This window comes from Poromitra crassiceps, assembly GCF_964638095.1.
Source record: "Poromitra crassiceps genome assembly, chromosome: 11".
Lineage (NCBI taxonomy): Eukaryota > Metazoa > Chordata > Actinopteri > Beryciformes > Melamphaidae > Poromitra > Poromitra crassiceps.
In genome coordinates, this window is record NC_139643.1 from 47,440,229 (window position 1) to 47,697,186 (window position 256,958).

A 256,958-nucleotide genomic window follows, 5' to 3' on the forward strand; every position below is an offset into this window, starting at 1 on the left:
TGTCATTTTGGTGTGAGACAAATCCAGCCAACAGGCCCGCCACCAAATGGAATCACTTTCGTTTGCAAGTGTGAACATCAAACTTCCTCTGTTGCCTTGTCCCAGAGGTGGAGGAGAGGCGGGGTGGAGGTTAATTTGCATTAACAGTTGTTGCCCGGGGGGCCCAGATGGGTTTGCAGCCACTCTACCTACATTGTAGATTGCCGCCCTAGAACACGCACCCACACACACACCCACACACACCGTGGGATCCTATTGGCATTCAAATCAATCTGACGCTTCATTCTGCAACCCCCAACACTGGAGAGGGTTGCAGAATAAAGCTGGCAAACACACACCTGAATAGAATGTATTAAAGGTGACTGGCAGATGATTGTGATTTTTATGCACCAGGGAGAAGTCTGCACACTTTGATTCATCAAATGTCATTCAAACAAAACAGGGAGTGTCTTATTTGACTTGCACAACAGTCAAATAGCTTGAAGATCGATCGATCGATCTATCAATTGATCTATCTATCTATCTATCTATCTATCTATCTATCTATCTATCTATCTATCTATCTATCTATCTATCTATCTATCTATCTATGTATCTATGTATATATCTATCTATCTATCTATCTATCTATCTATCTATCTATCTATCTATCTATCTATCTATCTATCTATCTATCTACTAGATAGATAGATAGATAGATAGATAGATAGATAGATAGATAGATAGATAGATAGATAGATAGATAGATAGATAGATAGATAGATAGATAGTATCTATCTATAGATAGTATCTATCTATCTATCCATCCACACCATACACAAACAAACACATACTTCAGTAGTTAAAAGGCATTGAACAGCTCTGGTCTCTCCGGTTGCTATAACCACCACTCAGTCATAACCGATGACTCATCATCACTGACATCACCCAGCCTGTCCAATCTCTCTCTCTCTCTCTCTCTCTCTCTCTCTCTCTCTCTCTCTCTCTCTCTCTCTCACACACACACACACACACACAGACACACACACGTCCTGCTCTCCTGTCCTGTTCTAGAAATATGATCACAGCTGTTGTACTTCGCTCGATTCAGTCAGCAGATCATAATAGGTTATTTATTAATGAGCACTACCGTGTGTGTGTGTGTGTGTGTGTCCACTTGATTGTGTGAAATGATTAGCACGTCCTCAGTTTATTTTTACAGTCTATGGTTTGAACAAAGGTTGTGAGGTCTTGATATGCTGGTGTGACTCGGCGGGGAACGTGCTGAGTAACTGGTGAGCATGAAAGTATGCTGCTTGCTGTGTGTGTGTGTGGGCATGTGGGTGTGTGTGCGCGTGTGTCTCCTCCTCCCACTCCCTACCCTCGCACTCCCGTCATACTCTGCTAAAAACAGGTCAACTTCTTCCACGCCTGCCTGTGTGTCTGGGTGTCACCCTGAACGCCTGCTGGGTCTCCGCCAGCGTTTGCCTTCGCTCCGCCCTCCTCTGTAGGCTGGCTTTGCTCTGCCCTCCTCCGTAGGCTGGCTTTGCTCCGCCCTCCTCCGTAGGCTGGGCATACTCCTCAAATCCAACACCTCTCCCCTCCTACTCCTCGCCTGGGTAAACCCAGCCTCCACGTGACCTCCATGTACTGTCAGTCACAAAGAAGAAACGTACGCTACCGGCACGGTCTGTGACGTCAGGTTGAAGGCATGGGTTCGTCCAGGCTATCCTGCTCCCTCCATCTTTCCCTCTGTCTTCCTCTCATCCGGTCTGTCTCTTTTCCGCTACTTCTCCTTTAGCTCCACTTGACATCTCTGTCAGCTCCACTTGACTTAACAACCTGCTGTCACAAATAGGTATTTACAAAGGTCAAAGGGCCTTGTCTAACCGCCTGCAGGTAGGCTTCGCAGGCGGCAGTTTGCTTTAAAACTATGCGTTTAGCCCTACAGCTGCTGATTTAAAGATACATTTTTCCCTGTCGCCCTCAGGTGGTCAGTCAACATTATGCTAAATGAGTAGCTTCAGGGTGGGCAGGCCTCGCCCACGCGGTCCACATTTCAGAGGCACAGGCCCTGTATAGGCGCTGTCACCGTAAAACACCTCAATTATCACGAGCTTACAACTTGAACGTCTTGTCTTTTTCCACCTCACGTACTCACCTGAACTCGTCTTCGTCCAGGCCCTCCCTCGCTCTGGTACGTCGAGAGGCCATCTTTCAAGTGTTGCATTCCAGCTGTCTGTCATCATGGCTCGCAGCAGCACAGACCGCCCCTGGCTGTTCCACACTGACGATGACAAATACACCACAGGTACAAATCTGTATCCAGCAGTGGGACGAGCGCTGCATGTGATTTTCAAGTTACTAGCACCTGTTCTTTCCACCTTTAGAGACACTGCTGGTGGAACACCTGAACTTACGGTGCTGTGTTACCGCTGTCAAACGGTTCTACCTATGCGTTTGTTATGAGAGGACTGAGAAGATGGGATTGAAGTGTGGATGGCTGTGGCTCAACCTCGTGGCTTACAGCAGATCTTTTCAAACACTACACTCCTTTTGTGACTAACCACCCGGCTCTTCTGGTTCCAGGATACGCCTGCCCCGGCTGTCTCTTCAGTATGTCTTGCAGGATGCATTGTGGGATATGATAGCCTGCAGCAGAACCTGTTCTGTTCAGAAAACAAACTGAACTCATTCGTTTATATATCTCACTTATATGCCTTTTTTTATTGCTTTTTTCTGATTTCCCCCACATTTTCTCCACAATTATACTTGGCCAATTTCCCCCTGCTGCCCCCGGACGCTGCTCCACCCTCTCTGCCGATCTGGGGAGAGCCGTAGACTAGCACCATGCTTCCTCCGACACATGCGCAGTAGCCAGCGGCTTCTTTTCACCTGACACAGGGGACTGGCACCTGACTGGCAGGACGTAGCACGTGGGAGGAGATCAGACCAGAGATCAGACGTGGGAGGAGATCAGACCAGAGGAGGTCGCTAGTGCAGCGACCAGGACACATACCCATAATCTGGCTTCCCACCCGCAGACACAGCCAATCGTGCCTGTATGGATGCCCGACCAAGCCAGAGGTAACACCTCGCGAACCTGCGAACCCTCGTGTTGGTAGGCAGGGAATCTACCACTACACTACCCGGACGTCCATGACTTTTAAATACCTGCATGTTTACTCATTCTGTGCTGTTTACCTTTTCTTCTTCATCTCATCTCACAGTAAATACTTATTTACAATGCCTAGATTCACCCATTCATACACACCGATGGCGGCAAGCTACCACACAGGGTGCTGGCGCAACCATCGGGAGCAATTTGGGGTTCAGTATCTTGCCCAAGGACACTTCCACACGCAGACTGGGGGAACTGGGGATCGAACCACCGACCTCTTTTAGCCAAAGCAATTAGTGGCCGACCCGCTCTACTTCCTTAGCAACCGCCGCCACCCCTAATAAAGACTGCTCTTTCTCCATAGATCTTTAAGAATTAGATATAACGATATGAGATTTATTCATGCTTTTATATCATCTTTTTATATGCTCTCACCTGGATTAATGCAACTCCATTTCATACATGCCTTGCCCAGAAGCAAATCTCATGCCTCCACCTAGTAGTCCAATCCATCATCCTCAGCATCATCCTTGCACTGGCTGCCTATAAATAGAATTGATATTGACAATTTTGCTCTGCACTTTTAAAGCACGACTTGGACAGGTCCCAGATAACATTTTAGATCTTTTAATTCCTCGTGAGCCTGTTTGTAACCTCTGAGGTCTGCAGGAAAGTCTCTCCTTAGTCATTCCCAGATCCTTTCTGTAAACGTTTTGCTCTGAGCATTTTCATGTAATCATTTCTCATTGTATCCTTGTTTTCTCTGTGTTGAATTGTCACTGTTTTACATTGTATTGTTTCATTATTCTTTTATCGTGTAAAGCACTTTGTAACTTCTCTTTTGAAAAGTGTTACAAATAACGGCCCATATTGCTTCTTATTATAATCTCTCCTCTCCTCATAGCTCCTGGACCTCTCTCTCTCCTACTCCCTCCTCATCTCTCCTCCTCTTCCCCCCCCCCCCCCTCTCTCTCTCCTCTCATCGCTCTGCTGAGTGAAACCAGCAGCTGCCAAGTTGGAGTGGCTGTTACCTGAACTGGCATGTGAGCGTGTGTGTGCGTGCGTGCATGTGTGTGTGTGTGTGTGTGTGTGTGTGCACGTGTGTGTGTGTGTGTGCGCGCATGCGTGTGTGTGTGTGTGTGCAGGAAGAGGCAGACAGGGATTAGCAGAGCCGCTCTGAGTGGGATGCCAGCTGCCTCTATATCAGGCATGGTGGCACAGTGATGGAGGGGCACACCAGACTCCCTGATTCTGACCTCTTGACTCTCTGAGCAGCATCCCAGCGACTAAACACACCTATGTCCTGACTCCTCCCACCTAGTTCAACCAGAGTTTTTCATTTTCTTTTAATCCATCAAAATTATTCACTTCCATTACTTCATCAGGAAAACCATTCCCTGGATGAATAAAAAGAAAGATGAGAATTGCGTTTCAGTCATTTTATCCTCCAACCACAGAGGCTAGAAATGTTCAAAATCAAACAGATTTGTTCCAAAAAAGGATTTTGTTCAAGTATACAACCCTGAAGTCACAGCAAGCAAACTCATCAGTTAGGATTTACCGACATGTTGCCGCTCGTCAATGACAGGTAGATAAGGTGGATGCCTTGAGCAGACTTGTCTTTAGTTTTGTCTCTGTCAGCACTGTTTGAATGCAAATCTCCAGGATTGAGATAATCTTGTTAGACTGATGAGTGGATGTGTGTGGGGGGAGAGGGGTCTTCATGCTCCAACTACCTTGCCAGACCCAATATCTTTGAATAATGTACAAAATATAAAGTAGTGTGTGTGTGTGTATGTGGGGGGGGGGATTATGTTGTAGACCTACATTTGTAATAGTGTTGTTATCTGTCTTAATCTAACTAAACTATGTAAGCAGCCAATTAAGATGAAGACAATTAACAATTAATTGGACAAGTAGGCCTATCAGTGGGTAAAGCTATCTAATGGGAGAAAATCTCTATAATGTCTTATTTATAGTGACTGTGTCTGTGGTGCTGAAAAATCATCATCATGTATGGTATAATTATATCTCCAATATGGTATCACTATATATGAGATCTCTTATGTTATCTTATAGTGTTGCTGTGATGTATATAATATTCCTTTAAAGTTCACAATATAGGACTATAGCCGAGTTGTTTTTCGCAAGGCAAAGCAAAAACAGTTTCCAGAGCACCGTGGTGCAGCCCAGAGCGTTGGGATCAGCTGATCATCAATGAAAGACAGGAAGTTGGAAAACAAAAACAAAAATCAAATGTATCGAAGTTTTTTTTTTTTACGACATAAAGTTAACAGACCAACTGTGTACTGCTATACTCTGTTGTCGGGGTGGGGGGGTTGGTAGGTTAGGGGTAGCGTGTTTTTGGGGGAATCAAAACGGGGAAATCAAGGACATTCCAGATTGAACATGTTTCGCTTCATGCGTGACGTGGTGACGTTTTTCACAGGAATGTGTGTTGATTTGCGGGTTTGCACCGGGGAGGGCGCGTGAAGTCTGGTCGCCTCCCCTTTCGGTATAAAACCTCCCAGTCAGCCGGCTCTCTTCCTCTTTCTGTTACCTGGCTAGGGGCAGCAGCTTTTAGGCCGAAAAATCCAGTAACACCGGTAAGTGCGATTTCACTTCAACTCGCAGTGGGACGGACAGCAGGGCCTTCGTGGCTGGACATTTAGTGATATTAGTTCGGGTTTTGATGGCGTTTGAAACGGTTTCCCCTCAACTTTAGAGCTTCCGTTATGTAATACTTGTAATAACCTGTGGATTTTAACGTGGATTATCTTTGGAAATCTCGGGTTGTCTCTTGGTTAGAATCGATGTCAGCATCACCGTGTGTCTTTTAGAGAGTTTTTAAGACCATAGTTTTATGGTTTATTTCGTGAAGCAGCACTTTATAAAAGAGAATCCGCTAAATGGGGGAGGGGAAAACTGTGGGTAAAGGAACAAAGGGGGCTTGAGAAAGCGACTATGTGAGGATGCTGGAAGGGAATTTCTTTCCTCCAGACTCCAGAAACAACTGGGCATATTCTCCGGCGACAGGTGTGGGGAGTCTGGGACAGATGACTTGTGAATATTTGGGAATCTTTTTCTGTAACTTAACACGACGTGGCCCATGAAGTAACACGTGTCCTGCTTGGCCTATGGCCCGACTGTGGCCTGCTAGCGTTAGCCACCAGCTTAAGCCTCCAGTCCCCCAACACCAAAACCCCACGAGTTAGCTAATGTTTTATGGTCATTTTATATTGCTGTTAGACTTATTTAAGCGAGTTTGGATTTCTCCGGTGTTCATTTGTGAAGCGACACTACTGGAGAATGAATATAAAAGTCAAACCGGCCCGAGGTGTCACAGGTTTAGCTAGTGAGTTACACCATTATTAGCTGGTAACGTGTAACGGTTTAGCATCTGAAAATGATGCAACCTGGCGTGGGCTAACGAGCTAACATGCTAACGTAACAACTTGGGACTCTTTTTCAACAGAAACTACACAATGGGAAAGGAAAAGGTCCACATCAACATCGTGGTCATTGGCCATGTCGACTCCGGCAAGTCCACCACCACCGGCCACTTGATCTACAAGTGCGGAGGAATCGACAAGAGAACCATTGAGAAGTTTGAGAAGGAAGCCGCTGAGGTGAGCAAGCCATTTTAACATCATCCGCTCCCGTTAGCTTGTAGCCGCCGAGCTAAAGATGGCGTCGTCAGCGTGTCTCTCTCCGCTGCCCGGCACTCGGGTGTGGGGTAGCGAGTGCGCGCAAGCGGGGTGGGGCTTACGCAAGCAGCGTTGATAATGACGGTGCACTTTGTTCAATGGAGGCCTCAGGCCTGCCTCACTGCTTACAGATAGAGCCTGTTTGAATCAAATGCTCTTAACTTGTAAATGTAAGTCAGTGGTTCTCAATGTGAGGTCCGGGGACCACCTTGAGAGGGGTTCAGCAAATTGAATTAAAACTGGAGTATTACTTGATTTAATTGACTAGAAGTTGACACAATTCGAGAAGGTAAACAAGTGACTTGTTTTGATAATTTCTGTTAGCGCTGTGTCTAAAGTACAGATGCTTATGGGACAAAATAATATAAAAATACTGGTAGTTAATTTTAGGTAGAGAAGAAATCTTATCAAATGTGGGTCCATTGCCCCAATAGTGTACTATATTAAACATCCTTGATATGAAGAGACTGAGTATCACTGATATAAATAGACACAAGTAAGGACTCAAATGTTTCGTCCCTCTTCAGATGGGCAAGGGCTCCTTCAAGTACGCCTGGGTGCTGGACAAGCTGAAGGCCGAGCGTGAGCGTGGTATCACCATCGACATCGCTCTGTGGAAGTTTGAGACCGGCAAGTACTACGTGACCATCATTGATGCCCCCGGACACAGGGACTTCATCAAGAACATGATCACTGGAACCTCTCAGGTAAATGTTGGTGGTATTTACTGAAACTGACGTCCTCTGGTAACCTTTACCCATCTCGGTGGTGCTGTAAAATGTAGGCATAGCTGTAGGCCTGTACCCGCAAAACATGGATGATGATTATTAGTGTCTAAATTCTCTCCGTTCAGGCTGACTGCGCCGTGCTCATTGTTGCCGGTGGTGTGGGTGAGTTCGAGGCTGGCATCTCCAAGAACGGCCAGACCCGCGAGCACGCCCTGCTGGCCTTCACCCTCGGTGTGAAGCAGCTCATCGTTGGCGTGAACAAGATGGACTCCACCGAGCCCCCTTACAGCCAGAAGCGCTTCGAGGAGATCACCAAGGAAGTGAGCGCCTACATCAAGAAGATCGGTTACAACCCCCTCACCGTGGCTTTCGTCCCCATCTCCGGATGGCACGGAGACAACATGCTGGAGCCCAGCGAGAAGGTGAGCAGCTGTTTCGCCTGTTGTGCTGTGGCAGTGAAATTGACCACAACAGCTCTTGAAGGTGGGACTCATTCCTAATTTGTCACTATAGATGGCCTGGTTCAAGGGATGGAAGATTGAGCGCAAGGACGGTAATGCCAATGGAACTACCCTGCTGGAAGCCCTGGACGCCATCCTGCAGCCTGCCCGTCCCACTGACAAGCCCCTCCGTCTGCCCCTGCAGGACGTCTACAAAATCGGCGGTAAGAACACACCATGGGTTGTGTGTATTGTCGCACATTGTAACAATTTGGTGCTCGGTTGTGTAGTAAAAAAAAAAAAAATCCTCATAGATGTCCCACCTCTTGTCAGGTATTGGAACCGTCCCCGTGGGCCGTGTGGAGACCGGTATCCTGAAGCCCGGCACAGTCGTCACTTTCGCCCCCGCCAATGTGACCACTGAGGTCAAATCTGTGGAGATGCACCACGAGTCCCTGACCGAGGCTCTCCCCGGAGACAACGTCGGCTTCAACGTCAAGAACGTGTCCGTCAAGGACATCCGCCGTGGAAACGTGGCTGGCGACAGCAAGAACGATCCTCCCATGGAGGCCGCCCACTTCGCCGCCCAGGTTGGCATAGTTAACTAATCCAGTGGTCTGTTAACAGTGGCGTTGTGCTGCATTTGGTGTACACATCTAAATGGCAAATGTTTCCCCACAGGTCATCATCCTGAACCACCCTGGCCAGATCTCTCAGGGCTACGCCCCCGTGCTGGATTGCCACACCGCCCACATCGCCTGCAAGTTCAACGAGCTCAAGGAGAAGATCGACCGTCGTTCCGGCAAGAAGCTTGAGGACAACCCCAAGTTCCTGAAGTCTGGAGACGCCGCCATCGTCGACATGATCCCCGGCAAGCCCATGTGCGTGGAGAGCTTCTCAGAGTACCCTCCCCTCGGTAAGTGATGACACAACACCTGACAGGTGGCCCTTTTTTGATAAGCGCACTCTTCATTGAGTGATGCTATTGACTTATCTGCACATTGTAATGTAATTTGACACTTAATTGATAAGGATGACTTTTGAGTAATGCTCACGTCTCCCATGTCGTCTCTCCTCCAGGTCGCTTCGCTGTGCGTGACATGAGGCAGACCGTGGCCGTCGGCGTCATCAAGTCCGTCGAGAAGAAGATCGGCGGCGCCGGCAAGGTCACCAAGTCTGCACAGAAGGCCGGCAAGAAATGAATTCTCGCCCAGGACACCCAGCAGAAAGATGCCCCTCGGCCGCCCCTGCTCCCCCCTCCCCCCCATCACCCTGCACCGTCTTCTCTGAGGCAGAGCTCTCTACTTAAGGACTGGCTTATGCTGATAAAAACCCATCGTAAAAGTTTTCGCAGGAAAGGAACTCAACGTGGCACCGTCTCTTACCTGAATCACAAGACGACAGTGCCTCTTTCAGTTATTAAAGTTTTAAGTTGGAAATGGTTTAGAACTGTTCTTGTTGTTGATGCCACACATTGATTGGAAAGAAAAAAAAGCTGCTGGTAACAAATAAAGGTCTTTAAAAATATTGAAGACCAACCTGTCTTGCTCCTTCGCCTCCTTCAGCGGGATTAGTTCGTATTTCAGCCGTAGCCGAAGCCTCACTGTCCTGTCTTGCAGCTGTTTTTAACCATGTTATCTGAGTCCAGTGATGCTTTCCGCACATCCAATCGCCTTGGTGGGGTTACACTCGCCCAGCCAATGGCTCCCCTATTTCAGTCTGACAGCAGAGATCGAGCATGCACAGCCCTCCCTCCTCTGCCTCGGTATAAAAACTCATGACAGATCATATTCTGTCCTTTTTCTCCGTCTAAATCAGGGGACACCCGTTAGCTGTCTGGGCACAGGTTGGTGAAATGTTAAATTTGCTCATTCTAATCTTTACCTAGATGCATGGGAAGGGGACTGGGTAGGGCATTTGGCAGAAAAATGCGGCGTAGGTGGGTTTTTGTAATATATGGGTTTGCCTCTAGATCTATTGCATCATCTGTTCATATTGTGACTACTGCTTGTCAAACTGGTATTAAGCTATATCTTATTCCCATTTCGGATAGCGTTTGCCAGCAAAGCATGCAAGCTCACCTCTTGTATCAATGTTTTGTCCAAATTCAAGGGCATGGCATGTGTTGTACACTCCACTCTGTAACGAATTGCGATACAATGATCAAAGGTATAAACGTGTATTTTTCTATATCCTGGAATAATTGTGCGCCTGTAATGAGTTGGCCTTTTTTGTTGCTACATGATAGTCGCTTGTAGTGGCGGGGGCGCGCATACTGCCGCACGGTCTCGGTGCGCGCGACTGCGGCAGACAACATGGCGGCGCTGCGCTACCGACTCAACATGGAGGCCGGTAACCGAGCACATGGCGTGAATCATCCACTGCCTCAACACCGAAATATGAGATTAATACATTAATTAGCGCCGGTTTGTGCCATAACGCGTACATAATATGGGACGTATTGCAGTAGGCCTGGATGAATAGTGACGCCATGACTTATAATTAGGCCTTTGATATTGATATCTTAACAATTACGTAACTGTTCACTGCGTAGGGAGAGTGGAAAACAAATTTGTAGGGATGAAATGAAAGTGTTTTTCTTGTTTGAGGAACATTATTGACTGTCTGCCGCTGCCAAAGCCCTTCGTTACCAAGCACAGATGAAAACTAAACTGTCCAGTTTTCATCTTAAACTGTAGCCTACTGGCCCTCCTGTGTTTGTTTTCCCCAGTCAATCAAAATGGGAAAGGAAAAGATCCACATCAACATCGTGGTCATTGGCCATGTCGACTCCGGCAAGTCCACCACCACCGGCCATTTGATCTACAAGTGCGGAGGAATTGACAAGAGAACCATCGAGAAGTTTGAGAAGGAAGCCGCTGAGGTTGGTTTGGGGTTTGGGAAACCTGTTCATGAGGAATGACACACACACACACACACACACACACACACACACACACACACACACACACACACACACACACACACACACACACACACAGGCGCAGTTAACGGGTGTGGTGAGACACAAGCTGCAGCATTTCTTGGATAGGAGTGCCACCTACTGTACAAATATGTGTACTGTTTAAGCAATTCATGGCTTTGACCATTCATTTGAGTACATATCAAGGATGCACAAACTGGGGGGGGGGGGGGGGGGGGGGCAGCTTGCAATATAACTGAACTAGCCTACTTAGGCACATTAAAACAATTGTTATAATTTCAGCTTTAGTTGACAAATACAGCCTATAAACATTGACTAATGGAAGATAAGACACATAGACAACTTAATAGGGGGATGATGAACTAGGAAGACACAAGAAATGGGCATCTGCATGAAAGATTGGACTAGGACTAATTGCTGATATAGCCTAATGGCAGATTAAAAAAAAAAGGGCCAGGATAACATATGCCTAATTAAAAAGTGAAAATAATGCACATATAACAAGGGGAAATCTACATGAAATAAATTGGACTAATATTACTTGGGCACACACACACACACACACACACACACACACACACACACACACACACACACACACACACACACACACACACACACACACAAACTAGAAAAGGTTATTGAAGATTTCACCATTTGGGAAGTCTAATGAACACAGGCATTTACCATTACAGGATGTGATGTAACTATATTCTCATTCCTTAAATTCAACAGGTCCTGTAGGTTCAGTGGGAATAAACCATAGATTGAATAAACTGAATGTGATGCCATAAATCCCACTGTGACATCATCCATGATGTCTTAAATCCCACTGTGACATCATCAGTGATATCATAAATCTGACATCATCAGTGATGCTCGTCTCATTGGCCACACAGCAGCTGAGTTGCGGGCAAGGCCGCGCAGCGGCCTAGCTGCGAATGCGAGCTGCAGGGGCAGCTCAGCGAGGGAATTGAGCGCTAGTCATACAAAATTACACTAGCCTGGTATCCAGCCTCAATGCAATTCATATGGGGCTGGATACCAAGCTAGAAATTAACAGTTTTTTAAATCAGTTTTCTCTTTTCTGATGGGATAAATTTTTCTGAAATGAGCAAATTTGAGACAATGTAAAAGGAAGCTGGCTTTCCTCCTAGAATGACTTATTCTATTTAAAGCTTTCTCATTCATTTGTAACAGACATTCACATCTTCCTGCCCTTTCTCTCTCTCTGTTACTGTCTACTCTCCATCACATCACGGGTCGATAGATGGGCAAGGGCTCCTTCAAGTACGCCTGGGTGCTGGACAAGCTGAAGGCCGAGCGTGAGCGTGGTATCACCATCGACATCGCTCTGTGGAAGTTTGAGACCGGCAAGTACTACGTGACCATCATTGATGCCCCCGGACACAGGGACTTCATCAAGAACATGATCACTGGAACCTCTCAGGTAAACACACGGCCGTCGTTGAACCCGTCCTGCACCGTCTTTCATCTCAGGCTGGTGTGCAAGATCTCATGAGGGTTTTGTAATGTGGCAAGTGGACAGAGGTAACTCGTTAACTCGGGTAACGTTAATTGCTTGAGACGTGACTCGATGCATGAAGAGAAGACTTGACGCTTCCTAGACTTGACTCGGGTTCTGGTGACTTGGGACTTGACTTTGACTTGTACTTTGACGACTTGAAAGGGTTTCTAAAGTCTCGACAAGATAGTGTTTGTGTAAATGACTTAGATTGAAAGCGATGAGATGTGTTCCAGCAGACGACTGGATTTAAATTCTGTTTTCTGAATTTGTGTGGAATGATTGAATTTATTGAAGCTTAAAGTGATTATAAAAATAAAAATCATGATGCTCTTACCAAGTTTTTATCCTATTAAAACCATATTGCATTGAAAAATCTGTGCTATTTAGTTTTCTTTAAGATATTAAATGGATACTGGACTCTTGATTTGTTCTGACTTGACTTAATGTTCTACATTTAGACTTGAGACTTGAGACATTAATGACATGGACTTCACTTGGGAGGGCGGGACTATAAAAAAAAAATCTGTGATGATTTTATTGGTTGTCATTTTTATGCACGCCCCCCCTGGTAGGCGATGATCGCATCCGTCTCCTCTCATTCAGGCTGACTGCGCTGTGCTGATTGTAGCCGGTGGTGTGGGTGAGTTCGAGGCTGGTATCTCCAAGAACGGCCAGACCCGCGAGCACGCCCTGCTGGCCTACACTCTGGGCGTCAAGCAGCTGATCGTTGGCGTGAACAAGATGGACTCCACCGAGCCCCCTTACAGCCAGAAGCGCTTCGAGGAGATCACCAAGGAAGTGAGCGCCTACATCAAGAAGATCGGTTACAACCCCCTCACCGTGGCTTTCGTCCCCATCTCCGGATGGCACGGAGACAACATGCTGGAGCCCAGCGAGAAGGTGAGCCGTTTGTGACGCGGTGAACGCAGATCATACGCCAGGGATGCAAACTAGCCACCTTTAGGTGACAGCCACCTTTTTGATCTCAACATAGGGCACTTAAGTGAATGATCTTTGAGTGGCTTTGTGTCTGCCCTGGTATCTGTCACCTTTTTCACTCTCCAGGAGTTTTGCCTCCCCATATATACTGTGACGCTGTAAGGTTAAGCTGCAGGACCTAGACCAGATCTCCAGTTAAGCAGCACCGCAAAGGTTTCAAAGAGTCGTACATCTGTGGCAAAGACTCAAATCCATGCAACTTTTCTACTCCTCGGTAAAGAGTAATATTTACTGGATAAGGATGACGTGTATAAAATGATAAGAAATGACCGAGCTTGAACTTATAAATAGAACATGCACACTACGCTCGAATGGTACCTTTATTTAATAGAATACTATAGGTGTCAAGCATGGACTTATGAAATCAAACGCTAGGCCTAAGCACTGAACTTTCTTTCACTCACTCTCTCTCTCTCTTTCCCTCCCTCCGTCTCTCTCTGTCTCTGTATTTCCCCCACTTCCTTCCATTGCAGATGGCCTGGTTCAAGGGCTGGAAGGTGGAGCGTAAGGAGGGTGGTGCTACTGGCGTCACCCTTCTGGAGGCCCTGGACTCCATCCTGGCCCCCTCCCGCCCCACGGACAAGGCCCTGCGTCTGCCCCTGCAGGACGTCTACAAGATTGGCGGTAAGGACCGTCAACGCAACACAACCTAATGTAGCGTAACATCCCATCCCGCCACGTTCCCATCACAACACATGACATTAGGTGAGGGGACATTTCATTTGAGCGACCCGCGAAGCGAACACTCAACATCATCATAGAATGCATTAATACTCCTATAGGAGCGGGACCTGGAACAGTACGATCGATACGTTTAGGTCTTCCGAAACATTCGAAAGAAACTCGTCTGCATCCACAAAATCACCAAAACATCGACGCAACAACAAACGACACAAATGTGACTTCATACATGTGGGTGTCTTTTATTTATTTTCAAAGTGTAAATCAAAAACAAGGATAGTGTCGTCATTTAAGATGATTTTCTCTTCACAGAATTATCCTCAGCTCTTTTCCATACAAACTTTCTGCCTCCACTCAGTATTCCTCTCTCCGCGTTATTTTTGTCATCGGAGCAATACCATGTAGTACTTTTGACACACTGATAAGTGATAAGTCACAAAATAATTGAATTTCAAGCCATAGATATCAAGAAACACTAGTAATTTGCAGATGGTACAGCCATTCATCGAAGCAAATGGCCTACACTTTAGCAGCTCACACAGATCTTCATCAGGGCCTATGTATGAAGAAGCTGAAGCTGCCCATCAAGGTCCTTTTGTTTTGGATCAAACTGAAGACAGTATTATGGTCTTGTCTCAGGTATCGGAACCGTCCCCGTGGGCCGCGTGGAGACCGGCATCCTGAAGCCCGGCATGGTCGTCACTTTCGCCCCCGCCAACGTGACCACTGAGGTCAAGTCTGTGGAGATGCACCACGAGTCGCTGCCCGAGGCTCTCCCCGGAGACAACGTCGGCTTCAACGTCAAGAACGTGTCCGTCAAGGAGATCCGCCGTGGAAACGTGGCCGGCGACAGCAAGAACGACCCTCCCATGCAGGCTGACAACTTCACCGCCCAGGTGAGTCCCAGGAGCTGGAAGAACAAAGACAAGGGGAAAAGAGCGAATGAGTGGATTGAAGGAATTGGGCTTGTATTGGAACTGAAGATTTTCACAAGCTTCTCTTCATCACTGAGAAAATAAAAGTGTACTGTGCGTTCCCTTTTTACATTAAGATGCACAGATATAGTGGAAAGAAACTAAAATAATATTACTCCCTCTTCACTGCAGGCTTTTATTTTATTTGATAGCAGCAGTAAACTTACTAGTAATCTATTCTATTAGCAAGGTATCTGTCGACCTCTAATGGTTACTAGTAAGAACTGCAAGAACCTTGATGGGTGTCTGGTCCCTTTTAGCTATGGTAGCCTGCAATTCAGCCAAGCAATGAAGTCACATTTTCACAATAGAGACAGAAAGGCAGCTGATTAGAGCAGTGGTTCTCAAATGGGGGTCCGGGGACCCCCAGGGGTCCGTGGCATTTTGCCAGGGGGTCCGTGAAAAGTTTTCAGGAAAATACAAATAAAAACTTTTTTTTTGCAAAAGCTTCATAGTTCAAAGAAAATATTTCATGCTTTAAATCTAAAATGGTTCATGGATTACATTCTAATCAAAGAAACCTATCAATTTAAAAGTCAAGAACGTTACAACGTTACGAAACAATTAAGCTTAGCCCAAAATCACAAATCAGAATGAGGGGGTCCCCGGTATATTTTCTATCTTGTAAGGGGTCCTTGGCTGAAAAACATTTGAGAACCTCTGGATTAGAGCACGGAGCATGTTGTGAAAAGGCATTATATCAGCATGCAAAATACTGGAATAAATATTATTGCTTTTGTCAATTGCTTTTTTTGAAATGCCAGTCAGTCACTCATACAGTAGCACCGCCCTCCATCACTGAGCAGTTGAAAATGGAAGTAGGGGTGATGGGGAGGCGGGGGTCTCGAAACCCCATTGGATCGGACCCCTCCCCCCGGGCCAAAACAACAACAACAACACAAACACACAGAGTACAGCCTGGAAAGTGATCCAGGAAGCCAGAAATATCAGCACCTGGCCAAATAATCGTCTTTGGTATTGATCAACAGCCCCAGCAACTACCCTGTCGACCCCCCCGCGGATATTTTATGGGGCAGTAGGGCAGTAAAAATCTTTGTTATTGCCCCTTTACCCCGCGCCTGCAGGTCATCATCCTGAACCACCCTGGCCAGATCTCTCAGGGCTACGCCCCCGTGCTGGACTGCCACACCGCCCACATCGCCTGCAAGTTCAGCGAGCTCAAGGAGAAGATCGACCGTCGCTCCGGCAAGAAGCTTGAGGACAACCCCAAGGCCCTGAAGTCCGGAGACGCCGCCATCATCACCATGGTGCCAGGAAAGCCCATGTGTGTGGAGAGCTTCTCCCAGTATCCTCCCCTGGGTGAGCACAGCACACTCCATGCTCCGTCCATACTCACGGTGTACGCAACTGTGGTGCTGTAAGGCGCTTTGGATAGGAGCATCCGCCAATTGGCAGATATAAATGTCAAAGATTTAAGTGACTACCCATAAAATGTTCTTCCAATGCAGTTTTCCCTCTTTGTGCGGAAATTTGGAATAGCAACTTAAATTCAGTTTCAATGGAAAGTGGGCAATTTCATTGCTGTAATCCAAACTGCAGGAGCTATCCTATCTTTCAGTTTCAAACACTAACAACATGCATTAATATAGTTTAAATATCATCATATTCCATATCAGCACAAAAATACTTTACTAGATACTAGATTTTCAGCTGATTCATTCTGTGCCATTCCACACAAATCTCCGTGTCAAAATCCCCTCCATGGGCTTTGCGAGAAAAACCTCACACCTTGATGTTGACATTTTATTGCTATGTTTTGTGCTCAGTCTGTGAAACATGTGAGTCTGTCTTTACACCAACTATTGTATAATCATCATCCACTAGTTCCACCGTAAAGAGCGAGACTGTTTGAAGCCTCTGTTTGACTCCTCCCTCTCCTCGCCCCTCTCTCTTCTCTGTTTGACTCCTCCCCCTCCTCGCCCCTCTCTCCGACTCCTCCCTCTCCTCCAGGTCGCTTCGCTGTGCGTGACATGAGGCAGACCGTGGCCGTCGGTGTCATCAAGGCCGTCGACAAGAAGCTCGCCGGCAGCGGAAAGGTCACCAAGTCTGCACAGAAGGCCCAGAAGGTCAAATGAATTCTCGCGCAGGACATCCAGCAGAAAGACGCGCCTCGGGAGCAGCGGACCGCCCTCTCCCCTCTTCCTCCCGCCCACCCTGCACCGTCTTCTCTGAGGCAGAGCTCTCTACTTAAGGACTGGCTTATGCTGATAAAAACCCATCGTAAAAGTTTCCGCAGGAAAAGAAGGCTCATCCAACATCAGTCTGCTTTAGGGAAAATTGTGATGACGATTATGTTGCAACCAAAATAATAAAATTCTCAAATCATTCATTGCCAAACGAAGAACTTTGTTTCCTTGTGTTTTATTAGATTCAGCCAATTTTCATCTGGGATTTTTTTCCCCCTGAATACATTCTCACCACAAAATAATCGCAGCTCACAAATGACAGGTTCTGTAAAATGTTTATGCTGCTGCTTTAAAGGAACAGCTCACCCTAAAATCCAAAATACATATATTCCCTCTCACCTGTAGTGCTATTTATCATCTATATTGTTTTGTGTTAGTTGCCTGAGTTTTGGAGATATCGGCCACAGAGATGTCTGCCTTCTCTTGAATACAATGGAACTGGATGGCACTCGGCTTGTGGTGCTCAAAGTGCCAAAGAAATACATTTGATTAAATACATTTGATAAACTCAACAGCATTGTCTCTTTCCAGAAAGTATGACCCCGTAACTCAAGATAATCCACAGACCTTGTTATGAGCATTTTCATGGAGGAACTATTTTCTTTTGACCGAACTACATCCGCTAGCTGCTAGCTAGTTCCTACATGAGACTGCAAAAGAAAATAGTTGTGCATTATCTTGAGAAACCGGGTCATGATTTCTGGAAAGAGACAATGCTGTTGAGTTTTTCAAATGGATTTTTTTTGGTGCTTCGAGCACTACAAGCCAAGTGCCATCCAGTTAAATTGTATTCAAGAGAAGGCAGACATCTCTGCGGCCGATATCTCCAAAACTCAGGCAACTATCCCAAAACGATATAGATGGATAAATAGCACTACAGGTGAAAGGAAATATATGTATTTTGGATTTTAGGGTGAGCTGTCGCTTTAATGAAAATATTGGTAAAAACTGCAGTAGCAACCCACCTCAAATGACAACAAGCATAGAACAGAGGTGCCCAAATTCTTTCTTATGAAGGGCCCAAATTAATCTGGATGGATGGCTGTGGGCCAAAAATAAATGTTGATGTTATGTGAAATGACATTAAATTATACTATTTTATAGACCATTTACATTCTAAAATGAGCCCGCCACAGCTGCTGAAAAACAGTAATATTGGCTGTGTTTTTTCTTTCTTTCTTTCAAAACCATGGAGGGCCAAAACAGTGTGGGCCCGCGGGCCCCAAATTGGTCAGCCATGATATAAGAAAACACTGTCATAACATAGTCATAAAACGTCTGCTGAAGACATTACAAACCAGTGCTATGGAAGTGTGACTGGGTCACACACACGACCCACTAATGTGTGTGAAATGTCTTGACAGTATTGCTATATTCACTCCCCTCTTCTCACCCAGATCCCTGAATCACCAGTAGTGTGGCTATAAGTGAGTAAAGGCAAATAATAGAACAGCTAGAACAATCGCAGTTATGAATGCATTATAACGTGATTATAAGTTACTCTTAAGTGGTCATTGTATGCTTTAAGTAAAGTGGGGGAAATCCTGGGGTATAGGCAGATAATAATATATTACAAAGTGGTTATAACAGTATGGTAAGTTCAGGAAATGACACCACTTTACTGTAATGCCGGCCACTGAGCAAATGTCTATAACTAACTATGTGTGGAGATCAAAAACTCTCCAAAACAGGTTCAACACTGTGGGCACAGTTGGGAACCTTTCAAACTGAACAGACGAATAGAATCAAGGCCTCACAGATTTTGGAGTGCCCTGCATCTCTTTTTCCTCATTCGACTCTTTTTGACATAAGAGACCCAGTATCTCTTAACATCAGAAGCCAAGACGCGCTACAGTCTCACTAGTGACATCCCCCTCCTGCGCCTGTGGGTCCTGAACCCCAGGATCATGACATGCCTCTCTTCAGTGGCTCTCGGTGCCTGATGACGGCTGTCGCTGGGCGGTGAACAGGAAGCGGCCCATCGCTCCGGCTGTGACTCTCTCCCTGTTCAGCACCATGGACAGCAGTGAGGAGATGATATGTTGCCGGTGAGAGCTTGGAAGGGATGCAAACTAGTCACCTTTAGGTAACAGTCGCCTTTTTGATCCCCCAAAAATAAACGTTTTGTGTCTGCCCTGGGATCTGTCACCTTTTTCGCTCTGCATGACTTTGCATCCCCATTACCAAAAGCGTATAACAATGAAGGATTTAAGATCAGATAGGATGGCACTTTATTAATACCATCAAAAGAGTTTGTATTGGGCATTCGGGTAGTGCAGCGGTTGATTCCCTGCCTTACCAACACGAGGGTCGCAGGTTCGAGCCCCCGTGTTACCTCTGGCTTGGTCGGGGATCCATACAGGCACAATTGGCCGTGTCTGCGGGTGGAAAGCTGGATTACGGGGTATGTGTCCTGGTTGCTGCACTAGCGCTTCCCCTGGTCGGTTGGGGCGCCTGTGCGGGGGCGGGGGGGGGGGGGGGGGGTGAACGGGCACTGCACTAGTAGAACTAAATCTGGGAAGCTCGGTCCTTGAGCCATTCATCAATCACTTTTGTCCATTACACTGTGACAAGAGGGTGAATTCACAGGGGAAAGAGACCAGCCAATAAGAGAAGGCCCGTTCAGTACCCTACATGTGTCAGGCTTCACCAAACATTTGGGTTTAGTTACACTGGTGGTTTTCTTTTGGTGTTATTTTGTTCTGCTATTTTACATTCAAGTCTATGGTGAGTGTCTTTTGTGTTTCCCCAGAAAAGGTGGTGGGGACATGTTGCCCTTCTGATGGATATAGTCCACTATTTCTGCAATAGGGAACGGTTTCCATTTTGACTAAAACATTTACCACAGATGGAAATTTTTGTGATAAATGTTTTATTGCGGTTTTGTGTGATACATGAACACAGGACCACAAAGGACAAAAACATCAGTTCCACACATAAACACTCAAATCCCCCCTCCACCACAGACAGCAATTAACAGAGCTCCCACACATTTTCATGGATACAATTTCAAAACATTTCAATATGTTTTCAATGATCGATAATAGAATTTCGATGTAATGTGACTGAATCAAGACCAGAAATTATTACTATGGACAAATAGGACACAGCTGCTATTTATATCGGTTTTTAGTGCTTTAGTGTCACTGCATCATGGAAGCTATTGAGCTAAAATTGGCATTTTACATAATACAAATATTAATATAAAATACAAGAAGCACTAAAGTCGACACATATTAGACTAGAGCTACGTTACATCAACAGCTACAGAGAATACATCTGCCGTTATGTTACAGTTACATTACATGGAAGGTTATCCACAGGAAGATTACTGTAACAATTTCATTACACACAACATTTCATTACTTTTCCTAAACTTTCAAGGATTTTACTAATTCCATGACTTTTCCAGGCCTGGAAAACAAGATTTTGAAATCCCATGACTTTTACAGGTTTTCCATGGAACCCTGAATTAAATGTTTACTCTCCTGTGTGGATTTTCATGTGTCTGTTCAAGTTTCCTTTATGACCAAAACCTTTACCACAGACTGAGCAAATAAATTGTCTATCTCCCGTGTGGACTATCATGTGTGACTTCAAGTCTCCTTTATGACCAAAACCTTTACCACAGACTGAGCAGTTAAAATGTTTATCTGCTGTGTGGCCTACCATGTGTCTCTTCAAGTTTCCATTATGACCAAAACCTTTACCACAGACTGAGCAGTTAAAATGTTTATCTCCCGTGTGGCCTACCATGTGTCTCTTCAAGTTTCCTTTATGACCAAAACCTTTACCACAGACTGAGCAATTATATTGTTTATCTCCTGTGTGGACTATCATGTGTGACTTCAAGTCTCCTTTATGACCAAAACCTTTACCACAGACTGAGCAAATAAATTGTTTATCTCCTGTGTGGATTATCATGTGTGTCTTCAAGGATCCTTTATAACCAAAACCTTTGCCACAGACTGAGCAATTAAATTGTGTATCTCCTGTGTGGATTATCATATGTGTCATCAAGTTGTCTTTACGAATAAAACCTTTACCACAAACTGAGCAATTAAATTGTTTATCTTCTGTGTGGAGTATCATGTGTCTTTTCAAGTCTGATTTATGACCAAAACCTTTACCACAGACTGAGCAATTAAATTGTTTATCTCCTGTGTGGACTATCATGTGTGTCTTCAAGTGTCCTTTCTGACCAAAACCTTTACCACAGACTGAGCAGTTAAATTGCTTATCTCCTGTGTGGACTAGCATGTGTGTCTTCAAGGATCCTTTTTGACCAAAACCTTTACGACAGACTGAGCAATTAAATTGTTTATCTCCTGTGTGGACTATCATGTGTGTCTTCAAGTGTGCTTCATTACCAAATCTTTTACCACAAACTGAGCAGCTGAAGTGTTTCTTCCCAAGAACTTCACTGTTTTTCTGTGAGTATAAACCTGACTGAGGTTCAGTAGTTTCCATCCATTCGTCATCATTGTCTTCAGTCTCAGAAGAGTCTGAAGTCTTGTCATCACTAGTTGGTTGTGAATTACTAGCTGGATATAAGTATATAAGACCTAAGTTCCTGGCTGCTTCTGATCCTCCACAGTCCTCTTCATCAGCTTCTGTTTTCATCTGTTCAGTTGAGCAGCTGGCTACAGGCTCTGCCTCTCTGTTATCCTCAGTTTGGCTTTGATGAAGTTGTGAGGGCTGAGGTTTCTCTTCCTCGTCTTCACTCTTCACAGGGACAGCAGTGAATGGGAACTTGGTGATATTGGCCTCCTCCAGCCCTTGAAGCTGCTCTGCCTCCTGACTGGTCCAGAGTTCCTCCTCTTTAATGGGTGGGGTATCTGGGTCCTCCTGAAGCTGCTCTCCCTCCTGACTGATCCAGAGTTCCTCCTGTTCCTCTTTAATGTGTGGGGGCTCTGGATCCTCCTGGTGCAAACTTGGGCTCCATTCCTGCAGCTCAGCGGTAACATCTTCTTTAATGACCGACAGCTGCTGGAGGTCTGGAGGCGAGGCTTCTCTGTGTAACCGCACAGCGTCCAGTTTATCTTCAACAGCCTCAGTTAGGCGCTGCTTCACCACAGCTCTCAGCTTCTGAACTTCAGACATTTTAATATTCACACAGTGATAAGAACCTTTCCTCCTTAACTTTACTGACAAACTTTATCCTTCAAATTAAAGCTCCAATAAATAGCTTCACAGCTAACGCTAACGTTAGCTTCACAGCTAAACCATTCATCTGAGTCCATTGAGTCTTTCTTCTTCCTGTGAGTTAACGGAGCTCCGGTTCCAGTTTATATGATAATACCATCCACACACACGAGTATTCTGTTTATAAATTAAACTTCTCAAAGTAGGCTATAACCGGGAAATAATATGCTGCTGGTGCTAATTACTCCCGTGGATTTGGGCACTCCAACACACGTGACCATCACCACTTCTTCTTCTTTTAGGTTTATGGCGGTTGGCAAACATAGTGAATTACCGCCATCTACTGAATTTTAGTAATTCCACAGTTATTTACAGTGAAGAAAACAAAGTGTCCAACCAAAGTGCTTCAATATTGTCCATACTGTCTGTCACTCAGACGCAATGGTCTGAGTTTGCGCAAATGTGTCCCTCAGGTCACGATAGGTGCTTCACCTGGATAAATTGGAGGACCTGTCTTGTGGGGGAACACTGGAACAGCTAAACACTCGACTCACTATAAATCAGCATTTTGCTTCACTTCATTCTGAAAAGCCATTCCTGTAACAGTTTTGCAAACTGAATGCAACAGCAGCATTATTTTTGCACCTTCCATGTTTGAATCATTGTACCTCCAAAGTATCAGATGGATTGTGCCACGACAGGCTAAGCACTGGCTTTAGTACCTTCCATCCCGAATACATCAAAGAGCCACGTCATTTGCTCTACATTTTAAGATGAGTCAAACATTCAGAGAACTCAAACTGGGAAGTTCGGTCCTTCCTCTGAGTCTGCATAACAGCCATTCCTCAATCACTCTAACTAGTCCATTACACTGTGTCAAGAGGGTGACATCAAAGGGGAAAGAGACCAGCCAATAAGAGAAGGCATGTTCAGTACCCTATAGGTGTCAGGCTTCACCAAACATTTGGGTTTAGGTGTAGATACACTGATGGTTTTCTTTTGGTGTTTTGTTGTTATTTTATTCAAGTAGTCTATGGTGTCTTTTGTGTTTCCCCAAAAAAGGGGACGGGGACATGTTGCCTATTTCTGCAATAGGGAACGGTTTCGAACAGGGCCATTGTTTCCATTTTGGCTAAAACATTTACCACAAATAGCAATTTTTATTGTCAATTTTTTACTGTGTTTTTTGTGTGATACATAAACACAGGACCACAAAGCACAAAAACATCCATTCGATAAACAGTCCACACAAATACTAAAATCCCCCCTGCACCACAGATAGCAATTAACAGAGCTCCCACACATTTTCATGTATAAAATGTCAAAACATTTCCGTGACTTTTCAATGATCGAGAATAGGATTTCTATGTAATGTGACTCTGAATCAATACCAGAAATTATTACTATGGACAAATTAGACACAGCTGTGCTTTACATTCATTTGTAGTGCTTTAGTGACACTGCATGATGGAAGCTATTGAACTGAAACAGGAATTTCAATTTTACATAACAATATTAATATAAAATACAAGAAGCAATAAAATCGACACATTAGACTATAGTATTGAGCATACGTATGTCAACAGCTACAGATAATAAATGTGTTATGTTACATTACATGGAAGGTTATCCCACAGGAAGGTTACTGTCACAATTGCATTACACACAACAGAATTTCATGACTTCTCATAAACTTTCAAGGATTTTATTAATTCCATGACTTGCCCAGGCCTGGAAAACAAGATATCGAAATCCCATGACTTTTCCAGGTTTTCCATGGAACCCTGAATTAAATATTTACTCTCGTGTGGATTTCCACATGTCTCTTCAAGTTTACTTTAAGACCAAAACCTTTACCACAGACTGAGCAAATAAATTGTTTATCTCCTGGGTGGACTATCATGTGTCTTTTCAAGTGTCCTGTCTGACCAAAACATTTACCACAGACTGAGCAATTAAATTGTGTCTCTCCTGTGTGGAGTATCATGTGTCTCTTCAAGTCTGATTTATGACCTAAACCTTTACCACAGACTGAGCAATTAAATTCTTTCTCACCTGTGTGGATTATCATGTGTCTGTTCAAGTCTCCTTTTTGACCAAAACCTTTACCACAGACGGAGCAATTAAAGTTTATCTCCTGTGTGGATTATCATGTGTGTCTTCAAGTTGTCTTTACGAGTAAAACCTTTACCACAGACTGAGCAATTCAATTGTTTATCTCCTGTGTGGACTATCATGTGTCTTTTCAAGTGTCCTATCTGACCAAAACCTTTACCACAGATTGAGCAATTAAATGGTTTCTCAACTGAGTGGATTATCATGTGTCTGTTCAAGCCTCCTTTTTGACCAAAACCTTTACCACAGACTGAGCAATTAAATTGTGTATCTCCTGTGTGGACTATCATGTGTCCTTTCAAGTGTCCTGTCTGACGAAAACCTTGACCACAGACTGAGCAATTAAATTTTTTCTCACCTGTGTGGACTATCATGTGTCTGTTCAAGTCTCCTTTATTACCAAAACCTTTACCACAGACTGAGCAATTAAATTGTTTATCTCCTGTGTGGACTATCATGTGTTTCTTCAAGTCTCCTTTTTGAACAAAACCTTTGCCACAGAGTGAGCAAATAAATTGTTTATCTCCTGTGTGGATCATCATGTGTGTCTTCAAGTTTCCTTTCGCACAAAAACCTTTATCACAGACTGAGCAATTAAATGGTTTCTCAACTGAGTGGATTATCATGTGTCTGTTCAAGTTTCCTTTACGACCAAAACCTTTACCACAGACTGAGCAATTAAATTGTTTATCTCCTGTGTGGACTATCATGTGTGTCTTCAAGTGTGCTTCATTACCAAATCTTTTACCACAAACTGAGCAGCTGAAGTGTTTCTTCCCAAGAACTTCACTGTTTTTCTGTGAGTATATACCTGACTGAGGTTCACTAGTTTCCATCCATTCGTCATCATTGTCTTCAGTCTCAGAAGAGTCTGAAATCTTGTCATCACTAGTTAGTTGAAAATTACTGGCTGGATATAAGTATATAAGATCTAAGTTCCTGGCTGGTTCTGATACTCCACAGTCCTCTTCATCAGCTTCTGTTTTCATCTGTTCAGTTGAGCAGCTGGCTAGAGGCTCTGCCTCTCTGATCTCCTCAGTTTGGCTTTGATGAAGCTGTGAGGACTGAGGTTTCTCTTCCTCATCTTCACTCTTCACAGGGACAGCAGTGAATGGGAACTTGGTGATATTTGCCTCCTCCAGCCCTTGAAGCTGATCTGCCTCCGGACTGGTCCAGAGTTCCTCCTGTTCCTCTTTAATGTGTGGGAGCTCTGGGTCCTCCTGTTCCTCTTTAATGTGTGGGAGCTCTGGGTCCTCCTGTTCCTCTTTAATGTGTGGGAGCTCTGTGTCCTCCTGTTCCTCTTTAATGTGTGGTAGCTCTGTGTCCTCCTGTTCCTCTTTCATGTGTGGGAGCTCTGTGTCCTCCTGTTCCTCTTTAATGTGTGGGAGCTCTGGGTCCTCCTGTTCCTCTTTAATGTGAGGAGGCTCTGGGTCCTCCTGTTCCTCTTTAATGTGAGGGAGCTCTGGGTCCTCCTGTTCCTCTTTCATGTGTGAGAGCTCTGTGTCCTCCTGTTCCTCTTTAATGTGTGGGAGCTCTGGGTCCTCCTGTTCCTCTTTAATGTGTGGGAGCTCTGGGTCCTCTTGGTGCAGACTGGGGCTCGACTCCTGCTGCTCAGCGGTAACATCTTTAATGGCCAACAGCTGCTGGAGGTCTGGAGGCAAGGCTTCTCTGTGTAACTGCACAGCGTCCAGTTTATCTTCAACAGCAGCAGTTAGGCGCTGCTTCACCACAGCTCTCAGCTTCTGGACTTCAGACATTTTAATTTTCACACAGTGATAGGAACTTTTCCTCCCGAACTTTACTGACAAACTTGATCCTTCAATTTCAAACCAAAGCTCCAATAATTAGCTTAACAGCTAACGTTAGCCTCACAACTAAACCATTCATATGAGTCCATTGAGTCTTCTTCTTCCTCTGAGTTAACGGAGCTCCGGTTCCACTTTATATTCGTGATAATACCATCCGCACATACGAGTCTTCTGTTTGTAAATTAAACTTCTGAAAGTATAACAATGCGCTAAGCTACTGCTAACGTTACTCTCGTGAATGGTGAGTTCATCCCATGCTCAACAATGGGCGCTTCAACACACGTGACCACCACAATACCCAGAATGACTTGCGGCACCGAAGAAAAGCCTAGCAACGGGAGGGAGGGAGGGAGGGGGGGGGAGGCGACGTGGGTCCGCAAGCCACACACACACACACACACACACACACACACACACACACACACACACACACACACACACACACACACACACACACACACACACACACACACACACACACACACACACACACACACACACACACACACACACACACACACACACACACACACACACACACACACACACACACACACACACACACACACACACACACACACACACACACACACACACACACAGAGCGCTGAGTTTAAGTTTAAGTTTTATTTGCATCCATTAGCTACAGCAAAACTGCAGCTATTCGTCCACAAAACAGACTTTACATGGTGACAATGCAACTGTAACCTGTAGGTTAGGTCACGCCCTGGCATGCCCATAGGTTATTACCCTTGCGACACAACCAATCCAGTTAGATCCCATATTAGCCCCCGGAAATAAATACCGGTAACGTAGGTGCCTCCACCTACGTTATTAATTATTAATAATTGTAATCTACACAATGTACACAATCTACAAAAACATGCAATAATATAAACGGTGTTGTGTTCACGTTCATAGCTCATATAATATAATGTATCATATCGTTAATTTCAAGCTCAATTCTTACCCAGAGAAAAGGTACAGCACTGAAAATGTAAGCAATAGTTTTTTAAACATCTTTATTTTAAAAGATGAAAAAACCTAAGGCGCTTTAGTCCCAAGCTTCAATGCTCCTGGCCAATCCCGGCGCCACAGGGCGTGGTTATTGCTTATCCTATGTGGAGTTAGAAATCACGCGCCTCCACCCCCGGTTGGAGCGTTGCTGTCTGGGCTGCTGAGCGTGTCCTCACACTCCCTGGTTGAGGTAGGCTGAAGTGATTGTTTGGTGCGCGCACATTGCCCACTTGTTCAAATGGCTCGCTAAAGCCTGTAACTGTCTTTTAGACGTATCGGTGTGCGGCTGCTGCTGGTCTGGAGACCTGTGTCCCGTCCGACGGGTTGGTACAGCAAGCAAGGTATTGACACTGACTGATCTTTTACCTCACTTGTAACCAATTGATATCCAAACTAATACATGCGTGTATCCTTGTGCGCGGCGTGTGAAACCCAGCGTGTGTGTGGCCACAAAACGGCATGTGAAACCCAGCGTGTGTGTGTCCAGCGTGTGGTATCATTCACAGCCAAGGTACAATGTTTGGTAATGGTTACTGTAGTGCATTCGAGATGTAATTATCATTCATGTATTAATGCTTGTTTTTGTATTTCTTTGTACAGCAGAGACTGCCGCTGCTGTTTTGCCTATAGCAAAGCCTTTGTAATACAAGCCACTTGAGGTGTCCTTTTATTTCTTGTTTTTATTCTCCCAGCGTTTTACAAATAGAAAGGTCATTTAATTTAACTTATTACCAAACCTGGTTTGAGGAGTGATACATTCTATCGAGGTGCCCGGCCACCTTTATATAGGAGGACAGCATAGTGGTCCTTTTTGGTTTTCAATGTGCATTTGTTTGACAGTGTGCTTTTGTCATATTTTATTGTAGTGTTTGGTGTGGTTTAAACCACGACTGCGACTCCTCTTATACTGTAGGTGGGTTAAATCCCTCGTAGTAGCTATCATTGATATATCCTCCATTCCTATAACTTGTGTTTGGTTAGTTAGTATTGGTCATTCTACCTAATGAACATTTCTTATGCTGTTCACATCTTTTGATCAGATTTATTTTATTGCATAAAATAAATCTATTTTGTATCTGGTATCTCTCTCACGTCTCTGATTTAACTTGTGGATTTCTGTGCGGGGTGAAACCATAGTTGTGGTTACTCTGGTTTAATACCAGTCTTGATTCATACAAGGTATTCTTTGGGTGAAAGTCCTAAGGTGGCGGTGTCGACATTTTAATACAATTGGCCGAGTTACACTCTGGCTCGGTTACACAACATACACGATGAAATACATGTAACCTTACAAATAAACAAGACAAAAACAACCTAAAAGCATACAAACAAGACAAGCTCCTCACAGGTCAATTGAGCATTTTCATTCATTGTCCAAAGTAGTTAGTGTCCAATCAGTTTCCCAATCTACTTCAGTCCATAATAAGAGACACATACATACTGTAGCTGTATCACATAATATATGTGTGTCACTCACACACACACACACACACACACACACACACACACACACACACACACACACACACACACACACACACTATATCTACTTAATTATATAACTTTCCATATCTAGTGATTGGTTACATTGAATACATGATCATAATCTTAGTAATACATAATTCATAATAGGCTACATAATCAATATTCCACTTCACCACCCTGGCCCAAGGCCTCGTCGTAGTCACACAGAATACACAAAACAAAACAGTGTAACCAGATAGGCTACATAAGATAGTCAAATAGCAAAACAGGAAGTCCAGGGTTTAAATCTGATATGGTGGGGACTGATTGGAGGATCCGGGGTGGTGTGGAGCCCTCTAATTGGTGGAGGCAGGACAATGGTGTAATGATGAAACGATAATGTACAGCAGAAAGGATGAAGGGCGATGGACTCCTGTAGAAAACGATAGATACACAGCGACACGGGGGACGTAACACCACTATGAGTCAATGAATATTGCGGAGGGCGTGGCTTTTCACATAAAGGTGTTCAACTTCTGACGGTTTGACCTAACAACACCACAAAACTTCGTAGGCATATCAGCACACATATAAGTGGAGGCTAACCCTCCATTATTGGCCCAATCAAACAAAATGGGGGCGCTAGAGAGCTCATTTTCGGTTTACGCATAACCACTATGGCGATTTTTTCTAAACTTGGCACATTGGTATAGGGGCACTCCAAACGGACAGGCAGCAAATATGAAACCGATTGGTTATAAGGTGGCACTATCATGAGCTAATAGGTGTGGTTTTTGGACAACTTTGAGCAAGCATATCTCCTGCCCCATTTGAGCTACAGGTTAAGGTTAACAGTTAACCAACATCGTTCTCACAAGTTGATGGCCATACAGTGGATGCTAAGCTATTGTATTCTTTATCAATGAAGAACCGTACATCAACATTGTGGCGTATGATAGAGTAACAGCCTGGGCTGAGATAGACGTCGTACTCTGTCAAATCATATGAGTTGTCTTGAGTAAAATCTATGGCCCACTCATAGAGATTATAACTGTTATTGTCCCAGCGGTCTTGATCATAAAAGCCAATCCATGAATAATAAAACACTTTTTTCCAGTCAGAGAACGTCTTCTTTATGAAAAGACGTGCACACGCTTGGCCACTTATAGCGTTGAGTTGCAATCTGGCATCATAACCACTGATTTTCACAGGGTTTTTCCCACAGGAGTCACTGATTCCCGGACCCCTCCAGACTGAATTACCATACTTCTCTGTGAATAGCCTCACGTTAAGTCCAGCATTTATAGGCACGGAGGTCTCATAGGAGCCGGTCTGCATGCCCTTGACCCACTGATATCCCCCAGAAATGTAGGAACTGTATTCATATGGATCACTGGGATCAATGTCAGTTGGGAACAGCCCCACCCAGGCATTGCTAGTCAGCCCCTCCCCAGAAACACCACTCCAGACAATCATGGTTTTGCCTTTCTCTGTAGTGTAAACTTTGAGCTGGGGTTTAAGTTGGTCGGGGTTGAAGTTTGAGTCAGCTGGACAAACATTGGATCTCTTTGATCTTCTTTTCCTAATATTCTGATTCCGAAGATCTCTCAGGAGACTCGTGGTGATCCGGTAGGTTCTGTTTTGGTCATAATGGTCAGTGATATAAAGACTTTCAACAAAAGTCGTGTGGTCCTGTGTAGAGGGAGAGGCTCCATAACGAGTTTCTAAGATAATTCGTGCCGCATTTTCTTGGTTTCGTTCGCACCAGGTGTTTGCATTAATGTATCTTTCTCTGACATATTCAGGTAAGTCATTTGCATGCGGATGCGAATTGGGATTCAAATTGCCAATTGTGTAATACGCATAGTTGGATTGTGGTAAAATTCTTTCATAGTTATTGAACCTATGACTTCCATACTCTCCCACTCCAGGCGCAATGCCAGTAATCCTGTCATTGTTATCAATGTTGACATGACGTGAAAACCAGTGGAGAAGCGTAAGCGTCTGTTGGCTTGGGTTTGTATTTCTCAAGTCCTCGATAGTGTTCAGATCTTTGACTGCTAAGAGAGTTGGGAGGATCAGCGCCACCAACAGGAAACACATCTGAAGACTCTTCATTGTGGCCCTGTGAAAGGGTGAGACAAAACAATTTAGCATCAAACGTAAATTATTGTTTTTGATTGACGCCAACCAGGGGCGTTTCTACGGGTGGGCCTGGGTAGGCACAGGCCCACCCGCTTCTTGCCCTGGGCCACCCAAAAAAAAAAAAAAAAATTAATTGTTTGTTTTCTAGAGGCAAACTTGCTGCTGCCTTGCTAGCTAATGGTTTTGTAGCTTAAAAACGCAGGGCACATCATCTCCAGAGTCTAATGCATGACGACTTCATGACATCTAGGAATTTTGCATGCTTCGCGCGCAAAATTTCGTCATGCAATTGCCCCACCAATTTTATCCAGGCCCACCCAATTTTATCCAGACCCACCCATAATTGAATTTCTGCCTACGCCCCTGACGCCAACCCTGATAAGTATATTAAACTTCACTGACATCACAAAGTTTTGCCTTATTTATATAATTGCACAGATATCGTGTGCATTGAATTGAATTCTGAGAGGTCTTCTGACCGACTTTATTATATATATATTTTGGATAATTTATAGTGAATTATCTACACTCAGTGATAACTTTATTAGGTAGACCTGTACAACAGCTTGTTAATGTGAATATACAGTGAGCACCATAATTAATTGGACAGTGTGAAAGGTGACAATGACAATGAGGTTGAAGTGCAGACTGTCAGCTTTAATTTGAGGGTGTTTTCATCCATATCGGATGAGCTGTTTAGAAATGACAGCACCTTTTGTACATAGTCCCCCCCATTTTCAGGTATCAAAAAATATTGGACAGTTTACCATAATGTAGAAAAAAGTAATCCTTTTTAATATTTGGTTGCATATCATTTGCATGCCACGACTTCCCGATGTATGTGACCTATCAACGTCATCAGAGTTTGGATATCTTATTTTCAGGTTGTCCTACACGTGATACAAACTAGACCTTTTTTAAATCATTTCACTGTTATAGTTCCAGAAAGTGGCTAAGGTGGAGCATTGACATAAGATTCTACTCATACCTTCAGTGCTTGGCCCCATAATTTATACAAATAATTTTTCAAATAATTTTTGATCAAACGTTACTACTTTTAATCAAACTCGCAGTTAAACTATAAACCATCTGCAACTCTTTTAATAACAACATACGCTGTTCTAAGGAGGCTCTCCCCTCTGGATTCAGCTCCTCCACACTGTGTCCCACAGACGCTGCTCTTCCCTCTGGATTCAGCTCCTCCACACTGTCTCCCACAGACGCTGCTCTTCCCTCTGGATTCAGCTCCTCCACACTGTCTCCCACAGACGCTGCTCTTCCCTCTGGATTCAGCTCCTCCACACTGTCTCCCACAGATGCTGCTCCACCTCTGGATTCAGCTCCTCCACACTGTCTTCCACAGACGCTGCTCTTCCCTCTGGATTCAGCTCCTCCACACTGTCTCCCACAGACGCTGCTCTTCCCTCTGGATTCAGCTCCTCCACACTGTCTTCCACAGACGCTGCTCTTCCCTCTGGATTCAGCTCCTCCACACTGTCTCCCACAGACGCTGCTCTTCCCTCTGGATTCAGCTCCTCCACACTGTCTCCCACAGACGCTGCTCTTCCCTCTGGATTCAGCTCCTCCACACTGTCTCCCACAGACGCTGCTCTTCCCTCTGGATTCAGCTCCTCCACACTGTCTCCCACAGACGCTGCTCTTCCCTCTGGATTCAGCTCCTCCACACTGTCTCCCACAGACGCTGCTCTTCCCTCTGGATTCAGCTCCTCCACACTGTGTCCCACAGACGCTGCTCTCCACCTCTGGATTCAGCTCCTCCACACTGTCTCCCACAGACGCTGCTCTTGTGGAAGATAAATCTTATAAACCAGTCAGACACAGGCTTCAGGTTTCCATCGAAGAGATCTGTTTATTATAGACTGAAGATCCTTCTTATAGTGCCTTTGCTCATGTTCGTGCGTAATACACTCAGTTACATCCTGTTGTTGAAGTCAGAACACTTTAACTTTCCTTATTACACAACCCTTAGTACAATTGGGAGGGTATTTCTCAGAACAGCCAATGACTCTTGGCACAGACCCTCTCCCTTGGGAGCCTGTGTGCGTGACTGTGTGTGTGTGTGTGTGTGGGGGGGATGTGTGTGTGTGTGTGTGTGTGTGTGTGTGTGTGTGTGTGTGTGTGTGTGTGTGTGTGCGTGTGTGTGTGTGTGTGTGTGTGTGTGTGTGTGTGTGGGGGGGGGGGGGGGGGAATGTGTGTGTCCCATGTTTCTGTGTGTGTGTGTGTGTGTGTGTGTGTGTGTGTGTGTGTCTTCAAAACTTCTATATATCCTCCCTTTATATATAATATATATACTATTTGTCTAATAAGGAAGATACACACAAACACATTCCATACAACACCACACCACATCCCATTTTCCCTTGGTGGGAGTTCAAGTCTTTCTGATTCTGATTCTATGTAACACAGCACAATCAGTAGTCAGTACATCCTGTTTTTGCTAATCAAACAATCCAGAACATTTTTGGGGGGGTCGCTGGATGTTCTTATCAGATAAACACCCCTTAATAGTCATTCCGCACGCCTTGGCACTTTCAAGTCAAACACTACTACAACAGGCTTATAAAAACATAAAAATAACGTATTAGTTTATACAAAAATACAACAAAAGCATATAAAACTGAATCAACTACTACTGTGACTCCTTCGTGATGATCTTTGACTGAGGGGCATCCAGACTGTACATGTGTGCATGTTTGAGTGGACTGTGGAGAGAGCGAGTAGACAGAGACAAGGCAGAAAAAATATGGGTTCACTTATAATATATACATAGGCCTATACATATATATATATATATATATATATATATATATATATATATATATATATATATATATATATATATATATAAACACACACACACACACACATACACATATGCATACACACACATATACATACATACTTACACACATGCATATACATACTACATATTAACTCAAAAGATGTTGTTTTACCAAGTTTTTCAATTTTCCCCTGTATGGTGTAAGGGCCTTCTGTGATTTGCTAACCACATACAATCTGTGTGGCAGTGATTGCCAGCCAGCTCACGGTCTCTGATTGGGTGCATCCTGTGAGGTGTGAATATAAATACCTGCCTCTTCTTGCCTGTACTCCATTTTACCTGATGAAGGTCTGATCATTTGCCAATTACTGGATGGTAGGGGTGTCACGATACACAAATTTCACGATACGATACGATACACGATATTGGGTTCACGATAACGATACGATACGATATTGATATATATCCCGTTGAAACCTCTTTTCAAGGGAGCCCTGGGAAAATACTGGAAAAATAGTCTTTCATTTGAAATACACAAAATACAAAACAAATGCTGTTTTTGGAAATTGTTATTATAATGACAAGAAAACAACATGGAAGATAATGCTTCTCTTGCAATAGAATGTATCACACTGTCACAAACTAAATGTTTGTTGCATGGTGAAAGAAAAATAAAGTATACAATCTATTTCTTAAATAACTCATGCTCAATGGTCCCTAAACTTATGTAATCTTATGTACCCCTTGAGCTGTTTTGCCATGTCAATAGTAGTCTACCCCCTCACTCATGCGTGTTGATTCTGCTAAATTTGTTCTATTATTATTCAGGAGCAAAAAAATTATTATTATTTTTTTATTTTTTTTACGATATAATTTTTTTCTGACGATACGCATATCGTGACGTTTCGATATCGCGATATATCGTGCAACGAAATATCGTGACACCCCTACTGGATGGTGTGCGGGAATTCTTTATCTTCTACCAAGTTTTTAAATAGAATTTTGCTATTTTGTTGTGTAATCTGTCTAGGGAGTGAATTCCATTCTTGCATTCCTCTCTAAATAACAGTTCGCTTAATTGCATTTGACCTTGCTTTAGGAAATGTAAAACTTCGGTAATGCTTTAGAATACAGCCCGCAAATAAGCATGTAGTTATAGTATAACAACGGGGTTTAAGGAGTGTAGTTATAGTATAACTACGGGGTATAAGGAGTGAATTAATACTTTAACTAGAGGGTAACAAGATCTGTACTTATAGTATAACTACGGGTACCAGGAGTGTAGTTATAGTATAACTACAGGGTATAAGGAGTGAATTAATACTTTAACTAGAGGGTAACAAGATCTGTACTTATAGTATAACTACGGGGTATAAGGAGTGAATTAATACTTTAACTAGAGGGTAACAAGATCTGTACTTATGGTATAACTACGGGGTCGCAGGCTGTATTCTGAAGCAGGGGACCAATTTTGTACTTATAGGCTAATTACGGGGTACCACACTGTAATTACAGGGTAACTACGGGGTTTAAGGAGTGTAGTTATAGTATAACTACGGGCTTTAAGGAGTGTAGTTATAGTACTATAACTACGGGCTTTAAGGAGTGTAGTTATAGCATAACTACAGGGTTTAAGGAGTGTAGTTATAGTATAACTACGGGGTTTAAGGAGTGTATAGTATAACTACGGGGTTTAAGGAGTGTAGTTATAGTATAACTACGGGGTTTAAGGAGTGTAGTTATAGTATAACTACAGGGTTTAAGGAGTGTAGTTATAGTATAACTACACTCAGTGTAGTTATAGTATTTAGTATTTGGACTAAGCTTAATTGTTCCACTGTAACATAGGCTACTTGACTTTTAAATTGATAGGTTTGTTAGATAAGAATGTAATCCATGAACTATTTTAGATTTAAAGCATAAAATATTTTCATTGAACTATGAAGCTTTTGCAACAACAAAAAGTTTTTATTTTTCTGAAAACTTTTCGCGGGCCCCCTTGTAAAGTGCCACGGACCCCATTTGAGAACCACTGCTCTAAGGAATCTGCTGCCCTTGGTAACATGAGTGACAGCTACTTGCAACTGAGTAGTTTGTGTGCAGGAATGCACAGTTGGAAATTTTACCGTTGTGTAGTGTAGTGTTGTGTACTGTAGTGTAGTGTAGTGTTGTGTAGTGTTGTGTAGTGTAGTGTAGTGTAGTGTAGTGTTGTGTCGTGTCGTGTAGTGCAAATTTGCCCTCATGAGACAACAATTAAGACAACAAAAAAATCCTAGTCACTAATGTAAGTTCCATCACTGCTTGTGTCCTGTTTCTCTCTGTCCCGTCTCTGTTTGCCTTTCGAGGAGGGGAGCAGGCTGGCAGAGGCACCGGAGATCTCTCCACAGCTCGCCCGCTGGATCAGGCTCAGAGCTCAGGAGGTCAAGATCCTGCAGAAAGACCGGCAGTGGACCGCAGAGCAGGTCAACCCTTTCCACAACAGCCTGCTGAAATTCCTGAAGAAGAACGATGACGACCAGCCATACTTCCAGATGGTTGAGGAACTCAACTCTGGCAGCTACTTTGAGATGCTTAAGGTCAAGGTTGTGTGACCCCTAAAGGCAAAGTGATCCCTACCTGAGACACAGACTCAGACTTATGATATCCTCCATTTCAGAGGAGGCAGTACATGTCAGGTTTGTAAAGGGTGACTGTTATGACCCAGTGTGGGTCATTTCTGTGGCAGTCCACATTGGGGAAGAGAGTATCCATGTTGTGAAGTGCTGACATGTGTTTTCCCTCCCTGCCCCCGGTGGAGCTGTCACTCCATTCCCATGTTTTCTTTTCTACAGGTGCGGCTGGTGATTGGTTGGGAGGCTGATGGGACTGGCCTTAAAAGGAGCCTGGCCCAGGCCTCTTGACTCCTCTTTTTCCTCCTCCCAACCCGGCTGTGTCATGGCAGGAGCTGCTTCCGTCTTGTTGTGTTAGCTTAGCTAAACCAATTTGTTCATTGTATCAAGTACTGAACTTTTGATGATAATTGTGAACAGTCCTATAGCAGCATGTAGGGGTGAGAATCTTTGATTTATATTTAGTTAACTTTTCTCCTGTTTTTTTATTAGTTAAGCAGGTAAGCATCATGTTGTTTATTTGGGGGGGTTTTCTTTACAGGTAAGCTTAGGTTTAAATATAGATTTTGTTTATTATTTTGAGTGTGCTCATCCCGATGCTCTCTGCTGCTATATCTAAATAAATCTTACTCTGTGGACTGAAAACCTGTCGTGGCATGGTCATCCTTGGGAGAGGGAAAGGGGGAGTCATCTTCTTTTATGTTGTGCTGGGTATCCCCTAGGCCGGGCATAACAGTGACAACACAGGGAGAAGAGACCAGCCAATAAGAGAAGGCCTGTTCAGTACCCTATAGGTGTCAGGCTTCACCAAACATTTGGGTTTAGGTGTAGTTACACTGGTCGTTTTCTTTTGGTGTTGTTCTGTTCAGCTATTTTACATTCAACTCTATGGTGAGTGTCTTTTGCATTTCCCCAGAATGGACCGCAGGGCCATTGTTTCCATTTTGACTAAAACATTTACCACAGAGAGCAATTTTTGTGATCAATTTTTATTGTGTTTTGTGATACATATAGCACAAAGCTCAAAGACAACCATTCCACATACACACATAAACACTCAAATCCCCCCTCCACCACAGACAGCAATTAACAGAGCTCCCACACATTTTCATGGATACAATTTCAAAACATTTCAATGTTTTCAATTAGGGGTGGGGGAAAAAATCGATTCACCTAAGTATCGCGATTTTTAATGTCACGATTTTTTGGATCGATCTTTTATTCCAGAATCGATAATCGCAAATTAAAAAAAAAAAAAAAAAAAAAAAAAAAAAAAAAAAAAAACTTTTTTTTTTTTGGGTGCTTGCAGTCAGGCCACTCACTGAACAGCAGGCCAGGCGCCGCCTACTGGTTTACTAGTGGTTTTATTACTTTATTAGTTAGTCTGAAGTAATAATTACACTTCAGGGTTAAAGTGGGTGCATCTCATTGTAAAATTGGACTTCAAACGGCCCAAATCTGGCTTCAAACGGCCCAAATTTCACGCGCGTTGGCCCATATCGGCCTGGCCTGCTTGGTATCTAATGCCCGGTCTGAATTATGATCCCAGTCCGCCCCTGTTTTTAACTATATCGCCCAGCCCTATTCATGATATATAATATACAGTCTCTAGTGTATGATTCAACTTTTCCCATGTTCTAATCTAGTGTAAAAAAGCAAACAAACTGAAAAAATAAAAGAAAAAAATAAACAAAAATCGCAATAAATCGTAATATCGAATCGCAATAATCGTAGAATCGCAATACTTAAGAATCGCAATATAAATCGAATCGGCACCCAAGAATCGTGATAGTATCGAATCGGGAGATAAGTGAATCGCCACAGCCCTATTTTCAATGATCGATAATAGAATTTCCATGTAATGTGACTGAATCAAGACCAGAAATTATTACTATGGACAAAGAGAACACAGCTGCTCTTTATATCGGTTTTAGTGCTTTAGTCTCACTGCATCATGGAAGCTATTGAACTAAAATTGGGTTTTAATAAAATATTAATATAAAATACAAGAAGCACTAAAGTCGACACATATTAGACTAGAGCTACGTTACATCAACAGCTACAGAGAATACGTCTGCCGTTATGTTAGTTACATCAGTGGTTCTCAAATGGGGGTCCGGAGACCCCCTGGGGTCCGTGGCACTTTGCCAGGGGGTCCGCAAAACGTTTTCAGGAAAATAAAAATAAAAACGTTTGTTGTTGTTGCAAAAGCTTCATAGTTCCACGAAAATATTTTATGCTTTAAATCTAAAATGGTTCATGGATGACATTCTAATCTAACAAACCTAACAATTTAAAAGTCAGGCACGTTACTGTGGAAAGTAAACAATATAGTCCGGGAGCCAAAGGCTGTTTTTTTGATGAACCTTGTTTCGTCTGATAAAGTTTTTTTCTCTGCTGATTCTTGTACCTTGGGGGTACCTATTCAAAATACAGGAGGGTGCCCGGTGAGCACCCTTGAGCATTTTTAGATATTAACCCCTTAAGTGCCAAAATCCCATAAAAATCGGGATTTATGAGATTTCATGCAACATCAAATGCATCAAATTTGCTTTCTCCAATGTTTATTCATAAAGGAGCAAGGATGTCATGTATAATGTAGCCTATTTGATTCCCGCGCCATGTGCCCCCCCCACCCCCAATAAAAACATGAAATAAGCAGAGGACTTTTAGTCTGATAAATCACTCCCAGGTGTTGAAGCGGTGCATGTTTGCGCAAGTCAGACCCTTCTTCCCCACTCCCCTCTCTCTGGCACTGTGTGTGTGTGTGTGTGTGTGTGTGTGTGTGTGTGTGTGTGTGTGTGTGTGTGTGTGTGTGTGTGTGTGTGCGCGACTGCGCGTGTGCATGTTTCACTGGCTTTGAGCTGCAACACTTTCTGTCTCCACTCTCAATTCCTTGTACAGCCGGGGGGAGGGGTCTAGGTGCACTGCTCAAATCCTGTGCACACATCTCGGCAGGGGAGTTTCTAGGGAGTGGCCAGGGGTGGCACTGGCCACCCCTGAAATCTAATTGGCCACCCCAAAATCCTGAGGATGCTGGCATCTGTGGCCAACAATACTGTCTTTCAGAGGCTGTAGCGGGCTTATTTTTAAGCTAGAGTGAAGTTAAGCAAAATTTTGGTGAGGGAAAACTTTCTACATCCTTCCTAAATGCCACAATCAGTGCTACCCTTGCTTGAGTCTGTGCCCCACTTGGGCCACCCCAGTCAAAATGGCTGGGACACTGCATCTCGCCTCACACACATCTCGCCTCAAACAGACACACGTCACTTATAGATGTGGCTGTGCCGCTTAAACGTCTTGGGGGGAGAGATGTAACGGTATGAAAATTTCACATCATGATTATCATGACCAAAATTATCACGATTATTGTATTATCACTGTATTCGTAAAGAAAATGCTGAAAATGTTCAAAAAGTACTGACTCACTGAAATAATTTTATATTGAAAACTCAGATCCAAAAAGGATTGATACACTCACTGAAATCATTTCTCAAAGGCTGCACGTTTGCATCTGGGAGACTGTTGCTAACTTTGGTTGATGATGGACAGTATTTACCATGTTTTTCAAAGCACTGTAATCACGGTACCACGGTTTTAATGATAATGAAAATTTTAAACTGTACGGTTATTGTAAGGAATTTTATCACGGTTATCATTAAACCGGTTATCGTTACATCCCTACTTGGGGGTATGCACACATTGATGAGTTTTGTTGGGGCTATATGTTCACTGATGGCTGATAGTGGGCTCTCTGGAGTTCCGGTAAGACATTTCCAGAAAGAAGATGACCTGATGAGAGCCTTGGATCAGATTACAAGTCAGACCAGAACAGCCAGATTTTGGGTTTAGGTCTTGGTGAAACCAATGATGCTGATGATGTCATACATCTGGGCTGAACGTGAGGGTGACTGGCTTCTCCATCTGACCACATTCCAGAAGATGCTTACCTATTACTTTGCAGCTGGCCATGTCAACCATGTCAGGTATGGCCATTGAACAGGTCGCACTTGAAAATGAGATCTAGGTCTCAAGGTGATTCACCTGTATAAATAAAGGTTAAATAAAAAAAAAATACTATCTTCATTCCATGGAGAAGCTTCCTCCACTTTCTCCAGGGGCAGCATGTGATGCGACACATTAGTGGAATATGGAATGGCCTGTGGAGCAACCAGTTCATAGAGTCCACTTTCATGAGGTACGGCCACAGTGATGGAGGGATCATTGGATTACCATGAAGCCAGAGGCACTGAAGATCTGGGCCCTGAGCCACCACATATGCTGCAAGATTGTGTCAGACATGAAGGAGATAGAAGAGAATAAGACAGATAGGTTCATCTCCATCACAAGGTGGAGGCTAAAGCCATGGGTTAAGGACATGCCAAAGTCAAGGACTTTGTCAGAAACTGGAAACCTGCCTCCATCCATTGGATCCCAATGAACATCCAGGGGAAAGCATCATGAACATCAGGATCACCCTACCAACTGTCTATTGTAGACAGTGCCATAAAGATTGAGGAGGCAATGTTAGAAGATGTTGAGGAGACCTGGCCAGAGGGATCTTACAACACCATCTCAAACAAAGTCTCACCATCTCAAACAAAGTGAAGACAATGACAACAACCAAATCAATCCAAGTTGGCATCTCCACAATTTATGACCTAAATGCCATCCATTCAAGCGTAATCACACTGTTGTCTAGTGACCATGAAGTTGACATGAAGGATGTCCTCGCCTATGAGCTGGCACCAGTCCCAACTGCCATGTTTACCGAGGACGGAATGTGAATTTGTAAATCCAAGTCTACACTGAAGAAGTCACTCCAAGTCAAAATCTCCAGGAGGCATGCCAGTGTTGCAGATGTCACTGTCATTGATGGATCAGCGCTTCTTTGGACCATCCACTGGCCAGCTGCTGACACCATAGCTGATTTAATCAAAAATGTTATGACACGGCTGACTTTATATCTATCAGACAGTGACGTCTACCTCATCTTAGACAGGTGCTATGATTACAGTATCAAGTCCATCACCTGAGATGTCACAGAGACAGGGCTCAGCTAGAAACACCATCTCTTAGCTCTTATGTGAGAAACTGACCCAAGATCGGCTTTTCCATCTACAAGTTGGTGCTGAGCCATGTGACAGGGGAGGAGCCATGCTCCATTGAGATCAGGTTGGAAGAAAGAAGGAGCCGATATGATCTACAAAATCAGCAGGAAGAAGCTGACACCATCATTGTCCAAAAGGTCCGGTGTGCTGGAGAAGCCCATCAAATCTCAGTGGTTTCTGATGACACAGATGTGTTCACCCTACTCCTTCACCATTACCATCAGGAAGGACTGGATGTCCCACACATCATGGAATCGCCCCAGAAGGAAAGGGCAATAGTGGACATCAAGTCAACACTGGCCAAGCATTCACAAATTGTGAAGAACCTTTTACCAGCCCATGCCATATTGGGATGTGACACTGTAGCATCTTACTATGTGTTGGGAAAAGGCTCTGGCATCAAAGTCCTCAAAACTGTACAAACTATCTGCCATTAGCAATGTGGGTGCACCGTTCCAGCAGGTCCCCGACCAAGCCACTGCCTTTATCTCAGCCTGTTCTGGTATAAATGAGAGCACAGACATGTCACACACAAGGCTACTTGTCTGGGAGGAAAAGAAAGGGAAAGGACACATGTCTGCTCCAAACTTAGCTGCTCTACCGCCAGCGAATGAAGCATTCATTGAGAATGTTAAGAGGGCCCACTTTCAAGCAATATATTGAAATATCAAGGTAAATCTGCCACTAGCATTGAACACAGGAATTTTGATGGAAAAAAGACACATGCAACAGGTCACTGAGCCCAACCACTCTACCGGAAGATTGCAAACTTGTCCCAGACTACATTTTGGAGATGATTTTAACTCCAATAAGTGCAACTGTGGAGTGCCTGGTTTGCCATGCACAATGTTCTGTGCATGTTTCAGAGTAGGATGCTCAAGATCCAAATAGGCTTAACTACCGTGAAGACCATCAGCAAAATGTGCCCTTCACACCTCCCAATGTGTATCATCTACTCTGAATCTCTACATGCCAATGAGCAAAGGCTCAATGGATGTTCTCATCCAGCACAACCCCTATAGTCATAAACAGTTGGTTTTGCTGGCACGGCCTAAAAGGGTTAATATTATTTAATGTGGAATGAGATACATTGTACATGACCTCCTTTATGAATAGACATTGGAGAAAACAAATTGGATGCATTTGATTTGAGTATTTTGCATGAAATCCCATAAATCCCTAATTTTCTGGAATTTTGGCAATTAAGGGGTTAATATCTGAAAATGCTCAAGGGTACTCACCGGGCACCCTCCTGTATTTTGAATAGATACCCCCAAACTACAAGAATCAGCAGAGAAAAAAACTTTATCCGACGAAGCGAGGTTCAACCCCACGGCTCCCGGACTAATAGGGCTTAGTCCAAAATCACAAATCAGAATGAGGGGGTCCCCGGTATATTTTCTATCTTGTAAGGGGTCCTTAGCTGAAAAACATTTGAGAACCTCTGAGTTACATTACATGGAAGGTTATCATCCACAGGAAGATTACTGTATCTGTAACAATTTCATTAAAGACATTTCATTACTTTTCCTAAACTTTCAAGGATTTTACTAATTCCATGACTTGACCAGGCCTGGAAAACAAGATATTGAAATCCCATGACTTTTCCAGGTTTTCCATGGAACCCCGAATTAAATATTTACTCTCTTGTGTGGATTTTCATGTCTCTTCAAGTTTACTTAAAGACCAAAACCTTTACCACAGCCTGAGCAAATAAATTGTTTATCTCCTGTGTGGACTATCATGTGTCTTTTTAAGTGTCCTTTCTGACCAAAACCTTTACCACAGACTGATCAATTAAATTGTTTAACTTCTGTGTGGACTATCATGTGTGACTTCAATCTGTATTTACGAGCATAACCTTTACCACAGACTGAGCAATTAAATTGTTTCTCACCTGTGTGGAGTATCATGTGTCTGTCCAAGGATCCTTTATAACCAAAACCTTTTCCACAGACTGAGCAATTAAATTGTTTATCTCCTGTGTGGACTATCATGTGTATCTTCAAGGCTCGTTTTTTATCAAAACCTTTGCCACAGACTGAGCAAATAAATTGTTTATCTCCTGTGTGGACTATCATGTGTCTCTTCAACGATACATTATAAACAAAGCCTATTCCACAGACTGAGCAATTAAATTGTTTATCTCCTGTGTGGATTGTCATGTGTGTCTTCAAGTTGGATTTATTAGTAAAACCTTTACCACAGACTGAGCAATTAAATTGTTTATCTCCTGTGTGGATTCGCATGTGTCTGTTCAAGTCTCCTGTTTGACCAAAACCTTTACTACAGACTGAGCAAATACATTGTTTATCTCCTGTGTGGACTGTCATGTGTGACTTCAACTGTCCTTTACGACCAAAACCTTTACCACAGACTGAGCAATTAAACTGTTTATCTCCTGTGTGGACTATCATGTGTTCCTTCAAGCTGTCTTTACGAGTAAAACCTTTACCACAGACTGAGCAATTAAATTGTTTCTCACCTGTGTGGATTATCATGTGTGTCTTCAAGCGGTCATTACGAGTAAAACCTTTACCACAGACTGAGCAATTAAATGGTTTCTCACCTGTGTGGATCAACATGTGTGTCTTCAACTGTCCTTTCTGACCAAAACTTTTACCACAGACTGAGCAATTAAATTGTTTATCTCCTGTGTGGACTATCATGTGTGACTTCAACTCTCCTTTACGACGAACACCTTTACCACAGACTGAGCAATTAAATTGTTTATCTCCTGTGTGGACTATCATGTGTTCCTTCAAGTCTCCTTTATGACCAAAACCTTTTCCACAGACTGAGCAATTAAATTGTTTATCTCCTGTGTGGAGTATCATGTGTCTGTCCAAGGATCCTTTATAACCAAAACCTTCACCACAGACTGAGCAATTAAATTGTTTCTCACCTGTGTGGACTATCATGTGTCTGTTCACGTCTCCTTTATGACCAAAACCTTTACCACAGACTGGGCAATTAAATTGTTTATCTCCTGTGTGGACTATCATGTGTGTCTTCAAGTGTGCTTCATTACCAAATCTTTTACCACAAACTGAGCAGCTGAAGTGTTTCTTCCCAAGAACTTCACTGTTTTTCTGTGAGTATATACCTGACTGAGGTTCAGTAGTTTCCATCCATTCGTCATCATTGTCTTCAGTCTCAGAAGAGTCTGAAGTCTTGTCATCACTAGTTGGTTGTGAATTACTAGCTGGATAAAAGTATATAAGATCTAAGTTCCTGGCTGCTTCTGATCCTCCACAGTCCTCTTCATCAGCTTCTGTTTTCATCTGTTCAGTTGAGCAGCTGGCTACAGGCTCTGCCTCTCTGTTCTCCTCAGTTTGGCTTTGATGAAGTTGTGAGGGCTGAGGTTTCTCTTCCTCATCTTCACTCTTCACAGGGACAGCAGTGAATGGGAACTTGGTGATATTTGCCTCCTCCAGCCCTTGAAGCTGCTCTGCCTCCTGACTGGTCCAGAGTTCCTCCTGTTCCCCTTTAATGTGTGGGAGCTCTGGGTCCTCCTGTTCCTCTTTAATGTGAGGGAGCTCTGGGTCCTCCTGTTCCTCTTTAATGTGAGGGAGCTCTGGGTCCTCCTGTTCCTCTTTAATGTGTGGGAACTCTGGGTCCTCCTGTTCCTCTTTAATGTGTGGTGGCTCTGGGTCCTCCTGTTCCTCTTTAATGTATGCGGGCTCTGGGTCCTCCTGCTGCAAACTTGGGCTCCACTCCGGCTGCTCAGCGGTAACATCTTTAATGACCGACAGCTGCTGGAGGTCTGGAGGCAAGGCTTCTCTGTGTAACCGCACAGCGTCCAGTTTATCTTCAACAGCCGCAGTTAGGCGCTGCTTCACCACAGCTCTCAGCTTCTGGTCTTCAGACATTTTAAATTCCACACAGTGATAGGAACCTTTCCTCCTTAATTTACTGACAAACTTTATCATTCAAACCAAAGCTCCAATAATTAGCTTCACAGCTAACGTTAGCTTCACTAGCTTAGCACAGATAATGCTAACGTTAGCTTCACAATCACAGCTAAACCGAATCATCTGAGTCCATTGAGTCTTCTTCTAAATTAACGGAGCTCCGGTTCCACTTTATATAACGCTATTCGTGATAATACCATCCGCACATACGAGTCTTCTGTTTGTAAATTAAACTTCTGAAAGTATAACCTGGAAATAATACGCTAGGCTACTGCTAACGTTACTCTCGTGAATGGTGAGTTCATCCCATGGATGTATTAAGGTTCATCCCATGCTCAATAATGGGCGCTTCAACACACGTGACCACCACAATACCCAGAATGGCTTGCGGCACCGAAGAAATGCTCCATTTGATTCAATCTGATAAAAGTTCGATGTTTCTCACCATATTAACAACATGCGTGGCCATCTTGAAATGACGTCAAATGACGCGGTGGCTAGCTACTGGGGGTTGAGAAATCATACCCAAGTTTGCGGGTAGGAACTCCGAGTTATAGTGGCGTTTTATTTGAGTAGCAACTGGCAACTTGCCACATCCCACTTAAGCTTCTGGCATACTCTTCGCGCCCAGCCAAGCGCATAGGGCGCACGGCGATTATGACGACATCGCACGGGGCGTGTCGGGGGGCGAGGCCTGAGCGCAGCGCGGCGCGTCCATGGAGATTTTTCTATCAGCGCGTCGGTTTTGCTGCCTGTGCCTGAGATCTCCGTGGTAGGCTATCAGCGGATATCTGCTGTGATTGAGTCCTCACCGTCGTAAAGTCGCCTTCAAAGCATGCTGTTCGATTATAACGAACTAGTTGTGTGGCTTAGCCTTCCCAAATGTGGAGGGGTCGTTTTTTATAATTTAATACATAGAATTTGGAACGTTACATTCAATTTCATTCAGACTGCCTGGAGCCTGGAGCTGCGCACTGAGTATGTTCTGTTTTGGCCCGCGCAGAGTGCGCGCGCCCTCCTCTGAGCCCCGCCTCCAGCGCGTGCGCGAAGAGTATGCCAGAAGCTTTATAATCGAACGCGGCAAAAGTCTAGCAGTCCGGCAGAGTGGGGGGCGCAGAGTACCAATAGGTTGAGGCCACGCTCGTCATAGGTTTAGCTGGCTCAGCCTGGCTGGGGGCGTGGTCAGGGTGGGGTAAAAACCCTCGTTCTATCCAAAGTTAGAATTTAGCTGATAGCCCAGCCCAGGCAGACACGATCGGGAATTTAACCACCGCAGTAAACGCACATCTGAGCAGACGTCTTGTGTTCTGCTCTAGAACCCCCAGACCTGTAGTTTAGAGCCGCAGCACTGTCTTTTGGTGAGTCAGCCCATGATATATATGGGCGGTTTTACCCCACTTGTGCGCCAGCCCCAACATTTTGTGGGCGTTCCCAGACATGCGGACTGTCAGACACCTGGGACGTGGTTTTTCCCAGTGGAAAAGTCCCACCTTCAAAACGTGTGTGTGTGCGCGTGCTGAGTTGAGCAGCACAGGTAGGCTGCTACACTACAGAGGTTTGAATGGAGAGGAATAGGGAACACGACGAGATCTCTAAGGAATCTGCTAGCCTGGGTAAACCCATCCCCCACGTGACCTGCTCTCAGGGAACTGAGAGAGCAGGTCACGTGGGGGCTGGGTTTACCTAGGCTAGGAATCTGCTGCCCTTGGTAACATGAGTGACAGCTACTTGCAACTGAGTAGTTTGTGTGCAGGAATGCACAGTTGGAAATTTTACCATTGTGTAGTGTAGGGTTGTGTAGTGTTGTGTAGTGTAGTGTCGTGTAGTGTTGTGTTGTGTAGTGTTGTGTTGTGTAGTGTAGTGTTGTTTAGTGTAGTGCAAATTTACCCTCATGAGAAAGCAATATTAAGACAAAAAAATCCTAGTCACTAATGTAAGTTCCATCACTGCTTGTGTCCTGTTTCTCTCTGTCCTGTCTCTGTTTGCCTTTCGAGGAGGGGAGCAGGCTGGCAGAGGCACCGGAGATCTCTCCACAGCTCGCCCACTGGATCAGGCTCAGAGCTCAGGAGGTCAAGCTCCCGCAGAAACACCGGCAGGGGACCGCAGAGCAGGTCAACCCTTTCCACAACAACCTGCTGAAATTCCTGAAGAAGAACGACGACGAGCCATACTTCCAGACGGCTGAGTTCCTCAACTCTGGCAGCTACTTTGAGATGCTTAAGGTCAAGGTTGTGTGACCCCTAAAGGCAAAGTGATCCCTACCTGGGACACAGACTCAGGCTTATGATATCCTCCATTTCAGAGGAGGCAGTAGATGTCACCAGGTTTGTAAAGGGTGACAACACAGGGAGAAGAGACCAGCCAATAAGAGAAGGCATGTTCAGTACCCTATAGGTGTCAGGCTTCACCAAACATTTGGGTTTAGGTGTAGTTACACTGATGGTTCTCTTTTGGTGTTGTTCTGTTCTGCTATTTTACATTCAAGTCTATGGTGAGTGTCTTTTGTGTTTCCCCACAAAAGGTGGTGGGGACACGCTGCCCATCTGATGTATATAGTCCACTATTTCTGCAATAGGGAACGGTTTCTAACAGGGCCATTTTTTCCATTTTGGCTAAAACATTTACCACAGAGAGCAATTTTTGTCATACATTTTTTATTGTGTTTTTTGTGTGATACTGTACATAAACACAGGACCACAAAGCTCAAAGACAACCATTCCACATACACAGATAAACACTCAAATCCCCCCTCCACCACAGACAGCAATTAACAGAGCTCCCACACATTTTCATGGATACAATTTCAAAACATTTCAATATGTTTTCAATGATCGATAATAGAATTTCCATGTAATGTGACTGAATCAAGACCAGAAATTATTACTATGGACAAAGAGGACACAGCTGCTCTTTATATCGGTTTAGTGCTTTAGTGTCACTGCATCATGGAAGCTATAAAAACTAAAATTGGGTTTTTACATAATAAAATATGAATATAAAATACAAGAAGCACTAAAGTCGACACATATTAGACTAGAGTTACGTTACATCAACAGCTACAGAGGATACATCTGCCGTTATGTTACATTAAATGGAAGGTTATCCACAGGAAGATTACTGTAAGAACTTCATTACAGACAACAAAATGTCATTACTTTTCCTAAACTTTCAAGGATTTTACTAATTCCATTACTTTTCCATGCCTGGAAAACAAGATTTTGAAATCCCATGACTTTTATAGGTTTTCCATGGAACCCTGAATTAAATATTTACTCCCTTGTGTGGATTTTCATGTGTTTCTTCAAGTTTCCTTTTTGAACAAAGCCTTTACCACAGACTGAGCAAATAAATTGTTTATCTCCTGTGTGGACTATCATGTGTGTCTTCAAGTTGGATTTACTACTAAAACCTTTACCACAGACTGAGCAATTAAATTGTTGATCTCCTGTGTGGATTATCATGTGTTTGTTCACGTCTCCAATATTACCAAAACCTTTACCACAGACTGAGCAAATACATTGTTCATCTCCTGTGTGGATTATCATGTGTAACTTCAACTGTCCTTTACGTCCAAAACCTTTACCACAGACTGAGCAATTAAACTGTTTATCTCCTGTGTGGACTATCATGTGTTCCTTCAAGCTGTCTTTACGAGTAAAACCTTTACCACAGACTGAGCAATTAAATTGTTTATCTCCTGTGTGGATTAGCATGTGTCTGTTCAAGTCTCCTGTTTGACCAAAACCTTTACCACAGACTGAGCAAATACATTGTTTATCTCCTGTGTGGAATGTCATGTGTAACTTCAACTGTCCTTTATGACCAAAACCTTTACCACAGACTGAGCAATTAAACTGTTTATCTCCTGTGTGGACTATCATGTGTTCCTTCAAGCTGTCTTTACGAGTAAAACCTTTACCACAGACTGAGCAATTAAATTGTTTATCTCCTGTGTGGACTATCATGTGTTTGTTCAAGTCTGCTTTATGACCAAAACCTTTACCACAGACTGAGCAAATAAATTGTTTATCTCCTGTGTGGACTATCATGTGTTTGTTCAAGTCTCCATTATTACCAAAACCTTTACCACAGACTGAGCAAATACATTGTTTATCTCCTGTGTGGACTGTCATGTGTGTCTTCAAGTGGTCTTTACGAGTAAAACCTTTACCACAGACTGAGCAAATAAATTGTTTATCTCCTGTGTGGACTATCAAATGTTTGTTCACGTCTCCATTATTACCAAAACCTTTACCACAGACTGAGCAAATACATTGTTTATCTCCTCCTGTGTGGATTATCATGTGTCTCTTCAATGATACTTTATAAACAAAGCCTTTTCCACAGACTGAGCAATTAAATTGTTTATCTCCTGTGTGGATTGTCATGTGTGTCTTCAAGTTGGATTTACTAGTAAAACCTTTACCACAGACTGAGCAATTCAATTGTTTATCTCCTTTGTGGATTAGCATGTGTCTGTTCAAGTCTCCTGTTTGACCAAAACCTTTACCACAGACTGAGCAAATACATTGTTTATCTCTTGTGTGGACTGTCATGTGTGACTTCAACTGTCCTTTACGACCAAAACCTTTACCACAGACTGAGCAATTAAACTGTTTATCTCCTGTGTGGACTATCATGTGTTCCTTCAAGCTGTCTTTACGAGTAAAACCTTTACCAGAGACTGAGCAATTGAATTTTTCTGTGTGGACTATCATGTACATGTGTATCTTCAAGTGTGCTTCATTATCAAATATTTTACCACAAACTGAGCAGCTGAAGTGTTTCTTCCCAAGAACTTCATTGTTTTTCTGTGAAAAATCTGACTGAGGTTCAGTAGTTTCCATCCATTTGTCATCATTGTCTTCAGTCTCAGAAGAGTCTGAAGTCTTGTCATCAATAGTTGGTTGAGAATTACTAGCTGGATAAAAGTATATAAGATCTAAGTTCCTGGCTGCTTCTGATCCTCCACAGTCCTCTTCATCAGCTTCTGTTTTCATCTGTTCAGTTGAGCAGCTGGCTACAGGCTCTGCCTCTCTGTTCTCCTCAGTTTGGCTTTGATGAAGTTGTGAGGGCTGAGGTTTCTCTTCCTCATCTTCACTCTTCACAGGGACAGCAGTGAATGGGAACTTGGTGATATTTGCCTCCTCTAGCCCTTGAAGCTGCTCTGCCTCCTGACTGATCCAGAGTTCCTCCTGCTCCTCTTTAATGTGAGGGAGCTCTGGGTCCTCCTGTTCCTCTTTAATGTGAGGGAGCTCTGGGTCCTCTTGGTGCAGACTGGGGTTCCACTCCTGCAGCTCAGCGGTAACATCTTCTTTAATGACCGACAGCTGCTGGAGGTATGGAGGCTTCTGGACTTCAGACATTTTAATTTTCACACAGTGATAGGAACCTTTCCTCCAATTTACTGACAAACTTTACCCTTCAAACCAAAGCTCCAATAGCTTAGCACAGAATGCTAACGTTAGCTTCACAGCTAAACCATTCATCTGAGTCCATTGAGTCTTCTTCTTCCTCTGAGTTAACGGAGCTCCGGTTCCACTTTATATATTCGTGACACCATCCGCATACGAGTCTTCGGTTTGTAAATTAAACTTCGGAAAGTATAACCGGGAAATACGCTACTGCTTGCTAACGCTAACGTGTATCTGGGCGCATCCATGGGCGCTTCACGCATGACGCGTGACCACCACAATACCCAGAATGCCTTGCCCCAAGAGCGCGTGCGCGCACACGCACACGCACACACACACACACACACACACACACACACACACACACACACACACACACACACACACACACACACACACACACACACACACACACACATTACACACATTTGGCAGACGCTTTTATCCAAAGCGACTTACAATAACACATTTTTTGTCAGCAATAGAGCAATCAACTATGGAGCACAGTCTATGACAACTACAACTTCTGAAGGAACAGTGGTACAAGTTTAGGTTCGTTTTTTTTTTTTAGTTTTTTTTTAATAAGGAAAGACAGAGAACGAAGTTAGATCAAGAAGGGCCCAGATGGAGCCTGAAAAGGTGTGTCTTTAGTCTTTTCTGAAAGATCGGCAGTGATGCAGCAGTCCTGACCGAAGGTGGAAGCTCGTTCCACCATTGAGGTGCCAGGGACGAGAAGAGTCGAGATCGGGATGAGCGACTTTTGAGCCCCCGTAGCGAAGGAGGGGCGAGGCGACCTGCACTGGTGGAGGAGCGAAGGGAGCGCTGAGAGGTTTGGAACCTGACCATGGATTGCAGGTACAGGGGAGCTGACTGGTGTACTGCCCTGTAGGCCAGTACCAGTGAATTTGATGCACACACACACACACACACACACACACACACACACACACACACACACACACACACACACACACACACACACAATTAGGGCAGATTAATTGCCCCTTTGCCCTAAGGCTGAGTTCACTCAGTGATGATGTCACTGATGACATCACTGATGGTCATCAGTGATGTCATCAGTCTGAGGCTCACAGAGAGACTGAGGGAGGGAGAGAGACTGAGGGAGAGAGAGGGGGTAGAGAGACTGATTATTTGTTTATAATTGTGTTATTATTATTATATTGTTAAGTTTCATATTATTATTGTGCATTTTTGCTTTGTTTCACACCTGCTTTGGCAATGTAAACATATGTTTCCCATGCCAATAAAGCCTTTTTGAATTAAGAGAGAGACGGAGAGAGACTGAGGGAGAGAGAGGGGGAGACATTGTGCACGCCAGTAGGGCAGGCAATAGGCTATATATATATATATATATATGAGGCCATTTACACCTGGCGCTAACATGCGTTTTCTGTGATCAGATTGCAATCAGATTGTGTTTTATCACTTGAAATGCCAGGTGTAAACACCCCCAAAACGCATTGAAGAAGGATTGCAATCTGATCGGCCAAACCACCTCGGGAGGTGGTCAGGGATGCATTGTGTACACATTGAACACAGGTGTAAATGCAATGTGTCCTCTCAATCTGGATACAGCAACTTTATGCGGATTGAAAGGACAACCATTTCTGCAATCTGATTGCAGAAAATGCATGTTAACGCCAGGTGTAAATGGAATAAGGCTGAAGTGATAAAATACAATCTGATTGCAATCTGATCACAGAAAACGCATGTTAGCGCCAGGTGTAAATGGCCTCTATGTGTCTGCTGAGTTGGTTTGATCAAAGTTATTTAGAATGCAGAACAGGGAATACACAGGTACAGAGGTTTGAATGGAGAGGGGTAGGGAACATGAGATCTCTAAGGAATCTGCTGCCCTTGGTAACATGAGTGGCAGCTACTTGCAACTGAGTAGTTTGTGTGCAGTTGGAAATTTTACCGTTGTGTAGTGTAGTGCAAATTTGCCCTCATGAGAAAACAATATTAAGACAAACAAATCCTAGTCAATGTAAGTTCCATCACTGCTTGTGTCCTGTTTCTCTCTGTCCCGTCTCTGTTTGCCGTTCGAGGAGGGGAGCCGGCTGGCAGAGGCGCCGGAGATCTCTCCACAGCTCGCCCGCTGGATCAGGCTCAGAGCTCAGGAGGTCAAGATCCCGCAGAAAGACCGGCAGTGGACCGCAGAGCAGGTCAACCATTTCCACAACAACCTGCTGAAATTCCTGAAGAACGATGATGACCAGCCATACTTCCAGACGGCTGAGTTCCTCAACTCTGGCAGCTACTATGAGATGCTTAAGGTTGTGTGACCCCTAAAGGCAAAGTGATCCCTACCTGGGACACAGAATCAGGCTTATCCTCCATTTCAGAGGAGGCAGTACATGTCACCAGGTTTGTAAAGGGTGACATCACAGGGAAAAGAGATCAGCCAATGAGAGAAGGCGTGTCCAGTACCCTATAGGTGTCAGGCTTCACCAAACATTTGGGTTTAGGTGTAGTTACACTGGTGGTTCTCTTTTGGTGTTGTTTTGTTCTGCTATTTTACATTCAAGTCTATGATGAGTGTCTTTTGTGTTTCCCCAGAATGGACCACAGGGCCATTGTTTCCATTTTGACAAAAACATTTACCACAGAGAGCCATTTTTGTGATGAATTTTTTATTGTTTTTTTGTGTGATACATATAGCACAAAGCTCAAAGACAACCATTCCACATACAGATAAACACTCAAATCCCCCCTCCACCACAGACAGCAATTAACAGAGCTCCCACACATTTTCAGGGATACAATTTCAAAACATTTCGATATGTTTTCAATGATGGATAATAGAATTTCCATGTAATGTGACTGAATCAAGACCAGAAATTATTACTATGGACATAGAGGACACAGCTGCTCTTTATATCGGTTTAGTGCTTTAGTGTCACTGCATCATGGAAGCCATTGAACTTAAGTTGGCATTTTACATAATAAAATATTAATATAAAATACAAGCACTAAAGTCGACACATATTAGACTAGAGCTACGTTACATCAACAGCTACAGAGAATACATTTGCTGTTATGTTACATTAAATGGAAGGTTATGCACAGGAAGATTACTGTAACAATTTCATTACAGACATTTCATCACTTTTCCTAAACTTTCAAGGATTTTACCAATTCCATGACTTTTCCAGGCCTGGAAAACAAGATTTTGAAATCCCATGACTTTTCCAGGTTTTCCACAGGACCCTGAATTAAATGTTTACTCCCTTGTGTGGATTTTCATGTGTATTTTCAAGGATCCTTTATAACCAAAACCTTTTCCACAGACTGAGCAATTAAATTGTTTATCTCCTGTGTGGATTATCATGTGTTTCGTCAAGGATCCTTTCTGACCAAAACCTTTACCACAGACTGAGCAAAAAAATTGTTTATCTCCTGTGTGGACTATCATGTGTGACTTCAAGGATCCATTACGCCCAAAACCTTTACCACAGACTGAGCAATTAAATTGTTTATCTCCTGTGTGGATTATCATGTGTGTCTTCAAGTTGGCTTCACGAGTAAAACCTTTACCACAGATTGAGCAATTAAATTGTTTATCTCTTGTGTGGACCATCATGTGTTTGTTCACGCTTCCATTATTACCAAAACCTTTACCACAGACTGAGCAAATACATTGTTTATCTCCTGTGTGGATTATCATGTGTGTCTTCAAGGATCCTTTATAAACAAAACCTTTTCCACAGACTGAGCAATTAAATTGTTTATCTCCTGTGTGGATTGTCATGTGTGCGTTCAAGTTGTCTTCACGAGTAAAACCTTTACCACAGACTGAGCAATTAAATTGTTTCTCAACTGTGTGGACTATCATGTGTTTGTTCAAGTCTCCTGTTTGACCAAAACCTTTACCACAGACTGAGCAAATACATTGTTTATCTCCTGTGTGGACTGTCATGTGTGACTTCAACTGTCCTTTACGACCAAAACCTTTACCACAGACTGAGCAATTAAACTGTTTATCTCCTGTGTGGACTATCATGTGTCCCTTCAAGATGTCTTTACGAGTAAAACCTTTACCACAGACTGAGCAATTAAATTGTTTCTCACCTGTGTGGATTATCATGTGTGTCTTCAAGCGGTCTTTACGAGTAAAACCTTTACCACAGACTGAGCAATTAAATTGTTTATCTCCTGTGTGGACTATCATGTGTGTCTTCAAGTTTCCTTTTTGACCAAAACCTTTACCACAGACTGAGCAATTAAATTTTTCTGTGTGGACTATCATGTACATGTGTATCTTCAAGTGTGCTTCATTATCAAATCTTTTACCACAAACTGAGCAGCTGAAGTGTTTCTTCCCAAGAACTTCACTGTTTTTCTGTGAGTATAAACCTGACTGAGGTTCAGTAGTTTCCATCCATTCGTCATCATTGTCTTCAGTCTCAGAAGAGTCTGAAGTCTTGTCATCACTAGTTGGTTGTGAATTACTAGCTGGATATACGTATATAAGATCTAAGTTCCTGGCTGGTTCTGATCCTCCACAGTCCTCTTCATCAGCTTCTCTTTTCATCTGTTCAGTTGAGCAGCTGGCTAGAGGCTCTGCCTCTCTGATCTCCTCAGTTTGGCTTTGATAAAGTTGTGAGGGTTGAGCTTTCACTTCCTCATCTTCACTCTTCACAGGGACAGCAGTGAATGGGAACTTGGTGATATTTGCCTCCTCCAGCCCTTGAAGCTGCTCTGCCTCCTGACTGATCCAGAGTTCCTCCTGTTCCTCTTTAATGTGTGGGAGCTCTGGGTCCTCCTGTTCCTCTTTAATGTGAGGGAGCTCTGGGTCCTCCTGTTCCTCTTTAATGTGAGGGAGCTCTGGGTCCTCCTGTTCCTCTTTAATGTGAGGGAGCTCTGGGTCCTCCTGTTCCTCTTTAATGTGAGGGAGCTCTGGGTCCTCCTGAAGCTGCTCTCCCTCCTCACTGATCCAGAGTTCCCCCTGTTCCTCTTTAATGTGTGGGGGCTCTGGGTCCTCCTGGTGCAAACTTGGGCTCCACTCCAGCTGCTCAGCGGTAACGTCATCTTCTTTAATGACCGACAGCTGCTGGAGGTCTGGAGGCAAGGCTTCTCTGTGTAACCGCACAGCGTCCAGTTTATCTTCAACAGCCGTAGTTAGGCGCTGCTTCACCACAGCTCTCAGCTTCTGGACTTCAGACATTTTAATTTTCACAGTGATAGCCTAGGAACCTTTCCTCCTTAATTTACTGACAAACTTTATCCTTCAAACCAAAGCTCCAGTAGCTTAGCACAGATAATGCTAACGTTAGCGTCACAATCACAGCTAAACCATTCATCTGAGTCCATTGAGTCTTCTTCTTCCTCTGAGTCAACGGAGCTCCGGTTCCACTTTATATATTCGTGATACCATCCGCATACGAGTCTTCGGTTTGTAAATTAAACTTCTGAAAGTATAACCGGGAAATACGCTACTGCTAACGTTTACTCTCGTCTCGTGATGTCGTGAATGGGCGCTTCTTCTTCTTCTATGGATTTGATTGGCGGTTGGCATCCTTAAATGGTGCATTACCGCCACCTACTGGACTTTGATGTCTTCTTCATAGTTAAGTTAAGTTGTCCTTTATTTATCCCATGGGGAAATTCACCATAGTGCAATCTATTTACAGTGTTCATCATGTATCCTCCCATAGCCGCGTCCATCATCATCGCAATCTTTGGTAACGCTTTAGAATACAGCCCGCAAATAAGCATGTAGTTATAGTATAACTACGGGGTACAAGGAGTGTAGTTAGTATAACTACGGGCCGGGGTACAAGGAGTGTAGTTATAGTAGGCTATAACTACGGGGTACAAGGAGTGAATTTAAACTTTAACTAGATTCAAGATTCAAGATTCAAGATTTTTTATTGCCACTCCGTAGTACAAGTATCACGTGTGAAATTCTTGTGCTGTAGGCTCCGTTACAACATAGTGCAAATAACAGTATAACAGTGCAAAAACAGGGCATATAGATGCAGTAAAACAAGAGAACAACAAGCAATAACAGTAAACTTTTCCTTTTCTTTTCTAGCGTAGACACCTTAAAAACATGATTAAACATTCTGTTTGCACAGGTGCGATAACATAGGCATAATTATCATATGTAATGGTAGCAGCTGCTACATGATTGTTTATTTGTGTGTGTTAAGGAGTCTCGTGGCCTGCGGGAAGAAACTGTCCCTCGGGCGATTTGTTCATGCTTTTGGGACCCTGTATCTCCTCCCTGAGGGTAACAGGGAGAACAGGCTGTTGTGGGGGTGGTATGTGTCCTTGATGATCTTCAGGAACCAACTGAGGCACCGCTGATTGTACAGTTCCTGTAGTTCTGGTAGCTCACATCCTGTTACGTGCTGGGCCGCGCACCTCACTGTTCTTAGCGCCCTGCGGTCCATGGTGGTACAGTTCCCGTACAAGGTGGTGAAGCAGCCAGTCAGCAGGCTTTCAATGGTGCCTCTGTAGAAGTCCCTGAGGATTTTTGGCCTTAGCCCAAATTTCTTCAGGCGTCTGAGTCTGTGTAGTCGCTGTTGGCCCTTTTTGACAACAGTGGCGGTGTGGCTGGCCCATGTCAGGTCCTGGTGGATGTTGACTCCCAGGTACTTGAAGCTGTCCACCTTTTCCACCACTGTGCCATTGATGGTGATTGGGGGGGGTGCCCCCCCCTTCCCCCTCCTGTAGTCTACAATGATATCCTTGGTCTTGGAGACGCTTAGAGAGAGGTGGTTGTCCTGGCACCATTGTTCCAGGGCCTCCATCTCCTTTCTGTAGGCCGTCTCGTCGCTCCTGGAGATCAACCCCACGACCGCTGTGTCATCTGCAAACTTCACGATGGTGTTCGAGGTTTGAGTCGCCACGCAGTCGTGGGTGTAGAGGTCGTACCAGAAGGGGCTGGAGACGCATCCCTGGGGTGCTCCTATGCTGATGGTCAGTGGGGAGGAGGTGAGGTTGCCCACTCTCACCACCTGGCGGCGGTCTGTCAGAAAGTCCAGGATCCAGTCACACATTGCTGTGTTTAGTCCCAGATCCTTGAGCTTGCTTACCAGCCTGGAGGGTACTATGGTGTTAAATGCTGAGCTGTAGTCCATGAACAGCATTCTCACATAGGTGTCCTTCCCCTCCAGGTGTGAGAGGGCGGTGTGGAGCACGTGTGCTACTGCATCCGCTGTGCTCCTGTTGGGGCGGTATGCAAATTGGAGCGGGTCGTGGTCCAGGGGGAGTGTGGGGCGGATCTGTGATATAACCAGCTTTTCAAAGCACTTGCTGGCTATGGGCGTGAGGGCTATAGGGCGCCAGTCGTTGAGGCTGGTCACTTTCTGCTGTTTGGGAATGGGGGTGATTGTTGCTGATTTGAAACAGGAGGGAACTTGTCGGAGGGAGAGGGACTGGTTGAAAATGTCTGTGAATACGCCTGCCAGCTGGTGGGCGCAGCAGGCCTTGAGGACACCCCCGTGGATGCCGTCCGGGCCGGCCGCCTTGCGCGGGTTGATACGCAAGAACGACCTCATCCTCAGTGATGTTGAGAGGGCGGTCTGGATCTGTGGGGGGTGGCGGGAAGGGGAAGGAGAGGAGGGGGGGAGGAGGCAGAGAGGGGTAGGAGAGGAGGGGGGGGGGGGGGTCGCGCTCTGGCAGAGGGGTCAAACCTTTCATAGAACGCATTGAGTTCGTCCGGCAGGGTGGGTGATATGTTTGGGTTTTGTTGTTTTTCCCGGAGTCTGTAGCAGCATGGAGAATCGGACCCTCCAATTGTATTTAGGCCTACACTTCCTGTTAGTCTCTCAAGCCAGACGTTCTCTTCGGAATAAGGTGAATAGGGAGACCGTGGCCAAAGGCCTGTTATTTGGGGGCCTTGGAGACAGGTTTGGGAACCCCTGGTCTATGGGATCATGATTAGGCCTATGTTATTTGATCCCATAGACACTCAACAATTCAGCCAACATAGCCTGATTATTGTTGCTGTTTGACATGCTTCAGACTACACCAAATACATAAAAAGGTCTGTCTGAAGGCACTCATTATTTTCGGACTCTGGGAAAGTGGGAAAAACTGTAAAATAACCCCAAACTACTGTATCTCCAACTATTTCTTTAACCAAATCACACACATTTAGGCTATTATGATATCTCCTTTCAATAACGAATGTTCTGTTTTTATCACTTCCATTCACTGAGCCTCCCCAGAAACTGCTTGGAGCCCCCCTGGGGAGGCCCGCCTGAGCCTCCCACTTTGAAAACCTTTGGAATAGAGAATAAATAATTGAAATGTGCGCAAACGGAACCCTTAAGTGTTGCTCTGCGGTCGGTGTACCCGCGAGCCTATTTGGAGTGAACACTCTCTTATAAATACCTCGCGCCGGAAATGTAACGTCCTCTTCTAGTGATCAAACATGGCGGTGAGTATGAAGCCGAATCATATGACGGCGACAGTTGTGATGTTGGCATTGAAATCCATAATCATCGGAGTTATAAAAACGTTCTGACTGGCATTCGATGCACAGGGGCGTTTATGTTCATGTGTCCGATTAAACTCCTGTCGCATTTTGTCCATAACGTGATTGAAAATAGTAAAAAAAAAAATGGACATTGAGCCATGGCTAACATGCTAGCTACAGCATAGACTGCCTCCGTCAAGTTTCACCCAAGCTGTGTTTATATTCTGTTCGAAAATACACACGATTACTTTGGCATAGTGACACTTTAGCTAGCCGTAGACGTATCTCCTGTTTCCGTGGCGTTATAAAGTAAAATTACGGATTCGGGGTCTGTCGGTAATATTTAGCAGTACGTTAGCAGCACAGGGAATATGTACGGACATGCCCGGTGACTGGCGTGCTTTGGTCCGTCAGTGTTGCCAGTTGAGATGCAGAGCAGTAACTGGTACCCTGGAGCTTGTAGTGAAGCATATTTCCTTTTCAGTTCAGGCTTTCATCAACTGCTTGATAGTTTAGGGAACGTCAGTCTGGCTCACTTGTTGGCCTGTTATGCAGCCTAGTAGGAAGCTAGCTTGACAAACATGTCAGTAGCAGTTGACAAGGTATGAGATCTCTTCAACTGGCTGGAGCTGCTTCTGTTTTAGCTACCAAAGTTCCCCTCTTATGTTGAACTGCACGTTTGTTTACTGTAGTTAACATTAACACCTGTGGACAGATTTTAATCCTCTGTGTGTACTGCCATTTTGTCTCCAGGACCAGGGTGAGAAGAAGGAGAACCCCATGAAGGAGCTGCGCATCCGCAAGCTCTGCCTGAACATCTGCGTTGGGGAGAGTGGAGACAGGCTGACCCGGGCTGCCAAGGTGCTGGAGCAGCTCACAGGACAGACCCCTGTGTTCTCCAAGGGTGAGTGTCTCTTATATGACGCGTGTGTTCAGGTGCTGGTGGGAAGGTGTGACATCCGGGTCTAAACGGTATTGTGTTCATGTGCTGTTTTGTTGGAAAATCAAACGTAGAAGAATGTTAGTTATGATGTTTAGTGGGCCATCTACAATCGTGTAAGAAAAGTGCCTCTATATTACTGTTTCCTTACCGATGACTGATGTAAAACTTAGATTTTCCACCAGATTTTCGACCATGTTGTGACGGTGAAAGGACAGCTCACCAGATGGACTGGTCAACGTGGATTGACATGCTGTTTAACATTTTCTGTGTGTTAGGTTGTTGAAAACATGTGTTTCTCCAGTGGTTTCCTCCTGTCTTTGGCACATCTGAAGAGCAGGCAAAATGGGAAAACAAAACCCTGAATATGGATAGTTCTCACTAAAGTCAAGTAGTTATTGGTGCTTTTGGCTATTATTACCTTTATTATCTTGTGGGTCGGCAGATTGGCCTAACAGTCTCCCGCTGCTGAAGTGTCCTTGAAGCAAGACACCTGAATTGAACCTGTGGCACCTTTCTTTCTTCTCCTGTGCAGCCCGCTACACTGTGCGATCCTTTGGCATCCGTAGGAATGAAAAGATTGCTGTCCACTGCACCGTCCGTGGAGCCAAGGCCGAGGAGATCCTGGAGAAGGGACTCAAGGTCGGTGCCGTCTGTTTCCTATTCCTTTTCAGGATTTTTGCTTAGTAATCTGTGAACCACAGTCAAGTTTATTTATGCAGCCCCCTTTTTATTATCACAAGTATGCCTCCAAAGGGCTTTCAATATCCTAAGTCATGTGTTTGGGCCATTGTAGCTCAACGGAGTATCAATTGAACAATATTTAGCGAGACGTGAGTCGTTTGCAGTATTTGAGGTGGGACATGTTGAGGACAGCACCGTGATGGACTGCAAATGGACTAGAACAGGGGTTTTCAAAGTCTGGGACTGTGGGCCGCCCCCCCCAGACGAGGCTTGGAAAACGGCGCCTCCTCGCTCAATTCCTGGAGGCCTATTAGATCATGATTATGTTAATTGATCCCATAGACACTCAACAATTGAGCCAAGATAGCCTAATATTGCTGTTTGACATACTTCAGACTACACCAACTACATAAAAAATGTCTCTCTTGTGACATTTATTAATTTCTACCTCTGGGAAGGTGGGAAAAACGGTACAATTCCCCAAAACTACTGTATGTCTTAACACATTGGGCTATTTTTATGTGATCTCCTTTTCATAACTAATGTAATTGCTAAAGTAATATTTGTTCACTTCCCTTCCTTCACTGAGCCTCCCCTGAAAATGCTTGGAGCCGCCCACTTTGAAAACCTCTGGACTAGAACAGTCTAGAGCTGCTTTGAAGTGACACCGCTCTTTTATCCACCCGTCTCCAGGTGCGTGAGTACGAGTTGAGGAAGAACAACTTCTCTGATACTGGGAACTTCGGCTTCGGCATCCAGGAGCACATCGATCTGGGCATCAAGTACGACCCCAGCATCGGTATCTACGGACTGGACTTCTACGTGGTGAGTGGCCCGGATGGTCTTGGCGGGGTTTCCTCTACGTTCATTCAGGAGTGGTTGGCCACCACCGCAAGAACATTACCACCACAGCCAGATAAAATGAGGAGTTTAACATTATCTATAAAACACACACACAAGCATAGCCCTTTAATCATGATCAAGTAACCAAATATGAACAATATTGGACGTGGAACAAATAGCAAAAGTGATCCCCTGCCACCACTGCTACAGAGCACTGACAGAGGAAACACTGCTTTGGGCTATCTATCATGGCTGACCAATTTGGGGCAAACTTGGCCCACGCCCACATTTGTTTTGGCCCTCCATGGTTTTGAAAGAAGATGATATTAATATGATGATACTGATATTTAAGGTCTTTCAGAGGCTGTGGCAGGCTCATTTTTAAAGCTAGTTTGATGATACGTTGTCGTTTACCATATGAAACTAGAAGGCCTATTTTAGATTTAGAATTTAAATTGTAAAATATAATTTCATCTAACATCAACATCTATTTTTGGCCCATGGCCATCCATCCAGATCTATTTTGGGCCCTTCATAGGAAAGAATTTGGGCACCTCTGTTTCTAGTTAAGACGGAGGTGTGATCTTGTGATTTGGTTGTTGAAATTGATCTTAGTTCAGTTGGGTCTAGCCAGTGCACAGGTTTCATTATACTGTGTGAAATGAACTAATAGAGATAACATTATCTGAGCTGTATGGATGATGGTTTTGATGATGGTTCCTTTGTTTGAATTTGATCTTCATACCCAGTTTCCCCACTGACTTAAGTACTTCCAGGTTTTATAGTTGCAGTGAAATGTGGTTTAGTATTTCTCAAACAAAAGTAACCGGTCTGAGTGTTTGACAGGCAGGGCGTGTATTTTTGTTCCCATGATATTACCTTTTTTTAAGCCTTAAATCAAAGCTTGTCACAGGCACAAATCAAAATTTTCACTGAAGGCTTTGTAATGTACAAGGTTTTATCGTTTTGAGTGTTGCACGACCAAGCCAAGGATCTTATTTCAGAGAAACCACAAGGGGTCCTTGAGTCCAACAAACTCGTGAATTGTTAAACTTCTTTAAGCCGTGCCACTTCTATTCATGACGTGTCAGTTTGTAGCACAATGTCTGTCTGTAGCACCAGAGGATAGACCTATCAGCAACATACAGAGAGCTGGCTTCCTACGCAGGTCTGGAAAAGTATTAAAAATTAATTTGATCATTTCCAAGTCTTGGAATTGTTTGGAAATTTGAAAAAAATGTATGGAAAACTATGGAAAATGTTGTGGTTCAGCCGGGTCCAGTACACACATAATTATAGCTTTTATGTTGTTGTAGACCCAATTTGAGTCCAGTTTTTGTTGATGTCAATAATGATGTCCAGATGGAGGGATGCCTTTTTACCCAGCTGTTGTGAGCATGCATTATATCAAATACCAAGTTAAATCAACTCCAGTCAAGAACATACTGTAGGGTCTGAGGAAAATGTGCATTTGGTGTGTAGATCATTTCACATATTCAGATATTTGTGGCTGTGAAGAATGATCTTCGTCTCAATTTCATATGAATAGTGATATAGTGATATGACCTGTTAGCAGGGGCAAGATGTCTATCTGCTTAAATCATATTGAACACCAGACACAATCTTCAAAACAAATCAAGGGCTGGAAAAAATATGGAATATTTCTAAATTGAAAATGTATAGGAACCCTGGGAGAGGGGAGCAGGGGCCGACCTTCTCAGATGACTGCTCTTAAACCTGCACTGCTTAAGGCCCAATTATGTTCCATGTTATATATGGATATTACGGACAGAGCTTTCGGTCTGTAATCTGCCTTCATTTCATGCATAATTCTGCACGTTTTCTGAAAGCGTATGAATACGGATGAGACGGAGCAGTACCACACATACACATTTGATTCTCTACTGCCCACTAGTGGATGTATTGCTTAACATGATACCAACGTGAAAGACTCATGAAAGTATGTGGGCAGTGAGGGTTACATCATTTGAAACGGACGCATTTATTTTCGGACGAAAATGGAGCATAAATGAGCTTCAACTCACTACTTCTACCTGCAATATACAGATGCTCATGTAGCCTAATTCTGGCCAAAATAATCTCTGATTTTGTCATTTGAATACTAATGTATAGTCTACAATTACGTAAGCCTATGTGCTGCACTAGGGTTCTGGCTATGAAGCAATCAATGGTGTCTTGTAAGCCCATGCGGGCTGGGCATACTGAAGTATGCATGACACAATAATATAATATGACCTTACCTCTCTTAACACTGAAAATGTTCTCAGATTTGGGTCAGCGACAAAATCTCATCAAATTGGGGGTCTGTGGCCCTAATATGGACTAAATGAGGGGTCTTCGATGCAAAAAAGGTTGATAATCACTGCTGTACAAGATGACAAAACACAATTGTTTGCAATATCTTACTATTACGACAGATGAGATGCTGATGGTTTTTGGGTGACTTCATATAATGAAGAAGCATTTTTTCGTCAAAGAATGAGGTGAATGTTTTTCTTTGGTTCTCTCTCTGACCTGCTCTCTCCCTCGGTCTGGTTCTCTCTCTGACCTGCTCTCTCCCCTCGGTCTGGTTCTCTCTCTGACCCGCTCTCTCCCTCGGTCCGGTCAGGTTCTGGGCAGGCCCGGCTTCAGCATCGCTGACAAGAAGCGGAAAAGAGGTCGCATCGGTTACAAGCACCGCATCCGCAAGGAGGAGTCCATGCGCTGGTTCCAGCAGAAAGTGAGTAGTAACGTTGAACAGTGTCACGGCTCTGAATGGGGTCAAAACCTCAGTGCTCAGATGCTTGTAGGCTGTCGCTGATGTGATGTCACGAAAAGTGTCGGGTCGGCAGATTTATCGACTGCTTTGAAGGAATTGGAAACAAATTGCTCTGATAAAACTCATATTAAAATTAGTCTACCGGTATTCCATCTGACTGCTTGTTCTAAGCAAAATAAGTTATGCTCTACTATCTGATTTGAAACATTAGATCATGACGGTAACATATAAAACATATAAAAATAGGATCACAAATGGAACTACCGGTAATCAACTTATCATTTCAACTTATTTGCATTAGGTTGTTTGTGTTGGCTCTGGCCAATACTGCAGCATTCCACTGCGCCATCCACAGCTGAAATATTACTTGCAGAATAAGATTTTGAAAGCAGGACAAAGTCACGTTGCATTTTAATTTGTCTGCCAAAATACTGTTGAGCACAATCTCATATTTGTCTCCCTTTCTGTTCCCTCTTCAGTACGATGGCGTCATCCTCCCCGGCAAATAAAGGACCCCCTTTTTGACCTTGTTTGTAACAAACTAATAAAATGGAAAAAAGGCCAATCTTGTTCTGTGTTGTTACTGGCATAAAGTCCTGTGCTCCAGTTCACATGTCTTCCCCACTGGGGCATTTGAGTGGTTTCCAGCTGTTGGTTAAAGCAGTGGTTCTCAAGCCTTCACGTCAAGGACCCCTAAAGTGACACAAATTAGACCACAGACCCCCATTTGATAAGAGCAAAATAGTCATTGTGTTACTTATGGATGAAATTATAGTCAAAATAAATGATCCCCCTTTTTGCTGCGGACGCCCTGGAAGCCCTTCAAGGACACCTAGGGGACCCCACTTTGAGAACCACTGGGTTAAACCGCTGACAGCAGTCCAGTTATGACTTTTGTGATGCGATACTAGGTCTTTCGCCTGGAGCCACATGGGGGCAGTAGTAACCGGTGATGTGTGTTGTGAGGTTGGTGCCATGTGGGTTTGAAGTGTAGCTGGTGAGATGGGTGCTATTTTGAGGCCTTGGCTGGCATAGAGTAGACCAGTATATTCATGTGAAGAGATGTCTCCATACCGTAACTGTAAGACTTATTACAGCTGTGACAATTCATTCTGGAATCTATCGTAATGAGACATGCCAGTGTTGTATCATTACACTATACATGAGTGTGTAGAACGTATGACTTTTACGTCTCAGTACCAATGTTGAGTTAAAAGTTCAGATGGCCACATATAATACTACACCTGCTCAACCCAGACTAGAGGAAACCTGCTGAACTGACGGGTAACCAAGAGGAGAACACAGTCGATATGGAAAAGTGCTTGAAGTGAGGGAAAAATTCACTGTCAAGTTTCTTTATTCATTTCTTGTGTGCAGCCTAGCTCAGTGACGCACCAAATACAATAAATGAAGAAATCCACAAACTTTAATAGGTTTCTACACTCATTCTTGTAAATTGCAGGGGGCACTGTTGAATGAAAAATAAATGCTTTTGAGTGGTTTTATATGTCTGCCCTGGTATCTGTCTAGTATCTCACCATTTTCACTCTATATGACTTTGCATCCCTGTGTCAGAACGTCCAGCAACAAGTGATTGACGCCCATTTAGAATGCCACCTTTTTGTCCATATTTCTGCCCTGGGGGCATGTAAAAAAAAAAGCTTGTTTTGTTTTTTGGGGGGTATTTTCCTACTAATCATGAGCCCAAAATGTAAATTCATAAACGCCACACGCTCACAAAACAAATTAATTTAGGTTGGTTTATTGTACTAATTGAGGATTGCCTGATAGTTGTGTTTCTATTTTGTAAAGTAGCTCTACTAGCTCTGAATAAATCAACTGTAATCTCAGCTGTCCATGTAGTTCTTCGGGCAGGTAAGACTGAACAGTCATAACTGGACTGGACTTATTCCGATCTTCCCAAATATTGTGTTGTTCTTACTGTATGTACAGCAAGTCAGGGGTCAGTACAGACACCTTTAGTCCTTAGTCTCACATACCTGTGCCGCGTTCAAATTCTGCTGGGAAAGTCCGACATCTGGGATTTCCAAGAAAATCAAACCGGAAGACAAACTGTAGGCAAACGTGGAGGCTGCAGTTTAAGCTAATTTAACAAACTTTCATTAAACAAATGTTATTCTGGCCAACTCCAAACATGTCATAAAGGTATATGTGTATATAAGTGTTTATTACCAGTGACTGACACAGAACTTGATTTTTCAGCCATGACGAGAAAGTCAAAGGTTATTTATCATAACTTAGAAATTCAAGTATGAAAATTCTGCGCGGCATGATTTGGATTTCCAAGTTTTCCGATAGCCCCTGAATGCAGCGCTGGTCTCTTCTTTCTGTGTCAGATGGCCTACAACTCCCAGCAGCACTGCCTGAACATAATACAAAGGAAATGAAGGCAGAACGAGAATGAGCTTGGTTTTGATCAGATTGGCTTTATTCAGTGAAACCCTCGGGCTTTGCTGTCAGACACACAAACACCGGTAGCTTCATTTAGCAGCAGGAAGGAGACAAATACAGAGGGATTCAGCCAATCAAATGAGCCAGATTAACCTCATTGTATCATAATGTAATAATAATTTAAATAATAATATCATAATTTAAATAATCATGACTTGAGACCAAAGTCCACATTGTTAATCGCTTCCTCTCAATGACCCACAACCCTTAGCAGTTTGTCTTTCTGCCTACTGGGGTTTCACCGGTTCTTCAGTTGGTTGGAAATCCGTTTCTTTAATAAATTAGAGGATGAGAAAGGCAAGATGTTGAAACACAAACACACGTGAGTAGGTAAGGCGCTTTCTTGTTGTTTTTTCTCTTTTGCATGAATTTTTTAGATTTTTTTATTTTTTTTTATTTAATTTAATTTTTTAACCAAAAATGCTTGTACGAACTTTTTTATTTATTCTCTGTCATCTTTTGGCCAAACTTGCCTGCGCGGTTGATTTCACACACCGCCATGCTCTCCTCTTCTCCCTTCCCTTCTCTCTGCTTCATTGCACTTAAAAAACATGTTGGTTTAAACACTACACCAAGAACTTTTTTTTTGTAAATATTAATTTTGTCACAGTTGAGCTACACTACTTCTGATATTGTACAGTACATACATAATACAATAAACACGGGTTATGTTCATTGTGGACCTGTTTCTATCCCCATGAGAAATGTTTCAAGTTTGCTGATGAAGTATGGTGTTATTGCAGTATTTTGCCAAAAACACTAAAATGGCTCAATTCCTAAAAGGCCACACACACTCCTGTCGTTCACGACACACCCTATACATACACACTTTCAGACACACACACACACACACAGTCACACACTTGTTACATTCACACACACGCTCTACCTAGATACATCTTTGTACACGTACTGCTCATGGATTCACAGTCGTCTTGTCGCTCTCCAGCCTGCTTCTACCCAAATCACCAGATATACAGCACTTTGACCTATGGCATCCTAACAAAGCTCGTTCCCCCTCTCCCTCGTCCTCCCCTCTCTACACCTCCACCTGCTCAGCTCTCCATTCCATCCCTCCTCCTCCACCTGTTTTCCCTCCACTTCCCCTCCCTCCAGAGCCTCCTGAAACCACGGAGGACCATGCCGGCTCTCTTCTGTTTGCACAACCGAATCCTGACACAAATACACTTGGCTATGGCAAAGTCTGGCACCTGCCATCCAGTTGAGATTTCATCATTATAATGGAGAAGAAAAAAAATCTATTTGGAGGCAATATCAACACATCACAATAGGGGGCATTCAGGACCAAAGCTCTGTCAGAGCTGATCATTTGGTGTCAAACGTACAATAAATTATCACACTGACACGATAATAATATCATCAGTCATTGCTCCACTTTGTCCTCAGAATGGCTGTCTTGTTGATACAGTATATGTATTACGATATGTGTATATGATGGTATGATGTCCCTTTGAGACTTGACTGTGATAAAGGGCTTAAACTAGACTAGACTAGAATAACTGATAACTCAAATCAAGACGTATTTATAGCCATGTTTGGGTGTTTTTGATGATCGTATAAATGATATTAGATGCAGAGGGACTGTGCCATAGTTTTCGGGTTTAGTGAACCGATGCTCCTGCGCAAACAGAAAACAGAGCAGATGGTCCAGACGTTCTCATCAGGTTACATCTCCTCCTCTCTTCTAGTCTCTCTCCGTCTCTCTCTCTCTCTCTCTCTCTAGGCGGTGATGATCTGCTGTGGAGCCATGCTGCTCTCTCTGCTCCTGTTCTTCCCGGGCTGTAGCTGCTCTTCGTGGGCCGGCGTGTTGCGGTGCTGCTGGCGGCGCGGGGCGTGGCGCGGCGGCAGGGTCAGGGTGCAGCAGGACACGCCCACCGTGGGCTCGGGCAGATCCTCGGCCGCCGACCAGCAGTCGGTGGCGGGGTCGTACCTCTGCACGGCCGCCTTGTAGCGCTTCTCCGCCTCGTTCCAGCCGCCCAGCAGGTACAGCTTGTCGGCCAGCGGCGACAGGCCGGCGGTGCTCACGCCCAGCGGCAGCGGCGCGGCGCGGCTCCACGCCCCGCTCTCCGGCGAGAACACCTCCACGGAGAGCACGTCCACGCGCTCGCCGCCCGCGCCCAGCTGGCTCCCGCCCACCACGTACACCTTGCCGCCCAGGGTGGCGGAGCAGTGCCAGCCGCGGGGCGTCTCCAGCGCGGCCCTCTCCGTCCAGGAGTCGGAGTCGATGCTGTAGCACGCCACCGAGCGGGAGTAGGCGCAGTTGATGTAGCCGCCGCTCACCAGGATGTCTCCGGAGGGCAGCGTGGCGCTGGAGTGGCAGCAGCGGGGCACCTCCATGGGCGCGCGCATCTGCCAGGCGTTGGAGGAGGGCAGGTAGCTCTCGGTGGTGGCCAGCAGGCCCTCCACGTTGCGGCCGCCGATGGCGAACAGGCGGCCGCCGGTGGCTGCCAGGGAGAAGTGGGTGCGGCGCTGGCGCATGCTGGCCAGGTGGAGCCAGGTGTTGAAGCGAGGATCATATCTGATGGAGGCGGGGCAACAGGGAGGAGAGGAATCATGACCTTGTGTCTGATTATACGATGTTTCTGTGGATCTTGTTAGCTGGAGTTGTAACTTATCAGGCAGTAGATTCAAGATTCAAGATTCAAGATTATTATTTGTCCCAGAAGGGCAATTTGTGTGCAAGCAGATATAAAAAACATAGCGAATACATGTAAAACAAAACATGGACAAGTGAAACAACATGGAGCATGTGCAGCAGTTTTACAGCAGAAATGGATCAAGTGAACACAGAAATAGTAAAAGTAAAATCACACCTCAAATTAACTTAAAAGTAATAAAAGTCAGTATGATGATATTTACACATTATAATAAACGTTTGGGTCAAAGTGCACATTCACTAAATGGGCAGCTCTCTACAAAACCAGAGAAAAGACTATTATGGCCGTTTTATTGGCTATAGAGCTGAATAGTCACGTGACATCTTTTGCCCCAGAAGTGAGTTATCCCATTCATTTTCTCCATAGACAAAGAGTTTTAAGGCTGGAACCAAGCCAACCCGTGACCTACTGAATCGTCAGTGACCATAAAACATTTCAGTGGAGCAAAATTAAAAAATAACACTTCCGGGGCAAGAAATGTCACGTGACTGTTGAGTCCTATAAAAGCTGTATTATTTGACTGGAGATACAGTACCTGCTGAGGGTGCTGACAGCGTGCTTGGCCTGGTTGCGGGCGTCGTTCTGGTCCTCTCCTCCTGCCACGTACAGGAAGCCGTCCATCACAGCCACACACTGGTTGAAGCTCTTGGCGGGCAGCTGGGACAGGTGGCGCCAGGTGGCCCCTCCCTCACGAGGGTCTCTCCACAGCACCTGGGGTCAGGGGTCAAAGCTCACTGAGCAGGTGCTTTTGCCCTCCCTTCGGTTTCATGTTTGATTACACTCTCTTCTTCTATCTCTCTCTCACTCACACACACACACACCGCTCCGCTCACCTCTCGGCTGAGGGCGCGCTCGGTGATGGAGGGGCGGCCGCCGACGGTGAGCAGGGTCTGCTGCCCGCCGCGGACCTGCGTGCGGCGCGACTGCAGCGTGTTCTGCTGGTAGGGCAGCAGGTGGTAGTTCATGGCGTCCACCAGCAGGCGGTGACACTGAGGGTCCAGCATCATGCGGGCGACCGGCTGGATCTGGCTCACCAGCTCGCTGGCGGGGATGGTCTCGAAGCGCACGTAGGACAGGAGCTCCGCGGCGTGGACCTGGCGCGTCGGGTCGAAGTCCAGCCACTTCATGGTCAACTGTGGCGGGAAATGGCGTTGTGAATGAGAGCAAATGCAAAATGAAACAGAGCCAGTCTCACGGCTATGGATTTAATGAGAGAGTGATAAAAAAATCCACCCTCACGGGCATGTCCAAAGGCCGGCCCGGGGGCCAATTGCAGCACGCAGAGCGATTTTAAGTGGCCCTCGGCTTGTCTCTCAAAATATACTATGTGTGGCCCTCCACACAGTATTGGTTAATCAAGCTAATTCACTTTGCATTTTTTCCATTCACGTAACGATGACAGCAGCATTATCACACAGTTTGTAGACAAGCACCAAGGAGGAACAGCCACTTTATCTAATCTGGCCCCCATTGACACCCCTGTCTTACAGTGTTAGATATCATCAACCTATGAACTGCAGTGCATTCCTCAAGTTATTTAGAGATCAAGTGTTACTTTCTTGCAGTACGCTTTCCCCCTGCAACCTGCCTTGTCTACTTTTTCATTTTGTGATTTCCTATATTTGCCAAAATGACCTAGATGCCCCTTACAACATACAGTATGTCTACTGGCTGCACTGCATTCTGGTCTGTTGAGTTCGTGGAGAAAATCCTATCTTTGTCCCTTCTGTGATGTATTTCTCTTGCTCTTTGATTTTGAGAGAGTGACACCAAAACTAGTGTTTACCGTTGATGTTTTAGATTGAAACTGCACTGGAAATATCTCAACGTGACGTCACATCGTCTATCAAAATGAATAATAAAAACACACCACTAAACAATTTTTTTTACCAAGAAATACATAGCTTTTACTTTTTTGACTATATTAAATTATTTTAAGGTGTTTGTTTGTTTGGTTGGTTGTTTTTGAAGGGACACTTCACCGAAAAACAGTGCTGAGTTCTTTTGCACATGATCTCTCACACATATCCGAAAGCTGCAAACCGTTTTCGCAGGCATTCATTTAGTTTGACAGTTATTGAGAGTTGATTTGAGTGAAGTTGTGGACCAGTGATGTCATTTGTGCATGAATGACATCACTGGTCCACAACTTCACTCAAATCATTTCAGATATGTGTGAGATTATGTGCAAAATAAATCTGCATTGTTTCTCAATGAAGTGTCCCTTTAAGCTTAAAGAGGCATTTCACCAAAATTGACATTTAAGACAATTATTAAACATTTAGAATTGACTGTCCATAAGATTATCTATCTTTCAACTATGTCAGCCAGGTGATTTGACCGTGTTATAGGATTGGTCAAAACTCATATGACAGTAAGAGCAAAGAGAAAATATCTACTTTTAGAGAGTAATAACCTAAAAGTCAATATTGGACGAACACTTTCAGATCTCCATCAAATCTCCTGTTGTTTGTGGAACCATATGTGGCGATAAAAAAAAACTAAATTAAATTGACCGAGTTTATACTTACTGTAGTTTCACATTTGATCCCATTTATAAATACAACGCTGCTTCCCTCAACGCCAGCCACTCGGCTATTTGAGTCTGTGACGGTGCTCCATATTAATACACCAGCTATCTTGCATACAGTGAGTTCTACTTGTGGATTTGTGTTCACAGTAGACCTGCAGGTGACTGGCTTCAAGTGGCTTTGGCTTCACGGATCTGTCTTTAGGCTCTGAACAGCTGGTCTGGGCTCTGTTTTTAGGTCTGGCTGTAAATAGCGGTGGGTGCAGGAACATAGGGCAGCCTCTTAGATTAGAAGACCCTGCTCACTTAGGATATGAGGACTGAGTGAAAGTAGAGTTGGTACTGCTGATCTGAATCAAATCTAAAGTCAGCTGAATTCAGTGTTCACTCATTCTGGATCCTAACTGCTGACATCTTATCATAAAGAATTGGAGTATGTACGGCTAAAGAGCTGGCATCATCTCACAAGTACAACGTTCACTCCAAAGTAGGCTGCTGTGAATTTGATAAGGGACATGCAGAAACCACAACATCCCGTGCATGCTCTGTTGCCATGCCAACGGGATGCAGCTGTACTGCCAGGAGATTAAGAAACCAAAAGCAAATTGAACAACTCAACTCTGCATACCGCAGTAGGCTAATTAATCAACCATCTTAAAAGAGCTTGCCCATTTATTCTATGAAGCAGGTGATGATAATTTTGTTTGTGTATCCTTGCCTCTTCTTTCATAAACTGTGTAGGAAGTAACTATACCAATTAATTTGACTTATCTTACTACGTTTTTTTATTTTATTTGAACCGCTCTCAGAAAAAGTGTCCTTTTTATGTCCATGTTTTTATGATCTTAATATTACTGGTGTAAAAGTCTTGTCGTTTCTTCAGTAGGCAAGGCTAGGTTGAATTCACTTGAAAGTCAATTTGAAATGTGAATTCCAATGTCAATTCATGAGTCTTCCGTCCTATCAATTTCTTTACAGTTTCAATATAAGAACTTTTTTCACGGCAAAACCTTTCAAGTTTGAGGAAAATCGATATCTATATGGATAGAAGAAGTGAAGAAAAAGAAAAATGTCTAAATATCACACTATAACCCAATTTCTACGGTAAACCCTCCGGCCTTTGCCCTCTCACCTGGAAGGCAGGTAAACCCTCCGGCCTTTCTTTGCCCTCTCACCTGGAAGGCAGGTAAACCCTCCGGCCTTTCTTTGCCCTCTCACCTGGAAGGCAGGTAAACCCTCCGGCCTTTGCCCTCTCACCTGGAAGGCGGTGATCTCAGAGGGCAGCATCAGCCCGTCGTCCTGCAGGAAGGCGGTGATCTGCTCCAGGGTCAGCTGGGTGAACAGCGGCGTCTCAGAGAACTGCACGAAGTTGTCCAGGACGAAGCGGCGGGCGGCGTCGCGCACCGGCAGCAGCCCGTAGGCGGCGGCGATGTTCCAGATGTAGACGCAGGTCTGCACGTTGAGCTCGGCCAGCAGGAAGTCCATGCACATCTTCAGCAGCTGCGGGATCTGCAGGGTGGCGGCGGCCGAGACGGTGCAGCCGATGGTGTAGAGGGACATGTGGACGCGGCCCAGGTAGGCGAAGGTGATGACGTTGGCCAGGCCTGAGAGGGTGGGAGAGAGGGAGGGAGGGAAGGAGAGAGGGAGAGAGGGAGGGGGCATTCAACTTGACTGGAGCCAAACATGAGCCTCCCGCACGGGAAACCACACAAGACAAAACAAGGTCTGGCCAAGGGAGATGTTTAGGCTTGTGTTCAGGCACCCTACCAGGAACTCTGCCTACTCTGCGATGGATGGATGGATGGCCCTCCTATGACTAAAATAACCAGCTCAGTGGCCTTGTGGTTTGAGTGTCCGCCCTGAGACTGGGAGGTTGTGAGTTCGATACCTGGCCGAGTCATACCAAAGACTATAAAAATGGGACCCATTTGCCTCCCTGCTTGGCACTCAGCATCAAAAGGGTTGGAATTGGGGGGTTAGATCACCATATGATTCCCGAGCGCGGCACTGCTGCCGCTCCCCGCTCCCCCAGGGGACGGGTCAAATGCGGAGAACAAATTTCGCACACTCAGGTGTGTGACAATCAGTGGGACTTTACCTTTAAAAGACTGGTGGTCTCTAACGTTGTGAATGTTAAGCCTGTGTGTATTGAAACGTCTTTTCTTCTTTGCTGGTCTGCACAAAGCAAATTTCCATTCATGGACAATAAAACAACTTCTATGCTATGAGAAGATTGATGGAGAAGTTGCCTCCAGGATGGATTGGTGGATGATAGATGCAGTGATCGACTGAAGAACAGACAGACGATTTGAGCGGGGAAACAGGTGAGGGCAACATTATGAATCTACAATTTGCTGGACTTAATGTTGATTTAAATGACTGATCAATAAAGGCCTACCCAGCGGGGAGAGGGAGGGCAGCTCCAGGCGCTTCATCCCGGGGTCCTTGGCCAGGATCTCCCTGAAGTACTGGCTGACGGAGGAGATGACCAGCTTGTGGACATCGAAGGCCTTGGTCTTACAGGCCAGCTCCAGATCAGTCAGGAACCTGAAGAGGAGAGGAGAGAGCAGACAAGTGGAGAGACAGGAGGGCAAGAGAGGGAAGTTAAAGAGAAAGCTATTTTTTGAATAATAGTGGACAGGCTATAATACATGATTACATGATACATGATACATGAAATTATTCCTTCCATAATACCATACTTGTCATGATACAATACGATGATATGATATGATGCAGTACCATACAATATATCACACGCTATATATATATATATATATATATATATATATACTATGATAAATTTAATGATATTATACAGTAGTACGGTACGATACGATACAATACAATGTGATATGATATACGATTAGGGCTGGATCTCGGTGACTGAAATAACCCAGTACCAAGTAGTACTATCGAAACCTCATGGGCCATTGCCTAAGTAGGGTTCCCACAGTAAAACCTGGCCATTTCCACCACTAGATGTGATGCGATACGATCTGATGTGATGCGATGTGATGCGATGTGATGCGATGTGATGCGATACGATCTGATGTGATGCGATGTGATGCGATGTGATGCGATGTGATGCGATACGATGTGATGTGATGTGATGCGATGTGATACTATGTGATGCGATACGATGTGATGCGATACGATGTGATGTGACACAACATGATACAATACACTAATTAGGCCATGTTCAGACTAGACGGACAAATCTGATTTGTGAACTTTAGTGACCTATTAATGACTTTATCGATTGGTTTTATGAGTCTGGACGCTCCAAGTCTGATTTGTGTCACTTGTCCCAAACCACATATGGAGGTAGTTTCCAATCTGCTTTCGACTGATGTGACTTCAGTGCGGACGCGCAGATCCACCAAATCTGATTTGAACGTCACTCGCAACTCGTCATCAAGTGTGGACACACTCCCAAATCAGATTTGGGAAACCAATCAAGATAATGATGATTCATTACTTTATCAGCAAATCAGATTTGCCTGTAATGTGAACATGGCCTAAAGCCTCCTACACACCGCCGACGAGTCTAAGCAATAAACTCGCAGGTATTCGCATGTACTCGCAACTCGCCCTGCAGCTTGGTTGGCTGCCTTGCTGTATTCCCGTCTTCAATTGGTCTATTTCGGTTTTGGCCCCTCCTCTCGTCTTGTCGCCTGCGATGTCTTGACGCCAGGTATCCCAGCATGCTTTGCAAGCTGGTGAGTGACAAGATGGCAGCGAGGGAAGGAGGGGCATTTCGAAATCGACCAATTGAAGACGGAAATACAGCAAGGCAGCCAACCACGCTGTAGCAGCGGGGCAGGGCTGACTGGGGGAGTGCGAGTTCATGCGATTTTATCGCGGGCGGTGTGTAGGAACCGTAAGACTCTTGACAGTAAGTTAGGACGCGACGCGGCAGCAGGCCCTACCTCTCCTGACGCATCTTGCTGAGCTCCTCCAGCAGGGCGTTCCCGTGCAGGGGCCGGGTCAGCTCGCTGCCCAGGCCCAGGCCTCGCTCCCCGGGCTTGATGACGGGCGGAGGCAGCGGCAGGTTGAGGCTGTTGAGCTGAACGATGTCCAGCGCCGCCATCTGCTCGATCTTCTTCGCCGCGCACTCCACCACCACCACGCCGTCGCCGCGGCTCTCCACCTTCAGCGCCGGGGGGGCGGCCACGGGCTCCAAGATGGCTTCCACGGTGACCTTCTTCTGACGCGGGGCCTTCTTCTTGGGGGCCATAGCGTTTTTGATTTGTTTTGTTTCTTTCTTAGGACTTTCAGTTAACCTCGGTACGCTGTGTTGTAGGTACAGCGGGTCTCTTCTGAGTTTGATTAGCTGACAGACAAGGACTCTGGCTCACTTGCTAACAATCAACAATCCAACTGATCAACGAAATGACAAAATTGTCTGTTTGCTGACACTGAGATAAGCACTGACTACTCTCTCGCTGAAACACACACACACAGGCAAGGACAGGCAGGTAGGCAGATAGTGATTGGCTGGATGACACAGGTGTGTTTTCTCCTGATCTTGACAGAGAGAATAGGAGAAGGGACAGATTGACAGATGTTCACCGGTGTGTGAGGCTGCTTGGGGATTTGCTTGGTGGTTCGGTTTCAGCGCAACACAGCACCTGAGAAGAGGAGAGGAGAGAAGAGAAGAGAAGAGAAGAGAAGAGAAGAGAAGAGAAGAGGAGAGGAGAGGAGAGGAGAGGAGAGGAGAGGAGAGGAGAGGAGAGGAGAGAAGAGAAGAGGGGACAGCTGTAGTTATCTCCTGCAAAGTGTAAACACAAGCTGTTCAAAACCTTTAGAGGCCATACACCTGGCACTAAGACACCTGGCACTAAACGCATCTCAGTGTGATGATCATTATCATCAGTGATCATCAAGTCTCCAGTGTCCACTGTCCACATTGAGATCCCGATTGCGATCTATTCAGTCAAGCTCCATAGAGTAGAGCGGCAGAAATACAGCAGTGACTGTTGTATGTGGTTTGAGAGGACGCATTGCATTTACACTTGTGTTCAATGTGGTCACAATCCGTCCCTGCCCGCCTCCGGAGGTGGTTTGGCCGATCAGATCGCAATCCGTCCTCAATGTGTCTTGGGGGCGTTTACACCTGTACTTTCAAGTGGTCAAGCACTATCCAATTGCAATCTGATCACAGAAAATGCATGTTGGTGCCAGGTGTAAATGGCCTCTTCTTAGCTGTTTCATTTAGGGCCTAAAGTACATGTTCACTCTACTAGCCGCCCCATCAAAGGCGTGATTTTCCTCTTTAACACACTGTTAAATAGAAATATGGGGTTATTTGGTCAAACAAATAAAGCATGATCAAGATCTCTTAGGTCCACTTGTCAACATATTTTAACTGTCCCACACACTAAGTCAAAATAAAATGTTGATAAAACTTTTGCTGTAGCTGCCACGGATTTAGGAAGCACTTTTCTCAAGATGTTGGAAATGGATGTATTCTTTCATTGTCACTGGAGCCACACCAACCTTATTGACTGACACACATTCCAGGGGTTCCCAACCTTTTCTGGCTTGTGACCCTACTTTGACATCACAAAAATGAGACCACAGACATTCAAATTCTGGTACAACACCGGTAATATCATCAGTGACATCATCAGCACATCATCAGTGATGTCACACGTAACTGTATGCTGACTTTTTTCGAAGAATTCTGACTTTAATCTCAAAATTCTGACTTATATTCTGACGTATGACTCCCCCCCCCAGAATTCTGACATTAAAGTCAGAATTCTAACATTAAATTCTGACATTAAAGTCAGAATTCTAACTTAAAAATGACAAGTGCTGGTAGCACGCGTATGACGGAGGCTTGGTCCTTCGCACGGCCGACGTGGGTTTGAATCTGACCCGAGGTCATTTTCTGCATGTCATCCCCCTCTCTCTCGCCCCACCTTTCCTGTTTGCCTACTGTCCTGTCTAAATGAAGGCAAAAATGCCCCCCCCCCCGCCATTTTTTAAAATACAATTTAAATTTAAATTTAAAATCACAAGTGGCCATAATCCTCTTCGGTAGTTTTAATTGTGTGTGGTGACGTATAAAAAACAAGTAAATAAATACATTTCAGGGGACCCCATTTGAACTCCAGGTCACAACGCCAAGGTTTGGAACCACTGCGTCTAATCCTTCAACACACTGCCAACTTCTACATGCCAAAGTCTGCATCCAACTGATCTAACTCTCTCTCTCTCTCTCTCTCTCTCTCTCTCTCGCTCTCCCTCTCTCTGTCTGTCTATGTCTCTCTCTCTCGCTCTCTCTGTCTCTCTCTCTCGCTCTCTCTCTCTGTGTAATTGGAGGTAGGCAGCAGATATGTTGTGTGAAACAGGTGCGAGTGTCTTTTACGAGGGCTTCCCGGGTCAGGTTTGTGGTCTACAGCAGCGTGTGGGCCGGCAGCCATAGCCTACTCATCATCGCTGCACTGACACAACATGTGTACTTCAGCCACAGAGCAACTGGGGAATCTTACTCACGCCCGCAATGAGCTACGCTTGGCAAACTGCAGCAGGTCACTGCAGTGAGGAGCTGTGACAGAAAGCCTATGGAGGATCACACTGTGACAGAAAGCCTATGGAGGATCACACTGTGACAGAAAGCCTATGGAGGATCACACTGGACTGCTGAAAAGCAGTATCTGAAAGAAGCAAATATGACACTTTCTCCATAGGGGCAATTATACGTCCACGTTTGAATGGTGAGAATGCTTCATCTATGAATTTTGAACTGCATGGTTGCCCAACTCGCCCATCTACTACTCTTGTTTGTGAAAGTGCTTTGGGAAACTACAAAGCGACTACAACTATTGTCAATGCACCTTTAATCAAGGTAATTAACCTTCTTGATGAATGCAAAAAATGTGGTGTTCCCGGGAAGCTCGGCGTTCCCCGGACACACAACAGCATGACAGCCTGTCAGTTGTCAGGTAAATGCACACTTCTCTGCAGGGCTTACACACCCGGCGCAAAACTCACAGACAGACAGACAGACACAGACACACAGACACACACACACACACACACACACACACACACACACACTTCTCTGCAGGGCTTACACACCCGGTGCAAAACTCACTCACAGACACACAAACTCACTCCTGTCCACTTCTAAAAATACAGCAGGCCGGGCCAGCAGCACAGCACAACGCCTACTGCTTACCGCCCTCCTCCCAAAACCCTTTGGATTAAGACGCACACACATTCATCTGAAATTAGATTCTGTTGATTCTCCCTTTGCCTCAATTTTGCAATGAAAATCAATCAAGATCACTTTCATTCAGTCAACTTTCATTGCTGTATTAAACAATAGACTTTGAGAGTAATTTTTAGAGCCAAAAGGAGGAAATGTTTGGTACTAGGCAAAACTAGTGGAGCCAGAGAAAGAAATCCAGAAGCTCCGGATCCCGGATGGCCTGCGGCAGCACGTGTGTTGTGATCGTCTGGTTTGAGAGACGCTGGCAGGAGATCTACTCAGGTCTATTTGTGGCCTGTAGGATGTTTGGGCTAGTTGTTTTCAAACTAATCTGGTGGCCGTACGGATTTTTATCTAACCAAACTGCCCCTTGTTAGAGGCTCTGCTACCCCAAAAATATTATTGTTTATTAAAATAAATCAATAAAAGCATTTGCGTCTTTTTTTTATTCAACCTATAGGATTGCAGGGGTTTGGGATAGGTTTTGGGCCACAAAACATAGTACATAACTTCTCGATATAAATAAAATAAAATAGAATAATTTAATGATTGAAGTCAAATGTCCCCCATAGTCCTTTGTGTTGTAACCTAGGCACTTGAAAATCATAGATTCAGAAACAAGTCATTCTTTGGGGACTGCTGCTTCATCCAGGAGTCTGTTGGGTATTTGGGTCACCAGACAGACATGTCACCTGAGTGTCACCTGTGACCTTTTGGAACTGGGGTACATAGGTTGAAGTTTCCATGTGATACTATTAGTTCGTAATCAGGGGGGTAATTCAGTCATAGTGAGCTGACAAAGCATTGAATGGGGTGCTGAAGGTCTGTTGTAGAGAGGAGTTGCGATGCTGTTGTTATATTTGTTCCCATGTGGAGCAGCTGTGCCTCCGTTAACCTTGGTCACAGATATTTCTGATGGCCAAGCTGTGCGTCATCAAATCGCTGGGTTGCTTTGTTTGTTTGATGCATCACCAAGGCCCTGGATTTACACTTCATACGCATCTGATTTACACTTCATACTGATTTACACTTCATACGCATCTGATTTACACTTCATACGCATTTGTTGGTGTTTATAAGAGAAACTCTACGGAATCTAAGTCTGGAGGACGTTGTAGCTTCTACCTGAGTTGTTTGGTAACACTTGACAATAAGGGTATGTGAATTAATCATTACTTACTAACCATAATTAACAGTTAACAAATATGGCTAGTAATCATTTACTAACGGTGTTCATGGTTAACTAAGCTATTGTGGTTAAGTTGAGGCATGAAGTCACTAATGTTAAAGGTCCTATTTCATGTAAACCAGCATTTTCCCTTGCCTCTTTGATCATGAAGGAAAACAGATCACCTTATCAGAGGCTCCGCCCCCTCAAAACAACGCATAGTTAATGAGGGGAGAGACTAACCTCGCGTCACCAGGCTCTTCTCGGGGAGAAAGAGCCTGGTCTCCATTTACAAGGAATTTTGGCTCTCGGCCTGTTTCCGCCCTAGACAGGAAACAAGCAGCGGAAACAGAATAAGAAAATAAAACAACAAAACAAAAGATGGATGTACCGAACGAAGTTTTTGAAGAAGTTATTTTTAGAAACATCCCGGGTTCAAAATATCACATATTTTAAGCCAATACAGAAGCTTTGCATCAGACAATCGAGGAAAGAGACGTTCTCGCGTGTCTACCAACTGGCTTTGGGAAAAGCTTAGTATTCCAAACCTGGCCGACAGTGTGCCAACCGCTTGGGAAGAACTTTTCAAACAAATGGCCAGTTGATGGAATAGTTATAGTTGTCTGTCCGCTGTTATCGATAATGGAGGATCAAGTACAACAGATGAAATCCAAAGGCATCTCTGCTGCCTGTGCTGGGAAAGACATGGACATTGATCATAAGATGTAGCTACTATACAACTTGTGTTGTTGTTCTTTTTATCAGGCTCTAGCTAACGTAACCTCGCAGCGTCAAGCTAACGGCAACGAAGAAGATTTTTTTGCCGCACTTGTTTCCGGTACTGTTTCCTGTATCCTTGGTTTACGCCCCCAAGGCCAAAAGCGGTGTAAAGCGTGCCCAGACTAGGGAGAGACAGAGTGCATAGAGAAGTCTCACAGAGGCTGGATTTTATTTTTGTTTTTCAAAATAATTCATAACCTTGCTTTAAAGACCCATGAGACATGTTTTAAACAGTTTGGAAATAACATACAATTTGGCCTTTAAAGGAACACTCTGCCCATTTTCAACCAGCTTTGTATCATTAGAACATCAGTAGTATATCAGAAAACTGTAAACTGTTTTGAAGTCTGTCATTTAATTTGACAGTTATTGAGTGTTAAAGTGTGGACCAGTGACATCACTGGTCCACACTAACACAAATTAATAACTTATTAACTCAAATCAACTCTCAATAACTGTCAAACTATTCATCATTCATCTAGTTTGACAGTTATTGAGAGTTGATTTGAGTTAATGAGTTATTCATTTGAGTTAGTGTGGACCACACTTTAACACTCAATAACTGTGAAATTAAATGACAGACTTCAAAACCGTTTACAGTTTTCTGATGGTTGAAAATGGGCGGAGTGTTCCTTTAAGATTAGAGCAAATTTATGGTCAAGGGTCTGTTACTAAATGCTTATTAAGCATTAACTTGTTAATGTTATTGTAAAGTGTTACCAGTTGTTTTGTATCACAGGGTGACTCAAATATGTTTTGGTCATCATCTCTGGCTGCTATCTGGCCTGGAGCTTTCGGCTAAGCGCCATTTGATCCAGATATTGAAATATCACTCTCCCTGCATGTGTTGGTCACTCAGTCACTGCAACAAAGTCTGGACAGCTGACAAATAACACAGTCCTATTGATGTAGCTGCATCCTGTTGAATCATCACTACTCCTCCCCTTCTCAGTGAGTTGGTGTAAAACGGGTGTAGAAACTGCCTCCACCATCAGGACGCTGCTGTTTCAACCGTTTTAGGGGGGATTGCAACATCGCCGCCGGGAGCCTATACTCATGGTCTCAAACAGACTCTCCTCTCTTCATATGACACCCACAGCAGCTGCTGCTCTGGCCATGTGTGGAGCAGGCTCCTTCACAAGCCATAGCACCCATATAGGAGCTATTTAAAAAGAGCCAAGTTCAGAGATAGAGCGAATGAGGAGGGGGCTGTCTGTCAGAAAAGGGAGAGGTAGAGAGAAAGAGAGAGTGAGAGAGGGAGCGATAGAATCCAGTATGCCTGCGGATGTTTGTGATCATGACACACACTGTAGTTGTGGTTTTGCCATTAGTTTACTTTTCACAACTCATTGCTGGCATTTCAATTGCCTTATCATTTTGGTTTTCAACTATTATTGGTTGATTATCTGTCAAGTGGTACGCTATGCAAATAATGTGTCGTAGTTGTTGTAATAGTAGCAGAAGTAGTTAGTATAGATGAGATGACCAAAGCGGAAGAGCAAAATTGCAAAATTTAAGTTGGGATTTAAATAGCAGAATATGGGGAAGTAAACAGACCTGACAAGACTCTGGCGGGATAATGAGTCATGGTGGGAGAAAGTAAAAAGTTAAAGTTAAATAAATAAATTAATGAATGAATGCAATAAATAAATTAATAAATTAATAAACAAATAAATAAATAAAGTAAGATAGTTCAGTGGTTAAATGACAAAGGAATGATAAATAAATAAATAAATAAATAAATAAATAAATAAATGCAATAAATTAATAAATTAATAAACAAATAAATAAAGTAAGATAGTTCAGTGGTTAAATGACAAAGGAATGATAGATAGATAGATAGATAGATAGATAGATAGATAGATAAATAAATAAATAAATAAATAAATAAATAAATAAATAAATAAATAAATAAATAAATAAAAATGCAGCCGCAAGTAATATCAAACCCGTCAACTGAAAGTTCAGAATATGTAAAGCTGTGACTTGATTTAATCTAACTGAATGGAGCCGTGCAGTGTGCGCAGAGACTGTTCTTCACATGTGACTTGATGTCTGTCCCTGCCGTAAGGACAGTGAACTTGCCACCACAAATCTGGATTTAATAAAGTAAACTTCAATAATTCGCCACATGCTCAGAAATTGTCTGCTTGCTCGGGACAAAAAGAACAGGAAAATACAATATGGAGATATATTCCTATGCCACTCATATAATATCCATGATTGCATGCAGTAACCTACTGGACAGAGGAAAGTGAGGGGGAAAAAGGGCAGAATTGAGGCGAATAGATGAGAAAATGTGTAATATGGATCTCAATCAAATGTAATAAAATGGAAACTGGCAGATAGCTCAGGCCTGAAAATCGAATCCCAAAAGCGTTTTAACAGCACTGAGGGAGTCTTCCAGCGTCCCGACGCACCACAGAACTAAGGTGAACTTTGACCTTTGATGCTTTACGGAGCGCTGGCCCAGGTTAGGGATCAAAACAAACTGCGAGCCAGGAAGAAACAATAATCACCTCCAGCTGCTGTGTTTACCACCAGCTGATCCAGCTTCACATAGACAGGAGACCGCTGGTATGTAGCAGCTGGCACAGACTGTACTGCACGCACGCACACGCACACGCGCACGCGCACACACACACACACACACACACACACACACACACACACACACACACACACACACAAACACTTGTACATACACAGATACATAAAAGTTAGGGCTGGGCAATATATCGACAACGACATTATATCGATATCGTGATATCAGACTAAATATCGGCTTCGATTTTGGATATTGTGATATCGTGATATGGCTGATATTGTCTTTACCTGGTGTTAAAGGCTGCGTTACAGTAAAGTGATGTCATTTTCTGAACTGACCAGACTATTCAAGCTCTTATATTATTTACCTTTACCCACTTATTTATTATATCCATTGCTGATGATTATTTATCAAAAATCCTCTTGTGTAAATATTTTGTGAAAGCACCGATAGCCATCCCTATAAATACTGTCGCAATATCGATATGGATGTAGGCTATTTGATCAAGTACAGACAGTCTTGTTTTTAATCAAAGTGCTTGTGACATCTCACATGTGGCTTTGACTTACAACTTGGACATTAACCCCACATCGTAGAAAATTCCCATTCAGCCTAAAAATACCAAGAACCAAGATATGATTCTTGGTCCATATCGCGCAGCACACGTGTGATGCATTCACATACAGCACAAAGATTGGCACATAGTAACCCTAACTGTCAGACACACACACACACACGCACACACGCACACACACACACACACACACACACACACACACACACACACACACACACACACACACACACACACACACACACACACACACACACACACACATTGTGTGTCTCAGCACCTATAAATATCCTCTGGTGATAGGCAAAAGAATTCAGCTAGCACAGGATTTGGTGGGGAAGGGGTGTGTGTGTGTGTGTGTGTGTGTGTGTGTGTGTGTGTGTGTGTGTGTGTGTGTGTGTGTGTGTGTGTGTGCGTGCGTGCGTGCGTGCGTGCGTGCGTGCGTGCGTGCGTGCGTGTGTGTGTTCAAATTCAAAACAGCGTATCCCAATGCAAAAAAGTGAAAATAAATGTGTAAAAATATGTAATGTGGCCAGAGAAATTAATCACAATATCAACTCTACTTTATTCTGCCCACTCTTCACAAGCTCTCCATCTAAATTCCATTACTCGCACATTGTAATAAAAAAAATAATAATTTGTGTTTACATTCTGTCAAGCCAATGCCATCGCGAGGAAGATTTGTCTCTCAAAAATAAACATAATTCAGCTCAGCCAGACTTGTATGACATTATATCGTGGTTGTACATATCAGGTATCGAATCGTATCGTGAGGTGAGCAGATCCTCCCGTCTCTGCTCTGCAGTATCATATCACTAGTAACGGAGGATCCCAATGGCAACTGGCTGCAACATATTGTTTACCTTCCTGTGGCCTTGATTTTAAGTTTTCTAAAAATGCCAAAACTGTGCTTGATTATTATTGAATGGGTTGAACACATTTATACGACGATCTGTTGTGTGATAAAGAAGTATAAAGATTCAAATGTAGTGGCACATTTGAGTGCCACTTTACTCACATCAGTGGATGCTGACAGAATTGAAGTTTGGCTGAACTGAAGTTGAAATCAAAGGAAACATAGTGACATATGAGAGTGCATCAGTCCTCACATCATGCAGTAAAACCAAGTCTATTTTTACCTCTTTCTCTCTGTTCACTTGGTTACTCGCTCTTCCTCCTTTCCTTAGCTTTCTCAGTTTCTCTCTCTCTCTGCTTTCTCTCTCTCTTTCTGTTCTTTCCCTCTGTTGGTTGTCTCTCTCTCACGGGTTGCTCTCTGTTCCTCGTCGCTCTGTCCCTCCGTCTGTCTGCCAGAATGCTGTGTGTGTGTGTCAGTGTTTGAGGGCGACCAGGGGTCCCAACCAAGGCTATGACACACACCTCGCACCCACCCTGCCCGGCAGCCCCCGCCTCCCCGAGCTCACATCACAACCACCCACCTCCAACATCCACCTACATTTCCAAATACAGGCACCCCGCGTCTCCCTCCCCTCCAAAAATATCCCCAAAATACCCCCTACTGCCCCTCCCTCCAGTGGGTTTAGATGGGGCAGGAGGGACGAACTACCAAGTGGTTTGTGTCCTGTGTGTGCACTGTGCGCCATGCCACCATTTTTTACACTTGCTGTGTGGGACCAAGCCAAGCTATGGACATGTTGCAAAATGGTCAAAATACGATGGAGAGATTACAGTTTTTCCTCATTCCTAAATTTCTGAATTAATTCCTACAAATTTACAACCATTAAACTTTTTGAATTTTCTTTTTTAGTTTTTTTTGAAGATGATGATCGAGAGAGAAAGGGGAAGAAGGAAAATGAGAGAGATGTAGAAAAGTGCACAATTATAATAGTCCTATGATCAATTTGATAACTATGCTATAAAAATATCAGTCAAGCGTCCTTATAGAAAATATTATAGTAATTTATTAGATGAATATTAACTTTATACCACAGGAGATAAAGATGTCATTCAAGTATTTATTTAAAATTTAACTATTTTGATGACTTTGGTGTTCAGGCCCCTATATGTGTAGGTTATTGTTTATGTTATATTGGGATATTTTACTGATTGTTATTTCATATAGGACAAAATCTATCTATTTATCTATCTATCTATCTATCTATCTTTCTTTCTATCTATCTATCTATCTATCTATCTATCTATCTATCTATCTATCTATCTATCTATCTATCTATCTATCTATCTATCTATCTATCTATCTATCTATCTATCTATCTATCTATCTATCTATCTATTCCCATGTAATCCAGTGCTTTTGTGAAACGAACAGGTGTTGCTCTCTTTCTGCGCTGTCAGCTGCTCTGACGTATTTCCGTTAATCAATGGTCTACTTTTCCCCTCACCACTGTGGGGAACTTGAATGTACTTGTTCATGGTTAACTACACGTGTGCTAACGTACACTTTATTTTTCTCGATTTTAATGTACATATATATATTTTTTTTTTAATAAAAATACTGACCCGTCTGGCTACAGCCTGCAGTGGCGTGGCGGACAAGAAACTAGCGGAACCTTGTTTTTTCTTTTCTTCGGTCGGTGATGAAGTAGTTTCCGGGCTCCAGGGTACCAGCAGACAGTAAACATGGCGGAGGAGCTGCTGGAAACAGTGGACAGACTTCAGTCTCGGCTCTTGGAGAATCCGGAGCCCCGAAAGGTAACGATTGAACCCGGCCGAGGTGGACAGATTGGGTGATATTTAGCACCGACTAGGTCCCCTGAATGCGACGTTTTGTCCCCGGGCCCGAAACTGTTCCGTGGCCGTGGCAGTTCCGTGAAAGTCGCAACGGCGTTGGTTTTATTCATGCTGCATTCAAGTGCTGCTTATGGCCTCCCCCATTCAGAGACTGGTAGCCCCAAATGCGTCTTGTCACGCATTTAACTGCGTCTCGCATGGAAATACTAGTAATGAAAGGACGCCTTTCATGTCACAAAAGTGTTTTGGTCTGTTGTTTTGAGTGGTACAGAGGTACTTTGTGTTGCAGTAGCAGACTGAAGGGAAGAAATCCAAATTAGCCATGTCCCTTTCCCAAAGAATTGCAAAATGTGGTAAATAAAAGTGAAACAAAGAATGAAACTAGAAACGTACAACAATACAATCTATTTACACAAAATCGCCTCAAACAACAATAATAAAAGGCATCAACCAACCTACCATCAGCATTTTTCACACTGTCACCGGACAAGTCTGATGTCATATAAAATGTAGACGTTACCACGTTATACCTCCATTATTATAACTATTATTTTATTTGTTTCTGGGCCGTTCACATGTTCATTCAATATTTCGATCAGCACATGAAGGCAGCACCTGAGCACGTCACGATAACGAAGGGGCTTTAACATTGATATTATTATAGCTAATGTCCTTGTAACGTTACAACCCCTGTGCTTTTGCTCTTGTGTTCATGCCTGCCTGCAGCTGGGTGTAACCACCGCTTCAACAATATCAAAACATCAACCACAACATTTGCCTTCTAGCTGGACTCGTTGCCAGTGTAGCTAGCTGTTAGCCGTCATGCTAACGTTAGTGTCAAAAAAGTGTCCGCTACAGCGATGATAATCTCTCCGTTAGCACATCGCTGGCTAACGGCAGCTAGGCCTCTTTAATGTTATTATGTTACAATATAAGAATGGATGTAACAGTTACATTCATTGGTGGCACCGTTTGTTTCACATCTCTCAAGCCACAGGATCTGCTGTTACAATTTTGAGCAGGACATAGTAGCGTTATCTGACCGCCTCTTTGTTTACTTAATCTATCACTGCTGAAATGACACTGCGCCTCATCAGTGTTCTCGCAAAACAATCTCGGGAGTGACCAGGAATTGGCGTGGGCATATTCTTGATTCGGTTTCACCTGATTGATTTGGATCCAATCAACCCCTCTACTTTCCCCAGACTGCAGTTTCACCACTTCAGTCTGCCAGCTGCCCCATTAACGTTTAGGCCACGACATCAGTCAGTCCCCCCACGACACGCAGTCCTGACTCACACTGAGCACAGTTTGTTTGAAATGTAGTCTACTGTCCCAAGTTGCAATCAGACAAGACTATCTAAAAACGGTTACATGAACAGGGTGCACACAGGCATCAAACAGGCCAGCAGATCCTGAACATCTTTATGTGAAGGACCTTCAAATAGATGCATTACAACGGAAAGCCTCATTTGATAAGATTAGTACAGGGCCTGTTAACATCATTAGAACAAGATGTACAACAACAAATGTGTCCATATTGTAAGTGGGTAGAACAGTTGGCACAGTGAAACCTGTGACGAAAACAGTCATCTTTATACATAGGCATTAGGCAAGTTGAAATTTATATTGTTACTGATTTTAGATTTGTGTGTGTGTGTGTGTGTGTGTGTGTGTGTGTAGGGCTGCACAATTAATCGTATTTTCATCATCATCGCAATATGAACATGTGCAATAAACACATCTCAAAGACTGCCTGAAACGCAATGAATAACAAAAGTGGTTTTATTTACATGCGTCATGCATTCCCACTCAGCATCTGATCATTTTGTATGGTGTTGTAAATCCAGCGTACACCTTTCCCTTGCAACAGTGCGAGTCAGTGTGTATTTCATTTCTTTATTCAGTGGGCATAGGCTATGTTTGGGGTCTATGTTAGCATTATTAAAGCAGAAAGACATAGAACTGTATAGCTAAAATGCATACCGGTACTTTAATATTAGTTTATTTATCGCAAGTCGTATCGTCATCGCTATATTGAACAATGTTATTGCACATCGCAGATTTTCCTCATATCGTGCAGGCCTAACACACACACACACACGATATATCCTAGTCAAAATTATTCATACCTCATTTTGTCAGTTTTTGCGTATCAAGATACCACAATAGAGCTGAACACTCACGTGACATCCTTTGCCCCGGAAGTGGGCAAAAGTAGGTCACAGGTTGGCTTGGTTTCTTACTACATTTCTGTTATTTCTTATTGACCTTTTTTGAGCATCTTGGAATCAGATTTGGTTTGCCCAGGATTTGAAAATGTATATTCCTTGTACCTGGAATGCTGTGTCACTGCTGCTGCTGCATTCCTGTTTAGGGCTGCACGATATGCCAAAAAAAATCATATTGCGATTGTACTGGCAGATATTGTGATATGCAATACTATTTTAGTGGCAATGGCAATTTTTCCATTTCTTTTTCAGACAAAAATAAAGTAAAAATGTGATGTGATTTTCTCTGTACCAAATAAGCATGTTCCCTTACGTCTGGAGAATATGATTTATAGGCCGGGGCATCTCTGTAGCACCACACTACTTCATTTAATGCTATCTATGTTGTGACACATTTTTCCTTTATCAAATAATTGCAGGCTCCTGTGATTTGGATATCGCACTTAGCCATATTGCGATTTGGATTGCGATTCGATTAATTGTGCAGCCCTATTCCTGTTATGATCATCAAAATGTTCCCTTTAATTTAATTTTAATGCAAAAATGACTAAGAATAACACATAATACGACCTCACCACAACAAAGTACACAAGTGCTAAAAGGGCTTCTATCCCAACCATTTTCTGAAATGATTAGTTGGTTAATTGATTAAATCGATTGACAGAAAATTAATCGATTAAAGTGTTGATAACCGATTAATCGTTTTTGTAATTTATCAAGTAAAAATGAAATGGGGATTTAAAAAAAATCTCTCCTCTGATAACTTGTAATGGGCATATGCCATTATTTTCAACATACACAAAATAATTAAGGGGAACAATGATTGATAATGAAAAGAGCTCTAATTTTCCTCCACTGATGTAAAACTAATGATAGCCATTCTAGTCCTCTGGTACTGAAAGCTGTTACAATGTAGTCCTCTGCTACTGAAAGCTGTTACAATGTAGTCCTCTGATATGGAAAGCTTGTTACAATGTAGTCCTCTGCTACTGAAAGCTGTTACAATGTAGTCCTCTGATACTGAAAGCTGTTACAATGTAGTCCTCTGCTACTGAAAGCTGTTACAATGTAGTCCAATGTAGTGGTTCATTTCATTTCCTCTCAACTCTGACTCTTCTTCCTTCTAAACACTCTTTTTCTTGTGCAGCTACTGAAGACTCTCAGAAGACTGGGGGAGCTTCCCATGACTGTGGATATACTTGTGGTGAGGATTTGTTGATTCAGTGACTACGTTTACATGCACACAATATTCCACTATTATTCGGAAAATGACAATATTCTGAATTTGATAAGGGTCATGTAAACAGCATATTCCAGTTGGATTTTCCGAATTTGGACTTTTTCCGAATTTAGTATTTTGCGATTAAGACATGTGGGTTATTCCAGTATTATTCGGGTTTTAGGAGGATTCTTTGATCATGTATACAGCGCATTTGGAATATGCGTCTCAATCAGGGATTTTACTGCAGTTTGCGACGCATGTTGTTGCGTATTTGCGGTCAGCTGATGTGTGCTAGAAAGCACTAGAAGAGGCGATATAATCATATAATCCATCATCTCTGGCATGTGAAAAGAAAACCCCACATTTCTGATCGGGAGGAGATGAGAAACATCGATTTAAAGTGAGAGATATTTAAAGAGAGAGTGGTGCCCACGGAAGCCTGAAATGCTTGCGAGCCTGTGAGCTAATAACTTAGGCTACTAGCCTACTTTTTATGAAAAACTTGGATGTGCAAATATCGCAACGCCAAACTTTCCAGCAGCAAGCTCCTGAAATGGACTAAGTGATGCTGGTAAAAGAATAGCGCTGCGCTGCTCTGTTTATTCTCAACAGAAAAACTCCGCCTACCTGCATCTCTCTCTCTCTCCCCCCCTCCCTCACGTGTCGGGGAGGGCGAGCTACGTCTGCATGTAAACGGGAATATTAGTGAATTATTCATTTAGTTGGAATATTGTCATTTTCCGAATATGGGCAAAAACCGGAATATTGTGTGCATGTAAACATAGTCAATGTGGCAGCCTCTTCAATCACATTCCCTCACTTTCCAAACTAGAATCTCTGCCTGTACAAATAAAAACGGAATAAAATCTACCTACAGTAAGACAGACTTCTCCAATAGTATCTTGTAATTGTCCTCAATACACATGATGTGATGCAGCTGTCCCATAGGGGACATTCAGACCAAAAGCGTTTTTGGAGCTGCCAGCATCTTTCTGCAATTCATTCTCTATGTAAGGACGCGCTAGACGTGCTCCTCTTTTAATGAAAGCACCTGGGGCCAGTTGCACCAACTGGTCTTACACTGGTCTTAAGCTAAGTTGGTCGTAACTTTACGACCTAACAGCTACGCCGGTTGCACCAAGACGGCTTAAGCCTTATTTTCACTAAGCCCAGGCGTAACTCTTACGACTGGTGAGGAGGAGGCGTAGTGCCTGCCTGTAACAGAGATCTCCGCGGAGACCTTTTTGAGTCCTTACCGTCATCGTCGTAACACAGCCAGTTCTCCGTCTTTGAAGCACGATGTTAGATTATAACTACGGTAACTAGTTGTGTAGCTTAGCCTTCCCAAATGTTGCCGTTAATTTTTTAGAATTTAATACCATAGAATTGGGAACGTTACATTCAATTTCATTCAGTCTGTCTGTCTGGCTCAATCGCAGCCATTTTTCACCCGGAGCGAGGGAGGGTGGGAGGAGTGTAGTGTAGTGATGCACATACAGTAGTGGCTGATAGAGCGTAGTGGCACAGTGACGCTCCAAGCAGGTCGCGAGGCACATTTTTGCAACATCATCCAATCAGGGGGCATTCCCTGGCAATTCACATGGCATCGCATTGCTACGACCAGCGTAGTTAAGACCAGACATAAACCCTGTTGGTGCAACAGGCATAAATCCACTCTAAAGACTGGTCTTAACTAAGACCGACGTAGGAGTTACGACCAGGCATAGTTAAGACCACTTGGTGCAACCGGCCCCTGGCGTTTAAGCGCTGGTGGCGTCTGTTGTTTTTGGAGGAGCGCTGTGGGCGCTTTAAAGCTCGTTTTTTTCACTCTTCCTACCTTTTCTCCTCCCGACGGATTTTCAACCTCCGCTGCTGCCAGAATTCGCAATAATCTGGCTTTCATGTTGACAGTCAACAACATCAAACAGACAAAACCAGCTGGCTACCGTCCGTGGGGTCGTTGTCTCGTCAACTCTAGTGCGCGTGACTGCAGGGGAAAATAAAACGGAGCACTAAAAAAACCGCTCCGTGCGCTGTGTTTTGTGCACAATGGAAGTGCTCTCGACATGATTTTCATAGCGTTCTGACCGGAGAAAAAAAAACTCTTTTGGTCTGAATGTCCCCTTATGCTATTCATCTAAACTAATGTCTCGTACAGACTACTCGATGGTTGTCATTCGTCAGTCGCTGTTCCATTCACACAACTGTCTGTCTTGTAACCAGGAGTCTTTGTGTCGTGGTGGTTTTCACACTATGTGACTGAGCTGTGACAGGTCACACATTGCAAGATGTCTCACGAGGAGAATCCCTGACAAGTCCACAAACGCAGTCTCACACCGGCTTTATTCGTTCTACACGCACGCTAGCACAACGTAATGAGTGATTCTAACAAATCGGTTCAAAGTCAGTTTATTTTCATCCCAATTATAATTTTGGGTTTACTTTTGATAAATAATAGAATGTTCTCGGTACATATCTAAGATTTGCATAGCTAACTTAAATGCTTTTTAAATGTGTTTTTTTTGGTTGTGGGACAGCAGTTTGTACCAATCCTGTGGAATAGCTTTCTCCATCTGAGAAGACATCACCCTGGCCGTCTGCGCCTCTCTACGCTCTGCTCTCCCGGGCCGTCTGCGCCTCACTACACTCTGCTCTCCCGGGCCGTCTGCGTCTGTGCCTCACTACACTCTGCTCTCCCGGGCCGTCTGCACCTCACTACGCTCTGCTCTCCCTGGCCGTCTGCGCCTCACTACACTCTGCTCTCCCGGGCCGTCTGCGTCTGCGCCTCACTACACTCTGCTCTCCCTGGCCGTCTGCGCCTCACTACGCTCTGCTCTCCCGGGCCGTCTGCGTCTGTGCCTCACTACACTCTGCTCTCCCTGGCCGTCTGTGCCTCACTACGCTCTGCTCTCCCGGGCCGTCTGCGCCTCACTACACTCTGCTCTCCCGGGCCGTCTGTGCCTCACTACGCTCTGCTCTCCCTGGCCGTCTGCGCCTCACTACACTCTGCTCTCCCGGGCCGTCTGCGTCTGCGCCTCACTACACTCTGCTCTCCCTGGCCGTCTGCGCCTCACTACGCTCTGCTCTCCCGGGCCGTCTGCGTCTGTGCCTCACTACACTCTGCTCTCCCGGGCCGTCTGCGCCTCACTACGCTCTGCTCTCCCGGGCCGTCTGCGTCTGTGCCTCACTACGCTCTGCTCTCCCGGGCCGTCTGCGCCTCACTACACTCTGCTCTCCCGGGCCGTCTGCGTCTGTGCCTCACTACACTCTGCTCTCCCGGGCCGTCTGCGCCTCACTACGCTCTGCTCTCCCGGGCCGTCTGCGCCTCACTACACTCTGCTCTCCCTGGCCGTCTGCGCCTGACTACACTCTGCTCTCCCGGGCCGTCTGCGCCTCACTACGCTCTGCTCTCCCTGGCCGTCTGCACCTCACTACACTCTGCTCTCCCGGGCCGTCTGCGCCTCACTACGCTCTGCTCTCCCTGGCCGTCTGCGCCTCACTACACTCTGCTCTCCCGGGCCGTCTGTGCCTCACTACGCTCTGCTCTCCCGGGCCGTCTGCGTCTGCGCCTCACTACACTCTGCTCTCCCGGGCCGTCTGCGCCTCACTACGCTCTGCTCTCCCTGGCCTTCTGCGCCTCACTACACTCTGCTCTCCCGGGCCGTCTGTGCCTCACTACGCTCTGCTCTCCCGGGCCGTCTGCGTCGTGCCTCACTACGCTCTGCTCTCCCGGCCGTCTGCGCCTCACTACGCTCTGCTCTCCCGGGCCGTCTGCGCCTCACTACGCTCTGCTCTCCCGACACGTCTGCGCCTCACTACGCTCTGCTCTCCCGGGCCGTCTGCGCCTCACTACGCTCTGCTTTCCCGGGCCGTCTGCGCCTCACTACGCTCTGCTCTCCCGACACCAGCAGATATTTCGGCTGGTAGATATCTGTGGGGACCTCTGTGACTCATCGGCGAGCACTCGGTGAAGCTCCCTGCTCGCGTCTGTGGACGGTTCACAGAGGCGGTGATTTGCCTCTGATCTGTGGGGGCAGGTTTGTTCCAGAGCTAAAAAAAAAAAAAAAAAAAACTCTGCTCTCCGAGGGCTCGGAGCGCCTAATGTGAACTAGACATAAGAGAAAGTTGGCTTGGATGCTGACAGAATGAGTGGCCACATTCTCATCTCCCTGTATTGTTGCACAGGAAACTGGAGTGGGGAAGACGGTGAATTCTTTCAGGAAGAATGAATTAGCCGGAGAGGTGGCGAAAAGCCTCGTCGCCAAGTGGAAGAAACTGGTCCCTCAGTCGGCAGACAGGTAAAGCATTTGATAGCACATTTACATCACGTGAGGCACTTTAGGCCAAGTACAATTGGGGAGAAAATCGGATATAAAAAAAGAAAAGTATATTGGAGGTATGCAAATGATTTGAAGTCTATGAGCCAAACCTGGAGCTCCCTATCTGTTCACGGTCCAATAAAGACTCACATTTGTAACCCTTCAGAAACCACAAAGTTATGGTTTTGTGCTTTCTGAAGGGTTAAAAAAAACTGTGGTCTCTTCATCCCAAAGCATTCAAAGCGTTGTGTTTTGGTCCGTCTCCCTGCATTCAAAGCGTTGTGTTTTGGTCCGTCTCCCTGCATTCAAAGCATTGTGTTTTGGTCCGTCTCCCTGCATTCAAAGCGTTGTGTTTTGGTCCGTCTCCCTGCATTCAAAGCGTTGTGTTTTGGTCCGTCTCCCTGCATTCAAAGCATTGTGTTTTGGTCCGTCTCCCTGCATTCAAAGCGTTGTGTTTTGGTCCGTCTCCCTGCATTCAAAGTGTTGTGTTTTGGTCCGTCTCCCTGCATTCAAAGTGTTGTGTTTTGGTCCGTCTCCCTGCATTCAAAGTGTTGTGTTTTGGTCCGTCTCCCTGCATTCAAAGCATTGTGTTTTGGTCCGTCTCCCTGCATTCAAAGTGTTGTGTTTTGGTCCGTCTCCCTGCATTCAAAGCATTGTGTTTTGGTCCGTCTCCCTGCATTCAAAGTGTTGTGTTTTGGTCCGTCTCCCTGCATTCAAAGTGTTGTGTTTTGGTCCGTCTCCCTGCATTCAAAGTGTTGTGTTTTGGTCCGTCTCCCTGCATTCAAAGTGTTGTGTTTTGGTCCGTCTCCCTGCATTCAAAGCATTGTGTTTTGGTCCGTCTCCCTGCATTCAAAGTGTTGTGTTTTGGTCCGTCTCCCTGCATTCAAAGCATTGTGTTTTGGTCCGTCTCCCTGCATTCAAAGTGTTGTGTTTTGGTCCGTCTCCCTGCATTCAAAGCATTGTGTTTTGGTCCGTCTCCCTGCATTCAAAGTGTTGTGTTTTGGTCCGTCTCCCTGCATTCAAAGTGTTGTGTTTTGGTCCGTCTCCCTGCATTCAAAGTGTTGTGTTTTGGTCCGTCTCCCTGCATTCAAAGCATTGTGTTTTGGTCCGTCTCCCTGCATTCAAAGCGTTGTGTTTTGGTCCGTCTCCCTGCATTCAAAGTGTTGTGTTTTGGTCCGTCTCCCTGCATTCAAAGTGTTGTGTTTTGGTCCGTCTCCCTGCATTCAAAGTGTTGTGTTTTGGTCCGTCTCCCTGCATTCAAAGCATTGTGTTTTGGTCCGTCTCCCTGCATTCAAAGTGTTGTGTTTTGGTCCGTCTCCCTGCATTCAAAGCGTTGTGTTTTGGTCCGTCTCCCTGCATTCAAAGTGTTGTGTTTTGGTCCGTCTCCCTGCATTCAAAGTGTTGTGTTTTGGTCCGTCTCCCTGCATTCAAAGCGTTGTGTTTTGGTCCGTCTCCCTGCATTCAAAGCATTGTGTTTTGGTCCGTCTCCCTGCATTCAAAGCGTTGTGTTTTGGTCCGTCTCCCTGCATTCAAAGTGTTGTGTTTTGGTCCGTCTCCCTGCATTCAAAGCGTTGTGTTTTGGTCCGTCTCCCTGCAGCAGCAGCAGCAGCAAACCCAGCAACAGCCACGCCAGAGAGGCGCCACGGCCGCACGCGCACTCTCGGGGCCCCGAGGAAAGCGGAGGGGCCCGCAGACGCCCCCCCGAGCTCTCCCCCGAGGAGGAGCCCCCCTACGCGGAGGAGGAGGAAGAGGAGGAGGAGGAGGAGGAGATGATGGAGGAGCGAGACTACCGCACCAACTACTCCCCCTCGCCGCCTCCTCCTCCTCCTCCGCCGCAGTACAGCCCGCCGCTGGAAGGCGGCTACCAGTCTGAGGAATACGAGAGCCCCGAGCCCGAGCCCAGCCCGCCTCCCCCCCGCAAAGAGCCCAGCCCGCCAACCCCCCGCAAAGAGGCTCGCCACGCCAAGCTGCACAAAGAGCCGGGCAAGAACCACAACAACCACGGTGCCCATGGCGACCATGGCGACCACGGCGCCCATGGCGACCGCAATAGGGACAGGGACGAGGAGCGGCGGCAACGCCACGCACAGACGAGTAGCGATGGAGGGGGAGGGGGCGGGGGCGATGGTGGAGGCGGCGAGGGGAAGAAGCGCAGCGCGGACAGAGAGCCGCAGCCGAGCGCCGCACACAAGGCTGCCAAGCACAGCCGGCAATCCACCACACACGACGGCAAGAGGGAGAAGGAGGACAAGAAGAAGGGAGGAGATGGTGAGTGTGTGTGTGTGTGTGTGTGTGTGTGTGTGTGTGTGTGTGTGTGTGTGTGTGTGTGTGTGTGTGTGCGTGCGTGTGTGTGTGTGTGTGCGCGCGCGTGTGGGTTCACAGTGATACTTTTGTCACAAAGAATGAGAATCAGATGACACCTTTTTTGTGATGTCAAGTTTAATTGTAGGATCCTTAAAGGAACACTCCGCCCATTTTCAACCAGCTTTGTATCATTAGAACATCAGTAGTATATCAGAAAACTGTAAACTCTTTTGAAGTCTGTCATTTAATTTGACAGTTATTGAGTGTTAAAGTGTGGACCAGTGACATCACTGGTCCACACTAACTCAAATTAATAACTCATTAACTCAAATCAACTCTCAATAACTGTCAAACTATTCATCATTCATCTAGTTTGACAGTTATTGAGAGTTGATTTGAGTTAATGAGTTATTAATTTTGCACAGATTTTCTTTGCACAGATTTTCAGGAGGCTAATCCGAAGCGTTTGTGGATTTCTCCCTCACGAGAGAGCCAGGATGGGGTGCTAAACCCATCCCGTACCGAATGCCGTCTCTCCGACCGTCAACTGTCTCTCCAGCTTGTCACCAAACTATACTTGGTTGTCACCTAGTCTTTCCTAAGTGTCACTGGTCAGGGGAGCCAGGATCCTATGTTTTAAAATACATACTACAGCATGCACTAGGACGCGTCATCAGTGATGTTATCTGGGGTCGTAAGGTGTTTCGGGTCTCTCAACATCATACACCCTCGCCCAGTAGACCCAGCCGAGGCCAATTAAGACCCCGACTCGCGTCCCAGAAGCCGCTCACGGATCAGCCTTCCTACTCTCTCTGCAACGTTGCCCGCGGAAGGGTTGATCACGCCCAATCCGCTGCAATAGAGTTTAGTGCTACACCGCAGTATTGAAAGATGCATGGAGGGTCTAAGGCCCTGTGGGTGACTCCAGGCCGGGCTCATCCTTCGTCTCACCAGAGACGAAGGATGTTGTAAACAAGTTGCACAATACTAGGAAGCTGGAGCATGCATCGGCAAGCAGTTGGACCGCCGTACGTGTTGCAAAACGCTGTGAAAACTCTGATAGGTCATAGTGTGATTAAAGCTAAATTTATTGTCGGGCGTCAAAAACTGTAGACGCCATTGGGCTACGCCGCGTCATCTGACGAGCCTCCCGGCATAGGCGGCGTGCAGCTCACCAAAAATGTAACTCGAGTCGAGTTATTAGTCGAGCAAGTATACTGTTGCTGCTGAGCAGTGTAGGAATTTAGCCAGGGCGAAAATCCCCACAAGAAATCTCAGAATGCCCCTAAAAGCCATGATCCAGAGGCAAAAATTGCCCCCAATATTTAGATAATTGTATTTTTATTCAATTTGTTTAATTTCCATCTCTAAAGCTGCGTTCACACCGGCCTATTAAAGTTTTTCGCTGGCATCGAGTTTACATACAAAGTCAATGCAAACGAGCGATTGAGCGTATATTCGCCCGGGAGAAAAATCGCTGGGCGTCCCGAGCGACAGAGACAGAGCGATAGGGAGAAAATTCGCTCGTCGCCCGAGATGAAATATCCCAACTCGAGCGAAATTACGCTGGCATCAGTCGCTCGCTGTTCAACGCTGATTGGCTGCCGACGTGTGAGAGTGAGTCAAGGATCACACTGGCTTGGAGCGCGAGGAGCATGCTGATAGGCTTAGCTTGTAAACAACTACGGTGGCTCGTAGTGGACAAATATCACGACATTGCGTAACATTATAGCCCCCAGATGTCCGTCAATTATTGTGCCTGTTGACGAGCGATTTAAACAGAGCGACAGAGCGATTCCAAAGGGTTGAATCAAGCGACAGAGAGAAAAATAAATATCTCGGTGTGAACATAGCTGAACACACACTCAGCAGCACCTGCAAGCTGGTTGCCAGAAGACAACGATGAAGAACACACTCACACACAAACAGTGCTGTTGTTTACACTACGCGTTAGCAACTTAAGTTAAGTTAAAGGTCCCAATTCGTGCAGCTGTAACCTCTTAAAAACGTGTGTCTCTGGTCCATAAAACATGATTCTGGATTAATTTGTCGAAAATATAGCAACCCCGTTTGTTGTGACGGAGTTGTCACTTCCTCATCTCGTTGCGTCCCAATAATGGTCTGTTTCTATAATATATTCAGAACTAACAGTTCCCATTGGCCGCTGAGGGAGAGCCCGCCCCAGGCTCCCAGCGGCCAATCAGATTAGCGTCTGTGGACCAGCACGCTAGGTTGTGTCCACAACTAACGCTATCGCTAACTTAACGTTGCTACGCTAAAGAGGACATCTCAAAATGCCTAGACTTACCGAATGCACCTCCGCAGTTGCTGGATCACGTACAGTTGGCGTCGCTCCAGCTAGAAGTGTTAATTTTGTGGCTATAGACAAAATGGTGCAGGTAGCTTGTGTGAGAGAGACCCGCGCAGTATGCGTGAGGAAGCTTGTGACGTCCCGATACCCCGTCTGGGAAACAGAGCGTTTGGGGGTGTGGCTTGAAGGAGACTGCAGGGGGAAGCTGGATAGGGACAAATCCAACTGTGGCAGTTCTGAGGTTGTGACCACTCATTACAGCATACATGGGCAACATATGGCCCGCGGGCCGTATGCGGCCCGCGGGCGCCCCCTGTGTGGCCCGCGATGGAATTGCACACAAAAAAATTTTTTTTTTTTTTTTTTTTTACAGTGCACTTGATGGTATATTGCAACATGCAATATACCCGCTGAATAAGTGTCCAAATGTTCATGTCATTCTGGGCAATACTAATATTTATGACTAAAAGGCTAAAAGTAATCTCATGTGTAAGAAATGACTGTTCTACATTGAAGTAGAAATTTAAATAATTAACTTGTTGGTTTTGGATTTATTTAGCTTCAAGAGTGCATTTTTGTTCTTGTGTGACCCTCAACACAGGCTTTGAGAATCCCGGGCCACTTACTGATACTTATGCTTAAATTAACCCACTCATATTCTGGTTTATTTCAAGAAAAACATTTCGGCTAGTGGAAATTCAAATTGGCTGGTAACTTTAAAATCTAGCAGCCATATTGGCAGGTGGTGAAAAAAGTTAATTTCAAGCCCTGCAGGGAGAGCAGGTGGTGACATAGGAGTGAGTGACGAAAAGGATCAAATATTGGTGGTTAAGACTGATAATAATGACATCACAATTGTTAATTTAAAATGAGTTGTTCCTCTAAACCTGGCTTCAAATGCCCCAAATATTTCACGCTGGCACCGTTCAGCCCTCAGCAAAACCTGGTAGCGAGGACATTTTTTTGTGGCCCTCTCTATCATCAAAGTTGCCCATCCATGGGTTATGGCATGACAATATTTGTTCGGCCCCCGGCAACAATCTGGGTTTCTCATGTGGCCCCCCATGAAAAATAGTTGCCCACCCCTGCATTACAGGGAGGGATGACAGCAGTATATATGCATTTACAAGTAAAAACAGCTTTTGCACGGAATGGGACCTTTAAGTTAAGTTATCCTTTATTTATCCCCATGGGGAAATTCATCCTCTGCATTTGACCCATCCTCTACTAGGAACCTTCCTAGAACTAGGAGCAGTGAGCAGCCACAGTGCAGCGCTCGGGGACCAACTCCAGTTCTTTTTGCCATTGCCTTGGTCAGGAGCACTGACAGGAGTATTAACCCTAACATACATGTCTTTAGGTGGTGGGAGGAAACCGGAGCACCCGGAGAAAACCCACACAAACACGGGGAGAACATGCAAACTCCACACAGAAAGGACCTGGGACGGACCGGGGTTCGAACCCGGGACCTTCTTGCTGTGAGGCAACAGCGCTAACCACTGAGCCACCGTGCCGCCACTTTATGCACTAATTACTATTTTTTAAAGTGCCCCCCACAATTTTGTAAATGTGGCTCCCAGTTTTTAGACAGAGGGGGCAAAAGTTGCCTGCAAAATATTTTTAAAATTTCCTACACTGCTGCTGAGAGCAGGCAAACAAACCAAAGCACCATTCCTCTGTTAAAGCCGTGCTGTGGTTACATTGGTTCTATTTTATGACAAGTTCATTACTTATATTATAATGTAGCTGCACCAGGCGAGATGTTTATATATATTTATAAGCCTAAATCAAAGAGTGGGGCTTCCCCAGAGAAAAGTATGCACAATCTATTTGAATTGAACTACGTTTGGATAGACGGGGATCCAGACTATCAATCAATATCTTCTACACATTGCTTCTACACTAGGGCTGCAACGAGCGATTATTTTCATATCTATTGATCTCTCCATTATTTTCTTGACTAATCGATTAGTCGTTTGGTCTATAAAATGTCACAAAATGGTGGAAAATGTCTTTTTCCCAAAAACCCAAGATGACATCGTCAAATGTCTTCTTTTGTTTTTTCTTAGAAGACTAAAAAAATCTGAAAATATTCACATTTATGAAGCTGGAAGGAGAGAATTGTAGTTTTTTTTCTTCCTCTTAAAAAATAGATTATTCGATTCTAAAAATAGTTGTCGATTAAATTTTCTGTCCATCGACTAATCGTTAGCTCTGTGCTCCACTGCTTCGCACAATGTAATTGTGTTCTCCTGTGTGTAACCAGGGCGACCGCGGGTGGCGAAGGACTTACCGGCCGAGCAGGAGGAAGACCGCTTCGAGGCTCCCACCATGTCCTTTGAGTCCTTCCTCACGTACGACGCCCCGACGCCCATCAAGAAGAAGAAGAAGCCCTCGTCCTCGTCTTCGTCATCGACCACGTCCTCGTCACACAGCCGGCCGTCTCACCCCTCGTCCTCGTCTCAGCCCCAGCCGTCTCACCCCCGGGCGTCTCACCCCTCCTCGTCCCGTCACGCACGCACCCCTCCGCCCGTCTCCTCCTCTTCCTCCTCCTCCTCCAAGGCGAGCAAGGCCAACGGAACGAAAAGCACTAAGAGGCCAGAGTCCGCCTCCGCCCCGCCGGCCGCTGCCCCGCCCCCGGAGAAACGCAGGCGGGTAAGGAAGATGATTGGGCTTGTAGGGAAGATGTAGCTTCCGCTTATTTTGTCCTGGATTATGTAGATCGGAACTCGCCACAGATGACCGATAAGAACCACGGAGATGTCTTTCAAGCTTCATTTGGAACATCACAGGCAGAAGTAAGGCAGCAGATAGAGTGCGTGACAGTTGAACCGAGGATCGAAGACAGAGAATAGGGAGAGTGGAGCTAGTGGGGAGAGAGCGCGATTGAGAGAGAGAGAGACAGAGAGAGCTACAGGGGTAGACTAAAGAAAGACTGAAACATCGCTTATTTTATACCTTGGCATGTATGATGTCACCGATGACATCACAGCTGCAACTATGACATCACCGATGACATCATCGGTGACCTCATAGTTGTAATGACATGACCAATGACCTCATAGTTACAGTGACATCATCGATGACCTCACTGTGGAGTGACGCCGACATCAGTCGGTATGAGGGCCTTTTCTACACGGCTTATTATGCCTTTTGAATTTCTCTAAATCAACTTGTTTTCTATTAGTTTATTTGACAGGGACAATCATCTCCAACTGGTTACAAACACGTTGATGCAACTGAGAAAAGAAGCAAGGAACAAAGAAAACAAATAGTACACAGTTATAAATACGGCTAAATATTGTGATATTGAGATATTGATTTCCACCATTTCGCCCAGCCCTAGTTACAAAGCAGAATATAAAGAAAGCGAAATAGAAAGACCAACAAATAATAAAATAAGCAAGTCATTAATAACTTGAATAAATGAATTAAATTTGAATAAATTATCTGCTATCCCTTTTTACATTTGATCCCCGATAAGACTAAATTCTAGCATGTACAACATGTCTGGAAGTAGCCTATTCTAAGCATTTATTAATCCTCCAGTCAGTCTGTTCTTCTTTCCTGGACCCAATAGTTTGCTTTTATTGACTGGAATTGTGTTTGTTTCCTAGCAACAGTAGCTCACTGACCATTCTAACAGGAAGTCAGGGGGAGCAGTTAACTTGGGACCTTGCAGATTTCAAACGCTACTTCAGGTTTACAAGCTATTACATTACATTACATTACATTACATTACATTACATTACATTACGTCATTTGGCAGACGCTTTTATCCAAAGCGACTTACAATAACACATTTTTTGTCAGCAATAGAGCAATCAACTATGGAGCACAGTCTATGACAACTACAACTTCTGAAGGAACAGTGGTACAAGTTTAGGTTAGTGGTACAAGTTTAGGTTAGTTTTTTTTTTTTTTTAATAAAGAAAGAGAGAGAACGATGTTAGATCAAGAAGGGCCCAGATGGAGCCTGAAAAGGTGTGTCTTTAGTCTTTTCCGAAAGACCTGTGCCTATTATCGAAGTCTCTCTTTGATCCAAATCTATCTTTGCATAGGAAGCATGCAAATGTTGTCTGTTAATCCCTTATGTGACATGGAGCATACTGTTAGCTTCAACACTTGTCAGACAGGCCTTTTATATGAAATAAGTATCTTATTTGTTTGTATCTTTTACTAATATATATGCCTGTTTTATCCCCCATAACGCCGATTTCAATTCATGCCTGGTTATTGTCATTGGCTTAGATTTTAATTGTTTACGTTTGAAAAGTTCTATGCAAATGAAGCATATTGATGTGAATATGTCGCTCTGTGCAGCAGGTGGTTGAGGCCGTTCCGACTCTCCCTGACATCCCTCTGCCAGCCATTCAGCCCAACTACCGACCTCTGCCCTCCCTCGACCTCACGCCACTGTCCCCGCAGAGACGGAAAGGTACGGCTCCATGACAATCACTCCTTATCCATTTACTTCAATGTCAGTCGAAACAGTTTCAAGGAACAGCTCACGCTAAAATCCTAAAATCTCACCTGTAGTGCTATTTATCCATCTATCTATATCATTTTGTGTTAGTTGCTACTTGCTAGAGTTTTGGAGATATCGGCCGCAGAGTTTCTGCCTTCTCGCCAATACAATGGAACTGGATGGCACTCGGCTTGTGGTGCTCAAAGTGCCAAAGAAATACATTTTGAAAAAACTCAACAGCATTGTCTCTTTCCAGAAATCATGACCCGGTTACTCAAGATAATCCACAGACCTCGTTTTGAGCAGTTTCATGGAGGAACTATTTTCTTTACACCCGCTAGCTGCTAGCTAGTTCCTACATGAGACTGCAAAAGAAAATAGTTCCTACATGAAAGTGCTCACAACAAAGTCTGTGCATTATCTTGAGTAACCGGGTCATGATTTCTGGAAAGAGACAATGCTGTTGAGTTTTTCAAATGTATTTTTTTGGTGCTTTACATTAGGAATGAAAAAAGGAGCGTCCGCACACTCCTGAGGCACCGCTGGTTATACAGTTCATGCAGTTCTGGCAACTCACATCCTGTTACGTGCTGGGCCGCGCGTCTCACTCTCCGTAGCGCCCTGCGGTCCATGGTGGTACAGTTCCCGTACCAGGTGGTGAAGCAGCCAGTCAGCAGGCTTTCAATGATGCCTCTGTAGAAGTCCCTAAGGATTTCTGGCCTTAGCCCAAATTTCTTCAGGCGCCTGAGTCCATGTAGTCGCTGTTGGGCCTTTTTGACAACAGTGGCGGTGTGACCGGCCCAAGTCAGGTCCTGGTGGATGTTGACTCCCAGGTACTTGAAGCTGTCCACCCTTTCCACCACTGTGCCGTTGATGGTGATTGGGGGGTGTGCGCCCCCCCCCCCCCCCCCCCTCCTGTAGTCTACAATGATCTCCTTGGTCTTGGAGACGTTCAGAGAGAGGTGGTTGTCCTGGCACCATTGTTCCAGAGCCCCCACCTCCTCTCTTGCATGAGGAGTGTACGTGGTAATACAAGACACACAGTCATGTTTTTCTTTTTTGACACTTTTCTTCAATATGCTGCTGCTTTACATTAGAAAAGACATATGAGAAAAAGTGACAACATCATTGTGAGTGAAGATGGGATCTGAGCCTCCTTTGAAAACAAGCCCTTCCTTTGATTGAATAAATATTGGATGGTAAACAATTCCAAGACGTCATGGACCTGTACAGTATATGACCGTTTTCTTCAAGTAGTTGGATTTTGGTCTGGGTAAAGTCATCTGACCACCTCTCGCCCATCTGGTGGAGTGTGTATGAATCCCTGAGCTATAAATTATGTTGTTGCAAAGACATTTTTGAGTTTGAGTTTGAATAACTCCATGAAAATATATGAGTAGGTTGGACGATAGCCTTTTCTCAACGCTAAGCCATGTAAAGCTGCGTTCACAGTTCACACCGACCTATTAAAGTTTTTCACTGGCATCGAGTTTACATACAAAGTCAATGCAAACGAGCGATTGAGCGTATATTCGCCTGGGAGAAAAATCGCTGGGCGTCCGAGCGACAGAGACAGAGCGATAGGGCGAAAATACGCTCGTCGCCCGAGATGAAATATCCCAACTCGAGCGAAATTACGCTGGCATCAGTCGCTCGCTGTTCAACGCTGATTGGCTGCCGTGTGAGAGCGAGTCAAGGATCACACTGGCTTGCAACAAACCGCTGGTTTATTGTGTGGCAACAAACCGCATTGACAGCTGATTGACAGGCTGACAGCTGACATGAAGTGAAGTCTGTACTACCGGTATAGGGCACGCTGATAGGCTTAGCTTGTAAACAACTACGGTGGCTCATAGTGGACAAACATCATGACATTGCGTAACGTTATAGCCCCCAGATGTCCGTCAATTCGTGTGCCTGTTGACGAGCGATTTAAACACAGCGACAGAGCGATTGCAAAGGGTTGAATCGAGCGACAGATCGAAAAATAAATATCTCGGTGTGAACACCGCTTAAGACGTGTATGCACGTCGGCTACGCTGGACCTAGGGGAGCACCCCAGGACCAGCCTAGCTGCCTTGTTTTGTGCTACTTGTAACTTCCCTAGTAGACACTTAGACGCAGATGACCAAACCACAGAGCAATAATCCAAATGACACAGAACTAATGAACAAACAATTTGGCAAAGTAATACTGGTGTAACAAATGCTGCACACTTTCTAGTCATTGCTAACTGCTCTACCCATCCTGGCAACCGCCCTGTTGATGTGTTCAGACAGATGTTTGCTAGCTTCTTAGCGTTTTGGGAATTCCAGGGCAATTATAATGAACATGCAGTTGTTGACAGCCTGTGAAAAGGTTACGGGTGATTAACAACACCATACTACATTTAACATTTATTATTAGAGCACAGACAAAGCAAGCGCACAAAATGTTGATATTATTATTGTTTTTCCCATAGAAAATGAGTGTGTCGTCAAACATCACTTGTGCCACACTTGGTGGCTGTGGCCCATTTGACACGTCACACATAGTTTATCTGTTGAAGTTGGTTCAATAATGGATAACCACTAGATAAACACACAGCAAGTTACAACTAGCCTGGGTAAACCCAGCCTTCAACGTGACGTCACAGGCTATGCCTGTAGCGTAAGCTTCGTGACTGATAGCACATAGAGGTCACGTGGAGGCTGGGTTTACCCAGGCTAAGGGCCTGTGTCCACCTAGCGTCTTTTCATCAGCTCCAGCGTCTTTTTTCAGTGGTTTCCAATGGGGGGAGAGCGTATGCGGGCGCACACGGACGTCTAGAGAAAGTGCACAGCGCCCAGCGTCTATTTTCACAGCGCTCCGGCGTTTTTGTGCGCCCGACTCCCAGCGCTCCCACCTGAAAATATTTTAACTTTTCAGAAAGACGCTGGTGTCGGGTGCTCCTTTTCTGGCAACTAATCATGGAGAAACTATCGCAACAGAGACAGAAAGGCTCAATTGTGGGAGCAGATTGCCTAGACACTTAATATTTCTGGTGACTGGAGCTAAATCACTATGTGTGTTGTTTGCTAATGTTAGCTGTCAGCTATCAAGCTACTACCGCACTGAACTAATGTTAGTTTCAGACTGCTTCCTTGTTATATTGTGCGCTGAGATCAGCGCTTCCCAGCGTACTTCCAGGGTTTTATGGTCGTAAAAAGACGCTAGATGGACACACGGCCTTAGTTACAACAGTGCATCTATTTACAGCTATAAAAAAAAGAAATATGACCATAAAATTTCTTCAGTTTGTGAAGCAGAATTAAACAAGGCTAGGTCCGAACGGCCAGCGCGATAAAGCGTTGACGATCATCGGCACACAAATCGGACTGGACAAAGCCAGATATAGGGCCCGCTTGCGCTGGCCAAAAAGAAAATGTGTAGCCAAATGATTGCCTCACTAACAGTGACTGATTCAGTGATTCTCTCTGTTTGATCTAAGGCTGCGTTTTATCGATCTTTGCATAGAAATCATGCAAACATAATCTATTGATCCCTTAATTATGACATGGAGCATAGCTTCAACACTTCTCAGACAGACCATTAATTGATCTAATTTATTTTTATCTTTTTATCTTTTACTTTACCTGTTTGATCCTAATTTAGTCCACATTGGTGCCACAAACCCCCGTTTGATGAGATTTTGTGTCTCGAACTCAAATCAGAGAGTGTTTTTTTATTGTTGGATATGATTTTGTCCAGAATTGTCTGTACTGTAGTCGAGAGATGACAGTGAATCTATGATCAAAATAGTTCATTCTACTTGTTCAACTTCTTGTGGCTGAACTATTGGTGAAGTTTAACAATCCATGAGTTTGCTGGGTACCCTCTGAGACCCCCTCAAGGACCCCTGGTTTGTGTTTGTGAGTCTTTGAGTGCTTAGAAAATCAAATAAACAATTATTATTATTAGTATTATTATTAGTATTATTATTAATAATAATAATAATCTTATTATGCACTAGGGATGTTCATCAATTATCGAAAATCGATAATCGATCGTTAAGGATTGGAATCGATCCTGTGGCATTTGGATCGATTTTTTAATTATTAAAAAAAAAAAAAAAAAAAATTTTTTTTTTTTTTTTTTTTTTTTTTTTTTGGACTAGGTTTGGGTGGAATTCGTTCCTCCTCGCCCCACTCCATTGCACAGCCGACTAACGTGAGGTGGAGCTTCATATAGTCTCTAGTTTTCTGGCTGGGCACGGGCCTTTGTGCCAACAAAACTGTTTTAAACATGAGAAATTCACACCGGCATGCGCCGGGGACAGCAGTGTTGGAGAGTAGACACATTGAAATAAAGAGTTCATTGAGGAGAACACGTTGTCTTTCGTATTTTCTGCCATAGGCATTCATTTTGTTAAAAAAAAAAAAAAAAAAAAAAAAAAAAAATTGAAAATATTGAAAATTTTCTAAGTATTAATAAAATCGATAATCGATAATTGATCGTTAATTCTCACCGATTATCGATTTTGGAAAATTTTCAAAATGAACATCCCTATTATGCACTCACTGTACTGTCATGGGGGAAAGTAGATAATGTGGGAATAGCTGACTACTGAGTAATGAACTATTCAAAGCTTGTCATTTCTGTGTGTGGGTGGGTAGGTAGGTGTGTCTCAGTCTCAACACACACTGTACTGTACACCTGTAGACCTCAGAGACCTAGAGGCTTCTAGCCTGTTCATACTCAACAACAGGCTTAACTGGTGTGCTTTTAAAGGCAAGATGTTGGCTTGACATGACATGACATGACGTGACGTGACATGACATGACATGTGAATTTTGTCGTATATGCAAATCATGAACTAGTTCCTCTCAAATATGTTCTTGTTTGTGCCAGCGTAGTTGTTCCTCACATGCACACGCGCGTGCGCACACGCACACACACACACACACACACACACACACACATCCAAGGCTTACACTCTGCTCCTTCTCTTTCAGTTCCTGTATCAAATGACGAGGAGGATTCCGGCTTCACGGGCAAACGGTTCAACTCCAAGATGGTGGTCTACTCAGGCTCTAAGACCGCCTACTTGCCCAAGATGATGAGTCTGTATGAGCAGTGCATCCGCGTGCTGCAGAACAACATCGACTGTGAGTGGAAGTTGTCTCTCTCTCTCTCTCTCTCTCTCTCTCTCTCTCTCGCTCTCTCTCTCTCTCTCGCTCTCTCTCTCTCTCTCTCTCTCTCTCGCTCTCTCTCTCTCTCTCTCTCTCTCTCGCTCTCTCTCTCTCTCTCGCTCTCTCTCTCTCTCTCTCTCTCTCATTTGAACACAGGGACTGATGTATGTGAGGGTTTTGCACTTTCACTTTTCAGCCTGTGAAAGTTAAACGTTGGGGTCTTTGAGTTATGGCTGCAGAATGATTATTGATTATTGCGGTTTATTTGGGTGCCAAAAATCACGTTTTTCCATCTCATCCTGGGAATGTAGCCAAACTTGAGATGTTCGGATAAATTCCCTGTTCTAGTGGATAAAAGAAGGCTCTGTTGTCCTTTACAGCCCGTTAACTCGCTGTTCTTGAGTCATTAAACTGAGACGAAGGATGAAACTCGAGCCCTTCCCAGACGCTTCCTCTGGAACAGTGATCAGTGGAACGCCTCGCTCAAAGAACACTATTATATTATATATATATTATATTCAAATCCTTTAGATCTTTTGATCATTACTGCAATAACTTACATTGTATGGGATCCATCCATTGTCATTTCATACATTATATCCTCATACTGTCAAATTACATGATACTACCTGCGCTTGTCCTATCTTTATTTTCAGCACACTGTAACAAAACCAACAATATTATAGTCTAATGATTGCACTATATGGTGCCTGTATCCCAGCTTATGCTATTATGTTTTGTCTATATTCTCTGCATATTGTCGACAAAGCCATAAGTTAGTTAGTTAGTTAGTTAGTTAGTTTATTTCGATCAGAAAGGAAAGAATATTCACAGAATAGAAAAAAAAACAGAAAAAAAACAAAAGATACATAAGGCTGACCGAAAGGGTTTTAGGGCTGAAGCTAGCTAGCTTATTAAATGCCCTTACCCTTATTCCTTTACGTTATATGTAAACATATGCAGTACATATGCATACACATGGATACATACATGCATTGATTTACACACACAAATAGCACATGCTCATAATTAATCATACATGCCTATACACACATAGGCTACCTACCACATATACATATAATTACCCATACATAGCTAATACCAAACATACTTCAGGAAATACAAGTGACCCATAAGTCCTGATTATGAACCATCACGTCTATACTTCTCCAGAATAATGTTTCTATACTTTTTTTTGAATTGCACAAGATTATTACTTTCTTTGATCTCGTCAGGTAATTTATTCCACAGTTTCACACCACAGACAGATACGCACATGCTCTTCAGAGTGCTATGAACAATTGGTTGTTTGAAATTTAATCTCCCTCTCAGCTCATAACCACCTTCTCTATCACTGAACTGTTTTTGTATATTACCAGGAAGTAAATTATGTCGCGCTTTATACAGAGTTTGGGCGGTTTTGAACTCCACCAGATCCCAAAACTTCAGCATCTTTGATTTATGAAACAGTACATTTGTGTGTTCATGATAACCTACCTTATTCACTATCCTTATTGCTCTCTTTTGCATGTTGCATATTGTCTGTAAGTTGCTTCTATAGGTGTTTCCCCATACTTCAACACAATAAGTCAAGTATGGTAAGAAGAGTGTACAGTACAGTGTTTGCAATGATTTGGTGTTCAAAAAGTGCCTTGTTTTACATAGAATCCCCACAGTGCTTGCTAACTTGGACCTGATGTATCTGATATGTGGTTTCCAGCTAAAGTTGTGGTCGATTATTACTCCTAAAAATGTGTTCTCATGTACTCTTTCTAGTTTAACACTGTCAATCATTAATTCTACGGGAGTATTCAGATGTTTATTAGTTTTGCCAAAGATCATAAATTTAGTTTTTTTTGTGTTTAATGATAGTTTATTTGCATCAAACCACAACTTTAGCTTCCCCAATTCTACTGTGACAGCCTCTAACAGCTGCTGAAGATTTTCACCTACACAGAATATATTTGTGTCATCAGCAAAAATGACATATTTCAATATTTTTGAAACATTGCATATATCATTAATGTACAGTATGAACAGTTTTGGTCCTAAAATCGACCCTTGTGGTACACCGCAAGTAATGTCTAAGGGAGAAGATGTTGTAATGCCCACCTGTACAAACTGTTTTCTATTTTCAATGTAACTTTTTAGCCAATTTAGCCCCACCCCTCTGATCCCATACCTCTCTAGTTTTTGTATTAGAATATCATGATTTATTGTGTCAAACGCTTTCTTCAGATCAATGAAAACACCCGCTGCATATTTCTTATTGTCAATTGTACTTGTTAACTCTTCCACTAAATCCGTTAGAGCCATGGCAGTTGACCTGTTTGTTCTAAAGCCATACTGACTGTCTGTAAGCAATTCATATTTTTCAATGAAGCTGTCCAACCGTGCAACAAAGAGTTTCTCCAGAATTTTAGAAAACTGGGAGAGTAATGAGATTGGCCTATAGTTAGTAAAAATATTTTTTTCTCCTGCTTTATATACTGGTGTCACTTTGGCAGTTTTCATTTTGCTAGGAAAGCAGCCCAAGTTGAATGACAGATTACTGATGTATGTTAAGGGGTCAACGATAGTATCAATTACTTGCTTTATTAAGGTCATGTCGAGACCATTCCAGTCCGTAGACGTTTTATTCTTAAATTTATTGACCACATCAATAATTTCATTTCTATTTGTCTCTCTCAAAAAGATGGTGGCTGGATTCCTCTCTCCATGGAACTTTTCAACACCTCCCCCTTGTGGAGGGTTTATTTCCATCGCCAGTCGGGGCCCCACATTTACAAAGAAGTTATTGAAGCCGTCCACCAAATCCTTTTTATTAGTGATTGTTTTACCATTTTCTATAAAATAGTCTGGGAAGTAGGAGCTAGTTTTTTTATTTCTAATAATTGAGTTTAATATATTCCATGTACCCCTAATATTATCTTTGTTATTTTCTAACACTCTATTATAATAATCCTTCTTACATTTTCTAAGGATATCAGTTAATTTGTTTTTATATAATTTATATTTAGTTTCTTTTTCTCTAGTTCTGTGTTTTATAAATTCCTTGTACAAGGTGTTCTTTTTTTTACAGGCATTTAGTAGTCCTTTTGTGATCCATGGTTTTTCAGAGCTTTTAAATGTATGGTTGCTTTGTTGCATTGGACAGCTTTTATCATATATGGTCAAGAACGTTTCCAAGAAAGAGTCATAAGCAGGATCAACATCCACTGCTTCATATACTTTTCTCCAGTCCTGTCTCAGTAGTTCAGATCTCAATACTTCAAGGGTATTCTCCGTTCTTATTCTCCTCTGTCTTACTACATTTTCCTTTTTAGGCCTTTTATATTCACAATCATAAATAACAAACACTGGCAGATGGTCACTTATATCATTTATTAGTAGTCCACTGGTCATATTGTCTTCCAGGTTATTAGTAAATACATTATCTATAATTGTAGCTGAATGGGATGTTATTCTACTGGGTTTAGTAATGATCTATATATAATGATATAACTTGCTGATCTATAAGCAGATGCAGTGGGGTTTACCACATAAGATAACCCAATGATCAGCAGACATTTTAACTATAGAAAACTGTAGATAATAACAAGAAAGAATATTTGAATGGGTTTGTGATCGACCTCTGACCTGCTGCGATAAGCCCCTCCCATCCGGTGTTCCAAGCAGGCTCAAACAAAACAAATGCCAAGAAAGAAACTGAGTGTCGGGTCCCTCTGTTGTTTCAGCCATCGACGAGGTGGGAGGAGTCCCGTTTGAGATCCTTGAACCGGTTCTGGAGCGGTGCACTCCAGAACAGCTGTACCGCATCGAGCAGTGCAATCAGGTAACGCACGCATGCACACACACACACACACACACACAAAACCACATACACACCTCAAAGCTTTCACACAGGCTACTTGAGAGAATAAAGCAGCGTCTTGGTTTGTGATGAAAGGCTTTTGCAGGTTTTCGTCTGCTGATTCATCTCCAACTGACAGCAGGTTTTTCTGTGTAGAGGTCAAATGATGAGGGTCTACTGTAGTGATGCGCGGGCCGCAGTTATAACCGCGCTGACCGCGGATATCCCGGATGGGTTGCGGGCGGTTGAAACGATGTATCATTAATGAGGAAAAATAATATTAATTACGTCTATGAACGTATTTTAAGCTACATTTTTCGTCAGGCACATTCTTAGTCACCTATTGTAGATCCCCCAAAGGACCCACGGCCGTAAACCAAACAATAGCCATGTGCTAGGTCGCTAGGCTGCACTTTTCGTCCATATATGGTCAATGATGTCACCCTCAAAAAGGAGTCTCCGCTGAAGACGTGTTTGAAGAGAAGACGGCGCGTTCGTATTTTCCCATACAATGAGGCAATCAAGTAAACTAAACTTAAAGCTATAGCGTTAGCCGAGTAAACTACATGAGGGCAAGTGGACTGGACATAATACAGCATGGAAGTTTATTTGGAGTCTTGGACTGCTGCGATCGCACCAACGGCAGCAGAAACCGTAAATTCGCTCCTTTTATAGCGTTTATAGCATCGGGTGCATGGCGGGCGCGCATCTATAAATAGTATGAAATAATTTACGCGGATTTATGGCGGGCGGACGGTTCATGCATACACGCGGATTAGGATGGCATAAAAGCTCATCCGCGCATCTCTAGTCTACAGCATTTTACAACGAGACATCAAATAACACAACAGCAGTCTACATTAAAGTGTCTGTTGTTGCCTTAAGGTTTTGACATGTCTACAACGCGCTTCAATAATGTGACTAAGATCGCATTATAGTTAATTAAATAGTCTTAATTCGACTATTGCTTACTCCAAATGACCTTATTCCGGTGAAGGTAATCAGAAAATGCTGTTTACATTGCAGTGTCTTATTCAGAGTATTGCTTAGTCGGGTTAAGATCGAATTATTGTCGTCCATGTGAACGTACTCAGTGTTGTCATCGCACTATGATGTCCTATCTGAGTTTTAGCAGACAGCTTCTTCAACGTCATGTGGGCGTGTCTTCAATCATTAATCGGACTAAGCTCTGTAGCATGTAAACGGGAATATGAATGGAATACGATATTCTACAGCTGCTCATGTAAACACCTTCATCAAAATATTGTCTTATTTAGAGTAAGGTCAATAGTCGATTATTGCAGTCGATGTAAACATAGTCAGTAGGCACGTTTACATGGAGCATAACGATCTCCTTGAAATAGGTTTAAAAGCCCAAACAGATAAAAAATGCTCCATATAACACCTCAATCAGCTCAATCACCTCAATCAACCGATTGAAATTTCAACCGGTTGCAGACGGGTAGTTTAAACCTTTTCATAAACCGATCAAAAGGAAAATGTTATCATGTAAACGATGAAACTGATTATTACTCTCTGGCTGCGTTCTTTCTGCGCATACCCATGCTGCCCTCTGTGTTGACATAAAGGAGACTCCTGCCTGCCTGCAGCAGGATAGGAGGAGCTGCTGCGGGAGAGTTATTTGCTTATTTTCTAACTATGCCCAAAGTGGAGATTTTCAACACTCCAGCGAGGAGAAACCTCTTATTTATGTCGATGGGAGAAACCCGCACGGAGTAGGCTAAGCGCCAAACGTTTTCTCGTCAGGATTGCGTGTCTCTCATTTCCATGTGACAGTCCATATGTCTGGCATAATTTACGCTTCAGCCACCGGTATGATTACACAGTATGATTACACAGTATGAATGTATTTTTCACTGGAGAAAATGTAGCCTACTTGAAGAAGTGTGTGAGAAGAAGAAGGTCTATGTGAGAAGTGTCAGTTGCTTGAGTCTCACGGTCGATGTGAGAGTTTGCACTTTGCAGACCTGCCAAGTTATATATTCATCACTTTTGCGCACGTCCCACAGCTGCTGTTCAGTTACATCGGTGCACGGTGCATGCTCTGGGCGCATGTAAACACCAGATCATATTAAATCACATCCCATGTAAACGGTTGACCCGAAATCTTATCTTGGAAGCGACTGATTTCAATCAGATTGAGGAAAAAGTGCGCATGTAAAGGCAGCTAGTGTCCTGTCCCACATTCAAATCCAGCCCCACGCCCCTCTCCATCCAGTCTCTGGCACCTGCACTCTGTCCAGAAATACCATAAATGTCATCTTTAAAAAAAGAAAAAGTGGTTGTTTTGTACAATCAGTAGTAGCAGCTCTGGAAACTCTCAAAAACATTGGGTAATCAATTTGTTTCTTTTGAGTTCAAAAGTTTGGAAATTGCACAAAAGAATGTGGGAAAATTTGACGACAATGATTGAAGACTGGTCATTTCATGTTTGTGTTGTGATGAATAATGTTGACCTGGAGAGTTCTAGTGTGCTTGATACTAGTGTTGATCAGCTGCTAACATCGTACATCATACTGCATACCACCATCTTGAGGAAAGAAGATAGTTTACTATTTATTATTTATGTAAATTATTCCCACAGCCAGTTCACGTCACATGAAGTATAAACATGTATACACAGTATGTTTATATGTGCATCACAAATTCACTTAATAGAGAGCACAGCTGGCTAGGTCTGGAAAAGCTATGGGATGACATGAAAAACTGACGTGGAACATCCCGTTTCCCGCCCGTCTCCCTCCTCCCCTCAGTGCTTCACGGAGGAATCCGACGACCTGTGGATGCGTCACTGCCAGCGCGACTTCAAGCGGGAGTCTCCCCAGGAGTACGAGTCGTGGAGGGAGATGTACCTGCGGCTGCACGACGCGCGCGAGGAGCGCCTGCGCATGCTCACCCAGAACATCAGCTCCGCACACGCCAACAAGCCCAAAGGTAGACGGTGTCGCCGGTTTCGTTTGTGCTTCTGACGTAACTGATTTGCTGTTTAGGGTGAGAGCCTTTGTCATTATTAGGCTTTTCTCCCATCGCAGTCCTCTTGATGTACAAGATGTCGGTTGAAGATATGTATATTCTGGTGCCAAAAGCTTGGGCATCTGGTCGTCCGGTAAAAAAGCGGAAAGGGCAGTTGCAGAAACGTCTGCGCTCCAAAAACCAATTCCATTCTGAAAACAAGGCGTCATAGTAAATAGATGTGATGCAAGTTATCTAGCTATGTAGCTAATACACAAAAATAAAATGAACTAACACCATAATAACCATCACTTTCTATGAGGGAAGGATAACACTGTAACACAAGTATTCAGGAGGTCCGTGGGAACGATTAAAAACGCGTCACACAGAACCATGCCGCTGCTCTGGACAGCATGTTTCATCATCACGATGCACGGCTGACTTTTTCCCTCAAACGACTTCATAAGCCGGCCGTAAACACGTTTGCGATCACAGAAAATAGTCCCGGCGTAATGAAGGATTTGTTCCCATTTGAATTTGATTTGGTAATAACTACAACCGCCTAACTTTTCGTGGTAACAGCGATTTCTTTCAATGTAAACTATCTCTTTGAACTGTTTTTTTCGCTTACAATTGGAGCCAATGACTTACGGGTTGACTGCTTAACACGTTCAGTGCCAGCGACGCCATATGGCGTCATTAGAAATTTACCGTACAGTGCCAGCGACGCCAAATGGCGTCATAACTCCAAATTGTTTTTTTGACGGGGGGGTGTCGATCTAAGCTTCTTACGTCGCCTCTAACAATATTGTAGCTATTGGAGGTCGATAACCTATTTTACAAACCCATTAGGTGGCGACAGCACTCTCCTGATCAGAGAAAAAGGAGCCAAACACACAGAAATAGTCACTGGTGAAAATGAGGAAATCGCATCGCACCCCTCCGTATGCATCGACGTGCATGAAGCACAACGAGCACAACGCCAGCTGTGCCCCGAGCAGCAGCATCCGCTGTCACAACTGAGCACCTCCATGTACGCTGCAAACAGCACATTCACATAATCAGCATTATTATTCCGAACTGGAAGCATGCCAGCCCGTGACAAACACACGCGGAACCAAAAAGCTGAATGTCGCGCCCCATTCACTGTGTGTGCGCAGCAAACTCAGCAGAGACTGAGAGCCACCAGACACATAAGACACACCCAGGAGGCGTGTGCAGTTGAGGGGGGGGGGGGGGGGGAGCACGGAGAGCAGCAGAGCAGCATACACTTCACCCAGACAGACCCAGACATCAGAAAATTAGCTTCAGAGTCAGAGATGTGCTTGAAATGTTTAATTTCACAAAAGGCTCATTATCTCAGCTCGTAGAAAAAAAGGTATTTTTTTCGTTCAATCAAGCTATCTTCTCCGGCTCATAACTAAAGAACGGAAAATGGGATCAATAAACTTTTTTTTGCAGGTGATAGAAGAGAGTCTCATCGTTATTTGTGCGTGTTCAGTGTTTACATAGTAATTATTAAAAAAATTATATGACTGTTTTAAAATGCATTGCGGCCTATGTGGCACAGCAAGCAACCTTTTGCCCAAGGGCCGTGGCACTGAAAGTGTTAAAAGGGTACATGGGAAGTCAGAGAGTAACAGGAGCGAAGTAAACACATTGTTGATTTTGTTATTTTCATAGGATTTGTTGACTTTTTGCATAAAGAAAACACCGGCCATATCCTTTAAGTGCTGATCTGCGAGATTCTATTTTTATTATAGTCTTGTTTTATTGTGGTGAAATATTTGTTCCTAAGCGGAAGTCATTGCTGTGGCATTTCCTAACTGCACTTCCCCGAGATACCTGTAAATCAGACAGTGTAAGATTGTGTAGGTGGCAAAACGGACATAGATTTATTTGAAAATGTCAGATTATTACTTGAAGGTCTCGATAGCTTGCATATTTTGAATAACAGCTTCTTCACCCCTGATGTCCACGCTACAGTACATCCTAAATATTGCATTTTGTGAACGCTGTGTTTCTCTTGTCAGGGCGGCAGGTTAAGATGGCGTTTGTGAATTCCGTTGCCAAGCCGCCGCGTGACGTGCGCCGCCGACAGGAGAAGTTCGGCACCACCAGCACCTCCACCGCTAGCTCCACCGCCGCCGCTGCTCCCATCAAGTCAGTACACTGCCTCGCCTGGCCCGCTCTCGTCTGGGTCACCCTTCACTAAATGACCTGCTGCCACTATTTCATACTAATGCCATGCCTCTGCGTTTCAGAATCCGGCCGGCTACTACTTACAGCGCCCCCTACAGCGCCGGAGAAGTGAGCAGTTCCTCCTCTGCCCAACAGAGCCCTCCTCAAAGCTCCTCCCGCCCCGCAGCACCCGGCGCGGCAGGAGGACGACAGACGCCCCGGGACAAGCCACAGGTCAAAAGTAAGTTTTGTTTGTTTGTTTGTTTGTTTGTGCGTGTGTGTGTGTGTGTGTGTGTGTGTGTGTGTGTGTGTGTGTGTGTGTGTGTGTGTGTGTGTGTGTGTGTGTGTGTGTGTGTGTGTGAGAGAGAGAGAGTCACAGATCTCAGACAAGCTTGGAAGAGAGCTTGCTGCTCGTCGAGTTTGTGAAATTCGCCTTTCATGTTGAATGCAAGAACGGAGTCTTCAGAGGAAAGCAGACTTTGTTTTATATGCGAGTCATTGGGAAGACATTTACAGACATTTTATTCCTGCATTGTTCATTATTGAAAAATGAAAACAAATAATAACTAGTCCATACACTGGGATACATGGGGCACAACTCCACACAGACTTGCCAAAAAATGCTCCTTACTTAAGCCTGTGGGCCAACTTTGGGCATAGGCCGCAAACCAATGCTCTCCAGTCACCCCGGGCCTGGGCCAGTTTCTCCAGCTGTCCCCATGTATGGCCAGTCCAGTTATGGCTAAAAATGCTCGTAAACAGCGTCAACGATAACACACATAAAAAATGCTTTCTGTTATCTTTTCTTGTTATATGTTCGAGAGAGTTTTGATGTGCAATTCACTATCTCTCTCTCTCTCTCTCTCTCTCTCTCTCTCTCTCTCTCTCTCTCTCACAGAAATCGCCCCCATGATGGCCAAAACTCTCAAAGCTTTCAAGAACAGATTCAACCGCCGATAGTGCGAGAGGACAAGAGACTGAATGTATTTTAGGAATTTCAACTTTTGAAACAACTTGGAGAGGATCTGTGGTTTTAATTTAAGTCGAGCAAATTTGTGTCGGAGACCCCTGTGTACACACACACACACCCACACACACACACACACACACACACTCACCATCAGCCTGGCCTGACAAACATACACTATCAACTGGAAACTTGTATCGCCGCATATGAATTTTTCATGAAATGCAGGAAAACTGTTAGATTTCTCTCCCCCAATGATGCCGTCTATTCTGGGGATTTTAAAATGTATTTATATTGTCAGTGTGAAATGTGTCAGATATTTGAATTTCCAGTGTTTACCAAGGAAATCTTCATACTCTTCAACTAATCTGGCGTTTCAAACCCTTATACTGTACCCACACACACACACACACACACACACACACACACACACACACAGTTACTTGTTCCTCATCTCCAGTAGAATTTAGTGTGTAGGGAAAAAAAGCTACTCTTTAATTTTTAAGGAATAGTCATTTGTTACTGTCCATTACGACCAAATTATACACTACATTAGGAAAGCCCTTTTTTTCTTTTCTTCTTTTTTTTTTTTTTTTTTATCGCATGCACAGCGCATGTCAGCTGAGGCAGCGAGATGCCACCCAACGCCTCTCTACCGGACGGTTTTTGTTTTTAACAAATAATGAATTGGACACCTATAGGCTTGTTTTTATCCCTGTGCGTTTTTAAAAGAACAACAGACTACACACACGTGCATCTTGTTTTTATCCCTGTGCGTTTTTAAAAGAACAGACTACACACACACCTGCGTCATAGGCTCATTTTCTCCCTCCTGTGCCTCCAAACCAAACGTTTTCCTACTGTTGCTCCTGTGCATCCCTACTTTTATCTGCTTCACTGTGACAAGTACCTTGAGTCAGGGCTGAAGAGACTGTCTGTGGGAAGAATGAAAAAAAAAACATAATAATAATGATGAGGAATAAGAAGTAGGACCTCTGCAGCTTCAATTGACCATGATTATGAGATGTATTTATTTTCAACACTGGGACCTGGCACCCTGGAACTTGGGCCCTAAAAGGAAGTAGATTAAAAATAGTAATTTTATTAGATTTTAATAAATGTTATATGGTCATTTTTAATAAAATTGACTTTTTGCCCTGATGCGTGTCCAGAATCATTTTTGTGTCGTGTGATTTGAAATGCCCTGTGCAGTGGCGTTTGATGGCAAGTGATGCCAGCCAATCGCAGAGCACGTTTTTGTACGTGTCGTTCGATTGGCCGTGTGATATTTTGTTTTCCTCATGTTGCAAGTGGAAAGTGGAAAAATGTTACATAGTGTAATTTCCGGTTTTCCAGCGAGGCACGATTATTCCTTCAAAATAAAATATTTAAAAGCTGCAGGCCAGTGCAGGGTTTGCTTTTTTTATTACAACAGGGATGGGTAAAGGGTTGGGAGGCTTATTTGTTATCTGTTCATTTCATATTTTCACTCAGTTGTATATCTGTTGACCTTATTTGTGTTGTTTACAATCTGTCTAATTGTCTTTTTATTTTATGTTGAGTTTTTATTTATTTATATGTTTGTATTTTCTATGTCCAGGACCCCAGGAAGATTAGAGGTGCATTCATGTCCTTCTAATGGGGATCCTTTAATAAACTAAACTAAACTACTCACTGCCTATTTTACCACTTTTTGTCCACCACGGGGGAAGGGGGGGGGGTTGGGGGGTTTGTTGCTATTATGTCGTCTCATGCCCCACGTCATCCACATCATCAGTGGTTATGACAACTGTTGCTCAGTGTTTTCCAGTTGATCCAGGCCCTCAGTTGAGGTTGAAAGGCATGTCTGGGTTGACCATGACTGTTGAGCTGAACAAAGCAAAGATCTCCCCCCAAAATCAGACAGAGCTCCTCTGATGGGGACCACAGACAGCTTAGCCAATTGTGATGTAATCAGTGATGTCACTCGAGCGATTGTGATGTCATCAGTGATGATGTCATCAGTGATGGCACTCGAGTGATTGTGATGTCATCAGTGATGATGTCATCAGTGATGTCATTCAAGCAATTGGGATGTAATCAGTGATGTCACTTGAGCAATAGTGACATCATCAGTCAGAAGTCAACGCGTTCTTTTATTTTGAAAATCTCAAACTGGAAGCGGTGTCATAGGTTTTTTCTGTCAGTCATCTCGCACGCAAGCTGGCTAGCTTCACCATAGCTTCACGCTGCATTGTGAAACTTGCTGATCTCACTTTTGAAAACATTCAGAAGAAGTGCAGACGCTGCTGGACACACATCTCCAACAGCAGTTTACGCCAACAAGAGAAAGGCCGGGGTTGGTTTACCATGTCTGGTCACGGCCACGGCCACGGCCACGGGCAGGGCTGCGGGTGCTCGGGTGAGCATGAGCCCGCGGAGAGGGGCCTGGAGTACGGTCTATACCAGCGGATAGACACGGAGAAGCTGCAGTGCCTCAACGAGAGCAGGGACGGCGACGGGAAGCTCGTGTTCAAACCATGGGACCAGCGGACAGAGCGAGAAAAGGTAAACAAACGGTTGCTCGGATGCAAAGTATCGCGACATTGTATTATACAAATAATAATTAATAAACATTCATGACAGGTTTTGATGACAGTATGGGTCAGTCTGCTTGAGAATCCCATTTTTCTGCAATAAAATTATGACATAATTTGCAGTTGAAAAAATGTTATAAAATCGCAATACAGTATTTTTTTAACCCCCAATAATATTATGGCGACTCTGGTGATTCACACCCCTAGTAGTGTGCAGTATTGATTCGTCTCTTTGGAGCCACTTGCATAAGGCTGCTTCGAGTTTATAGTCTATTAGTTGATGAGGCTGCAGTTAATTTTATAAGAGTGTTTTTGCTCTACACTGCTATAAAACATGATAATGTGGTGCTGCGGTCAATTTCTGGCCTTTGGATTGAATTGCACATTGTGAACAAACAAACAATCGCAGTATGATTGTCAATATTGTGCTATTAGTGTTATTTTCAGGTTATCCCGTCCCAAATGTGTTGAACACTCACATCTCTCCAAAGAATGCACTGCGGAGGAATGCATTGCAGATCATAGGCTACTGCAGTGGGGCCATTGTGGCCCCAATCCGGTGTCATGCCGAGTTTTGCACCCCCGCCGAGAATTGCACCCCCACCATATTTTGGGGCTGTTTTAACTTAAAAACAGGGATGCAAATCTCGGCAGGTACAAACCGCCGAGACTTGCACCCCCCCCCCCCCCCCCCCCCCCCCCCCCCCCCATAAAGCCAGGAGAGACCCCCAGTCTCGAGGTCACCTGTACCCGGATTTTTAGCACCAAAGTCGGCTTCCATGAGCCAGAAGAGAGCCCCAAGCATGGAAGTCACCTCCACGCGGATCTAATGCATCAAAGTCGGTCTCCATGAGCCAGGACAGACCCCCTGGCTTGGAGATCACGTCTACCCAGACAATTATATCATTTTTAAACAGTTACGTTTCCGTATACATCATTACAATATGCTCCCGTGAGGTGGGGATGCAATTCTCGGCGGGGGGTGCAAAACTCGGCATGACACCGGTCGAGCCAGGGGCCCATTCTGGGTCCCACCCACAGTCTGATAAACACGTCTAATGTTCTCTGATGCTGCTGTGAAATCTGAATGGAAAAGATTGACTCTTGGCTGCCTTTTCTTCTAGTTTGTTGAGAGTGACACGGACGAAGAGCTGCTGTTCAACATCCCGTAAGTCCATCATCATCATCATCATCAACCTGTCCTGTATACTTTCTCAGACGCTTTTATTAAAACTGGCATTTTTTACCTTATCCAGACTTAACCTTTCTTCCCTATGCGCTGCTGTCCTTCCTTACTGCGTCCCTTCCTCATGATTTGATCGTGTCTGTGTGTGTTGTGTCAGTTTTACAGGCAATGTGAAGCTGAAAGGCATCATCATCTCTGGAGGAGACGATGAGTCTCACCCGGCTGAAGTACGACTGTGAGTAATGAGCATCACAGGTGTTTTATTAATTTCTCAAGTAGAAATACCAAAACATTTGCAGGTTACAGCTTCACAAATGCTACGATTAGCTGCTTTTATCAATTCCATATCATTATAAAATTAACATTTTCGACTGAGTAATTTGAAGAATCACTTTGGGGTCTGCTAACTTACCATGGGCATTTGTCATTATTTATTCAACTTTATTTGATTACACAGTTAATCAATAATGAATCGATAATGAAGATAATCAGCTGTGAAAGTGCCCCCTTATCCCTTCCTTTACTCTTGTGAAGTGGTTTTCTGGAGCTTCCTGGGTAAGTTCTCGTCGTTTCATTCCAGGTACAAGAACATCCCCCAGATGTCGTTTGACGACACGGGCCGGGAGCCGGAGCAGGCCTTCCGCCTCAACAGAGACCCACTGGCTCAGCTGGAGTACCCCACCAAGTGAGAGCAGGTCACAGTAACACTCAACACTGGGATCCAGCTACGCCAGGACACATTTAAGCTACGATATGCAGCTGCTGTGCTATGAAACTTCTGGCCTTGAGGCAGTCGGTGTGTCCAAAACTCCCTGAACATCATTGAATACCCAATTTCAGTTAAACTGGGTATTTGGGCATGAACATGGGGTCACAGCCTGATAATGGATCATATATCGTAATATTATTTATTGATAGTTTTAATGTCCAAAAAGCGGCATATTGTAGCTTTAAGCGACTGGTCTGGATGTGCTAAACCTGATTTGGAAATTAATTGGAAATTGGCAATTAGTCCAACACATAGAGAGCCACGTAAAGAGATGGAGAGTGAGAGCTGCAAACATACTACAGACTTCACTAAAATACAGCTATGGCAAATACATAATGGGCAGGGCGAGTCTGGACGCAAAAACCGATCATCTGTCTCTTTTACTATCTGTCTATTTCACTTTTGGTTTGTCTAAACACGCTGTGTGTGTGTGTGTGTGTGTGTGTGTGTGTGTGTGTGTGTGTGTGTGTGTGTGTGTGTGTGTGGCTCAGTATGATCAGGTTTGCAGTCCCTCATCTGCCATCTCAAACTACAGTACTTGCTAAAGCGTCACCACTCTATCTCACTTTCAAAATTGGCTAATTTCTCCAATATTCAGCACGTGTCACCTCCGTATGCTGGGTTGCACTTTTTTCCTCTCTTCTTTCGCTTTGTTTGTGTGTCTTTAATTCACACACACACACACACACACACAATTTACCATGAATATATGTATGTATTCCCCAAGCTGGTGTCTTAAACTGCCCGCTGAAGTGTCACCCGGTTCTGTTCTGTCACGCTCTCCAGGATTGCTCGTTTTTCCAGCGTCCACCACCTTTCCATCCACGTGTCAAAGAACTTTGGAGCAGAAAGCACCCGGATCTACTACATCGGTCTGAGGGGAGAGTATGCAGAGGTGAGTGATCTACTACATCGGTCTGAGGGGAGAGTATGCAGAGGTGAGTCCGGCCAACCCCAGCCTGCCACATGTCAGATAGAAACAACACCAGTTGTACTTTGCCAGGTGTTTAGTATATGTCTGTCTTAGCGCGATAGCATAAAAAAAACTGTGCAAGATGCAGTCATGTAACTTTACAGGTGTGCCGTTTACATAGGGCTGGGAGATATAACCAAAAGAAATCTATATAAACCATATCAGTCAATATCTATAATTACTAATAATTACGAATAATTTTGATGAATGACCTTTTTTTAATAAAGACCACGAGAAAAAAGGTTGAATTTAACTCAAATTGAGTGTTGCAGCTGTGTAATAAATATGTTCGGGTGGGAACTTTAGGATTTGTCTGTTTGATTGGCCGTATTTAGTTCAATTTACGGCCCCCCTGGCTGGTGTGATCGCATCGCAAGATGGTCTCTAGTTTACAACTGTGTTTCACCTCCTACAGAAAGTATTCAGTCTATTTCTGCTCTCTGTCCCACCTACAGGAAGTAGTATTCAGTCTATTCCTGCTCTCTGTCCCTCCTACAGGAAGTAGTATTCAGTGTATTTCTGCTCTCTGTCCCTCCTACAGGAAGTAGTATTTAGTCTATTTCTGCTCTCTGTCCCTCCTACAGGAAGTAGTATTCAGTGTATTTCTGCTCTCTGTCCCTCCTACAGGAAGTAGTATTCAGTGTATTTCTGCTCTCTGTCCCTCCTACAGGAAGTAGTATTCAGTGTATTTCTGCTCTCTGTCCCTCCTACAGGAAGTAGTATTCAGTGTATTTCTGCTCTCTGTCCCTCCTACAGGAAGTAGTATTCAGTGTATTTCTGCTCTCTGTCCCTCCTACAGGAAGTAGTATTCAGTGTATTTCTGCTCTCTGTCCCTCCTACAGGAAGTAGTATTCAGTGTATTTCTGCTCTCTGTCCCTCCTACAGGAAGTAGTATTCAGTGTATTTCTGCTCTCTGTCCCTCCTACAGGAAGTAGTATTCAGTCTATTTCTGCTCTCTGTCCCTCCTACAGGAAGTAGTATTCAGTCTATTTCCGCTCTCTGTCCCTCCTACAGGAAGTAGTATTCAGTCTATTTCTGCTCTCTGTCCCTCCTACAGGAAGTAGTATTCAGTGTATTTCCGCTCTCTGTCCCTCCTACAGGAAGTAGTATTCAGTCTATTTCTGCTCTCTGTCCCTCCTAGGCTCACAGACATGAAGTGACCATCTGCAACTACGAGGCAGCAGCAAACCCTGCAGATCACAAAGTGGAAAGCATCATCCCACAAACAAATTTTATTTCCTGAACGAAGCAGAGAGGGACGAGGACGAGGAGAGGTTTGATGACATCTGCTGATGACTGTCATTGACAGGTGAAAATGTCTGAAGATGTGTTCAGTGCTGCGTCTTGGGCAGAGCTTGGATATTGACAGGTACAGTTCTGGTCCTGGACTAGATTGGCCCGGCTTGACCCGGACCGAGCGCTTAACTCTGAAGACCAGAGGGTTTCAGAGCTGCCTGGAAGTGCCAAATGTCGCTCTTTTTGTACGGCAATAAGAGTAGAGGCTTGAAGGATGTGGGCAAACTCTTAATAAATGCATGAAAAACGTGATATTCTGATCAAGTCTGTTTATTATTAACAGTTTTACATATTTACCAACTAGTTTCAAAATGTTGATATCCACCACTTCAGTAAAGTGACAGCTACTCACAGTAGCCGACTATCCAAACTACATTTGAAATGAGCTACTTCTTACTTTTACTTAAAGGAACAGTTCACCCAAAAATGAAAATCCAGTCATTATGTACTCACCGCCATGGCGATGGAAGGACAGGTGAAGTTTTGTTGTCCACAAAACTCCTGGAGTTGCACGGCAAAAAACACCGTTGCAGCTTTCACCTAAACAGATGCGGATGGTGACCAACTTTCAAACATAAGAAGAAACAAACAAAAAAACGGGAGAAAAAAAGAGCATAAAATGGCTCCATACTGCCGATTACTGGCATAATCCCAAATCTATAGAAGCCCGGAGATGCCAAGTTGACTTGAAAAGATGTAATTTACACCCTGTTTTTAGCTGAAATCTTCACTGTAGTTGTGAAGTTAAATGTTAAATGTCTAAACATAAATAGAATCTAAGTGCAGGCATGTCCAAAGTCCGGCCCGGGGGCCAATTGCTTAAGTGGCCCTCGGCTTGTCTCTCAAAATATACTATGTGGCCCTCCACACAGTATTCTTTAATCAAGCAAGTTCAATTTGCTTTTTTTTCCCTTCACCTAACGATGACAGCACTATCATACAGGTTGTAGACAAGCACCAAGTAGGAACAGCACAGGCAGAACTAATGTTTTCACATGGTAAACAAAATCCTTAAGAGTACAGTTGTATTGTATGTGATTTTATTTTTTATGATCCATATGATGCGAGAAACAGCTGGCCTCCCCGATATTTTCACATTATCTAATCTGGGCCCCCATTAAAAACACCCCGCAGTTACACTTGGACACCCCAAGTGTAACTGCATCATACCAAAATGGCCCACTGATTATCTGGATGCTTCCTGCCACCTAGTGGTTTGTTGTGTAACTCCGACATCCCATCTGTGGGCCAATCACCAATAGATCAAACTCAGTCCAAAACACTCCATTTGCTTTCCCTTATGTTTCTCTCTCTCCCCCTCCCTCTCCCTCTCTCTCTCTGATTGGATGAATCGTGTCTCTCTCTTTCGCTGTCTCTCTCTCCCTCTCTCTCTGATTGGATGAATCGTGTCTCTCTCTCTGATTGGATGAATCGTCTGGAGGGTCCGGCTCGTAGATTTGTTCTCACCTGAGGGAAATCTGCTTCACAGAGATTAGAGGAGAGGAGGCCGTTATTGGACCCAAGCCAACCTGCCCTCCCCCTGCAGTGGAGGAGCAACCCCTCTGCGTTGATTTCCTCATTTGAAAACTAAATCAGGAAAACTGAATGAAAGCTTCAAAATGAATTCCCCTTCAGTTAGATTGCGTTATATCTTGTCTTGCTGTGTCACATCTTATCGGATCACAAGAGGGGGATGAAAACATATCTCCAAAAGCTTTTCAAACAAACAGGACAGATTCACATTCATGGCATGTTGCCATTTGACAGAACTGTTTTACCAAAGTGAACGAGGAAAGCAAATAAAAAAAATGCATCTCACACCTTACTTTCTTATTTGATTCATGATGTCATCAATGCACTAGCTAGCTGTGTCTCAGTTCAGTCTGCTCTGCAGCAGCTTCTGAGTACATTCACAGGGATGTGTAAACCCAGTCTGGAATGTTAGGGGTGGGAATATTTTGAAAGCATTGATTGTGCAGTTCTTTCCAAGAATGTTAATTTATTTCAGAATAAAGAGAAATGGAAAAATAATTTGTGAAATTTTATATATATATGTTGTCTTCTTCCTTATCTCTCTCTCTCTCCCTCTATATATATATATATATATATTTATATATATATACCGTATATATGTGCATGCACGAATGTATGATGGTTATGAATTTGTATATTTTGTACTGTGCATATTTTATATACTATTTGGTATGCAATGTTGATTTTAAACTGAGGTTGTTGTTGTTTAGTTAATTACAACGCATAAACGGGTCAGAATATAAAACGAGTGGCTGTGGGAGAAGCATGATACTAGGAGGCGATATTCCCCTAGGAACATAATGGGAGGTGATAACGTTTGCCCTAGGACGGCGAAGGCAAAGGGTGTGGCTCTGCTGAAACGTCACCGCGGCTAGGCCCCGCCCCCTGCCCGTGTGCGGCCAGTTAGCGGAAGTTCCGTTGTTGAACTGGGACAGCAAGCGGTGAGTGTATGGATTTGTATTAGCGGGCCGCAGGTGACATTTTACCACTTTATCGTGTTTGAACTGAACCCCGTTCGGAGCGGTCGGGTGCTAAGTGGGTTCTGTATGTCAACCAAACGGTGCTGTAAACGTCTCGCACGAATTTGAGCCGTTAGCCGAGGCTAGCTGAAAGAGACCGGGGGCGACACGAGAGGCAGCAGACAATACAGATTGTGTGTGTGTGCGGTTAGCTAGCTTTACTAGCGCTATTCATTGTGTGTGTGGCTAGCTAAAACGGGATTAAGCCGGGGCGGTAGGGGAGGATGTAGCCTGGCGTTAAATAGTCCAATAGTCCATCCACCTTTTGATGCTGTGCAGTTTCTCCCTGCGGAATACCATCACACAGTTGTCTGATGATGCTCTCTCTCTCATCGCGCTAACGTTCAGAGCTAAACTGCTTCTCCTCTAACCATTGTCTCTGCACCCACACCCCTTCCCCCACTTCAGTTGACATCATTTTATTTGACAAGCCACTGAAAGGTCGCTAGCTTTTAACGGTTAGCTTTACGCACCCGTACTCTGTTGAAGTGGTGAAGCTAGTAGCTACTATAGCCATTTAACTGCAGCAGAGCTGTAACGTAACACTAGGCTAAAAAGCAAGCTATTCACCAGCGGCTGCCTCCTGTCACCCTAGCCGCATATTAACGTTATCCCATAATTTGCCTGCCATTCATTGATCAGTAACGCCACGGCAGAGCTGGTGCTGCTCATTCATTCGCCCTCAAAGCAGTCTCTCTCTCAACGGAGATCTCTCATCTTCTCTGTTGTTGAATCTAATTGGAGTCATGATGCTAGGAGGAGACTCGTGATGTTCTTCTGCACAGGCGGCGGCGGCATCCTTATTTGTGTCACCCCCCCAGGTTTGAAGGCTTTGCCTAGAGGTGGACGTGCAGTTGGTACATCTCCACCCACGGGTTAACTGTTTTCCACCGCTGGCTGCTAGGCACGTTGGAAAATAGCGCAGGAGAAAAACATAAATATGCAGGCGGGCCTGTTGCTGCATTGAGTCCGGAGGTTAAGGAGGGCACTGACTGACCGACACAAGATGCATGCATCAGTGATGGCAATACATCAGATTAAATTGCCACCAGTGTGTTGGAACAAACCCTTTTTTTAGACACAACCTTAAGAAGTGGACTACGCTGAGCAGCAGGTCTATTTTTAAGGCACCAGACCTCTCCAGAAGTGAAGTGAGCCATTGTTTCCTAAAGCGTGCCTTGATAAACACACCGGGCTGCTCTGTTTATGGGTCATTGTGAATGTCTAGTGAACAATGAAGAGGCAGAAAGGGTATGGTAATATAGCACACCATGTTGCTCTTAGAAGAGAGCTTGGTGTACTTGTTACTGATCAGGTGGTTACATTATGGGTTGACCTAGTGGTGTCCCTGATTATAATATACAGATTAATGTGTATTAACTCCTGACCTTCCTCACTCATTTTTCCACTTTCACTCACTGTCTCACATTGTCTGCTTTAGTTTCGGTCACGCTACCCGAGTCCCTCTCTTCCTGTCTGCTCCCCCTCTAGACCCGGGTTATACCTCTGCTTCGAGCAGTGAATTCAAATTTGATGACAATGAATTGATCTTATTATTGTGCATGTTGATCATTGTCTGTGTTGGATGTTGTCCATGACATTTCGCTTACTTTAACAGAACCAGAGCTTGGTCAGTGGATGTCCTCAATGCCTGTTAAACCTCTAGAAAACAAAACATTGAACATTTCAATGATTTTATCAGTTTGATGCCATAAAACTCGCATCGTAACTTTACTGAAATTATTTCCCAGCATCTAGCCCTACTACCAAATATCCTCTCTTTTCATTTACTCGTTCAAGGTCAGGATGCAAGGCAAAAAAATGACTTTTTTTTACCAGCCAATAGAATATGACCTCAAAATGATGACCTGTGTCAAAGTGGCTGGTCGATCTAGTCACAGTCAAACATTTAGCAGCATTTGATTGGCGGCGTTATGGCATGTGTTAATTACATTGACCACAACGGTGGTGGGATTTTAACATTCATGCAGTCAAATCACACACACATGGTTTACACATTAACCTGTCCCCTTTTTCTTTCACTCACCTCCCTGTCTCCTCATCGCCTATTTGCCAATCAGGCAACACAGTTGTCTGCCCGCCCTGTCCTGTCCCGCCCCGTCCCGCGCCGTGTGTCATGATACGCGGGCCGGGGCAGAGACTTTTACTGCTATGACATCTATAAAAATAGTCTTCACTCCTACAACCAGGAACTAAAAAATTCCAGAAAATTCTTCTTCTCCGACATTATCAGCAAAAACGCCAATGACGCTCGCACTCTTTTTGCCACTGTTGACAGGCTGACAAACCCCCCCCCACAAATTGCCCCTGATCTTCTATCCAATGTCAAATGCAATGAATTTGCGACCTTCTTTAGGGATAAAATTATAAATATCAGACTAACTATTTCCACATCAAGAACAAATGTGGCTCCGCCGCACCCACAAAATAGGTGCTTAATTAACATGACTCAGTTCAATGTCATTGACCATAAGAAACTAGAAGAAACGATACGAGGCCTTAAATCCTCATCGTGTTGCCTAGACACCCTGCCAACAAGCTTTCTAAAAAATGTCTACAGTTGCCTGGCGACCGACATACTGAAGATAATTAATACCTCTCTTCTTACAGGCATTTTTCCAAAATCTCTAAAAACTGCAGTTGTTAAGCCCTTGCTTAAGAAGCGTAGCCTCGACCCCTCTATAATCAGCAATTACAGACCAATATCAAATCTTCCCTTTATTAGCAAAATACTCGAAAAAACTGTCTACCAACAACTCAATACCTTTCTATCCTCCAATGATCTCCTAGATCCCTTCCAATCAGGCTTCCGACCCCATCATAGCACCGAAACTGCGCTTATCAGAGTTATAAATGACATCCGAATGAACACTGATTCAGGTAAAATCTCAATCTTAATGTTACTAGACCTCAGCGCTGCCTTTGATACGGTTGACCACGAAATTCTATTGGACAGACTGGAAAACTGGGTCGGGCTTTCCGGCACGGTCCTAGAGTGGTTCAGATCTTATCTGCAAGACAGGAACTACTTTGTCTCCATTGGCAACTACACATCTGAACAAACCAAAATGACATGTGGGGTACCCCAAGGATCAATTTTAGGTCCTGTCCTGTTTAACCTTTATATGCTCTCTCTGGGCCTAATTATGCAAAAAAACAAAATAGCTTATCATAGCTATGCAGATGACACCCAACTCTACATAGCCCTCTCATTGGATGACTATGCCCCCATAGAGACACTGTGTCAGTGCCTTGCGCAAATTAATGATTGGATGTGCCAGAATTTTCTCCAACTTAATAAAGACAAAACAGAGATAATTGTCTTCGGCAAAAAAGAAGATAGGCTCAAAGTTACTGCTCACCTCGAATCCCTATCTTTGAAGCCAAAGGACCAGGTAAAAAATCTTGGCATTATTATTGACTCTGATCTAAATTTCAACTCCCACATCAAGCTTATAAGAAAATCTGCCTTCTATCATCTAAAAAATATAGCAAGGATTAGAGGCTATATGTCCAAACAAGATCTTGAAAAACTAATTCATGCTTTCATTTCTAGCAGGCTAGACTACTGCAACAGTCTTTTCAATGGTCTTCCCAAAAAAGCTATTAAACAACTACAGCTCATTCAGAATGCGGCTGCTAGAGTTCTAACAAGAACCAAGAAAGCTGAACACATTACACCAGTTCTCAAATCCCTGCATTGGCTGCCAGTAAATCTTAGAATAGACTTTAAAATTCTGCTAATAGTTTACAAATCTCTCAACGGGTCAGGCCCACACTACATCTCTGAAATGCTTCTACACTATGAACCATCCAGATCCCTGAGATCTTCAGGCACTGGTCTACTAATTGTCCCAAGGACCAAATCAAAACATGGTGAAGCCGCGTTCTCCCACTATGCCTCTCATAACTGGAACAAACTCCCTGAACACATTAGATCTGCCCCTACTCTGCCTATTTTTAAATCCAAGCTAAAGACCTTTATGTTTACTCTTGCTTTTAACTGCTACTAAACTACTGCCTCTCTCGGCCTGTAATTTAAAAAAAAAGATTCCTGTACATTTCCAACAAATGGACTGTGCATGTAATAATAATACTGAAGAATGCCTTGTAACTTATTTAAAACAGAAATAATGTTTCATGTTTGTTAATTTGAGTATATATTTTAACTAAAACTGTCGGCTGTGTTTTTTATGTGTTTTTTTTATATGTGCATTGCTTTGCTGCTTGTTTTTTCGATTATTTTTTTTGTAAAGCACCTTGAATTGCCTTTGTGTATGAAAGGTGCTATATAAATAAAATTTGACTTGACTTGACTTGACTGCTGGTGTTTCCTGTCAAATAACATGATCTCATGCTGTTATCGACGGCTGACTCACTGAGCACCGGAGCAGCCCGCCTGCAGCAGCGCACAGGGGCAATTTACAGGCGTTGTGTGTGGGTAATAATAACCTGAACATAGTTAGCGGGAGTACATTTCATTTAGTTAATGAGTCCCACGACTTGCTGACTGCAGTGCACTGCAGACCCCCCCCCCCTCCCTCCCTCTCATCTCTCGTGACTACTCTTTAGGTTCAGAAGCAGACCCATGTTCAGCTCTATTGTCCCTGCCTGTCCCCCAACAGAGGGCCACATGGGGGGAGGGGAGGGAGGGTGAATGGCTGTATTGATGGCCGAGCAGAGTTGTGACGGTCAGGCGGACCCGCTCATTGTGATCGGCGTTGAGGCCTCGACTGCAAACCTGCAGTGTACAGGGGGCCACCGGACGACACGCGTACCACCTGTCCTGCGCGTCGTATTTTGAATAAGCTCTCGTTCTAGAATTTGAATAATGTCGGTCGTGGGTGTTTGGAGCATTTTGCTTCTCCGGCTGGAGAGAGAGGATTGTACTTTATGCCTGTTAAATGTGTTTTATTATCTCCTCCGAGTCCGCGCTCAACATCCCATGAACATCTCCCTGTCTTTTTTCATGCTTAATTTCTTCTTACTGCAGTTACAGAAATAAAATTCAACACAAGATAGAATATAGCTGCTTCATTGAGCTCACTCAGTTGAGATCATGATCCATGCTCATACTGTAGCTAGCAGACCTAGACACCAGAGAAACCACATCGCTGCACTTTAATGTGATTTAATGCAAACTGACTTGATTATTTGTGTGAGCTTTTACATCCAGAACCTCTCGACAAAGTCCATCCTCCCATTCAGTGTCAGTGGAGCAGCTCCAGTACTGTAGGAGAAATCGGAAGCCTGTATTACCATAGTGTTTCTAAATGTGTCTGGTTATAATCTCATTGCCATGCGAGAAGTCACAAGGTTCCTATGCATCCGGCCTGGAAAGTCTGGAAACGTACTGCTGAAAATTAGTCTGAAAAGTTTAGCAATTGCACAAAATTGTAAGTTGTTTAATTTCACCGGGGATATTTGTTTTTGTCGAGAAGAATCTTCAACTATACAATGGTCAAACTTAATGTTTAAAGTAAGGCTGCTGGGGGCGATATGGTTGAAATCGATATCACGATAATCATAAGGATTTTTCTGAGTTCATGTATGCAAAATTTGGTTAAATAATCAAATTCATGTTTATCTCATTGAACCGAATGGTAATGTTAGGTGTGATAAGAGAAAATTTCAAACAATGTTCCTACCATACCTCATTTTATTAATTTTTAAAGTAAGATTTACTTGTCGTCATCAATTTAGACAGCAGAAATGTCACAATATTAAAATATCTTCATGTCATCACAATATGATTCCACTGAAAGACGATAAATTATGATAATGCATTATCGCCCAGCCCTAATTTAATGTCATATATATTAATATCAACATCCATGAACCAAAATCTTCATATCCAGCGAAGAAATTAACATCCGCAAACAATAGCACCGGTTGAACTTGACTTGTCTGTCCTCCCTGTCCACAGCACCCCCTACAGTGTATGTGTGGCAACAACATGTCTGTGCCGCTGCTCGCCGAGGCCGTGACGGTGTCTGGGACCGAAAAGGAGACCGCCGCAGTGAGTTCGGCCATATTTAAATGACTTTTTTATTTTATTTAGCTGATTCTCTCATTATCATCCAGAGCGCTTTATAAACACTGAGAGGGGGGGATCGGTGTCTTGCTCAAGGACACAATCAAACCTGTGACATTCCCTGTCCTGTCCATTCTCTCTAGCCATTCTCTCCAGATCTGTTCTGATTGGATGTTTCATGTACGAATGGGGAGTGGGTATTTACTTGCACTCCAGAGCTCTCTAATCCCATCCCTTAATCTGCTTCTGTGTCCCAGATGGGCGCCGAATTATCAACCCATCAAATTATAAATAACCTGTGTGCAAGACAACAACACCCGTCGATCCCGCCATTTTGGCCCTGTATTGCCATTTATTTTGGGGCATGGGGGAAATGTGGATTTACTGTCTTTACTTCCAGCGTTCCATCTTTGATTCTGGTCCAGCATTAAATAACATGTTACTAATACTAACATCTGGCTGCACAAAACTACAGCAGACCATCACAGCATCACTGCTGTAGTGCTCCTCTCATCCAGACAATTTGGCTGTGCTTGATTTGGAACCATGAAGAGAATTTGTCATAACCTTTGGCTATAACAACTTCACTCAAGGCCCAAAACAACACCGTTCGCTAAATGCAACGTCTGCAGTATCAAAATAAATGCTGCTGGATCGAACCCACATCAAACTCATTTATCAGGCGCCTGACAGGTCAGTCACGGTCCTGCTCATGACCGCCATAAGAGACTTGACTTGGACTTGCAAAAAAATGGCTTGTGCATCTCTGATAATCAGTGTATTTTAATGTTATTGATGTTAGCGATGGTCTTTGGATTGTGTGCACTGATCAGATCCAATCTGTAATAGTCAGCATTTCACTCGCGCTCGCTTCTGACAGTGAGTCTCCTGTCTCCTCCCGTGAATCTACATTTTGAGCTTCTTCTGGATGAGAGAGCAGACGCCCCGGTGACCCAGTCTGGCCTGTTTTGCTACATTTGGCGCCGTTCAAAGTTCAAACTCAATTTTAAATTGACAGTAGACAAATATTTTGCCCATCCCGCTCACAGGATTGATAGTAGAATTCACTTGTCAACGGCACAATCTGTCATTCAAATTTGATGCCCTCTTTGGGGCAAATTATAATATTTGAAAATGAATTATTTGCTTTGTGTGAAGTCTTGAAAATGGAAAATATTGTGCTTTTGAAAAAGTACTTGAAAGTCCCTGAATTTCATCTTGTTGTAATGTCTGTGTGAACCCTGTGAATGTCACACACACAACAGTGCCTATATCTAATGGAGGGAACCCCCACACGTGTAGCAGCGGCTGCAACAAGTAGAGGAGCGAGAAAGCCATTTTGCTGGAGTCGAGTGGCTCTGATTTTATTGGGCTGTCGGCTTCAGCGAGGGGATTCGTTAAACAGGATCAAAGAAAGCGTACCGTCGCTGCTTTCAGTGGTGAAACGTCTCAAGTGCTGCGAGAAAACAACATTGTTTTGATCTTCACGAAGACGCTTGCGTCTCTGATTGTTCGAGCCAAAAGGCCATTGTGTTGCTGCCAGCGCTCCAAATTGTTGTCATTCCCTTTCATGGCGTCTCTGTGGCGCGCGGCCTGCATAGGAACTGGCAGAGAGAGCTTGTCTTGGTAACAATGGGAGGTTGGCACCTTCTTCTTCTTCTACTTGTTTTGGCACCAGTACACACACGCCTACCAGTAGTACATGGTGTACAACACAATACACACGCCTACCAGTAGTACATGGTGTACAACACAATACACACGCCTACCAGTAGTACATGGTGTACAACACAATACACACGCCTACCAGTAGTACATGGTGTACAACACAATACACACGCCTACCAGTAGTACATGGTGTACAACACAATACAATACACACGCCTACCAGTAGTACATGGTGTACAACACAATACACACGCCTACCAGTAGTACATGGTGTACAACACAATACACACGCCTACCAGTAGTACATGGTGTACAACACAATACACACGCCTACCAGTAGTACATGGTGTACAACACAATACACACGCCTACCAGTAGTACATGGTGTACAACACAATACACACGCCTGCCAGTAGTACATGGTGTACAACACAATACACACGCCTACCAGTAGTACATGGTGTACAACACAATACAATACACACGCCTGCCAGTAGTACATGGTGTACAACACAATACACACGCCTGCCAGTAGTACATGGTGTACAACACAATACACACGCCTGCCAGTAGTACATGGTGTACAACACAATACAATACACACGCCTACCAGTAGTACATGGTGTACAACACAATACAATACACACGCCTACCAGTAGTACATGGTGTACAACACAATACAATACACACGCCTACCAGTAGTACATGGTGTACAACACAATACACACGCCTACCAGTAGTACATGGTGTACAACACAATACACACGCCTGCCAGTAGTACATGGTGTACAACACAATACACACGCCTACCAGTAGTACATGGTGTACAACACAATACAATACACACGCCTGCCAGTAGTACATGGTGTACAACACAATACACACGCCTGCCAGTAGTACATGGTGTACAACACAATACACACGCCTGCCAGTAGTACATGGTGTACAACACAATACAATACCAATGCAATGTGGGATTGGCACAAGGTTCAAAGATGTTTTTATTTTATTATTATTATTATTTTGACATTCTGTTCCCTTTCATTGACAAAAGCAGGCTTGTTCCTTCCTGTTCATTAGATTGTTGTCATCTTTAAAGTGTAACATGGACATTAATATTCACCTTATTCGCCACGCCCACTTTTCCTCTCTTTTCCGCGTTACACGCAATTGTATTTGTTCTCCCGGTTCAGCGCTAGTCGGCGCCCAATTTCAAAACAAAACGTCACTATATAATAATGAATGAAGTTTGGAAACATTCAGAATTAAGCGACACTGCGGCCAACTTCAGTGACGTGTTCATAGCGTTACTGCTGCGAGGAGCCGATGGCTGTTACCCGGTCTGCATTTAACGTTAGTTACACAAGCACGTCGACGGTGTTTTCTCACTGCCAGTAAGCCTACAGTGGGGTTTGACAGATAGCTAGTCCGACCGGTGTCAGCACAGCCAGCGCTCCCAGTCCTCGCTGCTCGTTAAATATTTCCAAATAGGCGTTATTCTGATAAACTGGTCACATGTATGTTACGTTCTCACCCGAAAAATATTAAAACTTTATAACAGTTTGGGTTTTTTTGCTTGAAAACAGCTTTTTGGCAAGTCTAAAGATGACTACGGTAGGCGTAATCTACTTCCGTGTCTAAAACCGGAAAGACGATTACAAAATGACGTCATGCAGAAGCGTCCTTGTATGGACATGGACAGAGAATAAGGTGAATACTGTCACTGGGAGGTCACAGGTTCCATCCCTTCAACAGTAAATGTCAATCCCTGCTGAAGATGCAGAAAGCCTCTCTGCTTCTGTGCGTGTTTCTGTGTGAGAGTGTGTGAGAGTAATGTAAAGCTTCACTCGTTCTAAATTCTGAGAAGGAAAAGTCTTAACATCTGCTCTTCTCGTGCTACAGGTGATTTTTCTTCATGGCTTGGGAGACTCAGGGTGAGTGAGTGATGTTTCTTATATTTATGTTTAAAATACATACTACAGCATGCGCTGGGACGCGTCATCAGTGATGTTAGCTGGGGTCGTAAGGTGTTTCGGGTCTGTCAACATCATACACCCTCGCCCCAGTAGATCCAGCCGAGGCCGATTAAGACCCCGACCCTCGTCCCAGAAGCAGCCTCTCACGGATCAGCCTTCCTACTCTGTCTGCAACGTTGCCCGCGGAAGGGTTGATCACGCCCCAATCCGCTGCAATAGAGTTTAGTGCTACACCGCAGTATTGAAAGACCCTTCGGTGCATGGAGGGTCTAAGGCCCTGTGGGTGAATCCAGGCCGGGCTCCTCCTTCGTCTCACCAGACCCTCCCGGGGAAAAGGCAATCCTACCATGGGCAGAGAGGATGCCTCAAGAAGGCCTGTGCGCTATGATCCTTATTTAATTCAGTGATATCTCATATTCTTTTATATTCTTAATTGATATGCAAATACCTTGCGTTTTGCAACCTATGCGTTTTGCAAGCTATGTCGGGCTATGTCGTTTTGCAAAGAACAAAAAATTAAAACGTGAAATGTTTTATGGTCACCCACGATTCAGTAGATCACAGGTTGGCTTGGTTCCAGCTTTAAAACTCATCATATAAGGATTTTCCTAAATGTCTATGGAGTCAAAACTTGAAAGAAGAGCCGATGCACACCCTCACAATCTTATGGATAGGTGCGTCGGAGGATAGAGTCCATAAGCAGAAGAAAAGAATTCCCGCACACTATCCAGTAACTGGCCAACTTTATTACAACGTTTCGGTCAATCAGACCTTCATCAGGTAAAAAAAAAATCTAAATCATTTTTTTTTAACCTGATGAAGGTCTGATCAACCGAAACGTCGTAATAAAGTTTGCCAGTTACTGGATGTTGTGCGGGAATTATTTTCTTCTGAAATGTCTATGGAGAAAATGAATGGGGAACTCGCTTCCGGTGCTGGAAAGTCACGTGACTGTTGAGCGCTATATGGAGCTAATGCATTGTAACAAGCTGTGTGTGGGTTTGATCTGCTGAGTATCAATCTCTGTGCTGAGAACGGACAAACTGTACGAGAGACAAAGAACTGCTTTCTCTCTCTCTCTCTGTCAGGCATGGGTGGGCAGACTCCATGACGGCAATCCGACTGCCGCATGTCAAGTACATCTGCCCCCACGCGTAAGTCTTTCCCCTCATCTGTCTGTCTGTCTGTCTGTCTGTCTGTCTGTCTCTCTGTCTGTCTGTCTGCCTGTCTGTCTGTCTCTCTGTCTGTCTGTCTGTCTGTCTGTCTGTCTGTCAGGTTTTATAATCAGCCTCTTCTTCCTTCTTCTTTCACTGCCTCTGAGGCAGGATTGCAAAATTAACCAGTTAACAAACACTTCCAGTATTTGACCAGCCACTTTGGGCTTTGAAAAAGGAGCTACAGATGATGGTGCCTTTGGCTATCATAGCGTACAGTAGACTAGATTCAATGCACCAGTATTTAGCTTAGGGCTGGGCAAAAATGTATCGATACAAAATATATATATCGATCAGTCGATATCGATAATTATTGGTCATTTTTAATGACCTATTTTTAATAAAGACCATGAGAAAAAACGGGGGCTAAGCCGCTCTCTCCCATGTGCTCATAGTGCGAGGCGAAGACGAAATAAACGCCTGGTCCGCCAGTGAATAATGTTCGGGTGGGCAGTTTAGAATTTGTCTGTTATAATTGGCTGTTTGCCTGTCACTCACAGCACGCTCGATTAGCAAGGGACATATCGATATATATTGAACTATTTTCATATTGTATTGATGAAGTGTCTCTCGCCGATATATATTGCTATTGTTTTATCGCCCAGCCCTAATTTATCTCATGGCTGGTGGTAATTTCCCGCACTACTTAGGTTCTCATCTCTCTCTCTCTCTCTCCTTCTCCCTCTTTCTCTCTAAGCTTTTCTCTCTCTCGCTCTTCCTCTCGTGTCTGCTGAGTTTTCCTCTCCCCTCCCTTCACACCGGTGTCTTCATCATATTTCCTTCTTCCATGTCCGCAGGCCACGAATCCCCGTCACTCTCAACATGAAGATGACGATGCCCTCGTGGTGAGTTGGTGCCATGAAAGCCAGATGGCTTCACAGCTCAACAACACTGGATGCTATTGTTTCCCTGGAAACCACAATATGCCCCTGCATAATCATGCACAATAGTCTGATTGTACGTAGCGTTGTTGTCTTTTAAATGCTTGTGTGTATGTCGTTTTGTGCGTTTTTCTGCGTGTGTTTGTGTGCAGGTTCGACCTCATGGGTCTGAGCCCCGACTCCCCGGAGGACGAAGCTGGCATCAAGAAGGCAGCAGAGAGCAGTGAGTTTACTGTTCTCTAGGGCTGTCCCCGAAATGCCATTTTTGGGCTTGGAAGCTTCACTGACAAGTATTCGAATAGATTTGAAGCTTCGACTGGGGGGCACGTAGTGACAATGAGAGGCAAGGAGAAAAATCAGACTTCAAGGGTTTTCCTTTTTATTGAAACAAAAATGGATAAAAAAAAAGTCCAATAAGCACATCAAATAAATTACAGCCATAGCCCATAAAAATCTAATTTGCTCATATGTACACAGGTACTGTTACCGTCGCAGTTTCACTGCTGGCAAGTATGAGAGCTGTGAGGTACAAAACTATCACTAAGGTTAAATGTCCTTGTCTAAGGGAATAAGTCATAATAATTAATTGCGATGCATTTTGAATAATGTTGGATCACTGTTTAAAAATAAATTGAAGACGAAAAACAAAGCATTCGAATATTGATTTGGAAATCGCATCGATTGAAGCTTCGAAGCATTTGGGTCAGCCCTCCTTTTTTATTCACTTTTATTCAAATATGATTTCTGTGGCATTTATGCTTTACTGGTCCATTCAGGAGAAGACGGCATGTGCTGGAGAGCGATGTGAGAAAGACAGAGGAGCAGAAACAGATCTGTATCTATTCCAGTATTGAGGAATCTGACCAATCACAGACCAGTATAAGGAGGGTGAAAACCTAGCTGCCTGATACAGCCCACTTCATCACATTTTGTAGCAAATGCTTTCGGCTTTTATGCGATCAATTCAAAACACAGTGACCATATGAATGACTGTGTGAAGCTGTCTGTGCTGAGGAGAGGAGGTGGACTGTGTGAAGCTGTCTGTGCTGAGGAGAGGAGGTGGACTGTGTGAAGCTGTCTGTGCTGAGGAGAGGAGGTGGACTGTGTGAAGCTGTCTGTGCTGAGGAGAGGAGGTGGGCGAAGGGTCACAACAAGCTCAGTCTGAACCCTGGGAGAATGAGATATGCCCATTGTTACTGTCTGGTGAAAACCCTACGGGCCCTATCTTCCTAAAATCGCTAATTTAGCGTTTGCGCTCGTTTACCGCCGTGCGCAATGCAAATTGTGGGCGGGCACAAGCACATGCCTGTTATAATTGTACTGGGCATAGGCGTGCCACATGCCAAAGCAGGCGTTTCAGCGCAAAAATGTGGGGATAGATGGCATTGTCCTATCGTCGGCAGCGCGCAATTACTTTGCGCTAAGAGCTTTGAAAAGGACCTTTTATGCGCTAAATACCTCGCTGGGCTGGGAGCACAGCCTTGCCACGCCAGGACATCAAATTAGGCTGCTAAAATTGGGTATTAGCAGATAGTTCAGTGAGGCAATCAACTATAACTCACTGAGAAACCTTTATCACATCGCAAAGAGGGAAATGAATTGAGAAAACTTGTTGGACAATGGACATAGGCTATTTACCTTCATAACCCGGAGGGTCGTTGGCATTCTGAATATTTAACTGACTCCAGTTTGACTTTGCTTACGCCAAATGTCAATAGAGGATGTATATATTTGAGGTTGGCGGCACCCTGCACCAAGTAAGCCCACATAGTCCTTGAATCTACAATGGTTTTCATGCCCGAGAGGAGTCGTAGAAAACACTCCAGAGAGAAACATGGCTGCTGCTGTCTCAACTATTATTATAAACAATAAAAGACACAGTAAAATAATGCAGGAAAACATGCTACAACGTCACCCTCGACTTAGCGACGGCCGCTAGTCCTGTATACTAAAACATCAGCTTGACGAGGGGGGCGCAGGGGAGTCCCAATAAACTGAGTCAATTGTGATTTAACTAGGATTTTCATTGACTAGAAGTTAGCCCAAGGAGAGAATGTAGTGCATATACTTGGTAATAGCTTTCACTCTCTCCTGTTATCTCCCCATCGACATGATATTATGCTTGCGCTGTTCGCGTCAGCAGTGTGGAGTCACATTTTCGGGGAGTTGCGCTGGCAGGCTCGCCAGCCGCGGCGCATACGGCGCGGGCTTTGACGCTGTAGCATGTTTAACGTTTAAAACTACAAAATGTCTGCTCTTTCTATGAGCTATGGTTACACCGACAACACTTGCAGTCATACCGTGAGCCAGTTTTTCAAAAATATGATTTTCTTCTTGTCCCTTGAGTTGGATGTTTGAGCGTTACTGTGCAGAATGTTAGAACGCTGTATCCACAGTCGTTCACTGAAAAGGCGATTTCCTACAAGCATGATTTGTGACATCACAACTACTTGCAGAACAATCCAGTTCAGTTCAGTTACTGTTCAGTAGCCAGCAGTTAAACTTTATATTTGCATATTTACAGATTCTTGTTTTTTTTTATGAGGGAGAAGGAAGTAATTTTTTAAGGATTTTAACAAGATAATTAAACTTTTTGTGTGGAAGAACCATATCGGGCACAAATTATTAGTCAAAGTAGAGTATTTTATATACGTGTTAAAACATGACTTTGGGGGTTCTTTAAAGATATCAGAAGGTTACGTTTCCTCCTTGTTTTTGTACCGTGTTATCCTGACCCGTGAACATCTGAGGTGTGTGTTTGAAATTTGAATGTGTTCCTGCTCTGCTGAGTAACAGCCAGTGCTTACCTTCATGTCTTCTTTTCTTCTCTAGTCAAGGCCATCATTGATCATGAGGCCAAGAATGGGATTCCTCCCAACCGCATACTGCTGGGTGGCTTCTCTCAGGTGTGAATTTACTCAACAGGTTTCTGTGGCGTATTCCACAGGAGTCATATTTGCAACTAGGGCTGGGTTAGAAAAATCGACTCTCCGATTTTTAATCAATTTTTATTTTAATCCTTTGATATCGATCGTTTATTTATGTTTGTAGTTGAAACAAAAACATAAATACTGTAGGCTACATAAATGGAAATGTTTGATCATACTTTTAGAAATTATATACGGTAGGCTGAAATCAAATCACTGTGCATAATTGTGAAAGTGTCTTTATTGACAGATGAAAAGGCTGTTATTTACCCATTGTCACCACCTGGTGAGTAAATATATGTGTAACTAAAACCTTAAAAACTTAAAATTGACAACCGGTCGCGCAAAAAAGGTTGGGAACCCCTGTCCCTGTGTTACATAACTGGACAATCATGTAATTCAGGTTACAGCTCAAAAAACATGTTTTAGTATCACCAACCAAATCGATATTGAAATTAATCGAATCGGAATCGAATCGAATAGGGATTAATCGATTCGGAACCTTGTGAATCGGAATCGAATCGATTCTTGAAATTTGAACCAATACCCAGCCCTATTTGCAACGCAAAGATAAATGCTAATTTATGCATTTTTTTGTTTTCTACAAAATTAATTGTTCTCTCTTTTCCTCTTTCTCTCCTTGCCCCCTTCCTCCGCAGGGTGGGGCCTTGTCCCTCTATACCGCCCTGACTTGCCACCAGCAGTTGGCGGGCGTCGTGGCCCTCAGCTGCTGGCTACCACTTCACAAGAGTTTCCCACCGGTACAGTCACACTTTTACTGGGGACAAGCAGCATGGTTTCTTCTGCCTCTGCAAACCAAACGTTCTAGAAAAAAAAAATCCTGTCGAGTAAAAGACTCAGATAGTCAGAACTCTGCTATCCGTAATCAAATGAGTCTGTAATCCAGTGAGATAGTAAATATCGCCATCTGTTGGTGAACAAATGGTAATAATTCGACAACATTGATTCACTCTTCACTTTTTTAATCTGGTTGTTCAGGCAGTAACACTAATTCAGTCAAAATCCCTGACCCCCTTTCCACGTTCAGTAAGTAAGTGTGTGTTGTTTCCGGCCCTGCAGGCGTCGAGTGCCAGCGGCTACAAGAACATGCCTATCCTGCAGTGCCACGGGGAGATGGACCCCATGATCCCCGTGCAGTTTGGGGCCATGACAGCAGAGAAACTCAAGACCATAGTCAACCCTCAGATGATCACCTTCAGAACCTACCAAGGGCTCCTCCACAGCTCCTGTCCTCAGGTACTAGGAAGATGTCTGTGTGCGTGCGTGCATTTTGTGTGCATCTACTGTACTAGCTTGGCTGCTCTATTGGCATGCACAGCGCACAATAGACCCTTTTCACGGGGGCCATTTTGTGTCGAAAAGGCAGGATAAACACAGGTGCAAGCAAAACACTAATGAAGGTTTCCAACTTCCAATCATGGAAGATGGAAACCCTCATTAGTGCTTTGCTTGCACCTGTGTTTATCCTGCCTTTTTGACACAAAATGGCCCCCGTGAGAAGGGTCTATTGCTCAACTTTGCATCACCGATGACACCACTCACTTGATAACATCACAATGAAGTCACAATGCTATGACATCATCCGTGATCACTGATGATGTCATAGATGATGATGTCACAATTTCTGACATCAGTGATGATGTCACAATGTCTATGGCATCATCAGTGAGGATATAAGAGAACTGTTGTGGTGTCGTTCATACCTTGTAGGGTAATAGGGTTGCCTAGTTGCAAAACTCATATTATGAGCTGCTTCAGTTGCCACATGGCAAGAGGCTGCAATGATTTCATCAGAGTGGTTTCTCCTCAAAATGCAGCCTAAACGGATCCTTTCTGGCCTAGTAATGAACCAATCCATTGTCTTGAAACAGCAAATATTCATCCATTTGCTTTATATCACAAATATTTTTTGTTTGCTGAATGCAAAAATGTTGAAAACATGTAGGGATGCACGATATATCGGCAATCGTATCGGCCGATGTTAGTCATTTTTTAACATATCGGTATCGGCCGATGTTGCAGTGGTATTATCGGTTATCGGTATCAGCCAAAAATTCCACATTGAGAGAAAACAATGCGGTAAATCGATTTATGGGCTTTTCCAAATGTTTTTGAAATAAGGAAATACATAACTTTTTCAAATTCAGTGTTTACATGCGTTTTTCAGTATGTACAAAATTTGATTATCATAGAAATGTGTTTTTATACAGATCATATTGACATCGGTAAATATCGGTTATCGGCCAAAACAGCAATGTTAATATCGTTTATCGTACCGGCCAAAATTTTCATATCGGTGCATCCCTCCCTAGTCTGTATACTGTATACTAAAATTATATTCTTTGTTATTTTGCTGTATATTTTGCTCAAGATTATAACAACAGTCTTTTCAATTTGAGGAACAAAATGATTAAATTAACTACAGTTTTCCTGTCTTTATTCTTAATTTCCAGCTAAGAGAAGTGCATTCTCAATTAAATTAAATGTTTCAGTGTTGCCTTGTATGCCAATATTCTACAAATATTAATTGTGGTAATTAATATCGACATATATATTTTTATACATTTAATTTGAAAGGTCTAGTCAAAATGATTAAAATCATATCCTTTAAACAAACTTTTGAACTTTTTACATAATTCCCCTTGTATTTCAAAAAAATAAAAGCAGGCTAAGTATTTCTGTGCTTGCAACTGAGCATGAGATAATTTTGGATATTTAAAGCAGTGGTTCTCAAAGTGGGGTCTGGGGTTCCAGGGGCTCCTCAGCATAAAGGGGAATTGTTATTTTCACTAGAATTCCATCCATAAGTAACATGACAGAATGTAGGACTGTTTTGCTCATGGGTTTCATACACTTTCTTTCTGTAATAAAACCTCTACAAGCAAAAATCGTATCAGATGGTGGACCCTAGCCTGGGTAAACCCAGCCTTCAACGTGACGTCACAGACTATGCCTGTAACGTACGTTTCTTCGTGACTGATAGTACATAGAGGTCACGCGGAGGCTGGGTTTACCCACGCTACGTTGGACCCTGGGACCAAATCTTATCAAATGGGGGCCCATGCTATGGTCTTAATTTTTGTTAATTTAGGGGTCCTTGACCACGTGAAGAAGTTTAGAACCACTGATTTAAAGAACTGTGCCGGCCCGTGTCCAGTATAATGCCTGGATGTGATGTGGGTCTCTACACTGTACCGACGTCTTCTTCGCTCTCTTGCAGGAGATGGCAGCTGTAAAGGAATTTATCGAGAAGCAGCTGCCCCGGATCTGACCTCTGACCTCACCTCATCCCCACTGTGCCCCCGCCCCCCCAACCCCCTCCCCCTCTAGACACTGACCTCTCACCCTCGCCCTGCCATCGTCCCACAGGAAACAGCCATGAGCGCCCCCCCCCCCTCTCTTCCACACACACATCCACACATCCACCAAATACAATGCATGCACACACAAACGCACACACTTAACGGTAAGAATTCGACACATGCTTATAGACAAACACACCTGCTTCTCATACAGTCCAGACTGATGGCATTCGTACCGAAGTTTTATCAAACACTTGGCTTCAATTTGATAACACTCACAAGTGTTATCACTGACTCACTACGCACTTCACACACACACACAGACTTTTCTCATCCGCTCCACCTCTCCCTTTCTTCAACTGTCAACACCACCCACACCTTCCCACGCTGCTGTGTGCGTCAGTTAACTGAGTGGGTTTTTGTCAAAAGAAACGCTAAGAGCGAGACGATCAGTCAGCCGGTGAAGTGCTGGATCATCCTCCAGCGTACGGGCAAAAACACAGAGTCTGGCTGAGGGTGAGGCTCAGGTCCAGGTCCAGGGCTTTCAGAACCTGGTGTTCTGGTTCCATCTGGAGTGACTGGTTTCCCCCCCTACATCCACCACCCCTCTTCCCTCCCAGGGTGCACTGCGGCCTGTCCAGGTCTTGCATTGCTAGTCCTGCCTGCCTAAAACCTAATGGATGCATGGCTCCCCTTTATACTGCTTGCGGAGTTACGTCGCGCGGGTTGAGTTACGTCACGCGGGTTGAGTTACGTCACGTGGGTTGAGTCACGTCACGCGGGTTGAGTTACGTCACGCGGGTTGGGGGGCATTTTCTAAGGGCAGACTTGAGAGTTGCTATAGTTACCTGCAAATGTGTGTTTTTTTTCTTTTGGTTGAAAGTTGATTAAATCATGGTCACGGAGAAGGGAAAAGAGGAAGAACAAGGATCCTACCAGAAGAAATTGAATCTCAATGCCAAGCACCTGGGTTTGGGACAAACTAACCACGATTTACAACGTAGATCCGGTCGTCGGCTCCTCAACCAGGAGCGGCGAAAAAACATATTCCGGTTGTCCGGTTTTCTCCGTGAATGATTGTGTTCAGTACTACGGCAGTCCTTGACGCAGCAGCACTGACCTACCATGGCGATCTCTCTCTGAATCATGAGCAGAACCCAACAGGCAGCGAGATCTGACACACAGCACAGGATTTATCGCAGCCCCCCCCCCCCCCCCTTCCCCCCATCATGGCTGACAACCTCTATGCCGACAACAATGCGTGACGTCAACTCCGTAAGCTCTATTAAAGTGCCAACATCACACTCATCTCATTTTTCATTGTGTTTAAGTACCTTTGCATTATACAAATCCAATTTAAATAAAAGAAACTAATCGATTGATACTTTTGCCACCATGTTCTGTTCTTTCACTGTTTTAAAAGCGTACTGCATGCTATCGGTCTGAGTGGGTAGATGTCTTGATTCTGCTCTGATCCCATGATACTGTATCTGATGTCGTATTTATTTTTTATTTTTTTCCTCTCCGTGGGATTAAGATTGTAGCCGTCGGAGCGAATGACTGGCCGGTGTGATGTGTCCCCTCACAGCGCTTTACACTGTATCACTCCAGATGGTTGCAGAGCTGCACAACACTGCACACAGTAACTGAACACAGCACTCATTTCACCCTCACCCCCCCCCCCCCCCCCCCCCCCCCCCAGCTAGCTCTCTCCACCTTGCTCCCCCTTCTGGCGACACCCTGTCCCTGCAGCAGATACTGTAGTAGGACACCTCGTCTCCAATTCAGTCCCGGTTGATTTGAGATGCTCGTCGTTCTGCTGAGCTTTGGAGAAAACCTCGCTTCTGCGCTTCACATCTCTAACATCTCTAACTCCTAACTGCAGCAAAACACAGTCCTGAGTTTAAATTCGGCATGCATATTCCCTTGATAGAAAACAGTCACTCCCTCCTCCTTTGGCAACTTACTGGAACCCACTGAGGTCAGACCTAAACTTCAATCCAGCACTATTGTACTTCACCTCTTTAAAAAACATGGCTATAAACTGGGAGGGCTTTGGCAAGAAGCTGTTCCGACATTAACTGAAGGGTGATTTTTAAACAAATTAATCTTGAACAGTTTGTGACCCTTGGGCATAGGAGTATACCTGAGGAGTCGTGTGCGCTTAAAAAAAAATCAGGTGTTCTGTATTTTACTTTACGAATGTTTGTTTTTCTCTTAATGATTACCTATTCTATATTGCTGTTCTGAAACCTAATTTAAAACATAGCAGTGGAAAAGGACAGAGTAAACGCAGACCTGTTTTGATGTTTGCAAATCAATGAATGTCTCTCATATCTCCTTAAAGGGATAGTTCTTGAGGTGGGGTTGTATGAGATACTTATTGATAGTCAGCAGTGTATATGGTACCTGCAGTAGATGCCGGTCGGCACGCCCTCAGTTCGGAGAAATTCAAAAAGCGAAAAATAAAGTAATAAAATAAAATCACTGCCCAGTGCCCACCTAAACAAATCAATCATCAATATAAGTGTAGACTAGGTTTAGAACATTTTCAGCGCTGTACTGCACTGTATAAGGCCGCAGATCAGTTGGTTCTACGGTTAAGATGTAGATGCTAAAAGTAAGGGCTGATCTGTGGCATAATACAGTGGTAAAGCATTGGAAATGTTCTAAATATAGGGTACACTTACAATTAAATTGATTTGTTTAGGTGGCGAAAACAAATTTTTCTGCTGACCCCCTCCACAGCATTTACCATATTTTGCTTCTGTGCCAGTACTACTGTTTCTCCAAATTGGGGGCGTGCCGACCACCATCTACTGCAGGTAATACACTATCGACAAGTACCTCATACAACCCAACTTAAAAAAAACGTCAGAACTGTCCTTTTATATTTTCATATCATACTGTTCTCTCTGAATCTCTGATGCAACCCTCTACCCTGTGCTCTTTACGCCTCTCCTTCATAGCTTTTTGTTTCCAGTTCTTTTCTCCACTCTGTCATTCTTTTATTATTCCAGCATTTCGCTATGTGTGACGTCGTCAGTCTTGTGGGTCTTCTCCTGACTTGGATGTCTGTTTTTTTTTGTTTTTTGTTTACATTTGTGTTCTTTTTTTCTTTTACTTTTGTTTCAGTGTGTTTTGTCACTGTTGTCATCTCATACTTTACGTGTCTCTTTATTATGATGAGCTTCAAGAAAACATGTTGAGGTGAGACTGTTGGACTCTCAGTCTATTTTATTTTCAAGACACCTGTATGCGGAATAAATGACGCAAATAACAGTGACTGATTTGTGCCTCTTTAAACTTCCACAGCTGGATGCAGATCAGAACCTGATCAGAACATGGGTGGACTAGGCAAAGGGAGATACATTAACACACACACACACACACACACATATATATATATGTATATATAGGAATCTCTTGCACTACAGCCCCTCCACAAAGGGAGGTTGGTGCTCTCAGACGAGGACAGAATACTGGAAAGGTAGAATTGACTGGAGCACATGAAATAACTGGCAAACAAATTTAATAAGGTACAAAACTAACATTTCAACACGAGCAGCGTCTTCTTCAGAGTCAAACAGTGAAGACAGATTTACAACAGTTAAAAAAGCCTCCACTCCAGAGAGTGAGGATATATTGTGTGTGTGTGTGTGTGTGTGTGTGTGTGTGTGTGTGTGTGTATAGATCAACCATATTTTTTTATTCAGTCATAGCAATGTGTAGACAGAGATCAGGCATACTTGATTTTAACCCAATAACCATATTCACAGATATTCTGTATACAAAGTTTTTCATTTGACCGACCATTTAACCTATTTGTGGAACAGTTTACCCCAAAGCTGACATAAATAGTTATGTAATTCATAGCATTCATCATAACAAGCACACTGATCAAAGTTGTGGAGTTTTTGGGGGAAAGTACAAATTTGTTTTTGCAATGGCCAGGACGAAGGTCAGAGGTTATACCCATCTTTTTACCCACATGCATTTTCTTTATTCGTAGGCCACAGCAGTAGGCATGTGTCTAATACCATAAATATTTATATATTGAAATGTGATGCTATACAAATAATAAAATGAGAAATATCTGGTTTTGGGCGTCATATAATGACGGCATCATTTGAAATTGGGAGTCCCCTCCCCCAATGCTATTTTTTTCTTCCTGGGATGGCAAAGGCAAGACCCGCCCTACCCTGCCTCTGATTGGCGTACCTTATCCTAAATATAACCAATCAGCACTCCTCATGCCTAAACCCAACGAATCATCACTCCAATGAAGCAGACAGGGCGGAGCCTTCTCTTTTGTTACGAGGACAACTATTTTTCGGTCGCCATTTTCAGAGCAAGGACGACCGACATTCGACCAACACTGGAGAAGAACGCCCGCTAGAGTTATTCGTATTTTAACTCGGCTGTTTGTCAATTTAAGACATCCGAAATGTCTCGGGATAGGTTTAACAGGGGTCGTGGCGGTGGGATGAATAACTTCCAGGCTCGCAGGGGCGGCCCTGGAGGCCCGATGCAAGGCGGCCTGATGGGCAACCCCCATTTCAGAAGTCACCCTTTCCAGAACCAGAACCAGCACAACCAGCACAGAGGAGGAAGAGGGAATATGGGCAATAATTTTAACAAGCCCATCAATCAGGGATCACCGCAGACGGTCCCACAAACGCCGCAGCAGCTTCAGCAGCAAACTGCGTCCACTGGGATCATCCCTCCGCCGAGTCCGGGCCCGGCTCTCACCATGAAAGGCCCGATGCAGCAGCAGCAAGAGCAGCAACAACGACAGGCTAACATTACCGTGACCCCCGCGCCCCAACCCAAGATCCAGTCTCCCCCACCCAAACCAAACATGTCGTCTCCGCCACCTGCACCGGTACAGGCAAACAAGAGCCAGCAGCAGCAGCAGCAATCGCCGATGGGAAATGTTAATGGGCAGCAGCAGCAGAAGCCGATGCCTCATCAACAAGGCCAGAAGCCAGTGCCCCAAGAAAGCCCGAAGCCAGTGCCCCAACAAACCCCGAAGCCAGAGCCCCAACAAACCCCGAAGCCAGTGCCAGTGCCCCAACAAACCCCGAAGCCAGTGCCCGTGCCCCAACAAACCCCGAAGCCAGTGCCCGTGCCCCAACAAACCCCGAAGCCAGTGCCCGTGCCCCAACAAACCCCGAAGCCAGTGCCCGTGCCCCAACAAACCCCGAAGCCAGTGCCCGTGCCCCAACAAACCCCGAAGCCGGTGCCCCAAGAAAGCCCGAAGCCAGTGGCCCAAGAAAGCCCGAAGCCAGTCCCCCAGCAGGGCCAGAACCAGAACCAGAGATCCATGCCCCATCAAGGCCAGAACCAGAGATCAATGCCCCATCAAGGCCAGAACCAGAGATCAATGCCCCATCAAAGCCCCAACAAATCAGGTCCCCAACAAGGCCCGCGATCATTTTCCCAACAAGGCCCGAGATCATTTTCCCAACAAGGCCCGAGATCATTTTCCCAACGAGGCCCGAGAGAGCAGCCGAGAGAGCAGCCGAGGGAGCAGCAGAGAGAGCCGCCGAAGGCCACAACGAGCGATTCAGCCGCGGCAGACGAGCAGCCACCGGTTTGTTGTTTATTTAATGTTATTTTTGTGCCGTGTGGGATGTCGACATGTATTTTTGTTTACAGTGTTTTGGAAAATCACTTTCTTGCAACAAGCTAACGTTAGCTAGCATCGCTGTTGCGTAACACAGTAGTCGGGCATGATGTAGACAAAGCAAGCTAGTGTTCGCAAACCAAGGACACGCAAGATTTGCAGGTCGGAGCAGCCCGAGCGGGCGGAGTTACACCATATGGCCGCTGCACTGAAACGGCTGTAGATGTGTAGTCGCCTCACTAGTTTGACGGGAGTAGACGGAATTAAAAACGACCGCCCCCAATGTGAATTACAGTAGCTTCGATTATCCGCCATCTTGTGTAAAATCCCTGCAGTGCAGTCGCAGTGTATTGAATAGCCACATAGCACCCCGGGTTTTCTGTTGTAAATTCTGAATGGTTTTAATCAATTGTGTTGATGCGCATTGTGCTGGCTTGCCAGAGACCGTGTTTAAAGTGTATTAACCTTCCCTTTTCTTTTTGGGGAATAGGGGGTAGGGACTCTAGGGAGTAACGCTAGGTTGCGTTGTTGCTCAAATTGAGGGTCACGAGCTGTATTGTGAAACGGTTTTGCAGTATATTATAGTGACTACAATTCATAAATAATAAATTCATATTAATTAATAAAAGTTAAATAGATTGACGATAGACTATAATATAGTCTATCGTCAATCTATTTAACTATTTACTCTGTCAGGATAAAAGGAGTCCAGGCAACACGTTTTTCTTTCATTAATCTCCAGTGGCTGTTTTGGCGTTTTCTTGCTATCTTTGAGTATGGCAGTCTCGTTTGTTTGAGAGATTCATGGGATTATTCTGAAATTGTTTATTTGCATTTGATTAGCAGGAGCTGAGGGCAACACTGGCCATGCTGCTGAAACCTGGCGAGAAGACCTACACACAGCGGTGCCGTCTGTTCATCGGGAACCTGCCCAACGACATCAGTGACGACGAGTTCAAGAAGCTCTTCGCAAAATATGGGGAGCCCAGCGAGGTCTTCATCAACAAAGGCAAAGGTTTTGGCTTCATCCGACTGGTAAGAGACGTTTAAATTCACCCTATTGTTGTAACTTGTGATGTCATACAACGTGTCATCGCTTTGGTTCTATTAGAATTAGGCTATATGATTACACCAATATTTACAAGAATTTCTGTGGTGAGTGCAAATTTTACACCACACAGATAATACCACTTCTGGAGATTCATCGCAACATTTCTGAATTTGGCTACCTTAGTGTTTTTATATATAGGGGTCCTGGTTCATGATCATTCTGACTCGATTTTGTTAAGTATACATATATCTTTCTTTATTTCTGTGTTGCAGGAGTCTCGCGGAGTGGCAGAGATTGCAAAGGCAGAATTGGACGATATACCGATGAAAGGCAGGCCGCTGCGCGTCCGCTTTGCCACACACTCTGCAGCTCTGTCTGTGAAGAACCTGTCGCCGTTTGTTTCCAACGAGCTCCTGGAAGAGGCCTTCTCACTGTTCGGGATGGTGGAGAGGTCGGTCGTCATCGTAGACGACCGCGGCCGCTCTACAGGGAAGGGCATCGTCGAGTTCGCCTCCAAACCTGCTGCCAGAAAGGCCCTGGACCGCTGCAATGAGGGCGTCTTTCTGCTCACCACGTAAGTGCAGTTGCCATGAACACGAGACCTGCCAGATCTTTAGATATAATAACTACAGGGTTCCCACGGGTCCTTGAAATCCATGAAAGTTTGTGAATTTGTAAGGGAAAAAAATGCCACGAAAGTGCTTGAATTTATAGATTTTTTTTTGCAAGAATAGAAATCGAAAGAAAGTGTTCACACATTCAAGCCTCTCTTTTTAATAGTTGTCTGTGAGCTTTTGTGAAACCTGCTAGTTCTCATTATAACATTCTCAGTGTTGTGTAGCTGTAGCTAATTATGTTCTTTTGCGTTGTGTGTCAAATTATTGCTTTGGGTCTGTAACTAAAATAGAATTATATAAAGTATTGGATCTAAAATGGATCTATTAAAAAAAACGGATTATATTGTAGGCTCTTGTTTGATAATGCGTGGGAAGCTTGAGTAACCATTAACCTTTTCTTTGTCTTAACAGGTCACCCCGGCCCGTTGTCGTCGAGCCACTGGAACAGTATGATGACGAGGACGGTCTTCCGGAGAAACTGGCACAGAAGAACCCCAGATACCAGAAGTAAGCTTATCACTGCCCATTAGTTTCTTCTTGTATGTGCTTAGTGTGTCTTTAGTGAGATCATTGTGGTGCTTCTGTTGAGTGCTGTGCGGAGGGGGTTTCACTGCGACCAGGTGCAGAATGACCCCATCTTGGTCTTTCTTATGCAAATGATTCAAGCGAAGTAACTGCTAGGTGACAGCAGATGGTATGGCGTGAAAGTGGGGGTTTTGGGGTGGGGGTGGGGGTTTGCAGCTGTTACAAATCAATATGCTTTTCTCTACGGAGCAGCAGATGTTTATCTGTGTGAATGAAACCTATATTTGTTCAGCTCTGTCTCAGCTGCTCCCAATAACTGCTGTGGTTTAAGTTGGGTCTCTAAGAGACAGTAACAATAAACTGTTGTCAATCTATCTGTGGTATAGGCTTATATAATTAAATATTAATTATGAAAAAAAAAACTTTTAAGCAGATGTGCTCAAACACCGGGGCGCGCTGTGATACTGAAAATATCTTCCCATGGTAGGCTCATCTGCAATACCTTGAAAGACATTTGAAACCTCCTTTATCCCTTATCACACGTGTCAAACTCAAGGCCCGGGAGCCAAATCCGGCCCGCCGTCTAAATTTACGTGGCCCGAAAAATAGCTATTTTTAAATTGAATAATAGTTGTAGGCTTCTAGTTGTCTGTTTACAATTTTTTTCCGTATAATTCTGCTTTCAGGGCTAGTTAATAAGTAATTAAAAAGCAATCATCTAATCGGAGGCAATTATGAAATGCTGCATGATAACACATAGGCTAGATACATTTATATTGTTACATTTACAACCAGCCCTTTGAGGGCAACCATAATGCTGATGTGGCCCGGGATGAAATAGAGATTGACACCTCTGCCATAGGTACCCTGATGTAGGAGACAGAAACTGATATTTTGTGTTTTTGACTGTCTGCAGAGAACGAGAGGAGCCACCCCGCTTCCCGCGTCCGGGCACCTTTGAATACGAGTACTCCAAGCGCTGGAAGTCTCTGGATGAGATGGAGAAGCAGCAGAGGCAGCAGGTGGAGAAGAACATGCAGGAGGCCCGCGAGAAGCTGGAGAGCGAGATGGACGACGCCTACCACGAGCACCAGGCCAACCTGCTGCGACAAGGCAAGTGTGCTACTGCAAGCTGACGAGCTCGAAAGACCGATGACTCAAAAGACGGAAACCGTTGGATTTAAAGAATCCGGTCCAGGTTTCAACATGTCATGCTCTATCATGTTTCCCCTTGCTGGTGTGCTTCATAGAAGTCTTGTTAGTCATGACTGTATTTATGTAGTAATTCTATACTTGTGAAAAGATAAATTGTCAGTCCGTTGTCAGTGTTTTGAAATGCATATTTCCTACTGTCTGTCACCATCACCAGGGAGGATGTGTGTTACCGGACACGGGGGCATGTACTGTTCTCGAGCCATAATTAAATGGGTTGGTTTCATGTTTCCTTGCAGATCTGCTGAGGCGGCAGGAGGAGCTGCGGCGAATGGAGGAGATTCACACCCAGGAGATGCAAAAGAGAAAAGAGATGCAGCTCAGGTATTTCTCCAGCCATTTATGGATCTTAACAGAAATGCATCAGACTCCCAGGGATCTTGTGTAGCTCCCATATGCAGGCTTCGCTCCCATACATTTTAAATGTTTGCCAAATCCTCCCTTTTTTGTGTGATAAGCTTTTTCTCAGATGAAATCAAATCAATTATCGTTGTCGATGTTTCAGCCTGGCTTCTTTGTAATTGGAATATTTTCTGTTGGTAAACAGACAGGAGGAAGAGCGTCGCAGGCGCGAGGAGGAGATGCTGCGCAAGCGGGAGATGGAAGAGCAGATGCGCCGCCAGCGCGAGGAGAACTACAACAGGATGAGCAGCAACTTCATGGATGTGAGTTAAAACTGCACGAGGGAAGAAAAAGCCCTTCATATATATGAGTGATGTGATCTGATACTTTGTTCATATATCTGTGTGGTTGAATGAATGGTTTTCTTTGGTTTGTTTTTGTGTGCAGAGGGACCGGAGAATGCTGGAGAATGCTGGTGGTGGAGCCATGGGCATGTCTGGTAAGTCATCCGTTTGACTTTATTGTATTCGGGTTGATGGGAAGAGAAGATTCATTAGATGCACCCGCCCAACGCCATCTTTTCTGAATGAATCGGTCTGCTTTAGAGCCCTGCACGGGCCTCAAATCTAGGCCACAGGCCGGGCCGGGCACTACGTGTTTGGACCCGAGCCCGATGTGAGCCCTCCAGCTTGTCAGAATTTCCGGCTCAGCCCCGCCCCACCTTCCTTCCCCCGAGCCTTTTGTGTTTGATCAATTTCTAATAGCCTACGTCTATCAAATCCACTTTATACAAAAAAGTACTACGGTAAAACAAAATAGAAAATACAGGCCCTAGCACTAGTCTAGCTAGTGATGGGGAAATGGGCCCTCGGGCTCCGGCCAGAACGCAGGCCCTCTAGTCTGCTTACTTTTCACAGGCTTACAAGCTTCATGACATTCTCAGATTGGCTATATTTCCATTAGACGACTTAATTGCATTGTTGATGTCAAAACGTCGTTTACGCCCATGCGGTCGTATTGGTTGCACATAATGTTGACGGTGTGAGAATTTATTTTTGTAATATCGCACTCATAGGAAGTTGCACATGCTCGGATGTAATGCTGTGTAGTTTGTTGTTTTTCATTTGAAATGACACTATAATCCCTAATTGTCACTTAAGCCCAGTTCATACTAGGGGTGCACCGATCACGTTTTTTGCCACCGATTACCTATGAGAAATATCTGCCCAACCGATCATCGACCGATCACCGATTACCGATCACCGATATATATATGTATTTATTTATTTTGTAAGCAGCTATAGCAGTCTATTATAGAACAGTTTCCATTTTACATATAGGCCTACATTTCATGCATCAAATTGAAAGTGCAGCACATTTTCTTTTTTTTCTACATCAATATTTTATATTTTGTAGGCTAAAGGAAACCGCCAACATGATTTTTTGTGTGTGAGATAATTGGAGCACAAGACTGTGTTGAACTAAATGGCTAGTAGTTCAGTCCAGTTCCCTCAGTTCAGTTTATAAAAGAACAAAACTCATTCCACTTCGGGATTTCCATGTTACCAGTTCAATGCAGTTCAGTTCACTCAACAAAAATACTCAATTTTCCGGGATTTCCCTGTTACACAAGAAAAATAACTTCGACCCAAGTTAACTATTTTATCGATTAAGCTAAAGCGGCTAAAGCTAACCGGAGCTATTAACGTTAGGAGGATACACGCAAATATGGATCAAACACGGACTTAACAGCATGCAAATGCCTCGGTAGGCGGGAGGACTGGAGGTAACTTCTCTCTGCTGAGTCTGCTCTAATCACCAGCTGATTTGTGTGATTCAAAGACGCACGGGGTGTGTTGACAGTCTGGTGTGGTGTGTGGACAAAAAATGTGCCTCGCGACCTGCTTGGAGCACTGTGCCACTACGCTCTATCAGCCACTACTGTAAAACACCCTCCCTCCTCCCACCCTCCCTCGCTCCAGGGGAAAAATGTCGGCGATTGAGCCAGAAACACAGTCTGAATGAAATTGAATGTAACGTTCCCAATTCTATGTATTACATTCTAAAAACTTAACGGCAACATTTTGGAAGGCTAAGCCACACAACTAGCTCGTTGTAATCTAACATCATGCTTCAAAAGATGGAGAACTGGCTGTGTTACGACGATGAGGATGCAAAACATGTAATTTGCATGTTTCGTTCCACCCATGTTTCGTCCGCGCTGCCAAATTCAATGGAATGAAACGAATCTTGTAGCCTTGGACGTAGTGAAGTGTTTTTGATTGATTTGTTCATCGGACTCAAAACGGTCTCCGCTGATAAGACACGGAGATCTCTGTTACAGGCAGGCGCTACGCCTCCTCCTGACCAGTTTTAAACATTAAAACACCTGCGGCTTAGTCCAGTGCTGCTTATATATGTAACAATCATTCAATTTAGCTGCTGCGGCTTATATTCAGGTGCAAAGTACGGCTGACGAAAGCAAAGCGTGTGCTTTGCAACACAATGATATAAACGTTAGAGCACAATATGAAAGTTAAACGATGGACATTGAAGACATGAAAATGGGCTGCCTCATGTTTCTCACGTGCAGCATGATCGGCTATGCGATCGGCGACAATAAAGGAATATCGGAAACAGCAGATCACATATTTGAGGTCCAAATCGGCGATACAGATTGCGTGCCGATCGATCGGTGCACCCCTAGTTCATACCAATGATTCGCAACTCCGGCCCTTTTAAAGGAAGCCAGAGTTGGCGAGCATCGCAACGCAAGCAACTTTTCAACTCATTGCTCATCATTGGTCTGAGCTGGGCTTTAGAGCTAGATCCAAGCTTTTTTTTTTTTTTTCACAACAAAAGGCTCCGTAAGGACTTTGTCCGACCTCTTTCTTTCTCTGACACCTCTGTTTTCTTTTTCGAATGTGTGACATGTAGTCATGTTGTCTCTGTTAGATATGTCCTTTGGAACGCCCAACCAGAAGTTCCCCATGAGCGGCATGGGCTTTGAGCAGGCAAAGCAGGGAATGGGCGGAGGCGGAGGCGGAGGCGGAGGCGGAGGTGGAGGCGGAGGCGGAGGTGGAGGCGGACCCTCTCCCGGAGGAGGCATGATGTCCAACGAAATGGTAATGTATCCCGCTGAGGGGAAGATCAGTAGTTGACTGTAGTAGTTTGGGGGTTGGCCTTTCTGTCTTGTTGGAAACGCTGACTTGTAACCGTGAAGGCCAGCTGGCTGTGAATATGAAGGACTTGCGCTCCCCCGCTGTCTTCAGATGGATTGCTCCTTGTTGAGAGACGGATGTGCTGTCCCGCCCGCTTGATCGGGTTTCACTGGCGAGCCCGAGCCCCCTCAGTCTCCTTCACCAGAATCGTGCTGCTGTCTTTAGCTGAGAAACCGTCAACCTGCACTAAAATCATAGGGATATAATTGCTCTCTGCGATCTGTACACAGACTTCAGTGGCTCTTGCTCCCTCTTGTAAAACACAGCATGTGTGTAGTGGACCCGCTATTTGCAAGCCCTGTCTCCTGTGAGCTCGACAGGCACTTCTCCTGGCAAGAGGACGAATGGCATCGATGTTTTTGTTTTTCCAACAACTTGTTGAAAATATGAGTCTCTAGCAGTAAAAGCACATCTCCGTACTGTGCCGACACCTTCAGCTGTCATGAGAAAGGAGTCAGGTGGTATATGAAGAAGCTATGTGTGTACGTTAGGGTGGCAATGTGACATCCTTTGCAAAGCTCCTCTGTGATACCACTTTTGTGACATGAAGTAGGGTTTCAGCTCACCTCCTGGACCTTTTCACAAGCTGCTTTTTTGCACCTGAAGAATTTCAATATTTTTAGTGCAGGTTGACGGTTTTAAGGCATTACATTACATTGTTTAAAAAAAAAATGCAGACCAGACCACAACATTTTGAGCTGACGGGGGCAGGCATAAGCCGTGTGACGGTTCCTGTTGAGGAGGCCAATGTCATTGTACACTGAACTGGATATGAATGATTCTAATCTCAGATGCAACCTAAGTCTTGAGTTAAAGATCTGTGCTACTGGCAGGATCTTGGTACTAATCTTGGCTTCATTGCCGGTTTACAGTTGACACAGTAAAGATGGAAAGATGTGGGTTTACCTCATAGGTCCTCATTTCCATACTTGTTCTTACCTCATAGGTCCTCAATATTCCACAATAGTTTTGACCTTTTGAAAAACTTTGGACAAAAGCGACCATCTTTTAGTTTCCCTTTTTTTTGTCTGAGAAAATAGTCTGCTTCACATTTGCAGCTCTTGACAAATGAAGGCTAATATTTCATAATAGAAGCTTATGTTCGCTTGGTATATTTCTTGGTATATTTGGATTCAAAGCAATAGAGCTCAACAGTCACGTGACACCTGGGTTCCGGAAGAGTATTCCATATTCTGCAATCAGATTTTGATTATTATCCATAATGTCATAACCACCCATGGTAGATTTGCCACGGCGAGCTAGTTGTGAAACGAGGCTATATCATTGACTGTTGTAAATTACTTTTCTGTTGTTGTTTTTCTTTCATTTTGGAGGAGAGCTTAACGGGAGTAGAAATTAGGTCAGGCATAATATAAGCATTTTGCTTCTGCCTGAGCCTGTTCAGTCTCTGCTTGTATGACTTTGTTTATACTGTGATTTTGTTGTTTATAATGACTGAATACAATTACATTACAATTACAATATGTTCCTGTAGAAGCCACAAATCTGTACGATACAGTGTAGGAATTTAGCCAGGGGCAAGGGCAAAAACACCCCCAAGAAATCTCAGAATGCCCCTAACAACCATGATCCAGGGACAAAAATTGCCCCCAAGATTTCTATAATTTTCTTTTCATTAAATTAATTTAATTTACGTCTCTAACACACACTCAACACCTGCAAGCTGGTTGCCAGAAGAAGATGAAGAAAACTACGCTTTAGCAACTTTATGCGTTAATTACTTTTTAAAGTGCCCCCAAAATTTTGTAAATGCCCCAAAAAAAATAGACCGTGGGGGCAAAATTTGCACCCAACATATTTTGTAAATTTCCTACACTGGTACGATATCATCATTGTTTATTCGTAATTTTTTTTTTATTAGATGTCATGGAGAAGTACTACACTACCCACAATTCTAAAGTGTAATATTGACGTATTTGATTGGTGGAGCACGCTGTATCATCAGCATGCTGGGCAAGATTGGTTAACCACTGAGTAGGGCTCAAACCGTTAGCCATAGGACTGGGTATTGGCAAGGATCTCACGATACGATACTTGGGTCACGATACGATTGTATCACGATATATTGCGATGCGATACATATTGCGATATATTGCGATATTCTACAGAATTTACTCAAAATTAAATAATAGAGCTAAAGATACAACACACTGTGTACCACCCAGGTAGTGTAATAATATGTACATCACTTAATACTGATAAGTTAGTGGACAAATTTAGTCAAAACTACTGAGTGTTGAGTGTTACTGAACGCAACCATATGGGAAATATCGATACAGTATTGATTAGGGGTGTGAATCACCAGATGCAGAGGCCTGGCATGGCATGGCCTGCACATTATTTTTTATTTTTTTTATATCTCGATACTTGGCGTCCAAGTATCGATACAGTATCGGGAAATAAAATATCGCGATATATTGCCGTATCGATTATATTGCCCAGCCCTAGTTAGCCATTGAGCTAATAGTCTAATGGCAACTGTTTAGACCGCTGGTCCCCACCATCACGATGTCACATGACTGTTGAGCGTTATATTGGCCCATTTAGTGAATTTAATTTGAATATCAAGGCGGTTTCACCTCCAGACTAAAGCCTGTAGGAACAAACCGTGTGAAATGATGGAAGAAATGCAACGGGTCTACAACCCACGAATTTGCAATATGTGCGGAGCGAGACACTGTGTAGCCTAGATTCACACTTCTGTGAAGCTCAGAAGTAATTGATTATTTATTAGGCTAAGGCAGTTGATGATGGAAGTTCCAGTTCATGACATCCTGCTCTTAGTTTAAAACCCTCTTTAGTTTTACAGTTCCATTTGAATTGTGGCCACGCCTGTTGCCTAGTTGTGTGAATTTGGACAGTTCAAAGGATTCACTTGCACCCTGTTTACACCTGGTTTTTAAGCTGTATCTGGATAAGTTATCTGGATGTTATCTGGATATGGAAAAATGCATGCTAATGCAATGTGTAAATGCACCGTGATCAGAATGTGATCAGATCTGCCTCAGATCTGGAGGTAGTCTGGCTCACAATTGTGTCCAGATCTTTCACCCCATTTACACCTGGTTTTTAAATGCAACCATTATCCAGATAACATATCTGGATACAGGTTGCATTTAAAAACCAGGTGTAAATGGGGAGTTGGACTCAAGTTAATCCGGTTTCACAAAATGTGTGTGGCCTGTGATAACATACAGTGTGACCTGGCTGTGATAACATACAGTGCACATTCATAAACAAATTATTGTCATGTTGGAAAAGTGTTGTGCTGAATGTCCAGCCTGTTTTGCCAAAGAGCCAATGTTCTACAGATGATCGCAGTATTTCCATATTAGAAGCTCTCGTCATTATTAAAACCATGGATTCAGCATAGTCTGAAGCCTGTCCGTTTTCCCACCAGAGAACGTTTGAAACCCAACTGCATAAAGTCAGGCTGTCATTTCTTGCAGTGAGACATACTTTATTTAGATTGTTAACCATTTTTCCCCCTTTGTTTCCTGTTAATGTAGCCACTTCAATCTTATTGTTGACACAAAGCATATGGATTTTATTTTGCTAGGGCTCGATACACTTCAGCCACCCAGTTTTAGCGTTTAACTCCATTGCCATAGTTAACTCTTTCCCCGCCACTGACCAGATTTCTCGTCATTCATGAAATGGTGCGGTGCTTCCAGGGTTAAAAACAAGTCATGAAGCTCGGCCAAAACCAGGAAGCAGAGGAAGGCCACGCGTGTCCCATAGGATTGAATAGGAAAATCTCGCTGTCAGTGTCAAAGAGCCGATATCGGCAGCTTCAAACCACCCGATGGTGCTCGGAACGCCGACTCGATGATGGCGGAGCGGCCTCTCCACCAAGTTTAATCAACTCGATCAATTTCAGTGGGTGGATGAGCTCAAAACATCCAAATATCTATAACACTGGACTCCACCCTCAGAGACATTGGATTCGGTTCAGGCGCCTTGGAAATTACTGTTTTACAAAAAATGCCAAACATGTGTTGATTTAAAAATCAACGAAAGAACCCTTTTTTAAATGAAAATAGATGCCGTCAAAAACGCTGGTAGTGGCTGGCAACTCTTTACGACATGGCCACAGACTGTGGCTGAGCCATCTAGAACAGGGTCTGTATGCATGTCTGTCCCCACAAAAGTAGACCAATCACTGCTCACGCTACGTGCATGATGTCACGCAACAGACATGGCGTTCGTTCACGCCATACGCTCAAGCCACGCTGAAGCCCCGCAGTTTCATTTCGGCGTCCTTGTTTAACAGGTGAGACCGTTCACACCAGCTGCACGCCACGCTGAAGCGATTGATCAGGATTCCGTCCTCTTTTCGAAGCGCGAAGCTGCCAGGCATGAAGTCAATGCAAGTTGTGGGTGGAGGCGGGGCGCGCTGAGGAAAAGTGTGCTTCTTGTGTGACCGGTTTACCGTGAGCACAGCTTCAGCGTGGCTTTAGTGAACAAAGGCTTAAACAGTACTGAAGTGAAAGGAGCCATACGCCATTCTCAGCCCACTACAATCTGTGAATAAGCATGCAAAACAAATCTCAATGTTTTAGTGTTTAATGTAGATGCAAAGCGACATGCGTTCGGCCCGCCCCAAGACGCACCTCAGAAATCTCCACCGCCGATGCCCATCCCCCCCGTCCACTTCTGATATCTACTGACATCACAAACGGCGCCCCCGACACGCACCAACAACTAGCCAACCACACATTCCCCATCCAGTGACGGCGTGGAAGCCATGCTGCCATTAGACTCTTGGCGGGGAAAGAGTTAATGATGGCGAGGAGGCGAGAGTGGTTAGCATGCAAAATGCTACCCCCCCTGATACCGGTAGTGGAGCAATGTAGACCCATCTTTGGCATGCACTGGAGGCCATGCTAGGGAGGCACTGACTAACGAAAGCATTACCCTTTCTTCCTTTTCCGTATGTAACCTGTGGCACCTGTGGACCTTCATATTGGAACGAACGGTACCTTCGGCTGTGTCTCCTGCTGGTTGTGTTGTAAAATCTGCTGACAAACCTAAAACAAACCACCTTATCTTGCCCCATACCTTATACTTACCCCCCCCTCCCCCTCCTCCCCCCCTACCTATGGACATGAACTGTGTGCTCACGCACTCACCCTCCATCACCACTCATATTATTCCCCTCACCAATTTGCCTCCCTGGCAAATTGCGCCCCACAGCGCAACGAGCGCTTCCAACAGCAGCAGGGCGGTTCTAGGGGAATGGGTGCCGGCCAGGCCGGGTTTGGCAGGGTCCGCGAGGAGTTTGACGGGCCCGCTAAGAAAGCCCGCTTTTAAACCGCTGCTCAGTGTCCTTCTCCTAGCAGCGCTTGTGTAGATTCTCGGAAACACGAGACATGTCGATTCATATTTGTTGCATTTAAGTTTAAATTGTTGCTGAATTTTAGCCTCATGAGTCTTGAGTTAACTCATTTTATGGCAAGTTCGATATTTTCCATTTTTATTTTGTTATTGAGTAGTGTGGAAAGATAGATCGCCCACTTGTGATGTGATCCATTAGTTATTTTTGCCCCATGTATATTTTCTTTTCTAGTTCAACCATGCTCTGTGAGTCGTCGTGAAATGAATCGGATAATAATTGTAACATTTTTCTCACCTTTCTATCTATATCTATGGCTGTGTTTTGTGCCATACGTTTGAAGTAAAGGCATGCAATAAAGACAAATTGGTTCTAATGGGAAAAGAAACGTAGACATTTATTCTCAAAACAAGTTTAAGCGTTCTCACACACGCAACCTACTCTTCTCTTCAGGGTCCAAAATTAGCACCAGCCGCCAGCCAAATGCTGGTAAAATATGCACGTGGCCGGTAGATTTGCTTCACTGACCAGCCAAAAGAAAAGTATTCTATTAAATGGCAGGTACAATTTGAACATTCACTAGCCATTTGGCCAGTGGACAAAAAAAAAGTTAATTTTGGATCCTGCTTCTCTTCCAACAAGAGGTTGTGTACACTATAGGAAGGGAAGGGATTGGAGAAGAATTGTATGACTGAGGATAGGCTGACTACATGAGTTTTTGAATGACCTGCAGAGAACTGAACTACACAAACACACTCTTCACTACATCACAACACAACCCAGGCCTGGAATCAAGTCATTTTTTACGGCAAGGCCACTTTGGCCATTGATAAATACAAATTTATTGAGGCATCACGGCCACAATGTAGGCCACCAAGTCCAAAACCAATGGCTATTAAAATTCTTACAAAATAAATATCCTAATAGAGAATTTAAGTGCTGCAGTGCTCGGACTGCAATGTTAGTTACATGTCCAGTTAAGTAACACATGATAACATGAGTGTAACCCAGGTTATTTTCTGTAGCTACAAATTACAGATGTCCCATAAATGCCTCACAGCGTCTGCCTATCGGTAGACGCTACAATTGACCGAGTTTCCCTGAACGCCTCATATGCAGGCTACTGTGCTACAGATAGTGTTTTTGTTGTTTATTTGCCGTTTCACGTCACACATAGTTTTAAATGAGGAAATCCACAACTATCTTTTAAGGGCATAACGGCCAGTTCAAAAGAGGGCGTGTCAAACTGGCCCTGTGGGTAGTTATTTATTTAGAAGGGGCATTAGTTGTTTTGTTGTTGTTTTTTGGGGGGGGGGGGGCTTTTTCTCCCCTGTTGTACTTGGCCAATTCCCCTTGCTGTCCTGGATGTTGCTCCACCCCCTCTGCTGATCTGGCAAGACTTGTAGACTTGCACATGCTTCCTCCGATACATGTGCGGTCGCCAGCCGCTTCTTTTCATCTGACAGTGAGTAGCTTCACTTGCAGAACGTAGTGTGTGTGAGGATCACGCTACCCCCCCAATAAACGGCCAATAAACCCTTTTCACGGTGGCCATTTTGTGTCGAAAAGGCAGGGAACACAGGTGCAAGCAAAACACTTGCAAGAATTTGGAAACCCTCATTAGTGTTTTGTTTGCACCTGTGTTCATTCTGCCTTTTTGACACAAAATGGCCCCAGTGAAAATGGTCTATAGTGTCAGTAGGAACGTCTGGCCAAACCGGAAGTACCGCTACCGGGAATTGGACCCTGGTCTCCGCGGTGGTAGGTGAGTGTTTTTGACCATTGCAAAAGGTACTTGCGAAATGGACCATTCATGCAGTTTTCAAGGCATGATCAATCACATCACCAGAAATTTAGCCAAAAAAATTCGGTCCCCTATTTTTTTTTGTTAAAATCACCACTATGGTAGAAAGAAACGGGTTGCATCTGATTACGACAAACAGTCAATGTTTCTACTTGTCGTTGATCGAAAGTATTATGTATTTGAAATTTTTTCCCATGGCATCTTGGAGGCTACATGATACAGCAATATAATATTTAGGAGGCAGCTGGCATTATAGACAGTGTTGGTGTTTATATTAGAAAGTGTTAGGAGCTTTTTAAACAGCAGTAACCATGGAAACATGCAGAGCCATGAAAAGACTGATGCTTTACTGCTTTAATACAAGCAGTCATGTGGGGAACTCAGCCTGCAAAATTGCCCCCACGATTTCCATAATTCTCTTCTCATTCAATTCATTTAATTTCCATCTCTAACACACACTCAGCACCAGCAAGCTGGGTGACGGAAGAAGACGACGAAGACAGGGATCCAAACTAGTCGTCACCTTTTTTTTAAATCCCAAAATAAGAGGATTTATGTCTGTCCTGGTACTGGTCACCTTTTTCATTCAACATTGACTTTTGCATCCCCGGGAGGACACACAAACAGAGCTGTTGTTCACACTATGCTTTAGCAACTTTATGCAGTCATTAATTTTTTTAATTTTGTAAATGCCCCCATTTTTTTGACAGTGGGGCAAAAGTTGCCCTCAAAATATATTTTTTAATTTCCTACACTGACTGTAGGAATGAACTTTTCCTCTCAACGCTGTAACTGCCTGTCATTGAGCAGAAATCCTTATCAGGCAGTGGTCACGTCTAGTGTAAAATCCTTTCATCCTAATCTCCAGTAGAGCCACCAAAGCATTTATTGCGCTGGAAATGTTAGAAGACAAGTGCATGGGAGTTTCAAAGTTTAAAAATGGTTGGTGTGTAGTGGATTGCCCTGGCTTTTCAGATACCCGAGCAGGGAGAAAGGCTTGGAGATGACCCTGCTTGGATTAGAATCTATTCCTAGTCTGCTGATCAACCCTTGCTTCACCCACCCCCCATTTTTGTGTGCTACTTAACTGTCAAGATCAAGAAACATCGTTGGATTTTACTTTTTTCAAGTCACATGGAATGGAGACGAGCCAGATGGGGAAGGCTTTGGATCGAGCTTTAAACAAGTGTGAATATAGCTGCGACCACATATGTGGTCACGGCTATATGGCTTTCTGAAATGCAGGATAGTAGGGGCAGCCCACCCTACTGTCTCGACCACCCTGCATTTTGAAATTTGCCCCGCCCCCTTTTAGACAATTGGCATGAACACAAATACACATTCACACACACTTGACTTCCATGACACATTTCAGCCTCCTAGGGCAAAAACTGTGCCCGCTAAAGGGTGGTGAACTTGTTGTGGACCAACAGAGTGACTTATCGAGCTGCTGGTCGCAGCTAAAAAAGTGAATTCACACACCTGATTTCTGCCATTTGACTGCATAATACATTAAGCGCATAGTTAATTATTATTACACTTCACAGCAACTTCATCTCACTGAAATTGTAGATTGAATGGTGAATAATTATGAAAGCTGATTTTTGCAGATTTTAGTTTACAGTTTACTTTCTCAAGATGGACCGTTAGTGGCTTTGTATTAATCAGTCAAATTAATCAAAGTCACATTTTTTCCTTTGCTTACTTTTTCTCAAGATGGGACAGTTGGGTCTCTCAAGATGGACAGTTGGTGGCTTTTCAGTGATTTTTTTTTTAATCACGTGTAGTGCTCTTGTATAAACAAGGAGTCCAATGGCTAACCTCTTTGGACTTTTGGATTTTTAAGATGATTTCCTTGTGAAAATAAGAGCAACCTGTAGTAGTGATTTCTGTAGAACTAGACCAAAGGCTGCCAATACATTGTACAGTACAGGATAGTATAAATCTGAAAAAGAAAAAAGTCTCTGCAGCTAAGAAACTTTTAAATTAGTTATAAATATACAGTGAGATCATGTACAATTTCATGATAACATTTGGCTTTTACGATTTTTACCTGGCTAGAAAAAGTATCCTATAGGAGAGATTTCCTTCTTCACATAGCATCTGAAAACCCCTGCAAAGCACGAAGGACTCCCAAATGCTTGGATGGATTTGGTAACACAATTGGATACCAGGAAGTGTAAACCTGCAAACTTGTTGTTATGTCTGTGTGTTGGTGTTCTGTACATCTTTTCTTAACAGGTTTGACCATCTTGAAAGATTTTGGACTATGAGAAGGGAATTTCCATACCAAGAAAAGCCTAAGTCAAGGGTGTACCCACAGGTTTAGTAAGCTGACCCTTCAACTTAAGTACTGAAAAAAAGTCTTGGTGTAATGTGGGGTTTGTTGACCAATAGCAATCCCTCTAGAAGACTGCATAGGGCTTATGTTTGAAAATTGTACATTTAGTGATTGATCGTGGAAGAGCTGTCCCGATATTGATTTTTCTTTCCTTACCGGACAAATTAGTGAAGCTATCCAAACCGATGTTATAAAATAATTGGTTCCTAAATAAATGTTTCGAATGCATTTATTAATCTAGTAGTCTATTCTTTATCTCTCTAGTCTATCTTTATTCCAGTGTTGTCATTAAGAGGCCGACTTTGCAGCAAGATTATTTAATTCGTCCGCATTCAACAGGCATGTCATTCTCAGCAAGGATGCATTACCGGTAGTTATTGAAACACAGACAACATGCACGCTCCCATCTGCATTTGCAGATATTCATGAGCAAATATCTCCTCGATATATTCTTGATGAATAAACAACACACCTAAAAGTAATTACTCAGGACAGTGTGGTGTGTGCGCTGCTTGAATCTCAAGCTATAACGTTACTCAACCATACCTTAATCTCCTCACACCTAGCGTCTGCCTCAGCCAGGCTCTCCTGCACTCGCTCTACCAAGGGCGTTAAGGCTCCTATTCCTCCTAGAGTAGTGTAGCGCTAGATTCCCTGCCTCCCGACGTGAGGGGTGCAGGTTCGCATCCTCGTGTTACCTCTGGCTTCATCAGGCGTACATACAGGCACGATTGGCTGGTGTCTGCGGGGAGGGAAGACAGATTGAGGGTATTTGTCCTGGTCGCTGCACTAGCGCCTCCTCTGGTCGGTCGGGGGCGCCTGCTCGGGCTGGAAAGGAACTGGTGGGAACAGCGTGATCCTCCCACATGCTAAGTCCTACCGGCGAGGCTCCCCGCTGTCGGGTGAAAAGAAGCGGCTGGCTACTGCGCATGTGTCGGAGGAAGCATGGTGCTAGTCTACGGCTCTCCCCAGATCGGCAGGAGGGGGTGGAGCAGCGACCGGGGCAGCAGGGGGAAGAAAATTGGCCAAGTACAATTGGGGAGAAAATGGGGGTAAAATCGGGCGGGGGAACGGCTCCTATTTGGCTTTATATGCGGTAAGCATTTTGATCTACCTCGGCATATCATACGACCTCCGCTAAATTGACAACTACGTCAGGCGAAGCAATCGATTGCGCTTTGTGCCAGACTGCATTCACTTTGATTCCAGAGTGATATTTGGTTACTAAGAGCTATTTCGCGCTTATGGGCTATTGTGGGCATTGCTTGGCCCTGTTAGTGCGTCGCAATTCAAATTTAATCATCTGTGTCTCTGCTCATTTGCATGCAGTGAAGCGGTAATCAGCTTGACTACTGTGGGCCTGTGTAAACCATAATGCGTGATATTAGGTTGGTCTTATGGTAATGTTGGACGTTGGGGACAACATTCTACTTTTAGTTAATTTCACCAGTTAACAAGATGCAGCTGGCACTGTGCCAAGTGCAGAGAAGGACTACAAAGGAGCTATTACAGAACTTGAATGGATAGAACGTTCAATCCCGATTCAAATCGATGTTCCAGGACGGTCGGAGCGGCGGACATTATTGTCCTAGCGTCCTAGCTAACTTGACATTATTGTCCTAGCGTCCTAGCTAACTTGACATTATTGTCCTAGCGTCCTAGCTAACTTGACATTATTGTCCTAGCGTCCTAGCTAACTTGACATTATTGTCCTAGCTAACTTGACATTATTGTCCTAGCATCCTAGCTAACTTGACATTATTGTCCTAGCATCCTAGCTAACTTGACATTATTGTCCTAGCATCCTAGCTAACTTGCGGCAAGTTACTGAGGCGAGAGGTTTTGCTCTAAGAACCAAAGGAGCTTCTCAAGTCGCCTTGATGCAATGTATTGCTGCTAATATGCTAATGTTGACTCGAAGAGAAGTAAAATATTTGATAATGCTACATTTAGCCTCGACGCTAACGTCAGCTTTCAGTTGAGTTTTGACGATCACTCGAGCAACAGACATAACTGCACAATTCTCAAGCAAGTCCATAATTGCCATTTTATGTCGTGCTAGCCAATGACAAACCATGAAAGGAGCGTCCGTTCTTCTGTCCATTCAAGTTCTGTGTGAACTGCCGGTATACACATAGTGGTCCGGAACAGGGCAGCCAACCCATTCTGACCTAGTTTCAGTGGCACACACCTGAATGTCACGGTACAACACTTGAGATTTCTGTAATGGAAACGCAAAGATTTTATTTATAAAGATTTTTTTTTTTAAATGCAGCCACATAGTATTTATTAACACCCTTGCTCCTATATATTATGTGAACTATTCTTACATAGGGTAAATGCTGCTGAGAGAGAAAAACTGCACTGGTGGTTCTCTTCTTTTAGTTGACCTGTTTAAATGCAGATTGCACTGAGCCAGTTTGAAGTGCAGTTGATGCTTTTGGTACAACAGAAACTTGGGTGGCTGCTTCCCTGGTATCGTCTTACCTACCTCATCTCCTCAGCAACCTACCGAACGCACGCAGGAGCCCCCGCGCACCTTACCGTTTGAGGAGAGAATGGCGTGCCGCAGCTGTGCATGTGTTTTTGTGCGAGTGTGTGCTACATGTCTTTAGTTACATGAGGGGGTGCAGTAGCTGCTGTCAGCCAGCATGTCACACAGACAAGGCTGCCCCATCCCCCACAAGTAGAGGCTCTTCCCCGGCATTTGGGTTGCGTTGACGATGAGTAGTTCTGCAGCAGTCAGTGGACAGTAAAGCCGGGACTTGTTTGCACTGCAGCCAGAGGTATGCGTACACAGATCAGCTTGAACAAAGTAAGGTAAGTGTCCACTCCATGTTTACGATGTAAGATGTTGCCGATCCCCTACAACTTAACTCTTCTCTCTCTCTCTCTCCTCTCTCAAATACTGTCACGGTTCCGAGTGACATCTACAGGGCTTCTGGCATCACACTTATGAAGAATGGATTCACAGTGCAGATCTCTGTTCTTCTACCTCTGGTGTGGACTTGTGGCAAATCGATGTGCGTTCTTAGCTCGTACGCTGTGTGTGTGTGTGAGATTACAATACCTGGGCTGTCGTGTGTGTATGAAAAGCATTGTTGTGGATGGCTGAGTCACTGGTTCATCACTGAGTTGTGGAGACAATGTGGCGACCTTGGCAACACAGAACTGCAACATCTGTTGCCACTTGCCAGTACTGTTTTATTCCCCCTCTCTTGTGGGGTGTAAAGTAGCGCTAACTGTGCAAAGACACTGATCTGGTAGTGGGTTTGGGCTGGGGTTTCTTTGCAGTTTAGAGGTGGAAAAATGTCACGTACCTTTTGGGTCGGGTCTGGGTGGGATTGTGAAACATTGCTGAAAATCCTTTGACAGAAGTCAGAGAGATGCATCGTTTTTGAAACGCGTGCATCATTGCGGTATACCTGCACTTTGGTCCCGACACCACAAGCTCTGCAACTTTTGTAGCGTTGTGTAAATGGGGTTTGGGGGGTGGCTCTGACAGAGAGCCAAAGTGAACGTCACTTCCTGCTTCAGAAATGTACCAGAGTTTTCATCCGCCATTTTATTTTCCCATAGACATTTCGTAAAATGAGTATAAACATATTTTTACTTGTTCAAACCAAACGGGAGAGACCATAGAACATTTCACTCGGACCAAAACATAAAAAAATCAAAACAATATTGTCTTTAAATCTTCAATTTTTTTACGTTTTGGTCCGGGGTGAAATGTTCTATGGTCTCTCCCGATTCTAAATATAGCTGAACCATTTGGTTTGAACAAGTAAAACAATTTTTTTATAAGCATTTTTTTAAATGTCTATGGGAAAATAAATGGCGGATGAAAATCTCTGGTACAGTGCTGAAGCAGGAAGTGACGTTCACTTTGGCTCTCTATTACACTTGACTCATGCTTATGGTTACGTCAAAGGGCTCATTTCGCAATCTAAATTGGTTTTCTCGGTTCATAAAGTAAACCTTCATTCACTTGGAGCAGTAGGCAAACCCACGGGTCATTTGATGAGTGCATTTCTTATAGTTTGACTGTTTGCAGTTTCACTGCCCTTATATCTATAGGCTCCCATTTAGAATTTGCTTGATATTCTCCATCACCTTCAGCATCAACATTGATCTAGTTACTTTTAGGAAGGCCTAGATCCTGGTGTTTCATCAATAGATTGGATACCACAGTTGAGTCTTGTATTGGGGGGGGGGGCATGTGGATATGTTTCACCTGCTTATCAATATTATTATTATTCACATCATATATCATCAATATTAATTGTTTTGAATGGTTTATTTATAACCGTTTAATTTTAGTGTGATTGTTGGTCGGGCAAAAACCTCTGCATACCTCCCTAGGAGCCACAGGCTGATGCATCCCAACACTCTCCAGTTGCTCTCAATATTTTACCATTCAACCGTTTTCAAACATGTTATAACTGTTTTCAGACTGCTTATAGCCGTTTTCAGACAGCGTATAACTGTTTTCAGACAGCTTATAACCGTTTTCAAACAGATTAGAACATTGCAATGATTGTCTTGTCTAGTATAGTGGCAATGCCGATTTATTTTGCACATAATCTCACACATATCCGAAAAGTGTGAACCGTTTTGCAGACATTTATTTAGGTTGACAAGTTACTGAGAGTTGATTTGAGTGAAGTTGTGGACCAGCGAGGCCATTTGTGCACGAATGACATCACTGGTCTGGTCCACAACTCAAATCAACTCTCAATAACTGTCAAACTAAATAAATGTTGCGAAACTGTTTACACTTTTCAGATATGTGTGAGATTATGTGCAAAATAAATGAGTATTGAAAATTGGCGGATTGTCCCTTTTTAACAGACAACCACAGGAGAAATATACCTGATATTTAGCTGGTGTTAAATTCCCATCCTACTTGGCAGTTAGAGGTAGTTTGTGGGACAAAGGAAATATATTTGTAGTTATTTCCCTGTAATTACATTTTGTTGGATCATTCAACTCACTGTATGCAGAGCCGAGCCATGTGTCAAAAAAGTACTTTCTGCACTTCCCAACACTAATCCCAGGCTCAGATTACAGGAGTTATTTTGCTGATTTATTCCCGATTATTTATGCCCCTCCCGACAATCTGAGGAGAAATCTGGATTTGAGTCTTGGTCGGAACTGAAGTTCAGTGGAGAATAATCTGGTAATACGAGCTCTTTACAGATCAAATGCTAGTGATAGAGTACCAGCATTAACAAACAGATATTAAAACTGACTGTTTAAATTCCGGGAACACACACCCGCTTTACCTATGTCTCCAAACATTTCGCTGCTGCAGACTACTGAACACCAGAGCTGTATCGGTTAACCGATTAGTTGTCAATTAATCGCCAACTATTTTGATATCGATTTGATCCGTTTGACTGAGGAAAAAAAAAGTAAAAATTATCTTATTCCATCTTAAATCTTCTGGTTTCTTGACTGCTATCTGACAGTAAACTAAATATATTTGGGTTGAGGACAAAACAAGACATTTGAGCATGCCATCTTGGGCTTTGGGAAACACTGAACCAACATTTTCACACATTTTATAGACCAAACAACTAATCGATTCATCGAGAGAAAAAATCGTCCGATTCGTCAACAATGAAAATAATCGTCAGTCGCTACTAAACGCACCAAAGCAGCTGTTCTGCCATGTGTGGTCAGGTGCGTTATTACTTATTGCGTACAGCAGCTCCATCAGGCAGGATCATCTTAATCTTGTAGTGTGTGACGCACCTTCATGTTCTTCACTTGTAGTGTGAGCTGCTCGTTTGCCGTGTGAGAGAAGAAACCGGATTAAATGTGCTGACGATGCAGCACCGGTTTGATTAAACTCCTGTGATCTGATCCCACCTTCAATGAGCTCAAAATGGCACTTGGACTTTAATGTTCCTCTTCTCTTCTTAGTACTTTGCTCATACTTTGCTATTCTACCTGAGTATCCTTGTCATGCCAGTGACCAGCCAGCCATTTTGTAAAGGTGACTCCGCAGTACATCAGGACTGTGGCAATCCCCCTCTGTTGTTGTTTGTACATAGGAAGTGTCTTGTGGCTGTCAGGAAACGGCTTCCTGGAGTTACGTGCTGCTCGGCAAACTCTGTTGGACTTCTCATGTGAAAGAAAGAACGAGGGATCTACTGCTCAATCCAGCCCTCGAGGCTGTCAAGATGTCTCTCTGCACTGTGATCCATTTTCCAGTTGAATCCTCCGTCCTGATTGGCCAAAACTGTTTCTCAAATCTGCTGACTCGGAGTGTGATGCCAGAACTTCCCCTCTCTCTCGGCCTCTCCTGCGGGGGCCTCTTCAGGGACGGCAGTGCGCCCAAGGTCTGCGACCACGCCCCCCGCCCCGCCCGACTTAAGTCTCCTCCTGTAAAAGGTTACTGACCTGTTGAGGTGTGACTCCTCCCACTCCCAGCTCTCTCTGGGGCTTTTGCAGTAACACTTCTCCTGACGTGTCGGGTACAAAGTCAAGCTTACTTGGCTTTGTCACAGAAGTTTCTTCTTCCCGCCCCTGAGGTTTGCAAAAGATTTGAATGTCGCGGTTGTCGTGCATTTGTCTGTGTGTGTCCCCCCCCTGCAGTTTCAAAATAGTAAATGCACCTCAGACTGCTAGACGGCTTTTTTTTTTTTACACGACTCCTGTATTTGAACTTTGTCATACTATTCATAACCACATTCTTTCTCTTTACATTGAACTACACATTAACAGTTGCTCACATACATTTAATGCATGCCCATGACATCATCGTAAAACCTGAAAGTATTTAGATTGGACGTTTTTTTGTTTTTTTTTATCTCCTTTCTCCACATGATCAAAAGGTCACTGCCTACACACACACACACACACACTTAGATGCACACGCACACTGTTAGCCTCCACAGGATGGCAGACTCACGTTAGCGTTAGCACACAAGCGTTGAGCAGTGCTCGACCAGGCTCTCATTGTGTGTCTCTCTCACTACAGGAGCCTCGACCAATAGAGGGAGGCTGAGAAACCACTTGCAGTGTAACCACGGTAAGATCCTACAGGGGCATTGCTCCAAAAATGAGTTCAAATGAATACATCTCTCAATTAAATTACATAATTCTATTAGTCACCTGGTGATATATTCTTTTTTTTTTTTTAAGTGACATAGGTTCCTTGCATTGTCCGTCATCCTGCAAGAATGTCACTTTTTTTTTTTTTTTTTTTACAAATTAATATTATGAATTTCTTTCTGTAAATGAACCTGAACATGTAGGCTATATAAACCCCTATATCATGGTTGCCACAGGTCTGGAAAATGCTTGAATACAAAAAAAAAAGTACCTGAAAGTGCGTGGATTTATTAAGAAGTCCTTAAAAGTGCTTGAATTTAGCCTTGTGTCATATCAAAATTGTTGGGGAAAGCTTGCTACACTTCCATCCTTCCTATCTACAGTATCAAAACGCTGCCCTGCACTGTGTGTCTCTGCTGGTCGCCTAGGTCAGAGGTTCTCAAATGTTTTTCAGCCAAGGACCCCTTACAAGATAGAAAATATACCGGGGGGGGCCGGGGGCGGGACCCCCTCATTCTGATTTGTGATTTTGGGCTAAGCTTAATTGTTTCCACGATAACGTGCTTGACATTTAAATTGATAGGTTTGTTAGATTAGAATGTAATCCATGAACCATTTTAGATTCAAACAAAGCATAGAATATTTTCGTTGAACTATGAAGCTTTTGCACACACACAAAAAGATGTCATTTTTATTTTCCTGAAAACTTTTCACGGACCCAATGGCAAAGTGCCACGGACCCCCATTCGAGAACCACTGGCCTAGGTAACCTGCATCCCTCCCCCCCTCTGGTTCAAGTTATTATTATTAATAAGTTATTATTGGCCTGTAAAAAGTGTTTGAAATCTTACAAAAGAGAGTGGCAACCCTGCCCCACACGTTCTTCTTCTCCCTCGTATGAACACTTAGTACACTGTTACAGGCCCTGACACTGTGGGGGAAAACAAATCTTAACAGCTTCTTCTGTTATATTCTGTCATGTAGGTAAAATGAAGACTGCTGTCCGACATGAAGCCAGATCTGCCGGAGCCAGAGGGAGCGCGCTGTGCTGACGCCAGGGTGACCTGCATGGTAGTCTATCTGCAGCTTCTCTTCATTTGGGTGTGGATTGGAAGTGTGTTTTTGTGTCTTGTAGAAGTAGGCCGTCACACTTGAGAAAACAGGCCACATTTGCATTCAAGCACAAGCGATGTGTCAATAATGCTCAGCAGAAAGCTGGTCTGAATGACACAAATGGTATCTTGTGATATTAGATGAGGACTAATGAGAATAGACTGTGTGGCTATGGGCAAAAGTATTTCTCCTAAAAGATACCACTAAACAGAGCACTGCAGGAATGAGTCCGGAAATGGCATGTTGGTACTTCAGGTGAAAAGTGAATTGGCGATTTCACTTAAATGAGTAAAATAAGGTCTGTGGTTAACAAAAGTTTATGGGAGTGGTAATTTATGTTCAGCAGGATAATTCACAAACCTGGATCACTTTTATCACTTTTGAAAAATGATTTTTTTTTGTTAAACGCGAGTTTGTGAAGACTATCCTGCTGAATACAAATTAGCACTCCCATAACCCTTTGTTAACCACAGACCTTATTTTATGCATTGAAGTGAAAGCCCCATTCTAAAACTCTAAAACCCATTCACTTTTCCCCTGAAGCAACATGTCTGGGACTTCTGCCTTCCGACTACAGAAATATATCATCCCTGCGGTACAAGGAAAGACTGATTTTGTTTAATAATCTCCACCCATTAATTTCCTGTCTTGTCTGCTTCTGTTTGACAGAGCTAAAGGTGGCAGTGCAGATGTAATACCGGGACCGTCCAGCAGAGGACAGGCTGCTAGTTGCCCAGTGGATGGACCATTTTCTCTTGATTTTCAGTTTCAAAATAAATGCTTTGAACTTGAGTTTTGTGTTTGGAAATCATTTCTTGCCAGCTCGGTGCTGATGATCATCTGTTTATGTCATTCTGAGATAATTGTCTGTTGGCTACTTGCATTGTAAAAATCAGAAGGTCCATCTTAATATCAAATTTGAATTATATTACACTTTATATTATATTTGCATTACAATATGTATTTTTTTGTTTTGTTTATAAAAACAGGCTTGTCCACTCCACAAAGGGCAGTCCAGTGTAATAAGAGACAAAGGGATTGTTATTGAATAACAAGAATAAACAGCTGAAGAGAGGATTCCCATGTGCACAGCCAGTAGAAAGATCAGGTGCTGGTCGGTTGTAGGAAAAACATAAATTGAAAAATGAAAGGAACCACCGCATCACTGAAAATGACTTACTGATATTTATTTATTGTGAACAACGCGTTTCGCGTGCAGCTTCATTAGGTTCACAGATTTTTTTTTTCTTAAAAGTGGTTCCTTTAATTTTTCAAGAATAAACAGCTGTCAAGTTATTTGGCCATATTGACACATTTCATGTCGTAGACATTTATTATTTATGATTATGAAATGATGCAAATGCCTGGGCCTGCCACAGAGCAGTGCAGCTGGCTGCCCTCCCTCTGGGCCTGCCACAGAGCAGTGCAGCTGGCTGCCCTCCCGCTCTGCTGGGTCGGAAGCTCCTTCGAGGACAGTCTAGTTACATAATTAAGGGTAAAGGTGCAATGTTTCCACTGCCGGATCACACGTGCATCCTGCCCGCTGGCTGTCAACCCTGGAGCAGCTCCAGCTCCAGCCCCGAGGCAGCAAGACGATCCGCTGGAGGCACGGGCCGGCGCCGCTCGCTCGATGTGGGTCGTGCTGTTGTCTGATCCATCCTGGTACTGAAGAAACTACAGGAAGAACTTTTTACAGTGCATGTTTATTTCTACAGCCCTACATCACAAAGCATATTTCAAAGGACTTGACATGAATAAGCCTACCTAGATCTAATGCAGTGGTTCTCAGACTTTTTCCATGTTGGACAAATTGGACCACAGACCCCCAATTTGATCCCGATTTTGTCCCAGGGTCCCCGATGAGATTTTTTCTTTTAGATGTTTTCTTACAGAAATGTATGAAACCCATGATCAAAATAGTCGTACTTCCTGTCTGTGTGCTACTCATGGATGGCCAAAATAGTCATACATCCTGTCATTGTGTTGCTTGTGGATGGAATTATAGTGAAAATAAATTATTCCCCTTTTTGCTGGGGACCACACTTTTAAGAGCCTACCTAGATCTAATTAATCAACCACACAAACATATTCTATGCAATGAGATATGACCAAACAAAGCACAAGACACAATACAGCATGTTGAAAAGGCTAATGAGCCAATTTAACCTACATAGCCTAACCTAAACCAGCACAAGCAACCTTAGACTCTCAGTGAAGACGAGGAAAAACGCCCAAGAAAACCTTGGCTGATTGGGTCATTCAAAGAGGGATTCCCCACCAGAACGGGTGAGCGTTCAATAGGTGCTGGTGCAGTAGCTTCCAAAATAACATGAACTAGGAGTTTATATAATATTGCTTTTCTTTAAGGGCAGTATGGCTATTTTAGACATTTACAGTACTGTATGAGAATTAATATGAAACACCTTTAAATGTGATAACCAGGGTTGGGGCGTAAGGGAATACATATATTTAAAATACAGTATTTAATGTACAAAATATGAGTAACTATTCCATTACAGTTACATTTTAAATTGGCGCTATTCTGAATACAGTTACTGTCTTTAAAAATAGATTAATTTAAGGCAGTGGATTTCAAAGTCCAGGGGGTCCTTGGGGGGGTTCCAGTGGGTCCACAGCAAAAAAGGCGGATCATTATTTTCACTATAATTCCATCCATAAGTACCACAATGACAGAATGTAGGACTGTTTATGGGTTTCTGTAATAAAATATCTAAAAGCAAACATCTTAAATGGGGGTCCGTGGTCTATTTTGTAGGGGTGAGGTTTATCAACACACTGTGCTGGTGTGCAACTTACAAGCGGAAACTAAATGCACCTTACTTTTATTATTACAGTACCAGTATTATAACTACAGTATCACATTATATTTCTCACTTCATACTCAATAGTACTTCTGATAATTATCGTAGGATATGGCACATTTTTTGACACTTTATTGTCTTATTCATGCAGTATTCTTCTCATGTTTATATTTTCCCTAACTAAATGTGAGCAATATTTTTGATTCTGATAAAACACATAAACACATTTTTTAAGTGCAACAAATCAATTAATGCATCTTGATGCCACACACCACAAAATAATTCCAATGTCGGAGGAGACACACAACCAGAAATCCATCCATGTTAAGCAGTTGTTAACTACAGTCAGAATGACCTAGACCAGGGGTTTTCAAAGTCAGAGACTGTGGGCCTCCCCTCAGACAAAGCTCCATTTTACCATAGTTTCACTAAATTCCTGGATGCCTAAAGAGGCATGATTATGTTGATCCCATAGACACTCAACAATTGAGCCAATATGCTGTTTGACATACTTCAGATTCACTATTCTATATCAAAAGGTCTCTGAAGGCATTTATTTGTTTGTGACTCTGGGGAAGTGGTAGAACAGTAAAATTCCCAAAACTACTGTAGCCTATCTCTGAACTTTATGTCTTTAACCAAATCACACATATTTAGGCTATTCTATGTTATCTCCATTTGATAATAACTAATGTCATATTTTTCCACTTCCATTCACTGGGCCTCCCCTGAAACAGTTTGGAGCCTCCCACTTTGAAAACCTCTGACTGAGACAAATCTGGGGCCGGATTCACCAATGTGTTCTTAGGATAGATCTTAAGAAATGACAAGAGGAACATTTTGGAAGTTCTTAAGAAGGCTCTTAAGTGCAATTCCTCAATATTTTCTTAGTAACAGTCTCATTTCTTAAAAACCTCTTACATTTCCCTACTTAAGAACTTCTTAAGATGGGGTTTGAATTAATCAACTTTAGGCATACTGCCATTGAGGCTAGGAGAATTAGGCAACCCAAAGTGCTTCCATCTACAAAACAAGTGCATGGGGATCGAAAGATCAATTTACAGGTAGGACAACTATTAGAGCAAATACTTAAACATTGGCTGGTGTTTGTTGTTGTTGTCTGTCATGTCTGTTGTAAAGAAGAAAGTCAAGTAGGCCTCCAGCTAATTTTCTTTGCTAGCTTGCTAGCTTGTTTATTTGTTAGCTTATTTTCCGCATGGGATAAGATAGCAAATAAGCTAGTTCCTGTCTGTTGAAAATAAGTTAGCAAAGAAAAAGAGCTCGAGTCAAGTAGGCAGAGTGACCCAACACCAAATAAAGCTGTACAATAAATGTTAATTTGAATGTTATAGGGGAACCTATGTAGACTTTGAACTAGAACCTACTTGTCTAAAATGTGTTTAAATATATGATATTAATTAGAGGCTCAACTTTTCACTGTAGGAATTTTAAGACAGGAGAAGGGGATTTGTCTTAACGGAAAAAATAACGAACAAATTTGAGAACGTTCATTTCAAGAATACCATTTCTTCCTATATTTTTTTTCTTAGGAAGAAACATAAGAAAGTTAGGAAAACTAGACATCTCGGAGTGTGGGCTTACCTGCTCTTATGACATCACTGATTATGTCACAACTTAGCATCACTGATGACATCACAATTGCTCTTATGACATCACTGATGATGTCACAATGCCTATGACATCATCAATACGCGCGCTCGATTCCTAGGGTCGCCCGTCCTGCAGCCCTATCTTTTTTCTTAAGACTAAAGTTAAGGAAAAATGGCACATGAGAATATTTATTTTCTTAAGGTTTTGTGAATCCGGCCCCAGATCAGCGAGACGATTTTGATGTAGCCTATTCCAAAAGTAACCCAGTAACCCAAAGTATTTAGAATATGTTATTTAACTTGAAAAATCTATTGGAATACGTTACAAATTACTTTTTAGGGGATGTACTCAGTGTTCTGTAGTGGAATACATTTTAAAAGTAATCCTCTCAACACTGCCGATAAGCCTGCAACAAAACCACAAAGGTATCGAAAAACAAGACTCATTTGTCCCAGTGGGATAAACAGAGTAAATCTTTCAATGTAATGTGAACTGCTTCTCCTTGACACGTTATGTTGTAGCTCTTTACTTGGATTTGGGACTTACTCATCTGCTTTCAATACAGATGAGTAAGTCTGATGATGATGAGTGTGGTAGGAGTGACTCTCATTTTGACCTCAATCTGTTGTGTTCTGAGTTATGTGTTGGTTCTATTATCTTTATGTCTTTTTACGACGTCTATGTTTTTGTGTTCTCGTGAGTATTTTAAACTCCAAATCCAATTTCCCTCAGGACAGTAAAGTTGAAAGTGGCCGCATTATATTCCGTTGCGTTACTGAGTTGGGGACGCTTTGCTGGCTAAAACAACGCTCAAACTCAGTATCGTGTCTACATCTCCTGGAGGTTCAAGCAATACTCACTTACCCCTGTCCGTTTACCACCTGCTCCCCCAGGGCTGTAAGCCGACCTGCGGAAGAGGGAAAGGGAGGTAAAATAAGGTGCTGGCCTACCTGCAGCCCCAGCATGCATCATTCATGGAAATGCATCATTCATGGCGTCCGCTGCCCACAGGTAGCGAGGCACGGCACCCCCCGCGGGGCCGTAGTCAGGGACAGCGTGTGCAGACTGAAAGAGCCACTCGTCCGATCGCACCGAGGGGGCGAGGAGGAAGAGGGGGGAAAGAAACACTGTGTTTACAGCGTTCTTGCTGTGATCTTGCTGTCACTTTACAGGCGGGCCACATGTCTGGGAAGAGGAATCAACAACAGCTGTAATAGGTGAAGCCTTTTACAGGTGCATTGTCGTCCAGGTGTGAGTCAGCGCGGGAGGCCCCATGAGCAGCAGCACAGCTGGTGGGAGTGGTGGGACCGTTCCCCCGCCGGTGGTCCTGGGCCTGGGCTTGGACACCGGGGGGCCGTGGCACCAGAGGGCCGTGCAGAAGAGCCGGGCGCTGGTCCGGACCTACCTGCTGTCCAGCTCCGTGCCCCCGCTGCCCCCCGCAGGAGGAGGAGGAGGAGGGGGCAGCAGCAAGGCCACCAAGACCCCGCTGAGGCTGCCTTCACTGGCTGCTGCACCCAAAGGCCCACGCAGGCCAAGCAGTGGGACGCCTCTCAGGTAAGATGATGATCGACACACATGGCATTTTCAGAGAGTTCATAGTGTCTGTTTCAGTATCCCGGGTTTGAGGAAACTACAGCAGTAGAAGGTTTACTCGGACACAGTCAGTTTACGGGAAATGGTAAATGGACTGTATTTATATAGTCTACCGACTATCCAAAGCACTTTTACATGAGTACCTCACATTCACCCATTCACATTCACACACCGACGGCGTCTGCAGCCATGCAAGGTGCTAGCTGCTCATCGGGAGCAGTTAGGGGTTCAGTGTCTTGCTCAAGGACACTTCGGCACACTGCCGGGAGGAGCCAGCCTCGAACCGGGAACCTTCCGATTCCCAGGCGACAGCTCTGCCTCCTGAGCTAATGGTCATATGTCTGTCACATGGCGACGTAGTTTAGTCAACTGTTCTGAGGCTAATGACAAGTTGACATCAGGTTGACACGAATCATGACTCAAATTGTGTTGCAGTAAACCCACCCATCCACAACTAGGTTAAAAGAGACAAAGAATGGTCATATTTGTCTCTTTGTTTGCAAGAAGGATCACAGATGAGTTCTTTATTAATGTGGTTTAGGATCTTTCACATGGAGCTTCAGCTTTTTGATTTTCTGGAACTCTTTCCCGTCACTTCAATGCTTGACATAAAAGTCTGGAAAATGTAAATCAGTCCGTTTCAAACGATGCCATGTTGCAACATGGGTTTTGCTCTCGACTGTATTAATTCATTCTAATTCAGCAAAAAAAGAAAAACTTTCAAAGCCCAGCTTGATTGGAATTACACTGTTTCCTATCTGGTGTGGCCCAGTTTGATAGCGTTATGTAGGCCACTTCTCCACTTTCTCCTCCTGGTTCGCTCTCACTGCAGAAGGCCAGGGACCCATGTGTCATAAATCTCAGGTGTGGAAGCTGATATCCGTCGCCTTTCTGCAGCACCCAGGGGTGCCACCCTGGCATCACTCAGTCTGATGGACTTGTTGTTCTCAGAGGAGATGGAGGAGAGATAAAGAGAAACCTGAGTGAGATGCCAAGACACGCGCTGTGCACACAATTCAGGCTTTGATCTCTATCACACACCCACACACACACACACACACACACACACACACACACACACACACCCCACCTCCCTCACGGGTCCTTCAGAGTATTTGATGGCGTCGCCTCAGTGAAGGAGAGCAGGTTTTGAATAACCATCACATATCTGAAGAGGGAGAAGGAGTTTGTGAAATGTCCTTTCTGCATCTTCTCTTTGCTGATAAGCATCCTGTAGGGGGCCATCTTTAACATTATACAACCCCCCTCCCCCCCCCCCCCACCCCCCCCCCCCCCGATGTCTCTCTCCACAGCCTCAGCGAGCCGGCCCTCTTCACCGTGGGGGAGAAAGCCATGTTTGAGGGTTTCTCCCGCAACCGCCGCCCCAGCACTTTACAAAAGCGACCCCCGGCTCCACCACCACCGCTCAGCAGGACGTCGCCAATGAGCCCCTGCTGCGAGGCCTGCCACCCATCCAGGAACGGCCACACCCATCAGAACCACCCCCCGGGCCCATGCTGCGGCCGGCCCGTCCATTTCACTGTTGGGGGGGACAGGAAAGGTGCTGCCAAAAGTACTGTTGTATTAAATGTACCTTATTAAACAGGAACTAAACACCCTTATTACTACTTTATATATATACAGTATACTGGAAGTACTGTGAAGCCTGCCAGAAAGGTACTTTTTAACATAGTGTTTGTTGTAATTATGTCTATGAATTAAATCTTCATTTATTTCCAAAAGTATCAACAAAATTACATAGTGGTGTGGTGTTACATAGTACATGCATTTAGGGATAAGTTAATCTATATTACTGTCAGCATCTTTCAAAAGATTACGTTTTTTGGTATAAAAATGTATTTTAATTTAACCAAGTATCCTGTATCATAAATACACGTCTGGCATTTGTAATGAACCAAACGGCTTGAAAATTGGTTGAAAAAATTCAGTGAGTTATTGCTATTTGCATATTATTATATTATTTCATATTATAGTTATGTTTACATGATATATTGAGGGGGCCAATTCTCTGTTTTTCTCTCAGGAAGAGGGGGTCCGGACCAGGGCCCCCCTGTCATCTCCGCCCATGGGCCCGCCTACATCCACTTCTCTCAGCCCATGCAGCCTGGCTCCAGGCCGGCACCGGTGAAGCCAAACCCCAGCCTCAGCGCAGAGGGTGACCTCCGACCTTTAGTGCTGCAGCAGCGCCACTCCACCTGTCAGGGAGAGGCTCTGTCTGTGGTGGGGAGGCCGTGTCTTCCCAGCGGCGGACGGCGTCCCCCTCTGGCCACCGCCTCCGCTGCGGCTCGCGCCCAGCTCCATGTGTTTCTGCCCACCGAGGGCGAAGGAGAGGAGGTGGACAGTGAGTCTGTGGACGAGGGCTTCATGGACGAGTTGGACAGTAAGATCACGTCTCTGAAGCTGCAGCAGGGGGCGCCGCCTAAGACTGTTATGTACCACTGATGCAGTGTTGTACTCGAGCCTGAGCGCTGGACTGATCTTCAGGACTTGTGACTCGACTTGGACGCGAGCACTCCTGCGTTCGGTCTCGGGAAGTTGGAGACGAGGACTCTGACTTGTTACTGTGGACTGTTCACAAATGAAGAGCTCTGATAGTAAATTACAGACCAGATTTGTATTCGTAGCATTTTGAGCACAATGCCTGGGCATACTGCTTTCAGCTGCTAAACTAAAAGCAATGAATTGTCATCCAAACAAAGAATTAGGAGACATCAAGTTGTCAAACTGTCCCATAACCAGAAGGTTACAGGTTCAAAAGCAGCCATGTGTACGCAAGTGTCTCGACCTGCTTATAGGTAGGTCACTCTGAATAAGAGCATCGGCTAAAGCTATGCAAATGACTTTAATTATCGCTACCCAAAATCAGAAAAATACAAATTGGTATACTCAAACATTTGGTTTATTTGAAATGTTCATTAAAACTGTTTCATAATACTCTACAGAATGTTTTGTAATTATATTACTGCACAAAAACACATCTTCAATACACAGTATAAAAATACATTTTAAAATAGCACCTTTTCTGTGGCATGCAGTCAAAACACAACAACTTTCCCCAAACAATAAAAACACATGTACAATAATAAAACAAAGAATGGGGAGAATAGATATACTGTAGTTCAACCGGAACATTTTTCTGCAGCCTTATTTCTGGCTCAAATAAAATTAAACTGTGCACTGTTGTTCCCTTTGTTCTCTTATGCAAATACAGAAAGTGTTGGAGAAAATTGAAGTTCCATTGGCATTTCCTAATCAATAAGCTATAAGCTATAATTGCATACACGTAATTAATGCTATGAGTTATTAGCCATAAGACATCTCACAAATGCATATTTGGACAGGCAGACACATAGGAGGAGATTTCTTCCCTTTGCTCTGGCCTTCAGAAACTCAGCATGACAATGTCCATGAGACAGGAACGCTTGCTGATAACAGTCTCCCAGTCGGACTGCACTGACGCACACTCCAAACAATTCATACATTTCTCTCCCCTCCTCTCTCTGTTTCTCTCTGCCTTCCTTGCCTATAAAGCGTGTGTCAACTGTCAGTCATCACTGAATATTTGGACTTTGATCAGATGGTACATTGAGATTCAGTCACTCCTATAATGCAGTTTATAGGAGAATGTTATGGCTTTAAATATACTTTCATAAGACATCTTTCTGGCTCTTGGTTTCATTCATTTGGTTTATATAAGCTGTTTGAATCATTATAATGCAGATGAGGAATGGTGAAATTCCATTCTATAACAGAAAGTCTGCTTTCTTTGTGTGCTTGCATGCACACAGTCACACACAATTGATTATTAAATGTAGACATTTTCAAGACTTTACATAGTTTGTCCACATAACACAGAGAGAGACTGCCAGCCGAAATCCATAGCAACCTTCTCCAAAACAACTCTAACAATTGAATTCAAATGCCTTATTGGCATGAATGTAACAAAACTCCCAAAGCATTAAGTGCTGTAAAAAGATCATAGAAAAATATAAGTCAAAGATAAGATAACATCAAGTGCAGTAAAAAAAGATTGTCAGTGTGTGTGTGTGTGTGTGTGTGTGTGTGTGTGTGTGTGTGTGTGTGTGTGTGTGTGTGTGTGTGTGTGTGTGTGTGTGTGTGTGTGTGTAGTGTGTGTGTGTGTGTGTGTGTGTGTGTGTGTGTGTGTGTGCGCGTCGAGATATTGTCGTCTTTTCAGGCGCCTCCATCTCTTCATGGCAAACCTTACTACTGCTCTGAATCCTGGTGACTGAAGCAAGAGGACCTGTACAAGGAACAATAATTACACATTTCAGCAAACAAGTCAGAGGTGGCATTTTCATTAGAATGTATAAATGATAAATGTATTCATAAATAAATAAATTGTCGGCAGGCACCTGCATCATGTCCATACCCATCTGCCTCATCATCTCATGGTAAGACATTGGCTTCGCTGTACCCTCATCCTCAGCTTTTAAAGGTGCTCCTTGAATATTGTCCTTCAAGTGCATCTTCTCCAGGACAGCACTGGGGCTCTTGTCACGCGTGACACTCCTAAACAGAGTGAAGAGTAATTATCAATAGGAAATTATGCAAGATATGGAATGCAAGAAAAAATTGTTGGGGAAGTAATTCAGTATGAGTCTGAAGTCATCCCTTTAATTTTGTATCAATGCAAAGTTAAACTTAGCCTATCTATTCTGCCCAACAGCAGATTTATAATGTAATTAACATATTTTATATAAGCATGCTTTTTGCAGTTTTGTAGTTACAAAATGTAGCCTAAATAAACATGCATAACATGACATGAAACATAACATAACAATCTGAAGTGTTCCGGGCAATGTTATCTGCTCATATTCAGCCAAATGCTTCAGAAATCATGTCCTATTACTTATTTGGTCCCCCTTAAAATGTAATTTGATCCCTTAAGATGGCATGTAATTCCTACACCTGATTTTGATGTAAATCCCCTCAAATTAAAGCTGGGAGTCTGCAGTTACACAATGTAAAATCTCAGTATACCACTCAAACAACTTGCAGATGTACAAAGCCTTACTGCTAAATGTGTGGTTTTGCTGCCACCTACTGCACAACATAGGAAATGATTCATTCAGCATTATGCTATACTGTAGAATAGGCTATATATTTATTTTTGAATTGCATTTTTGTTTAATCAATAAACGACATCACAATGGAAAATACCGTAGGTATCGTCTTGTGTCTTATGTGTGCATATGAGGGTCCTTTGACATGAAAAGACTGGACTTTTGGTTTGCACTCCGGATTTTGCGACCTGCCGTGTGCAGGTTTGCTGTGTTGGGAGGGGGAGGGGCTAGTAGCCACTACAAAACTTCTGATCACTCATACAAGCACATTGTGGCAGCTCTTCTGTCTGGATGAATGCTGGAAGTTATTTTATACTTTAATACAACAAAACGTTTCCGCATGTTGCTATCCACCGCTTAATATGCAGTGTGCTTATGGTGAGAATCGATCGAGGCAATTTATTTTTTCAATGGGTTGAAAGAAGAGGTCGCATGGGGGGGGAATAACGGTACACTAATAAAGTGGTTAGCTGAGTGCTAACGTCAACAGGTTGCCTTCTTGCTAGCAAGTGAACCCGGGTCAAACAGGCCATGTATTGCGGGACCTTTTCCACCTATTCTTGGCTCGACTTTGCCTTCTCTGTGGTCGGAGTGTGCACCTTCCTGCTGGACTGGGGCTCGGACGTGTGGGTGGCCACCGAGTTCTACTGGCGCGGGGATTTCTTCTGGTTCGGGGTGCTGGTCGGCCTCATGGTGCTGTCCTCGGTCGTGGTCCAGATGTTCAGCTGGTTCTGGTTGCAGTACGACCGACAGCTAGAGGGACACACCGCGGCAGACTCCGTCCTCTTCGGCGGCCGAGTCCACCTGCTCTGCCTGCTGCATGTGCTGCAGCTCGGCTTCTTCTGCAGGTGGGAACTGATGTTGTTGTTGGATTCAAGGCATTAAAAAAAAATGTTGTTGCCAAATGCTGAATTTGAAGGATCAGTCTCGTTTAGGCCTAATCAATTGATTGTGGATTAGTTGACACTGACACATCACCACCACCACTTAGCTACACCACCACACCACTTGAGTGTGAAGCCTGGCTTTCACAGGTCCTTCTCTTTTGGGGGGTGAAATAACAGCGAACGCACGAAGCCAGTCTTCCACTTCTTCATTTCACAGTCTCACACATTTTAACCATCTCTGCCACCAAAGCAGTGCAATCCACACGTTGTAGTCTGCCAGTGACTTCAATGGAAGATACACACGTTTCCCCTCCAATCACTGTGTATGTTCAGTTCAACTTGGCTTTATGTTTTACTGGTGGAACTAAACCAAACTAAATATATACAATTGATTGGTTATAGACATATAATAGCTATAATCACTAGGTCAAATTATTCTCTGTTGATGGAATGAAACAGCTTTAGCCCTTGTATTGTAATGCTTGCCTAACTGATGTTAGTTTCTCAAGATGTAGAAAGTCCTTCTTCAGCAACAGGTTCCACCCATTCAAACGAGATGCAAAACAAAGCCTAGTCTGGAGTCCAGACTAGGCTTTGTTTTGCATCTCCTTAGTCCAGACTCTGGACTAAGGTGAAATAATGGTCATTAATTGAAGATCCCCCCAGCAGCACACTACTGTACGGCACCTGTATCTTCACTGCAGGGCCTGCAGGTGTTTCTGGTGTGAAACTAGAGGTTCACACGGAGCAGCTCAAGCAAGCATGTAATAACATTTGACTGGTGCAGAAACCGCAAAGATGATTTTCAGGTGCGGCAACGAGTAAATCCAGTGTCAGAAATGAACTGAATGCATAGAATGCAGTCAATGCACATGCAATGAGTGAATACCTTATGATAATTAATAGCTGAGGACTTGATATACCGGTAAGTCATTTCTATTAAAGGCCGCGCAAAGTTATGTCAGATTGAATTTATTCATCACAAATGACATAATTGCGTGGTATGTGAGCTCTGCTGTCCCATTCTCGTAAGATACGCACATCATTTAACGTCCCCCTTTTGAAGACATTTTGTCCCTGCATTGCAGGCACATCTCTGCCATCTGGCAGGGCTTCAGGGTGTGGTGGCGGAAGGAGCGAGGGTCGGAGTTCGCCGTTTACCTGACGCACGACATCAGCATGCTGCGCCTCATCGAGACCTTCTGCGAGAGTGCTCCTCAGCTCACCCTCATGATCTACATCATGCTGCACACCAACCAGGCCAGGACCGTACAGTGTGAGTTACCGCCTCACGTTCACCCTGCAGGCTCGATCAGATGATCAGGCCTCCACAAATAGGGAGAATCAGTGTGACTCAGTCAAAGAGGAACATGGTGTCTGTGAGGTTGTGAATGTCACAGTTTGGCTTCAGGTAAGGCTTCAAGTTCAAAACACAGCAAACTTCCTCATGGTGGCTACACTGATGGCACAACTTCTGCTTTGTAGGTGTGAGCGTTGCTGCATCAACCACTTCCATAGCCTGGATGGTGGTGGACTACCACCGCTCGCTGCGCTCCTTCCTCCCAGACAAGGCCAAGCAGGGCTGGGGCTCCTCCTTGATCTACTTCCTGTGGAACCTGCTGCTGATTGCCCCCCGCGTGGCGGCCATTGCCCTCTTTGCCTCTGTCCTGCCCTGGTACATCGGCGGCCACTTCCTGACGCTGTGGACCGTTCTTGTGCTCTGGGCCTGGCGACAGAAGACGGACTTCATGGACAGCGCCGGCGGGGAGTGGCTCTACCGGGCCACCGTCGGTCTCATTTGGTACTTCAGCTGGTTCAACGTCGCGGAGGGTCGCACCCGAGGCAGGAGCGTCATCTACCACTCCTTCATCATGACAGATGGAGGAATCCTCCTGGCCACTTGGTGGCGCTACAGAGACCCGGTGGTGAGTCAGTCGTACGCCTGCATCCTGCTCGCCGCTCTGCCCTCCACCTACTTCCTGGGCCTGGCCTTCAAAGCGCTCTACTACTGCTGCTTCCACCCCAAGCTGTGGAGGCCCCCGGTGAGAGACCCAGGACTGCCTGATGAGATGCCTGATGGGAAGGTGTCCTTCAGAGACTTCTCCATCCAGGACAACACCTTGTCCTCCCAGCTGCTCAACAAGAGGATGGCCTGCCATGCCACTTGCTTTTACTCAGAAGAAGGTCCTAAAAATATCAAACAGACAAAGGGAGACGAACCACCAGCAGCCAGCAGCAGCACTGTCTGACTGTGTGTCAGATCGCACGATGCACTACAGCTAATACATACATATATGTACATATATATGTACATTATGCTCTTAACTATCTCCCCTTTATGTTGCATTTTCACAAGAGGCACACTGTATTTTGTACCAAAATACAGATTCATATAGTTTTTGAAGCTGTGGTAACTTGATAAACTCGTGCGAAAATATTACAGTGGAAAAACTACTGAGATTGGATATATTTTCTACAAAAATTGTATTTTATTTATCTTTACACTTTTGAGTACAAAATGTTTCTCTCACTGTTGGACTCGGATGGATGAAAACCTGTCAGCTGTCAAAATGTCAGCTTTTCAGGAACTAACAACTTCAAAGTTTCATAAACCAGCAGCTGCATTTCCTCATAATCCTTAAATTGGAGTCAAAACGTGAAAACCACCAACGTTTGATTGGCAACCTTTTTACACGACGACAGTGATATCTTAAGTTGAGGAGCATCCAAGAGATGTATTTTGCCAATCAGTTTGTATACGTTTGTAATGTTTTCATTGTGTTTTTTGGAAACTCTTATACTTTTACAATTTTGTTTATATTTTCAAGCACAATGAATGTACAATCTACAGTACTACAGTACTTTTTTAATCTCTTTATCTTGTTACTGTATTAGACAAAATACTAGACATTAGACAAAATACTTTGACAGTATTTCTCTATATGACGTTCATGTTATAATTTCGAGTCAAATTATAATTGTTCGCATATTAACAATGCATTGTGAGCCCATCTCTAGCAGTGACTAAGGGGAAGTTAGTATTCTTGAATGACTTAAAAACCAAATAGTTCCAGGTAAAACATTTTTTTGTTACTGTTGCAGAATGCTGACTCAGCCAATGTTTCTATAGCTTGTGTGAATGTCAAATTTGCCAAACATACTATATCTGTTTACTATGCTCGTAGAAGCATACTATTCTTTCAGTGTGTACTAGAAATACACTGGGACTATCAGCATTATTCTAGGGGAGAGAAACAAAAATTGTGTCCTGAAATTTGTTCAGGTCGGTAGTTTGTTTTATGTCAGGACTCTATTTTCTATGTCAGATGTTTTTATTTAATTTTATTTACAATACATTTTATTTTCATACAGAATAAGTAGTAGCTGCCCCATTTATTAATACTGCTGAAACCAAAACTCAAGGTTCTCTTTCTCATACCTCATTTTGTTATGTATGACTATTAAAGTGTTAAGAATTACTTCTGCATTATTATTATTATTTTACATGTAACGCTACTTTTCTGTTGCATGTCCATTACATAGTCAACTGCTATAGCTCTAAGATGTGAAAACAAGGTGCCAGCAAAGAAGGCTGTAGTTGACTTGTATAATAATTGTACATATATATATTTACAGTCAAATTACAAGATGTGAACATGCAGCTCTAGGAGTGAGGTTTGAGTTTCCTGTGTGTACAACTGTGGCAGCAGTAACCTTATGTAACAGGTATGTGCCTTTAAGACGTCACATGACTCCATGGGAGGGTTAGTTTGAAAGGAGGGGTCATGTTTAAACACCCTGCCTGAACTTTGCTCGCTGTCATTTTTCACTCAAGGGTTTGAGAGAGAGAGAGTAGCCTACACTACAGCATGTAGCAGGTGACAGGTGCCAGTTGCGTTCAAGACAGACATGGTTGGAATGGATGACGGTGCTGCAAAGTACTCCTGCTGGGACTTCCTGTTTACTTTTGGGGGTCTGCTATTGTTTCTGGGTGACATCGTGCTGGATGTGTTGGCAGTTGTGACTTTCTACCAGCAGGAGGCCTACTTCAGCCTGGGTCTGCTGCTGCTGTTCCTGCTGGGCTCCTCGGTGCTGTCGCAGGTCTACAGCTTGCTGTGGTATGGCTATGATGACTATAAGACCACGACCAGGGTGGAGAAGTGCCTGAGCCCACTCACACTGAAGATCCTCCATGTGGTGCAGCTCGGAGTCTACTTCAGGTTGGGAAAGCTTTGTTGTTGACCATCAAATGTGTTGAAATAGTTTCTATTTCTCACACTCGTGAGTCGTGTGTGTGTAGGGAACAGGTCCCAGTTGCACAGTGTTTTATGTCTAAAAAGTCTCACTTTCTTCAGGTTCTTTCCAAAATCCCAAAATGTCCCACTCTGATAGGGGGAAGGTGGCTCACATTCCTACCTCAAAATAAGTCTTTTTTTAAAAACTTTTATTCCTTTTACAACTGTTGCACTGAGCCGACATGCTGACTGTACCCATGTTTTACCCTGTTCTTTTTTTTTTGTACTGTCCTATGTGTGCTGCTCTTATATTTTGTGTGTGGCTTGTGAACAAGAAATTCAAATGCATTTTGATGCAAATGGCGAAATAAACTTGAACTTGAACTTGATAAGTCAGTTGTAATATTTAAGGAACAGACAGTCTTAACTAGCCTCGTCCAACCTGACCTTAAACTAGCTTTGTGCAACTGGCCCCTGGACCTGTAAGAGTGGCTCTAAGTGCAACTCAACATTGGCAACTCAAGCATTTCTGTGTGGCTTGAGAAAGCTCCTCCAACAGCTTTTAAAATGTGGCCCTCATTTCCATTTTCTACAGGAAATGCAAAATAAACATTCAATGAGTTGGTGCATTATGTTTGTAAACGCTCAATAGAAAAAGGTTGAGTCATAAGTTATAACTGTTTAATATCGAGTATCATGTCTTGCGGTGGGACATTAGGCAGCTTAAATGTCTCTTTTGCCATAAAGTATGCTTGGCTCTAATACAAATTAGAAGCTTTTCTCTTGGCCTGAGAAACTCCGCCTCCAAACAGCTTTTAAAATGTGGCTCCGAGCCTCCGCCCTCATTTCCATCTCCCTGTTCTTGGAAACACCTGCGTTTACAGGAAATGCAAAGGAAACATTCAATTTTCAATTTCAATTTCATTTTCAAAAACATTCAATTCAAAGCGTCATAAGTTATAACTGTTTAATATCGAGTATCATGTCTTGCGGTGGGACATTAGGCAACTTCAATGCCTCTTTTGCCATAAAGTATGCTTGGCTCTAATACAAATTAGAAGCTTTTCTCTTGGCCTGAGAAAGCTCCGCCTCCAAACAGCTTTTAAAATGTGGCTCCGCCCTCATTTCCATCTCCCTGTTCTTGGAAACACCTGCGTTTACAGGAAATGCAAAGGAAACCATTCAACGAGCTCATGCATTGTTAGAAAGCACTCATTCAGATTCCTCGTCCCTCTCAGGTATGCTGGTGTACTGGAGGCCTCCGTACGCAGCTTCCGGTCCGGGAGCCGAGACCCTGTGGGCGTGGCCGCGTTCCTGACCCATGACCTCAGCATGCTGCGGCTCATAGAGGTGTTTTCTGAGGGCGCCCCCCAACTCGTCCTCATGATCGCCATCATTCTGCAGAGCAGCACGCTGGACCCCATGACCAGTACGTACTCGCACGCCAAAGTGTGAATCGCCGCCTGCAATAGATATGTTTAGTAGTCGATAATAGACCCTTTTCACTGCAGCCATTTTGTGGCAGTTTTTAATTTGCATAAGAAAACATGACAATTGTTATTCCTGTTGATCCAGTTTGTCTCAGATAACACAACAGCTGCTGTATCATTATCTTTGAGAGTTTCGTTTTCAGTTTTGTAGATATGAGCCAAACCTTGTTTTGAAACCGGAGCAGTGTGAAACAAAAGACCAAAATAATCATTTTAGCCTAATCACTTTAGGTCCACTCCCTCACTTTGTGTTTGTAGCCATGGCTAGTCAGCACCTGTATGACTACAGCGCCCCAGGGTCTTACTGACCCTACATTTTCACGGTTCGTCTAGGCTTGCTGTTGCTACCAGGCAGTTACCTTATTAACTTTACAAAGCAAGAAGCCATTGTGCTCATGCGTAAAACCATAACTATTAAATATTAGATGTTGTGGCGTCCCTGTGATGACCGCTGTCTTCCTCAGTGTTGAAGGCGGTCGGCTCGGCGTCGGCCATCGCCTGCAATGTGACCATGTACCACCGCGCCCTGCGCTCCTTCCTGCCCGACAAGCAACAGCAGCACAAGGACTCGTCGCTGGTCTACTTCCTGTGGAACCTGCTGCTGATCGCCCCGCGCCTGGCGGCTATCTCCCTGTTCGCCTCCGTCATGCCCTGTTACGTCTTCACCCACTTCCTGTGTTCTTGGATGATTCTCTTCTTCTGTGCCTGGCGAGCGAAGACCACCTTCATGGAGAGCGCCGGTGGGGAATGGCTCTTCCGGGCCACCATAGCCCTCATTTGGTATTTCAGCTGGTTCAATGTGGTGGAGGGACAAACCAGGTACAGGTCTTTGCTGTACCACCTCTATATAATGGTTGATATTGTGCTTCTGTGCGGTCTGTGGTGCTGGCAGGTCCACAGCAGATATTTTGACATACCACTTTTATACACCATAATCACCAGTGTTATCATTATTGTATTCTTCATCATTGGTATCATCGTTAAAGTACTATATTATAAGTACTGTCATCCAAAGATTGGGAAGGTGAAAGAGAGTGTGAGTGAAGGTTCGCCCGCTGGAGCGGATCATTCTACAGTCTGCGCCTTAGACGCACAAAGCCTTGATGAGGAGATAGAATCGGACAGCGGGTTACGCAGCATGCCCAGCGCACCAGAACCAGCACCAGCGCAGAAGCGAGAGAATAGAAGAATGAGGAAGTTGGCGGAGAACTTCTACGAGTCCTGACCACAGCACTTGACACGAGAGGAGGGAAGAGACATGTGAGGAACATGCAGGAACACGGGTTTAAGAAGAGAGAGGCACATGCTAACCGTTGTCATCATCATCATCATCATCATGGTGATCGTGTGATCAGGGCGTTTCAACCTGCCCTCTAAAACGTGAATGACTGATACGGTTTCAGAAGAGACAATTGAAAGTCAAACAAATGCTACTTTGTAAAAAAAAATGGAAACAAAAGGCTTAGCTGTGGAAGACTATGATACAGTTGGTTTCACTCCTGTTGACAAAATGCACTTAAAGTGAGTAGATACATTAAGTCTGCTAAAATGATGTAATGTAATGTAAAAACACTCCGATTCATTGAAGGTTTATTTTCACGTCACCGCCGGCGACAGCCGTGGCAAGAGGCATTCTGTTTTCGGGTTGTCCGTCCGTCCGCCCAGTTCTCGTTAACGCGTTATCTCAGGAATGCCTCGAGGGAATTTCTTAGCCTGATATCAATTGTCAACTCATTACACAGAAACAGAGTTGGTGGAGTGGGTGGATTCGAAGGCCTGGGCTCAGGCAAAGAATTTCTTCAGATTTGGCACAAATGGACCTGGACTCAACAATGAAGAACGGATTAGATTTTGGTGGTCAAAGGTCAAAGTTCAAGGTGACTGTGATCTCACGTCCGTCTGTCCCATTCTCGTTAACGCAATATCTCAGAAATGCCTGGAGGGAATTTCGGAGAAATTTGGCACAAACGTCCACTTGGACTCAAGGATGAACTCATTACAATTTGGCAGTCAAAGGTCAAGGTCACTGTGACCTCACAAAAGATGTTTTTTGGCCATAACTCAAGAATGAATTGACTAATTATAACATTTCACACAAATGTCTAATGGGATGAAATGATTAAGTGATGTCTAAAAGTTCAAAGGTCAATGTCACTGTGACATCATATCCACCGTAGCTGAGAAAACTATAGTGGGTCATTCTACAAAAACGGTGGTGCCGTCACTTTTGCAGACACCAAAGTCCTTTAAGTTGACCAAATTTTCACATGAATGATATTGATTTGGACCTCAAGATAGGAGTCCACCCGCTTCACTTCCTCTTCCTGGATGACAACCAGGACTCGTGTTCCTCTGGTAGTCCACCACAAGCTCATTGGTTTTGCTGACATTGAGCTTCAGGTGATTGTCTATTGACTCGTTGCACCATGTGACAAAGCTGTCAGTCCTCTGTACTTCTCTGTCAAAATAGTCTCTAAGTGAAGACCACATGATTCTCACTGGAAATGATTCACTGGAATCTGACATCACTGTAGTGACAACTTCCACTACAAACTACTTCCAAAAAACACAAAAAAACAATCCCTTATATGTTGTATATAATATATGTTAAATTATGGTGGTTAATTCTACTTCACTTCTGTTCTAATGTAGCATGTACATTTTTCACTTCTGTTCTGTTAATTTAAAATTACAATGTGATGTAATTGTATTATTTTATTCATTGTATACAGTAATTTATAAACACAAAATGATATTGAACTCAATCAGTAAATGTGTAATTTTTTTGAAACATTTTAAAATTTATTTACATTGTAATGAGTGTCTTAAGTACACAGGAGAACCTTACAGGACCACAAACAGTGTTTCGGTCCCAAACAGCTAGTGTGGGGAAATAGTGATTATTGTCATTAAATTAGCATTGGGTATTAAGATAGTGTTCAGTTGACAGGATCACACTGAGCCTCTCGTAGCCTCACAGGTCTTTGAAAATGAGATGAAATATATAAAAAGGAAAAATAAAAACAATAAAATGAAAGACAGCATTTTAAAAATAACAGTATTTGGCATCAGGGGGAAAAAGAGGAAAAGTCAGATGTAGCGCATATACCCCCTTAAACATTGCATGGTCATTTTTTCGATAGCCATGGTATACTTCAACACAGACATGCAGACAAAAAGTATAACAAACAGCAACCAGGAAACTCATTCCACAAGCTAGTACAGAAAATACAAATGTAAAGACTGCATACAGTTTCTCTCTTTTCTCAGATACATGGCAACTCACTGCAAAACCCCCAAAAGATTAATTCGGAAACAAGTCCATTTCCCCCTCATTTAGGTAGTACAACACTGAACTATACAAAAGCACTGGATTGCTCGCGATATACGTTTCAGCAGAGTGAGGTGATCTGATTTTGTATTCAACAACATACCATGTATTACAGGTTGATTGTCTCTAAGCTATGTAAGCATTTCACAGCGACAAAATGCAATTTCCTTTTTGAAAGAAAAAAAGCAAAACTGATTGTTTGCGAGAGGAGCATTTTCCTAGTAAACATCTGGAAAATAATTGAATCGTTTCATTAAAAAACTTACCACCTTGTCTGAGAAACGGATTTCTGACAGCAAAGTAGCAGTCGTTATTTCCTATTCTTTACAATATTAGCCATCTTGCCCTTCCCGTTAACATTTTAGAGCAGCGTTTCCCAAACTACGGGTCGGGACCCAATTTGGGTCGCGGACCCGTGGGGGGTGGGTCGCCAACTGGTCGTCATGGTAACTCATTACCGTATGTTTTTTTGTGAGCTTGGGTCCCAGGGAGACAACATTTATCTTTTGGGTCCCAAGATGGAAAAGTTTGGGAACCCCTGTCTTAGAGTATTAACTAATTTGCATTTCTTTAAACTCTGAGCAATGGCCATCAGGAAACATTTTACCCCCCAAAATGGATACAGAGCTTTCTGGAAGGAAACCCTTCAATGACTGTATAGTGCATACAGGACAGTCAAATCAAAATGAGTATGTCTAACTTAGTAACAAAACGTATTCGAGCATTACAATAAGCCTCGACAGCACTTAGAAGAAAAAAAAAGTATAGAGTAAAAAAAAAAAAAAAGTCAAATAACACAAAATGTAACAATAATGTGATGATAATGTATTAAAACAAAATCTTAAGTATTTCCCTTTGAGATTATGTGTACAGAGGATGGTTAAAGGCACAATATAAATATGCAAAAGTCACTCAAGAAAGACAAATACACAGAAAACACAATCGTAACGGTCAAGCTGCATGTGTGTAAATAGAAAATCTTCTTCAGGCTCAGTATTGTTCAGTCGTACTCTCAGACCCTCCTGCTCTCTTGACCAGCTACTTCAGGCAAATCAAATCCCTTGAAATACAGTTCATAAACAAACCACTAAGGGGGGGCACGGTGGCAGCGCTGCCGCCTCACAGCAAGAAGGTCCTGGGTTCGATTCCCGCCTGGGACGCTGTGGGTGCGCCGAGGGTGTGTCTCCCCCATTCCCATGTCCTCAGTGCCTACTGCCCAGGTGGCGTCGCCAAAAAAAGGGCCTTTCTGTGCAGAGTTTTGCATGTTCTCCACATGCTCCCCTGGGGTTTCCTCCAGATGGGAACCCCCTGCTAAAAATAACTAGAAATGTATTGCACAGTCATCCCTTGTTTCTCCCTCAACGCGACTTAATGACAAGGGTGCGGGTTGCAATGTGGCCGACTGATAAAACTCCACAACTGTATCAGCTGTAACTGACCTTGGGGTTATAATTGTCTGTCACAACAAATATCCCCCAACTGCCAATCAACTGCAGATACTGTGCGTGTCAACTGACTAAACCCAACTTGAAAAAACTCCCTGCCATTCAAAAGCAACTGAGAAAGTATACTGCATGTCTTTGGAAATAAATGTAGACTTTTGTTTTGTTTTTTGGTAAATGCCCACCACACCATTCAACTGCATCAACAAAGCAACTAGAACTAACTCTTGTAAAGCTAATGAAATGTAATTCTGCAAGTGGCCACAAGTTATTTTGTTAACCCTGTATAAAGACATTTGTATCTGCCAAACACAATTCATAGGTTTTGTCAACTAATTCTAAGAGTTGATTGAATCCACAAATTTGTCAAAAACGGCGATCTCTTCATTGTTCTCCTCACGCAATTAAACAATCGGGGTAAAAACAAAAATATTTGTGAATAATGCGATGAGATGTCACAACTTTCCAGCAAATCACCAACAGAACAGAAAACGAAATCTCTATAATGATCGATGAGCTCAGTCAGAGGCTATGAGGTGCAATGCGAGTCCTAAAATGTATCTGCCGTGACTTGCAAACACTGCACAGTAAGAAGGTCCTGGATTCGATTCCCGCCCGGGGACGCTGTGGGTGTGTCCCCATTCCCATGTCCTCAGTGCCTGCGGCCCAGGTGGGGTCGTCAAAAAGGGCCTTTATGTGTAGAGTTTGCATGTTCTCCCCGTGCTCCCCTGGGGTTTCGTCCAGATAGGAACCCCCCGCTAAAAAAACATGCAAAAAAATAAATAAAAAATTAACATATAGAGTATACCAGGGTCACGTTATCCTTATTCACATGTCAAACAACATAAACGGCTAACCCAACTGCAAAAACCATTGTATTTAATACAATGTGTGTACATTGTACGACTCGCTTTTTCACCTGTCATCTGAACACTTTTACGAACTTTATGGAAGTCTCCTCATAGGAATTCAAGGACACTTAGGACTGTGCTCTGAGGAGCAGCTGACCAAAACAACAGGTTGTCTCCCTATACACACTGTGCATTGTCTGACTAATACTACTGGGGCAGGAAATTAACTTCTTTGTCCACCAGCCACTTAGACACCAGAATTCACCCAAGCTATCGCCGCCATTTCACCAGTTGGGAGTATAGAGAGAACAACCTCCAATGAATGGTTGATGAGCCGGCAGAGTGGCTGGTACAGTTAAACTCCCCAGTCGTTTTCAAATGTCTACGTGTTTGTCTTGCATTTCTCACCATGACTTGCATTTCTTACCATGACTTGCATTTCTTACTAGCTCTTAGAGGAGCAGGATGTGCAGAGGCTAGTTTAGACCTTCAGAGAAGTCTCTGATCCTCGACACGTGCAAGAAGACGAGCCGTTTCCTTCCGTCTCTGACCACAGTGGAGAGGGCAGGTCAGGGCAGCTGACTGACTGACTGACTGACTGGTGGTGGTGTGGGTCGGTCACGTCAGGAGGGGAACTCATGGTCAATAAGCAGAACTCTATCAGTACCTTACATCGAATAGTGGAGAGGCTACATAGGAGACAAATGGGGGAAAAAAAAGAAAAAAAAAAACATTTGATGCTGAAGCAGAGCTCTGACCTCACCGACAATTGTCAGCAACTCAGTGATTTGAGACGAAATGATTCATCGATGCTTTCAAGTCTTGGATCGAGTGCAAAAACAACCTGGAAAGAGAGGGATTTTTCAATCTGTTGTGATATTATTCTTTCGATTAGAGATTATAGAGTCTGAACGGAACGCTCAAAGAACCCATAGAGAGAGAAATCTGAGGGACATTGTCAGCCAGCCACATGAGACAATTCTACTAAAACAAAACAAAAAAGAGACAGAGGAGACCCAGGGAGAGAAAGAAACGGATGTAGGTAGGCGTCTTCCCTTCCGTGTCCAAATCAGTGCCAGTTTCAGCCTTGGTGAGGGTAGCTGCCGTAGAGGTGGGAGTGCCGGGCCGAGTGACGGGCCTTAATTCGGGCCGACTGTGCTTTCAAGTCCGTTTCTCACAGTCCGCGCCGACCCAAAAGTCCGCCTCGGTGCGTGACCGTCACACAGAGAGTTCACACGTCGCCAAGTGGGAGAAGGCGAATGTTTGTAATGTATGAGTGTGTTATCGTAGGCGCGTCGCGGAGGGATTCTCAGAGACTCAGTGTCACTCCACGAGCCGCCAAAAACAAGAACAGAACAAAAACAAAGACGACTGCGTTTTTTCCCTTTTAGTTGTACGACGTCCCCCCACGTCACCTCCTTTACAAGAAGTCCAGCTCCAGGGCTTGGTGCAGGGACACCAGGTCTCCGTGGGCGGAGATCCGCCAGAAAGGCATGTTGTGCTGCACAAATCAGACCAAAGCAAATCAGCTGCAGAAACATTCACCATAGACTTCACACACTACAGAGAAATACACAATGGGGGCCAGGCGTAGAGAGGCAAGATGTGTGTCGAATGTACCTGTTTTGCTGCAAATTCCTCGTCTCGACCGTCGCCTATCACCACGTAGGTCACTTTCTTCCCAAAGCGAGAGAGAATTCTCTCAAAGCAACTCTCTTTCCCTGTGTGAAAGAAAAGCCCAGACTTGACTGTGATTATAGACTTTCATAGTTCAACCTTTTGCAACACGGACAAAAGGTTTATATCTAAAAAAGTTCCCCCTCTGTCACAGGAAGTAAGGTTTAATAGAGCTCGACAGTCACGTGACGTCTCCAGCCCCGGAAGAGAGTTTCCCATTCATTTATTCCATAGATGTTTCGAAAAATCCTTATATAACGAGTTTTAAGGCTGGAACCAAGCCAACCCATGATCTACTGGATCATGAGTGACCATAAAACATTTCAGTTGGAGCAAAAACAACAAATAAAAACAGGGGGGATCGAAAATTGGATTCCCCCCGCTTGTTATTTGTTGTTTTTGCTCCAACTGAAATGTTTTATGGTCACTCATGATTCTTCAGTAGGTCACGGGTTGGCTTGGTTCCAGCCTTAAAACTCGTTATATAAAGATTTTTCTACATGTCTATGGAGAAAATGAATGGGAAACTCTCTTCCGGGGCTGGAGACATCACGGGAAGTCACGTTGACTGTTGAGCGCTATAGTGTGTGTAGTAGACGGTAGTTATCGTTTTGTATGATCAAATCTACCTATTTTGGTGGCGCTGTAGATGTTCTCGATGGGAAAGACTTCTCCCAGGCCGTAGAGCAGCACCTTGGCCAGAGCCGGAACCAGCTGAGTTGTGGTGACCAGGACGTTCATACACTTACCCCTGTCATGACGCACATGTGCACAGACACACAGACAGACAGACAGACAGACAGACAGACAGACACACACACACACACACACACACACAGGCTTTAAAAGGCTGACAAGTGACAGGATTTACATAGTCAACACTGCGTGCAACGATATTGGGCCACAGTTTCAGTGAGCGGTCATAAACACAGCCCATATTTAAATAATGGAGGGGAAGTATCCTGGCTCCTCCTAAAAGCGACCTAGTTAATAATTATTATGTTCATATTTGAATTTTTAACAGAGATATGAGGATGTGTCAAAAATCTTCTTAACCTTGGAAGATATTTTTTTAATGAATTTAGCGCAGATTCATCACAGACAAGCTTTATAAATAGCTTTATAAACAGCAAACACAATGGATAGGGAATAGGAAGTTAGCGGGTTACGCATTTAGAATCTAGAAGTTAGAATTCTGAGTTTCATGTGAGATTTCTGAAAAAATCATAATAATCTGAGAACGTCAGATGACTTCTGAGATTAAAGTCAGAATTCTGTGATTAATGTCAGAATTCTGAGTTTAAAGTCAGAATGATCAGATTAGAGTCAGAATTCCGAGGAAAAAGGTCAGCATTACATGTGACATCATTGATGATGTCACTGACAATATTACCGGCGATGCACCGGAAATTTGAATGTCTGAGGTGCCGAGATTTTTGTGACATCAAAGTGGGCTCACAAGCCAAAAAAGAATAAGAACCCCCTGAAGTAAACGCTTCAAATGAGCGATCACCTTAATGCAATTGCTCACAGTAACAAGAGTATTGACTATTGAATGTAAACACACCCACTGAAGTGGATACTGGTGTATTTGACTCATCCTGCTGGTGAACATAATGGTAAGATTTTAGGAGATGTGACTAAAACACAGGTGTGAGCTAATAGCCGTGCCGTGTGCAGACCTGGACTGGATGAGCAGCAGGGACTTGAGCGCCGTGCTGAGCCAGGCGTCCGTAACGCTCTCGATCTCAGCCTGAAGCCGCACGAGCAGCTCCTTCTTCATGGGACTCAACAGACCTGCAGAGGGGGAACCAACCAGCCAACGTGCATTTAGAACTTTGGCCTGGACATGGTGTGAGAAGACAACTTCAACATGACAAATGTAATAAATGATTGCAAAGTTCACTATCAGATAGCGATGACCTACCATGACCTAACAGCATCTGTACTGAAGAATACTTTACTGTTAGCATAATAGGCAAAATATGTCAGCGTTTTATCTCTGTTCAACGAACGGATCAAATACTACTCTGATGAGATGCACCTTCCCAATGGTTTTGTTATTGTTTTCAAACAGTTCGCCTTTTTTATGTTTGAGTTTACGTATTTTCCTTTTGATGAAGTCTATTAGACTGTTATGTTTACAGTTTTTTTCACTTTATGTATTGTTTTAACTGTTTGAAATAAATCGTTTCAATCAATCAATCAATCAATCAATCAAAACTTAACTCCATAGTCCAATGTCCAAAAGATAGCACGGACACGGACACGGACACACACACACACACACACACACACACACACACACACACACACATACGTGTGAAACAGAGAAGTGCCTATTGGCAACTAAGACCTATGTGTTTGTGAAACTAATTTTACTGTTGTCAAACATTTCAGCATTCACGTGGCTAAAAGAGCTCCAAGGGTTTTCAGCCATACAAACAAAAAACTGGAAATCCCCCAGATAATTCATCTTCAAAGGGAAAGGGGAACATGGTGGCCTTTTATTTCCAAATGTTTAATTATACTTTCAGGCTTTGCATTTCCGTTCAATTCTAAATGGGTTCGGGCCTTCTTCTGTGGACATGGAGAGAAATTTAGCTGCACCAGTTCCCCTTAATGAAGCTGTTTTTGTAGAACTCTGAATGCAAGCATACATTCTGTGTCATTATAGCCCACAGTATTTCTATTTCGCATCATTTTGAGAAGATTAAGTCCTTGTTAAAAATATGACGTCATACAATTTTCCCTTGTCAATGGAAAAACATTTTTCGCAGCCTTGGTGATATTATAGACTCTTAAAGTTATTCCAACATCTGCAGAAGTCATCTAACCTCCCAGGGAGTTCATTATATTTGTATTGACAACTTAGTCAATCAGGGCTTGCCAACCCACCAAATGCGGGTAAAAATTTGCTGTGGGGGTTAACATTATTAAGTTACGAGCCAAATTGGCTGGATACAGTACCTTCTTCTTCACTGAGGTGGAAATAAGCTAAAAGAAAATGACTCTCTTATTACAGGCTACTTACGCTGCAGCTGCTACGTGGCACAACTTGGCAAGTTTTTCTGCTATTTTGAACTTTTTACACAATTTGAACTCAACACAATTTATTCCTTTACTTGGCATTTTACCTGCAAAATACAGACATACATTGAGATGCAGTGTATCATTACACATTTCTGTCTGTCCATTCTCTTGCCTGCAGCATGATACAATGTGCCTTGCAATGACAGATACTCCCTCTTGTGGCCAAAGGGCACCACTACTGTTGTCTTCATTATGCACTGTCTTGAGTGCAGGAAACTGGAGCAGAGTGAATATTCTGCTGATAACTACACCATGACATAAAATAATACATGTTAAACATTATGAAATAGAATAAACAATGTATAGGGGTGGCGTCTTCTATACCCTCACATAATATTTACTATGCTATAACTTTTATTTCTTACTGATATTTATATGATTAAATTAACCCAGTGGCACTAAAAAAAATTATTTCAAGAAAAAGCCTTTTGGCTAGAGGAAATTCTGATTGGCTGGTAACTTTAAAATCTACCAGCCATATTGGTTGGTGATGGAAAAAGTTAATTTCAAGCCCTGTAGATAATCCATGCAGGCCCATGGAGTCCCATTGAATACTCAACTCCCATATCATCCCCCTTTTGAAGCGTTTTCTGAAAATCGTGATTAAAAAACACACATTTACGCTTTGGAAATCATAAAAGTGGTCCTCATTTGTGAAGATTAACTTGCTGAACACAAAGTTCACTGTTTCATAAACTTTTGTTAACCACCGACCTTATTTCAAGGATTTAACCAAAATCCCCATAAAAAAATCCCATTGACTTTCAGACAAAGGAATCTGAAGTGTTAGCATCCACGTCTTCCCAACTCATTACTGCGCTACACTATTACTAAATCATTATCATTCATCATTTTGTGGAAACAATACTACACTATTACTAAATCATTATCATTTTGTGGAAAAAATTGTTGACTGTGGAAGTTATGCTCTACCTGCAATCCCAATAAAATTAATATTAATTATACTGGGGAGGGGGGATAAGAAGGTATTTCCAAGCTTCAAAACATCATTTTACATAGTGCAAACTCACCTCCAACATTCCCTTTATACCCGCTGTAGATCTCTTTTAGCCGGCGGTAACGAAACGCCAGTTTGCGCATCCACTCCACGCCTCCCTGCACTCCTGTGGTGGCTCCTGAAGACCCTCCTCCGCTGGGGCCGTTGAAGCCATCAGCCAAGAAGTTGTAGTTACTAAGGAGGGGAGACGCCATGTGTTTTTGATGCTTTGTCAAAAGTAATTTAGTCAAAAATATATAACGCAAAACCCTGTGGTTTTTTTTTTACATTACTTATGAGCGAAAACATTCGGATTCTATTGATGGTGGCACATATTGTATTCTAACTCTATTATTACAGTGTTGGATGATTTTGACGGTCAAAGACAAACAGATGTTCCTGAGGCGGAAGTAGATTAAACAGAGCCAGTAGATTCAAGCTTCTTCGTCAGATACCAGCTGGTGTGCGATAAGGCAAAGTAATTGTACAGTGTATCGTGTGTCTGCGTTAGCTATGAAACGGCATCAAAATCACCTCAGGTCCTGCCCATTGTCATCGGAGGCCACATCCTCAACATGGACTTGATCGCACTCCTTGGAGAGACAAAAAGCAGAAGGAATTACTAATGAATTATGCAGACATCTATCAAAGAAACATTCACGTGCACAAAGACGGCGACATCCTGAGGCGATGTTCTCGTCTCAAGTGTCTTGTTAATTACCAGCTACTGTGACCTGTAGACCAAAAAACAAAGACAAAGTCTGCCTTGAGCGTTCTGGATGCATTTGGTACCTCCAGGTCATTGAAGAAGAGGTGGGTGTCTGCCAGCTCAAAGATCAACTCTTCCATCTGCAGGCCCAAGTTCAACACAGTGGCTGGGTCCTGAACAAATAGAAAGCAGACTCACAATAAATATCCTTGATTTAAACTGATCTCCACTTGGTCATTTGATGTTCTGTGCTGATATGCTTATATTATGTTATATGCTGAAGGTTCGAGTGAAAAGTTGTTTATTTATTGACAGACAAACCTTGCCAAACTTTTGTGCAAAGGAGCCAGTGAGGAGTGAGTGGAATATAATGATGGTCTCGTCCAGATCCCACAGAAAGATGCGCTAAAACGGCAGAAAATAATAGATTCACGGAATTTGAAAAACAGTTACATCCATTTCATTCATACATTTACAAGCCCCAATCCATTTTTACAATATCGATTTTAACTATACACACGTTTCTTGGGTGTATTTAAAAATATATATATATCGGTAAATGTACTTTTTGCATCTTTATTCATCCATTACAGCTGAAAACATTTCTGTTTAACATGACAAATGTAAACAAACCTTTACAGTGTCGAATCCCTCATACATTCATGTTAATCATTTGTAGTTTATTAGCCGTTGCAATACCTTTGTCATTAAATTTTTTAATAAAAAACAAAAAAACATAAAAAGTTGACAGTAAATGTTTTGTCGATGCGTGTGAGAGATCAACTCAAATTGAACTCTATCGGTAACAGTTACCTCCAGGTCGCTGTCAGTAGGCGGGCAGTTATCGGACTTCTTGGCCTTTCCCTTGGCTTTCCCAACAGAGTTCCTGCGTGCCGCCTCTTCCTGGTCTCTGGCCCCAGCGGGCAGAGCCACGCCTGCAGGAAGAGCTACGCCCGTCGGCAGGTTCTCTCGTGGGGACGCATCTTAGTGGCGAGATACAGGAGACATGTTTGCCATTAACACTTTATTAATACATTAGTTTGGTCATGTCTCTGAAACTTTCAAACACAAACGTGTGGCCTGAGCCGATATGAAGATTTCATCATACAATTATCTTGGTCGAAATGATCTCAATATACAATATTATCCAGATCATTATTAATAAGATGAAAAGCATAGAACCAGTATTGCTATATGTATCATATCAATCACAAGACTTTTCTATTTTTTTTAATACACGCTTTAATGTAAGACTGTAGAACCTTTTATGTAAAATATTTACGCAAAATATTGACTTTTTGCGTCTGTTTTTCAGCCTCCGAATGAGTCACTGGTTATCCCGGTGATTTTTTTTTACCACAACATATTTAGATACATAGTTATTGTCCCAACCTAAATATCAGTGCAACGCATGCTGCAGAATACAGTGGTGACATGTGATACAAATGAAAACCAATGTGATCACAGAACACAGGAAACAGCTGATCATATGACAAGGACTGAAGACAGACACATGACACACCAAACCTCACACTGCCTTTTAAACGCCATGCCACGTTTTATTTTATTTTATTAGCTTTTATTTCTTTTTTGTTGTTTGTTCTTGTTTATATTGCATGTTTTTGCTGAAAATGTTCACTTTGGTTTAATTTCCTAGGTAAGAGACCTTTGCATTCGGGCTGTGCAATAAAATCGATACGGCAATATATCGCGATACTTTTTTCCGCAATACTGTATCGATATTTCAGAAAAATATCGTGATATATCGCCACATTGATTTTTTTGCACAGCTGTGTGTTCAGTGACACAATAAGAAGAATACTTGTTATTTCAGTGCGTTCAGTAAGACACTCAACACTCAGTAGTTTTGACTGAATTTGTCGACTAAAGTTATCAATATAAAGTGATCTACATATTATTACACTACCTGAGTGGTACACAGCGTGTTGTATTTTTAATTAATTCAATTGTCAGTAAATGATGTAGAGTATTGCAATATATCACAAAATGTATTGTATCGCAATGTATCGTGATACAATCAGCCCTACTTTGCACAGGCCCTCTGGAGTTTCTATCTCTTACCTGCACAATGTTTGCATACTTCACTTGTATGTTTTGTTCTGTTTATTTTGCTGTGCGAAAAAACAATAAGCCTAACAGCAAAGAGAAGAGAGTCTAAATAAAGTAGAGACGACACACCTCTGGTGGGCAGTCCGGCCGCGGCGGTGTCCTCGGACTTGACGGCTGGATACCCGGCCACGCCCACACCGGCGCCGTGGTCGTCGCTGCTGGGCAGCCCGGCGGGCACGTAGTTGGGGGGCGGGGCGTAGTACTGAGAGAACTGACTCTGTCCCAGGGAGTTGTAGCTGCTGAATTCCTGCATGAAAAGATTGGGGGGAAAAACATCTGATCGGCAGGAGAAGACATGACGAGTAGGGCTGTGGCGATTCACTTATCTCCCGATTCGATACTATCACGATTCTTGGGTGCCGATTCGATTTATATTGCGATTCTTAAGTATTGCGATTCTACGATTATTGCGATTCGATATTACGATTTTTGTTTATTTTTTCTTTTCTTTTTTCAGTTTGTTTGCTTTTTTACACTAGATTAGAACATGGGAAAAGTTGAATCATACACTAGAGACTGTATATTATATCATGAGTAGGGCTGGGCGATATAGTTAGGGGCGGACTGGGATCATAATTCAGGCCGGGCATTAGATACCAAGCAGGCCAGGCCGATATGGGCCGACATGCGTGAAATTTGGGCCATTTGAAGCCAAATTTGGGCCGTTTGAAGCCAGATTTGGGCCGTTTGAAGTCCAATTTTACAATGAGATGCACCCACTTTAACCCTGAAGTGTAATTATTACTTCAGACTAACTAATAAAGTAATAAAACCACTAGTAAACCAGTAGGCGGTATCTGGCCTGCTGTTCAGTGAGTGGCCTGACTGCAAGCACCCAATTTCTTTTTTTTTTTTCGATTATCGATTCTGGAATAAAAGATCGATTCAAAAAATCGTGACATTAAAAATCGCGATACTTAGGTGAATCGATTTTTTCCCCCACCCCTAATGACGAGTAGCACAGAGGCAGAGAGGTGTTTTGCTCTGTGGCCCCTCATTTCCCAGAGGAACACTCCGTTTCTCCGTACCTGGTGGGCCACCGCGGCGGAGGCTGTGGTGGCGGCCGTCGCTGAGGGGACGTTCGAGTACACACTGGCCGTGGTGAAACTTGAGCCTGGTGGAGGAGAGGAAGCACGCACTTTAAAGCGGGAGGACGATACCGGACAAAAACGTCAATATTTCTACATGAAACATCGGTGCTTGGTAACGTTACCCCAGGAAAGGACGACAAAAGAAGAAGAGAGCTGTTGCCACTGCAAATCCAAATACTCCCCCATAATTCTTTGTGTGGTTCAAAATATTTGGAAAAGGCTATGGCAGCTTTTATCACGTGAGACAGAGTGAGGTCGCAGCTTGCCTTGGCTGGGGTATGAGTAGTGCAGCTGGCCTGGCTGGGTTGAGGTATATGCGGTGCTGAAGCTGAGAAACCCAGGCTGGCCAACAGAGGGCGCCTCAGGCAGCCCTGTCTCTGTTTTTATGCCTGGCCACATAGCACCTGAAGATGAAGAGAGCAATGGAAGCAGAAGAAGAAGAAGAAAGCGAGAGAGAAAGAGAGGATGAGGGAAGATCAGGGTGAAACGTAAAGAAACCGGGTCTTTCAGTCGAGGCGTGGGCCTTGTGTCGTCAGCAGAAATCAAAAAGCCATGGAATCCACAGCGCCAAAGCACGGTACAGGTGTATAGGTAAGCACGGTACAGGTGTAGCCTACAAAAGCATAGTAGTAACAGAGGTGCGATGCTGGGTTTTTAGTGAGCAGACAATGTTAAACCAGGCCTTTAAGAGTGAAGAGGGGGGGGGGCTGACCAAAGGGTGGGAGGCCGTAGGTTTGGCCCGTCTGGGGGAAGGCAGAGTACACAGTGGACTGGGCCAGAGGGGGGAACGCCACCTGGCTGCTGTAGGACGTCACTGCCAGGCTGAGAGAGGGAGAGACGGAGACAGAGCACATGGTGTGAGACCACACAACTATATAAACTAGCGGTGGGATGAGATTTGAAATTTAATATATATCACAACACAAACACGTAACGATACAGATCACGGGACAGAAATATGAATTGCGATATAAGATCTCCATCCAAACGATATATTTGCACTTTGTAACAATGACATTTTTTTGATGTTTACGTTCCAGCAAGCCAATGGCATTGCTCGAAAGATTTGTGGCACACAATTCTCCCCAGTCAGACTTTGTTGTTCAAACTGTTATTTATAACACTGTGTCATGCTTTTATCCAAGAGTCAGGTGAAATGGCAGCACTCGCAGATATAGTTTCAAAAAAGTTGAATCTGCACAGCAGCAGTACAATCGGAAGCGTTTCAGCTTTCCTCAACGTTTTGATTGATGCCCCATATCGCATCTCAACTTGTATTGTGAGGTAAGCATCCCCAATATAAACTACCGGGGCCATTTTGTGTCGAAAAGGCAGGGTAAAACACAGGTGCAAGCAAAACACTAATGAGGGTTGCCAACTTCCATGCACCTGTGTTTACACTGCCTTTTCAACAAAAAAATTGCTCCCGTGAAAAGGGTCTATGACACAGTTATACAGAACTGCACGTGGTCTAAGAGGTGGTGCAGGCAGTTGTGTTAAAGGAACACTGCGTTAAGGTGTGGACCACACTAGTGATGTCATTTGTGCATGAATGACATCGCTGGTCCACAATTAAACTAAAATCAACTCTCAATAAGTGTCAAACTAAATTAATGACTTCAAAACTGTTTACAGGTTTCTGATATACTACTGATGTTGTAATGATACAAAGCTGGTTTGAAAATCGGCGGAGTGTTCCTTTAAGCATTGATCACCAGGACCCCAGTGGAAATAAGCAGGCTTCTAGTTTGTAACTTTAAGCTGCTTTACTGGGCTATCCTTGGATCATTTTACTTTCGATTTACATATTGTGTACTTTTTTATTACTGTATTAATTGTAAATTTGTAATGGTTTTTATGCATTCTTGATCTGAAATAAACCAAACCAAATCAGTTCTTACACCTGTGTAATACAGGAAAATAGAAATAAAAGAATAAAAGCTGAAGATATTCACATGATCAGTGACATCCATTCTTTGTACTTACTTGCTCCCTTGGTATATCTGTGGAGTATATTCAGAGGCGGATGTTGCATCTGGCTCTTTGCAGGTCACAACTGCATTAAAACACAAGAAGACGTTTGTATGAACATATAAGGGGAGCACTCGCAGTTCTCTTCGTACAATTATATCTTTTTGATCATTCTTGGAGAAGCAACAGTCTGCTGAAACACACGGATGTTTCGAGCGATGCCTTCCTCTGCGTGTTAAAAGCACAATGCAACACAATGCAAGAGCAATTTCTTTCTTTTCAAACCTTCGTGAACATATTGATAATACATTTATTTTGTTTATTTTTTCCATACCAGAATGTGTATACGAGTTCATGGCGTCGCCACACGCTTGACGCGCTGCTCCTCTCTCTGGGTCGGGCTGCTCTTGGTTTCCTACAAGCAGGGACAAAATGTTCAATGTTCTGCACCAACATCTAAAGCAGTGGTTCTCAACTGGTGTAGCCTCAGGACCCACTATTTTCCTTGTCACGAAGTCGTGACTCAAATTCAGATTTTTTTTTAAACCACTCAAATTTATTGCACAAAAAATAGCGCATTAATTTAATAGACAATGCCTTCATGCACTGTCAAATGAACAAAAAAGTGCAACAGAAGTGCAACTAGGGCTAAAAACCAATTGAAATAAGGCAGACTTGAATTACAGGCCTATATGTTTTTAAATTTAAACAAGTCAAACTGGTCATGCTCAGAAAGTCTTATTTGAACTGTATGAAATATGAAATAAAAGGCAGACTTATCTTGAATTACATGCCTATATGTTTTTAAACAAGTTAATAATAATAATAATAATAATAATAATAAAACAAGTTAACCTGGTCATGCTAATCCAGTTTCAATAGTCTGAATTTAACTAATATTAAATAAAAAGGCAGACTTTTCTTGAATCACAGGCAGGCTATATGCTTTAGTTAAACTGGTCATAACTTTTAATTAAACTGGGGCCATGCTAATCCAGTTTCAATCATCTGAATTGAACTAAAATTAAATATGAAATGAAAAGGCAGACTTCTCTTGAATTACAGGCAGAGCATATGCTTCAGCTTGTTAAACAAGTAAAACTGGTCAGGCTAATCCAGTTTCAATGATCTGAATTTAACTCAAATGAAATATGGGAAAAAAAGAAAGAAAAAAGAATTGGCCAATGTCCGCGACCCAATCAAAACGGCCCGCGACCCACCTTTGGGTCGCGACCCACCAGTTGAGAAACGCTGATCTAAAGGATGTTCTTCTCAGCTCTTTCCACATTGTTACGCTTACCTCCATCAAGCGGCACACTGGACACTATCGTCTGGTACGAGCTCTCCTGCTCGGACGAACCCAGGAGAGCAGTCGGGCTCCCGTCGTCACCCAAACTACCGGAACAACACCAATAACAATCTATTACAATTGTATCATCTCCACAGCCGGCCAACACATATCTGAAGAAATGCCACTCTGGAAAGATGCATAGGGCAAAGAAGAAAAAAGAAAAAGCAAAGTGCAGCAAATGCATAAAAATAAAGACGCTGAGAAAAATTCCCCTCTTTGGTACCCGGTTCAAAACTCTGATTTATCCTCCTCGGTGGTTTTCCATCAGACTGTGCAAGTAGCAATTTAAAAGAGGGGAAAGATCAGAAATAGGCCTAGAAGAATCAATGAGGACCGACCTTGGCTCTTTTTCCAGTCCATCGTCTAACTCAAGCCTGGCCTTCTTTGCCTGCAAGGGAAAATAATAGACATTTACAGAAAAGGTCTCGGACACAGTGATGCTGTGAGCGTGTGTGTATCTCTGACTCTGTGTGTGAGAAAGAAGGAGAAGTACAGATTTATTCATAATACTGAGTAAGTGGGTACTCCTATTAATCTGTGTGGCCTTATTTCAACAAATCAGAATCAGAATCACTTTATTATTGCCACAGTATGCAAGTTACATACGAGGAATTTGTCTTAGTGTCTGTATGCAGCGTAGCGGTCACATCAATATACAGAGATAAGAAGTAGGAAGATAACTAAAGACAATCACAAAGTTGCAAGTGCAATCAAATCGAGTAAAATACAATATGTACATGAGTGGTGAATCATACTTGCCCAGCAGAAGCATCAGGTCATGTAGCTACTAGCTACTATGCTACCAGCAGAATAAAAACTTTAACTGTGTCATATTCTCTTGTGCTTCAATCTTTATCTAGACTGTAACAGGGATGCAACTATTATACATTTTGATGGTACGATTATAGTCTGAGGGGGGGAATTACGGTTTCACGATTATTATGCATTCATTTATTTCACAACACTATGGATAATTCACGGCGTGATCTCGCCCGTGATTGTGTGTTTACAATATTCACGCTACTGTTAGTAGATAGAACTACATTTACAACCTAGGGGGTGATTGCATTTTGTTGTCTGTGACAGCTAGGAAGTGAAGTTGTGTTATTTAAATAAACAAAGGGTAATCTTTTAACTCGTCTCCACATTTCCCCAGCGCACAACTTCCGCAGTATCTATATATAAATGTTCCTTTAACTTCCAATCACCATAATGTCCCTTGAACTTCCACAATACCATTAGTTCCCTTTAACTCCCACAGACAGCATCATAATGTCCATAATCTCAGTGTCGCTGAGCCCTTACGGCTACAAAACAATGACGTTTTAAACCGCGGTTATCGGGGTAATCGGTTAACCGCTGCATCCCTAGACCGCAACCAATAAAGTCAAATGAAATCAAATCTGGCAATTGGCTCCAAGTTCATGTTTACGTCTGCTCTCAGCAAGTGAGCCATTCTTCCCAGTGAGCAAGGAAGTTGTATGTTGCGGCAGCAGGAATGTTCTTTGTACGAGTCAATTACAATCAATACATGACTATTATCCATTTGACTGCGGTAGAGCGCTGAATCATGAATAAAATAATCAATCAAATACTACACTACATTAAAAGCCTTCCTTTTAAGCACTTTTTCATGGACTTTTTTTTTTTTTTTAGATTATTTGATGATAAAAACCCCCCCTTCCTCCATAGCCTTGAAAAGGACATTGAAAAATAATACTGATACTAACATTGTGAGGGATAGCCAGCTAGCATCACAACAGTAGATTTGACCCTGTCATCATCACTGCGTGGACTCACTCACCGGCAGCTCCTGGAGGTCATCCATCACAGCAGCAGCAGCAGAGCGACCTGCCATGTGCCACGCGCTCGGCCTCGGCCTACTACTGTCTGGACCCGGGGAGCCTGTCTGGACCCTGCTTCACACACACCCACAAAAGCAGACAGGGCACACAAACACACAGGATGAGCAGCTGAACAGCAAGGCCTTATGTAGTTTCTCCATGACGTGCTTCTGCCCTCCCCCTTGTCCCCTAAACAATCGGCGGTGCACCCCTCTCCCCTCTCCCCGCCCTCTCCTCCCGTCGCCCGGGGTGATGAGCGGGGAGGTGCGACAGGAGGAAGCGGGCCACCACCCCGCTCTAATCTCCAGCACGAGAGCCTCAGGTGAGCGAGGCACGTGTGGCTGGCTACCCTACAGTACGTCGCCATAATGTCCCCCCCACCAGCACTCCTCTGTTTACAGTGGGATTAAGGTAGCGTGCCACCTTACATGTGACCTAACCTACATTCGGCGAAACGTATTCTCCAGAAGCATTAGGTGTACAGGTGCAAGCTGTCGTATCAATAGATGCCCCAGAGGATAAGATCTAACCTAGTTTTGGATATAACATTTATATAACTGACATAATGTTAAGAAAAAATAGGTCAGCTGGCAAATTCAAAGGCGCTCCAATATGTCAGGCACATGTTAATGGCTCACGTTCTGAATCAACAGGGTGCCACCTCCCAAACTGGACGCCCGGGACAAACCAAAGCATGTGTTCGCTTATGCAACTGGACTCAAAAGGTATTACAGGTGGAGGAAATTGAGGCCATCCTTACAATTATCCTATGTCTTTATATTTTATCCTATATTTAGGCTATAGCCTATATTATAGGCTATAGCCTAAATATAGGGTTAGGGTTATGTTATAGGCCCTATAACATAACCAATCATTCAAACCCACAAATAAACAAGTCAATGAGTATTATTTTAGATTCATTCTATACTGTATACCAACCTGTGGGACAGATTAATAATTATGTTTTTTATTAATTCATAGTTATGGTTCAACCATATTCATTGCAGATTTATCAAAACTAGGCATCGATTCCTAGGCTTGCCTGCTGCGCGGCCTCACCAACAGCTCGGGCTGTTGCGTGGCCTCAACCTGCCCTATTGGCGCATGTGCAATGTCTCCCTCTCTCTCCCTCATTCTCTCTCCCCCTCTCCCTCAGTCGCTCTTGTCTCTCCTGTGACATCATCACTGAACTATAGCCTTGTGTGTGTGAGTTAATTTATGACATCACTAATGATGTCATCAGTGGGACAGACAGAGCCCTAGCTCCCATATATATACTGATGATGATGATGATATACAGACAGGTTAATCCAGTACTGGTGCTGCCTCTTTCCAGGCCGACTTGACAGACAGACAGACAGAGACCCCAGCCAACATCACTCCAGCTGTTGCCCCCGGTAACCTAGCTGCTCACTATCAACAACACTCTCCTCTGTATGGAGAGGAGAGGCAGCCAGCCAGCATCACAACAAGGCTTGGGTTGAATCCCAACACCTGAACAACAACACAGCCCCCTGGGCAAGTCTATAAAGCGAATGGGAAACTAAACAGCCTGGACCACCATCCACTAATAAACAAGGGGCAAGTATATTTAACACTTATCTTTGAGTAAATTCTGGATAATTTGTCATAAATATGTCTGGCTGTTATGTGACCAGTGGCATTTATACTTTAAAAGTGTCTTGTGAATTTGATTACATACAGGCTGTCACACTGAAGTTTACTGAGGAATAGTGTGCAGATCGTGGATAGACAGATGAAGCTGCCTGCATCATCTCATGACATTACCTTCATGATGTAATGTAACATTAGTCTGTCAATATTGTCTTTGGTGTTACACTTTCAAGGGTCTATATCAGAAATGTGAACCGCTGTCTCGTCAACACTGTAAAGGCCCGCCCTGCACACACTGCAGATTAACAGCATCGTTTGGAGGAACTACAGGCAGAGCTTCTAACGTAACCCAAATTAACCTGCTGCTACCTAAACATTACCTATCTCGTCTGCAGAGATTAGCCAGCTAACGTTAGCTGCTCGCTGAAACCAGCAAATACCCGCAGCCAAGGACGGTTTGTTGTGAAGGTGAGCTCTAGTACACGACTATTTCATGAAACACACTAGCTAATCCGGAAAAACTGAAACACAATTTACATATTCCCACACACAGATACGAGCAGGTAACAGATTCGACGAATTTGACTGACTATACGCGGGCCTATCCTACCAGCAATTAGACGCCACCATTCAAGCTCACGCAAGGTTAGCATTACGTTACCTAGCCCACGTTTAGTTGTGCCAAAGGCCCTCGATCAACAGCCTGCACGTGTTTCCAACATACAAGTTAGTGAAATCTGATGTTTAGTTTGCATGCATGCTAACGTTAGCTATTGTATTCGATACTTAATGGTGGCTAACTAACGTTAGCTACCAATAAGTGAGTTGGCCCAGACATGAAAGTTTTCTGTTGCACAGAATAGTCGGTGACAGCCATAGAGGAGTGGGTAATGAAATGGCAACGCGTGAACGCATCTCATTCTCACGCCAAAGCCACTACAAATATAATCGCAAAGTATTTATGAGCCGTAAAATTATCAATATCGATCTTACCATTGAGGAAGTAAATACGCTACGCTTTTATTTAAACGTCTTCAATTAATCCACAGTGTCAAGCTTTGTCTGTTGTTAGGGACCACTATTTTGCAGGAAGTTTTGGTGCTTCACCACTGCGCAAGCGCACTACGTTCATTCATAGCAGTCATCGTTGGCGCGATGCAAGGCGACAGGTGTGTAGGACAGGAGCAGCACACAGACAGACCTGTGTGTGAAGAACAAACATGTCAACATTATTTTGTAAAAATGAATCCCTCCGATGTTAAAATATCATGACTTTTCAAACGGGTCCATTCGCCTCTCACATCAAGATACCTAATTAAATTTGGCTCAAAGTGGGGCCCGGGCGGGGGTCCTTGAGGGGGTTCCTGGGAGTCCCCAGCAAAAAGAGTAATCATTTATTTTCACTAGAATTCCAACCGTAAGTAACATTGTCAGAATGTATGACTATTTTGGTAATGGGTTTCATACACTTTATGTAATACAACATCTAAAAGTGTGACAAGCTCCCTCCCACTCTCCAGGCCCGGTCTTGCAGGAGGAGCCTGGTGTTGGGGTCGTTGGGCTGATCGGGTGTACCTGGACCCGGTGCACTCATGGTCACAAAAGCTCAAATCTTATCAGATGGGGGTCCAGTTTAGTGGTCCTGGACGTGAAAAGGTTTGAGAACCATTGATATGGTATATTAAAAACACAGTGTGCATCCAGTGAAGAGATTTTATTCTTGCCTTTTTTCTTTCCAAATTTCTGCACACATTGTTGTGAATCCAGAGATCCCAATTGTATTCATAATCATATGTGATGAAATATGGCCTCATATAGTAACCATTTCATTGTGATGATAGTAGGCCTATATGTACAGGACATTTATGGACAGTGAATTGAAGCATATGAACCAACACTCACTCATTGGAAATGTCTGTTTTTCCATAGATGGATAGCCTATACATCCCCCGCCCCACTCCCCAAGAAAACAGCCAGGTTCAGGTGAGAATGTAAGGTCAAAATGCACCCAGGAACCCATTATTCAAGAATAATGTTATGTTATAATAAATTAATATAGATACATTTTTAGAGAGAAGGAGGGAGGGAGAGTGCAAGAATCAGGTAAGAAAGTGGACAGGTAGTCAAGACCACATACAGTCAAGTCAAAGTCAAGTTGTACTTTATTGTCCACAAGGGAATATTCACTTTGTTAAGGTCAGTACAGCGAAACAAGGCAATATATAAAAAAGTGGATAGGATCACAGCATACAAAATATCACAAAAACAAATACATATATGACTCTAAAAGTTCTGTGCACCTGTATGCCTACCTGGCATTAACAGTACAGTTATAATGCCAATGCAGCTTCTGTTTTGCCCACATTCATTGCAGTGGACTCCACAATGATTTCACATAACTAAGAAGTGTATATTCTGTTATAAAATGTGGATTCTCCCCAATGCCCTCTTACATTTATTTATGTCACTAATACTCTGTTTGCTTTATTTATTATCAGATTATGTCATTTTCTAGTTAAATACAATATGGTTGTGTGTGATTGTCAGTGCAAAGAGGGAGAGAGGAGGATGGAGAGAGAACAGAAAACAGAGGGAGAGAGAGAGAGAGAGAGAGAGAGAGAAAGAGCCGTGAACCAGGTGAGTAAATTAACAGATAGTGAAGTCAAGATTGTTATAGTGGCAAAACAATAAGTGTTTAGCCGAGTGGGGGAAAAGAAAATATCTTAAATTTGAATTAAATGCACGATTATGACAAAGAAAAACACTGCGTTTCAATTTAGATAATTTATTTATCATTTCTGATTACAGTTTAATATTTTATTTGATCCATACAAGGAAATTATCCTCCAGTCTTTGTACAGTAGCAGTACAATATATGTCATGGCATGTAAATAAATATACATGAAAAATAATAATAATAATACAAAAACAATAAGTAAAGCTTCCAAATATGGAAGAAAATGGTCTAGAACTGTATGTTGTCTTGCGTATAGTTTTCAGCAGGCTTGAAAATGCACTCATAGTATATTCACCAATATTCCCAGACGGAAATGTGATGAGCCACAAGGGGCAAAACAAAGTAAACGCATTCTTTTATCTGTTAACAGATTAACAAGATGTCGACTGGAGATCCTTCAATAATTTAATGTCAGATGATAAATTACAATTTATGCTCGTTTGAAAAAAAGACATTTATTCTGAATGATAGATTTATTCTTTGCAAACCAACAAGATATTATTGCACTTTCCAGAACCAGTGGCTGAATGACAGATCCTGCACCGCCTCGTGGTTCTTTGTCAAGTTATTGAAGCACATTTAATACAGAACTGTGTCAACAATAGGAGAAGAGATATGTACATAATGCATGGATCAGGCCGCCTTGAGCAGGCACAGGACAGTCACAGTTCTTCTCTAGCATCTCGCATTGTTCTTTCGGTAAATTATGCATATTACAAAAAATGTATAATAGAATCTAGTAGTTCGCCTGAAATGTTTGCAATAAAAACAGCATTCACTTTCACCAAGAAGTAACTAGATTGATATATATGTGCTATTACTGCGGGGCCTCTTATTGCTGGTTGAACTGTATGTCGCATTCTCTGGATCAACAAAGAAGAATATTCCAGGAGGTCTGCAAAGAGCAGGTGTGTGCGCATTAAATGAGAAGGAGGAAAACCAAAATAAGACCTTGTACAGGAACTATGATTCTCAATAGGTGTTGTAATGGTAACCACATACTATGAAACATTTAGACATCATTTACAGTGAATGGTTGTGGTTAGAGCGCGGAAAACCATTTGGTTTTTGCAATAAAAGATATTATAACATTTTCTTCGACACGGTACAACTTTGATCTTCGGTTTATGAGGACAAACTGGTCAGAAAAGGTATTTGTTTTCAAGAGTAGCATAGTTATTGATTATTTGGTCCAAGTAATCCTAGCAGTATGCAATATTGAAATGCTAAATTATTTTTTTTACTAATTTGTCCAAAGTAGAGATATGATTTCAGAAGTGAAAAGATATGCAGCTAAGTCTAAACCCAGATACTGGCGCAGTAGTGGATGCTTGAAGCAGAAAACGCCACTTTTCTCGACCCTTGTTTCCTCGAGTGCAATTGGGGCATTTAGACGAAAAACAAAAACAAATATTAAACACATTGTGAATTTGGAGACAAATCAAGTTTGAACGTATGCAGACGTGTCATGAAGGCATCAGCCTCTAACCGGCTAGCGCCCTGCTGCTCGGTAGTCCAAAACTAGTCGGATGGTTTTGTGTCGTAACAAAGCTGCTGCTGTCGTCCAAACTGCCTCTCGACTCGAACCTCAGGCACTTCTCTTCATGCCACTTTAGCGAAAGCTGTGCGTTCCTTAGCGATCAGAGAGCGATGTCTTATGAGAACGAAAATCCCCATTTCCAAACTTGGCACACATTGATCAGTCAGCGGGGGTCGAGGCAGAAGAGTAGCGCCCCCTCGCTGTTGGAAGAGGAGAATCCCCGATCTGTACACGGTTCATCCCCACCATCCCCTCGAGATCTATCTCGCATGTCTGCAGTGTCAGTAAGATCCACGTGACGTCCCGACAGGCAGGCAGGCAGGCCGCTGCGGTCTGCTCCCCGGGTATCAAACTCAATCTTGGGGGCAGTTTTCCCGTTTTCCGGTGAATTCCCCCCCCCCCGGAGGCGAGGACAGGTGCTGCGGGCGTTCACATGAAGCAGTCCGCCGGAGGGCCGTAAGAGAAGCCCGGAAAGGCTCCGGCGGCCTCCTTGATGCTGCTGGTCACGATCAGGGCGTCGGTGTTGCACAGAGACGACGTCACAGGGAGGTGCGTGAACTCTGGGTCAAAGTGTCGGAGGTCTGTGGGACCACTCTGAAAGCAAGCAGGAGGGACTATTAGAGAGATGTTCAAGAAATCACCACCAAGGAATTCATAGATGCTCATGGATACGCTGATTGATAGCGGTGCTCTTTACATGTTTTCCATTCATTACCATTGTGTTTTGCATTTAATATTTCTGTCCCAGTTTTGTATTTTATCCGTGTCCTTGCATTTTATGTTTCCGTATTTTAGCTTTCTTTCTTCTGGAGAAAGCATGTCCTCTATGCTTGAAAGGTGCTATACAAATTAGGATAATTTTAAGCACATGATTCATTCCAATGTGTGCACCTACCACTGAGGGGGCGAATGGAGGTGTGATCTTTCTGGCCATCAGGTCATCCCAGTTGATGGGGGAGAAGAAGGAATGGTGCTTGAGCTCAATCTGTGGGGAGAAAATAGATTTTCCACGTGAGCGGACCGATAGCAAACGAGCTTAACAGATCTCGTATAAATATATGAGTCAGCTGTGCACAACTTACAAAATCATCCGTCGCGCCCAGCCTCTTGGTCCGGTCCTTCTGCAGCAGCCCCTCCAGCAGCTCCCTGCCTGAGTTCGATACGTTGGGCTTGAGCATCGGAGCCTTGTACAGGATGTTGTTGTACATCTCGGCGGTGTTGCGGCTGTAGAACGGCGGCTACGGGGGAAGGAGAGAGCGATAAAGGAATTTGAGTCTTCTATGGTCAACACAGATTCACATGGAATAATAGACCCTTTTCACGGGGGCCATTTTGTGTCGAAAAGGCAGGATAAACACAGGTGCAAGCAAAACACTTAATGAGGGTTTCCAAATTCCAATCATGGAAGTTGGAAACCCTCATTAGTGTTTTGCTTGCACCTGTGTCGACCCTGCCTTTTCCACACAAAATGCCCCCCCGTGAGAAGGGTCTATTTGCAATGAAGAGGTCGCAAAGTCGTCACAGCAGCTGCGTTTCACTTACAAGTCCATAGAGCATCTCATAGAGCACAGATCCCAGGCACCACCAGTCGACGGTGCGGTCATACGCCTGCTTCTGGAGAACCTCAGGAGCCAAGTACTGTGAGGAACATGATAAGAAACAGTCAACCCAAGTCCAACACGTCACCTTAGTAGTCTTCATTTGAGTTGCTACAGTGAGAGTGAGGATGTGTGAGGAGGGGGTGTTTGCTCTGTACCTCAGGGGTCCCGCAGAAGGTCGTTGTGGTCGCATCGGGGTCCAGGCCTTCTTTGCACAGGCCGAAGTCTGTCAGGACGATGTGGCCCGTAGAGTCCAACAGGATGTTCTCAGGCTTGAGGTCTCTGTAAAGCAGAAGATGGAAAGGATTACCTAAGTGTACCAAAGCCAGTAAAATGATTGCTGCACTTCCTCATTCAGTTCCAGTCTTAAATCGGCAAGGATCATGTTTACAAATGTCCACTAGAGGGCGCCACAGGCTAGTTCATGCTCTACCTGTAAACGATATGCATGGAGTGGAGGTAGCCAAGTGCACTGGCAATCTCAGCAGCGTAGAACCTGGCTCTGGGCTCCAGGAAAATCCTCTCTCTCTGTAGATGGTAGAACAGCTGGGGAAGACAGACAGCCTCTGTTAACATCTACCTGAAAGATGTTCCTCTCTGTTCTCTGGCCTGATTCAGTTGTGTGGTGCATTTCTGTGTGTGAGAGTTGTGGCTCACCTCTCCGCCGTTGACGTAGTCGAGGACAAAGTAGAGTTTCTCAGTAGTCTGGAAGGAGTAGTGCAGCCCCACCAGGAAGGGATGTTTGATGTTCTTCATCAGCACACTTCGCTCAGCCATGATATGTTTTTGCTGGAGAGGAGGCAGCAGAGAGAAGAGGATAGACCATTAGACATCATACTGCATGAGTGACGTAGATTGAGATATTACGATGGTTCATTTTTGAGTTTTAGTTCAAATTGCGATGAAGGTGTATTTGTGTTTGTGGGTGATGAGTCTCTGGGGCGCTTACCTCTTTCTTCTTCAAGATGATCTTCTTCTGCAGAACTTTAACAGCGTAGTACTTTTGGGTTTCCTTGTGTCGAGCCAGCAGAACCTGGAGCCACAAGCAGACATACATTTGTATCGGTGATAATGCTACAGCAGGTAAACAACCTTCATGCTATGAGCAGATGAGAAGTGACACCGTAAGACAACAGACACTCACCTTTCCAAAGCTGCCTTTTCCGATGATTTTGAGGTAGTCAAAATCACTGGGTTTGGTCCTAAACGTGGAGGAAGAGACCAACGATTATAGGATTGCACTGATACTAGCGGGGTATTTGTAAGAGAAAGCAGGAGCAGTCAACATTTTACTGTATGTGCTACTTACTGAGTTTCCTCCGCCAGTGAAGTCCTTAAATTTAGCCACTAAACAAAAAAAGATGGACAAGGCAAGATATATGAATACAACGTTGGGAATGAGATAGGAATTTCAGGACAATGCTAGTTCAGGACAGCTTCTCCTCACCGGACTGTCAGGAAGTTCATTGTCTTCCTCCTCGTTCTGATTCTCATCAGTTTTCAGGTAGTTGTTCACTTCACCACTGGGAGAGAGAAGAGAGGCAATTACAAAAAATGTCAAGAAACAGATAATCCACCAGCATTTTTTAATAGCAGCTATTGTTACTCGGGTCAGGGCTGGACAGTGAATGGACCCTCTGATACATGCAGACAGGTCAAGTTTAGGACACACTCGGTGGTGGCATGAAACTTCCCAAACCTGTCTGCATCCAGACTGCATCTGGAGAGGACAGCCAGTACTATAGCCTATAGACCCTGACCTGACCTGGATACCTGGGAGTTCAGTTCAGCACACTAACTTAGATGGGCCAAGCCATGGGCCCATATCATGCGAGCTAACTAATTGGTTTATCTTGTCTAGGACAGAAGGGATTTGCAGAAAAGGTGATTAGGTGCTGGTGAGCCTGCAGCGCGGCTCGTCATGAAAGACCTATTCTTATGGTGGCTTTGGCTGCTTGGATCCAGATTATTCCTGATCCAAATCTAAACACTTCCTTCTCCCACACAGACAAACACCCTTTGAATAGGTCACACGTTCTACAGGCTATATACTCACTGATGGCAGATATGTGGGGTTGACACCAGCCTCTGGATGAAATCATTCAGACCCATTTTCCTCTCCTTGATGAAAGCTGTGAATGGAGAAAGGCATGCAATTTACGTCAGTGAAGAAGAGCTAAAGCGTCACGCACTGTTTCATTCATTGCGGATAGAGGAGGACGCCTGGTTTAGTTATTATAGCCTACTCATGCAAATATGATGTTGTCTTATTCCATTAGACAAGAGAATAACACAAATCTGTGTTGGATCCCCTATTGAGAGTTTTACGTTCCAAATAGGCTACCCTGGCTGTTAGATAATTGCGCGTTTGCGCATAGACGCTATATGCTGCGGGCTTTATAGGTTACGCAACCATGTAGGTTACAACAGTGATGGCCAACGGAACATTTTCCATCCATAGATTTTATAATGTAGGCTAAACTAGCACCATTGTAGCCTATCTCTTGACAGCAGCAACACTGGATTGCAAATAACTTTCATCCAAATATGAAGTCTAACAAACGAAGCGTGTATCCGTTTTCAGTGAGGTTACAATTTGAGGTACATTTTTCAGAGCCGTTTGTGCTTGCGAATTAATATCAATAAAGACCATTAACGATGAATAGGCTAAACTCAAGTCCGCTGATATTATAGGCTAACATTGCTCATCATGGCTCACCAGCGACAATTCCTGCGAATCCTCTCATTTTGCAGTAAGTTAATTCACATCCAGGTTCGGTCACAGGCAAGTCCATGTTGAGCGGAAAGAATATATCCAATAACAGCCACAAAAAGAATAGTCCTGGCTAGTATGTATGGCCCGACTATTGGTCCAGTTAACGGTCCCGGTTCGCTGCAGCGGAGCTCATCAAAGCGCTCAGCTCCAAACGCCGCGCTGTGCTGTTTAGTAGTGTGTCCACACAGTGCGCGTCTCAGCCAGTTATTATATACGGAACACGTGGTACCGGACTGGAGGAGGCGAAACTACATTGACATCACTTGCGTAACCAAGGCGACGACGACCGGAGAAGTGATGTCACGGGATTCCGCTGCTCCCTTCTGCTGCCTGCAGGAGGCGTGGTGATGACGACGAGGAGAGCTCACCGCATAGGAGGAGGCTGAGCACCCACGTCACGTGACCCTCCCTCCCTCCCTCACACATTTTCTCTGAATGGAAAGATACAACTCGACTGGCTGTAATCTCCTCCTGCTGTGCCGCACAAAACGATTAAAGACACTCGGCTATTATGCAAACTTTAAGGTGGGAGAAAAAAAGATGATTCTGATTGATTCTGTGTTCAGATCAGAGCATTCAGATGATCATTTCACTAGCTGGCTGCCCTGACCTCCCTGCAATCAGCTATATATTCTGTGAGGATCGATGCATTTCAGCGTCAACTGCAAACATTCCTGATGCCAGTGTGGTCTGGACCAGCAAGGGGGCTTACACGCAGAATGAATGAATGCAGATAATAATGTGGGTTACTAAAAACATAAAGCAGAGATAATGCAGTATTTCAGCCCCCCATGCGATTATATACATGTAGCTTGGATTCAAAAATAATATGTGAAAATCTCTCTTGGCTCTCTGAGCCGGCGATTCTATCTGCACATCGGCTTATTGGGCCGGGCCGGGCCGGGGTGAGGTCAAGGTTATGGAGGTGGCTTCAGGCTTGGCACAGATAAATTATATAAACTCAATGGAAATTATATATGACACGATGACATCATCATGTCCCACTAAGCCCCACCATGGGTCCAGCTGCGACAGATGTGCTCCACTGGCCCTGTACGTTACATAAGCGTGTCATAATGCAGATACTGCCTGAGGACAGCTGTTTCGCTTATAGCCTACTGCAACGTATAAATGTAGAACAGCAAGTCCAGTCCGAACAAAGAGTCCAGTATCAATTTAAGATCTTAATTAAAGACAACTAAATATGTGTAGGACTTTTTCAATGCACGATGGTTTTAATATAGGCCTATAAAAACTTTGCAAGAGCATGTTGAGTTTGATTTCTATAATCAGTTTAACGTAAACCTTGCGAGGCAGCTGGATTCGCGCAGCAAGATCATGAGATCATGATCACACGACAAATCGATGTTGTCACGCAAAACATCTATTGGTTTGCATCCGAACCACCAGCGGTTCACACCAGTCGGCGTCCTATGAGGCAGCTACGTGCGGCCAGTGAGAGCGAGCCCGTGAATAGACGTGATAGACAGATGGTTCATCCAATCACCTGCCGGGTATTTTTTTTTCAAAGTGCCTGCCCTTTGAAACGGTTTCCCCCGAGTGACTCGTTCCCAGATGGTGATGTGAAAACAAACCGTCTGGCAGCGTCAGGTTCAGTTTAACCTCCAATAAATTCAAATCATTCCATACGATGGATCCGCCGAGCAGCATTTTGGTAAACAAACCAAAATGCAACGGCAATGAACCCCTATGGAGCACAAGTGGCGCGTGGCTTGAATGTCTGACTCTAGCCAGTTAACTGTGTTAACTGGCTTCCTGTAGTAACGCTGGTCTGCGTTACTACAGGAAGGAAGACAGAAGAAGACCCGCCCCGTCTTCCGGTGGTCCGCAGTGTTTTCGTTCCCCCATAGAAATGCAGCAGTATAGGCAGCCTAACCTCACCAGTCGCTATACGAGTTAGAGAACAAATAAGAAGCACGACCATACCAAACAAAGTACTCAAAGAAGTACTTGAAGAAACTTTGCCGGATCAGCACTTTGGTTCCAGGTCTTCCGCCCATTAGCCGGAAGACCCGGAACAAGGTTTTTGCCTCAAGCTTCAGTTCTGCTTATGTTAAGCGCCAGGTGGGAACAGAGGGTTTTAGAGATTCATTCCACGCCTCAGTGGAGAAGCTAATCGGTGGGGGAAGTCCACGTTTGGTTTTGCCCTCCTTGTTTGACTTGTGGCCGTCCTGCATATCTAATGAGCGTGACCGCTAGTTCTTCTATTGGGGAAAGAAAGGGGAAGTTAGGCGCTCCATCGCTGGCAGGGCCACAGACAGAGGGACCTGTAGTTGGTGCTGCGCCAGTGTGGCGTACAGTGTCACACCTGGCAGGCCACCTGATCACACAGTCCTGCTCCAGATCCATTCACACACACACACACGCACGCACACACACACACACACACGCACACACACACTACACACACACACACACGCACACACACGGATCCGATTGCGTGACAGCGACACCTCTCCCAGCCAGGTTCCTTCGGGGGCTTTTTCTGTGCTTGTACACAGAACCTCTCCCTGAATTATTGAAATGGATCGTATATCACCGCCGATAGCATTTGCGGCTACGCTAAAGGACAAAACATGAGCGGGGAAGTCCCCCTTGTCACATTGTGTGTCTCTGTCACTTCTGTTTGCGATTTGCATGGCTTGTTTCTGTCAGGGCAGGGTGGAACAGAACAGAACGGAGCGGAAGAGAAAGTCAGGTGCTGTTGTAGAACAAAGCATAATGCTGGTTTTGGTTTTAGGCTATTTCCCTTTCTTAAAAAATGCAATGTTTTTTCTGAGCGATCGCGCTTTAACTGACCCCGCCCATCTGTCACAGGAGAGGAGCCCTGAATCTGCTATGAGGCTGATTAAGCTTTATTGCATAATAGCCTATAATAATAATAACAACAACATACATTACATCTCTGCCTTTCTCTATCATATTTATCAGTTTGGCAAAAAGGCCTTCCATTTGTCTGCCCCTCTGGCCTGGAATGAGCTTCAAGAAACACTGAATCTACAGGAGCTTGTCTCATTAGACAGTTTTAAAGTGATGTTAAAAGTCATGGAGGCAAACGAAATGCAGGTCTGTAAGTGTCATGATTAGAGTAGATTGAATCATGCCTATCAATGTGATATATGTTGTACTTTTTTCTTTTCTTTTAATCTTTGATTGTTAGTTCAGTTGCTTATATGCAAATGTTGTGGTGATATGTTATGTAACTGTATATCTGTAACCCTGTGCTGCCTCTTGGCCAGGTCTCTCTTGCAAACGAGGTTTTTAATCTCAATGAGACTAACCTGGTTAAATAAAGGTCAAATAAATAAAAATATGATTGTTCAATCTTCTAATTATTACTACTGTAATTGCTACTGTTGTGTCAGCTAGATTTAGCTGGACATATTTTCCTCTGAGAGTCCTCTGAGACATGCTTGTGAATTAGGGCTATACAAATAAACTTGACTTGACTTGATTTGACATTATCAAAGGAATCTCCCATTCAAGTCAGTTATCTGATCGAAGTCTTTCCTCCAGCGATAAATCATAGATTCTCTACTAGCTCTTGCTTTTACTAGATGTTTTTACTAGAAATCTTTATTTGATTGTTTATTGCAATGAAAACAGAACATGCATTGCTTAACCTCAATGGCACATATCCTCTCTCTCTCTCTCTCTCTCTGTCTCTCTCCTCTCCCTCTCTCTCTCCCTCCCGCTCTCTCTCTCTCCCTCTCCCTCTCTCTCTCTCCCTCTCTCTCTCTCTCTCTCTCTCCTCTCTCTCCCCCTCTCTCTCTCCCTCCCGCTCTCTCTCTCTCTCTCTCCCTCTCTCTCTCTCTCCCTCTCTCTCTCTCTCTCTCTCTCTCTCTCTCTCTCTCTCTCTCTCTCTCTCTCTCTCTCTCCCCCTCTCTCTCTCCCTCCCGCTCTCTCTCTCTCCCTCTCTCTCTCTCCCTCTCTCTCTCTCTCTCTCTCTCTCTCCCCCTCTCTCTCTCCTCCCGCCCTCTCTCTCTCTCTCCCTCTCCCTCTCTCTCTCTCCCTCTCTCTCTCTCTCTCTCTCTCTCTCTCTCCCCCTCTCTCTCTCCCTCCCGCTCTCTCTCTCTCCCTCTCTCTCTCTCTCTCTCTCTCTCTCTCTCTCTCTCTCTCCCTCTCTCTCTCTCTCTCTCTCTCTCTAAATGACACATCATGTTCCAGTGTGTGGCCACATGATGACAGATTAATAATCAGCTTTTATTCAGCGCCGTCACAAAAGCCGCCCTACTTTCCATTGCTGCGTTCAGTCACGTGACTGAAGTGAAGCGGACACTTTGTGCTGCTGAGGAGCGTGTGAGTCACCAAACAAAACCACCTGCCAGCAGCATGCTCCAGAAAAAGCTTATTATTCCTCCACCAACAGCCATAGTCTTACTAACTGTCACGTCATTTAGTCTATTGTCGAGTCCTAACAATTCACAATGTTCTTAAACATTTTCTCCAATTTTCTCCCAAATTGTACTTGGCCAATTCCCCCCGCTGTCCCGGTCTTTGTTCCACCCCCTCTGCCGATCTGGAGAGAGCCGTAGACTATTAGCAGCACATGCTAGTACATGTGCAGGCACCAACCACTTCTTTTCACCTGACAGCGAGGAGTTTCACCTTGCAGGACATAGTGTGTGGGATGATCGCGCTACAAAAAAAATCCTGTTGGAAAATGCGATTGCTGAATATGAGATTAAATGATTTGTCGGGGCCTGGGTCATACCTGTTAGGGCCTATGTCATACCTGTTAGGGCCTGGGTCATACCTGTTAGGGCCTGTCTCCACCTAGCGTCTTTTCATCAGCTCCGGCGTCTATTTTCAGTTGCTTCCAATGGGGGGAGAGCGTATGCGGGCGCACACGGACGTCTAGAGAAAGTGCGCAGCGCCCAGCGTCTATTTTCACAGCGCTCCAGCGTTTTTCTGCGCCCGGCTCCCAGCTGAAAATATTTTAACTTTTCAGAAAGACGCTGGTGTCGGGTGCTCCTTTTCTGGCAACTACGGTAATCATATGGAGAAACTATCGCAACAGAGACAGAAAGGCTCAATTGTGGGAGCAGATTGGCCAGACACTTCATATTTCTGGTGAGTGTTGAGCTAAATCACTGTATGTGTGTTGTTAGCTAATGTTAGCTGTCAGCTATCAAGCTAGCTACCGCACTGAACTAACGTTAGTTTCAGACTGCTTCCTTGTATATTGTGCGCTGAGATCAGCGTTCCCCAGCGTACGTCCAGCGTTTAACCGTCGGAAAAAGACGCTAGATGGACACAGGCCTTGTCTGTAGTGGGTAGAATGTACCAGCAGGGGGGTGAACGAGTCATACGTACAGACAGACAAGTCCTGGGCGATGGGCTGCTGAGTTTGGGGGCTCTAAAGGTATTGGTGATGGAGCATTCTTTAACTAATGTGTTTCTTATCTTAACTGGTGGGAATAGCGTGATCCTCCCACATGCTGCGTCCTGCGGGTGAAGCTCCCCCCACTGTCAGGCGAAAAGAAACGGCTGGCAACTGGCAGGGCATGTGTCGGGAGGAAGCATGGCGCTAGTCTACGGCTCGCCCCAGATCGGCAGAGGGTGGAGCAGCGACCGGGGGGGGAAATTGACCAAATACAATTGGGCAGAAGATGACGGGGAGATCAGAAAAAAGACACAAATGTGTTTTTTTTTTTATTATTATCTCCGAGCGGCTCTGAGGAGTGACCCCTACCCGGGCTTCCCTCCCTCCCGCCCGCACGCTCCGTGCACGCTGTATCAGCGTGGCCTCCTCCATCTCTCCATCTGTGGCAGGCAGCCTCGTACACACATCTTGGCACGCGGCGTTCCTCACGGGAGCAGATTTGGCTCATTAAACTACGGTCGGAATGACTCTCCTTCCTTTTGTGTCCCCCTCCTGAATTCCCGGGCAGAAGAAGACGTTTTTCCACTCCTCCACGGGGGATTAGCTGGCTGCTTCATCCCGATGTAATAAATTAACTAATAAATAAATCAATATAAAAATTGGCTCTCTTGTGTGGTGACTCACACACACGCACACGGCTGCCAAATCATTTTATTATGCGATGCATTACCTCAAGATGATGATCCTAGCGATTTAGAAGCATAAAGCTTAAAGCCGGTATTAATTCTGATTAACGCGACTGCTATTACTTGTGCAATTACTCGTCATGACCTTTTGCTGTGATGTCCTTTGGTATTAAGCTCCAAATCCAGCCTTGCCTCCCCGGCACTTAGGTGACTCTGTATAAGGCCTTTCATGCCTCAGCGCGCGCCCAACGTGATGGAAACCCTCACGCCTCACTAACGAGGCAGCAGATTGGACGACCGAGTACTCGGAGCTCATTGACTGACTGCAGTGCACCCATGTAGTCAAGCAAGCATCAACAGACCAGTGTGTTGTGACTCCAGTTATTTCATGCAATGCGTAAATCCTATTCTGGCGTCTCCATACATCCCACACATTCCACTCATGTGTGGGATGAAGCTAGCTCGTTAGCAAAGCGCACCGGCCTTCCTCTACGCCTTCAGCAAGTTATTAATTCATTCACTCATCTGCTGCAGGGTCTGGGTCAACTCGTGAATGAAGAAAATCTACAGCAAACAGATTTGAAATTCAATTGGAATTTCAAAAGTTGAATTGCATTGAATTCATTTCTGTGAAATCCCATCTCCTTTTTTTCTTTCTTACCACATAATATCTGAGAGTACACTTAGCGTCAACATATGATCAATACTGAATAGCATAATCTGTTATAGCATACATGGGCAAAATGCGGCCCCAGGGCCGGACATGGCCCCTGGACCATCTCAATCCGGCCCCCAAGATCTTCAAAGAAAAACAAAACAAAAATAAAAGGCTAATAAAAGGTTAATAAATCTCATCTGCTACAGCCATTGGATTTGTATCACTATTATATCAGGAGATCAACAAGAAACTGCCAATCACAACGGGAGAGAGGGTTAAAAATAGGGAGACTCCTGTTGGCGGGTATGATCTCCAATGTGTGGCCCTTCGCTTACTTGATGCCAGTCAGTATTTGGCCCTCTGGAAAAAAGATGTTGCCCACCCCTGTTAAAAAGAGACCTTTCAGGTGCTATTTGATCTTTTATTCGATTCATAACTTTTTAATGTCTAACGTTTATACAAGTCTAGGCAACCTCGCTAGAAGTTGAATTGAATGGAATGTTGTGGAAATTCAATTCTATTTCCTAGCATTCCAATTCAGTTCCAATTCCTTAGATTCGGGTGACAATCCAATTCCAACTGCAGGAACTGAATTTGAAGTGACCCTGCATTCTCAATTCAGTTCAGTAATGGTGCCACTGCCAACCCTGGTCTGCTGAGAGCTGAGGCACACCTCAACACAGCCGACAGACTGACAGACGAATGAAAATATCAAACAGACATCCCGATTTAGTGACGATCTCGAAATCTGTGGCTTGGATGACGTGGGACAAAGTGTGTACCCCCCCGTTAGCATAAATGGTCTTGCTTCACCCTGCCACTTATCTAGCCACCACGTATCTTCACAGGACAGAAAGCATTTCCAGGCTATCATAGCTGATCATCATGTCACGGCTTGGTGATGATCGCCGCTCCTCTCAGGTGACAAATGAAGTGACGAGGAGGAGAGAAGGAGCTGCAGGAGAGGAGACGAGCGAGGCTTATAGGGTGGGATATGATTACAGAAGAAGATAGATCACAGATCATGTCCAGCTATAGATGGGGGGGGGGGGGGGTGTGGTTAGCTGCATCCTCCTGTCAAGCCAGGTTGTTTGTGCGGTCAAAAAAAATCAGAAAAATCAATGACATCAATGCGAGCAGAGAGGAGGAGAAAGGAAGCAGAGGAAACAGAATAGGTAAACAAACAACTTCAACACTCAAAGTCACCACGCGATCGGCCTATAAGAGGGAAAGTGAATATTGATGGAGATATAATAGACGAGAGCGTTTCAGGTTAATTTCATGGACAGAGAAAAGTTAGACGTCACAAGGTGCACATCGCCGTCCGCTGTGTGGCTGATGCTGTAGTGTACACATAATCCTCAAGACCCCACCGGTTACACACACACACACACACACACACACACACACACACACACACACACACACAAAGGGGATTTAAACAGGAGCTCCTACCTATGAAGGATTTCTTGCCGGGCTTCATCTCGTCTCGTACTCGAGTGTGTCTCTGTGATCGTATAGCCGTGTCTGTATCGGTACTCTCCGATGACTGTGTGTGTGTGTGTGTGTGTCTGATGCTGTGTAGTCCTTCTGGGATCTGCCTCTCTCTCTCTCTCTCTCCTCTCCTCCTCTCCCGGCTCCTCTCTCTCACTGCAGCACCGGATGATAAAAAAAGAGTCTCCCAATTCACCGACAAACAACTTCCCTCATCGCACTTCCCTCTCTCCCTCTCTCTCTCTCTCTCTCTCTCCAAATGCCTGCCAGCGCAGCACTGTAACAATGTCACCAAATAGCTGAAAGCAAAGATCTAGTGTGACGCACCTGCTCTCCCCTCCCCCACCCCCCCCCCCCCCCCCCTCCTCCGACTCCCCCTCGTTTGTTCTCTTATCTACCTGAGAGAGCCAGGTACAAAACAAAAGCAGGTGTCTGGTTACTGCTCCCGTGAGGATGGGAGTCCTCCGCCCGTGGGAAAGACACAGCACAGCACAGGAGCCACCTGAGGCTTTGCAAACGCTGCTGTTAATTGGCTGCCGTTGCCCAGGTGATGCGGCGGCCCCTCGTCCGCCCGTCCCCCCGAGGAGGCCGGAGAGGAATGACCCGGTCACACACACACCCGACAGCCCCGACGGCTTTGTTAGCGCAACTGCCTTGGGGCTAGTATACGGATACAATGGGCCGCTATCTGATGAAGAACTAGGTCTGTGGGGCTAAGTTTGTTCATCAGGAGACACAACAACAACAACGTCGTTGATGAGTTAGGGCAGGGGGTTTTCAAACGTCTGAGACCCCTCCTCAGGGAAAGCCTCGAAAAAGAACACCCCCTTTAGTTTACATGCTTGATTTCGCTCAATTCCTGGAGGCCTATGGGATCATGATGATGTTATTTGATCCCATAGACACCCAACAATTGCCTGTTTGACATACGTTGTCTGAACTGAAGGCATTGATTTGTTTCTGACTCTGGGAAAGTGGGAAAAACAAACTGTAAAATACTAGTAGTACTGTAGTAAAAGCTACTGTATCTCTGAACTATCTCTTTAACCAAATCACACACATTTAGACTATTCTATGTGAGCTCCTTTTGATACCTAATGTAATCGTTTTCACTTCTATTCACTGAAGCCTCCCCTGAAACTGTTTGGAGCCCCCCTGGGGAGGCCCGCCTCGCACTTTCAAAACCTCTGAGTTAGGGCGTTCTTCACTATAATTTGCTTTTAGAAGCCGGACAAGTAACATTTCTCTAAGAACCATACACACATTTATCTTTATTTTAAGTCAGTCAGTCAGTCAGTCAGCCAGTCAGCCAGTCAGTCAGTCAGCCAGCCAGTTAGCCAGTCAGTCAGTCAGTCAGCCCATGAGACGTTTCTTGGCCGGCCTGTTCCGGGTGCTGCAGTGGCAGCAGTCCGGGCCTGGCCTGACTTGGCTTGCCTAGTGTTGTTTTTACTATTTGTCACATTTTAGAATCATAGTCAAGACATCAAAACTATGAAATAACACATGGAATTATGCAGTGACCAAAAAAACAAACTGTTAAACAAATAGAAGAATCGTATATTTTAGATGATTTAAAGTAGCCTTTGATGCCTTGATGGAGAGGCAAAGGGAATTACAGATTCACACATCAGCAACAACTTCATCACTATTTATACATGCCTTTAAAACATATTTCAAGCATAAAAGCCATTAGATCAAAATGGCTTTGAGATCATGAAAAACATGGTACATTCAATCAGGTGTGTCTAAACTTTTGACTGGTGATGTATGAACAGTATGTATATTATATGGAGGTGCTTGGGTTTGATACATTTACTGTTCTAGCTTACACATTATAGGCCTGTATATGGGCCATAAAAGCAACAAAATAATCAGGATAGATGTCATGTGTCTTTTTGCACACTGGTTCAGCTGTCCTGTCCTTGTTTATTTCATTTAACCTTTATCTAAGCAGGTAAATCCCACTGAGATTTAAAAAAAATCTGTCTTTCAAGGGGGACTGGGCCAAGACGTCAGCACAGCAGCACAGAACGTTACAAGCAGACAGGACAAAATATGGCAAAAAAAAAGAAAGAGAGAGAGAAGTATAAACTACAATACAGTGTAAAGTAGCTCACAGAAAAGGGAGAGAAAGTGAGAAGGAAAGAGATAGAGAGAGGTAGAGAGGTAGAGAGAGAGAGAGAATAGTACGTGTCTGTCCTTAAAACCTTCATCTCAGTTCACATGGCATTTTGCAGATTCAAGTGGAGGCAGTCTGCCATTGATAACAGTATAAATTTCCTTCCTCATTCTGACAGAACATTCTCATGGATATTAAATTCGATGACGAGCGTTTCTCACACACTGTGGCAAAACAATTTAATTTTAATGATCTAGCGGTGATGGGGTCCATTGTATCCCTCGGAGTCAGGAAATGGAGTGTGATAGGCCGGGCCAAGAATAAAAAAAAAGGTGTCCTGGCTGCAGCGCTGATAAAAAGAGAGGAGGAGGCTCTCCTCCAGAAGATTCTGTCCACATGCATATTTACGACTCGACGCATTTCACAGCCCATTCATTCTGCCTTTATTGATACTGAAGCGGGAGCCGCTGACGCACACGACTCCCAGTTGCCCCGGTGCTGAACTCCAAACTTCACAGCAAACACAAACCGACATGCTCATGATTTTCATCCTAAAAAAGGAAAGACACCCCACAGGAGGTCAAAAAGAGTTAAGAGATGTAACAAATTCAGAAGGGCTGTTACCTTCGACACATCTTAGTCACTTTTGAAAGAAAAATTACCGCCCTATCTATCTATCTATCTATCTATCTATCTATCTATCTATCTATCTATCTATCTATCTATCTATCTATCTATCTATCTACTGTATCTATCTATCTATGGACTGTTTAAATGTTTGTCCCACTGACGATGTCACAATGCTTATGACATCATCAGTGATGTCATCAGTGACATCATTATTGACCAAAATCATCTTATGAGATCACTGATGATCATCAGTGACGTCATAGGCATTGTGACATCATTAGTGACAGTGATGTCATCAGTGATGCAAAGTCGGGCAATTGCATGCCAATAGAGCAGGCGATTGTGCGCTGCGCATGCCAATAGAGGAGGTGAGGCCACGCAGGGGGCCGATACCTAGTAGCATGGAATATTATTAGATTAGATTAGATTAGATTAGATTTTCTGAGTCAGTCTGTATGGATTTATCTACGACACTTTTTTTTTTTAGATAGGTTTGAGATCATGTTTGTTGAGTCATCTTATACCTGCGGCCTGGTGTTGAAATAAAGCGACTCACTGCCAACAGACACATCTCCGCCTGGTCAGCACCTCCAACAACACTGCACAGCAGTTCTCAGGGAAAAGCTCAAACAAAGACAGCCTCGTATCACGTAACCTGAGGAATGATGGGACACGAATACTGTACATACAGAGTAAATGCTCCTAAGGGACAGGGACAATCTGTGTCCAGATGCTTGGACAGGACAGGACAGGTTGGACAGGACAGGACAGGTTGGACAGGACAGGAACGGAAGCCAAATTATGTTAAGTCACATGTGATCCAGCCTCAATGACTCAATACAATGCTGGTCGCATTGTTGAGCCTTCTCAGCCATAGTATCATTATAGTAGTAGTATATAAGTAGCTATAGTATTATCATAGTAGTATATAAGTAGTAAGTAGTAAGTCGTTGCTAGAGTTATTGTGTCTACAAGGGTGTAGGTTCCATTTCAATCTGGGTATCAAATCACACTGACATTTTTTTTTTTTTTTTAACCTTTATTTATACAGGGGGAGTCTCACTGAGAGCAATGCTCTCTTTTTCAGGAGTGCCCTGTTCACATTCACACACACATTCATACCTGGAAGCTGACCAGTACAACCACAGTCTGATCTGCTGGCCACTGATCAGCTCCACTGGAGCAGATGGGGTTAAGGGCCTTGCTCAAGGGCACCTCAGTGGTGGTAATGAGGGAGGGGCAAGCGCTGCCTTTTTTCACTTTCCCCACCCAGATTTATCCTGCCGGTCCCGGGGTTTGAACCGACGACCTTCCGGTCACAAGCTCGCTTCTCTAACCATTGGGCCACCACTGCCCCCACTGGGCCATTGTATTGAGATAAATGTAATTCCTTTGTAGGAGACAAAAGTATAAGACTACTAAACTGGGAGACTAAAACACCATAATACAAATGTACATGAGAAAAGCATGCAGGTGGGACAGAACCCCAGTCTGGAGAGCAAAATATATGAAATATGTCTAATATGTCTGTGTACCCATAGGCTCCCTCACATGGCTCCCTCAGGTTTCATGACCAAGCTTTTGTTCAAACCTACAGAACTTTATTATTCCAAAGATGCCAAATATGTCATGCTTATAACTACAGGCTCATGTCGATGCTCAAACATTTAGATTTCCCCCCATTTTTTTGAATGATGATCAGTCATAAAAAAGTGACTATTGACTTTCAATATTTCACTCAGTATACACATACACAGCTATAGATAGATAGAGATGCAGAATATGGATGTGACAACATGTCTAACTTTGAAGCTACTTAAGGGCGAATTCAAAGGGAAACCTTAGGCTTAAGTTCACACAGACAATCTATGCCTTGCCTTGCCTCAACCCACGCCTACGCCGAGCTGGGCGTGAACCTGTTACACGCTTTTGCGATCACACCGCACGCCTTTTGCACGCCGAACCTGGAGCCGAGTCACAAGCGCCTCTCCTCTCTCCCGACTGTATTTTTTCACGTGTTGTCCAGAATTGTCATGGGTAGCCTGCCTCTAGGTAAAATAAATCGGATATATTTAATGTTCTATTGATGCTGGATATGTATAACCAGGTCTGACTATAGTCGGACATTTTAGAGAGGTGATCTTGCAAGAATATGTGCTGGCAGCCTGGCACACAACAACATTGCTTCTTCGGTCGCTATTCTCTCTCATGAAGATTTGTTTGCCGACGGGGAGAAAGCCCCACGTGATAGCCACCCGTCAATCTCTCTGTCTCTGCTCAACATGTTGTAGTAACTGAATTTTATTTTGAAATTCAGTTGATTTTGCCATTTCCGACGGATATTGTGCGTTTTTCTTTCATGGCTTGACAGAAGAAGCCTGCCTGCACGCGCCTTGTCGGCTTCAAAATAGAACTCACGCCTATTCGATAAAATCGGCAAGGCATAGGCAAGGCGTGGGTACACGCAGGGTTCACGCTCAGGCGGCCGGTGTACACAGCCTCGTTGACTAAAACGGACGCCTATTAAAAAGCGTGGGTAAAGGCAAGGCAAGGCAAGGCAAGGCATCGTCGGTGTGAACCCAGCCAAAGGGGGTAACGAACATGCATTAAGGGTTTCAAACAACTCGCCTTCAATCCGCCCTTTTCACACCAGCCGTTTTGTGTCTAAAAGGCAGGAAGTAACACAGGTGCAAGCAAAACATGAATGAGCCCCCCATGCAGCACTGGAACACCTAAATGGATGGGAAGTTGTAAACCCTCATTAATGTTTGCTTGCACCTGTGTCACTTGCTATATATGGGCAACAGCAATATGTACGACAACAGATTTGTAATATTGATGAGGATGTTCTGATGTTGATGTACCAATAAGACTCATAACATGTATGACTGCCGTTTACTGATGACATAGATGTTGATGATGATGGTAACGATATGTAACGGGACACAACATTTTAGACACACAAAATGGCTGCTGTGAAAAAGTTAAGGTGTTGCATTTCCAACCAACAGCAATCACCACCACGTGTCCATGCCAGCATTAAACAAAGTCCAAGTCAACTGACTTGGTGAGAAGTAAATGAAGCTGTGTGTGTGTGTGGAGCGGGTGTGTGGAGGCCAGCGGAGGTCAGGGATTGAGTTCAGTCTGTCTGTACAGTAGGTCACTCTGTGAGCCGCCCACCTGGCTCACCTAGCTAGCTGCTACCTTTAACCTGATTAGCATGGAGGTCGAGTGCTGCTGGACGATCTGTTCAACCCACTCGCCAGAATAGAATGTTGGCAATTTATGTTTCTACAAACCACTGATATGTGACATTCAACGTGTGTGAACAAAAATACGTTGCATATAACATTTCAAATGGACATTTTCCGATGTAAATGGAAAATGTCGGTTCATTTGAAAACGTGACGAGTTTCGAGTTACAGTAATTTGAAAACAAACGCAAATAAAACAACTTGGTTATGGCGAGGCAACTAAAACAACTTGGTTAAGGTTAGGGTTAAATAACAAAAATGTTAATGTCTGGTGTGAAAGGTAAGTGTTTACACCCTCCATCCACCCTGACCACAACACCCTTACTGGCCACCGCGCTATTTCAATAGCAGACTATGACGTGTATAACGTTGATATACACGTATCTAGAAATGTTGATATGCAACATTATATTGGTTCACAAATGTTGACATTCAACGTATCCGTGTGTTTTTTTTTTATGTAAACTGCCGACATCCCATGAAAGCCCCATGATATACAGTATATGATAACTGTCTGTAAGTAGTGCCATGCTGATGCTGATGTTGCTGGTGACATAAATATTTTCCTCTGCGTATGTTCAGCCCACTGCAGATTTGTTTTAATGATTTCATGGATTTCAAAGAGAAACCTGAAGAGGTTCTCTGCTTGACGCTCACCCGCTGGGTGTAAGGGTGACTGCTGGATTTAAAAAGATGCACTCTAGACATGGGAGAGAGCTTATCGGCACCGCTATAAATAGAAAGAGGCCGGGCTACTTAAGTCTTCTTAAGAACCGTGTGATCCCGAATGGGAAATGTTGAGTCACACTTGATGGCGACAGATAGGCCGAATGCAAAATGTAGAAGAAGAAGAAGAAGAACTTAGGACTACAAACAATAGAGAAAGAACAACTGTGTGGTTGCTCAGTTCTGCTAGCATAGCTATTCCCCAACTGTTGTCCTTTCTGTCCTTTCTACAAATCTTCCACAGGATCGAGTGTGCCTTTCCCCTGTGGCTGCAGCTAATGTATAGCGTTGAGTGTATAGCGTTGAGTGTATAGCTTAGCTACTTGGTTTCCATTGCTTCAGCTACATCTTGCCATGCAGAGTGAGCTATACACAATACAGCTCAGACCTCGGCTGGTAGCTTACACTCTCATGTGTCTGTCAGTTGATACTTGCAGGTCCTGATCTCTAGGCTCCTCTTAGCCTGATCCTTACACTCCTCTTAGCCTGATCCTTACACTCCTCTTAGCCTGATCCTTACACTCCATTTCCTTCAGCCAACTCGGCGGAGAACCCATTTGTATTTGTTTACTCGCAATTGTTGCTGTGTAGCTTTGTGACTTCTGACATAATGCCTTTCTCTGGCCACTTGTTAATGTTGTGTCAATTTCGTAGACGAAAACTATGATGAAAGATGTTCGTCGACTACCTATTTTCAATGATGAAAACTAAATGTTAACTAAATAAAAACAAAGTTGTGATGACAAAAACTATGAGGAAATCTATTGACATTTTTATCAACAAATAAAAACTAGACTCAAATGTTATGAGGACGAATTGGGAACAGATCCCATCAGAAGAGAACAAGAAGAAGTTAAACGGTTAAATCTGTGTATGTATTGCACGTTCAAACTTTAATACCATTCCATAAGAGATTAATATAACTTTCCATTTACTTTGGAAATTCTAAAGAAACAATAATTACGGTTTTCTTTGACTAAGATGAGACTAAATACTCAGACGTTTACTTGAGTAAAACTTGACTAAATAAAAACAGGAGGATGAGGTTGACTAAATATGATAAAATCTAACCAGGACATTTGACACAGGACTAAGACTAAAATAAAAAAAATAGTTGACAAAATTGACACTATTACATAGGTTACTTTAGAATGAATCTTCCACAATTATTTTCAAGTAAACGTCTTCGACACACAAAATATTGCTCTTTCGAATATTGTTTCCCCACCCTGAGTGTGACGTACTTTCAAAATGTCTGCTGTGGGAAATAGGTTAAAGGATGAAGTGGTTGATACATAGAATGAGGGACATACTTCACAGCTCTCTGATTGAATTATGCCTGCTAGGGCTACTACACATATGTCATGTGCCTTCACAACACACTGACAGGCTGAAAGGACATGCTGTATTTGACAGCAAACCAAAGAAAGCTCTCTCTGTTTTCTTGTCGTGCCAATTTGGGTTATCAACACATGCCCGCAGCCACTCACGAGAGACACACACAGTACAAAGAACCAGTCAAGATAAACATCTCCTAGCCTGGTTCCAGACCGTCGAAGCCACGCCCACTCCACAGTTCTGAATTTGGCTCTTCTTGGTCTGGAATCGCCATGTGCAAAAGCCTTTTCTCTGGTTGGAAATCCATTGACGGGCGCTGATTGGCTAACGCTATTGTCAGTCATGCACAACAGAAACAGCTGTGGCCAAAACAGGTTGATGTTGCCGCACAGACCGGTTTATGTGACGGACATTTAACTTCCCGTTAGTTTCCCATTATGTTATTGCTACTCTACTTTTACTTAACCCATTGATACCTGATGCAGCATTTGTGTGTGTATCCCTTTAAGACCGCGAACCGCGTCACGCGGTTCGCGGTCTTAAAGGGATACACACACAAATGAGGGATATACACACAAATGCTGCATCAGGTATCAATGGGTTAAGTAAAGAATTTGAGTACCGGTACTTTTCCCACCACTGCCTGAATACACATCCTATAAAGAGCTGACATGAGTACAGGAGGGAAGGTGTAGGCTGTCTACTATGCCACTGCAGCATTAAGAAGAAGACAGGCTCCAGCTACTTTGCTGTCAGTAATGAGGACACTGTACTTGCTTAGACTAGAACAAGGCATCTGGCCGGTCTACCCCGAAGGACAGAGCAGGAGGGAAAATAATATAATCTACAAAAATAGCCGGTTGGTCCGCGCTCTGCCTTGCATGTATAGTTATTCTCAGAAGTCATGTACCTTCTTTGACAGGTCAGAAAAACCGATCCTGGCACGCAGAGGTGTAAAGTAACAAAGTATAAATATTTGAGTCATTTTTCTGAGGACTTGTACTTGTTAAAGTATTTTTATACTTTTACTCTTTCTTACTCGAGTAATATAGATACCGTATCCTACTTCACTATTTTTAAATGTACATTCCATTACTGAGTAAATTCAGATTTTTGTTTTGCACACTGCACTATAAACTTAACTTAACTTAACTTAACTTTAAGGAATCACTTCCGCATTTAGGGTGCCCAAACTAGTGGCTTGTTAGTGCAGTGGTCAATGTAGGCTAATTAAATCCTACTAATGAATGACTGAAGATTGAATTAGACAGGTGGAGATGATGATCCACAAACAAATGTAATGATTTCCATCATCACATTCACATTAGTTGAGAAATCTCAGTCTCAGCAAAATGGATGTATCTGATTGAGATATAGATATAGATATAGATATAGATATAGATATAGATATAGCTGCTGCTAGCAGCTCTAGCTCGTATGGCAAAGGAGAGAATCGCAAAGCTGAGCATTCCTGGCTGCATCTGAACGAGCTGTTCAGTATGAAACACAAGACAGACAAAGACAAGGACATCTTAGATAACACTGACTGGTAACATGCATGCAGCATGTGTGAAATTATTAGGGTAAACAATTAAAATATATCTTTGATATTTAAAGTAATGCAAATGCACTTTTACTCGAGTACTTTTAAATCCGTTTTACGCTTACTTGAATAATTTCCTGGACTAGTCATTTTACTTGAGTTAATTTTCACTTAAAGTAACAATAATTGTACTTGAATAGGATTAGTCAGTACTTTCCACCTCTGCTGGTATGCAATATATTATATCACACTGAAGTCATTAGGCGTGCATGTGTGCGTGTGTGTGCGTGCATGCATGCGTGCGTGTGTGTGTGTGTGTGCGTGCGTGCGTGCGTGTGTGTGTGTGTGCGGGTGTGTGTGCGTGTGTGTGTGTGTGTGTGAGATGCAGACCAGCGAGCAGGATCAGTTGAAACATCTATCATTAAGGCTTTGTGCAGTAAGGTTACACAACACTGCTCATAACTGCTCTGCTACTGGAGAGGTGGGATTATAGGGATATAGTGGGATACTGGGAATACCACGAGGACGTGTGTGTGTGTGTGGGGGGGGGGGGGTACGTGTGTGCTGGGTTTAGGAGGACCAACAATTCACATGACATGGATTCGAACCCGCGTCGGCTGCGCGGAGGACCGAGCCACCGTTTCAGTCTGGTCTGTAGTTTCAGTCTGGTCTGTAGTTTCACTCTGGTCTCTAGTTTCACTCTGGTCTGTAGTTTCACTCTGGTCTGTAGTTTCACTCTGGTCTGTAGTTTCACTCTGGTCTGTAGTTTCAGTCTGGTCTGTAGTTTCACTCTGGTCTGTAGTTTCACTCTGGTCTGTAGTTTTACTCTGGTCTCTAGTTTTACTCTGGTCTCTAGTTTCACTCTGGTCTGTAGTTTCACTCTGGTCTGTAGTTTCACTCTGGTCTGTAGTTTCACTCTGGTCTGTAGTTTCACTATAGTCTCTAGTTTCACTCTGGTCTGTAGTTTCAGTCTGGTCTGTAGTTTCACTCTAGTCTCTAGTTTCACTCTGGTCTCTAGTTTCAGTCTGGTCTGTAGTTTCACTCTGGTCTGTAGTTTCACTCTAGTCTCTAGTTTCACTCTGGTCTGTAGTTTCAGTCTGGTCTGTAGTTTCAGTCTGGTCTGTAGTTTCAGTCTGGTCTGTAGTTTCACTCTGGTCTGTAGTTTGTGTCTGTAGGAAGCAGCTCTGTATCATCACCCTCTGCCTGGAGGCCAGTGTGTTTGATGCTCCTCTCTGCAGTCCATCACAGCTTGTTTATTCCTAAAGCACAGAACATGTGAAGGCCTCACGCTGAGCCTGCTGCCTGTGGGACATCAGAGAGAGATGATCAGTGTGTGAGCAGATCCTTTTAAATGCCTCTTCTTAGTAATTCAGCAATATGTTGTGAGATTCCATAAGGGATTCTAAAACGGTTGAGAGAGAATTCATGATTTTCTTTTGACTTTTCAATCAATAATTAAATACTCAGCACTATATAAATGAGTTCTCAAACAGTAGTGAGGTAACAACATGGTTGCTAAGCAAAACATACGTAGCCTAGCGCTATGAATGGTACGTTTTGGTCAGTACATTAATATTTAAATGGACAAAATGTAAGTGTCTTTGTGGTATTTTATAGAAACTTCAAACGCAACTGAGCCAATGAGAACTGATGCCTGGATTTCTTTCCCCCCAATTTTCCTTTTTCAGCTTGTGCTCCGTAGAGCTGCAGGCGTACATCTTTTCATGTGATGGATGGTACCACAAAGTCCTGGCCAATGGCAACTATAGAGACACTGCATAACGCGTCATCATTCAGAAACCACGCCCAAGACGGGGGAAAACAGAAACCCCCCCTCCAATCCTGGCGTTCTCCTATGTCGTGTGCATGGTTGCGTGTTGCACAAAAAGATCGTATATACGGAAGATGAACTTACTTCCTTGACAGCTAGATCCACATTTTTCTTCTCGCCAATTCTCAATGGCTTCCTTGTTTTGCTCAGGAGTACAAAAAAACTTTAACTGGTGATTTTTTACATTTGTTGCACAGCCCACCACACAACAGCTTTTAGCTATGTTTAGTTCAAGGAAAATTACGCTGGTGTGTGGAAATGAACGGAGCTTTTCCCCCGCGTGGCCTATTTCATGCAGTGTCTCTATGGACACAATGAATGCAGTCATTGCAGTGAGACCAACAGGCAGCAGCTTATAGAGTGGCGTCACGACCCGACCCGACCCGACCCGACCCGACCCGACCTGACCCGTCAAAAGCTCCTCTCACAGTTTGAGACGAGTGTCAAACGTGATGCGTCACCATGCAGAGAGCGCTTTAATGCAGATGTACCAGGATTTGATTAGATTAGATTAGATGACATCACTGCAGCTGGACTTTACCCATCATGCCTCTGGGCGTATGAGAGCTGGTAAGAGTCAGGAGAGGAGATTACGTTTCCCCGAGTCTGTGTCCCGCTTAACGACCGGTATCTGTGTCTCTGCGGAGGGCCGGGGAGCAGGTGTCTCTGTGCAGGGCGAGGGAGCAGGGGAGCAGGTGCTAGGCCCCAAGCAGTGCTGATGACGAATCACTGCACACATCATCCACGAGAACATGACGTTTACATAATCTGTGTGTGTGTGTGTGTGTGTGTGTGTGTGGGTGTGTGTGTGTGTGTGTGTGCGCGTGTGCGTGAGCGAGCATGAGTGTGAAGAACAGAGAGGGATGTACAGAGACCCAAGGGCCAGAGCTTTCCCTCTGTTATGATTTAATTTAGACTAATTACTTTTTTTGAAAGAATAGTTTTTGTAATTTGCATTACAGTGGTATCTGCTTATAGTCCTCAACCGCTTATACTGATCAAAAAGCTTGGTCCCGAATCATTCCTAGACACATGCTGTTTCAATACTTCACTTATAGTGATCAATACTCCGCTTACAGTGATCATTTTGGGCCTTGTCCCACCTGAGAACAATGGAAACAATGTTTAAAACGACAGTCATTTTATTTTATTTTTTTACTTACAAACTGCCAAAAATGAGCCAACGAGATACAGCAGCGATACTCGGTGCATGTGTGTCTGTATATTGAGAGATCACGGCATCTCTGTCTGTGGAGAGATGGCAGCGTCTCTGTCTACGTGAGACCACTGTGCTTGAAACAGCTGGAGGCCTAACTTACTGTATGGATTTTTAGAGTCAATAACATTCCTTTACTTTATATGTACTGTATTCATGTAATACAGACACTAATGTCAGTTAATAGATGGTAATCTGCATGAGAAATAAAGAAAAAGAAGAAAATCGGTTATAATGATGATCATCTGCTTATAGTGATCAATTTGACCCGTCCCGAGGTGATCAGAGGAGTGCACTGTAGTACTTTCAGTAGACATATGGTTTCTTACAGTTTGCAACATCTGATCTTGATTCTTTCATCTAGCGTACTTCCCCATCATTTGATCTTTGTTCAAACGCAGCTCAAAGCTGAATCTGGTTTGCTGCTCAGTCCATTATTGGCTCATTTCTTATGTCATGAGAGGCTTGAAAAGGAGGAACGGGGTTGAGACAGTAAACTTCACCATTTATAATTCATACCTTTAGATTTGCATAGAACAAGAAGTTCGCTCCAAAATCGCAGTGTGCCAAAGCTTTCAAACCGCATGGAAACCATCTGCTTGAGACCAAAATGACTTCCAACGGGGATCCGTCTGAACACCCATCTGAAATTCACAGGACTGATTTTAATTTGGAGACAAAAGCTGTTAAACTGTTTGAAGATGAATCTGCCAAGTTGGTGCTATTATTAGTATATTATATATATATATAAACATTATTATGAGTCGATCCACTGGCCACCGTGTTAAATGGCTGGAAGCCCGTGTGTTTTTCACTGCTTTCCCTTCTCCTGTCTGCTGGAGGAGTTCGTTATGTAATCAGGTCTCCGAGGCAGAGAGGCCTCAGAGAAAGAACCCAGCGGGGGAGAGGGACTCCTGACCTGCAGGTGCAGCAGCCTGTCTCTGGATGATGCTGCTTTAACCCATTGATACCTGATGCAGCATTTGCGTGTATATCCCTCATTTGTGTGCGTATCCCTTTAAGACCGTGAACCGTGTGACGCGGTTCGCAGTCTTAAAGGGATACACACACAAATGCTGCATCAGGTATCAGTGGGTTAACACATAACACATGAGCTGCTGATATGACTCTGGTGCTGCCTGGGCCCATTGGACTTTTAATTATACAAACGTTCCTCTGCAGGCAGGAATACTCTTATTGGTTGAGATCAACCTCGATGGGCGGAGCCAACGAGCCCCACGTTTCTTTGGCGAAGTTATAGTTATGTTAGTTAGAGTGATGCCCAGTAGTGTAACTCAGTTCTTTCTGGCTATTTGACAGTAGTAATTGACTGTCTGTCTCTGTCTGTCTGTCTGTCTGTCTGTCTGTCTGTTTGTCTGTGTGTCTCTCTTCAGGATATGACATTCAGTCTAGCCTGCATGAAGTGAATATGATCAAAGCGTTGACAGTGCTTGTCATTTTGCAGACACGTTTGTTCATTACGATAATAAACACAAGTGTATAATTCGCTTTTGAACGGATGATGCTTGAGGGTAAAAGCTGAGCCTCTGAATGAGTCTGTGCGCGTCGTCCGTCATTGTCTTGCATCAGAGACGTGTGCAGCAGCACTTTCGTTTGAATCAGAGACGGCGAATAAAAGAAGAGTGACAACAACACGACCCTGAAGACGAGCCGGATAAGAGCGGCCTCTCATTATTCACGAGGGGAAAATCAGCGCGGTGACACGGGAAACGTCTTGGATCCGGCCCGGGTAGCCGTATCGCTGTCTCCCACAAACACTCTCTGTGTGTGTGTGTTCACCTTGCTTCACTAGTGTCTTCTGAGCGCACGTGAAACCACACGGCAGCTCTCATGTGCTACAAAAAGGAGGAACATGTGCAAATCATATTATTACCGCTCCACCGTTGAGATGAAGGCTCTTCTGTGCGGGCCGGTCAGTGACGAGGAGGAGGTGAGGCAAGAATAGGCCTTTTGTCTTCAATCTATCATCGTTTGAATCCCATGACAGCGTGGTGGTGGAGCTCTCTCCTCCCTCCATCCTCATCCACTCATCCCGGAAAAAAAGTGTAGCTAAAGGCTAAAGCTAAACTATCACAGGGAAAGAAGAGGTTCGTTAGGCTACCTAATTAAGGGGAAAGCCAAAGCTTTCGATTGTTTTAGTCATTGAGTGGATACCGATTATTCCAACGATGAATCGAGTAATCGGATAAGATGCCGTTCAGGCTGACAAAACACAACGTAACGTCAGCAGAAGCGGGTCGACTCCGGAGGTGGAAAACACGACAACACATAAGGACATAGCAGCCAGACTCTGTGCTGGGTAGCTACCCCCAAAGCCCAAGAGGACATCATCAAATGTCTTCTTTTGTCCTGACGAACAGTCCGCAGCCCAAAGAGAATCAGTTCACTATCATAGAAGACTAAAAAGAAACCATAAAATATTCACATTTACATTCGAATTTTTCTTAAACGATTATCGGTTATAAAAGAATAGTCGACGATTCATTTCCTGTCGATCGAATAAGCGATTCATCGATGAATCGTCGCAGCTCTATAGGAACATTCAGAAAGTAGTCAGTATGCATGATGGCCTGTCAGGAAGGTTTTTCAGGGCACAGTCAGTGGTGATGTAAGTATTGAAATCAGCTGAGTGCTTTGTGTTTCCGCGTGAGGCCGAGCCGAGCGTGATACGCTCCAGCACGGCACTGCTGCTGCTGCTGCAGGCAGGCAGGCAGACAGGCAGGCAGGCAGACAGGCAGGCCAGGTGAAGACAGCCACAGCATGCAAAGCAGCCACGCAGATACAAATAGAGTGTGACTCACGCTGGACTCCCAGCAGGTGGAAAATGAGACATTTGAATACAGGGTATATTACAAACTGAAGAGCTGGGTCAATTGGATGCAGGTCAGGTCAGTTCATTGGTGGAACGGAGAGAACCAGGTGAGTCTGCTGTGGGCCCGGGCCGTGTCCATCCGTCTGGTATCTCAGACACCACCGGGCCGATTCTGCAGAACTCTGGAGGGATGATGCGTCTTAGTTTGCCCTGTGTTGTAGTGTTTAAAAAAAAAAGTACACTAATTGGCCTCTCAAAGGTCAAAGGTCAATGCAATGTGATATCTGACACCACTGGTCCACATTTAGCAGAAATGTGGAGGGATTTTAATAGGCCTAATGGGAATGCATTAAAACTCAATGCTGCCCCTACTATCCTGCATTTCGGAAATTCGTATATTATGTGGACGCAGCTATTGCGAATTTGCGCTTGTTTATGGAGGGACTTGTTATATTTAGGAAACATAGACATTTTCTATCAGTAAGAAGGTAGCCCGACATTCAGACTGGACAGCCTGAATAATATGCATTATTTACCAACTTTACCAATAATGTTTGCCGATTTTGACAAAAATGTCATCTTTGCAAATACAATGTTGGTTAAAGGGGTGATTTCAACAAATCTATTCTGCCAAAACACCAATGAAAAACCAGGGCACGAACGTTTCAAACTTCCGCCCCGCATGCCATGGAAGGGAGCTGATTGGCTCGACTGGTTCTCCGAGCGAGAACAAGCCGTTGACCACAAGACTCTCTCAATGGCTCAGCACAATCTAGTCTCGCTAGCCAGCCTCTCTTCCTTTCCGTCAGAGAGTCTGGCGCTGTGGAAACAGGCAACAGGGATCAGCCCGCCCCTGCTCTAAAGCTGCTCTCCCATTCGAGCGGCTGTTTCGGTGGCAGCAGGATATCCGCTCCCCCACTTGCAAGCTCTGTCACGCTCTGTTCATTGGCTCCGACCATATGTCAATCAGAGCGGCTTCCGCTCCCATGTGTGTCGCTGTAATGCTCCCGCCGAACGCTAACTAGCTAGCGTAGAAAGCTAACAGCAGAAACCTACAGGCTAACTCGTTGCTACACGCTGAAAATGGCAAGTTTTGAAGAAAATTTGGATTGTGCAATAAAGAAGGCCTGCTCGGCACAAGTTCCACCCCGAAACAATTTTCCAAGGGCACTAACGCTAAGCACCGCCCAAGACGAGGCTGATTGGTTAACCCAAACAGAGCATTTTTTTCGCAATCCCACAATGGAAACCTGCGACGCCAGACTCTCTGACGGAAAGGAAGAGAGGCTGGCTAGCGAGACTACAATCTGAGGAGTGGGCGGGACTGGAACCAGGCTAGGTTCGGTGTCTCGAGGCACACTCCAGGATGGAGCACACTGGGACAGAGGGACTGCTGTGGGGATTGAACCTGTGACCGTTACGGGGCAGTCTCTCCCACCATTAGCTCATCCTGCTAGCGTTAAAGCAGGGTGTGTGTGCAGCCTTCTCTCTGACCTTACTCTCAGCTCTACCAGGGCCAATGTCAGTTGTGCAACCAGAGGGAGGCGCAGGAGGGGGGTGTGGGGGGCGGGGGGCAGTGTACCAGGGGGCTGGGATCAGCCAGCTGCAGCCAATATGTAACCCACAGTGTAACCTAGACTAGAGATAATAATGCTGTCATTTGGAACAGGTGTCGGAAACAATGCCAAGGGAGAGGGGAGTAATGCCAAGGGGGGGGTGCCAAGGGAGGGGAGTAATGCCAAGGGAGGGGAGTAATGCCAAGGGAGGGGAGTAATGCCAAGGGAGGGGAGTAATGCCAAGGGAGGGGAGTAATGCCCAGGGAGGAGAGTAATGCCCAGGGAGGGGAGACAAGAACGAGGCTAAGCTGTCAATAGTTCTTTCTGCCCATTGGCCGGCTAAGAAACACCGTCAAGGGTCAGATTATTTATCTGACTGGGAATCAGGAAAATCAGCATCAGGAGCACTATTTCCTTTCTCCATGTCCATAATGGCAGCTTTTAAGTTGAATCTTCTCCTCGACCTATTCCACTGTAGGCTTTGAGTCTCCTGATTGCTATTCCTTTACTGAGTCGCTCTTCATCTGACAGCTTGATTGCAACTCTCTCTCTCTTCTTACATAAACCGAGGGGCCGGAGCAAAAAATAAATAAATAAATGACACAAATCCTTGTGACAGATGAAAGCTCTTTAGCCTCTTTCAATAGCGTTGATGCATGGCTGCCTGCTCCAGAGCCGCTCGCTCGCTCGCCCCGAGGAGCCGCGCGCCGCGCCCTGTGAATGTGTCGGCTTTTCACTTCCTCTCCTCCTCCACTCATTTTCTTTTCTTTGCATCTGTCATTTTCCTGTCCTTCATTCTTCTCATTCTTTTCATTCTTCTCATTCTCTGGGATCAGGCCGCTGCCGATGCGGCCCTATTCAGTGACGCTGGTTGCATAACTTTATCGCTTTTTCCACCCACCAACTTACACTGTCCGCTATCTGGGCTAATGCTACTGCAGCTTTGCAGAGAACATAGCAGGCACAGCTGATCAGGAGAGATCTTTTTTTAAATGTTTTCAGGGTAGAGAGAGACCGTCCTGTAACAGAAATCTCACAGATCTGATCCCACAACAGCAAGCAAGCGAGGAAGCTAAATGGAAACAATTGTAATTACTGATGTATTCTATCTCTTCATACAGTACGGTATATAACATAATAATGCGATTTATGTCGGAAAGCAATCGAGCTGAGTGCCGGCTGGCAGGCTTTAATTGGAGATGAGATGAGAATAGTGTGGTGGGGTGAGGCACATCATATATAATTAGCCCAGTTTGAGGCAGGGCGATCTGGCTTGTCAGCGTGAAGATGATGATGTGAAGGTCAAGCATATGTGATGATGTAACACAGGACAAAAGAGTCAGGAATGCCAAGAAGAGAACCTCAGGAAGAACTGACCTGAATGCAAAGCGGAGCCACTCAGGATGGATTGTATGGATTTGTCATGGTGGTGGTGTGTGTGTGTAATGTATATGGTTATGTGATGTATAAAATTGTTGGAAATGCGCCCTGGCTTCGGTCATCTCCGCTCCGTCACTCTTCTTCTCTTAATCGCTTTTTTAATGGAGGTTTTAACAGATTAAGGCCATTAGACTCATCAATGCATAATGCTGGATTTTGAGTTGATTTAAAACATGTTTTTTCCGCAGACTTGACATAATAACGATGAGCCAGATGGAATATCTTCTTTTATTTTGATATAAAAGGGAGCAAGTGTCAAGTGGGCAATCTCATGTCTGTCTGTTCTCTGTTTCAATTTTTGTCCCACTGATGATGTCATAGGCATTGTGACATCATCAGTGATGTCATAAGAGCATTGTGATGTCATAAGTGATGTCATAACAAGAGCATTTCCCACCAGTTCCCTTCCGCCCGAACGGGCGCCCCGACCGACCAGAGGAGGCGCTAGTGCAGCGACCAGGACACATACCCCCTAATCCGGCTTCCCACCGGCAGACACCAGCCAATCGTACGTGCCTGTATATGGACGCCCGACCAAGCCGGAGGTAACACGGAGGCGCGAACCTGCGACCCTCGTGTTGGTAGGCAGGGAATCTACCGCTACATTACCCCGGATGCCCAAAAGCAAGTATTTGTTTAAATCTTCTCTGACAATTTGGCTTCAATTCATCCCAAGTGAACACCAGTTAGGTCCTGAGGGAGCGCTTGGCACCTTACCACAGTCTCCTCTGCTGCCGCTCAGATTCCCTCTTATGTAACAGTTCCAACGGTGTAATTGAATCATGGTTGTACTGTACAATGTCTTGGCACAAATGACACGACTGGGCGCTAAGTGCCTGCTAAGTGTTACGCCTGCTAAGTGTTACGCCTGCTTTATCTGACATCTTCTCTGACCAGTCACTACTGATGTACGACTGATCGTTACACTTGTGATGCCTGAGCAAAGCACAAAGCCCTGAAATCAGTTTACAATAGAGAGGCAAAGTGAACGTCACTTCCTGCTTCAGCAGCACTGTACCAGAGATTTCCATCCGCCATTTATTTTCCCATAGACATTTGGTAAAATGCTTATAAAAATAGTTGTACTTGTTCAGAGTGACCAAACGGTTCAGATATATTTAGAAACAGGAGAGACCACATAACATTTCACTCGGACTTGAGATTTGACTTGGACTTGCAAACAATGACTTGTGAGCATCTCTGCATTGTACGCAACAGCACCTTTTTTTTATGGGACATTGCCCATGAGCACATGTCCTGTGTCTCATTGACTTTCAGTAGAGAGGAAGAATCTTCTGGACCCTCCTCTCCATCTCTCTGGGTGGAATGAATCTTCTGGATCCTCCTCTCCATCTCTCTGGGTGGAATGCCAGAGTGGTTTTATGTCGACGGCAGATTTTGCAAACCCCCTCTGTTTCCCCATGGCCCAGGGATTCCACAGATAGGGCCGTTATTCTTCTGAACAATGCTGAGTTTGTGCAGGCGTCTTCTGGGCCCCACGCTGTGTGTTTGGCGTCTTCTGGGCCCCACGCTGTGTGTTTGGCCGCTGAAGGAGGAATTTTCCACTCCGTGCCTTCCCGGGGGGAGAACAGCTTGCCCCCTTGTCTTGTTTTATAGACACAGGTGGAAGTGCGTCTGACAGTGTTTTGAATGAAACAATATTGACGCATCTGCGTGAGGATATCAATGGCGATTTGTTGACTTTTGGCGACTTTCCTTCCTCCTTACACAGCGAAAGTGTCAATGCTTTAAGGCCAAGATGATGTGCTGGTTTGTGGCTTATAGAATGTGTGTCTACTACTACCTGGTTCTGACATATTCATATAGTTTTGTGCAAATGATATAATACAGTGCTATGATCAGAATCATGAAAGTCCGGTTCGATCACAAAGCAGACATTTTTTTCTCTTTGACGTCACAACATGGGATAGAAATACCATGCTGGGATTAAAGATTTAACCGTGCATTCCTCCGCCTTCTCAATTACACTGATAATGTCACTGTTAAGAATAGCCTCGTGTCACTGGTTTGACGTAACAGCCAACAAAACCGACTTGGTCCTCTGCCTCGCCCAGCTGGCTTTGATGCCGGGGGACACAAAGCGAGGCGCGGAGGAGAAAGGGCTGATACTGGCATTTCACCGGAGGAATAAAAACACACGTCACGGCTGCGTGCACGAGGACACGACGACAACACCACAAACAATGTCCATCCTAAGAAGGTCATTAGTCACGCGTATTTTTCTTAATACAAGAGAATTCTACCAATGAGGTCGCCTGGTAAAACCACCCTGATCATGTTTCACATTCTGTTTGGTTCCACGTAGTGTCTCTAGAGAGAGAGTGGCGTCAGCGGAGGACCAAAATGCGAGACACATTAGCCAATGAACAGCCAGGAAGGGGTCTCGCGCTACTTTTGCATGCTAAAATAAAGCTGATAATGTACAATTTGATTCAAAAAAAAACTTTCAGAGTACAACACAAACTGTCTATTTTGCTGCAACTCGACAGTGCTGCTTAATCCAGAACCTTATGGCCCATTTCCACCGCTGGTATCAGCGCGGCCCCACCAGCTCGTCTCGCTTTTTTGTCTCATTCCACTGATCAAAAACACTCAGTAATATATGAATTGATTTTGTTAAGATCGTTGAGATGGAGATGTTTTGCATTGTGTAGTATGCAAGGTGTAAATTATGTATTTCACTTTTGTGTAGCCCTTTTATTATTTTATAGCGGTTTTATGACTGAAACTAAAGGACGCCAAAAGCAGGGCACAGGTCTAATCCTCTTACACATGCCCTTAGTGAATCTCACTTTCTCTGCAGCCCTGAGCTGTGGAGCTGAATGAATGACTCCACACTGCCCAGACAGTTTGCCCAGACAGTTTGTTCTGATGACGGCCATCTCCATCTTGCCCTGTGAGGGGAGTAATGTGTCTGAATTAAAATCACACAACATTTGCGACCATACAGCCAAGCTCAATAAATCCAGCTGGAAACCACTGACCTCAATAATATGGACAAACCCATCCACTATTTTTTGGACTCACGTTTTGCCACAAAGTGTTGTCTGTCTGTCTGTCTGGCTGTCTGTCTGTCTGTCTGCACGGTCACTGGACAGGCGACCTGTCAATCACCCCCTTTTATACAGTCTATTTTACTCCAAAAGGGCGAGCTATATAAGATATGACCCCCCCCCCCTACAGTTGTTATGAAAAGATGAAATTAGCTCTATAGACCAAAACCGTGTTTCGGTCGAGGCTGTAAAGATGCTTCATCGCTGTTACAAAGTGGGACATTTTAACATGGGGGTGGACGGGAACGACGGGACTTCTGAGTCCTGCCTCAAGTGGCCATTCGAGGAATTACAGCTTTCACGGTTACTTCCGCGTCCTCGTGGAAAAACCCTCAGAGCTTGCCCACTGCTGGAAACCAATGACACACTCAGTCCCCTTCTGCGACTTTGACATATTTCAATATTCAAATCGATCAGATAAACACAAACTCCTTCCTTCCTTCTTTCCTTCCTTATATAATTAATCCTTCCTTCCTTATATACCGTAATTAATTAATATAGTACCTAATTGACCCAGGGAAGGAAGTGGAGGTGAGAGCAGATCACAGATGAAAGGATGAGGTGCACGGCAGCACGGGTGCAGGCTTCTTGATGCTGCACACCCTTTGAAGTTCGGGATAAAAGAGCATCTGCCGTCTTCGCCAGGTTCTTTGAATATTTCTTCCTCCAAACCCGATGCCCCTGGATCTGTCCCAAGCAGTGCCCGTGCTCACCTATACCCGGTGTTATGCCGAGTTCTGCATCCCCACCGAAAATTGCATCCCCATTCCCACCACATTTTGGGGCTGTTTTAACTTAAAAACAGGGATGCAAATCTCAACAGGTACAAACTGCCGAGAGTTGCATCCCCCTCCATGAGCCAGGAGAGAGACCCCTGGCCTGGAGGTCACATCTACCAGAAGATTATATCATTTTTAAACAGTTACATTGCCATATAAATGATTACAATATGCCCCCGGGAGGTGGGGGATGCATTTGGTGGCGGGGGTGCAAAACTCGGCATAACACCGGCATCAACCTGACAAAGGATGAACACAGTATGTGTGAAAGGGGAAGACTGATTGGCTGATGTAAAGTGTCCTACATCCAAGGAGACTCCAAACATAGCTCCAACTTTCAGAGCCAACACATATCCAGCAATGTCGATAATGTGATTGTGAAATGTCACAGACAGTCGGGTTACGAGACAAGATCAGAGACAGACTGGACTTCAGAGTGTAAACTTATTGAATTATTACTGATTCTGTGAGTACTGTACATGTGATTCAATTACTGGGACACTCCAATATACCGTAATATAATCAGAGCAGTAGTACAGCTGTTGTACATCATGTATTCAGAGCGGTAGTCTTACCAGTTACCATATCCAGCCAGCATAAAAAGTCTCAAATATATATACAGTATATATAACAAAAAAAGATTTTCAAAGTGTTCATCCCATGTCCAAAACGCAACAGAAGTTTGCTATTTGATGCAGAAACCGTTCTGGTCTAAACGGCCCGTTTGGCTGATATAACACTGATGTAGTGTTACGTAAAGATCTCGCCTCGTGCTGCTTTGAAGCAGGAAAGCTTTATTGAAACGTGAAGGAAGCGTCTGAGGGATTCACTGAGCTCCGCGTGCCTCGGCCGGGCCTTCCAGCCGGGCCTTCCAGCACGTCGGTCATGAGAGCGCGAGGGAGGCGCTGATCCGGATCATGAGAACCCGAGGCTGAGGACCGCAGACTGCAGACTCTCCTAACGTTACAGACACACATCACATGACACCAGCACAGTTACTGCTCTTATATAACACTGGCATTCCAGACTTATTTCCCCCACTTTCTGTTCTATCTA

The 256,958-nt window shown here is 44.0% G+C and overlaps 12 protein-coding genes and 1 long non-coding RNA gene across 18 annotated transcripts; 10 read left to right on the plus strand and 3 right to left on the minus strand.

Annotated features, from left to right (window-relative positions):
• The first annotated feature begins 5,619 nt into the window (after positions 1-5,619).
• LOC310785652 (elongation factor 1-alpha) lies at positions 5,620-9,417 on the plus strand. The gene is made up of 8 exons (XM_083646797.1): positions 5,620-5,706; positions 6,576-6,729; positions 7,335-7,514; positions 7,661-7,957; positions 8,049-8,199; positions 8,309-8,565; positions 8,657-8,891; positions 9,056-9,417. Exons 2-8 carry the CDS (start codon positions 6,586-6,588, stop codon positions 9,175-9,177), a joined length of 1,386 nt encoding a protein of 461 aa, XP_083502923.1. The 5' UTR covers positions 5,620-5,706; positions 6,576-6,585; the 3' UTR covers positions 9,178-9,417.
• A 224-nt stretch (positions 9,418-9,641) lies between these two features.
• Positions 9,642-17,447, plus strand: LOC310785651 (elongation factor 1-alpha-like). The gene is made up of 8 exons (XM_083646796.1): positions 9,642-9,821; positions 10,707-10,859; positions 12,190-12,369; positions 13,051-13,347; positions 13,920-14,070; positions 14,767-15,023; positions 16,187-16,421; positions 17,073-17,447. Exons 2-8 carry the CDS (start codon positions 10,716-10,718, stop codon positions 17,195-17,197), a joined length of 1,389 nt encoding a protein of 462 aa, XP_083502922.1. The 5' UTR covers positions 9,642-9,821; positions 10,707-10,715; the 3' UTR covers positions 17,198-17,447.
• A 41,756-nt stretch (positions 17,448-59,203) lies between these two features.
• rpl11 (ribosomal protein L11) lies at positions 59,204-65,116 on the plus strand. The gene is made up of 6 exons (XM_083646297.1): positions 59,204-59,266; positions 60,059-60,209; positions 60,781-60,887; positions 61,623-61,754; positions 64,402-64,512; positions 65,031-65,116. The coding sequence occupies exons 1-6, from the start codon at positions 59,261-59,263 to the stop codon at positions 65,058-65,060; spliced, it is 537 nt and encodes a 178-aa protein (XP_083502423.1). The 5' UTR covers positions 59,204-59,260; the 3' UTR covers positions 65,061-65,116.
• A 3,204-nt stretch (positions 65,117-68,320) lies between these two features.
• klhl43 (kelch-like family member 43) lies at positions 68,321-76,471 on the minus strand (the record flags this gene model as incomplete). The annotated part of the gene is made up of 6 exons (XM_083645535.1): positions 68,321-69,562; positions 70,237-70,412; positions 70,535-70,834; positions 73,489-73,835; positions 74,630-74,778; positions 76,164-76,471. 6 exons carry the CDS (start codon positions 76,469-76,471, stop codon positions 68,764-68,766), a joined length of 2,079 nt encoding a protein of 692 aa, XP_083501661.1. The 3' UTR covers positions 68,321-68,763.
• Positions 76,472-87,074: 10,603 nt separating this feature from the next.
• eloa (elongin A) lies at positions 87,075-120,490 on the plus strand. 2 transcript variants are annotated; one of them, XM_083646148.1, is made up of 12 exons: positions 87,075-87,196; positions 90,614-90,670; positions 94,874-94,986; positions 96,605-97,275; positions 101,889-102,277; positions 103,946-104,060; positions 109,064-109,216; positions 112,978-113,075; positions 115,868-116,048; positions 118,100-118,229; positions 118,331-118,488; positions 119,146-120,490. In XM_083646148.1, exons 1-12 carry the CDS (start codon positions 87,125-87,127, stop codon positions 119,205-119,207), a joined length of 2,199 nt encoding a protein of 732 aa, XP_083502274.1. In that variant the 5' UTR covers positions 87,075-87,124; the 3' UTR covers positions 119,208-120,490. The 2 variants fall into 2 exon arrangements, with proteins under 2 accessions (XP_083502274.1, XP_083502275.1); XM_083646149.1 differs by having other exon boundaries at positions 96,614-97,275.
• A 940-nt stretch (positions 120,491-121,430) lies between these two features.
• pithd1 (PITH (C-terminal proteasome-interacting domain of thioredoxin-like) domain containing 1) lies at positions 121,431-126,373 on the plus strand. 2 transcript variants are annotated; one of them, XM_083646566.1, is made up of 6 exons: positions 121,431-121,761; positions 122,915-122,958; positions 123,134-123,211; positions 123,557-123,661; positions 124,532-124,683; positions 125,860-126,373. In XM_083646566.1, the coding sequence occupies exons 1-6, from the start codon at positions 121,564-121,566 to the stop codon at positions 125,871-125,873; spliced, it is 591 nt and encodes a 196-aa protein (XP_083502692.1). In that variant the 5' UTR covers positions 121,431-121,563; the 3' UTR covers positions 125,874-126,373. The 2 variants fall into 2 exon arrangements, with proteins under 2 accessions (XP_083502692.1, XP_083502691.1); XM_083646565.1 differs by having other exon boundaries at positions 124,532-124,640.
• A 2,072-nt stretch (positions 126,374-128,445) lies between these two features.
• Positions 128,446-149,879, plus strand: lypla2 (lysophospholipase 2). Of its 3 annotated transcripts, none has more exons than XM_083646335.1 (10): positions 128,446-128,488; positions 134,514-134,606; positions 138,192-138,227; positions 139,354-139,419; positions 140,277-140,324; positions 140,513-140,583; positions 143,193-143,266; positions 143,947-144,048; positions 144,368-144,544; positions 146,529-149,879. In XM_083646335.1, exons 3-10 carry the CDS (start codon positions 138,205-138,207, stop codon positions 146,577-146,579), a joined length of 612 nt encoding a protein of 203 aa, XP_083502461.1. In that variant the 5' UTR covers positions 128,446-128,488; positions 134,514-134,606; positions 138,192-138,204; the 3' UTR covers positions 146,580-149,879. The 3 variants fall into 3 exon arrangements, with proteins under 3 accessions (XP_083502461.1, XP_083502459.1, XP_083502460.1); XM_083646333.1 differs by having other exon boundaries at positions 128,452-128,488; positions 138,192-138,223; XM_083646334.1 differs by lacking the exon at positions 128,446-128,488 and adding an exon at positions 129,700-129,717 and having other exon boundaries at positions 138,192-138,223.
• A 1,078-nt stretch (positions 149,880-150,957) lies between these two features.
• Positions 150,958-164,934, plus strand: LOC310785247 (uncharacterized protein). 2 transcript variants are annotated; one of them, XM_083646253.1, is made up of 10 exons: positions 150,958-152,206; positions 153,083-153,274; positions 153,563-153,864; positions 154,319-154,414; positions 155,349-155,545; positions 155,884-155,968; positions 156,192-156,309; positions 156,434-156,485; positions 158,942-159,111; positions 164,425-164,934. In XM_083646253.1, exons 1-10 carry the CDS (start codon positions 151,058-151,060, stop codon positions 164,539-164,541), a joined length of 2,478 nt encoding a protein of 825 aa, XP_083502379.1. In that variant the 5' UTR covers positions 150,958-151,057; the 3' UTR covers positions 164,542-164,934. The 2 variants fall into 2 exon arrangements, with proteins under 2 accessions (XP_083502379.1, XP_083502380.1); XM_083646254.1 differs by having other exon boundaries at positions 153,086-153,274.
• Positions 164,935-173,397: 8,463 nt separating this feature from the next.
• On the plus strand, positions 173,398-177,675 carry LOC310785248. Its single transcript, XR_014553157.1, has 3 exons — positions 173,398-175,747; positions 176,755-176,841; positions 177,553-177,675. It is a non-coding gene; the product is annotated as an uncharacterized lncRNA (long non-coding RNA).
• A 10,870-nt stretch (positions 177,676-188,545) lies between these two features.
• On the plus strand, positions 188,546-191,150 carry xkr8.3 (XK related 8, tandem duplicate 3; the record flags this gene model as incomplete). The annotated part of the gene is made up of 3 exons (XM_083646065.1): positions 188,546-188,862; positions 189,990-190,177; positions 190,387-191,150. 3 exons carry the CDS (start codon positions 188,546-188,548, stop codon positions 191,148-191,150), a joined length of 1,269 nt encoding a protein of 422 aa, XP_083502191.1.
• Positions 191,151-192,819: 1,669 nt separating this feature from the next.
• On the plus strand, positions 192,820-197,200 carry LOC310785077 (XK-related protein 8-like; the record flags this gene model as incomplete). The annotated part of the gene is made up of 3 exons (XM_083646066.1): positions 192,820-193,121; positions 194,375-194,565; positions 195,091-197,200. 3 exons carry the CDS (start codon positions 192,820-192,822, stop codon positions 195,849-195,851), a joined length of 1,254 nt encoding a protein of 417 aa, XP_083502192.1. The 3' UTR covers positions 195,852-197,200.
• Positions 197,201-201,282: 4,082 nt separating this feature from the next.
• eya3 (EYA transcriptional coactivator and phosphatase 3) lies at positions 201,283-215,163 on the minus strand. The gene is made up of 18 exons (XM_083645779.1): positions 215,074-215,163; positions 213,608-213,657; positions 213,219-213,313; positions 212,253-212,333; positions 211,934-212,003; positions 210,660-210,769; positions 210,214-210,351; positions 209,885-209,970; positions 208,926-209,103; positions 207,540-207,709; positions 207,048-207,131; positions 206,810-206,899; positions 206,552-206,610; positions 206,052-206,212; positions 203,610-203,724; positions 202,557-202,678; positions 201,871-201,971; positions 201,283-201,751 (listed from the first exon to the last, which is right to left on the minus strand). Exons 1-18 carry the CDS (start codon positions 215,125-215,127, stop codon positions 201,671-201,673), a joined length of 1,845 nt encoding a protein of 614 aa, XP_083501905.1. The 5' UTR covers positions 215,128-215,163; the 3' UTR covers positions 201,283-201,670.
• Positions 215,164-219,560: 4,397 nt separating this feature from the next.
• On the minus strand, positions 219,561-225,483 carry LOC310784534 (serine/threonine-protein kinase Sgk1). The gene is made up of 13 exons (XM_083645518.1): positions 225,322-225,483; positions 224,659-224,734; positions 224,050-224,125; positions 223,912-223,949; positions 223,747-223,804; positions 223,552-223,635; positions 223,260-223,391; positions 223,036-223,148; positions 222,761-222,884; positions 222,547-222,642; positions 222,087-222,242; positions 221,900-221,989; positions 219,561-221,598 (listed from the first exon to the last, which is right to left on the minus strand). The coding sequence occupies exons 1-13, from the start codon at positions 225,395-225,397 to the stop codon at positions 221,434-221,436; spliced, it is 1,284 nt and encodes a 427-aa protein (XP_083501644.1). The 5' UTR covers positions 225,398-225,483; the 3' UTR covers positions 219,561-221,433.
• Positions 225,484-256,958: the final 31,475 nt, after the last annotated feature.

Coding starts and splice junctions, on each gene's coding strand:
- lypla2 (XM_083646333.1), top strand. CDS start 134,529: ATGTGTGGCAACAACATGTCTGTGCCGCTGCTCGCCGAGGCCGTGACG. Junction 138,224..139,353: donor CATGGCTTGGGAGACTCAGG/GTGAGTGAGTGA, acceptor TCTCTCTGTCAG/GCATGGGTGGGCAGACTCCA. Junction 144,049..144,367: donor TTCACAAGAGTTTCCCACCG/GTACAGTCACAC, acceptor CCGGCCCTGCAG/GCGTCGAGTGCCAGCGGCTA.
- eloa (XM_083646148.1), top strand. CDS start 87,125: ATGGCGGAGGAGCTGCTGGAAACAGTGGACAGACTTCAGTCTCGGCTC. Junction 87,197..90,613: donor AGAATCCGGAGCCCCGAAAG/GTAACGATTGAA, acceptor TTTCTTGTGCAG/CTACTGAAGACTCTCAGAAG. Junction 116,049..118,099: donor ACACGCCAACAAGCCCAAAG/GTAGACGGTGTC, acceptor TTCTCTTGTCAG/GGCGGCAGGTTAAGATGGCG.
- LOC310785247 (XM_083646253.1), top strand. CDS start 151,058: ATGTCTCGGGATAGGTTTAACAGGGGTCGTGGCGGTGGGATGAATAAC. Junction 153,275..153,562: donor GTTTTGGCTTCATCCGACTG/GTAAGAGACGTT, acceptor TCTGTGTTGCAG/GAGTCTCGCGGAGTGGCAGA. Junction 156,310..156,433: donor TGAGCAGCAACTTCATGGAT/GTGAGTTAAAAC, acceptor TTTTGTGTGCAG/AGGGACCGGAGAATGCTGGA.
- pithd1 (XM_083646565.1), top strand. CDS start 121,564: ATGTCTGGTCACGGCCACGGCCACGGCCACGGGCAGGGCTGCGGGTGC. Junction 123,212..123,556: donor CACCCGGCTGAAGTACGACT/GTGAGTAATGAG, acceptor GTTTCATTCCAG/GTACAAGAACATCCCCCAGA. Junction 124,641..125,859: donor TGAGGGGAGAGTATGCAGAG/GTGAGTGATCTA, acceptor TGTCCCTCCTAG/GCTCACAGACATGAAGTGAC.
- LOC310785652 (XM_083646797.1), top strand. CDS start 6,586: ATGGGAAAGGAAAAGGTCCACATCAACATCGTGGTCATTGGCCATGTC. Junction 7,958..8,048: donor TGCTGGAGCCCAGCGAGAAG/GTGAGCAGCTGT, acceptor TTGTCACTATAG/ATGGCCTGGTTCAAGGGATG. Junction 8,566..8,656: donor CCGCCCACTTCGCCGCCCAG/GTTGGCATAGTT, acceptor GTTTCCCCACAG/GTCATCATCCTGAACCACCC.
- eya3 (XM_083645779.1), bottom strand. CDS start 215,127: ATGGCAGGTCGCTCTGCTGCTGCTGCTGTGATGGATGACCTCCAGGAG. Junction 206,213..206,551: donor GACAATGGGCAGGACCTGAG/GTGATTTTGATG, acceptor TCCCCTCCTTAG/TAACTACAACTTCTTGGCTG. Junction 203,725..206,051: donor GTATAAAGGGAATGTTGGAG/GTGAGTTTGCAC, acceptor CCCCCTCTGCAG/GTCTGTTGAGTCCCATGAAG.
- LOC310784534 (XM_083645518.1), bottom strand. CDS start 225,397: ATGGACTTGCCTGTGACCGAACCTGGATGTGAATTAACTTACTGCAAA. Junction 223,392..223,551: donor TCATCTTGAAGAAGAAAGAG/GTAAGCGCCCCA, acceptor CCTCCTCTCCAG/CAAAAACATATCATGGCTGA. Junction 222,643..222,760: donor CCTTCTGCGGGACCCCTGAG/GTACAGAGCAAA, acceptor TGTTCCTCACAG/TACTTGGCTCCTGAGGTTCT.
- rpl11 (XM_083646297.1), top strand. Junction 60,210..60,780: donor GACCCCTGTGTTCTCCAAGG/GTGAGTGTCTCT, acceptor TCTCCTGTGCAG/CCCGCTACACTGTGCGATCC. Junction 64,513..65,030: donor TGCGCTGGTTCCAGCAGAAA/GTGAGTAGTAAC, acceptor TTCCCTCTTCAG/TACGATGGCGTCATCCTCCC.
- LOC310785651 (XM_083646796.1), top strand. CDS start 10,716: ATGGGAAAGGAAAAGATCCACATCAACATCGTGGTCATTGGCCATGTC. Junction 12,370..13,050: donor TGATCACTGGAACCTCTCAG/GTAAACACACGG, acceptor CCTCTCATTCAG/GCTGACTGCGCTGTGCTGAT. Junction 16,422..17,072: donor CTCCCAGTATCCTCCCCTGG/GTGAGCACAGCA, acceptor CCTCTCCTCCAG/GTCGCTTCGCTGTGCGTGAC.